Source organism: Cervus canadensis, chromosome 23, assembly GCF_019320065.1.
Source record: "Cervus canadensis isolate Bull #8, Minnesota chromosome 23, ASM1932006v1, whole genome shotgun sequence".
Lineage (NCBI taxonomy): Eukaryota > Metazoa > Chordata > Mammalia > Artiodactyla > Cervidae > Cervus > Cervus canadensis.
The window spans coordinates 53,449,848-53,738,205 of record NC_057408.1 but is presented as its reverse complement, the minus strand read 5'-3'; the positions used below and the strand labels follow the sequence as shown (position 1 = coordinate 53,738,205).

At 43.1% G+C, this 288,358-nt stretch overlaps 1 protein-coding gene and 1 non-coding gene across 25 annotated transcripts; one reads left to right on the top strand and one right to left on the bottom strand.

The window, feature by feature from the left end:
- Positions 1–34,854: 34,854 nt before the first annotated feature.
- Positions 34,855–34,927, bottom strand: TRNAG-CCC. Its single transcript has one exon. It is a non-coding gene; the product is annotated as a tRNA-Gly (tRNA).
- A 15,306-nt stretch (positions 34,928–50,233) lies between these two features.
- EPB41L3 (erythrocyte membrane protein band 4.1 like 3) lies at positions 50,234–276,190 on the top strand. Of its 24 annotated transcripts, none has more exons than XM_043443963.1 (26): positions 50,234–50,370; positions 184,977–185,131; positions 188,439–188,636; positions 218,146–218,250; positions 219,707–219,749; positions 226,209–226,284; positions 228,428–228,646; positions 229,236–229,323; positions 234,985–235,137; positions 240,961–241,058; positions 242,045–242,220; positions 246,515–246,735; positions 255,943–255,996; positions 258,210–258,245; positions 258,443–258,508; positions 258,986–259,177; positions 266,538–266,612; positions 266,987–267,085; positions 268,086–268,787; positions 269,274–269,396; positions 269,981–270,364; positions 271,139–271,270; positions 272,898–272,996; positions 273,414–273,494; positions 273,769–273,885; positions 275,060–276,190. In XM_043443963.1, exons 3-25 carry the CDS (start codon positions 188,583–188,585, stop codon positions 273,877–273,879), a joined length of 3,387 nt encoding a protein of 1,128 aa, XP_043299898.1. In that variant the 5' UTR covers positions 50,234–50,370; positions 184,977–185,131; positions 188,439–188,582; the 3' UTR covers positions 273,880–273,885; positions 275,060–276,190. The 24 variants fall into 24 exon arrangements, with proteins under 24 accessions (XP_043299898.1, XP_043299886.1, XP_043299890.1 ...); XM_043443951.1 differs by lacking the exon at positions 50,234–50,370 and adding an exon at positions 106,928–107,246 and having other exon boundaries at positions 184,944–185,131; XM_043443955.1 differs by lacking the exon at positions 50,234–50,370 and adding an exon at positions 137,045–137,737 and having other exon boundaries at positions 184,944–185,131.
- Positions 276,191–288,358: the final 12,168 nt, after the last annotated feature.

Genomic DNA, 288,358 nt, shown 5'->3' with positions numbered 1-288,358 from the left:
GAAAATGATCTGGAGACTTAGAATCTTTTATGGTCTTTAGGTAAACTGAAAAAAATCAACAAACAGCAAAGTACTGTTGGAAGTTTTCCAAGTAAGTTACACACAAGCCACTGGATACCAGTAAATAGTCTTCAAAGTGCGTGGGTAAAAAGAAATGGCTGTTTCACAGAAATGACAGAGCACCATGAACTTGGAATTGAGCACAGAGGGCCAAGACCCCATCCCAACCTGCAGAGATGAAGCTCTTCAAGTCCAAATTCCTCAGAGTGGAAATGACAGATGCCTCAGCCAAGGGAGATCCTGCTGCTAATCAATCATGGGATTCTTTCAGCTGAGTCTGAATGCAACCTCAGAATCTTTCTCAACACGGTGCCTCAACAGGTGCCCATTTTTAAGAGCTGATAGAGGAGGTGGGATCTATTTGCATTCCTGACGTGGATTCCTACCTGCATGATGTGAAGATAGCACACTGACAAAGTAAAGCGTAGAATAAGAGGCTGAATAGACAACGTGGTGATGGAGGTGTGGTGGGGAGAGTTATTAGGGCGAAGCATATAAAGTTGCCATATTTGTAGGTCAAGTGTTGGTCAAGAACGATCAGCCATTTCATACAGTTCAACGTGTTATTTAATGAGATGGGTGGGGTGGCACTTGAGCTGATTAGTCAACAGTAGGATGACGCAGATATAAAAATTCCTGGAAAGGAGCTCTCTGGACAAAAGAGCACATTCGAGGTACCAAGACTGAACTTCTGGCCAAAGTGCTGCATCACAGAGAACCAAAGAGAAGAGGACAGAGGCTGAAACCAGGAGGCTGAGGACTTAAGGAGAATGAATTTCTTCTATTGCAATGAAGGCTTTAGCAACAGAGTCATATGACCCAATGAAAGCAAATGTTAAGATTGTGCTGGCTGGAACTTCCCTGGTAGTCTAGTGGTTCAGATTTCACCTTCCAATGCAGGGGATGTGGGTTCAACCCCTAGTCAGGGAGCTTAGATCCCATATGCCTCACAGCCCAAAAGAACAAGCAAAACATAAAATAGGAGGAACATTGTAACAAATTCAATAAAGATTTTAAAAATGGTCCACATCAAAAACTTCTTTAAAAAAAAAAAAAAGTGCTCTGGCTGCTATATGGGAAATAAAGTATGGAACAGGAAGACAGTTCCAAAGTTTACTGCAGAGGTCCAAGCAACAGATAATCCATAGTGGCTTGAGTGAGGATGATAGACAACAGGCAGGTGAACGTGGCTGGATTCCAGATACATTTTGAAGGCTGAGTTTCCTAGCCTCCTGATAGTAACAATTATAACAATATAATCATAAAGAAGGCTGAGCATTGAAGAACCGAAGCTTTTGAACTGTGATTCTGGAGAAGACTCTTAAGAGTCCCTTGGACTGAAAGGAGCTCAAACCAGTCAATCCTAAAGGAAATCAACCCTGAATATTCATTGAAAGGACTGATGCTGAAGCTGAAACTCCAATACTTTGGCCACCTGATTCGAAGACCTGACTCATTGGAAAAGACCCTGAAGCTGGGAAAGATTGAGGGTAGGAGGAGAAGGGGACAACAGAGGGTGAGAAGGTTGGATGGCACAATTGACTCAATACACAGGAGTTTGAGCAAACTCTAAGTGATAGTTTAGGAAAGGGAAGCCTGGTGTGCTGTGGTCGATGGGGTCACAAAGAGTCAGACATGACTTAGTGACTGAACAACAACAATAATTAACCACGAGCAGAAACCACCAACCATTACTGTCTGTCAAATACTTTGTGTGAGCCAGGCCTGTTTGTTGCTAAGCATTTTGCACACATTATCTCAATTCACATAAGAAGTCGACAGAGTAGATGCTATTGTTATCCACATCTTGCAGATGAAAAAACAGCTCAGAAAAAAAATTAAATAGCTGATCCAAGAACGTATGGCCACTAAGTGGTAAAACTGGAATTCAAAATAAATGGGTCTGTTTCCCAAGGCAGAGTTCTAGAATACTCTAAGTTCTCGACATCCAACCAGAATCCACAGAGGAGTATGCATGTGTAATGCACGCCTGAGTGGGGAGGTGAGGGGAAAGGGAAATTTCCATGGAAGCCTTTCCAGAAGTAGAAACCACAAGGAGGGAAAGACGGTAGAGGGGTAAGAAATAAAACAAAAATCGCTCCTTTGACTTTTAGTTGATGAATACTAACTAAGCACCTAGATGTTTCTTTTCTTAACCAACCCATTTCCAACCTACTAGTGTACACTGATCGAGTCAATACATCCCTCATTCAGATATAGCATCTTGCCTTGTCCTCAGCTGGCCTATTTTTCCTAAGGTTGTATGGCTTAAACACACAAGGAAATCAACCCTGAAAACTCTTTGGAAGGACTGATGCTGAAGCTGAAGCTCCAATACCAAGCCACCTGATGCGAAAAGACAACTCATTGGAGAAGACCCTGTTGCTGGGAAAGATTGAAGGCAGAAGGAGAAGGCGGCAATAGAGGATGAGACGGTTGGATGGCATTGCTGACTCAATGGACATTAACTTGGGCAAACTCTAGGAGATGGTGAGGGACAAGGCAGCCTGATGTGCTTCTGTTCATGGGGTCATGAAGAGTCAGACAAGACTTGGTGACTGAACAACGACATGACTTACAAATGACAGTCTCCTCCTCAGCTTCATCAGACTTTGCAGGAAGCCAAATGGAATTTTACATGAAGACCACAATCACCCATAATGACACCTGAGATGCATCCAGTTGACTTGCCTTGAACACCCTTTATCCCTGCATGGTTCCAGCATTTTAGACTCCAGATCACTTTGGATAAGTCTGTTCTTTCATTCAATGAGTGGAAGGCTTTGAGTTTGCATGCAACAAGAGGTATCAGTTCAGTTCACAGTTTAAAAAAAGAAAGAAAAAAAGACCCCTTTGGAATGGGAAGTATACTGGCAAAGCCAGTGGAGCCAAGTTGTCAAACTGAACTTTGTCTTAGCCAAAAAAGTGAGCAAGGATCTTTTTTATCAGAAGTGTTAAGTTTCCCAAGAAGGACAGAACTACAGACCGTGAGAGATGCTAAAAACGCAACTGTGGCTGACCACGCAGTGTCTACATCGGAGCACAGGGTGGAAAGGTCTGGAAGAATTCTCTCCCGCTCCTGAGTGTCACCTTTAAATTCAAAGGACAAGTTAGAGCCTGTACTTGATAATCCGTCCTGGGGTCCCGTCCCAAGTGAGTCACCCACTGTCACCTGCCCTGAGCTATTCAGTAGATGATCGTTGGACTTGCCTTGGGGGGAGAACTGACATGAGGCGTGTGTTAGTACCTGAGTGTATCTGCCTGACTGCATCCCACATGCAAAGGAACACAGCAGAATATTTCTCAACTTCCAGTGATCAGCGTCTTTTTCCTTCCATAAGAATAACACTCAAGGGTTACATTCGGGGCTTCCCTGGAGGCTCAGTGCTAAAGAATCCACCTGCCAATGCAGGAGATGCAGGTTCGATCTCTGGTCTGGGAGGGTCCCACATGCTGAGCAGCTAAGCCCGTGCACCACAGCTAGTGAGTCTGTGCGCCCTGGAGTCCAGGCTCCATGGCAAGAGAAACCACCACAATGAGAAGCCCTCACACTGCAGCAGAGAGTAGCCCCCACCCTACAGCAGTGAAGACCCAGCACAGCCAAAAAGGAAAACATAAAAATTGTTTAAAAAGCATCACATTCGTATATAAATGTAATACTCCTTAGAATCAGTATTAATTTGCAACCCTCCTGCCTCTCCGCTGGAACCAAAGAGAACTGCTTTGTCTACTCAGTTCCCTGTCGGGGTTCCGGATAAAGCTCACTTCCAGTGAAGAAAAATGTGATTATCAGACATGATAATCCTGTCAAGATCCAGGCTCCATGTTTTATCTCCTCACATCAGACAGCAAAACTAATTAACTCACAGCATTCAGAGGTCTGGGAACTTCGTGAGTCAAGGGTCACAGAGAACCCGAGAAAGCGTTGATGATGATGAAGTGTTAACAACTAATTACACATCTGAACAGGGGAGATCAATATGACCCTGCAGAGCCTTCCTCCCTAATTGCCTCGTGGAGCAGCAAAATTCTTCATAAATGAGAAAAGAGGCATGCAAAGAGGATAATGGGAGCATTGCTTTTGAAAGTAACCAAGAGGCAGAAGAAAACAGGGCTTTCGAGAGATGTCAGGTTTTACTCCATCCTCTGGTATGGACGAGTCCCTTAGCTGCTTGGCATCCATGCTGGTCTATGGACAACAATTTGGGCAGCAAGGAAGTAGTGAGACAACATGTACTCTGAATATGCACGTGAAATTGATGCTGATGAAATGTTATTTGCTCAAGTAGACTCAGAAACTCACATGCCTTGAAGCTCTAGATGTTCCCTCTGTTCTTTGTACAATTTCTGACTTTGCTAGAGATGGCTCCAGGGTTTTTGAATATCTAAGCTTCCAGGTATTTAAAGGTGAAAGGGCGGGGGGAGCGGGCTCAGAGTCTCCAGGGAAACTGTAGAGAGGTGGAAACAACAGAGCATTTTTATGAAAAAGCACTGAAATGAAATATCTTGACACTTCCTCTTTCCCAGCCACATGTAGATGCTATAAAACTTCATAGTGAAATTGTTACAGTCCTTTACGACGAGATGGCCAAGCTCCTGACAAGTCCATTTGCTTCCAGCCAAATAAGACCCAGACAATGTAATGAATACTTGATGTTGTTGGACCTCTACCTTAAATTCCTTGCATCACTGTGACCTGAACTTTAGAAAATTTACCATTGAGGGGGGAAAAGGTATACTTTTCTTTAATACATTTAACCACTGAAAAGGATTTCAAATACAGTTTTTAACCACTATGGCTATTTCCTTAGATGAATCCTTCATTTTTTAATAAAAACATTGGCACCAAATTCTATTTTGTTCCAAAATAATTATAAAATAAAACATTGATATCCTTGGGCTGTTTTCCCAAATCTACTCTGAAATTGTCCGTATTCAGAACTACTAAGATAATTTCTATCATAAATATTACACTTTCTAACATGCTAGCTTTTTAGGCAAATGCCTTCAATATCAGGGGTGATGACTCCTATTTCCTCATCCTGTTCTAATAACTGATTCATTTGTGGTGATGAAAAACAGCAATTATTTTTGCCTCTATGCACTTATTTCTATGCAAATTTCCCTCTTATTTATTTTCAGGCAGTGACAATTGCCTGGACAACCGGATGAGATAATATCATTGCCACTTCCCAGTATTAAATAATGTTAAAATAATGTCTTGTAAAATCAACAGAATAATAAAAATAAAATCTTCACAAATCCTATTTGAGGAATAGCAATTCAACACAAAGGTGCTTTGTAAAAAAGGCTTCCCTAGTGGCTCAGAGGTAAAGAACTCACCTGCAATGCAGGAGATGCGGGTTTGATCCCTTGATTGGGAAGGTCCCCTTGAGATGGAAATGGCACCCCACTCTAGTATTCTTGCCTGGAGAATCCCATCGACAGAGGAACCTAACAGGCTACAGTCCATGGGGTCGCAAAGATAGAGTTGGACACAACTGAAGTGACTTTGTGTGCAACCCCAGTAGAAGTCAATGGAAACTAAGGAAGCAGAAAACCTCATCTTTATAAGCTCTGAGAATGTTTCCTCCATGCTCTGTGGCTGTCACCCAAACAGGCAGAGATTGTGTTATGTATATTCCAAAGATTCAGGAAGAAAGATGGATGGAGGGAGGGAAGGGGATTAGGAGGGAGGGAGGAAGGAAGGGAGCAAGAGGTCAGACAGGCACGTGTACATTTATTTATGTATATGTGTGAATGCTGCTGCTGCTAAGTCGCTTCAGTTGTGTCTGACTCTGTGCGACCCCATAGACAGCAGCCTACCAGGCTCTGCCATCCCTGGGATTCTACAGGCAAGAGTACTGGAGTGGGTTACCATTTCCTTCTCCAATGCATGAAAAGTGAAGTCGCTCAGTCATGTCCAACTCTTCGAGACCCCATGGACTGCAGCCTACCAGGCTCCTCCGCCCAAGGGGTCTTCCAGGCAAGAGTACTGGAGTGGGTTGCCATTGCCTTCTCCGATATGTGTGAATACATATTTCTAATTTCAACAAGTTTCAGAAGAGCTGCAGGGAGGGGAAAGACAAGTACAGTTGACCCTTAACAACATGAGGTTGGGGGCACTGACTCTCCCCGCAGTCAGAAATCCTCCAATGACTTAGAGTCCACCCTTCATATATGTGGTTTGGTTTGGACTTCAATATTTACTACTGAAAAGAGTCCTTATGTAGGTGGACCTGCACAGTTCAAACCCTTGTTGTTCAATAGTCAACTCAAGACAATTGACTTGATGAGTCTTTTGTGATTACATTTTAATGTCTGTTTCTTCTAGCATACATGTATGTGTATGCTCAGTTGCTCAGTCATGTCTGACTCTGTGACCCCATGGACTGCCTGCCAGGCTCCTCTATCCATGGGATCCTCCAAGAAAGAACACTGGAGTAGGTTACCATTTCCTCCTCCAGGGGATCTTCCTAACCAAGGAATCAAACCCATGTCTCCTGTGGCTTCTGCATTGGCAGTCAGATTCTTTAACACTGCATCACCTGGGAAGCCATTTCTTCTGGTGCTTTCCATTTAATTCAGTCCTTCCCACCCTATTTCAGAAAGCTATCTAATCATAACAATATATAAAATCTCTCTATATTTAACATTAAGACTCTACTCTGCTAATTCTGGGGCTCAATGCCTTCACTAAGAAGTTGGGACCTGATAATTGCAACAGTTGAGTCTAAGATAGTATTTGGGTTTGAAGCTGCAGATGGAGAGGAGTGAAAACTTAATTCATAACTTCAAGATCCTCTGCTTCCCTTGGTACGAATAACTTGGCTTCTTGGTGATCTGGGTGGGGGAGTGGGAAGGAGGTAGAGAGAGAAGATGCCCCTGACACTCCACCATGAGCTTCCAGGCTGGGTTAGGTCAGGGTGCAGAGCGGTCTTCAGGCCCTAGCCTCCTAATATAGAACATTCTGAAATATTTATTGCATTTTTATGGTACTGTGCTAGGTAGTGAGGGAATAACCCAAGGAGTGCATGGTCCAAGGAGAGACACACATAAAATATTTACCTTAAAAAAGAACTGTAACATTTTAACCATAACGAAAAACAATTTTAAAGAAATTTTTCTCTGATGCGGGTTGTGCACGCATGCACAGTTGCTCAGTCATATCCAATTCTTTGCGACCCCATGCACTGTAGCCCACTGGGCTCCTCTGTTCATGGGATTCCCCAGGCAAGAATATAGAGTGGGGTGTCATTCTCTTCTCCAGGGCATCTTCCTGACCCATGGTCAAACCCACATCTCCTGCTTGGCAGGTGGACTCTCTACCACTGAGCCACCTGGAGATCCCACATACGGAATATGAAAACAGAAGGAGAAGCAGGTGTGGCTTCTTTAAGAGAGACAACAGGACATTTGCTATCTGGAAGATACACAGCAGAACAGGTTCCTATCTGCCCATCCATCCCCACCCAGCAAGCTCAGAGCTATGGTGAGTTTTCTCCAACACAGGCATTGTTCGTATGGTGGATTATTCTTCTCTTCATACAGAGGATTTGCTCTATACAATGAAGGTTTGAAATCCCCATACAGATGTGAACAGGACTAGAAGAAGAAGAATATCAGGAGCAAGAAATATTTTCCCTGAGTTTCTTTTGAGGTCTAGATTTGGAAATATCTAGATGGTGGTTACACTTCATTCCTCAGGGGAAAAAATAATGAATCCTCACAAGTATTCAGGACTAAGAAAGAAAAGAAAGAAAAAGCTTAGCTTTGGGTGAAAATTAAGAGAGAAAGCACTTGACTTCTTTCTGTTCTGAATGAGTCCCCCTCAGGATCAGTGCAATCACTGTGCATCACTCTCAGAAGGGGAGGACTACCATAGCTTTGGGTGAAAATTAAGAGAGAAAGCACTTGACTTCTTTCTGTTCTGAATGAGTCCCCCTCAGGATCAGTGCAATCACTGTGCATCACTCTCAGAAGAGGAGGACTACCATCTGGGACTGTCAAGAATAGCAGGCACTTTGGGAACCAAATCCGCTCCTCACTAAGCCAGTCTGGGTCTTGGGAGGCTTGTCTGGTTGGGTGGGTCTCAGCGGGAAAGGACCTTATAACTGGGTTCTTGGCTCCTTAGGGATCCTGGAAGCTCTGTGCCAAAGCTGGGATACACAGGAGGAACCATGAAGCTGCCCCATCCAGGGAGAATTTCCAGGTTCAGATGACCTTGACCGCCATGTTGATCCCCCTTGGAGGAGAGCTCACTCTAGGAGCACCCATCCGCCCAAAGCTTGTTGACAGAAAACCCCACGTTTCTTTTTGCTCATGACAGTCTCGTGTATGCAAACCTTTCACTTAAGAGAATCACTGTCACTCTCTCCCCTACCTTATCCACGAGAGCCTCAAAATTTTTATTTTGTATGACTGAAACTTCATAAAGTCCACATTGCCAAAAATATGAACGAGGGTTTCATTTCAAATAGGGGATGTTTGTGAGCCCTCAGATTCTCCAGTTATACCCATGTCTAGCCTGGCACCGGGGTAGGATCCGCTCCTCTGTGAAAACCCTGAACCTCCACTGGGAAGCCGTCTTTCCCCAGGTGGGAACCTAGTCCTGCCCATCTGACAACCACACCTTGATGGTCCCTAGAAATTCTAGGTATAAACTCGCTCAGGGGTCCTGCGAAGAAGACTCTTCATCTCTCTTCATCCCAGAAGGCATGCTTCTTGTGCATCATGCCCCAGGAGGACATGATGGCAGCTTATTCGAGAGGAGAAAGTGAAAGAAAACTCTCCGCCTTTGTAAATAAGATCATCTATACCGATTTTTTTCAGATTCCACATATATGCATTAATACACGATATTTGTTCTTCACTTTCTGAACAGACACAGACACAGAGAACAAACATATGGACACCAAGCGGGGAAGGTAGGGTGAGATGAACTGGGAGACTGGGATTGACATATACACCCTACTGTGTATACTATAGATAACCAGTGAGAACCTACCGTGGGGCGCAAGGAGCTCTGCTCAGTGCTCTGTGGGACCTGGGAAGGAAATCCAAAAAACAGGGGATATATGTGTACGGGGATGGGGGGGTGGGGAGGCTTTCCAGGTGGCGCCAGTGGCAAAGAATTCGCCTGCCAATGCAGAAGCCGCAGGAGACGTGTGTTCTATCCCTGGGTCGGGAAGATCCCGTGGAGCAGGGCATGGCAACCCACTCCAGTATCCTTGCCTGGAGAATCCCGTGGACGGAGGAGCCTTGTGGACTACAGTCCGCGGGGTCACAAAAAGTGGGACATGACTGAGCGACAAAACAACGAACAACAATATGTATGTGTATGGGCGATTCACTCTGCTGTACAACAGAAGCTAACACATTATAAAGCAACTATACTCCAATAAAAAACTTTAAAAAAAAGACAACTCTGGGCCCTGTGATGGTTTTCAAGGAGTGAGCAGGTTGACCCCAGGAGGCTGAGGGCGCCTGGTGTGGGAGCGCTGTGACCTCCTGGCCCCTCCCACTCACCTGCTGGGGCGGGATCCCAAGCTGGGCTGGATGTTCATCCAGCGAGCTCCCTCTGCCCTGGGCTTTACGCTCACCCCCCAGCCCCATGACCTGCCCACGCAGAGACCTGGGCCTTCCTGTTTGTGTCTAAAAGCTCAGCTCCAGCCCTCAAGATGGTTAATTTGACATTAAAAATGCTCCATAGAACATACTATTAACCCGGCTTCCCTGAAAAGCTCATAAAGATGCGCCAAGGCGGGTTCTGGCTCTCTCTGCAGTGCAGCCCTGCAGGGACCTTCTTCTACGTTCCGTTCTGAACCCCACAGAGCAGGTGGCCCGTCGCTGAACGGGACTCCCATCCCTGCCCGTTAGGCTGGATTTTAAACAATTGGCAGAATTGGTGGGAAAGTAACTTGAGATCTCGTTTTCAGCTCCCAAGAATATGTGAGCCCAGGACCTGACCTCCATGAAGCTCTGACTGCAGTGAAGTGAAGACAAAATCTGGAGGGTGACTGAGATGCAGGCAGAAAATAGCACTTGCTGGCATGGTGGGTTAGCATCATTACCAGTTCCTACATCACCAATGCCTGAATCCTCATGACCAAAATCAGACTCGTTTGTCTGATTTTCCCACCCTTGGCTTTTTTTTTTTTCATTTTATAAGATTTAATTTATTTATTTTTAATTGAAGGATAATTGCTTTACAATATTGTGTTGGTTTTTAATTTTTTTATGATTTTTTTTTATGTGGACCATTTTAAAAGTCTTTATTGAATTTGTTGCTATATTGCTTCTGTTTTCTGGTTTTGATTTTTTGGCCCCAAGGCATATGGGATGTTAGCTCCCCAACGATGGATCAAACCTGCACCCCCTGCATTGAAAGACGAAGTCTTAACCACTGGACCACCAGGGAAGTCCCTACCCTTGGCTTTAGACAAGCTAATTCCCTAGTTCTCTCCCCATTGGCTTGTCTGGGGATTTTCTTTTCTGCTCACCTCCTTCAGTGATCATTAACAATCTTTGGGAAACCCTTGAGGCAAAGGAGACCATGTCCTCTGTGCAACTCCAACTCTGAGCCTCAAATCGCACCGCCTGGTGAGGAATGGGCGTTGAACAGAACTGGAGGTACAGTGGAGCTGACATGGTAAGGATGCTCTGGAAAGAATCCACAGGGCATGCTCATGGCCACTTGATTCTGAGAGTGAAGCTAAGGAAGGGCTTGAGGAGAAGGCAAGAAGGCAAAGGAGAATCAGGGAGGCATACATGTATGAAGGGCCTTTCCTGTGTTGTCTTACCCCCAAGCTAGATTTAAGAGAGAAAAATGTAAGAAATAATCAGGATTGATTTCCCAGTTGTGGCAAACATTTTCCAAGCCCTGTGATTGGCAGGGTATTACAATAGTTTTCAAGCTATGCAAAAGCCACAAGGGAGCTAGAGGGTCACTGAGGAGGTTTGTAACCCCATGCTGTCTGGGTTTTGGAGACTGGGTTTTCAGAGGTGCCAGAGAGCTGGGAAGTCTGTGCCTAAAAGAACACCCCACCCTTGGGGGACATATTTGGAATACCTGGAGCATAGTATTCAGGGAGGAGGGTAGCAGTAGAAAAGATGCTGTGAAGGTAAGAAAGGGCTCTATGGTCATGCTGAGGAATTTGAACCTATGGTGGATAAATTGGGTTTCCCTGGTGGCTCATATGGCAAAGCGTCTGTCTGCAATGCTGGCAACCCGGGTTGGATCCCTGGGTCGGGAAGATCCCCTGGAGAAGGAAATGGCAACCCACTCCAGTACACTTGCCTGGAAAATCCCATGGACAGAGGAGCCTGGTAGGCTGCAGTCCTTGGGGTTGCAAAGAGTCGGACACGACTGAGCAACTTTACTTTACTAATGACCCAGTGCACAATTTAGAATGTGATTTTTGTTTTTAGATTTTTAAAAATTGAAGTATAGTTGATTTGCAACGGTGTATTAGTTTCAGGAGCATAGCAAAGTGATTCAGTTATACATATATTCTTTTTCAGATTATTTTCCCCAATGACAACCCACTCCAGTATTCTTGCCTGGAAAATCCCATGGGCACAGAAGCCTTGGTAGGCTGCAGTCCTTGAGGTCACAAAGAGTAGGACATGACTGAGCGTGCACGCCATGCCATAGGTTATTACAAATACTGAGTATAGCTCCCTCTGCTGCATAGTTGGTCCTTGTTGTCTATTTTATATATAGTGTGTGTATATTTTAATTCCAATCTCTTAATTTATCCCTCTCCCCCTTTCTCCTTTGGTGACCATAAGTTTGTTTAAAAATGCAACTTTGATAACTGGATAGTGTACACAGGAGTGGAAACACCTCCCGGGAAAGAGGCTGATGAGTTGGTCATTGCAAAAGGTCATGGACCAGATGATAAGGGCTGGTCCAGGCAAGAGCAGGTGGAGAGGATGGGCTGCATCCGAAAGACTCTCGAGAGGAGAGTAAAAGAGATGTAGAGACAGCATGTGTGAGAGGCTAAGAGTGAAGGGGAGTCAAGGATGAGACAAGGTGTGTAACGTGATCAGCCCACTGTAGTTTCTCTTCCAAGGACTGAGGGAGCCCCTCCCCATCCTTAAATCTTGGAAGGGATTGTTGTGAATCCCCACCCCTTCCTCACCCTTCCAGAAAGGAAGACACAAAACCTTTCCAGAACTGATCGTCATACTCATTCATTATTCTACCTCCAAGCAGGAAACTAATTGAGGCCCAGGGATTAGCTTTGGTTAATACCAGGTAAGAACAGCTCCCTGGTGAGGAGTACATCACTGGCCCAGTCTTCTTCAGCCTTTCATTTCATTTATGAGAGGAGGAAAGAACCAAAATCTTTTTCTGCTTGAAATAGATGCTAACTCATCTCTTGGATACAGCCAATCAATAAACATTTAAAAATCAAGACTTTGTTCCCATCAAAGTTGCACCATCCATAAAGCTGGCACTCTGAAAGGACAGGGCCCTTCTTTCTCTGCCAGGTTGGGGACCTACTGTTCTCCAGTAATGCGGTCTGTGCAGTTGAGTGTATGTCCCTTTTTGGTTTAATTGTATTTTTGGGCTCAAGAAGTCTCACGTTGTCTCATAAAGTCCTGGCTTATCACCAGTGACTAATGGACAGTCCTGTGGCTGTGAGCCCATGGTTGACTGAGAGGATTGGTCAAGTTGTTAAAAGTTGACTTGCAAACAGGTAGAGGGGAACAACGTTGGCATTTTATACACGGGCCAAGTCGAATATTCCGAGCTATTTGTGAACAATGAATTGCGTGTGAGGCACCTACCTGTTCAGGTGACTCTGAAAATCTTTAAATCATTGGTTTGTAAAAAATGCTATTAGTCCCTTGATTCTTCCACTTAGCACAAACTTTTACATCTAATAAAACCATCTTCTCCATTTAAAACGTACTTGCTCTTCTTTCTAGTTTACTGTGTAACTCTGGGCTAAGAGGAGAAAAACATGTGTCTTCAGCTGCTTTGTTTGGAGTTACTCCACAAATGCAGATTTCAGTAAAAAGAAAAGAACATAGAATCTAGAACAATTCTTCTACCTGATTTTCATTGCACTTCCTCTAGATGCTTTTTTTTTTTAAGTGTGGCAGGCATATTTATTTTTATCCATTGCACTGTGATTTTCAATTATCTTTTTTTAAAAAGGTTTTATTTTAAAATTCATACAGAAGTCTTGGTCTGCTACCAAGTTTTGTGTCTTAATCAGTAAAGTGTGATTTAAATGAGCATACATGTTTGCAAGAGCACCTTAGATAATAAATCCCTGACTCTGAAAGAGTTCTGACATTTTTGAAACTGAACAAATGGACCATGCTGTTTCACACAGCCTTAGGCTAGTCAGATTTAGCAAATAAAAATACAAGATGTCAGGTTGAAATTCAGAAAAATAATTTGGTTTTTAAGGACAGGTATTTGTATGCACTATTTGGAACACATGTATACTAAAAAAATATTCATTATTTATCTGATATTCACCTGGAGTGTCCTCTGTTTTATCTGGTAAACTAAAACCTTCTATAAATTGAAGGTTAACATACAAACCTAATAAGTCTGGCTTCCTTGACATTCTGGGTTTTTACATATGACAGTTTCAACTATTGGAATATTTTCTTTTGAAAGTTAGCCCGGCTCTGCATGTATGTGAAGAGTGTTGGGGTTTTTTTTAAGTGACTTTTGGTTTTATTTTGTTTTTTGCTCTTTTGCCATATGGCATGGTGTGGGATCTTAGATCCCCAGTGAGGGATTGAACCCAGGTCCCAGTATTGGAAGCACAGAGTCCTAAGCCCTGGGATGCCAGGGGATTCCTTCAAAGAATGTTTTTGGCAGGACAATGTCATGCTTGACTCTTGGGGATTGAGCCTATGGACCGTCCTTCAAGGACAAACACTAAAGGGACCTGTGAGGACAAATCAAAGATGCTGTGGACACAGGGGAAGGTGGCTTGCTCTCCATTTCACTCACAACTTGTGAAACAGAAAGGGGATCCAGGGTTCTGGGATTAACGCGATTCTCAGGCCATGACGATCTTAGCTGGGTCTTTAACTAGGGTGGTAACGTGCTCTAAATTTGGGCTTTCTGTAGCCATTTCACTAAATTGCATTCGACAGAGACAAAGGATTCCACTTATATTCCAAGGAAAATTGCTTTACTATTAGACAGACCCTCTTTAAGCCTGTGTCACTTTACAAGGGGAAGCTAAGGAGAACACTTTGCGTTCTTTTTATAGGTTTCCACATAGAAAAAAAGCTCCTATTATTTCCCTTCTAAATTCCTTTGAAAAGTGGCTGACCTTTATTTCCCCTTTTCTCCCAGGATGAGACGATTAAGGGATAAAAAAGAAACTCACATGGGCATGAGGTCATTTAAAGATAGGCCAATTAATAAAGACATTATACAGCATCCATGTTAATTCACCTCTTAATTTGCTCCCACCCTAGGCTGCCTTCCAAGGGCTGGTTGGGATCGTGTGTGGACCTTAGTGATGGAGCATCGCCCTCTACTTTCCTAGCCAAGGACATTGATGCCCCAAAAAGGACTTCCCTGGACCAAAGTCACACATTCAATAAGAGGTACTGTTGTGTCTCACATTCAGCTTTCCTGAATCTTTTCTCCAACAATGATTTCTGTCTTCCCCATGTACTCTACAGGTATGAGTGAAAACTCATGATTATTTAAAGTCACCAGTTCACTCATGTTCACAGCAGAATTATCCACAATCACCAAGAGTTGGAAGCAACCCAAGTGTCCTCAGACAGATGAAGGGATAAACAAAACATGGTCTCTGCAAACACTGGAATACTATGCAGCCTTCAAAAGGAGTGAGTGTCTGAGGCATGCTACCACATGGATGAACCATGAAGACACATTATGCTCAGTATAGTAAACCAGTCACTAGAGGACACAGTGGAGAAGGAAATGGCAACCCACTCCAGGATCCTTGCCTGGAGAATCCCATGGACAAAGGAGCATGGTGGGCTATGGTCCATGGGGTTGAAAAGAGTTGGACACGACTGAGTAACTAGTACTACTAGTAGAGGACACAAACTGTATAATTCCACTTCCATGAGGGACCTAGAGTCATCCGATTCATAGAGATGGAAAGCAGAATGGTGGTCGCTAGGGCTGGGGGCTGGGGACGAGAGACTGGGAAGTAATTTCATGGGTGCAATTTCAGTTTTCAGCAAGATGAACTGTTGAAGACTGGTTGTCAACAATGCGAATGTACTTATGCTACTGAACTGTACATTTAAAAATGGTTATAATGGAAAATTTTATGTGATCTGTTTTCTACCACAATGAAAAAAAAAAAGCCTCATCAGAGAAATAGAATCAGATTTTGTGAGAGACTAAGGCGCTCACTTCTAATGCTCTGCCCATAAGAATTGGGTTTAAAACTGAGGACAGACCTGAAGCATTTAACTATGTAAAGGATGTGTAAGTGGTTAAGAAATCTGTGTCGAGGGTGATGTTGGTGACCCTGGGAGGGAGGAAACGGTGCTTTTCAAGTGACACCCAAGTAGAATTGGACCGAGGGCTTCAGGGAAGGGCTCTGAGAAGGCCGCCCTACCCCAGGGCACCCCCAGGACTGCCTTATGTTCAAGAGATTCAACTCGGTCAAGTGACAGCCTTTTAAAAATGCAATCTCCCTGGAAGAGTTTATCGATACATTCCAAAACTGTGAAAGCAACACACCGGCCTTCTCTTCAGGTGTCCCAACTGGTGTCCACTCTCCAATTCTTTCTCTGCACTGGACACCCCATGCTTTGAACTCCCATCCCCCCAGCTCTTCCTTCAGAACACTTAAAGGAATGTGAATGACAAACTATAGTGTTAACTGTTTTCATTTATTTACTTTTGGCTGCAGTGGGTCTTTGTCGTTGCTCTCAGGCTTTCTCTAATAAACACAAGCAGGGTTTACTCTTTAGGTGCAAAACACTAGCTTCTGATTGTGGTGCCTTCTGTTGGGAGCATGGGCTCTAGGGCATGGGCTCGGTGGTTGCAGTACGCGGGTTTAGTGGCTCTGCTGCCTGTGGGATCTTAGTTCCCCAGCCAGGGATCACACCCATGTCCGCTGCATTGGCAGGCAGATTTTTACCACTGGACCACCAGCAAAATCCTACCAGCTGCAGTTCTTTGCTTGTTTCTGTCCGCCCCTGGCTCCCTGGAGACAGGCATGGTTCCTCCTCCGTTCTTCTTGTGACTCAGCATCTAGAGCAGGCTCACAGGAACTACTTCTCAAATGTCTGGGTCAGTCAGCAAGCAGTTGAGAAGACCAGTGGGTCTGGAAAGCTCAGCTGGGTGGTGATTAAGCCAAGATGTTGAAGTATCACTAAAGTTCTCCTTTGCATCTTCTTGGTATAAAAATGGACTATTCTCCCTAGATTCTGATGCCAACATGATGTGAAGGGCTCCTATGGGAAGCACTGAAGCTGTAAAATCAATCTAAGGATTACATTCCCAATTTTTAAGACGAGGTACATTTTTAAAAGCATACCTTTGAATCTTGCATATTTCAATCCTAACGACTTAATAGCTACAAATAAACCACTGCAAACCTTTCCTTTTGGATGCTTAATGAGAACCAGCACTAATGACACAAATAGAAACAACTGTATCTTTCAGTATTGTAGCAGAATGTAGTCAGTGTGTATATGAATATGTATTTCCAAAACACTTTTTTGCCAGGAGACTTAATACTGGACAATTAAATATTCTATTTGCTCCTGTGGAAGTTAAAGTGACAAATACTAATCCTTTATGAAATCTCTTTGTGACTGCCCATGTCCTGTAGATTTTCTCTGTAGAAAAGAATTTTTTAAAAAATGCAGATATATGATAACTGAATTGCTTTGCGGTACACCTGAGACACAACATTGTAAATCCACTGCACTCCAATATAAAACACAAATTAAAAAATACTTTTAAAGACAGACGTTTAATTTTAAAAAGAAAAGAAATTACAAGGGCAGATGTTGAACTGAGGATGTTCTGGGGCTGAGAGTTCATATTCTGTATCAGTATTGTAAGTTACAATGTGTCAGATCTAGTGAACCTCTGAAGACTGCAACTAGGTCCACAACTGGAACTAAAATTTATTCACTGCCAGCTTCCACCATAGAAAAGCAAGACAAACTAATGATTTATTGCATTACAAGTGATTTTAACAGAAAGATTTTCCTTTTTTCTCCTATGAAAAATCAATTCTAAAAGTCTTTGTCTAAGGTTGAAAGGTTACAAAGCCATCTGAAAAATCATTACCTTATTTTGAAAGTTGGAAATTGAGATGTTTAAAATAATGTATTCAGTAGAAACTGGGAAACATTGACTTCTCCACTTTCATCTTTTGTACAAAATAAAATATCCAAGGATTTAACAAAAATTACATGAACTTAAAATTCTCCTCTAATGAGGAAGAAGCCAACCAATCTCTCTTTATTTCATGTACAGTATAAAAACTTCCCTGATAGCTCAACAGTAAAGAATCTGCCTGCCAATGCAGGAGACTTGTGTTTGATCCCTGGGTCAGGAAGATCCTGGAGAAGGAAATGGCAAACCTCTCCAGTATTCTTGCCTGGAAAATTCCATGGACAAAGGAGCCTGGTGGACTACAGTCCATGGGGTCGCAAAAAGTCAGACACAACTTAATGATGAAACATCAACAACATGTCACTTCAACGCCATGGTGACATTTTATTTATTTATTTTTTACTGTGGTGTATTTTTTTTTCCTTTATTTTTATTAGTTGGAGGCTAATTACTTTACAATATTGTAGTTTTTGCCATACATTGACATGAATCAGCCATGGATTTACATGTGTTCCCCATCCTGAACCCCCCTCCCACCTCCCTCCCCATCCCATCCCTCTGGGTCATCCCAGTGCACCAAGCCCGAGCATTTGTCTCATGCATCCAACCTGGGCTGGTGATCTGTTTCACACTTGGTAACATACATGTTTCAATACTATTCTCTCAGATCATCCCACCCTCGCCTTCTCCCATAGAGTCCAAAAGTCTGTTCTATACATCTGTGTCTCTTTTTCTGTTCTGCGTATAGGGTTATCATTCCCATCTTTCTAAATTCTATATATATGCGTTAGTATACTGTATTGGTCTTTATCTTTCTGGCTTACTTCACTCTGTATAATGGGCTCCAGTTTCATCCACCTCATTAGAACTGATTCAAATGAATTCTTTTTAATGGCTGAGTAATATTCCATTGTGTATATGTACCACAGCTTCCTTATCCATTCGTCTGCTGATGGGCATCTAGGTTGCTTCCATGTCCTGGCTATTACAAACAGTGCTGTGATGAACATTGGGGTGCATGTGTCTCTTTCAGATCTGGTTTCCTCGGTGTGTATGCCCAGGAGTGGGATTGCTGGGTCGCCTGGCAGTTCTATTTCCAGTTTTTTAAGGAATCTCCACACTGTTCTCCATAGTGGCTGTACCAGTTTGCATTCCCACATGGTGACGTTTTAGATAAATTTCTGATTGAATGAAATAAAATAGGTGGATTTCTTGCTTATCAATTGGCTTCATCCTTAATAGACATTTCTTCTTTTCCCCCGAAATTCAAAAGTAAGGACTTTCTGCTCCTTCCTATTATTACATGGTTCCATTAAAGTTTGTGTAACTATGAGACCCCAGGTGGTAAAGCTTCCACTTTGAAAGAAGATCAAGAACAAAGTTGGCAGTGCTCTGCCTGGAATATCATAATTTGATAGCATAATATAAGACTTTCCAGCCTGGTATTTAAAAAATGAAAGCCAACATCTGCTCTCCTTGGGGTCTAAGCTAATTATTCTTAACTCAGCAAAACTACCTTTTCATTTCTCTTCCTAGATAGCTAGTTTTTGTAACTGACAAGGAACACTCAGAGCAAGATTTGTAAGGCAACGATTTCTTGATTGACGCTAATGATTTCCAGATGTCTAGTGTCTCTGCTCTTCTTGATGTAGCATTTTAATATTTGCTTCAGCTTCTTTAGGTTTTTAACACAAAAGTTCTTCTGTCATGAAGCAATCACAAAAATTAATAGCATTGACCTCAAATACTGGCGTCTAAGTTGAAAGCAGGATGGTAGGAATGTAGCACATAGTTAGGTGGAACATGGAATAAAATAACACAAAAATCATCTTTATGAAAAAAGTCCTCCCTTGATAGCACGGTGGTTCCTCAAAAAAAATTTTTTAATAGAATTCCTATATAATCCAGCCATTCCATTTCTGCATATACCAGTATCCCTGGGAGATATTGCAGTTTTGTTACAGATCTCCACAACAAAGTGAGTGTCATGACAAAGTGAGTCACATAGACTTTTGGTTTTCTGGTTCATATAAAAGTTATGCTTACAGGGCTTCCCTGGTGGCACAGTGGTAAAGAATCCACCTGCCCATGCAGGAGATACAAGTTCAATCCCTGGTCTGGGAAGATCCCAAATGCTAGTAGAAGGGTGGTTGCCAGGGGCTAAGGAGAGAGAAGAGTGGGAAGTTATTGTTTACTGGATATAGGGCTTCAGTTTTGCGAAATGAAATGAGCTTGGAGAAGGACAGTGGTGACAGTTACACAGCAATGTGAATGTACTTAGTACCACTAAGCTGAACCTTTAAGAATGGCTAAGATGGTGTGTCGCCTTGGCGTGATGGATGGAGTTGTACTATTCCAAGGGAACGTCGCTGCAAGGCATGCTGGGATGGAAGCAGAAGGCTGGTGGAGGAGGAAGCAGGGCTGATTTCACGTGGGTTGGGGGCGGGGTATAATATATCTGTGTTTGTCCCTGGCCAAAGTGGTGGCATGGTGCAAATCACAAAGCTCAAACACAGGTATAGAAAACTTAACTGTGACTCACGGTGTCAACATACAGGGAGAATAGTGAAAAGAGAGTGGGACAAGGTAGCCCAGGTCTCGCTGTGATAGACAGCCCCAAAGTTGGCAGGAGGCAGACAGGGTCTCCAGTTGGTGGCTCGGGCAGGGCAGAACCTTTAGGAAGGAATCAGTAGTTATCAGAGCCGTTCCAGGACAGCTGGCGTTAATAGAGAGCTTTGTAGGAACCAAAACAGAAGCTCCAGCAGTTAACATTGCGAGTGTCTATCGCTTGACATTCCTTATTTCACTCCTTCTCACACCATTAGTAACAGCATCTCTTATGTTGCACTTTGTGCCACGCAGAGGTAACAAGTTTTCCATAGACTAACTCATTTAATACTCAGGCAACCTGTGAGGTTTAAGTCCTATTAACACTGTTTTACAGATGGGAAAACTGAGGCACAAACAGCCTATAATCTCATAAGTCAGAGGATAGAAACTTTGATGAACTGCATCACAGATAGAAAAACTGAACCCTGAGGTAGAGGGGAGAGAAGCGACCCAGGAATCAGCAGGGCTGAGCTTCAAAGCTGGGAGTCTGATTGCAGAGGCTGGATGGTAATCGTTGGGATTTACTAGCTCCCAGGTGAACCCCAAGGAGGCTTAGAAAACAGCGCCAGCTCAATGTGAGCAGGAGTCCCTTGCAGGGCTCCCCTAGGATCAGGCTGATGGACCAAAAACAAATCCCAGACTCACCCCTTCTTCCCTCAAGGCTCACTTCTCCCTCAATCTCCTCCCCGTCCCCACTCCCCAACTCGGTGGTTTAGACATGACCTGATGAGATAAAGTTTGGCCCCGGGTCTGGCCAGGCTCGGTAGGCCACATGGAGCCAGAAAGAGGAAGCTCACTGTCGGCCACTGTTAGCACACACACACAGGGAAACGTCATGGCCCACGTTCTTATATATGATAACATTTATGAGCTGTTGCAGCAACACAAATTGGCAACTTCACTTTTAGTCCCTTGCCCCCTTAATGTTGTATTCCCTCTGGTCCAGAAACTGTTCTCCTTCCAGAAAAGGAACGCCTTGAGGCTGACAGTGTCATCAATTTTATTCTATTCACAAATGGTCCAGCTTTAAGCATACATTGATCCAGCTCACTTCAGAGCATGGGTCAGAATAGAATATGCTAGATCTTGCTCCAAAATAATTTCGAACACTCCATCATGTCCCTTTCAATCTAATGAAAAGAGACAGTAGTTCTCTGGAACCCAGATTTTTGGCCCATTCTGTGTGATGAGACCTGGTCACTGCCATAGAACTTAAGTTCAAGGAAAGAGTTATGGAAAGGAGATAACACATGATGAGCGTGAAAAGAACAGTGAAATGTCCTGGTTTCCTTCATCCCTCTATGGGCTATGGGGATCAAATCCCCAAGAAAGTGTGATCTAAACACTCTAATACTGTGCTTGGGATTCCATTTAAACATAAAATGAGCTCAACATAGAGTTGTAACCATGCTTATAGCACAGAGATATATCTGCTTTAAATATTTTGCTGCTGTTGTTTTAGTCACCAAGTCATGTCGAACGCTTTTGCGACCCCATAAACTGTAGCCTGCCAGGCTCCTCTGTCCATTGGATTTCCCAGATGAGAATACGGGAGTGAGAAGCCATTTCCTACTGCAGGGGATCCTCCCGACCTAGGGATCAAACCTGCGTCTCCTGCACTGCAGGCAGATGAATGAAATACAGCAGTTTAAAAAATTACAGTGTTCTCCTCCCCTCTAGCTCATATATATTGCTTTAAAAATTAAAAATGCCTGCATAAGTATCATAATTGCATTGTTTGTGTGACTGATTACAGAAAAACAAGATATACTTTGTCACAGATGTTGTCTACAGATAACTATTTACCATCAAGCAATTGAAATCAGGCTCGTGGGCTGAAAGCTATTATTTAATCTATTAATTAATTCAATTTTAAAAGATTGCAAGGAGATTTTAATAGAAGTTTATATAACATCTCTCAGCACTAGTATTCCATTTCTCCTGATAACAAATTTTTCAGACACTCTTAATATTGGAAAATCAAAGATTGTTGGGGAAAATTTTGCAGGCAGAGAAAAACCTATAGGGTAAAATTTTCTGATATTATAAAATGTTTAAAAGCTATATCATTTCATACTCATAAAATTTCGGAATTATCTATATCCCCAATCTTTTCAATCATCTTAGCCTTAGCATATTTTCTAACTACTCTACACTCAAAACCTAATTCACCCATTTCTCAAGCATAGAATGAATATAAAAGATCTCAATTTTTATGCCACTGGGGAAGAGTGTTTTCAGGCATGATCATTTGCATTGATGACTCTGTTCTGGTGCTCTGTAATGAGAGCAATAAGAATTAAATTTTTTGAACGTCAGGGCATCATTATGGTTCCAAGATTACCCTCCTTCACTGTTTCCTGGTTTGCACTTGACTGTTCAAATGGAATAAGGAACTAAATTCACCAACTCATGAAGCTGGTTCTTAAGTTCAAAAAGCTTCCATGAGAATGCTACTCTACAAATGTTTAAAGTGAGAATAAGATGCTGACTCCAGAGGAAAAGATACAGAGGATCTAGGTCAAGAGTGGATGTTCACCTTGACTTTTCACAAGAGCCTTTTCTACCTCTCCTGCTTCTGTCTGTTGGTGATCCAGCTTTTGAGAAGTCTATTTTAGCACCTACCATTGTGGCAAGAGCTCTCTCAATAAGCGGAACAGAGTTAGCTACAATGGTAACACAATTTCAACCAGAAACTAGATTTGCCTCCAGGGAATGAAGGCAGCTCTGTGCATATTAAATTCTGTATGTGGCTGAAATCTGCTTCTCACTCACTGGGTCTGAAAGCAAATAAAATGCATGTTTGGATTTTTAGATCCTTTATCTGTCATCAGAGGAATATTTTCCTGTGCCTTATGTAATTTTTTCAAAGATGACACCAAGAATAACCTGCAAAACTTATGCTCTTAAACTTATGAAACTGAAAATTGGTTCAGTTTCAGCCAAATATAGCAGATAGCATTACGGCATCTGTCTTTCATGTCCTGAAATATTCCAAGTTTGACTTCAGTAAAAGAGTAAACATTCTTCTATTATTTCCTTACTTGTGAGCAACTATTTATTATGGTTCTTGTTAGTGACACTTTCCTCTAGGGTGGGGAAGGGGGCTAGAAGATGTTCATAGAATCCTTTTTAGGGCCTTTTAAAAATACAGGTGCTAACCACATATATATAGTCAATTGATCTTTGATAAAGGAACAAAGGCAATAAAATACAATGCAACAAAGATGGTCTTTCCAACACATGGCGCTAGACACTCATGAGTCCAGACACAGACCTCATACCCACCACAAAAGTTAGCTCAAAATGGATCACAGACCTAAATGTAGAAGACAAAACTATAAACTCCTTGTTGTTGTTTTTGTTCAGTTACTAAATCATGTCCGACTCTGTGACCCCATGGACTACAGTCCTCCAGGCTTCCCTATCTTTCACTGTCTCCCTAAGTTTGCTCAAACTCATATCCATTGAGTCAGTGCCCTAAAAGATAACAAATAAGAAAACCCAAATGACTTTGGGTATGAAAATGACTTTTCAGATACAATACCAAAGGCAAAATTCATCAAAGAAATAATTGATAAGCTGGGACTTCCCTGGTGGTCCAATGACTAAGCCTCCACCTCCCAATGCAGAGGGCCTGGATTCGATCCCTGGGCAGAGACCTAGATCCCACATGCAGCAACTAAGCATTTGCATGCTGAAACTAAAGATTCCACATGCCACAAGAAAGATGGAAGATCCCACGAGCTACAACTAAGACCTAGTGCAACCAAATTAATAAATAAATAGTTTTAAAAGTTTAAAAACCGCTCTGTGAAAGACAATAGCCAAAGAATGAGAAAATAAGCCACAGGTTGGAAGAAAATATTTGCAAAATGCACATCTGATAAAGGACTGTTATCCAAATATACGCAGAACTCTTAAAACTCAACAATAAGAAAACAACTCAGTTAAAAAGTAAGCCAAAGGTCTTAATAAACATCTGACCAAAGAACATATACGATGGCAAATGGACATTAAGGAAAAAAAAAATGGTTCACATAATATGTTGTCAGGGAAATGCAAATTAAAACAAGGTACCACTACACACCTATTAGAAGGGCCCAAATCCAGAACTGCTAACACCAAATGCTGGTGAGGGTGTGGAATGACAGGAACTCCTGTTCACTGTCAGCAGGAATGCAAAATGGTACAGCCACGCTGGAAGAGAGTTTGACCATTTCTTACAACTCTAAACATGCTCTTTTACATGCTATCCGGCAATCTCATTCCTTGATATTTACCCAAAGAAGTTGAAAACTTATGTCTACACGAAAGCCTACACATGGATGTTTTTAAAGCAACTTTATTCATACCTGCCAACACTTGGAAGCCACCAAGCGAAGAACACCAAGTGTTCATTGCTCAGTCGTATCCAACTCTCGCTCAGGTGCATCCAGCACTTGGTGACCCCCATGGACTGTAGCCCATCAGGCTTCTCTGTCCATGGGATTCTCTAGGCAAGAAGACTGGAGTGGGTAGCCATGTCTATCTCCAGGGCATCTTCCCAACCCAGGGGTTGAACCCAGGTCTCCCACATTGCAGGCAGATTCTTTACCATCTGAGCCACCAGGGAAACCCACCAAGATATCCGTCAGTTGGTGAATGAATACAGACTGTGGTCCATTCAGACAATGGAATAGTATTCCTCACTATCAAGCCACGAAAAAGCACGAGGAATCTTAAATGCATGTTACAAAGTGAAAGAAGCCAATCTGAAAAGGGTATATACTGAATGAGTCCAACTATATGACAAAACTACAGAGACAGTCAAAAAATCTCACGATTGCCTGGTGGAGGCAGGGGGTAGTAGGGATGAACAAATGATACACAGAAGAGTTTTAGGACAGAGAAAATACTCTGCATGACATTGTAAGGATGGATATGTGCCATTATATTAGGTTGGCCAAAAGGTTCATTCAGGTTTTTCCACTACGTTTGTTTGTACATTTCCAATACATACTACATTTGTCTAATCCCATAGAATAGGCAGCACTAAGAGTGAACCTTAATGGAAACTGTGGACGTCAGTTAATAATGACCTGTCAGTGTAGGGTTATCAACCATAACCAAGGTACCACTGTGGTGGGGATGCTCATGGTGGGGCAGGCTGTGCACGTGAGGGATACAGGAATCTCTGTGCCCTTCTCCTCCATATTGCCGTGAACCTGAAGTAGTCTAAAAAATAAAATGTAATATAAATTTCTAATAAATAAAAAACCCACCAACCACCAATGTTCAAATTCTGACTTGAGTTTTAGTGGATCCATGCTCCTGACAGTAGGCGAGGGGTGGGGGTGGGGGTCACACCTGTGAATTTGATAAAAGACTCCACGTAATTGTGATGAGCCTCTTAGTTGAAATCATTGGCATTGTAATGTGCTATACAGATTGCATTTAATAATGAGACTTTTTAAACCTTTCTGGGCATGCTCAGTAACTTCAGTCATGTCCAACTCTTTGCAACCCCATGGACTGTAGCCCACCAGGCTCCTCTGTCCATGGGATTCTCCCAGCAAGGATACTGGGAGTGGGTTACCATTTCCTCTTCCAGGAAATCTTCCCAATCTTTAGCATGGGTATTAAGTGATGGGGGATGGCAGAGGAAATGATGAGTATATTTTACTCCTGCGTAAATTATGTCTCTTCTGCTGGTAAGTGAAAACAAGCAACAATGTGAGAATTCTATTACCATCACAGATCTGCTACCTTAAATTTTTCACGTGAAGTGTGAAACCATTTTTTAAAGCCCAATACAGTTTTTCAGTATATCGATTGAATGAAGTCTTTTCACTTGTCTCCTCAAAGCCTATTTTCCAATTTCTGATTCTGTTTGCAGTTTGGACACACAATATAATCTTAAAATCTCTTTACAAACTGTTTCCAGGTTCTCTGAACAGGACCCTGGAGAAATGGTACAAAACATGCATGCATCACAAGTTCTATACGATAGAGATTTTCTTTTTAATTCTATATAACATCATTGAGTTTTGAAGCAGTTGCTTTAAAAGAAACATGTTTTCCTTCTTCCATCTTAAATGAATAATGCTTAGAAGCTGTCCAAGATGCTTACAGATCTGGGGAAATAGGAATCATAGGTGACTTAAGCTTCTCAATGGCATAGACATTTTCGAAAGCAGAATAGGTAATTTAATTTTCAGAGATGCTTAAGTGTGGCAGACTGGCCCAGTCACCCCTGCTCCTGAAACCTATACACAAACACAGAAAGTGGAATACTTTAGAGTATCACAGTGAGGATGAAACCTATAAAATAAGCTTGCTGTATGGACACAATAATAGGAGATCACAGAGTATATGTTGTCTACTTGGGTCCTATTAGAGGATTAGTATGCTAAGAAAATATTTGTCAGAACTCTCAGTCCTTACAGCATTAAGGTGAATTGAAATGCACAATCCTCTGCAAATAAAATTCTTTATTATATTTGATGTTTTACAGAGGAGCTAGTGGTAGAGAACCCACCTGCCAAGTCAGGAGACAGAAACAGGTTCGATCCCTGGGTTAGGAAGAGAACATGGCAACCCACTCCAGTATTCTTGCGTGGAGAATCCCATGGACAGAGGAAGAAGATTGTCTCCGAAGAAGAAGATTGACTCTGCCTCCTTCCATGGTCCCTGAGGGAAGTAAAGTCTTACTAAACACTTCATACACACAACCATACACACAAACATACAACCTTGACCTGGGTTCCTCCCCCTCAACCCACCCACCAAACCCAGGGCATACACATGGAGACACAGGATGAATGAGGATATAAGACCCAAGTGAGGAGCATCTTGATGCTTAAATGGGAAAATTGGATTTTATCCTAGAAGCAAGTTACAGCCACTAAAAGTTTATGAGCAGTGGAATTGTATGATCTAAATGATGTTTGAGGAATATTCCTCCTATGGTGGATGGTGAGGAAATTCATGAAACTGTACCTTGTTACTACGATCTTCTAAAAAGTAACAGCAAAATAATCAAGGGAGCAATGTGGAATTATCACATTTCAAGTCGCCTCAGGCACCACTAAGAGATTTCAGCCTCTGAATGACAATACTGATGTTAGCAATACATAGTTAAAACCTCCTGAGTTCTAAATAAACCCTCACATATACAGTCAAATGATTTTCCACAGCGATGCTAAGACCAAGCAGTGGGGAAAAGGACAGTCTTTTCAACAAATGATACTGAGAAAATCGGAAATCCACATGCAGAAGGATGAAGTTAGACCCTTACCTAACACCACATACAAAAACTAACTTAAAATGCATCAAGGACCTAAACCCAAGGTGCTAAAGCTATAAAACTATTAAATAGGAAATGCAGGGGAAAGTTTTGTTACATTGGATTTAGCAGTAATTTCTTGGATATGACACAAAAAGCACACTTAAATATGACACACAAAATACACCTAAAATGATGTAGATGATACATTTTATATTATGCATAATTTTATCACTCTTTTAATTTTTAAAGAAAAATCTTTGAAGATTATATCTTTTAGCATCAGCTTTGACTTGTAAGGGCTTCCCAGGCAGCTCCGTGGTAAAGAGTCTGCCTGCCAATGCAGAAGATGAGGGTTCAAATGCCTGAGTCAGGAAGATCCCCTGGAGAAAGAAATGGCAAGCCACTCCAGTATTTTTGCCTGGGAAATCCCATGGACAGAGGAGCCTTTAGTCCACGGAGTCACAAAGAATTGGACATGACTTAGTGGCCAAACAGCAACAACAATATATAACATATACAGATGGACTTGTAAAAAAATCTCTATATCAGAACACATTCTGTGTTTGACCTGAGGGTATGGGTTAGAAACAATGCTGAGGAATCCACTGTAATTCAACATAACTACACAGAGATGTCCAGTCACGCACACAAAAGGATCTAGGAAGAGAGGGCTGGGTGCTTCTTGACTTTCTTCCCACAGAACCAAAGACAAACTCTAAGATTACTTCCTGATGGAAAACCAAAACTTTGCTGTAACTCTTTCATGTGAGAAAGAAAAGTTTATGTGCATTTCTCTCTCTCTCTCTTTTTTTTTTTCACTTTTCCATATGTAAGAATCAGCAGCAAAGCTCAGATCCAGGAAAGAAAAACAATACACCGACCTTTCCCTTCCCCTTGTAATACCATCACCATTGCATTTTCTTCAGCTGATGGAATGAGAGTTAATGGCAAGGCCAAGAATGCAAGTTTATATACCTCAGAGGGAAATCTGGGACCCTTCCTAGAGCGGGCAGTTCTCAAGGAATGACAAGACCTGCAACACTGGTATTGCCTGAGATCTTATCAATAAGCCCCAGGCACCTATGCTTTAAAAAGCCCTGCTGAAGTTCAAGAACCTGTCAAGTGTGAGTGTCATTACCCCTCTTGCAATAGGAACCCTGGGAAGAAAAAAGAGGTGGGGCGGGAGTGGGACAGGATTTTCCAAGCATGCATGAAAATGAGGTATTGACTTCTGAAGGCATGGAATGGTTGGTACAAATAAAGAAATAGAAAATTAAACCAATGGAAAAATTAATATCCATTTTTCTTCAAAGAGCATCAAATGCAATTAATATTTATAGTTTGTTGTTTTAATTGAAATCAATTTTCATTAAAAGTTCTAAAAGAAATGTAGTGAGCACTCAGTATGTTCAAAGGGCTTTTAACACTTTCCCATTGAGTCCTCACAATATCCCACACGGTGGGCACTGTTAGTATTCCCATTTTGCAGATGAGAAAACAACCTGAAGAGGTTTAAAAAAAAAAAAAACTTGCCTATAGTCACACAGCTGGAATAAGCAGCAAAGCCTGAATTTAAAACCGGGTCTCTCTGACTCAGAGTCTGGGCTTGCTCAGCATTTATTGTTGTCTATTGGGTAGATCTTCCCGGACATTGAACTTGAGGACAGTCTTAGACCCTAAATTGGAATCACATGTGATTCATCTTGCTCCTTTACCCCTTGAACACCATCTGCTTCCACTTTCTTTTTTATTTCTACTGAAAATTCCTACCTTTCCACCCAGGCTTCATTCTGCTGGGTGGTGATTTTTCCTTAATCATGACTTTCAACCTGTCAGAGGCTAGTTCAAAAACTCCTAAAGACCAAATCTCTCTTTTCTTTGTGTCCTCCTGTGAATTCTCACCTGCAGAGTGGTTCATATGCTCTCTCTGGCTACAAACCTTGGTCTGTTATTCCCTTTGCTTTCAAATGCATTCCCTCCTCCCTGGATTGGTCAGTCTCCTCCCAGTCTCAGGAGCATTCGATGGTCACCCAGCTCCATTCTTCAGCTCCCATTGTCTTCTGGACTGGAATACCCTCCCCTCTTTATTTTGCACATTCAACCCCCTCCCCTGCTCACCTCTTGGCTTGAGCCCACCTTGACCTCTTCCTCCCCTGCCCTCCTTCAGCCCTCACTGCCTGCAGGGGTCTCTCAAGTTCACTGAACAAGATCCCCCTCAGTAGACCATTTGTGCATGCACATTTATAAACTACAGTAATGAACAAACCATACGGACGCTATAAATGTGCATTTCAAAGCACTTGAAAATAGAAATTAAAAACTGATACTTCTGATCTTTTCTTCCTTCATCTTAAAAGATAATCTCCAGGCTCTGACCACATGTGTGACCCCTTTGCTGATTCTGCCAGCTTTCCTTGTCCAGTTTATCATGCATTCCTATTTTATATTCCTTAAAAATATATTGTATGTTCTTAAGGGGAATAACTCTCTTTTCAGTGGCAAAAATGGGATATTACATAGGAGGTGCCCAATTCTTTTTTTTTTTTAATTTTTATTTGGGTATAGTTGATTTACAATGTTGTGTTAGTTTCAGGTGTACAACAAAGTGAGTCAGCCCATTCTTTGATACAAGTTCGCTGATGTCCACTGCACTCAGCTGACATGTTAAGCTTCAAGGCTGCTGGTTATTGTCAGATCATAGCTTCTGGTTGTTGCATAAAATGAGATGGCAGTGGTTTCAGTTTGTCTGACTTCAAAGGGAAGGCAGGCAGTGCCTGAGTCCCATGTCACTTGGCCAGTTCCTGTGAAATTGGGCATTTCCAAAAGAACAGTGTGACTCACAGCCAGAAAGAGTATCACATATTTCACCAAGTCTTGGCAAACTGAGAAAGATGTGACTTTTTTCTTTCCCATATCCTTGCCTCTCTCTCTCTCTTTTCCCTCACAGCTTTATTGAGATAGAATTGATATATAACATTGTGTAAGTTGAAGGTGTACTAGATATTGATTTGATACATTTATACATTTTAAAATAATTACCACCTTAGCATGAGCTGGCATTCCCATCCTGTCACATAATTACCATTTCTTTCTTTGCAGTGGGAACATTTAAGACCTACTCTGTTAGCAATATTCAAGAATATACTTCTATTAGCTATAATCTCCATGCTATAATCTAGATGCCCAGAAACTATTAATCCTATAACTGAAAGCTTATACTTTTTGACCAATATCTACCCCTTTCTTTCATCCCCCTGCCCCTGACTCTATTCTGTTTCTCTGAATTTGACTTTTTAATATTTCACATATAAGTAAGATCATACAGTATGTCTTTCTCCATCTGACTTTTTTCACTTAACATAATGTCCTCACGTTTCACCCAAGTTGTCACAATGGGCAGGATTACTTTCTTTCTTTCTCAATGAATAATATTCCATTGTATAAACCCCACCTCTTTATCCATTCATCCACTGATGGACACTTAGGTTGTTGCCAAGTCTCGGTTATTGTGAGCAATGTTGCAAAGAACAAGAAGGTGCAGATTTCTCTTCCAGATAGTGATTTCACTTCCTTCGGGTAAATAACCAGAAGAGGAATTGGTGGACCATATGGTACTTCTATTTTTAATTTTTTGAGGAACCTCCACACTGTTTTCCACAGTGGCTGCCCCCACATACTTGCCCACCAACAGCACACCAGGGTTCCCTTTTCACCACACCCTCAACAACACATATCTGTTCCCTGCCTCTCTTTGAACCCTGTATGGATGTCCCCAGATTACCTGAAGGTCCAGTGTCATTTCCTGAATCACCTAGCAAGATGAAAGTGTACCCTGACCAATATCTAATCAACAATCTAACATTTTACAATCATGCCTTCTCCCTGATAAAAGTTTCAGTTAATCATTGCTTAGCAAAATAACCTTGGTTGGGAAGAGTCTTATTACTGAGGTGTGCCTTTTTTCTTTATCTTAAAAGTCGTTTCACATCTTTAAATGCAGTCTTATGTTGTTAAAAACTCCCCAAACACGTCTCATTTCTTTCTGTTCTCCCCTCCATGTTTTACACCTTTGTTAATTATCTGAGGGATGCAGAAAGTAGCATCTCTACTTGAAAAGTGATGTTTGCCAATGCTGACAAATTAGATAGTTACCAAGTGTTCAAAGAGAGGGAGGGAAGATGGGTAGGAATTAAAAAGTCACACCATTCTTAATAAATAATGAGAAACTGTCTAGCCATTGACATGAGTGACTCATATAAAGGATTGACACCCTAATTTAGACACACAATAATCCTGCTGGGGAAGACAAAACTCCACAGCAAGACCTGGTTTCCATATTCCTTAGGGTAAAATGCCAGGGGGTTGCTGTTTTATTTTCAGGGGAGGCAATGGGTGCTTTTATTGGCATCTTGGTGAAAGAATCTTACCAACCAATACTGTGACTTTGTACACGACTTTGGAAAGCGGAGTCTGGTCAGGAAGGAGTCTCTTGCCTGGTCTCTGGTCTCCCTGTTACAGGCATGACTGTAAAATGTAAGATTGTTGATTACATGTTGGTCAGGGTGCACTTGTTTACTTTCCAGCCCAACATGACGCAGGGAAGCACCAGGCTCAGCCATGCCTGCAGAATTCTGAGGGTGGTCTCAGGTGGTCAAGATCAAGTTGGGGACCAAGGTGACAGTGAATTTGCTGGTGTTCCCCCGTGCCTCGACTTCTGGTGATCTGGGGAGTAGACAGCAGACAACCATCCCTATCATCAATATCCATGTGATTTTGATGGATTTCCTGGCTATCTTCCCTTCTATCACCTATTGAAAAAGGTAGTGAAAGTGTTAGTTGCTCAGTCATGTCTGACTCCTTGTGTCTTCCATGAACCGTAGCCCACCAGGCTCCTCTGTCCATAGGATTTTCCAGGCAAGAACACTGGAGTAGGTTGCCATTCCCTTCTCCAAGGGATCATTCCAACCCTGGGATCAAACCTGGGGCCTCCCGCATTGCAGGCAGATTCTTTACCATCTGAGCCACCAGGGAAGCCTGCTATCACCTATTGAGCAACTATTATTTCACCTTTTCAAAAATCACCTGGCAAGGCAGATATCAGGACACCATTCTCCAGGTGGGAAACTGAATTCAGCAGGATGAAACCATTTGTCCAGATTCACACTGTTAGTAAGTAGTAAGTAGACAGTCAAAGGGCTTCCCCAGTGGCCCAGTGGTAAAGAATCCGCCTGCAATGCAGGAGACACAGGAGACGCCGGTTTGATCCCTGGGTCAGGAGATCCACTAGAGGAGGCCACAGCAACCCATTCCAGTATTCTTGCCTGGAGAAGCCCATGGACTGAGGAGCCTGGCGGGCTACAGTCCATAGGGTCACAAAGAGTTGGACACGACTAAAGCGACCAAGCACACATACACAGACAGTCAAAGGCTGATCTCTAAACTCAGACTTTTCCATCTCCCTGGGCTACTTCTCACCGGCATTATTGAGTGGCTACTCACTGTGTATAAACAGATCCGTGCACACATATCCCCACCCCCATTCGGCCTCACATTAGCCTGATCCATCTAATTCCTAAATCCACCACATTTCCTTGGAGTTGGTTGTTGCTGTGATAGCTCAGTCCCTTCTGGTTCCCCATGGCTTCTCCCTGAAGCCTCCAGCAGCAAGCTGAAGGTGTTTTCTTTTCTTTTTGAAATGCCATCAATAGCCCCTCCACCCTACTCCCCACCCCCCCGCCATTTCCTACAGAATGAGTGTCCAAGGGAGGAATTTTTGTCCTTATTTTGATGGCATTTCAGACACAGGGCTCAAATAGCCACAGAGCCCATTAACTGAACCGCAACACAGTGGCAGAAAATAAGTTTTGTTTTCTCTGCATTTTTATCTGCTGTTTCTATACTAGCATTCCTGAACTATTACTGAAGATTCTGGTCTTGATAGAGGACTAACTCTGTGAGATGTGGGAGGTGGGAAAAAATAGACTTCATCTAACTATGAGAAAAGGATCTTGAGGGTTTTTAAAAAACCTTCCTTTTCCAAGCACCTTTCCCACCTACATTCCAAGTTAAGAAGAATGTTACCAAATATCTCTTCCTAAAATATGTCCTTTGGAGTCTGTGAAATGGCACTGTTTAAAGAGTATAATGAGCTTTTTAAAAAGGAAAGTGGGGAAAAAAAGGAGAATTTTTTCCAGGAGAACATTTCTCAGAGTATGGTCCTGAAAACCCTGAATAGTAACTGAGACCCTTCCAGTGGAAACCTTAGAGTTAAAATAACTTTCACAACAAAATTCACACACTATTGCCTTTTTTACCCTTATTCTTTCATGAATCCAATCAAGTCTTCTGGGGGCTATTTGGCATGTAATGACTATCATCTGACAGCTTGTATTCTGATGTTTTTTAAAACTGCAATCCACCATGAAAAACAGTATTCATGATCATCAAAAACTTAAAAATAGAACTACCATACAATCCAGTAATTCCACTTCTGAAAATATATCCAAAGGAAATGAAAACATCATTTAAAAAAATATCTTCACCCTACGTTCATTGCCGCATTATTTACAACAGCCAAGAAACAGAAACAACCTAAGTGGCCATTGAATGGATGAAGGGATAAAGAAGTTGTGAGATATGTTTATAATGGAATATCATTCAGTCATTAAAAATGAGGCAATCCTACCATTTGAGACAGCATGGATGGACCTTGAAGGCATTATGCAAAATGAAATAAGTCAGACAAGGACAAATACTATATGATCTCATTTACATGGGTAGTCTAAAACAAACAAAGAACCCAAGATCATAGACAAAGAGATTAGATTTGTGGTTAACCAGAGTCACAGGATAGGGAGGGGGAACTGGAGGAAGCGGTCAAAAGAGACACACTTCCAGTTATGAGTATCAGGGGTGTAAATTACAACACAATGACTGTTACTGACACTGCTGTATTTTATATAGAAAAGTTGGAAAGAGTAAATTCTAAAAGTTCTCATGATAAGGAGGACATTGGTTTCCTTTTCCTTTTCTTTCCTGTTTTATTTTTATGGTATCTATATGAAAAGATGGATGTGTTAGCTGAACCTACTGTGGAAATCATTTCACAATTTGTATAAATCAAAACATCATGCTTTGTACCTTAAACTTATACAGTGATGGATATCAGTTATTTCACAATAAAATTGGAAATAAAATTTTCACTTTTATTTTCTAACATGATAAACATGATATAATCCACATAAGCCAAATCTCTTTGGGGTCCCAAATGATTTTTTAATATTTATTTTTATTCATTTTTTATGGGCTTCCCCGGTGGCACAGTGGTAAGAATCTGCCTGCCAATGCAGGATCCCTGGGTTGGGAAGCTCCTCTGGAGAAGGAAATGGCAACCTATTCCAGTATTCTTGCCTGGAAAGTCTCATAGACAGAGGAGCCTGACAGCCTACAGTCCATGGGATTGCAAAGAGCCAGAGAGGACTGAGCACACATTTATTTACTGAGCTGCACCAGGTCTTAGGTGTGGCAGGCAGGATCTTTAGGTGTGGCACTCCAACTCTCAGCTGCGGCATGTGGGATCTAGTTCCCTGACCAGGGATCAAACCTGGGCCTCCTCGATTGGGAGTGTGGCGTCTTAACCACTGGACCACCAGGGAAGACCCCCAATAGTTTTTTTAAGAATGAAAAAAAATTGTAAAAGCAAAGTCTGTGAGCCGCTATTCCAAGAAACACATGCTCGTTGGAAATTGGTGTCTCCTGAAATATCCTGAAAGAAGGCACCATGTCGCCAGGTTGGTGACCCTAGTGAAAGTCACAAAAGGAAAAGTAATCTGACTTCCAGTATTCCCAAGGACGCTCCCGGGACATCGGGCTGGGGCACACTTCTGGCAGGCTCTCTGTACACACAGCAGCAAACTGAAGAGATGAAAACAAAAGAGCAATGATGTACCTATGATCTGAACACTTATTCAGAGCTGACACTCAGCAAAGGTGAGGGAGCTTAATGCGGAAGTCAAATGACAAATGCAAATGAAAGGGCACGTCCACACACCTTGGGTTCGTATAGCCACATGCAAGTCCCTGAAAGCAAGCCAAGGCACTAGGGTCTATTCTGCAGCCTCTGTCTGAGTCCAGAAAGGAAAACAGGGGCGAATGCTATGCCTGCCTGGCCCCAGCTCTTCTTGCCTCCAGATGACAGTTGAGGAGGAAAGCTGCCTTTACAGAGAGTCCACCTGTTCTACCTTGCTGAGGATGGCGCTCCTAGAACAAGTGATGGAATTCCCTCTCAAGGCTGCCTCATCACCTGTCTGGCAGAAGCAGCCTAAATAGATATTTCTTGTGCCATCAAACAATACCACGTTTTGTGGTTTTGTTTGTACTCAAGGTTGCAATTATCTGACAAGAAGTAGCATTGATGTGCTCATTTCTTTGAAACTTTGGGAAGTTGAGAAGTGTAAAGTATCTACTCTTAAAGGAAAGCAAAAGTTGTCCCCTGGTATTGTTGGATGTACTTTATAGTGGCAGCTTTCAGGACTTCCCAGGTGGTCCAGGGGTTAAGACTCTGAGCTTAAAGTGCAGAGGGCATGGGTTTGACCCCTGGTTGGGGAACTAAGACCCCACATGCCACAAGGTGCAGCCACAAAAATAAATTAATTAGATAAAATAGATAACCAACAAGGGTCCACTCTATGTCCAACTTTTCGTGACCCCATGGACTGTAGCCTGCTAGGCTCCTCCATCCATGGGATTTCCCAGGCAAGAATACTGGAGTGGGTTGCCATTTACATTAGACCACCATTTTTAAAAAAAAAAGGAAAGAAAAGAGCTCAAACTGTAATAAAGGAAAACCAGTCCAACCTTCCTCTGAGCTGCCTAAATCAAGACAATTTCCAAGGCTGGGCAGATGAAATGTGCCAAACCAAATATGACATGGCCTGAAATCAGCAAACGGAGATCCATACTGGGGTAGTAAAATGGATATACAGCTGTACTTTGAACATGAAGATTATTTTAAATCACCACGTGTATAGGTATTGTAAAACTCATCAGAAGACTTTTGCACCCTGGACTGTCCTTGCCTTATTGGGGAGCCAGCTGCACAATCTTACACCTTGCAGCAGCCGTCCTTGGTGTCCAGGTTTGTCTGCGATGCTTGCACAGCCGTTTGGACTGTTTGCACTCATATCTAGATATCGATTTGCAGAGTCAGTATTCTCACACTTGAGTCCTTGAGAGACAGCACCTAAAATCCAGGGCTACGGTTTTTAAAAATAAGTGAAAGGCGTCCTTATGGAGTGACAAGGTTTTCACAATACTTATTAAGTGAGACTAATCAGGTTATCAAGCAGTATATAGAGTAAGATTCTATTTTTCCATAAGAAAAATATATAGAGGCATAAACTTGTCAGAAATTTAAAACAGCAAATTTGTTAGTGGGATGGTCTGGGGAAGGGAGGTGGGAAGTGTGGAAAGATATGCAGGCTTATTTTAAGTCAGAAATGTAACTTACCAAACAGCAAATAAGATGGCCTTACATATAAAATGATTTTATGCATCTAAATTTAGTCAAGGAGAAACCAGCCAGGACATTAATTATGTTCCAATCATCTAACCAAAATAGGTATGGGCTTGACTCACTGAATTAAGGTATAATTCTACATACAAAAGCCTTTTCAAAATTCAGTAAAGCAGATAACTAACTCATGTCTTAAGAGAATTTGGAAATTATTAACATTATCAACCAGAGAATATTTTTATTCAATATTCAGTGAGAAGTCTTTGCACACGTATGGGTGCTTTCTATTAATATTTTTAAAAACTTGTTCCAGGATGTATGGTATGTGAAGTGAAAGTTGCTCAGTTGTGTCTGACTCTTGTGACCCCATGGAGTATAAAGTCCATGGAATTCTCCAGCCCAGAATACTGGAGTGGGTAGCCTTTCCCTTCTCCAGGGGATCTTCACAACCCAGGGATTGAAGCCAGGTCTCCCACGTTGCAGGCGGATTCTTTACCCGCTGAGCCAGCTGAGGGATATAATGGCATTTCAAAAATACTCAATTATTTTGCCCAATTCTAAGGTAAATAATTATTCATCTAAATCATAATTATCAGTATATGATTAGAAAAGATATTTCAACACAACAGGCTACATTAGCATTAAGGGTCACACTGGTTTTTCTAAACTTTGTGAACCACAAGATGATAAATATGTTATGTAAAATAACCATTAAAAATGTCCAGAGCATTAAAAGAAAAGGAAGTACAGCTCTAGAGAGGTAATGTTTGAGGAGAAACAAATGTTGTTACAATTCTCTCAATTCACGTAAAGGATTTATTCATTTAAAGAGAAAAAGAAACATCAAAAATATAAGCCCTTAATATTACTTGAGGCAGGTTTTTCTGACATCAGCCAAGAAGCCAGCAAGTCTCATTGATTTTTTCTATGGTGATGTTTCTAATAAATACATTGTGATGACAATAAAACCATCTGAGAAAAAAAGAACAAAATATCTGTTTTCTTTTTATTAACAGAGATTTTCCAGACCCCTTCATATTTCCATCACAAGAAATGCCAAATTTGGCTCCTTGACTCAAACTTTATTACAAAGTTATACTAATCAAAGCAATATGGTACTGGCACAAAAATAAGCCACATAGACCAGTGGAACAGAATTGAGAATCCAGAAATAAACCCACGCATATATATCAACTAATATTTGACAAGGGCTCCAGGAATATGGCGCACACACAATGGACTATAATATGGCGCACACACAATGGACTATTAGCCATAAAAAATGAAATCCTGCCATTTTCAACACTATGATGAAACTTGGGGGCACCATGCTAAGTGAAATAAATCAGAGAAAGACAAACACAATTTGATTTCACTTATATGTGGAATTCAAAACATTGCACTGATCAAAACAGAAATAGAATGGTGGTTGCCAGGGACTAAGGGGTGCAGAAAAGGGGAAGATGCTGGTCAAAGCATAGAAACTGGCACTTCCAAGATGAATAAGTTTCAAGGGGGGCTTCCCAAGTGGTGCTAGTGGTAAAGAACCCACCTGCCAATGCAGGAGATGCAAGATACAGACGGTTTGATCCCTGAGTCAGGAAGATCCCCTGGAGAAGGAAATAGCAACCCACTCCAGTATTCTTGCCTGGAGAATTCCATGGACAGAGGAGCCTGGCGGACTACGGTCCATAGGGTCACACAGAGTCCAACATGACTGAAGGGACTTAACTCTCACCCACACTAGTTCCAGGGACTCTAAGGAACAGCATGGTGACTATAGTTAACAATATTGTGTTGTATATGTGAAAGGTGTCATGAGAGTAGAGTTTTAATGTTCTGGCTAAAACAACAACAATAAAATGGTAATTTTTTGAGATGAAGGATATACTAACTGATCTTATTGTGGCAAACACTTCACAATAAATATGTGTATCAAATTATCACATGACACACCTAAATTTACACAGTGTTATAGGTTAACCATCTCTCAAGTTAAAAAGGGGAAGAAAAAGAGCCACCAAATTTGGGGTTCTATGGGAGCCATTTTAGACAAAGTTTGTAAAGGAAAGGCAAAGAAAGTGTCAAAAAATATCCGTGACCACATAGGAATTTATGTATATGGCAGGTCTGGCGCTTTCAACATTGTTTGTACTTTTTTTTTTTTATGATGTGAAGGTCATCTGAATCATGTAAACCAGGAGAATTTTATTTCCTCTAAACTCTGATGGCTTAGTGGGTAAAGAGGCAGGCAGGCAGGCTAAGTTAATTCAGTCGTGTCCGACTCTGTGAGACCCTATGGACCGTAGTCCACCAGGTTCCTCTGTCCATGGGATTCTCCAGGCAAGAATACTGGAGTGAGTTGCCATTCCCTCCTCCAGGGAATCTTTCTCACTGGGTAAAACATCCACCTGCAACACAAGAGATACAGGAGACACGAGTTCAATTGCTGGGTCGGAAAGATCCCTTGGATGAGGAAATGGCAACCCACTCCAGTATTCTTGCCTGAAAAAATCCCCTGCACAGAGAAGCCTGGTGGGCTACAGTCCATGGTGTTGCAAAGAGTCGGACACTACAGAAGTGACTTAACAACAAAGGCAGAGGCACATCTGTTTGGAGATAGTGCATTTCAATCAGGTCTCCTGGGACAAAGAGGTTTTGGCAGGAAGAAGAGATGCAAAAGAGGGAACTGGGCCAGTCCTGAGAAGGAGCTCAGCAAAAGCCTGGAGGTGGGCAAGAGCTCACAGCCACCTTGGATGCCAAGTGAAGACAGTGTGGTGGGAGGAGGCATGATTGCTGGGAGGGCTGGTAGCCATCCCAGACTGGGTTCCTTTGAAAATGAAAGTGAAGTCGCTCAGTCATGTCCGACTTTCTGTGAGCCCATGGACTATATATATAGCCCACCAGGCCCCTCTGTCCATGGGATTCTCCAGGCAGGTATACTGGAGTGGGGTTGCCATGTCCTTCTCCAGGGGATCTTCCCGACCCAGGGATTGAACCCAGGTCTCCTGCATTGCGGGCAGACGCTTTACGCTCTGAGCCATCAGGGAAGCCCTGGGTTCCTTTAGGCATTTTCAAATTTTATCTGGAGTGAACCGAAGGTCTTTGAAAATGACTAAGCAGAGGAATAATCCCTGGGTTAGTATGAGAAAAATGAGCCCGAGGCAGAAAGGGTGGGGGGAAAAAAGCACCCAGTTAGGAGCCTAAGACAGACCAGACAAGGGAAGATTCGTTTGGAAACCACAGCAACAGAAGAGGCGGATACCTTAATGCAGTGATCTGGACGTGATCTGGCCAAACCTGGCAGGTCTCTGGTGATTCAGGGCCCCCCAGGAAAAAGCTGAAACACTGGAGGAGAAATATCCTTTTCTCATAGATTTGAAAAAAAAATCTGAATTTTTATTTTTAAAATCAGCATTGTTCTTTTTATGGATCAGCCATATGTGAAATAAGAGAACGCTAACAAGTTTGCTTAAAATCTGATGATGGAGCAAATTTCTGCAGCAAATCCTACCCTTTCAAGTGTCACTCAGACAGCATCTGCCTGGGAAAGTCTTACCGTTCCAAAGAAGACCCTCACGTTTTGGAGACATCTAAGACAGAACTCTGTCACCTTCCTCTCCTGGCTTCTTGGGTCTGGAAAGTTCTACACAGGCCCCTCACCAGTGGATGGCCCCACCACCCAAATAATTGACAAGATGAAAAGAGCCAGGGTGAGGCCAGAGACAGAGACCAACAAGGTCCAGGAACCTTACGAAATCTCACTTGGTGAAAATGAACATCACCAACTAGCCATAGGACATGGCTCTTCTTGGCAAAGAATGTGGCTCTGATTTTAAAAGAGGAAAAGTAGAAACCAAAGTAATACTCAGTCCAGTTGTCAGCACTGGCTTAAGGTGATACAGACACACACAACTACCAATATTAAATCCATTGTTCATCATATTTAGAAAACTTCTTGCTTTGTAAAATGTGGCAAAGAATCACTTTTCAGATGATTAGCTCCAATGTATTGCTAAGTTCGCATGCTTTGCCACAGATCAGAAAACAGCCTAAAGAGTTTCTGCATCTAGAGTGTTCTTTTCACGGGCTGGCATGCAACAAGCCAAGGAGCGGGAAACGGCAAGTCCTAAATCTTTAGAATGAGTTGATGAGCTGCAGTTATGTGGGAGGTTTATTAATCAGTCCCTGCTGTTTGATATTTCGCAGCAAAGGGCAGAGCATCCTATGGAACTTTCTGCTCTCAGCAACTTGGTGAAATTCTTATTATAATGGAGAGGTACTTATTTTATTTTATTAGAGTATAATTGATTTACAATGTTGTGATAGTTTCAGGTGTACAACAAAGTGATTCAGTTATATGTATGTACATATTCTTTTTCAAACTCATATAGGTTATTACAGAATATTGAGCAGAGTTCCCTGTGCTCTATAGCAGGTCCTTGCTGATTATCTATCTTACTTACAGTAGTGTGTGTATGTGAATCCCAAGCTCCTGATTTATGCCCCTCCCCCCACATCTCCCTTTTGGTAACCATAAGCTTGTTTTAGATATCTGTTTTAAGTCTGTTTCTGTTTTGCAAAGAACTGCATTTGTACATTAAAAAAAAAATAAATTGCAAATATGAGTGATATCATATGATATTTGTCTTTCTCTGTCTGACTTACTTCATGTCATATGATAATCTCTAGGCCCATCCATGGTGCTGCAAATGGCATGATTTCATTCTTTTTGTGGCTGAGTAATATTTCATCACATGGGCTTTCCTGGTGGCTCAGATGGTTAAGAATTTGTCCGAGATGCAGGAGACTCCAGTTTGGTCCCTGGGTAGGGAAGATCCCCTGGAGAAGGGAATGGCTATCCACACTAGTATTCTTGCCTGGAGAATTCCATGGACAGAGGAGACTGGTGGGCTATGGTCCACGGGGTCACAGTTAGGCCCAACTGAGAGACTAAGCATGAATGCACACACACATATTCCCTTGTTTATACACACCAGGTCTTCTTTATCCATTTATTTGTCAGTGGACATTTAGGCTGATTTCGTGTCATGGATATTGTAAACAGTGCTGCACTGAATATTGGGGTGCATGTATCTTTTCAAATTATGGTTTTCTCCAGATATAGGCCCAGGAGTGAGATTGCTGGATCATATGGTAGTTCTTTATTTATTATATATTTGTTTATTTTTGACTGTACTGGGTCTTCACTGCTGCTCAGGCTTTTCTCTGGTTGTGGTGAGCGGGGCCACACTCTAGTTGCGGTACACGGGCTTCTCTTGCGTGGCGCACATCCTCCAGGGCACACAGACTTCCGCAGGTGTGGCATGTGGACGCAGTAGCTGCAGCTCCCCGGCTCTAGAGCACAGGCTCGACCGCTGTGGCACATGGGCTTAGCTGCTCCACAGCATGTGGGATCTTCCTAGACCAGGGATTGAAACCTTGTCTCCAGCATTGGCAGGTGGATTCTTTCCCACTGAGCCGCCAGCGAAGCCCCTGTTTTTAGTTTTTTTAAGGAACCTCTATACAGTTCTCCATAGTGATTGTACCAATTTACATTCCCACCACTCTATATTTTAAAAAAAAAAAAAAAAGGAAAATCATTCTAAGGCTTGATGCATGCCATGCCAAACCTAAGGAGCTCTGGAGGATCAGTGATGATTCAGTGTTTTTAAGTATTACAGTAGGATTTCACTTGGAGGAAAAGCTGGTTAGGAGGACAGGCATGTCTGATTGTAAGAAAAATGTACAGGCGTTCCATCAATAGCATTTTTAAACTTCTGATGTTATTCAATTTCAATCCAAGCGGCTTGAGAAGGGGGATGACGATAGTGATGACAGCACACTGTCATTCTTAGGGTTCTTTCTCGTTTTCAAAGCCCTTTCATCAATTATTTCATTTAATCCTACCTATTCAATGAGGTCCTCTATGCCTTTCCCAATTTATCTAAGGAGATTGAGATTCAGAGAGGTTAAGCCTGAGATCAAACTGCTGGAAAAGAAACAGCATTGGGGAAGAAGCTGGAAGGCATTCCTGGAAATCACAACTTTATTTGACTTCTTGCTTCACTTTTTGAAGTTTTCAGGGGAGGGACAGCAGGGAGAGGAAACGATTTTTGCTGCAAAGGCCAGGCTCCAGTTTATGCATCAGGAGGCCACAGATGCCAGCCCTGTGTTCACAAAGATGGCTCCTTAGAGAAAACACGGGAAGGTCTGCCTTTCAAAAGATTGCATAAACCGGCTAGGCCACTTCTGCAGAATCCAACATTCACCTTGAAGGCTTTTGCTAATGAGACAAATTTAAGAGAAATAACACTCTTTCCAACTGTCTCATTCCATTAAGGATGTGCTGAACAACTTGAATAGTTAGAATACCTAAAATGTCTATCAGAGCTGTATCTTTCATTTAATTCACTGTGTTCTACTACAATACCTACCTGGATACTTTCGGGGGGTTATAGAAAATAAAAGCCACTTTTTGCAATTCCAAATATAAGTCACTGTATCTTACGTGTAGTCTCCAAGCAGAGTCATTAAATAATATTAATAGTAGGACTTTTGTTGTTTTAGTCACTAAGTTGTGTCTGACTCTTTGCAACCCCACAGACTGCAGTCCACCAGTCTCCTCTGTTCATGGGATTCTCCAGGCAAGAATACTGGAGTGGGTTGCTAGCTTCTTCTCCAGAGGATCTTCCTAACCCAGGGATCAAACCCTCCTTTCCTGCATTAGCAGGCAGATTCTTAACCACTGCGCCACCAGGGAAGCCAATAGTGGGACTGGCCTCAGCCAAACTTGCTCTCTGAATTGTTCTCAAACACATACTCAGATTCTCCTAAAGTATGCAGAACAAGGTACATTAAAAATGGGATGATTAATCAATGATGAAAATTTGTCCTATGTGTAGGAGTTTTCCATTTCATTTTGTAGAAATGTTTTCTAAGGACTTCCAACTTATAAAGCCCAAGTTTGACCCAGAGCTTTAACAGTATAAGAAAGGGATTCATTTCCCTTGTGAGCTGAGTTGCCACTTTGGAAAAAGACAGTGCTAAATATGAACCCCTTTAATGAGTTCCTTCTGCTCCAAGAGACTCTGTTTCACAAGAGGAAAGTGTCCAAAATCGTTTTAATAGACTCCATGATTTGAAAGAATATGTTTCAAAACTTTTGTTGAACTTTTCATTTTGATGCCTGGTGATATGTAATTTCACCTTTTGGCCAACTAAATGGTCAGATGATCGCTAACAACATTTTGTTTGCTTTACTTCCTATTCATCATACACATAGTTCTTTTAAGTCTTTTACATTCTTGATAATCTTTTACTTCACTCTGCTTTTTTTTTAAATAATATTTTTTAAAGTTTTTTTTTTAATGTGCACCATTTTTAAAGTCTATCGAGTTTGTTTCAATACTGCCTCTATTGTTTACTTTCTGATCTTTTGGCCAAAAGGCATATGGGATCTTAGCTCCCCCAACAGAGATCAAACCCACACCTCCTGCACTGGAAGGTGAAGTCCCAACCACTGAACCACCAGGGAAGTCCCTACTCTGCTTTAATTACATAGGCCTCTCTATGAAACCTTTCAACTATCTGGCTTCGATCTCTTTAGTCACACTGACAACCACTTAGCATGTGAATATATCAACAGTTAGTTGTAAATGTGTTTATGTGTTCCTGGAATTTCACCCATTCATTTAACAAATATTTATTGAGACTCTATTGTATGCCAGGCTCTGATACAGGCACTGAGGATACAGCAGTAAACCTAAGAGACGAAAATCTCCTTTTTTGTGGGGCTTACAATCATGGCAGGGGATGGGTTGACTGTAAGTAATTAATAAAAACAATCTATACTACATTGGATTGTAATGCAAGCTATAGAGGAAAATCCAGCAGTGAGACAGAGAAGGTATGCTGGAAGTATGGAGTATAATTTCAAATACGGAGGAAGTAGGGAGTATAATTTCAAATACCTTTGAGCAAAGATCTGGTGGTGGTGCAAAGAACAGGGACACCTGGGGAAGAGCATCTCAGGTGGAAGGAGGAGATGCACGTCAGGAGCATCTTAGAAGCCAACGACCTTGAGTGGGGCCCAGGGTGGAGAGCAGTAAGACATGAGGGAGAAGAGGCATTAAGACCAAAGGGGTGGTTCTGTTTGGATTTGGAATTTTTATGCTGACAAAGTAGAAGCCATGGAGTAGGGAGGAAAATGATACAACATATTTCAAAAATATGATGTAGGCTGAGGGGCTGATGATAGTCTTCAGTAGAGCCAGGTCCAAAACAGGGGACCAGTGATGAGGCTATTATGACAATCAACACAAGAGAAGATGTTGACCTGAACCAAGACAGTAGTGATGGAGGTGGTGAGAAATTTGGATGCTAGACCATGTTCAAGGTGGAGCAAACAGGATCTGCTACAGATCAGGCATGGGGTTTAAGAGAGAGCAGTTTATCAAGCATGACTTTGGGATTTGACCTGCACAACTGCAAGGACAGAGAAGTCATTTTACTGATGGGGTATGGTCAGGAGCTGACAGCGGCTCTGGGGGCCCAGGAGCCTGAGACAGAGGAGCTGCAGGAGCAGGGGGCAGCAGCTGGGGCAATAGGGAGGGGGTGGCTACTATGGTCAGAAGATGCTTACACAATGGGACTTCCCTGGTGGTCCAATGGTTTAGACTACATGCTTCCACTTCAGGGGGCATGGATTCAATCCCTGCTTGGGGGAACTAAGATCCCACGTGCTGCACCATGCAGCCAAAATTTTTTCAAAAAGATGGTTACACAAGGCGAGTCAGGAAAGTAAGTCAATATTCTGAGGGTAATGAGAGTCAGGTAACTCTCTGTTAGAGAAAAGATTTATAAATAAAGAGGGAGGGTTAGAGTGAACCCTGAATGTTTGAGGCAGAAGTGGGAGTATTGATGTGCTGTTTATGTCTCTAGATAAATACAGAGATGGATTTACTTCTATATGTTTTCATAGGTATATACATATAAATGGCTTGATAGAAAAATAGATGCATAGATATACACACACGTAGCAATAGACATAAATGTGTGTGTCTGCTTGTGTGTGAACATTTGTCACTTACTTCCTTGCTCACCCCACTGAGAGAGCCTAGAGGTTAGGACATGCTAGTAGCAGTGAGCATTTGGGTGCCCAGATCTCGTTCCTAAATGCCATCCTCTATGAAAAGGAACCAGGGCTCCTCGAAGAGCTCACTGATCCCAGGACTGGGGCAGGGAAAGTACAAAATGCGCCATCTTGATGTGCCAGAAAGTGAGAAGCACAGAGGCGTGGGCAGAGGGACCGAAGAGCCAGCTTGAAGAGACACACTCTGGCCAAATCTGGATGTTTGAGCATCAAAATAAATAACGAAAGTAATAATATGATCTGTGGGCTGGAATAGGAATTTATGAGTCTATACTGCCATAAATAGATAAATGCAGGGAAGGGAACTATTGTTTTCACAGAATGCTAATACACAACTTAAAAAAAGGAATGATGCAAATGGGGGATAGTCATTTGGCAACCATCATAGCAGTAACTGATTCAGGCCAGAGTTATCAATGCCTCTTAAGACTGGTTGAGTGAAGTTTCAGTGAGAAACAGACAATTGATATAGCCTAGGAGTATGTCCCTATACTTGTCAATTACAGGACAGAATGCTGACTTCACACTGGAGGATTCCAGTGTCTGACAACCCAGGTGATCAAGGTTATTATCACAATGATGGGATGCTTCTAAGTGAACTGTCTAGAGCAGAGTAGCATTTCTTTGATGCACCCAACAAAAATGCACGACCTGGGTCAAACATGAAGAAACATCAGATGGATCCAAGTTGAGGTCTCTGAAATCTACAGAATAAAAGGCATGTCATTTTCAAAGCCATCAAGGGCATGAAAGATGGAAGAACTGTAGCAGATGAAAGGAAAAGAACCGGATGTGTCACTTTCAGGAAATGTGCGAGCCTAGATTGGATTCAGGACCAAAAATGAAAATGAAACATTTTGCGGCAAGTTGGGAAATCTGAAGGGATTCTATGGATTGGCCGTACTGTACTTATGTGGGAGAGAATTCTAGTTTGGGAGAAATATATCCTGGAGTGTTTAAGGATAATGGGACATCATGTCTACACTTGCTCTTAAATGATTCAGACAAAGAATATTGATCATGAGTATCTACCCATCTAGAGAGAAAGGGAGAGGTCAATGTGATATGGTCACAATTCAGAAAATGAGGACAGAAGGACTTACTGAGTTCTTTGTAGTATTTTCCTTACTGTTCTAAGTTTGAAATTGTTTCAAATCATTAAAAAGTGACTTCATTGGTCCCTGGGCCTAATCCCACCCTTTTACAGGAAGGAAATATTGAATGATACACTGTGTTGCGCTAAGTCACTTCAGTCCTGTCTGGCTCTTTGTGACCCCATAGACTGTAGCCCACTAGGCTCCTCTGTCCATGGTGATTCTCTAGGCAAGAATACTGGAGTGGGTTGCCATGCCTTTCTCCAGGGGATCACCCAGATCCAGGGATGGAAGCTGTGTGTCTTATGTCTCTTGTCTTTTGCGTTGGCAGGCGAGTTCTTTACCACTAGCACCACCTGGGAAGCTCGAATGACACTAGGAGCCCCTAAGTTCTGCATGAGCAGTAACACATGAAAAGGATTTTTCAGGTATCAAGTGCCACTGTCCCATTCAAAATGGATACAAAAGTGCCACCCATGCTAATTGCAGCACCTTGGGGAAGGTATTTTGCTGGTAGATGGGGTGGAGCACTGCTTTCTTTTATAAGGAGGTCAGAAGCAATTTGGAGGGTAAGAAATGGTGAAAGATTGTGAAACCAGGTCATTTGAGGAAAGGCTGGAAGCCCAGGGCACTTTCGTCTGGACGAAAGAAGTCACACAGGGGATCTGTTATTCGTCTCAAACAGTCTGGAGGGCTCTCTCGTGACACAGGGCTCAGACATTTCTATGACCGCCAAGGGGCGGAACAGAACCAGAACCAACCAGTGAAAAAAAAAAGTGTACTGTTTCACATTTCATCTTCAAGTAAAAACAAGGGCGTGAACAGGGGCTAGTCAGTTTCTCATCACAGGGAAAACACGAGCAGTTGTCAGAATACTCTATCAAAAGCAAATAAAAGAGGTCTTAGGTAACCTTTAAGCCCTTTTTAAACTCTGTTTACAATAATAGCTACTATTCACTGCATGCTTCCATCTTTCCACAAGCAGACATTGTGCCCAGCATTATAGACTGCTCTATCTCAGTGAATCCTTCCTACGGCTCCATCAGACAGGACCCCGGAACCCCTTTACACAGATGAACAGAATGAGACTTTAACAACCTGTCTCACTTGCAAATCAAACACAGCACACAGGAAAAATGGAACCTGGAGTCAGCCCTGTGTCTGTCTACTCCATAAGCCACTCTAAGTCCCAAGAACTCTCTCACACCTCCTCCTTCCGAATCATGAGCCACTGGTATGTTCAGTGGACCAAAGAGCATCCATTGATTTCTCACTATTCACAGGTGCTCCAATTTTATCTTTCCTCGCTTTCTCAGCCACTTGAGTCTGTAGCTCCTTCCCTGCTATTAAGGAAAAGCCAGTTGTGCCTGGCCTGGCTGTCAACACATCAGATGCCTGGGTGGACTAATATTCGACAAGAGGCATGTCCCCCATCCCCACCCCCACCTCCACCTCTAATCAGGTACTCCTTCTGGTACTGAATCCAGCTGCACTCAAGCTTGAGCCAAGCCACACCCTCATTCAACCCTCAGTTTCAGCTTGTTCAGGTCAAAGCAGAATGCACTTAGCAAGCGCTTAACTTGGAATATGAAAAGACCTCCTCTAGAATGTTTTGCCTCTGAATTGCACCACCCTAGTCTCCTTGGGTTTCAAGTTTTAAGAAGATGGATAAGGACAGACTTGCCTCTTCTTGAGAAGTAAAGGTTAGCACTTGACTGCCAGGAGGGGGGAAAAAGTGGCTATCATTTTCCAAAGTGAACCCAAGGTGTGAGGATCTCATGAAACAAAATCTGCCTTAAGATGCAAGGAACTGGGACTATGAAGCAGCATCCCAAGTCACTTAGCAACAAGAGGACAGCGAGAGTCTCCTTGACTGGTGACAACTGTCCCCTGACTTTCTTTAGTGAAGCCTCTTTCCTCCCCCTCCCCCTATTGAGGAGTCTAGAAAGCACAGCTAGACAGGACCGCGTGTGCACTCCTGTCATGCTTAAGAGTGGCACACGTGCGCTCACAAAACAGAGATATGTCCCTGATGGACTATAAAATGTGCGATTTGGGAAGTTCATTTTGAAATGTTATTAAACTAACAGGGAGTTGGCACTGTACCTCGCTCCCGTAGGTGTATCAGGGAGGGAGACGTTTCTGCTTGACTGGATCACTTCCTAGAGTGGGATTTTCATCCTTTTATATGCTTTTCTCCTCCGGTAGACTTTACCCAAGGAGTTGTCTAGAAAGCGTGACTTCAGGAGGTACTAAGCGACAGAGGGAAGGGTGCGCATGAATGCCTGGGCGATGGCCCAGGAAACTCCTGTCCCAGTCTCTAGGGAGGCAGTGGGAGGGAAAAGAAAGATCAGGCGCCCTCTGTTTACTTAAAAGGCCCGGTTGTGCAAAACGCAGGCCTTGTGCATGCACGGGCGTGAGTGTTCTCTGCCTGGACGCAGAATCAAGCAAGCACGTGGCTGACGCGCTGGGCCTTCCTCCAGGCCTGAGGGCTCGGTGGGCACCGGTAGGGGTGAGTGGCTAGGGGGTCGCTGGAGCCCGAGGTTCTCTGCGTCGGTGGTGCAGGTTGGGTGAGAAAAGACTCGGATCCCAGGACTTATCGTCGTATTTTAGCGCTTCGTGTGCACTCGTGTGAAGCTTAAGCGGAAACAAGCCTCCGAACACTTAAGGACTCGCATCCCCGCCGCTTCTGCCGTGCCTTGAACTCTTTTCAGAAACTGCACAGATTTAATACCAGCAAAAGGAGCCGAGTTACCAGGTCCCCTTCAGGCGCGCGAAGGGTTTGTGTCACACCGTCTCTCTTCTCCAATCCCCGACCGACACAAAATTGCGCGTGTGTGTGCCCGATCCTTCCCTGCTTGCCAAAGCCCAAGCAGCTCTCAGCACTCGCGGGCTATAAAGCCCGGGGCTGCTGGGCAGGAACCCAGCGCCGCGAACGCTGCTCGCGGACGGAGCGGGGCGGGGCCGAGCGCGGGGACCGCCCAGGCTCGGGGAGCAGCCAACCAGCGGCCGCGGAGGGCGGGTCGGCGCGGGCAGAGGGGCGCGGGCTGTCACAGGCGCCCGGCGCGCGCTGCAGGTGGCAACTTGGAGGTGCCACCGCCGCCGCCGCGAGAGGGCCCGGGTCTGGCGGCCCCTTCCGGCCTCCGAGAGCCCTTTCCCGCCACCGAGCCGGAGATCGAACGCGGGAGAATCCGTAGGAAAAAGCCGCTGCGCAGGGACCCCTGAGCAGCCCTACCTCTCTGCCCTTCTCTACTTTTTTTCTTCGAGGAAGGTTGTGCCGGGGAGCGGCGAACAGGCTCCGGGAGGGGCCGGAGAGGGACACTCCCGGTGACCCAGGTGAGCGCCTTTCCTTCCCCTATCCCATCTCTCTTCCCAGCCGGGCGCAGGCCGGGACGCTGGCTCGCGCGGTGCGCAGGGGCCGCGGCGCGGGCGCCTGCCCTTGGCTCGAGGTCGAGGAGGGAGAAGGCGAGGCAGGGGGCGAGGCTGGCCCGGCCGGGGGCTGCTTGCCCGGAACCACCTGGAATGCGCAGAGACTCCCGGTTGGGCACCTGCGGCGAGGGATGGACGGAGAGGGGCTCAGCGGTGGTAGGAGGGCGGGCACCCTGCTTGCCGCGGGCCGGGATCGCCCCCGTGCGCGCCGTTCGGGAGCCGCAGCGGGAGCCGGGCGCTGCGCCTCTGCGAACCCCGGGAGTGAGCGCGCGGGTCCGGCGAGCGCACGAACCTTCAGTCTCTGAGAGACCCGGGCTCCGAAGGATGTCATCCCTGCCGGCCCCGCAACTCCTCCGCCCGTCTCGCCTCCACCCCTCCGCGTCCACGGCGCAGCCTATTCGGAGATCCGTGCCTTCGCCGGCGCGCTGAGGGGTTGTTGCCGTCACTCCCCTCCCTGCCCTCGCCCGAGTTGGAGCGCCCCGGGGTCCCGCTCCTCGGCCCCGACCGCCCAGCCGCGCGCTGGAGGCGAGTGGGGCGGGCCGGTTCTCTGCGCCGAGGGCGGAGGTGGCGCGGGCTCGCTCTGAAGTGCTCCCTCTGTCCACACCACCCGCCCCTCCTGCAGTTTGAACCGCTGGCCCAGGGAGCGGAAACTCTGTAGCCAGATCCTCGCTCGCTCTGGGAAATTGGGGGGCCTCCAGGGATGTTGGAAACCTCGGAGAAGAGGCAAGAGCATCTGCCTCCATCTGGGCGTTTCAGACCCTGCTGTGAATTGGGACAGTGGCTCTGACCTCCGCGTCCGGGATCTGGCGTGGGGGTGCTGGCGGCTGTGAGCGTGTGTGTGTGTTCCTCCGTGAGGCAGAGGTGCAGGGGTCGGCTCCCCCTGCCCGGCGGAGATGCAGGGCCCCACCACCGGTCTTCGCCAGCAGCGCGCAGCTGCATCCAGCAACTCAGCGCTGCTGACTCTTCTCCTCCGGCTCCAGCTGCCCGCCCCCACCCCCACTCCACCTAGGCGCGTCCGGGGGTGGCTATCATCTGCCCAGAGGGTGCGGACGGAGATCCAGTTTCTCCCGGGGCGAATGGGGAAGGTTTCCAAAATCCAGAGGAATGCCCTTCGCCCGGGTGTAGGGACCTCGGAAGAGGCCGGCGGAGGTGATTCCGCGGTTTGCTGAGGGTGTCGTGTCCCTCGGGAAACCGAAGTTGGGGTCGCTGAGCCGCCGAACTGCCTTTGGCGCGTCCGGGTCGGAGGCGGAGGAACAGGCCGGCGGGGGGCGCGCTGCGCGGACGGTGGGGGAGGCTGGGGACCAGCTGTGGAGGGCTCCCGGGGCCGCGGGTACAGGGGGGCTCTGCGCCGGTGTGTGTCGGGGGTGGGGGGCGCATCCGGGCTGCGGTGGGCTCCGGGGACGCCGCACTAGCGCTGAAGTTGAGGTCGGGTTCGGCGCCGCGTGGGGGTCGCCCTCGCGGCCGCTGCGGATCCCAAGCAGTAGCCACGCGGCGCATTCGGCCCCCAACTCCGCCCGCCGGCCGCGGCTTTCGCTTTTCATTCTGCAGAAGTGAAGCTTCTGCGCAGGGAAAGCCGGAGATGCTGGAGGCGAAATCCTCGCGGGAGCGAGGGCGGCGCCCAAAGACGCGGAAAGGGAGAACGCGGGTAGCGCGGTGAAACGCCAAAGATTCCCGAGGCAAGGCGAGGCTGGCCCAGGCCAGAGGTCGGGCTCCCGGCCCTGGCCGCCTCTCTCCTAGGGGACCGAAGGCTCCAGTCTCCCGCGCCCCCAGCCCCGGCTCGTGGTCAACTCCTGTGTAATCCCCTGCCAAGTGCACTGGATTAAGACTGGGCGGGGAAGGGGTTAGAAATCACGAAATGAATGAAAGTGAAAAGGGCTGTAAACCCCAATTTTAATTCCAGCTTAAATCTAAACTCCATTTGATTAGAAACAGACTCTAATCTGGTCTGGATTCATTTCTGCTAATGATAGTTCCTGGAGGGCCGGGCGAGGTTCGTCCTTCCCAGACTGGAATTGTCCTCAGATGGAGGTGGGCAGGGTGCACCAACACTTCACTTACAGCAGGGAAGCGGTCAGTTCACGTTGGTTTGGAAATGACCTTGCAGGCCTTCTCTTATCTGCCACAGGCATTCCCTCCTGGATCAATTACATATGTTCAGAGACTTCGTGACACCAAGGGTTAATCCTTGCCTGTAACAGTAGTTTCCAAGGAGGGCTTTTTAATGGACTCCTTAGAACTGCAGTAACCTCAGGGAACATTCTCAGTTCCGAGGAGCAGGGCTGTAAAACCAAAACTGTATAACTAGCTATGATGTCTAAGTCCCCTTAAGGGAGGTTTCCTCCTGCCTGTGGTGTAAGTTGTTGAGGGCAGGGCTTTGTCTGATCTTTTTTCTCCAGGGCGGGGAATATAGTATGTGTTCAATAAACACATATAGACTGGTGCTTATAATTAAAAATGTTGGCCTGAAAAAAAAATTTAATAATTATTAAAAATCCAAATCTTAAACCAAGTTTTACAGTCATTTTGAGGCCTATTGTGCGGAGTTTAGTTACATTTTTTAAAAACCACTTGTGATTGATGAAATCACTTATGAGAATGCGCTTAGGATGTTGCTGTTGTTTAGTCCGACTCTTTTGCAATCCTATGGACTGTAGCCCGACAGGCTCCTCTGTCCATGGGATTTCCCAGGCAAGAATACTGGAGTGTGTTGCCATTTCCTTCTCCAGGGGATCTTCCTGACCCAGGCAGGGACCAAACCCGGGTCTCCTACGTTTCTTGCATTGGCAGATGGATTCTTTACCGCTGAGACACTGGCGAAGCCCACTTAGGATGTTAGGAAATCTAGAAATAACAGAATGACTGTTGCGTGTTCAAAGCCCCTCTGTAACAGTCTCAGATTAAATACCTCCAGAAATGGAGACCTCACTACTTTCACAAAGGTTCAGTCCACTCTAGATAAGCTCATTATTCAAATGTTGGGAGCTGAAGGTTGAAGAGGACAGGACCTCTGCCCTCACATGCTGGTTGGAAGGCCGAAAAGGAAACGTGATTTTGGTCCTGCTGTGTAGACATATGGGAAAGTTAAGAGATCTCAGTGCTTTGAGTGACAGCAGCAAGGAGCACCTGACTGAGGATGGTCCTGTGGTTTGGATTTGAAGGAGGAAGAGGAGTATATAAACAGACTAATAAGAACTTTCTCAGTACTTCCCTGGCAGTCCAGTGGTTAACACTCTGCCTTCCAATAGAGGGTGCCCTGGTTCCACCCCCCATCAAGGAACTAAGATCCCACATGCTGTGCAGTGTGGCAAAAAAAGAAAAAAATTAATTATATATTAAAAAAACAACTTTTTTGAAGATAGCCTGCCTGTCTGTTTCTTCCAGAGCCATCTCCTGAGCTGTAACACTCAGGCCTTCTCTCTCCTCCATGCCTACCCTTCCTCTCTTCTCTTCTTGAAGCCTAAGATTCTTCATGCTACACCTCACCCCGCGTTGCCAGCTCCCCTCACAGCACACTGAATATTAACGTGCTATCTCTGAAAATTAAAAAATGGGGAAGGGGAGCAAAAACTCAAGCAGGGGATGATTTGTGTAGGACTTGAAGTCAGAGCAGTTGGTGGTGAATAGTTCATTAAAAAGATCCAGGGAGCGGGATGAGTCATGGTCCATTCTGGGCAGCCACTTCCTGGTCTGAAAGGAGAGTAATCATTTTCACCTGCCATGCGGTGAGAATCCGTTTATGGCTCCTACGCTATCAGAGATGCTGGGAAGGCGCCGGTGAGAGCGAGCACATAGAACCTAGAATTTTCCAATCAGAACCGGTTAACCAGGAATAGCGAGACCCACAATTAGTAAGAAAACAGGACTTTCCCTGGAGAGCTGCTGAAGGGGCTGGAGATGCTGAAAGCTATTGAACCATGATCTTCACAGTAAAGATGGAGGAAACGTCAATGGCTGTTATATAGTTTCTGATTTATCATTTTGCCAGGGAGTCATTGAAACAGTGATGGAGAAATCAAAGCGACCACCAGATTGCTTCGGGGAAGAAGATCATTGTATTTTAATGCTACATGAGTGGTACGTGAGGCTTTTTTGGAGCAGCTTTTGGTGTCCTGATGACATGATGTAGAAAGCAGGTCTGATAGATGGACCACCTGTGTTCTCGTCACAGGGCCTAAAGCTAATACCAGGGCTCCGATCCTGTTGGGATGCTGGACAGAATTCAGGACACCAGAACTAAAAGTACAGTATCTTGGAATCCTCAGTAGCAAAGAGAGCGGCTAACTAGGTTAAGAGCCCTGATGTGATAGGGAATGGCACTGCATATAATCAGGGCCGATTAAGAGGGTTTCAGTCAAGTGGAATGAACCCAGATCAGAACGGGAGGAAAGATATGAATGGGCGCAGGAGTGCCTGGTAGTACTTGGTGCCTGGGGACTCAGGACCAGAAGGAGGAGGAGAGCTGTCCCATCTCGGTGGGAAAGCAAGGGCAGGAGGTGGAAATCAGAGCCCTCGCTGCCGCTCCAGTGTAAGGTCTCTGAGCCACAGCATCTCCGTCAGGAAAACGGGGATAAGGATGCTTCCTGATGAGGAATCAGTACCATGTAAACCCCTCACATCTGGTCTGGCTTCTAGGTTAGCTGCCCTGGCAACAAGCTTCTGGTTTGCTAGGCCAGGAATGTAGGCTGACTAGATGAATGATCACCAGGTTGTTCTTTTCAGCCTCCATCAGAAGTCCAGTCACATTTTCAGCTGCCAAGTAGCTTCCCCCATAGCTCAGTTGATAAAGAATCCACCTACCATACAGGAGACCCCAGTTCAATTCCTGGGTCAGGAAGATTCCCCTGGAGAAGGGATAGGCTACCCACTCCAGTATTCTTGGGCTTCCCTGGTGGCTCAGCTGGTAAAGAGTCTGCCTGCAATGCGGGAGACCTGGGTTTGATCCCTGGGTTGGGACGATCCCCTGGAGAAGGCAATGGCTACCCACTCCAGTATTCTGGCCTGGAGAATTCCATGGACTATATAGCTCATGGGGTTGCAAAGAGTTGGACACGACTGAGCAACTCATTTTCACTCACATTTCCAGCTGCCAGGTAGATATTTTTACCCTGCTGTTCCACAGTCACTTGGACTCAATGGATCTCTATCTTTCATTCATCTGTTTCATGCTTCTCTCCTTTATACCAGTGTGTGCCCTCAGTCTCCAGGCAGGAAGCCTGGTCTTCATTTTCTTTGCCTTCCTCTTCTCACGTAGCTCCCCTGTAGATACACAGAAATGCCAGTAGTCATGTTGTGACTCCCATTGTCTCTTCCTGCCTGGACTGTTGTGTCGTCATCCCAGCCTACTCTCATCCCACCCCCTAACCTGGGCTTCCCACTCAGTCCTTTGATTGGACAATTTTTATGACGTTGCCACCTGGCTGCAAACCTCAAGTCTCTCCTATTTCCTGAAGGACAGGCGCTCAGCCCTTTCAATCTGGTTCACAATCCTGTGTCAAACACTCAGTGTGACCTCCCACTGGCCCCCAGCAGGAAACCCATTACACCTATCCCTGTTCGTTTTTTTTTTTTTTTTGGTTGCACACCTTGGTATGTAGGGCCTTAGTTCTCTGGCCAGGGATCAAACCCACACCCCCTGCATTGTAGGCAGAGTCTTAACCACTGGACCATGAGGAAAATCCCTGTCCCTGCTTTGAATGTACATCTTTAGGTTTTGTGTCCACATCCTTTGCTCATCTATTTCATTCAACTGAGATCCGCCCCCTCTGTATTTTCATCTTGAAATCCCACTGGTTTTTCAAGGTCTAACTCAAACACCACCTCCCTTCTGAAGTTTTCCCTGATCATTCTCAGAAGGTCTCCCTTCCCCTTCAGCAGATCTATGCTTCTTCCTCACGCAAATACCACATTTTTATTCTGTGGTATGTTCCTGTTGATTGAGAACTTATTCATCTTTGTCTTCATCACCCTCCAGAGTGTAGGCTCCGTCACTTTTCACTGAATGATTGATTGTGTCGTGAAGTCTGGGAAAGACAGTGAAAGAAGGATGCTTGAAACCCAGGTCAAGACAGTAGGAGGAAGAAGAGCCTTTATCAGGTCTTTGCAGACAAAGTGGAAAAGAGGCAATTATCTGGAGGGCTCACAAACCACCCTCGACCTCCTTTTGGTCTAGTTACATGAGTAATTCAAGCTTTGGCAGCCAGAGGAACCTGTAGCATTATTGACATTCTTCATTGTAGAAATCAGCTTCTAGTCATGTGAGTTGGACAGAGCTTTCCAAAGCAGGCTGGAGTGTGGGAAAGCCAAGCTGACAGTGATTGGGATGAAAGGAAACAGATATCCTGGGCAAGATGCCTGTAAATGCTGGATGCAACCAGAAAGAGGAAAGATTCTTGGTCTGGGACTCAGGAATGTCTGATCTAGAATTCCTTTTAGGAAGCTTTTCATCTGATTCCTCTCATGGCTCCTTGCTTTACAAGATATACATACTATATTATCAAAATCTATAATCATGCATGTGTTCATTAGCATGGGTAGTTGTTTGAATGTTTCTGATGGAGAAGAATGAAAAGACTAGGCCGATCCTCCTGTGTATACAATATGTTTGAGGACAGGTGGAAAAACAAGTTATAACAAGCTTGCTAGTTTGCAAGTTCCAGGAACAGAAATGCTTCCAAACAGTCTTAAATATACAAGCTTTCAAACCTGAGTGGATAAATCCGTCCTCATCAAATAGTTATAAACAGCCCATTGCACACGAGGAATGAACCAGTAGGGAAAAAATAGGGCACGATCAGGTGCTGAGGTTTTGAATAGTCAGGAATGAGACACTTTATTAAATGATGTTTGAATTATACTCTCAAACCTCTTCTGAAATCTGAGCAACTGGATGATCTAAGTGATCAAGAGCTATTGTGTCGGTGCTATATAGACTTTAACACATGGTGTTTATACAGTTTGCATACATACATTACAAAATAGAAAAGATGTTGGTCATCCAGTGTATGAGAACATTTAGCCACATGTTTGATTCCTATCTAGGACACTGTCCAAACTGGCTAATAGAAATGATAGTGTTCTACATCACAGAAACGACAACAACAAAAATACTGAATTGCATCTCAGAGACACAGTATTTTAATTACTACTCTGATAGTTTTAAAAAAAATCAGCATTTTGCCATACAAATCTCTTCAACTCTGTAACCTCCTTGATATAAAAGTCCATTGTGGAAGATTCACAAGAACTAATTCAAATACAAGCAAATATTTGTTTTTTAGGTTTTATTGAAGTATAATTGATTTATACTGTTGCATTAATTTCTGCCATACAGCAAAATGACTCAGTTACGTATATAAATGTGTGTGTTTGTGTATATATCCTTTTTCATATTCTTTCCCATTATGGTTTGTCTCAGGATATTGAATATAGTTCACTGTGCTATATACCCTGTTGTTTATCCATTCTATATATAATAGTTTGCATCTGCAAATGGAAAAAGAAAATACTTTTTAAAACAAATGTGATTTCTTTTTGGCACTTTTCACCTTAAAAAAAATTTTTTTAACCAAAGTACAATTCAGTTAGAAAGATAAACTTGCCAATTCTACTGCAAAATGTCTCTGCATTTTAAGATCAAATAGAAATAATTATTTTGTAGATCTACCTCCTCTGCATCATTCATGTTGGAAAAATAATGTCACAGACATTTGTCTCTGCGCTAAAACAATCCATGACAAATTCATTTAGACTCTTTGATCTTGAAGTGATCCACACTGATCATGTAATAACCAAGATAATTAGGTAAAACTGCTCACCTTTTTTCAACTGGGCAGAGCTGATCTGCTTTTTGAAAAAGCAGTTCAGTTTACAGTGGATGCACAAGTAAGCCATGTTTCCCAGGCCAAAGAGCTTAATAACCGTAATGTGACTCACTCTATCGCCACCTGCAATCATGTTAGTTCTGAATAGAGTCAGATTTCGCCTACTGACCTTAGGAATCCCTGGGGATCACTCCCCGGCTTGTGAAACCAAATTCTTCTGGGCTGCCTGCACTCCACCATTTACACTTGCTTTTATTCAGGCCACCATGATGTCAAATGATGACATTTGACAGATGCACCCAAGGATGCTGTTAAACCCACCCTGACTTGAACCCAATAGAGAGGTGGCCAGCAGTTGACATGCTCCCCAGCTTTCCCAAAGTCTGGATTGAGTACAGGTTCAGTAGAAAAGTGAAGTGAAAGTGTCAGTCATTCAGTCGTGTCCGACTCTGTGACCCCACAGACTGTAGCCCTGCCAGGCTCCTCTGTCCATGGGATTCTCCAAACAAGAATACTGGAATAGGTTGCCATTCCCTTCTCCAGGATATCTTCCCAACCCAGGGATCAAACCTGGGTCTCCTGCATTGCAGGCAGATTCTTTACCATCTGAGCCACCAGGAAAGCCCACAGTTTCCATGCTAGTAGTGATTGGATCACTACTCAGCTGGTAGTATTATCCTCATGGCCCCGTGAGGTCCAGCGTTCAGCCCTTTGTCTTGGAGACACCAGCACACAACAGTGCCTCTTGGCGGATTCTGTGACTGAGGTGAAGTGGCTCTTTCACTCAGGACCCAGACAGAGGGAGCCAGGCCTACTCTGTATCACACTCCAAGCCAGTTACAGGTTTCATGGTTTCATAAAATATCCCTGGCACATAGTAAATGTGTGAACAAGGATACCAAGCTTGTAAGCTTATGAAATTGTGTGCGTGTGTGCACGCGCGCACACACACGCACACGCGCTCAGTCGCATCCGACTCATTGCGATCCATGGAGTGTAGCCCACCAGGCTCCTCTGTCCATGGGATTCTCCAGGCAAGAATGCTGGAATGGGTTGCCATTTCCTACTTCAGGGAATCTTCTTGACCCAAGAATCAAACCCACATCTTATACATCTCCTGCACTGACAGAATCTTTATCACTGCACCATCTGAGAAATCTTGGAGTTTATCAAATAGGCAATGGAGACCCATGGAAGAAATTTGTGTAGAAGAGTCATATAGGAAATTAGAAATAGAGGGCTTACTCTGGCTGTGGGTGGAGTAAGCTTGATGGCACAAAAGGGCAGAAAGTTAGATGGGCAACCAGGAAGCTTTTCCACCTTGCACCACACTCCTTGCTGACCTTGGACCTTGAATCTCTTCCGCTTTGATCTGGGTTCTTTCCTAGGAGGCCCCTAACATTTTCTCCTATGATTAGATGCTGGAATAACAGAATCTAAAACGTAGATATCTCATTCTTCAAAGGTTGGGTGGCTTAGATACTTTCCTTCATAAATTTTATGAATCTTGGGGAATATTATCATATTTCAACATTATCTACATTATATTTATAAAGGATGAGTAACTGGTGCTATTCTTAGTCATTTGCTTTCTTGGGAAAACATATTAAAGATGAAAATGAATTAGGTAATTCAACAATGAGTAATGCTGCTGAAGTGTATGTGCAACCCAGATGTCAAATCTTTTCACTCAGTGAAAAATATGATGTTTTGATGTATGTCTTATACCTTCAATATACGAGTATACACTTCTCTTTCAGGTTATTTCACATAGTTTTTTGTCTTAAGTGTAGCTTTGTCCACCCCCTAGATACAGTTAGGAGATAACTGTGTTTCATGAAAAATAAACAGTGATGTAATTTTCCAGATTGTGGGTTTATCAGCATTTAATTTCCCTGGATGACTGTTTATTCATCTTTAGGATGGAGTTACAGCTGTTCCAGCTTTCAAATCTACAATCTGAAAACATCATCATAGATTAAAAACCTTTTGTTTTCTAAACCTGATAGCATCACATAAACTTCATGATCGGTTTTACACGTCAGCATTATTGAAACATAATTTTGGCCCAAGGAAGTGAAAATATCACTTTGCAAGGGTCTGCTATACAAAATTACTAAATTCGCTGTATAGTAGAAATTAACACAACATTGTAAATTAACGACACTTCAGTAAAATAAACTACAAAGGAAGCAAAACCAAATACTAAACAATTCTTTAGTAACAATAATATTATTATTAGAATCAGAGGTAATATAGTTTTGTTCTCTGGCTAATTGATCTCATTAGTCTGATGACGATGTCCTATTTTTCGGAACTGGCTCAACACTTTCTTTAACCACATTACCCAGAATTTCATTTTATTTTCCTCTCCTTTCACCTCTCCTCCTAGATTTGGATGGTCTCAAAGATATTCTAAGTATCTTTACAAAGCCTGGGAAGATTATTTATCTGTGTGGTTTTCACTAAAATCTATTGGAGTGATCATCAGAGGCTAAAGTATAGCACATCTTTCAGAATGCTTTCTCCTAGACTCCATTTGGCCTCAGGAAAGGGGGTGTTGGTTACATCCGGCCAGCTTTTAGTCTAGTGGGAAGTCAAGGTCCATTGGGCAGGGCTGGAGTGTAGCAAATGGCTCTAGTGGTGAGCTGTTTGAAGCTTCAAAGAGCAGCTGGGCTGGGACCTCCCTGGTGGTCCAGTGAATAAGACTCCTTGCTCCCAGTGCAGGGGGCCCAGGTTCCATGCTTGGCCAGGGAACTAGATCCTGCATGCCGCAAGTAAAGACCCGGCACAGCCAAATAAATAAAAGAACAGCTGGGCTGAGCCACTGGTGACTTTCTATGGGAGTGCAGTTCACTTATTGCCTGGAAATGAGAAGATTTGGGAAAAGTGTCTGACCCATAAAATTATTGCTCTGACCAAAAGTATAATTTTAACAAGATTGAGAAATGCAGTTGAAAAATAGAAAAAACAAAACAAGGAAAATAACCATTTCCTCCCATTATACTTCACTGTGTTGGATGAAAGTGAGTGCTGGGTGTCATGGATGCAATAAAGCAAGTTGCGTTGTGTTCACAGAAAATTAGTCAAAGAAATATGCTCTTCTTCTTTCTCTGCCCATTGCTTCTGAATACTGCCCCAGACCTTGCCTCAAAAAAGCAACGACAGGGACTTCCCTGGTGGTCCAGTGGCTAAGACTCGGTGCTCCCAATGCAGGGAGCCTAGGTTCAATCCCCGGTCAGGTAACTAGATCCCACATGCTGCAACCAAGACTCGGCGCAGCCAAATAAATAAATAAAAATAAATATTAAAACAACAACAAACCCAACCAAAACTCTTGTATTTTTCTGATAGTTTTATTGAAATATAATTGGTCTACAGCACTTTCCTGGTGGCCCAGTGGTAGAGCCAGTGCAGGGGATGCAGGTTTGATCCCCGGGTCAGGAAGGTTCCCTTGGGGAAGGAACTGGCAGCCCACTTCAGTGTTCTTGCCTGGAGAATGCTGTGGACAGAGGAGCCTGGCAGGCTACAATCCATGGGACCACAAAAGCGTCAGAGTTGTCTTAGTGACTTAACCAACAACATCAACAATTGACCTACCACACTGTGTAAATTTAAGGTGGACAGCGTAATGATGAAATGATGACCCCAGTAAGTTTAGTGACCATCCAGTATCTCATATAGATACAAAATAAAAGAGAAAGAAAAAACTTGTCTTCCTTGTAATGAGAAGTCTTAGGATTTACTCTCAATTTTCATATAAACTATACAGCAACATTCAGGCCTTCACTATATGTATCATATTGTGCATTATATCCTAGTGTTTCCTTATTTCATAACTTTGTACATTTTGACCACTTTCGTCCACTTCCTCCTTCCCCCGCCCCCACACCCAGCTCAGTTCACCTCAGTTCAGTTTAATCGCTCAGTCGTGTCCAACTCTTGGGGACCCCATGAATCGCAGCACGCCAGGCCTCCCTGTCCATAACCAACTCCTGGAGTTTACTCAAACCCATGTCCATCGAGTCAGTGATGCCATTCAACCATCTCATCCTCTGTCGTCCCCTTCTCCTCCTGCCCCCAATCCCTCCCAGCATCAGGGTCTTTTCCAATGAGTCAACTCTTCGCATCAGGTGGCCAAAGGATTGGAGTTTCAGCTTCAAAATCAGTCCTTCCAATGAACACCCAGGACTGATCTCCTTTAGGATGGACTGGTTGGAGCCCCTTGCAGTCCAAGGGACTCTGAAGAGTCTTCTCCAACACCACAGTTCAAAAGCATCAATTTTTCGGCGCTCAGCTTTCTTCACAATCCAACTCTCACATCCATACATGACCACTGGAAAAACCATAGGCTTGACCAGACAGACCTTTGTTGGCAAAGCAGAGACACACCCAGCTCAGGAAACCACAAATTTGATCTCTTTTTCTGAGAGTGTTTTTGAAGCATAGTTGACCTACAATGCTGTGTCTGTTCTTTGTGACTTGATATTTGATGGCATCACCGACTCGATGGACATGAGTTTGAGTAGGCTCTGGGAGTTGGTGATGGACAGGGAGGCCTGGCGTGCTGCAGTCCATGGGGTCACAAAGAGCTGGGTACAACTGAGCGACTGAACTGAACTAGTATACTACACGATGATCACCACAGTAAGTCTAATTACCCTCCTGCACTGCAGGCAGATTCTTTACTGTCTGAGCCACCAGGAAAGCCCCAACATATTGTACAAAGATTAACTACATAGTGACTGGTTATATTTCCCGTGGCGTAGATTTCATCCCTGTGACTGGTCATTTCACAACTGAAAGTTCCTACCTCTTAATCCCAAAATTCTCTTAATAGCCAAGAGCCAGATTTTTGTGAGCCTGTCCTTCTATATAGAGCATGTGAAAGTGAAAGTGTTAGTCAGTCAGTCATGTCTGACTCTTTGTGACCCCATGAACTGTAGCCCTTTAGGCTCCTCTGTCCATGAAATTCTCCAGGCAAGAATACTGAAGTGGGTTCCCATTACCTTCTCCAAGGGATCTTCCCAACCCAGGGATCAAACCCGGGTCTCCCACGTTGCAGAGCACATAGTAGGCATTCAATAAATGCAAAGAATCCTAAAAACTTGATTTAGCATCATGAACCAGGATGCAAACTAAGCGTGTCTGCTCCTGTGTTTTCAAAAAAATTTAAGTGGCTGAGTTCATCAGAGTGATATTTTAAAGATCCTTGTCTCTGCTAAATTTCTCCTTGTATCTGCAGTGAGGGGTTTGAATTTCCCTTTAAACCCAACAGTCAGAGAGCTGTGAGCATGTGTGTTCTACCCAGGCTAAAAACATTGTGCTCAGTTCCAGGTGCCTACTTGTCTCGATGGTCCGATGGTTTCCTGATTGTAGCCACAAGCAGAATTTGTCCTTGTGAGGTTGCTTGCTTGAAATTGATGGTATGGTTCTCCCCTACTCTGTGTTGACTCTTCGCTGCTCACAGAGAGAGACACTGAATTCCTAAATTGGCTTTTTGGGGCATTGACCTACCAAAGTATCAGTTTGTTCCTGATGTGAAAGCCAGCATCAGAGATGTGAACAGGATGAGGTCAGTGACCTTGAACATCCTGAAACCTTTTATTTTTCAGCTGTGCTCACACAGGGAAAAGCCTGGCTTCAGAAGTCCTGTGCCCTTTGGAATGGGTTGGGCAATGTTGCCAACAGAGTCTTTTTTTTTTTTTTTTTTTTTTGAGCCCTTGGTCTCCTTTGAAACATTTATACCTCTCCCCACCCTCCAACCCCATAAGGAATTGGACTTCCCTGGTGGTTCAGCAGTAAAGAATCTGCCTGCCAATGCAGGAGACACAGGAGACTTGGGTTGGATCCCTGGGTGGGGAAGATCCCCTGGAGAAGGGAATGGCTACCCACCCCAGTGTTCACCCCTGGAGAATCCCATGGACAGAGGAGCCTAGTGGGCTACTGTCTGTGGGGTCAAAGAGTTGGATACGACTTAGAGACTGAGTAGAAGCTCATGCCACAAGGAATGCATGCAGTCATATACCTTGACAAGTTTCAGCACTCTTTTTCTGAGTTATTTTTCAAAGCAGAAGGCAAGCAATGATCAAAGAGCCCTTTAATGGATGTAGTGTGTTTTGTTTGTAAGAGCACGGAAATGCTTATTTTCTTCAACCTCTGGCCTTTCATTCCTAGGGGTGAGATGATTTGATTGATAAAAGGCAGAGACCTCCTTTTTGAATATAGTCATTCCCCGTTTTACAGAAGAATCGTTTTTCCAAAAGTGCGTTTGTCAGTATTTGTTTGGAATTTTGAATTTTTTGCCCAGAGAGAAGATATTGAAAATTATGGTTAGGTTTCTAGGCTAGTTCAGACAACTATACTCAGTCTGTGTCATGAGCATATGTTGGAATTATTAGGACCACTGGTGGGACTCAGACAGGAAGCCAGTGGTGCCTCATCATGGGGACAGCCCGAGGAGAAAATCTTTGAATTCATCTATAGCATCCCTTCTTGATTCCTCATTCATCTTCTCCTGCCCACTTCTCTGGGCTCTGATGTCCACATACTTTCTTGAGTCTCACTTCTATGCTTTCTATTAGGCTTTCTTCCCCCAATACATTCCTTGTTCCTATTGTATTACCTTCTGTATTTCCCAAATAAAGCTATCATTTCCTTAGTTCTGCTGATCAATCCTGATATGAGTAGGAAAGCCATCTGATTGAATTAACTGTAATTGTATGTTTGTATGGGATTGATAACCCCATAGCCCTTTTGTGCTATTGCATTAAAAAGGAAAATGTCTCACAGATGGCCAACAGTCACTTGAAAAGATGCTCAACACTGCTAATTAACAGATGAATGCAAATTAAAACTGCAGTGAGATACCACCTCACACTGGTCAGAATGGCCATCGTCAAAAAATCTGCATATAATAAACACTGGAGAGGGTGTGGAGAAAAGGGAACCCCCTTACACTGTAGGTGGGAATTAAATTGGTCCAGCCACTATGGAGAATAGTATGGAGGCTCCTTAAAAAGCTAAACGTAGAGTTACCATTTGATTTAGCAATCCCACTCCTGGGCATATGTCTACAAAAGAAAACTGTGATTCAAAAAGAACCCCAAAGTTTATATCAGCACCATTTACAATAGCCAAGACATGGAAGCAACTTAAGTGTCCACTGAAGATGAATGAATAAAGATGTGGCAACATATATATATGATGGAATATTATGAGGCCATAAAAAAGAATGCAATAATGCCATTTGCAGCAACATAGATAGGCCTAGAAACTATCATATTGAGTGAATTAAGTCAGAGAAATACAAATATTATATGATATCATTTATATGTGGAATCTAAAAAATAACACAAATGAACTCATTTACAAAACAGAAACAGACTTACAGACAAACAAATATGGTTACCAAAGAGGTAAATGGATGAGGAGGGATAAACTAAGAGTTTGTGATTAGCAGATACACCCAACCATGTATAAAATAGATAAACAGCAAAGATTTCCTGTATTGCACAAAGAAATATATTCAATATCTTGTAATAACTTAATGGAAATATATATATATGTATAACTGAATCACTTCGCTATACCCCTGAAACTAACATAACATTGTAAATCAAGTACATTTTGATTAAAAAAAAAATAGAATGTCTTCTAACTCAAATCAAATACAAGGTGTTGTACTTACTTCAATTTGATTTTCACTTATTTTTTACAAGCAAGGTACTGATGCAGGCCATGAAAATAAAAGTGTGAATTAAAAATGGTGCTTCTCATCTTACTGGGAGACAAATATATAAATGCCAATAAGCATGATACAAAATGTTATGAATTTCTAAAGATAATTTTATTAAAATATCAAATCTTATACCTCACGGGAGTGAAGCAGATAAACTGATAATGATAATTTTGAAAAACAAGGGACTTCCCTGGTGTTCCAGTGGCTAAGACTCCACGTTCCTGACGAAGGGGGCCCGGAGTTTGATCCCTGGTCAGGGAACTAGAGGGGCTTCCCTGGTGGCTCAAACTGTAAAGAATCTGCCTGCAGTGCAGGAGTTCGATCCCTAGGTCAGAAAGATCCCCTGGTGAAGGGAACGGCAAGCCGTCCAGTGCTTTTGCCTGGAGAATTCCATGGACAGAAGAGCCTGGTGGGCTACAGTCCATGGGGTTGCAAAGAGTTAGGCTTGAGTTAGCAGCTAACACTTTCACTTTCACTTTCCCCGGTGGCTCAGCAGAAAAGATTCCACCTGCCAATACAGGAGCCACAGGAGACCGGGGTTCAATCCCTGGGTTGGGAAGATCCCCTGGAGGAGGGCCTGACAGTCCACTCCAGTGTTCTTGCCTGGGAAATCCCACGGACAGAGGAGACTAGCAGGCTGCAGTCCGTTGGGGTTGCAGAGTCGGACACGACTTAGCGACTAAACCACAACGACAAAACAACATCCTAAGTGCATTCTTATAAGTGATTTCACCAATCCCAAGTAGTTTAAATGTTAAAATTGAAGAAGTTTCTAGAAGTCAATCAAGTTACCACATCCAAAGCTAGATGTCAGGGGGACTTTCCTGGTGGTCCAGTGGTTAAGATTCTGCACTTCCACAATAGGGGGCACAGGTTCCACCCCTGGTTGGAGAACTAGGATCCCATTTGCCATGCAGTGAAGCCAATAAATGAATGAATGAATCAATCAATGAATAAATAAAGTTGTCAAAATCAGCTGTCAGGGAGGAGCGTTTCAACTAAATCATCATGAGATAAAGATTTCTATTTTTAATCTATTCATGAATCACAGGCATCTGTCTTCACTGTATACACCTTCCTTCAATTCTGTTTCTCTCTCTGTTGCTGTAATGGTTACCTAAAAATTGAGCAGCTCTTAGATAGTGGGTTGTGATGTGAAGAAAAAAAGGGAGGAAACCAAGAAAGGAACTGCCATTTACTGAGCACCTGCTGTGCTCCAAGTATTCTGACCTAAGGGCTGAAAATGCCCTTATTTCTGACCTTTCTTACAGCTCTGCAGCGGTGAGCAAAGACAACAAAATCAAGGCTTGCCCAGGGCAAGTGACGACTGGCCAAGCCAAAGTCGATTCAAAAAGACAGACTATCTCTGTGAAATCAGACTGGTTCCCTCCTTACTTTACACCCTTTAAAAAGAGAGAGAGAGAGAGAGAGAAACAGGGAACTATATTCAATATCCTATGATTAAACCATAAGGGAAAAAAATATTTTTAAATATATAGAGGTATGTAACTGAGTCACTTTGCTATTCAGCAGAGATTGACACAGTGTTGTAAAAAAAAATAATAAATTTCAATTTAAATAAACAAATTTTGAAAGAAAAATTTTAATTAGATCCACTCAGAAGTTTAGCTTCCTAAGTGGCTCAGTGGTAAAGAACCCACCTGCCAATGCAGGAGATGCAGAGACCTGGGTTTGATCCCTGGGTTGGGAAGTTCCCCTGAAGAAGCTAATGGCAACCCACTCCAGTATTCTTGCCTGGAGAATTCCATGGACAGAGGAGCCTGGCAGGCTGCAGTCCATGGGGTCATAAAGAGTCAGACAAGACTGAGAAGTTTAAGTCCATGGGTTTTTTGCTCAGATGTCTTTAGCATTTTTTATAGGTCTGCCCTCCTCTCCTGACATTCCACCATCTCAGTCTTGTTGGAAGGCTTGAGCACCTTATCAGTTTTGTTTTGTTTTTTAAGATACAGACTATCCCCTCAGTGATGCTGTTCCAGCAGGCGTCCCTGGAGAATGCAGTTCATTAAAAATGTTTGATGTGACCGGCCTTATTGCCTGGCTGCATTCCATCATCTCCTTCACACCCATCTCCTTACCTGGATATGCCTTAAATCTGTCTTCTCTCACTGATGTTACTAACATACAATTATTTTCTTGTTATTAAAATCATAATCACGCTTTTGGTTGCTATTTATTCCTGGAAATTGCATATTAAGGTAATTATTTTTATCTTGCCGACATTAACAGCTCATAAATTTTATAGTCATAAATATTAACCCCATAGCTGCCTGCTTCTAGCTCCTTGGTGAAGAGAGAAGTGAGGTTTGTTTGGTTTTTTTCCCCTAAGAGTTAGGGGAATGCAGAAGGGACTTGAAGAGGGATAAAGCTTGCAGCAGCTTCTGAGGTGACAGGTACCAAAAAGCCAATAGGGCTAGCAGAGAGGGTTTGCAGGCAGCACAGAAAGGCTCACTTCCTCATAGCTCGGTTGATCAAGAATCCGCCCTGCAATGGAGACTCCGGTTCAATTCCTGGGTTGGGAAGATCCCCTAGAGAAGGGATAGGCTATCCACTCCAGTATTCTTGGGCTTTCCTGATGGCTCAACTGGTAAAGAATCTGCCTGCAATGCGGGAGATCTAGGTTCTGTCCCTGGGTTGGGAAGATCCCCTGGAAAAGGGAAAAGCTACCCACTCAGTATTCTGGCCTGGAGAATTCCATGGACTGTATAGTCCATGGGATCACAAAGAGTCGGACACAACTGAGTGACTTTCACTCGCTCAGAAGGCCTCACTGATGTCAGAAAGGACCACCTATCCTGGAAGCTCTATTTCTTCCCGCCCCACAGAGCATCCTCAGAGCAATGACTCTGATCTTGGCTCCACTGGAATGCGGGCTCCTCTATAAACATTTCCCACTTCCCAATTAACCATAAAGTGGGTTTCAAAAAATGAGCACAATGCAGACATTGCACCAACCACAGAGGGGAAGTTATTCTTTTTGAAAGCAACCTTGAGATTCATTATAGGGTGATGAAGCTTTATGTTGGAGCTTTATGAATTCATCTTTCTATGATGAATCATTAAAAGGTAGAAGAGTAAGTTGAGTGGTGAGTAATTCTTTACATCCATCCCAGGCAGGGAAAGAAACTGTAACTGCAGCCTCCAACACGTGTGGACCACACTGATCTTGCTCTTCGGTAAAGACCAGAATCACGCATGTGGCCCCCAGGAGCTTCTCCTGCATCCTTCTCAGCCTCATCTTTTACCCTTCACTCTCCTGATTTCCTCTGTAGACACTGCGGTACCCAAATATTTTGGTCTTAGGACCTCTGTCCTTCAATCATTCTTAAAAATGATTGAAGAACCTTTGTTTATTCATGGCATACTTATTGATACGTACTGCATTCAAAATTACAACTGAGAAATTTTTCAGATATTTGTTTTTAATTCACTTAAAAATAGTAAATTCCATACCATGTGAATGTAAACATTTTTTAAATTTATCTTTAACTGGAGGTTAATGAATGTGAATATTTTTATGAAAGTTACCTATATTTCCAGAATAAGAATAATTTAGGGTAAAGAGTGTTACTGCAATTCTATTTAATGTCCAGCTTAAGAGAGTGAATTCTTATGTAGGTTCCTTCTTCCCACTTAGAAACTGAAGGTGAGACCTCATAGACCATGTAGCTTCCAGAAACTTCCACTGTATGCAAAAGGCAAATTACCCTTTAGTATGACGAGAGAAAGGGCTTCCCTGGTGACTCTGGTTTAAAAAAAAATCCACTTGCTGCTGTCCAAAAGTCTACAAGCAATAAACGCTGGAGAGGGTGTGAAGAAAAGGGAACCCTCTTACACGGTTGGTGGGAGTGCAAACTAGTACAGCCACTATGGAGAACAGTGTGGAGAGTCCTTAAAAAACTGGAAATAGAACTGCCATATGACCCAGCAATCCCACTCCTGGGCATACACACCAAGGAAACCAGATCTGAAAGAGACACGTGCACCCCAGTGTTCATCGCAGCACTGTTTATAATAGCCAGGACATGGAAGCAACCTAGATGCCTGTCAGCAGACGAATGAATAAGAAAGCTGTGGTACGTATACACAATGGAATATTACTCGGCCATTAAAAAGAATACATTTGAATCAGTTCTAATGAGATGGATGAAACTGGAGCCCATTATACAGAGTGAAGTAAGCCAGAAAGATAAAGACCAATACAGTATACTAACGCATATATATGGAATTTAGAAAGATGGTAATGATAACCCTATATGCAAGACAGAAAAAAGAGACATAGATGTATAAAACAGACTTTTGGACTCTATGGGAGAAGGTGAGGGTGGGATGATCTGAGAGAACAGCATTGAAACATATATATTATCAAGTGTGAAACAGATCGCCAGTCCAGGTTGGATGCATGAGACAAGTGCTCAGGGCTGGTGCCCTGGGAAGACCCAGAGGGATGGGATGGGAAGGGAGGTGGGTGGGGTTCAGGATGGGGAACACATGTAAATCCATGGCTGATTCATGCCAATGTATGGCAAAAACCACTACAATATTGTAAAGTAATTAGCCTCCAGCTAATAAAAATAAATGAAAAAGAAAAAGAAAAAAAAATCCACTTGCCAAGCAGGAGACAGGGGTTTGATCCCTGGGTCAGGAAGATTCCCCGGAGAAGGAAATGGCAACGCACTCCAGTATTCTTGCCTGGGAAATGCTATGAACAGGGGAGCTTGGCGAGTCAGTCCATGGGGTCACAAAAATGTTGGACGTGACTCAGCAACTAACAACAACAACATGCCTAGGAAAATTGTTTTGATCTCATGGGCCTCCTGGAAGAGGCTAGGGGCCTCCTGGAGTCCTGGACCGCACTTCAGGAATAGACTCATGGGCCTTCGGGGGGTTGAAAATAAGCCTGTAGGGGTGGATAATAAAAAATACAATTGGAAGTTGAAGTTGAGGCTACAGCATATTCTATTTCTACATTTCTTATCCAAGGAAGGAACTGAGCATTCCTGCTGAGAAGCAGACAATAAATACTCAACAACATTCCAAAGCCCACTCTGAATTTTTCCTGCTTATTTCCCAAAGGTCTTTTCCAAACATCATTTCATTTCGTCTGTACCATAACTTGATGAGAAAACCAGGACATTATTCTCCTTTTCCACTCAAGGAAACAGAGATGTTTAATGACTTGCTCAAGCTTCCCCCAGCTCCTTTAAAGGACCCCTGAACCCACAGTTCAGATTCCCCAAGCCTCCCCCTACTCTGAGCCACCTCCCCTCACTGTGAGATCAACCCATGCACTCAGGGGCCAGGTTCATAGGGTGATGGAAACTGTGGGCAGAAGGTGAGTGAAACCAGATGTGTAAGCTCACTTCTGTGACAGTGATTCATATATACACCCACATATTCCCTTTCCTGATTCTCTAGGAAAGAAAAATAGTCAATATTATTTTTATCCACAGAGAGGATCAGCTGTGTCCTTTGGCCATTACCAAGGAAGTCTGTGTGTTCTGAGAAGAAAACACCATTCACTATTAGAACTAGGAAAGTAGATTAAACCAAACACTACCCACAAGTCAAGTTCTTAAACTTTTTAAATACCCAGAGGACGTCAGGAAGACCTTGCAGGGGCACTTTGCAAGGTTGCGCGGACTTGGACGGATCAGGAGCGGGCTGTGGGCTGAGTGCTGACGGCTGGCTCCTATCTGGTCTTTGCAGGCGTCTCTGTCACACTTCATCCAGTGCCCTTTAAGGAACTGCTCTTGTCCCAGACCTGCTGAGAGGAAGACCAGGTTTCTTGAGTATGTGCTAAGGCTGTTTTTTTTTTTTTTTCACAAACTGCAATATTTTTAACACTTTATGCTGAGCGTGACTTAGACTCTTATTCTTTCTTCTGAAGATTGGGTCTACAAGGGGTGACCAAATAGTTCCAGTAATCATTCTAACAATAGCTGTTTTGTTTTTAAGTGTGGTAATGTGCTGACTCACTGGAAAAGACCCTCATGCTGGGAAAGATGGAAGGCAAAAGGAGAAAGGGGCGGCAAAGGGTGAGATGGTTAGATAGTATCACCGACTCAATGGATAGGAATTTTAGCAAACTCTGGGAGATAGTGAAGGACAGAGGAGCCTGGTGTGCTGCAGTCCATGGGGTCGCAAAGAGTCAGACACAGCTTAGTGACTGAACAACAACAATGATATGCACATAACATAAAATTTAGTATCTTAATTATCTTTAAGTTCAGGAGTGTTACATCCTTTTGCATTGCTGTGGAGTCAACCCTGAGGACACTTTTCATCTTCCCATTGAACTTCAACTTCCTGTTTCTCCCTCCCCCCAGTTCCAGGCAACCACCTTTCTATCACTTTCCTTCTTTAGGAATCTGACTATTCTAAGGACCTCATAGAAGTGGAATCACACAGTATCTGTCCTTTTGTGTCTGGCTTGTTTCATCTAGTGTAATGTCCTCAAGGTTCATTCATGCTGGAACATGTGTCAGAATTTCATTCCTTTCTAAGGCTGAATAGTATTCCCTTCTATGTATGGACCACATTTTGTTTATCTATTCATGCACTGATGGACATTTGGGTTGCTTCCACTTTTTGACTATTGTATATAAGCCTGCTCTGAACATGGATGTGCAAATACTTCTTCGAGACACTGCTTTCAGTTCTTCTGAGTTGATAATAGCTTTTAAAGTAGTGGGCTTCCCAAGTGGCGAGGTAAAGAATCTGCTTGCTAATTCAGAGAAGTGGGTTCGATCCCTGAGTCCAGAAGATCCCCTGGAATAGGAAATGACAACCTGCTCTAGTATTCTTGCCTGGGAAATCCTCCAGTCCATGGGGTCACAAAGAGTTGGACATGACTGAGCGACTGAACACATTTGGTAGTTTACATCTGTAAGACAGAGACCCAGGAGGTCCTGGTAGACCCAAGGGTCACAGACTTCCTCTAGCATGACTTTGGCATGGCCTGGTCTCCCAAGGTGACTTCCATGTGGCAAGCCTGTGACAGATGCTCTGTTTTAAATGAAGCCTCTGGGGAGTTCCATTGGCTGGACGCTATGTTTCATGTGACTTTACCTTGTGAAATTCTTCCCTAATGGAGCAACTATTATGGTTGATAGGATTGAAAAACAACATAGCCTAGAAATTTTGTAGCCATAAAATTTTTTCTGGCCCCTATAAAAAGATAATAAAACTTATTTCTGTGGTCTTTTCATTGACAAATTCAAATTCTGTTCTACAGCTGTGACCTGTAGCACATTCTAAATGAAAGTGAAAGTCCCTCAGTCATGTCCGACTCTTTGCGACCCCATGGACTATACAGTCCATGGAATTCTTCAGGCCAGAATACTGGAGTGAGTAGTCTTTCCCTTATCCAGGAGAAAGGGAATTAAAGCCCATTAAAATGGGCTGTAATTTATGTTCTTAGAAAAGGGATAATTGGAACTATTAGTCAAATGCTTGTGGGAATATGTAAATAATTTTACTGAGTTTTCTGATTTTGATTTTGAAAAAGCCTAAATCTTTACTTGGCCACAATGCCTGCAATGCAGGAGACCTGGGTTCAGCCCCTGGGTTGAAGGGATTGATCCTTCTACAGGGGATCTTCCAGCCACTCCAGGATTCTTGCCTGGAAAATCCCATGGGCAGAGGAACCTAGCAAGCGACAGTCCACGGGGTCACAGAGAATCAGACAAAACTGAGTGACTAACACACTTACTTGACCATAGTCTCAAACTCCTCCCCCTTTCCCCTATTCTAGTCCATATTGCTTTCATTATTTTTATGTCCCTGTGGGTTCATACAACTCTTTCATCGTCTCTTTCTGGAAACACCTGTTGTATATTCAGATGTGGCTTGCATGTGTCTTCTCTTATTTGCAACTTATTTGTGTTCTCTTATCTGCTCGTTGAAAGGGTTAACAAGAGATCCCTTTGGGTCTCTCATGAATTATCTACCTTGTTTTCTTTTTTTAAATTTCTATTGGAGAATAGTTGCTTTACAACTTTGTATTTGTTTCTGCTGCACAAATTATGTATACATAGACCCCCTCTTTTTCGGATTTCCTTCCCATTTGGGTCACCAGAGAACACTCACTAGAGGTTCTCTGTCTATACAGCAGGTTCTCATTAGTTATCAGTTTATACATAGTAGTATATATTTGTCAATCCCAATCTCCCAATTCATCCCATCCCCTTCTTTCCCCCTTGGTATCCATACATTAGTTCTCTGCCGTGTTTTCCTATAGCAACTTTCTCCTTAACCCGCTGTGTCTTGGCAATGGGGCAGTTTCTAGAAAGGAGAGAACTCTTACTATCATGCTCAGAATGGGGATGAGTTACCCCTAGGTGTTGAATTACTTCTAACCTATGTTTTCTTCTCCTTTTTGCTCACCTCCCTGTCTTGCTGCCCCTCGGAATATGGCACGGGACCTGCCCATCATCTGGAAAAATGTTATCTCTGGGTGTGCGACACGGACGATGTGGGTGAGTCCTGAAATTAATGTTTAAGCTGTTGATTTCTCTCTGTGTTTGGAGAAGAAGAAAACTGCCAGATGAAATTGTTTGTTGGGAAAATACCTTTAGCATCCTGGTGCCCACATGCATGCACCCTATGCGCCTTCATGTTTTGCTCTTGGCTTTTTTTATCTCTGGAAGAAGGGGGTTTGTACAATTTTGAAGAATAGTTCTTTATAACAAAGTAATTTGAAAATATCCAAAACAGTTTGAAATGGAATTCTCTAAGGCTCTTGTTTGGTTGTTTCTATAAGTTATACACCACGGATATTCACAATTACCATTTGTGGCAGATATGTGTGTTTGTTTTTGTGATGCTGGCATTGTTTCTAATATAAAGGCATTGGAAATGGTACACTGTGGATGTATTTATATTCAGTGAGTCGTGAATTTGACATGAAATCATCCCACTTTAATTGGTCCCACTTTAATTGGTCCTCAAGGTAGGAAGATTCAAAATATCAAACTTTGTTCTTCCAGAAGCGGGCAGTAAGGATGTACTGGGCACCCAGCTATTCCACCTGTGGGACCAGGGAAGGGAGAGAGGGTTAATGTCTGCTGGTGGATTTCTTGTTGTAGAATGGAGACCAGATGACAGGCAGGTTTTGAATACAAAAAGTAGAGTTTTAGTTACATTTCTTTCTAGTTATCAAGCATGTGGGAAATAAGATCCACTGCCTCCCCCCACCCCCACAAGAAGCCTTTGATTAGCATGATACTGTAGGAGTGGCTGGTTCAGTAGTGTCTATCCATTTTTAATTTCTTTATTTTTAATTGGAGGATAATTGCTTTATAATATTATGTTGGTTTCTGCCATACATTAACATGAATCAGCCATATATATATGTCCCCTCCTCCTTGAACCTCCCTCCCACCCCATCCTACCCCTCTAGCTTGTCACAGAGTACTGGATTTGAGCTCCCTATGTCACCCAGCTAATTCCCACTGGCTATCTATTTTGCATATTGTTATGTATATGTCTCAGTACTACTGTCTCACTTCATCCCACCCTCTCCTTCCCTCACTGTGTCCACAATCTGTTTTCTATGTCTGCATCTCCATAGCTGCCCTGCAAATAGGTTTATCAGTACCATCTTTGTAGATTCCATATATATGCATTAATATACGATATTTGTCTTTCTCTTTCTGACTTACTTCACTCTATATAATAGGCTCTAGGCTCATTCACCTCATTAGAACTTCTATCCTTTTTTTAAAAAATGTCCCTAGCATGGCTGGTTCCTGGAAAAAGGAAATCCTTTGGAGTATTCTTCTGTAGGAAAATCATTGTCTTGATCATCCATTCCACTTTCATCCTGGGTCTCCCTCTACACAAATTCCAAATAAATTTCAAACTGTCGTCTTAGCCAGTTGAGATGGCAGGATTTCACTTGCTGGGAGCAAATGCATGTTACTGTTACAAATACATAATGCCATCTGTTATTTCTGGAATCTCTAAAGCTATATTGAATGTTAGCATGAAATTTGGCATGGATGTTTGTGAGATTTTCTATTCTGGTGTAAGTAATTTGGGAATCTTAATCTTAGATGATTTGGTTGCCTGTAAATATCCTTAGGACTACGTATCACTTGAGTTTACCCTGTTGAGCTATGAGTTGTTGATTTGATGAAATTACCACCTAATCAGCAGTTTTGCCTTTTGGGTTATGCTATGATTTTTCAGTTCCACATCTAAAGTCCCCTTTTGGGATTCACACTCTGTTTTCCTCTGTGTATGTCTGTAGGTCTTTCCATTATCCTTCTTGTTAACGAGCGGTCCTCAACCTAGCACCCAGGGATCGGTTTTACGGAAGACAATTTCCCCACAGATCAGGAGCGGGGGACGGTTTCAGGATGATTCAAGCAAATTGCATTTATTGTGTACTTTATTTCTATTGTTATTACATCACTTCCACCTCAGATCATCAGACATCAGATCCCAAAGGTTGGGGACCCCTATTGTAAACGATAACCTGCTGGACAACCATCCTTAAAATCTCACTTTCTCTTCCAATAATAATCAGTATCTAGAGCCTACTTCTTTTAAGTTAATCCTGTGCCACATATTGTGAATTCTTTCTTCTAGGACTCAGAAAGTTCAGAAGATAGCATTGTATTTGTGAGATGTTCAGGGGATCTTCTGAAATCTCTGGTCCTAGAAGCAGCAAGGTATAAGCCAGAGTGTTTGCCTGTTTTCTCACATTCGACTCCATTCCAGAGCATGTGTGTCCTCATCAGTTTCTCCTTTTCTTTCACTTTCTAAGGTTCCCTTCTACTCTATTTAGGAATCTTTTGATGTGTGTGTCATTTGGGCTTTTTAAATTTGTTTTTGTTCCATTTACAGAGAGGGGACAGGCTGGGTCTGCAGCCTAAAGATTTGGTCGATCTGGGATCACTTTCTTAAAAAAAAAAAAAAAATAGCCAATGGGCTTGTCACCCGACATGGGTTCTTTTCTGGGATGTGCATGATCAGATATCATTAGCACCCTCATTTTCGGCATCACCTTCATCGCTTCCTCTTTCCCAGGTGCTGGGCAATGGACTACACATGCGTCTCATTTAATCTTCATAACCTCATGATAGGAACTTACCTATCATCTGATTTCATGGATGAGGAAACTGAGGTACAACTTACCTGTAAAAGCCACCAGGGTCCTAATCATAAACTGTTTTTGTTTAGATATATTTCCTTTTAACAATTTTAATATACTTTTTGACTCTTCTGTACCTTCAAAAACAGAATTTTGGTGCATCTCAGACAATATTTTGTCACATACAACTAAATTTGTCTTTTGTCTGGTAATTATATAAAGCTCTCTCATTGTGCAGGGGGTAGGGGGATTAGAAGGGGTTATAGTAAAAAAAAGTGTGTCAATTAGTAGGGTGATTTGCCCTATGAAAGAGATTTCTGTTTCTAGAGAAGTTGCTATCCTCAACAGTATAATATTTTGATAGAACTAATAGTGGTTTTGCAGGGAAAAAAGTCAAACAGAAACTAATTTTTCTCCCCAATTCATATAAAGCCTTGTACCTACAAATTCCATTTAGATTTTCAACTCTTGCTTTTGAGGGTTATTGAGCCTCTAAACCTAATCATGAATACTTCTCTAATAGCTAATTTTCTGCTTTATTAGTCAGGGTAATAAGGCCCTTCTCAAAATCAGAGAGACATGAAAAGCAGAAAGTTATCTTGGTCAGCTAGCTCTTCCTGCTTGAATCTCCCAAGGGTCTCCATTGAGAAGGACAGGAGTTGATGGAGCCAAGCCATAGACATCTTGGACCAGAAGCCTGGGATTTCCAGTTGCCCAAGGTGTGCAGATTCTCATCATACCTTACCTGAGTTTTGCAACGGCTTGCCAAATCCTTCTTTTCATCTTTACGCCATCCTTCATCTGGCTCCAGAGACACATCCAAGCTATAAATCTGCCCATGTCTCCCTCTTGCTTTAAACACCCCCGTGGTTCCATCTTGCTTCTGGTCCTGCTTCTCCACCATAGTTTTGTAACAGCCTGGTGAGCATTAATCGTTTGTGTGGCTGTCACAGGTAAGGGGCTGCTAATAATAAGTCTAAGTATTAGAGCTTAAGAAGTATTTATTTCTAAAGTAAAATAGGCTGGATTCAAGTTTATCTCTATGGCATTATTGTCTGTACTCACTTTTATTCTGTACTATTTCATCTGTGTGTAAAATAAAGATCTGTTAATATCTATCTGTGCTGTGTGCTCAGTCGCTCAGTTGCATCTGATTCTCTGTGACCCTCAAGGACTGTAGCCCACCAGGCTCCTCTGTCCACGGCATTTCCCAGGCAAGATACTGGAGTGTGTGCCCTTTCCTCCTTCAGGAGACCTTCCCAACCCAGGGATCAAAGCTGCATCTCCCACATTGGCAGGCAGATTCTTTATCATGAGCCAGCAGGGCAGCTTATCTATCTATCAGATGCCATATCTGGCTATGTACGGGGGATTGTGTGTAAAATCATCAGCCCTCCTTATTTGTCTCATCACCTAGTGGTTGCTGGTGTACAGCTAGTAATTCTGTTTATCAAGAATTTCTGTAGCACTTGTGAGTTGTAACTTTGTAGTTATTGACTGGGTCTATGTAATTTTACTTGTGGATAATTTCTAGGTAAGAAGGAAGGCAACTATCCCTCATAGCTCAGATGGTAAAGAATCTACCTGCAGTGCAGGAGACCTGAGTTCAATCGCTGGGTCGGGAAGATCCCCAGGAGAAGGAAATGGCAACCCATTCCAGTATCCTTGCCTGGAAAATCCCATGGACAGGAGCCTGGTGGGCTGCAGTCCATGGGGTCGTAGAGAGTCGGGCACAACTGAGCGACTAATACACACACACAAGAAGGAAGGCAAGGATAGTTGAAGAGAACCCCAACACTGTATTTATGTAATGAGGTTATAAACATTCTGACCCAAATGACAATAATTTCTGATGACCACATAAACATCAAAGTGATGATAAGGAGTAAAACTTTCAAGAGGACAAGTTATATAAACAAAAAGTTAAGATCTGTACCTTTCGTGTGTTTGAGTAACAAATAATATAGTTGCTCTTCCAAAGTCCATGTTTATTTACTTTTCTAACATTACCCATGAAATGGAGGTTTAAAAAAAAAAAAAGACAAAGTTCTTTTTTCAAAATAAAATATTTTGAAAAATCTTATGTGCTAAAGATTTTTCTTATAAAATGTTTAATTGTGTGCAGAGTAGATAATGTCAAAAATTACATGTTTATGTAAAGTGTCCATACCACCCTCGTACTCCTGAAATGTCTGTGCTGCTTTTTGCTTTATATTCCCAAGTAATTTTGGTGGAGGTGAGGAGTTGGAAAAATCTGGAAGTGTAGATTGCATGAAAGTCATCTGTCTCATGTCTCCATCTAAAAAAAGGTCAAGAACAAAGCTCTTTACCATAACCCGCAAGTTTTCCCTGATCCTATTACCACCTACCAGATGCATCAGCCAGGTGGCTTTTGGCTCCAGGCTGTGTCACTTGATACTCCTGCTGTGTCCCATGTGTGTCCTGCCTTTAGCATCCCAGGGACTTGCATGTATCCATGATTTTTCTCATTTTCTCTCTCTTGCTTTCAACTCCTTCCCTTGTCCTTATCTAGTAATTCCTGCTTGCCTTTTACACACAGCTCCCAAAAGAATTCTGTCCTAATAAGCATCCTCTTCTCCCATCCTCCTTGGTATGAGAATCCATCAGATTCCTTCAGCACCTGTGTGTGTCTCCCTGTATCTTTGCATGCCATAAGGAGTGATGGATTTACCTATATATGCCCCTGCTGTTTTATAAAACCAGAAAGAACTGAGACTTCCTCTTCAACAATTCCTTATGTCTAACACCTAAAGTCTACAGGGATGTCATGGGTTATTTCTTGAGGATAGATTGTGAAACGGACATTGATGACCCAAGTGTTTATTAGCAGGATATCCCTGAAACCAACACCAAGGAGGAAGGCAGGACAGAACAGAGGGAGAAGCTGTGATCCCCACAAAGGTCTCGGCTCACCCTATGGGGACCCTTAGAGCTGGGCTGACCTTCAGGTTATTTCCAATTAGAGCAAGATGGCCCGAGCACCCTTACCTGCCCCACTGGAAGGATGTATGACCTCGGCAAGGCAGCTGTCTTCAGTGGAGGCAACTGCACAAAGGGCTGACAGCTGAGAGCTGCCTTTTGACAGTACTTCTGGAAGCTGGACGATTATAAATCCTTTGTTCCTGGAAGGATATCATAGTGCCCACATGCATGCACGCTCGGTCACTTTAATCATGTCCAACTCTTTGTGACCTATAGACTGTAACCCGCCCGGCTCCTCTATGCAGGGGATTCTCCAGGCAGGAATACTGGAGTGGGTTGCCATGCCCTCCTCCATGGGCATCTTCCCGGCCCAGGGATCAAACCTGGGTCTCTTTCATCTCCTACATTGGCAGGCAGCTTTTTCCCAGCGCCGCCTGGGAAACCCCTCACAGAGCCCACTGTAGGCTTATCATGGTGTCCCCTGTATAGGCTCAGAACTCTTGTGACATTGACTGAAGAAGGACCAAATGCCTGTGAATTTGGGAAATTGGGGCTGAAAAGAGGAAATGAAACCCGTGGGTGATTTCTATCTGCTCTATTAATAGAAATGGTTTTAATAAAAAATGGATTTCTCTCTGAATAAGGAGATATGATTTTTTAAAGACCCTTTAAGCTCTAAGCCTTCCAGCCCTGAAAGCAGCAAATGCATTGTTTGTAACTGTTCCAAATAGTGAAACTTCTGCTGCTCATTCCACCAACATTTATTGAGTCCCCAAAAGATACACAGCACTATAGTAGCTGTTGAGGGACCCAAAAAATTGTTTAAAGAAAAAAAACAATCAAATATCCAGGAGATTTCAACCCATTGGTAGATAAGGTCACAAAGCAGAGCAGAATGAAACTCTGGAGCGAGATGTTACGTGAGCTGAGCCTTGAACCTCCAGAACCTTGAGTCTGACTCTTCCAGGAAATGGTAGCTTTTACTTTTCTACCCCCCAAAAATATCTCATTTGACTTTTATAGCCTCTGCAACCAATGACCTCCATTTATTGAAAAGAGAGGCACTCTTATCAAAACCTACAGTGGCCAATGAAAACCGAATCATAACTCTTTCTTCTTTGTTCCATTCCCAGACGCTAAAAATGAAATGATGCTTGTGCCTTTTAGCTGTGATTTCTGTAGGAAAAATAAGTCCCCACATGTGGGTCTATATATATATCAGTTCCAGGGCTGGGCCTACAGAGGCCTATGGGTCTTGCTTGGTGATGTTCGCTTCTAATCACCTCTGAGGTTCGCTGTGGGCTCTTGTCCCCACTGGTGACTCTGAGCCACCTGCAGGGTGGAGGTGTGCCTCAGCTCATTTCCACTGTGTTTAAAAGAAAATGCCTTTGGGGACTTTCTCGGTGGACCAGTGGTTAGGACTTGTGCTTCCATAGCAGGGGGCGCAAGTTCGATCCCTGGTTGGGAAACTAAGATTCCACATGCTGTGTAAATCAAAAAATAATAATGTTAAATATTATCAAAAAATAATAATAAAAAAATGAAAGAAAGTGCCTTTTCAGCTTGCTTTAATAGAGGATTCTCCCTTCCTTTTAGTGACTTCTATGTACATTGTAGTTCCTTTCTTTCCCTGCCTTAACTTTAATTACTAAGATGATGACAGTGTTGATGAAGAAGACATATCATTCTCTCTCAAAGGTTTAGTAAAAAGGAAAAAAAATGAAGCAAACTGAATTACAATTGCAGAGTTCTCAATTATGCTTATGAGACAGTGTTGGTGATAAGGAAGTAGTTAAACATTACTTTACTTAGAAATTGTTCTCAGGACTAATACCAAGTGTCAGCAAAACGAACAATTGATGTATCAAGTTCTTTCCTCCTTGGCATATAGAGAATGAGATTATTAGCTTGGCAAAGTTATTCTACAGTCTACTTTAGTGTGTAGCTTTCTCTACCCACCATTTTTTTCTCCTGATGGTCCTGAAGTCCCATATTTAAAAAATTTTAAAGCATCAGTTACCCAGTCTCCTCTGCTGACTCTTCTAAAGATGTTACCCTCGAGATAAAGAGAGGAAAGCTGAAGGGCTGTAAACCTGTCGAGTCTGTATTGATCCTTCCTGTTGAATTTAGCATCACTTTCCTGGTATCCACCAGGCAGGAAGTAGATACGAGATGCCCAGGTCACCTATCTTTTAGGGAATAATTTGAATATAAGTTTTACTCCATAAGACTCTATTATCATAGTATCAGTACTGGCTACAAGAGGGCAAGAGAAATGGAGAAAGCACAATGTTTGGGGGAGTGTGTGAGTGTGTATTTTCTGTGCTACAGAGTGGATTTCACATCCTCTCCCATCTGAAAAGCTAGTTGGAAAACCCCAGTACATTGTAGCAGAAGGACAAACAACCATCAACATGGAAACTTGGTTTGAAAATAGAAGCTTAATGCGCAATCTTACATGAAAGTTGTCACTTTTAAAGGTATCGAAACAGGCTCATGTAGTCTGTCCAGTTCATCTAGTCTTTGTTTTAGTCCACAAACAGCTTGAGAACCCAAAGCTCAGATCATTTCTCTTCTTTTTAAAGAAATCACCTGGGCCTCCCAGGTGGCCCAGTGGTAAAGAGTCCGCCGCCAACGCAGGAGACACATAAGATGCCGGTTTGATCTCTGGGTCAGGAAGATCCCCTGGAGTAGGAAATGGCAACTCCCTCCAATATTCTTGCCTGGAAAATTCCTTGGACAGAGATACAGAGTTCATGGGGTCGCAAGAGTTGGACATGACTAGAGACTGAGCACACATACTGTCATCAAAGATTATCCTCTAAGTGCTGTTCTTCTTTACTCCTATTAATTTTGCTTCTGTAAATCATTTATGGTAGCAGAATAATTTGAATTTAGCAAATAGCTTGAAAAGGAAGAGATCGGCTTGCTTATGGACAATATGAAACCAATGTCGAAAAACATGATATTTGATATCTGTTTTTTATAGCAGTTCTCTTTAACGGGTATAAATTCCTGGTTCTGTTGATGCTGGATTCTTCGGGTAGTGCTAACTGCCTCCATGCCTACCTGACCCAGCCTGAACCTGACTCTTGGATTTTCTGAGGAAGAATTTATGTGAGGTCAACGATTTGTACTTGTTCAAAGGTTACCGTGCTACACAATTTGGCTGTCAGCAGAGCAGGCCTGTCCTGGCCCAAGACTGTGTATAGATCTGGAAAAAAATAAAAACAAACAAACAAAAAAATAAAAACAGACTACACAACATTTTACTGCCCAGTAAACTGACAGAATCACATAGGCTATGTCAGCACAGGCGCTGGGCAGTTGGGCAAGGGTTCCTGCGGCTCGTCTGAACTTTGCATTTTGAGCACGTGGCATTGGAAAGACAGCCCTGAGATAGCGTCGGGGGAGCTGAACCAGCAACGATGCCCAGGAGATATTTGTGGGGCTATCATGGTGTTTTCGTCCAGCAGCTGTGAGTGATGACTAAGTTTGGCCAGTTATCTCTGAAGTCTTATCTCCTCCAGCTTGAGTCCACGGAGAGGCTCAAAACTAGACAGAGCCTATTTTTAACAGCAAGTCCTACAGACCCATAATTGAACGTGTGTGTGTGTGTGTGTGTATCGGTTCAGAAGTCACTCCTAAACCGAAGTTCAGATATTCCTATATGTCTGGTTAGGGCTTCCTGTATTTCTTAACCAAGAACAACATAGAGATTTGAATGTATTTTGCTTTCGTTTTGATTTATTTTACTGCAGTCTAGTTGATTTACAATGCTGTGTTCATTTCCGCTGCACAGAACACTGATTTAGTTATACATATACATACATTCTTTTCCATGATAATTTATCCCAGGATACTGAATATAGTATCCTGTGCTATTAATTTGGATATTTTGCCTTTTACTCATGATGATGTTTTCCGTCCTCCTCGTTATTAGTCGCTCAGTCGTGTCCGACTCTTTGCGACCCCATGGACTGTAGCCCACCAGGCTCCTCTGTCCATGGAATTCTTCAGGCAAGAATACTGGAGTGGGTTGCCATTCTCTTCTTCAGGGGAATCTTCCCAACCCAGGGATTGAACCCAGGTCTCCTGCATTGTTGGCAGATTCTTCACCGTCTGAGCCACCAGGGAAGCCTGATGATGTTTTGAGGTTTGTCTTTTACTCTGATGTTTTTGAGTCTTGGTTTTCACAACAGTTGTGTCTCTAATTAGACTGTCATGGTGTATCTGAGGACTGTGCCCACTTTAGACACAGGAGAACATTAACATTGTCAAAATATTTTTACAAGTGTCCAGAAAGGATTTATTCCCCAATCCCCGTATGCCTCCTTCTCAAAGGAAATGTAATATTTGCATTGAATTCAAATCCTTGTAGCTCTTGACTCTGTAGCTTTGTACCTGGTGCTTCTCCATAATAAACATTAATGATCCTATTCATAGTCATGGTTTTTATTGTTAGAAAGAAAAACTCTTTTCTGATGATACTGTAGATTTTAAGGATGCGTTCTTTAAAAGTGAGAAAATAAAAGTGCCTTTTGGGTTTTGCTTTCAATTGTTTTTTCTTTCCCTTTTTAAAATCATTCTAAATCTTGAACATGGGGCTCCACCTAGTGTAAGTTTTAGGTTAAAAAAAAATAGTAGGAATATAAGGAAAGGCAAAAATGACCAGAATGGACTTCTTTATGATAAGAATGCAAAACAAAAGACAGTGATATTTCATAAAATGCTTTTGTGGTTCCAGATGCTTCACAGAATTTCGGAATGCAGAAGCATTCTTCTTCATTCCATCATTTTCCTCAAATTCTTACTTTTATACCTTTTTTTAAAAGCAAAAATACATTACAGATGCATGTAAATATGGTTTTAGGTTGTAAACATTTTCTTTGCCTATGGTAAATGGATTTAGATTCAATTTTCCAGTGGTGTAACAAGACAAGAATCTTAAATAAAACAGTTTGGGATGTCTTCATAGTTAGTAAAGTTGCTACCTGAAATTGCTTCTTTTTTTTCTTTTAATAAACAAGGACTTAAATTTTAGGCTAACATTTTAATTTAATACTTTCCATAATACCATCTGATTATATTTTGAAAAAAATGTATATTGCATCCAGCTTAAAGATTGAGTTTTTTGGTTTTTGTTTTTTTACTTGATAGTCACTAAGTGGAGTTGTACTACTGTCACTAACATAAGTTTTTTACAGCTTTGAGATGATCACTATAGTATTGTGTTCAGTGTCTTTATATTTTGTTCTTATAGAGGGGAATTTGCAGTGCTTCTGTCCATTGTCAGTGAGTTCCAACAGCAGACTGTATGTACGTCTCTAAAGCACCAAGTACCAGACTGAAGTGACACATACAGGAAATTGACCTAGATTCACGATATCAACAGCCAAGAGATGCAGAGAGTTGAGAAATTCACTTGAGAAATATGTCCCCTCGAGTGTTTGGATTTCCAGATAGGCAGCATTTGCCCTAGAACTGACCCATGGTGGTTTCCAGGGGAATATTTCCCATGTGCCCCCTGCATGACAGGTGTTGTATATATAAGATGTATCTAATTTTCCTAACACCCTGTGAATTAGGAACACAGAGCTATTTTACAGAGAAGGAAACAAGCTCAGAGCGTCAAATAACTTATCCTGGGTTTGAACTCAAGTCTGTGTCTCTACATACTATGCTTTTTCTTCTGCATCATATTACTAAAACACATAAAACTTCTGAAATCTTTCATGACAACAACTCTTTTTTAAGATTCCAACTAATGGCTATTTTTATTCAAGACTGAATATGTGCTAGGGAGTTCCAAGAGGGTTAATACTATTGTGTCCTCAAGAAACTTTCAGTTTAGCTGAAGAGGCTGAGCATAAGTTGTTACTGTTGCTATTTAGTCCCCTAAGTCATGTCTGACTCTTTTGTGACCCCATGGACTGTAGCCTGCCAGGCTCCTCTGTCCATGGGGATTCTCCAGGCAAGAATACTGGAGTTGCCATTTCCTTCTCCAGGGGATCTTTCTGACTCAGGGATTGAACCCACCTCTCCTGCATTGCAGGTGGATTCTTTGCCATTGAGCTACCAGGGATGTCCTGAATTTCAGGGAGATGAATTCGCAGGTCCCAAGTCAGAAAAGAGGTTATATGACAAATCTAGAATGTGGATCAGAGATCCTAGAAAGATGAAGACCAATGCATGAAAACCAAAACTGGCTTGAGGAGAGGCTGATGGCATTGAGGGCAGGGAGAGGGGAATTAGGAACAAACAGGAGGCTGAAGCTAGACCCCTGGCAGTCTACGATGGGAGAAGACAGGTGAAACGCTGGTCAAAGCCAAGTCCTGTAGATCTTGCTATTATCTATGGTCTTATTTAGTTATAGGGAGGGTGGCTGGGAAAGATATTTCCAAATGCTGGAAAATATATTCCTTAAAAATAATTGAAAAAATAAAAAGCTTGGCTAAAGGTTTATAGAAAAACATGTCATTATTAGAACCCTATGAAAGTGACCCCATGAAAAGAATCTTCTCATTGCATTTTCAGAAGCATGACATAATGTTTTTGTTGCAAAAGAACATTTTAGCCACAACAATAAAACTGCCACAGAAATTTGTCATTGAGAGGAAGGGAAAAAAAATTAACAAAACTTTTGATCCTCTGCTTGGGATGAGCAGAATAAGAAATTCTTTTCTCTTCATATCCTCTATGATTTCAGGTGAAACTGTGAAACTAGCATTGCCAACTAGCCAGACACATTTTTTTGTGCCTGTGCTGGTCATCTACAAGTTTCAGAGACCCAGATGTCACCACATCTGTGACCCAGATGTGGTCTACTAATCAGAGGACCCCAGCATCAGAGTATGGTTAGCACCTGGGTCTCCAACTTGGCAGTGCTACTTTGGGTAGGTCACACCCAGCTTCTGAAGGTCTCCATCATGTGTACAGCAGGAAATAAAAACTAGATCATTGGTTCTATGCACTGACAGCGTCAACATCGCTTGGAACTGGTTAGAAATACAGCAACATATTTCTAACCAGTTAGAGGAGAGGCCCCTCTAACTTTCTGAAGCAAAACCATAGGAGCAGGACCCAGAAATCAGTTTTGACATGTTCTCCAGATGATTTTGTGCATTCTGCAGTTTTTGAGCCATTAACCTAGCTGATCTCTTAAGTTCCGTCTACTTTCAATGCTAGAAGATTCTAAGAGTCACGTGGCTCATTCTGGCCCTCAGGGAAATAGTTGTCTGCAGCCATCAGAACAGAGAATCATTTTTCTTTAATAAATATCCAGAAGACAGAAACTGCCATGAGTGGCTCACTGTGTTATTTAACCATTTCAAGCTGTTGTACCTTATTGTTTATTCAAAATATATGTAGGACAGTGATTTTTTAACTTGATTTTTGGATTATGGTTACCTTAAAGACAAAAAGAGCTGTGAGGATTCTGCAGTGGGGAAGGTGATTGGGAGGGAAGGAGAGCCACATACTAGAATAAGCATGTAGTTGATACACAATTTTAAGTGGCTCACAGATGCCCTAACACTCATCCCTGGTACTAATTTAGACTTGGTTAAGAACTGACTTGGAAATTTTTCAGTAATTGTTAAGGAAAGTAAGGACATTTCCAGGGGCTCTAAAAGAGAGACTCATTCAATACATTTCCTCCAGTTTCCATCAGTTTGTCAAATCCATTTTAAATACTTACTGATGGGGAAGGTGCAATTCTGAGTCCTGGGGTGGGATATATCCTATTCTTTGTGAGCTTTCACACTTACCTGCAAAAGTGGTCAGAACAAGTACCAAATAGGCCATAGATTCCTTCTGCCAGAAGATATTTCTGTGTGTGTGTTTGGTGGGGGGGCGATTTTCAAAAGAGGTGGCACATGAACTGGTCTTGGAGATGAGCTAGATAGGCATTTGCAAGCTGAGATGATGGCAGGAAGGAAGGCTGGAGATCCAAGGTCGTTCAGGAGGCCCAATTGATGGAGAAGCTTTAAACAAATAGCCCCTGGCTCCTGAGTTTTCTTCAAGGGCTACATGGAAATTTCTAGAAGGAGATGAAGTAGAATCCTTTCCTTCCCTCACTGATGTTAATACGCACAGCTGTCAATTCTCTGCTTTAGCTCCAAGGATTCTCTTGGAAACAATTTCTTCCAAGTAATGATACTGGATCTTAAACAACTGGGCTGTTCTCCTAAAAGAGCAAGTTATAACCGCAAGATATTTGCCCATAAGACTTTTCTGGTCATTTTAAGCTGTGTTTTTACTTCAGCTTTCAAGAAGCAAATGGAGGTGTGCGTGCTCAGTCATGTCCAACGCTTTGCAACCCCATGGACTGTTAGCCCACCAGGTTCCTCTATCCATTGGATACCCCGGGCAAGAATACTGGAGTGGGTTGCCATTTCCTCCTCCAGGGCATCTTCCTGACCCAGGGATCAAACCCGCATCTCCTGCATTAGCAGGTGGGTTCTTTACCACTGAGCCACCAAGGAAGCCCTCAAGAAGCTAAAAGTTGGGTCATTTTAGAGAGCTAGTCACTAATCATTTGCTTAGCCTCAAAGTGCCTGTGTGAAATGATTAATTCTATGTACTTAACAGGTGCTCATAAGGCATAGCCTTTTAGTCCTTTAACAAGATTTTAATTAATTCTTGAAAGAGCAATAATTTTCTACTCATTTCTTAGACCTTTCCAATTATAATGACAATAGTTGTGTCTTGATGACCTCATGTAGTGCTTCATTTCTTGGTTGTTTAATTTCAAAAGGAATAGGGCAGTGTGAAAGTATCTTCTGACTTGATTGAATTTTCATCCTTGGTATTCACTGCTAGACTATATTAGGACTTCATTACTGACAGAAACTGCTTACATTCCCTGCAAGGGGAACAAACAGTTTAATCTCTTGGAGTTTGCTCAGATTCATGTCCATTGAGTTTGTGATGCTATCTAACTATCTCATCCTCTGCCATCCTCTTCCCCTTTTGCCTTCAATCTTTCCCAGCATCAAATTCTTTTCCAGTGTGTCGGCTCACTGAGCCAGGTGGCCAAAGTATTGGAGCTTCAGCTTCAGCATCAGTCCTTCCAATGAATACTCAGGGTTGATTTCTTTTAGGATTGACTGGTTTGATCTCCTTGCTGTCCAAGGGACTCTCAAGAGTCTTCTCCAGCACCACAATCCAAAAGCATCCATTCTTTGGCGCTCAGCGTTCTTTATGGTCCAACTGCCACACCAGTACATGACTACTGGAACCATGTCTGGTGGTTTAGTTGCTAAGTCGTGTCCGACTCTGGCGACCCCAGGGACTGGGAACCTCCCAGGCTCCTCTGTCCATGGGATTCTCCAGGCAAAAGTACTGGAGTGGGTTGCCATTTCCTTCTCCAGGTGATCTTCCTGACCCAGGAATCAAACCCGGGTCTCCTGAATTGCAGGCAGATTCTTTACTGACTGAGCTACAAGGGAAGCCCGGAACCATGTCTACACAGGATGCTAAAAAATCAAACAATACAAGGTCTGTGGTGTTGTCATAGCCATCGTTACAGTCAGCCAGGGAATTAGAATTATTGCTGTCTGGGCCCCATCAGTTAGGCTCATGTCTCTGAAGCCCGGGCCCCAGTGTTGGGTTTAAAGGCTCCCAGGTGGTTCTCAAGTGCAATCAGAGCTGAGATCTGGTCTTCATGAGACCTGCGTGGTCACATTTGGGCAGTGATGTGATTGATGGAAAGATGTCAGCAGTTACAGCCAGAAGGTATGGTTTTTGTTTTTTTTTCTTTAATGGCAATTGACTTGAAAACATCCAGAGACTCTTACATAAAGCAGGAGATAACATAGCGTGTTCCCGGAGATGTGAGTTTCCAGGCCCCTTAAGTTACCCATGGCGATGGAAAGCTGGGGTGGATGATGCCCATGTGGAGTGAGGGTCTCCAGGGAGTGGGGCAGAGCATCACTTGGTCCCTGAGTTCTGTGTTCCTGCTTCCCCATCCATATGCCCCCCGCCGCCTCTGTTCTGGGCGAACTGGCTACGTGTTTGCTGCCAGTGCAACCTCCCTCCTCCAACACATTCCTAGGCTTGTGCTGCAAAATTAGATAGACCCAGAACCCTTGAGGGGCTTCCTGGCCAGCCCCTCCAGGATCCCCAGACAGCTGAGGGCCATTCTTGCAATGGCCAGTTGGCAGTCTATCTTGCTTCTCTCTTTAAAAAAAAAAAAAAAATATATATATATATATATATAAAATTTTTAAAATTTATTTTATCTTTGGCTGTGCTGGGTCTTTGTTGTTGCACAGGCTTTTCTCTAGTTGTGGCCAGCAGGGGCTACTCTCTAGTTGCGGTGCATGGGCTTCTCGCTCTGGTGGCTTCTCTTGTGGAGCATGGGCTCTAGGGTGCTAGGGCTTCAGTAGTTGCAGCACGTGGGCTCAGTAATTGTGGCTCCCAAGCTCGAGAGCCCAGGCTCAATAGTCGTGGCTCACAGGCTTGGCTGCTCCAAGGCATGTGTGATCTTCCCGGACCAAGGATGGAACCGTTGTCTTCTGTATTGACAGGTGGATTCTTTACCAACTGGGCTTCCCTGGTGGCTCAGCTGGTAAAGAATCCTCCTGCAATGCTGGAGACCTGGGTTCAATCCCTGGGTTGGGAAGATCCCCTGGAAAAGGGAAAGGCTACTCACTCCAATATTCTGGCCTGGAGAATTCCATGGACTGTATAATCCATGGGGTCACAAAGAGTCAGACACGACTGAGCGACTTTCACTTTCACCAGGGAACCCCTCTTAACTTCTCTTTTAAAGATTGGAATGATTTTTCTAGTGTTTTTTGGGTGGCAAAACGTTTTAGGTAAATTATTGATCATAATAATTAAATAGCTCGTTTCTCTTTGTTTTTCAAAAATGAGAGACAATGAGGAAGTTCATCATAGCTTGAAGCATTTTTAAGTCTAGACCATGCCTAGCTTAGTATTCTTTCATAGGCAATTATTTCATTTTTCTGGCAATTATTTCATTTTTCTGGGAAGGGGAGAGGCCATAAAAGATGACATCATGCATCTATTTCTTGGTGTTCTCCCTTTCCAGAAAATGACATATTGAAATCTTTTTAATGTTTTTATTTAATTTCTCTTTTCTTTCACTCCTGGCATTTCTTTTTACCCTATATAAAGGGCTTCCCTTGTAGCTCAGTCGGTAAAGAATCTGCCTGCAGTGCAGGAGACCCGGGTTCGATCCCTGGGTCGGGAAGATCCCCTGGAGAAGGAAATAGCAACCCACTCCAGTATCCTTGCCTGGAAAATCTCATGGACAGAGGAGCCTGGTGGGCTGCAGTCCATGGGGTCGCAAAGCGTTGGGCACGACTGAGCGACTAACACTAACACACTAGAGGTCAAAATAAAGGTGAGATTTTCACATAAGTTTTACCAAAGAAAAATGACAAATTCAAACTTTTAGCAATCATTGCAAATGCCAATTGAAATTTTGCTTTCCTAATATTTTTTCCACTTTTTTTTCTCTCAAGCAAACGATTTCTCATGTTTGCTCACTATAAAAGCTTTGTGGCCTTGCTTGATGTACTTAACAAGAAAATATTCATGACAAATGAGCATTGGATGTATCCTCATGTCCAGGGCTGTGAGAAGATAGTAAGCATTGCAACAAATTTTTGTTGGATAAATGAATGGATCTACCATTTAAATTTTTCTTTTTTGCTCAAGATGACTTCATAGAAACTTTTCTGGGATGTACATACTCATAAATTTCAAACTTAAAATTATTTTATTTCATCATAATAACATAACATTCTTAGCTCACTAGCTTATAGTTGGAAAAAGGCCATTTCCACATTATGGACGGTATATTGAAAACATCATTATGCACACAACTTTTTTCTCTTTCCATTGCATCTTGAGGGTACCGATTCTAAAGTTGAAATTACTGGGTCTCAGGCTATGGGCTTCCCTAGTGGCTCAGCTGGCAAAGAATCTGCCTGCAATGAGGTAGACCTGAGTTCGATGCCTGGGTTGGGGAGATCCCCTTGAGAAGGGAACGGCTACCCACTCCAGTATTCTGGCCTGGAGAATTCCGGGGACTCTATAGTCTGTGGGGTCACAGAGTTGGACAGGCCTGAGCGACTTTCACTTTCACTCTTCAGGCTGGGCTCAACATCCTGACTCTTTTTGAAGATTGCATGATTGTTTCCCAAGTTATTGCACTCCTTTACAGGAATTCATAGGGCTCCTAGCAACTCCTGCCAACATTAGATTTATTATTTTAATTCGTGTTTCCCAGCTTGGTAAGTGTGAGATGGTACTTTATTTAAATGAGTGCTGTCTTCGTTGTCTATGAAGCTGAATATCATTTCAAAGTGTGTTATTTTAGTGCCTCTGTGTGTGAGCCGCATTTTACTCTTGTCAAATTGAGGTTAGGTATTATCTTAAGGGATTTAAGGAGGTATTTCTAAGAGGCTTACATTCATAATATACAGAAATTTATTGTGATCATTGCAGCTGTCTTGATTTTCATCTTAGTTCTCATTTTTGTGTCCTATGGAATTATTTTATTTCATTATGTTAAAGCCACTAATAGATTATAAGAGTCAAACAAACTCTAGATGCCCTCCAGAATTAAAATTCTCTATCTCCCTCTCTCCCCATTTCTGGTCTCTCTCTCCACCTTTTAAGCTTTCATTGGTTGGTTTTACATCTTAAGGAAATTTCATGGATATCACGTGAGGGGACAGAATCAGGAAGGGAAGAAGGACGTTTAAAGGCTGTGCGTGGTCTGCACTGCCCGGGCGCTCAACCCTGGATGGTCTTTTTCTAATTATAAGGCCCATTGCTGTTTGATTAATTTCTAACTTCCCTGACTCTTCCTGATGATCCCTATTTCTCAAAGTTGCATCAAAGTATTCTTCTTACTAATTGATTTCTACAGATAGTGACAGATGTGAGTTACAGTTCATTTCCAAGATGTATGTTAAAGTCTGTTCTACTGAATTTTTTAAATGTTATAAGCTCAAATCTGTAATTTATTCACATTTGCTCAGGACACTTGAACAAGTTGAGTTCTTGCCATTGCTTCTTGTGGATGTAAAGGACTAAAGAATTGTGAAGGTTCTGAAGATATTAAAAAATGACTGTAATTACCTAGGACACCAAGGGTTTGGATACCAACTGTTTTTCCAGCATCTGCCTATAAATATATCATGTTGTCAGGCTTCATGGAGCTCACTGAATCACCAAGCTGCCAAATAATTATCTTTGGAAATCATTTAAATGACCACACAGGAAATCCTATTTATCTTAAACAGCACCACACACAGAAAAACACAATGCAATATAATTGTTGACATTTTAAGAATATTTAGACTACTGATTCATAACATATGATCCTTGAATCTTTCAACTTCTCTGCCTAATATAGCTTGGTCAAATAAATGACTTAAAAATACATGACATATGCCACAATGCAGAATTTTGCTCTAGCTGAATTATTGAAGTACAAACACATTTTAGCTATCTATTAGCCTCATTTGTGGATGTAGCCATCAGGACTGCCCCAGGAAGCAGGAGGTACACGCGGCTGTGAATTTCAGCAGGGAATTTCATAGAAGCCAGCAAGAGATGTTAAGGCACCAGGACCAGAAGAGGAGGGAGCCGTAACCACCCCAGGCTGACATGGTGACGGGAGGAAGCTTTTTACAGCATTCACTGTGAGCGGAAGGGTAAGAGAGAATGCACCCAACCAGAATGGTGCCAGCTATAGCTCCTTCCCACTTAGGTCCCCACAGATCACTGAGTAGGACTCCCTGGGCTGTAGAGTAGGTTCTCGTTAGTTACCTAGTTTATACATAGCAGTGTGGTCAATCCCAATCTCCCAATTCATTCCACCTCCCACTTCTCCCCTTGGTATCTATATGGTTGTTCTCTACATCTGTGTCTTTCTGCTTTGCATATTAGTTCATCTGCATAAATCTTCCCTGGTGGCTTAGTCGGTAAAGCGTCTGCCTGCAATGTGGGAGACCTGGGTTTAATCCCTGGGACAGGAAGATCCCCTGGAGAAGGAAATGGCAACCCACTCCAGTATTCTTGACTGGAGAATTCCACGGACAGAGGAGCCTGGTGGGCTACAGTCCATGGGGTCACAGAGAGTCAGACATGACTGACTAACACACTTCATCTGCACCATTTTTCTAGATTCCACATATAAGCAATATTATCGGATATTTTTTCTCATTCTGACTTACTTCACTCTGGATAACAGTCTCTGGATCCATCCACATTTCTGCAAATGGCACGGTTTTGTTCCTTTTTATGGCTAATATTCCATTGTATATATGTACCACATCTTCTTTACCCATTCCTCTGTTGATGGACATTTCAGTTGTTTCCATGTCTTGGTTATTGTAAATATAGCTGCAATGGACATTAGGGTGCATGTGTGTTTTCGAATTATGGTTTTCTGCTTATGGGTTTATGGGTTTATGACCAGGAATGGGATTGCTGGGTCATATGTAGTTCTGTTTTTAGTTTTTTAAGGAGCCTGCAGACTGAATGGTCCTTGGAGATCAGGTCCTTGGAGCCAAATGCAGCCTCTGGGAAGCACATGGCATCATAGCCGGGAGGAAGCTGGGGAAAGTATCCCAGCCTCTCTCTCCTCTACTTCAGTCCTGATGCTATCTCCCAAAGTCGAAGTCAATCCGAGCAGAGGGTCAGGCAGCCTGAGTGATGTGGGTAGGTCCTAGGAGTAGACCCTCACCCTATCCCCGACTCCCTGGTATGGAGGCACGTGGAAAATGGATCTGGGTTCCTACAGGGAAATAATTAGCATGATAGAATTTTGAGTTCCCTTTGAGGACATCTATTGATAAACACATTCAGAAGAGAAGTATACAAGAGAATCATCTACCTTTTAAATAGATCTATACATGCATTGGGGCTTCCCTGATGGCTCAGTGGTAAAGAATCTCCCTGAAAATGCCAGGAGACTTGGGTTCAGTCCCTGGGTCAGGAAGACCCCCTGGAGAAGGAAATGGCAGCCCACTCCAGTATTCTTGCCTAGAGAATTCCAGGGACAGAGGAGCCTGGTAGGCTACAGTCCATGGGGTTGCAAAGAGTGGGACACAACTTAGCAAATAAACAGCAACAACAACTCTAATGCCTAATGTGATAATTAATAATACAAAATAGTATTAGAATATAGCTTCTTTAGAACCATTAATATAGAAAGAAATTCTTGTCAAATCTAGTGTCAATGTCCCAAGAGGAGACTTAGTGACTGAGTAGCAGCAATAGTATTTGCATTACTTGTTTCAAAGATAAATATTTAAGCTCTTTCAACATTATTTGAGTAGCAGGAATAAGTCGAGAGATGATCATGTATTGGCAACAGCATCCACTCCTTGTAAATTACAATTGCAGACACCAATTGGGTGAATTTATAAGTCAAAAAACAGCAAAAACTGAAATTAAGCTACACCTAGCATGTTTATTTATTTTTCTCTTTCTTTTAAATTTGGGTTTGCATGTCTTTCTTCAAAAGTTTTACACAGTTCTCGAAAGCATAAAAGGGTCATTCTATTTAATTGGGGGAAATTGCACCCTTCTCTACACAAGGCAGCCATTGATTGTACAGTAAGAGTCACAGAGGCCTGCAGTCCAGTTTTCTGAGTCATCGTTTCATGCTGGACTTAGTATTATATTCAACTTTTTTAATTCAAGTCAGCCTTCTCTTTGAAGCCGTGTGCCTTCGATTTTAATTTGCTACAGATTTTCACTTTGAAGCAGATGAAATACTTTGATTCTTTGGAATGTCTCACACTTGGTGGTTAGGAGTTATTCTCATATACTTATCGAATACAGTAACTGAAATTCTCCCTTTTAGGATGGGAAGAAGCATAAAATATTACTCAGGGAAGGTCATGAACGGTTATTGAACACCTATCATGTGCCAGTCTTTTCATCTTTCTCTTTGTTCTGTAGTCTTCATTTTATTTCACTAAGAAGTTTGGAATAATTTTTGTTAAGAGGTCACAATCTTTACTATAGCTCTATGCAGCAGGTACTATTCATTTCACTTTTTTAGATGAGGAAGAAAGATCCAGAGAGTTTAAGTAACTTTGTAAAGCTATGAAATGAAGCAGTGTGTGTGTGTATGTGTGTTAGTCACTTAGTCGTGTCCGACTCTATGAAACCCCAAGTTAAACCTTGCTATCTCCCCAGTAAAAATAAGATGATCTACTAATATTAAACTCAATCCCAGAACAGCATCAAAACATACCTCACTGCTACTGCTGCTAAGTCACTTCAGTCGTGTCTGACTCTGTGCGACACCATAGACGGCAGCCCACCAGGCTCCGCTGCCCCCGGGATTCTCCAGGCAAGAACACTGGAGTGGGTTGCCATTTCCTTCTCCAATGCATGAAAGTGAAAAGTGAAAGTGAAGTCACTCAGTTGTGTCTGACTCTTCGTGACCCCATGGGCTGCAGCCTACCAAGCTCTTCTGTCCATGGGATTTTCCAGGCAAGAGTACCGGAGTGGGGTTCCATTGCCTTCTCCGAATATACCTCACACCCCCATCAAAAGCTTTCAGTCACACCTGTTTCAGTGAGATATATTTTACCGCAGCAGATTCATTCAAGGGATTTTGGATCTGCCATGGAGAGGCCCTAGCTGAGCCTTAGTGACTGAATCTAGGAATAAAAGGCCTCAGCTTTTTGTCAGTTTATGCCATAGCCTCATTTCCAGTAACTGATGGGTAGAGAACCTATAGACAAGTCATGTTCCAGGGCCAGATAAGCATGTGAGAATGGTTAATCTGAATTTTCAAAGGTGTTTGTCCTCTAAAAAAATAAATACAAATGAACTGATTTACAAAGCAGAAACAGACTCATAGACTTAGAGAACCAACTTATGGTTGCCAGGTGGAAGACTGGGGAAAGGGATAGTTAGGGAGTTTAAGATAGATAACCAACAAGGAGCTACTATATAGCACATGGAACTCTGTTCAATATTATGTGGCAGAGCCTGGATGGGAGGGGAGTGTGGGGGAGAATAGATACATGTATATGTATGGCTGAGTCCCTTCCCTGTTCCCCTGATACTATCACAACATTGTTAATTGGCTATGAAAAAATGAAAATGTTAGTCACTCAGTCCTGTCCGACTCTTTGCAAACCCATGGACTGTAGCCCACCAGGCTCCTCTGTCCATGGAATTCTCCAGGCAAGAATACTGAGTGGGTAGCCGTTCCCTTCTCCAGGGGATCTTCCCAATGCAGGTAATCAATCAGCTATACTCCAATACAAAATAAAAAGTTAAAGAAAAATACGATGACTCTTCAACTTTCAGCTGCTATATGATTCAGCCCATCAATTTAATAACAGCTTTGGGGGTAGAAAACACTGTCACAGTGAATATACGACTCAGTTTCACATCCTGATTTCGAAGATGTTGAAACAGTCAGAGAAAAAGCACATGTTAGAAATGAGGAAACAAAAGAGTTCCTGGTGACATCATTTTCGGAAGTAAACTTGTTCCTTGTAGTCAGTAAACTTGTTCCTGGATCCAGACGATACTCTGGGGGGAAAAGCAAAGAGGAAGAAGAAGAGCTGTTGATTTTGAATTGTGCTGCCCTGGATAACCTACTAAGATGGCGATTCTAATGGGTAAATGGGTCACGCCTGGGGCACTGTGTCTCCTGGGCTGGTTCCCGAGTCAGTAGACTTGGATTAAAATCAAGACTCAACCACAGTGTCTCTGAGATTCCCCAGGCTTCGTCTGTACAGTGGGCAGGCAAATGCCTTTCTTGTGAGACTGGTGGACATTTGAAAGAGCTCACCTCGGTGGGTTACCTTGTCTGGTGGCCGGGACTGTTGTTGTACGTCTTCTACGATGGTTTTGTGACCTATTGGTCTCAGCCACCCTGCCTGGGAGTCACAGTAACTGAAAGAGTCAGGAAAGATTATTTCCCTGATTCATCCCTTTGCCTGAATCTCAGGAATTCCAGAGCCCTGTCCAGATTCTCCTTGTCTATCCCCCAACCCCTTTTTTTTTTGGAGTATTTAAGGTGCATCTCATGGGTTCAGGGTCCTTAGTCACCCTGTGGCATCCGCCACCTTCCCCTCTGCTGCTCTGGGTCCCTGCCATGACATTAGCAGCGGCTCCCAATTCCTGGGAGAGGTCAGCCACTTCTCCAGGGACCCTTTGCAGGATATGCTGAAACTCCAGCATCAGTCCTGCCAAATTTCACACCTGAGAGATAGTGCAGGACAGGGAAGCTGGTGTGCTGCAGTTCATGGAGTTGCAAAGAGTTAGAAACCACTTAGCGACTGAACAACAACAGGGGTCCCCAGGGTCGGCTTTTAGTTGGCACTTACACTTTCATGACAGTTCCTGTAATTCCAGGGGACATTTAAGTTTTTATGAGAGGTTAAACTAAGTGAAAATCACCACTCAGGTTCGACTTCCTGCTCAGTCACAAACTACATAGAATCAATAAGTCATGTAACTATTGGGGTCTCAGTTCTTCCTTCCTAAAATGAGAGCTGGAAGAGCTTATTTCCTCGGTCCTTCCCAGCACTGATATTCTCTGCATTAAAACCATTTTGGCTGTTGTAAGAAAATACGAAGCCACATTTGTCGTATTTAGAAAACATTACTCTTAGAGCCTCCTTAAACATATACTGTTTAGCATTTTAAAAGTAAGCATCTGTTTGATGTTGGGAGAAATTAACTTGTAGGCTCCAGATGTGATCCTGTTCTCTGTGGAAACATCTATTTAAAGCCCACGTCTCTAACCAGCCTGGAGGCAGCTGCCAAGATCTCTTATGTTCCTTTACCTGTTTTCTAGTCTTTGCAGAATAAAGATTTTGTGAAACTTTTCCTTTTCCATTGGCTTCTTTTCTTCCATGTTGAGAACTTTTTCTAGCCTGGGATCGTTCTCAATCTCCCCCTGCACTTCTTCTGTGATGTAAGAGCAAAATGTAGTCACTGCGGACCCCCATGGTCTCGGGGTTCAGTTTGAGAGCAAACCCCAATGGTCTTTGGATCTGAAATCACACTGGAGGGCTTTCTACTGAGACACTATGGAGCAAAATTTTCTAGTTTGATGTGAAAACTCAACATTCCAAATCTTTACTCTTTTGCTTTTCTGTTTCTGCCTTTTCAATGAAAGGTTCAGTTCAGTTCAGTCGCTCAGTCGTGTCCGACTCTTTGCGACCCCATGAATTGGCAGCACGCCAGGCCTCCCTGTCCATCACCAACTCCCGGAGTCCACCCAAACCCATGTCCATCGAGTCAGTGATGCCATCCAGCCATCTCATCCTCTGTCATCCCCTTCTCCTCCTGCCCCCAGTCCCTCCCAGCATCAGGGTCTTTTCCAATGAGTCAACTCTTCTCATGAGGTGGCCAAAGTATTGAAGTTTCAGCTTCAGCATCAGTCCTTCCAATGAACACCCAGGACTGATCTCCTTCAGGATGGACTGGTTGGATCTCCTTGCAGTCCAAGGGACTCTCAAGAGTCTTCTCCAACACCACAGTTCAAAAGCATCAATTCTTCGGGGCTCAGCTTTCTTTATAGTCCAACTCTCACATCCATACATGACCTACTGGAAAACCATAGCCTTGACCTAGACGGACCTTTGCTGGCAAAGTAATGTCTCTGCTTTTTAATATGCTATCTAGGTTGGTCATAACTTTCCCTTCCAAGGAGTAAGCGTCTTTTAATTCCATGGCTGCAGTCACCATCTGCAGTGATTTTGGAGCCCCCCAAAATAAAGTCTGACACTGTTTCCACTGTTTCCCCATCTATTTCCCATGAAGTGATGGGACCAGATGCCATGATCTTAGTTTTCTGAATGTTGAGCTTTAAGTCAACTTTTTCACTCTCAAAGGTTGTTTAAAAAAAAAAAATTCAGTGGAGTCCATTTGAAGATCTAATTGGCTTTATTCAATGATTCATGAATCAAGAGGCATCCCATCTGACAAAGTTAAAAAAGCTCCAAGGATGGGAATGCAAACTAGTACAGCCACTATGGAAAACAGTGTAGAGATTCCTTAAAAAACTGGAAATAGAACTGCCATATGACCCAGCAATACCACTTCTGGGCATACACACTGAGGAAACCAGATCTGAAAGAGACACGTGCACCCCAATGTTCATCGCAGCACTGTTTATAATAGCCAGGACATGGAAGCAACCTAGATGCCCATCAGCAGATGAATGGATAAGGAAGCTGTGGTACATATACACCATGGAATATTACTCAGCCGTCAAAAAGAATTCATTTGAACCAGTCCCTAATGAGATGGATGAAACTGGAGCCCCTTATACAGAGTGAAGTAAGCCAAGATAAAGAACATTACAGCATACTAACACATATATATGGAATTTAGAAAGATGGTAACGATAACCCTATATGCAAAACAGAAAAAGAGACACAGAAATACAGAACAGACTTTTGAACTCTGTGGGAGAAGGTGAGGGTGGGATGTTTCAAAAGAACAGCATGTATACTATCTATGGTGAAACAGATCACCAGCCCAGGTGGGATGCATGAGACAAGTGCTCGGGCCTGGTACACTGGGAAGACCCAGAGGAATCGGGTGGAGAGGGAGGTGGGAGGGGGGATCGGGATGGGGAATAAGTGTAAATCTATGGCTGATTCATATCAATGTATGACAAAACCCACTGAAATGTTGTGAAGTAATTAGCCTCCAACTAATAAAAAAAATTAAAAAAAAAAAAAAAGCTCCAAGGAGCTGAATCAAATGGGAGGTTTTTATAAGCACATGGGGTGGGGAGAAAGAAAGAGCAGATTCCCTTACTTCCTTTGGGGGATGGAAAATGGGCCAGTGATCAGTGGATTACCTACTTCTTCTGTCCAGGCAAGTCTAGATGAACTGGTATAAGATTACAGACCTGGGAGAAGCAGAAATTGCAATAAGGTTGGGATTTAAGTCTTGGTTTGCTGACGTGAGGCTTTGCACACGTGACTCCATTTGGAGTCTGTTGTCTCTACTTTTTAACAGGGTGAAACTACAACATCCTAAGTTTTTGGAAAGGTTAAGTGTTTGTGTTTTGAAGGTCTAAGTGACATTTGATAGAATGTTTGTGTGTGTGCTCAGTAGTGTCCAACTCTTTGGGACCCTACAGACTATAGCCCACCAGGCTACTCCGTCCATGGGATTCTCCAGGCAAGAATACTGGAGTGGGGTGCCATTTCCTCCTCCAGGGGATCTTCCTGACCCAGGGATCAAACCTGCATCTCTTGCATTGGCAGGCAGATTCTTTACCACTAGCACCACCTGAGTGGTTGATGGAATGTCCCAGAGCTAAATAATGAAGTGTATACGTGTGTTTGGGGGGTAGGGATAGCGGTGATTGGAGGAAAGGGAGTTCCATGCACCTTTTCCCTGGTTCTCACCTATCTTAGAGATTCAGAGTTTGTAGAGGCTTCTTTGTTGTTGCTTTTTGAACTTTTTTTGCATTTCTGTATCCCACTCCCAACTCACATACCCATCTCACTTACTTACAACAACAGCAAGTACTGGAAATTGTAGCCTATTTACTCTTTCATTATTCTCTGGAGGCTCTAGCTTTTAAAATCCAATTTGAGAGAATGTTCTTATAACTGAGCCTAAACTCATAGGAGAACTTCACATTTAGACACTGTAAGGTTGTGTGTGTGTGTGTGTGTGTGTGTGTGTGTGTGTGTGTGTTGGGCGCTCAGTCGTGCCCAACTCTTTGTGACCCCATGGACTGTACCCACCAAGCTTCTCTGTCCATGGAATTCTCCAGACAAGAATACTGGCGTGGGTTGCCATTTCCTTCTCCAGGGGATCTTTCTGACCCAGGGATCAAACTGGCTCTCCCGCACTGAGGCAGATTCTTTACAATCTGAGCCACCAGGCAAATGCCCCAAACTAAAAACCTCCAAAAGTAAGATCTCAGAAGCCAAATTTAGGAAGTCTAGCTTCTCTGTGCAGAGAAGGCAATGGCACCCCACTCCAGGACTCTTGCCTGGAGAATCCCATGGATGGAGGAGCCTGGTCAGCTGCAGTCCATGGGGTCGCACAGAGTTGGACACGACTGAAGTGACTTAGCAGCAGCAGACTCTCTGTGAGTGATGATAATAGTGAGTCTTATTTTTTATAATATTAATGACTGCCATTCATTAAGTGCTGGTTACATTCCAGGCTCCATCTGGTATATATATCACCAACAATTAAGCAAAATTTTTGTTTGCTTGTATCACATCAAAAAGATTTAATAGATTTCCCCAAATTTAAAGAGATATGGTTACAAATATTGATGGCTTCACTTCCACTAAGTCGCTCTGTGAGGCCACTGGCAGGTGTGGGCCTGACCCCGAGGAGGAGCAGAAAGTGAGATGCAGCGGGAGGCTCCGGTGCCCAGGGGTGTGAAGGACAGGCCATGGCGGGAAGCACGTGAGAAATCACCAGCAAGGATTGTAACCGGGAGCCCCAGGGTGGTCGTCATGGACCAGCTGCTCCAAGGGAATCACGTTTATTTTAAGCCAAGTTGCTTCTCATATGGATGACTCAGTGACATATGCTGGAGAAGGGAAGGGACACAAGGGTTTTTGAAAACATTTAATGAGTCTCAAGTAATGCCAGGAAAACTAGGCAACATTTTGTGTTTGTGTCTGTACATATGAGTGCATGAGTGTGTGTCTGTTCATGTATGTGTCTATACATGTGTGCTTATGAGTATGTATCTTTTGTTAAGAGTATATAATACACACATATATAACATACATGCATATATAACACATGTATGCATATATAACACATGTATGCATATACGTGTTAATGTGTGTGTGTGAATATGTATGTCTGAATACAGATTGTGCACGGGTGTATATTCATGCATATGTGTGTATGATGTGTGTCTATATATATATGGATGAGTGTGTTTTTATATATGTAGTGTCCATACACATGTGTACACATGTCTGCACATGTGTGTATCTATCCACATGAGAGTACAAATGAATATTTGTGTCTATACTATGTGTATTTCTGTACATATGTGTGTGTATTAGTATCGCCACCATTAAAAGCTTGGACAATGGAACAAGAGACAACTGGGTTCAAGACTTCCATCATAATTGTACGTCCTCTGGGAAGTTTCTTGACCTCTTTTTCTTACAGTCACTTTGTCTTTAAATTGGAAACAATAATAATTCATGCCTCAAAGATTGTAGTGAAGGACATGTCAAAAAGTGTTGGTAGTGCTCTGGCTGATAAGCAGATAACAGCGTTAAGTCATCAGGATCACCACCTTTATCATCATCTCAAGTCCTTCCATCCCAAGGACACCGAGTCTGTGAGAGTGAGACAGCCCCCTCCAGTTTGGGATGCTAGCTTTGGTTGGTCTGTGTGTTGTTCAAAAGTGTCTGTTAGACTGGTGATACCTTTCTTGTCTTTCAACACAACCTGGGAAAACTAAGTTGATCAGTTCTGGTTATGACCTCTACACAAGGTTGCCCCATCCTCGTAGGTGGATGGGAGTCAGTTGCACTGTTTGCACGTCTCTAGTTGAAAGCGAGGCAGTGGTCTTTGGTCCGGCGGCAGTGGGGGCTTCAGGGTCTGCTGAACCTGAATTTGAGTCCTTAATGCAGCACTGTATGACTTGGACCCAGTTTTTCTTTATTTGTTGGTTTTTTCGTTGTTTCTTTGGGTGTTTTTAGGACCTCAGATGTACAAACTGGGCTTCCCAGATGGCGCTAGAGGTAAAGAACTCACCTGCCAATGCAGTAGAAATAGAGATGCAGCTTCAGTCTCTGGGTCGGAAAGATCCCCTGGAGGAGGGCATGGCAACCCACTCTGATATTCTTGCCTGAAGAATCTCTTGGACAGAGGAGACTGGCAGGCTTCAGTCCATGAGGTCAACAAGAGTCAGACACGACTTAGTGACTTAGTACGCACACACTTGTGTGAACTAGACTACTAGTAATCCTTGGTCAATGATACACTCCCATTGGTGTTTTCTCTTTATTTCATTGTTTTCTAAATGCAGTAAGACCAGTGAGGGGGTTTCCTAGGTGGCTCAGCAGGTAAAGAATTCACCTGCAATTTAGGAGACACAGAAGACTTGGGTTCGATCCCTGAGTCAGGACGATCCCCTGGAGGAGGAACTGGCGACACACTCCAGTATTCCTGCCTAGAGAATCCCACGGACAGAGGAGTCTGGCAAGCTACAGTCCGTGGGGTCACAGAGTTGGACACAACTGAGCGACTAAGTATGCATGCACATAAGGCCAATGAGACCACCTCCCCAAACAGAAGCCAGGATTTGACAGTGACCTTCATGTAACTGTTGGGCCATTCCCTTATTTCATTCCAGCTCCACCTGCCCTGACTTTATCCTGAGTCTCGTGTTTGTTACTCCTTTTCTTTCCTTTCCTTGCACTCTCATTGCGTTCATAAGTAATCCAAAAAGGAAACTTTTAATTATAATTGTCTTTTACTTTTTATAAAGAATATAATGTTGCATGTAATCCTGTGAAACTAATTTTTTATTCAGAGATTCATCTACATGATGATACACTGTACTACATTTGTTTTGCTCTATTGTTTAATATTCTAATGTGTGAAGCATTTCCTAGTTTATTATCTGGTCACTTGTTGATGGGGCATTTGTCTGTCTTCAGAACCTTATTGTTGTAGAGAGGGCTATTTTGACATTGTTGAACATAAGTCTTCATGCACATGTTTAAGAATTGCTTGGAGAACAGTATGGAGGTTTCTTTAAAAACTTAAAAAAATAGAGATACCATATGATCCTGCAATCCCACTCTTGGGCATATATCCAGAGAAAACCATAATTTGAAAAGATACATGCACCCCAATGGTCATAGCATTACTATTTACAATAGCCAAGACATGAAAACAACCTAAATGCCTGTCAACAGGTGAATGAATAAAGATACACGCATGCAATGGGATACTACTCAGCCATAAAACAATAATGAAATAATGCCATTTTCAGCAACATGGATGGACCTAGAGATTATCATACTAAGAGAAATAAACCAGACAGAGAAATACAAATATCATAGGATATCACTTATATGTGGAATCTAAAAAGAAAAAAAGATACAAATGAACTTATAAGCAAAACAGAAGTAAGCCTATACAAATAGAAAACAGACTTAGAGTTATGAAAAGAGAATGGGAGAAGGGGTAAATTAGGAGTTTAGGATTATCCTGTCCACAATGCTGTACATGAAACAGATAAGCAACAAGGACCTACTGTTTAGCACAGGGAACTGTATCCCGTACTTTGCAACAATCCAAAAAGGAAAAGAATCTGGAAAAGAGTAGATATAAATATACGTATACCTGAATCACTTTGCTGCTCACCTGAAACTAACACAACAGTGTGAATCAACTGTACTTGAATTAAAAACAATAACTGAAATGGAAAAAGAATTTCTCTTGGACAGATGTGGAATTGCTGCATCCTAGGGTGTATGAATGTTTAACTTTAGGACATAGAACCAAATGGTTTTCCAAAGTCAGTTGACCTAATTTTCACTGTCATTGGAAGGTAGGTCCACAGTCCTTTAACACTTGTTGGACGTTTTCATTTTTGCTAATTGAATGGTTATCTCACTGGAGTTTTATATTTCTCTGACAATTAATAATGATGAATGCTTCTCACGCTTACTGGCAGCTGTGAAATGTCTCTTCCTATATTTTGATCACTTTTCTCTTGGGTGGTGATTTTGTTACTGGTGTATAGGAGATGTTGAGCAAGTTACTTGACCATTTGAAGATCATTTTTGCATCTAAAGGTGGGGCTGATAGCTCAGTGTTCAGGGGTTGATTTTGGATTCATGTTTACATAACGTACGGTAAATACTGGCCTAGAGCACAATAGATGATCAGAAAGAAAAGTTCTTGCTCATTTCTTGGTCCCTCCCCACCACCGGAGCCTCCATTTCATAGACTAGCTTTGTTGGAATTTGCCCCATCTGCTTAGTTGGAGAATCTCTGCTTATTGGCCTGGCCAGCGTAGTCCTACTAATATTTTTATACTTTAGAGATTAAGCAATTCAGTGAACTCAGACTCTCTTGGAAGAAATATGGGGAAAGAAAGTTAGAAGGGAAGAGCTTTAGTGGAGTCTTTGGCAAAATAAATGAGAAAAAAATCAGCATCATTATTTCATTTTGCTTTCAATAGCCCTATCGGTAGATGTTTAAACTGTGTGTATTAATACTGCATGGGCTTCCCAGGTGGCTCAAATCTTAAAGAATCTGCCTGCCAATGCAGGAGATGCAGGAGATGTGGGTTCCATCCCTGGGTCAGGAAGATCACCTGGAGGAGGAAATGGCAACCCACTCCAGTATTCTTGCCTGGAGAATCCCATGGACAGAGAACCCTGGTGGGCTACAGTCTGTGGGGTTGCAAAGAGTCAGACACGACTGAGCATGCAAACACATTAATAGGGCATTGAAGAGACTTCCTTGGCAGCCCAGTGGTTAAGACTTTGCCTTCCAATGCAGGGAATGCAGGTTCGATCCCTGGTCGGAGAGCTAATATCCTACCAGCCTCGTAGCCAAAACAACAAAACATAAAACAGAAGCAATATTGTAACAAATTCAATAAGACTTTTTAAATGGTCTACATAAAAAAATCTAATTAAAAATATGGCAATTGTGGGAAACTAAGGATTTCTAAAATGCTCATCTACATATTTACACTGACAATTTGATACAAAGCAGAAGGTTCTATGATGCCCGGGAGCCGGCGGTCCTAGGATGCCCTCTGTGACTTGCGATGTTCTGTTTGCTGCTGCTGCTGAATCTGCTTCACAGCGCTTTTCAGCGCGCTGCACAGTCATGCGGAGAAGCTACAGAGGGGCCGGGAAAATGATTCGGAGACAGGTCTGAAGGACACCGTGGGATGCTGTGCAGTGACTGCTTCCTGCCCCTGGCTTGTTTTTTTGAGCTTTGAATTCAAGGAGAGTAGCTGGATGTGATCGGAAAACAGTTGCCTTTACCTCCCTGGATCTGTTTGTGTTTCATTGAATCTATTCCTGGAGGGATAGAAGCCAGGATGCCCGCACTCCGGTCACTTTGAAACCGCTGCACTGCAGCATGCCATCCTTCATCTGCCTCTATCTGTGCTCAAAGTCCCTCTTAGGATTTGGAGGTAACGTTTTTGTCTTCCTAACATGAATGTGTGCTCGTGAGAAGTGACCATTTATCAAACTCTGAATAGGATAAATGTTGAAGCAAGTCCACTTATAAATTCAACCAGGGAAATGTGAAATTCTTCTTTAGTGCCTGAGGCCTCTGAAAATGTTGGTTCATCCATGACTTTGTTATGTTGATTGTTCTCTAGATTTTCTCTGGTTGGAAGGCTTTGCTTTTCAGTTTTTAGCAGGAAAGCCTGGACATGTGAACAGATGGGGTTTAGCTACAATATCATCTCACCTTCTTAGTCTCTCTCTGCCAGTCTGATTCGTCAGAAAGTCTTTGCTCTAAGGACACACGCTTAGAGTTAGGAAACAGCTTTCAGTCATGATGGCAACTTCCATGGAAGAAGTGGTTAAAAGCTTGAATGTGCTCCAAAGAGAACGCCACAGGCTTATGCTCAGTCTTTGCAATTCACAAGTTGTAATTCACTGTTCTCTGTGCCAAGAATTACACAGACTAGAATAGTCAAATATAACTTAAATTTATTCTGGAAGTAATAGTAAAACAACTTCATTAAAGCATGGATGATATCTATACCTCAAAGGGAGGGAGCTGCCTGTCAGTCAAGCCAGGGATCTATTTCAGGCTGGAGAGTCTCATGTCTGACATCCTCAGTGGTTTCTGTGGGTCTTTTGTGGATCACTGGGAAAATGAATTTTAGCAATAATTGGTTTTAGAAGTAACTAATTAGCAAGGTATGTATACAGAAGCAGCAGGAAACTCAGAGAGGTTTCTCTGCGGGCTCTTCTCTTGTTGAAATCTTTTGATCTTGACATGTATTTTATCAATTGGGTTCATAATATTTCCAAAGGGGGCTGTTTCGTGTGTCACCCACCCCATCCTGAGAGATAAGGGGCTTTGACTGAACAAGAACCCAACCCCTTTCCTGCCAACTACTGAGTTGCTAATTTCTCTTAATTCTTTCCTTTTCTCAGAGTAACTTTTAAGAGCAATATTATTATCTGAGAGATTTTGGTGTGATATTTTGAATATTATCTGTATTTTGCACCACACTTTATTTTTATTTGGATGTCTCTTTCTGAACTATTTCTCACATTTGTTTTCAATGAATCCAGAAAGTTTTGCAGGCCTATACAAAAATTAACCTTCTAGCATGGAAGTTACAGAGAAAATAGGTCTCCCTTAATACAGCCATTTTGCTTCAAATGAACCTTTTAGTTGGAAACTGGTAATTTTTTGCAACTTGCTGCTCAGTTGCTCCTTCATGTCCAACTCTTTGCGACCCCATGGACTGTAGCACTCCAGGCTTCCCTGTCCTTCACTATCTCCCAGAGTTTGCTCAAACTCACATCCATTGAATTGGTGATATCATCCAACTATCTTATCCTCTGTTGTCCCCTTCTCCCCTCTGCCCTCAATCTTTCCCAGCACCAGGGTCTTTTCCAGTGAGTTGCCCCTTTGCATCAGGTGGCCAAATTATTGGAGCTTCAGCTTCAGCATCAGTCTTTCTAATGAATATTCAAGGTTGATTTCCTTTAGGATTGACTAGTTTGATCTCCTTGCAGTCCAAGGGACTCTCAAGAGTCTTCTCTAGCACCACAGTTCAAAAGCATCAATTCTTTGGCACTCAGCCTTCTTTACAGTCCAGCTCTCACATCTGTACATGACTACTAGAAAAATCATAGCTTTGACTATACTGATCTTTGTCGGCAAAGTGATGTCTCTGCTTTTTAGCGCACGTAGGGTGTGCCTGATTCCTCCAGAACAAACTGACAACACTTGAGGAATGTTGTCTGCCTGGGAGCTTAATACAGACTCCTTGCCCAGGAGTTTTATTGGTGGCTGGTCCCATGGACATCCTCTACCACATTCCCATCAAAATTCCAGGCTCCTGGAGGAAAGTGGGTATTTGGCATAAGCCATGTGGTTTGTACGAACAGTTTGGGCCAAGAGAGTCATCTGATCTGTTGGAAGCAGAGGGAACTCTCCCCCCTAGACCAAGTTCCCAGGTACCAGCCAAGGGGCAGTCCTACAAAGAGGCCTTTCTAAGGATAGCATATCAACCTTGCCATGCTCACACTTCTCCACACAGGATCTATTGAAGGTTATTGAACAGCTACAGTGACCTTGAAAACCATGGTTCGAAAGATTTCATGGGAGTGGAGTGGAGAGCAGAGTGGAGTAGCTGGTGAGACACTGGAGCCAGGAGATTGGAAATAACCTAGCCCAAAGCTCAGATGTCAGTGTGAGAATAAAAAGAGGAGGGATGGTTGGTAGGAAGAATAAACAGGTTGGAGATAAGCAATGCAGGGATAGGAAGTGGTGTCTAGGTCTGGGAGATGAAATACCCAGAAGGCTTTTTTCTGGTAGAGAAAGATTACTTAGATAGAGCCCCTGGATGGGAAGGGAGACATTCTAAATTCTGGATATATTGATATATATTATCTATATTATATTACAATGTATTATATATCATATTTCCTACCTACGGGATGAGAAGGGAGACATTCTAAATTCTGGATATATTGATATAACATTTATTTATATTATTGCCTATCATATTTGTAATATTTTTTGGGCTTCCCAGGTGGCACTAGTGGTAAAGAATCCTCTTGCCAATGCAGGAGATGCAAGAGACTCAAGTTTGATCCCTGGGTTGGGAAGATCCCCTGGAGGAGGGCATGGCAACGCCCATATTATTTATATTAATATATATTATTCATATCATCTATATCATATATATTATTCATATCATATACAACATATTGTGAAAGTGAAGTTTCTCAGTCGTGTCCGACTCTTTGCGACCCCATGGTCTGTAGCCTACCAGGCTCCTCCATCCATGGGATTTTCCAGGCAAGAGTACTGGAGTGGGTTGCCATTTCCTTCTCCAGGAGATGTTCCCAACCCAGGGATTGAACCCAGGTCTCCCGCATTGCAGGCAGACTCTTTACCTCCTGAGCCATCAGGAAAGCATGTATTATTACACATAATCAAATTATATGTATATTATATATTATAAAATATGTATATTTTACCACCAATGTGATACATTCAAGATATTGGTAAATTACATTAGAAAAACTGATTCTAACTTGAAATTCATGTCCAAGGTATGTTTTTATGTCATGAGTAGACAATGAGAGTAAATCACATAATAAAATAATTAGTGTTGAGAGGAAAATTTAAATTGTATTAGCTGTAACGGACACACTGCTAACAGACATAATTTTAACCTAGAAATAGTATTCATGTCATTTTAAAGTATTATATTTTAGGCAACTGATTCCAGCATTCTATTCTACTTACCAATCATTAACAATTGGAATTCCTTTACCTGAGCTGTCTAATCTAGTCTTGATTTTTTTAAACAAAAATAGCTCTTGTTTTTTAAAAACTTGTTTGTAAGAAAGAAGTAGTGTGTGAACAATTCCCTAGAGGTTTGTTTGCTACGAGGTATAGATTTCTGGTTGGAACTGATTAGAAAAGAAACAGAGGAAATGGAGTCTGTTAGGGGAATGGGAAGTGATGAGGTCTCTGGTCATTGAACCAAATTGATGAAACAATGTATGCATACACAGCTTCTAAGAAAAACTCTCTTCTCACTGATTATCTGGACAACACGGGCAGATGCCAGCTGTCTGGGAGAGTATCTGTGCTGTGTCGCCAGTCACAGCGGCTTCTGAGAATCCAGTTATATTTCCTCCCCATAGTTTCTACCCTAAATATCCTGCTGCTGCTGCTGCTAAGTCGCTTCAGTCGTGTCCGACTCTGTGTGACCCCATAGACAGCAACCCACCAGGCTCCTCTGACCACAGTATTTTCTAGGCAAGAATACTGGAGTGGGTTGCCATTTCCTTCTCTGGTAAATATCCTAGTCCTATTTATTGATTAGCATATAACTGCTTTTGATTAGACTAATAACCACTTTACTTAACCAGAGCAATGTTTCTACATTCCCCATTTTTTTTTTTTTTTTAGTGAAGGTTCTCTCTCACTTGCAAGGGCGGAAAATATAGTAACAGGTTTGGGATCATTTTTAGACCTGCCCATGTGGGGGAATACATGTGATGCAGGAGCTGGGCAAAAGCTACTTCATAAATACGTCTTGTGGAGATGACATTCTTGTGTTATACAAATTGGATGTGTCAGGATTTTAAATGTCACTTTGGGATTTAATGTGAGAAATTCCTGACTGGCATTTTCTTGACTTTCCTTAGAAGTGACCCCGTAGTCACAGAAACTTAGTTTCAATTCCTTGCTGCTCAGATGTGAGATTTTTCTCTTTCCTTCTTGCAAGTCCAGCCCCCACCTACTCCTGTTCCTCAGAACTCTCGCCATCTTCTTTGAATGTCAGGACTCCCAAGAGTGGGGGGCGGTGGATAGATGGGGGCATACTGAATCCTACTTGCCTTCACAAAGTAGAGGTCTAAAAGCAGGAAAAAGACTATGTTCTGAGAGAATAGCATTGAAACAAGTATACTATCAAGGGTAAAACAGATCACCAGCCCAGGTTGGATGTATGAGACAAGTGCTCAAGGCTGGTGCACTGGGAAGACCCAGAGGGATGGGATGGAGAGGGAGGCAGGAGGGGGGATCGGGATAGGGAACACATGTAAATCCATAGCTGATTCATGTCAATGTATGGCAGAAACCACTACAATATTGTAAAGTAATTAGCCTCCAACTAATAAAAATAAATGGAAAAAAATAAAATAAATAAAAATAAACAGGAAACACACACACAAAAGACTATGTTTCTCTTCCATGCAACTATTTTTCTTATTGCTAATTCTTAAAACTCATATCCTGTATTGTTCTAAAGTACTTGAATTAGGCATCCCAATTGTTCAAACAGAATAAATGGTGGAGGAAGTCAGGGTTAAAAGATGATACAGGAAGGAAAAAGCGGAGCCAGGACCAGGTGAGTCTGAGAGGTATGTACCTTCATGCCTTGTGGACGAGGTTTCATCTGCAGGGAAAGTGAAGAGGAAGACATGATTAGTGACAGATCTGAAATATCTTAAGATAAAAACCCCAGTTGTCCTACTCCTGAAACCTGAGAGGAGATTCTTCCAGCTGCTCTTTAAGGCTAATGTAAAGGACAGTGGTTCACCAGCACCCTGTAACGGACAGCGAGACTCATATAACTGTTGGTTAGGACCGCGTCAGTAGATGCTTATTTACATGCCGCACAAACATACATGAGCAGAGGCAGTTCTAAACAGACCACCGATTCCCAGTACATTTGTTGTTGTTTAGTCGCTCAGTTGTGTCTGACTCTTTGTGACCCATGGACTGCAGCACACCAGGCTTCCCTGTCCTTCCTTCACTATCTCCCGGAGTTTGCTCAGACTCATGTCCACTGGGTCAGTGATGCTATCTAACCATCTCATCCTCTGCCATTTCCTTTTCCTTTTGCCCTCAATCTTCCCAGAGTCGCACCTTTGCATCAGGTGGTCAAAGTATTGGAGATTCAGCTTCAGCATCAGTCCTTCCAATGAATAATCAGGGTTGATTTACTTTAGGATTAACTGGTTTGATTTCCTTGCAGTCCAAGGGACTCTCAAGAGTGTTCTCCAGCACCACAATTCAAAGGCATCAATTCTTTGGCACTTAGCCTTCTTTATGGTCCAACTCTCACATCCATACATAACTACTGGAAAAACCATAACTTTGACTATACTGACCTTTGTTGGCAAAGTGGTAGCTCTACTTTTTTAATATGATGTCTAGGTTTGTCAGAGATTTTCTTCCAAGGAGCAAGCATCTTTTAATTTCATGACTACAGTCACCATCTGCAGTGATTTTGGAGCCCAAGAAAATAAAATCTGTCACTGTTTCTACTTTTTCCCCATCTATTTGCCATGAAGTTATGGGACCGGACACCATGATCTTTGTTTTTTGAATGCTGAGTTTTAGGTCAGCTTTTTCACTGTCATCTTTCACTTTCGTCAAGAGGCTCTTTAGTTCCTCTTTGCTTTCTGCCATTAGAGTGGTATCATCTGCATATCTGAGGTTATTGATATTTCTCCTGGCAATCTTGATTCCAGCTTGTGATTCATCCAGCCCAGCATTTCTCATGATAGAAGTTAAATAAGCATGGTGACAATATACAGCCTTGATGTACTCCTTTCCCAATTTTGAACCAATCTGTTATTCTACCTCCAGTTCTAACTGTTGCTTCTTGACCTGTGTACAGGTTTCTCAGGAGACAGGTAAGGTGGTCTGGTATTCAGCCTAAGAGGTTAACATTTTTCTATAGACAAGAGGCAGGTGGAGGATATGGGGGGTGGGGGGAGGTCTTTTCGAGGAAGGCCCCATAGGGTCCTGCTCAACTATGCAAGGACAGAGTTAATTTTTTCTACTCAGATTTAAGGACACATCCATAAATGGATGGTCACTGTGGCTTCACTCAGGTATGATACAAGGGAGGACCCACAGGGGTAAAAATCAACTTCAAACCAATATGGAACCTGATTCTAACTCAGGTTTCTTACCTTTATAGCAGTTATCTGGAAAAGTTAAAATTTTGGGGTAAGAATCATTGAACACCACATTGCCCAGAAATGAAATGTCATTAAAAACACATTATGTTTTGCCCACCGGAAAAGAAGTCCTAAAATGCATCATGCTAAAATGCAATTAATTACCCAAGAGCTGTGAATCCTCAGGGGCCTAGCATTTGGTACAGAACAGGCTGAAAAAAATAAACTCCAAGAAATGATGCTTCAATTTTGATCACATTGCTGCTCATGTCAAAATAGAGTCTAGCCAACCTAGAGAACATTTGCATTCCTTTCTCTAAAAGAATTTTTTAATAAGCAGGTCAACGTATTTGAAAATGGAATTTTATTTGACGTGAACTAATGGCTCAATGGTGAGGAAATTTAGAACCAATGTGTATTTCTGATGCCTCTTGGAATATTTTCAAATGTGTTCACAACCACTTTTCTCAGAGTGCATGACTTCAGAATGTGGAAAGTTTTCCACTTTACCCTTCAAAATGTGCTAATATAACAGAGAAGTCCATTTCAAAGCAATGCACATAATTTAAATTCCCCATGTGTACTGGACTTATATTCAGAAAGAAAGAAAGTCTCTAAAAACTTGGCATTTGATAAGAAAAAACATACAGACTATTCAACACAATGAAACCGATTTTATTTCAAGGATTACAAAGTTAGATGGAAAATGCTGATAAGCTTGCTTTTCCATAATGACTTCAGTCTGCTCCCTCACCTCTGACATCTCTTGCCACATCTCTGTTGCCAGGCAACAGCAGAGAAATAAAACCTGTGTGAGTAAGGAAACTTCCCTACATAAGGAACTACATAAGAATGGCCTGTATTCTTGAAGCTGGTGAACCAGTTATTTAGAATTTTAAATGCATTTTTTATGTTAAAAATGTTGTCAATAGCAATTCAGTGCCCCAGCCAGCTGCTATAAGTCTGTTTAACTCTTGATGCACTTCCAGGATTGAAAAGTAGAACCTTTTCTATCCAGAGTGAACAGGACAGGTAGTAAACCCCTCGACCTCCAGACAGCCTCCTGATAAAAATTATAACAACTGTCCCATAACCAACAAATAATACTCTTTTTAAGACTCACTAGTAAGTCAAAGACAAATATCATATAATATCACATATGATGATATGTAGAATCTAAAAAAAAAAAAGACACAAATAAACTTATTTACAAAACAGAAATAGATCCACAGCTATAGAAAACAAACTTATGTTTACCAAAGGGAAAAGAGCAAGGGGGATAAATTAGGAGTTTGTGATTAACATATACATACTCACACTATTATATTTAGAATATGCAAACAACAAGGACCTACTGTATAGCACAGGAAAATATACTCAATATCTTGTAATAACCTATAATGGAAAAGAATCTGAAAATATATATATATATGTATATATATATACATATATATATAACTGAGTCACTTTGTTGTATACCTGAAACTAACAAAGCATTGTGAATTAACTACACTTAATTAAAAAAGAGTGAATTACCAAAAAATTTATCATACTAAATTCTAATGTTCTGAGTACAAAAAAAGACTCATTAGTGTACATTTTAGAAAGCTTGAATCATAAATAGGAAACATAGAAAACAGCACTGATTACAAGTTTTGAAGAGGTATGTCTTCAGCTCTAAGCAAAGTTCATCTAGCTGCATAGCTGAACTTTGCTATAAAAGTACCACGGTTTTGGAGAAGGAAATGGCAACCCACTGCGGTATTCTTGCCTGGGAAATCCCACTGACAGAGGAGCCTGGTGGCCTACAGACCGTGGTGTCGCAAAACAGTAGGGCACAACTTAGCAACTAAACAAATCCCCCATGACCTCATTCTAAGCAATTCATTTCAAAAGACCCTGTTTCCAACTAAGATCACATTCTGAGTTTCTGGATAAACTTTTTTTTTGGAGAGAGACACTATTCACCTTAGTGCAGTGATATTCTGTGTGTCTCAAGGGAATTTATATTCTGCAGTTGTTGGTTGTAGTGTTCTATCTATGCCCAATAGGTACATTTAGGTAAAATTTTGAACCAATTCTAACATATGACTACAATTTTTCTTTTTTTTTATTAGCTACTGAGTGTGATAAATATCAATCGTGATTTAGATGTTTGCATTTCTTTTTAATTCTGTCAGTTTCTACCATGTATATTTTTAGTCATATTGGTTATATACAAATTAAAAATTTTTAGATATCCAGTTGGATTTAATATTTTCATTAATAAATATCCCTTTAAGAGCAAAAAAGTACCACAATTTCACTATGCCTAAGATTTGGTATGAATTATACCAATATATTGCCACAGGGAAATATATTAAGAATTCCAACTAGGGACACAAGATAAACATCTTCCACTCAGAGGAAGTGAAAGTAAGCTATTGAAAGCTGTGTTGTATTATATATTACATCTCAGCGAAGTTTAATCTAATTGTTCACAAGCCCTGCTGACTCTTAATTGCTGTTTTGGTCATACACCCAACAGTGACAGTGATTCCAAATTAGAAAGTGAGTGATTGGTAGTAAACATTTGATTAACTTCATACAATAAGTACCAATACTTGCTAAAAATATTGGGAGGTGGCTGGCCACCCTCTTTAAAATGACACCATCAAACTAAAAACATTCTGCTCACCAAAACAAATTCTGCTGTTATTTTGTTTCATTTTTTCTTTAGATTGCCTCTAGATCTGAAGGGCTAATTTTGAGAATTCCTATTCCAGATTACTGAAAATTGTGCTGAAAAACTATGCAGTCCCATTAAAAGAAAACATTACCCAATCAAATCTACTGATTATAATCAAGATACATTTTATAAAATTGTATTTGTGGAAAAGTTCCATTGTTTGTTGTTGTTCAGTTGCTATGTCATGTCCGACTCTTTGCACCCCATGGTCTGCAGCACATCAGGCTTCCCTATCCTTCACTATCTCCCAAAGTCTTCTCAAATTCATGTCCATTTAGCTGGTGATGCTATCTAACCATCTCATCCTCTGCCGCCCCCTTCTTTTGCCGTCAATCTTTCCCAGCATCAGAGTCTTTTCCAATGGGTTGGCTCTTTGCATCAGGTGGCCAAAGTATTTGGAGCTTCAGCTTCAGCATCAGTCCTTCCATTGAATATTCAGGGGTGATTTCCTTTAGGAATGACTGACTTGATCTTGCAGGAGCTTGCATAATCAGCACTAAACTCAATCTTTTCAATAGTTCCTCAAGTTTTTATAACTGAAAGCCTTAGTTTTCTTTTTCTCATTGTTCAGCTTGAGTTTCTTGTAGAATTTCTTAAGTTCAAAGCATGCTGGGGCTATGCCAAGTCTCCTTGAAGAAGTGGGTAACACAACAACATATTTAATAACAACTTCTTAATTTGGAAATCCGGGGATCTGACAGTATGGACTTGAAGAACAAAAATCTTTACATGCTTCCTCCACGAGAGATATTGGGAATGGTCTTATATATATACTGCTAGGAACATTACTGTAACTTTGTTAGTCTCTCCTCTTGTTGACAAATCATCAGTATCACCCAGAGATGTTTTGCATTTAATCAGGGCTTGAGTATACCCCAGGGAGCACCCTAGCAAATGTGGAGAGACCTCTGGGAAATCTAGATCCATATTTTCACATCTAGTGTTGTGAAAACATTCTTTGATATTCAACAAAGCCTTTGCTTTCTCTCATATCTGACTGTTTTTCTTTACCATCTGGAAGAATTGGTATAAACCACAGTGGAAGGAGAAGGGCAGCTTTCGAGCATGGATGGGACAATACTCCCTTGAGGACCAATGATCTTCATACTTTTTGCTTGTATGTCACCTAGAAAAAGTTTGAGAAACTATGTACCCCTTGTCCATTTTTAGGCTTGTATCTAAATGCTTTTACACTAAATTTTTTCATGTCAAATTTAAATGGTTATATCACACATAGTTTTAGCTCTCATGTATATATGATACTTTTCATAATCAAACAAGTACATCACTCTTCTATATGTATCTTTTAAATTCTGTAGCGATCTTCCTGACCCAGGGGTTGAACCCAGGTTTCCCATGTAACAGACAGATTTTTTTACCATCTGAACCACCAGCGAAGCCCCAAGAATACTGGAGTGGGTAGCTATTCTCTTCTCTAGGGGATTTTCCTGACCCAGGGATCAAACCTGGGTCTCCTGCATTGCAGGCAGATTACCGTCTGAGCCACTGGGGAAGCCCTAGCAATTTCCTACTGGCCATCTATTCTACAAGGACGGGAACAAGCTTTTCTTTTGCAGATATTTTGCATCATTTCTTTTTCTCCTTAAACTTTAATTTTTTTTCTACTTGCTCTATAGAGTATAACCCTCATATGGTATTTTTATGCTTGAAAGTATTTTATTGACTACCTATCATAATTCTCTGCAAAAAAATGGGTATGTAAATTGAAATTTGAATTTCAATTTTCACTTTATGTGACATAATATTCTATGTTTGACCTACTGTGCAGCACAGGGAACTATACTCAATATTTTATAATAACCTATAGGAGTGAAGAGTCTGAAAAAGAATACATATATTCTTTGCTGTACACCTGAAACTAACACATTGTAAATCAACTATACTTCCAGAAAGAGAGAAAAAAAAAAACTGTTGTATAATATCACTTCTATGTGGAATCTAGAAAAATGATACAGATGAACTTACCTGCAAAGCAGAAATAGAGACACAGACATAGAGAACAAACATTTGGATACCAAGGAAGGCAGGCAGGCGTGGGATGAACTGGGAGATTGAGATGGATATATACAAGTGAGTACGTGCTAAGTCCCTCAGTCGTATCTGACTCTGTGTGACCTTATGCACTGTACCCTGCCAGGCTCCTCTGTCCATGGGATTCTCCAGGCAAGAATACTGGAGCGGGTTGCCAAGCCCTCCTCCAGGGGATCTTCCCTACTCAGGCATTGAAGCCGGGTCTCCCACATTGCAGGGAAACTCTTTACCATCTGAGCCACCAGAACATATACACACTACTACGTATAAAACAGTTAACTCAGGAGAAGCTACTATGTAGCACAATGGACTCTGTTCAGCGCTCTCTGGTAAACGAAATGGGAAGGAAATATTACTGGCTCTACTCTCGTTGGATGGATTCTTCCCTGCCTTTCAGCTCACAGTGAGTGCTATTAACAGCTTCCTCTCCTTACTGTATCAGTCAGCCTGGGGATGATACAGTATCCCTGCTCTTCCTGTCCTGGTGCCTCAACACCCCTTGTTGGCTTCTCTAAAATTCCCTGCTTGCTGGATACATCCACAAATCAAGTTAATAGATAGCTAAAATGTGTTCCCTACTCCAACAATTGAGCTAGAGCAAAATTTTGCATTTTGGTATATGTCATGTTCTTCTTAGAAGTCATTTATTTGACCAAGCCCATTAGATAGAGAAGCTGAAAGATGGAAGTATTATGTTATGAATCAGTAGTCTAAAATAGTCTTAAAATATCAACGAATTGAACTGCATTATGTTTCTCTGTGTGTGGTACTGTTTAAGACAAATAGGATTTCCTCTCTGGTCATTTAAATCATTTCCAAAGATAATTGTTTGGTGGCTTGGTTATTAAGTGAGTGCCATGAAGTCTGATGACATGACACCCTTACAGGCAAATGCTAGAAAAACAGTGAGCCCTTGACGTCCCAGATATTTTGTAGAATGTCCCTCCATTTGGCTTTGTCTCATGTATGTGAAAGTGTTAGTTGCTCAGTCATGTCCAATTTTTTGCAACCGTATGGGCTGTAGCCCGCCAGGCTCCTCTGTCCCTGGAATTCCCCAGGGAAGAATATTGGAGTGGGTAGCCATTCTCTTCTCCAGGGGATCTTCACAACCTAGGGATGGAACCTGGGTCTCCTGCATTGCAGGCAGATTCTTTACTGACTGAGCCACCAGGGAAGCCCCATATTTCCCATGAATAGACTGAGGTCATGCATTTGGGGAAGAACCTCCACAGGTGACGTGACCTCTCAGTGCATCATGTCAGGGAGCCTGTGACCTCTGTGTTAATTTTATTGACGATGTCAACTTTTATCACCTGAGTTAAGGTGGTTCCAACTATAAGGAGGATAACATGCATCCTTCTGTAGTTAATAAATATTTGTGAGGAGATACTCTGAAACTTAAACTTTCATCCCTGATTCTGGCATTCATCCATGGATCTGGTGATTTTTCTATTTCCTTCATTCATCCTACAATTATTAGTTGGAATTCTTCTGTAAGAGTTGTGCCTTCTCCTATTTCCACTTATTTTGTCAGTCATTTATTTATAACAGTATGGAGTCATGGATATTTACTTGATTCTTTGGGTTATACTCCAGTATCATCCTTATTTCCTTTTTTTGCTCAAATTGTTTCAGTCTAGGCTCTTAGGAGCTCCCATGTCCCTTCCATTGTGCCCCCCAACTTATTTTTAGGCACTTTCTTTATGGCTCAAAAGCTGCTGCAGGCTCAGCATATGAAGCACGTTTGTATGATTTTTAATTATGTATCCTACTTGAAAATTAAAATTTCTCCTTCGACATCTCATTCAGTGGATCACTAGCCTTTTTGAAGGATTTGCCATGTGTGGCCATAAGAAAACCGCAGAAGATAATACATTCTTTGTTCTTTCCCCCCAATATAATGTCTTGGAAATTACCATGTAAAGTATGGAACATAACATTTGAGTCACATAACAAGGCCTGCCATTCAATTTCCTTTCAATAAACATGCAGATGTTCCCCTTCCTGATCAATGTACCCTAACAAATGTAGATTTTTTTTTGGAATGGTGCAGTGGGGTATCCTGCAGTGTTCTCCAGAACTGTTAGGATCTGCAGGCTTCATTCCCCTATTCAGATAGACTTTGTACTTCACCTGAGGCTCTGACTTCATTCAGTAACAGGTTGTCTCTTCCTACAGAGTGAATTAAGTTTGAAAAAGTTAAAATTAAAAAGTTACTCTTATCAGGCAGTTTGTGTTGCCAAAGTTGTTTAGTTTTTCTAAATGCTTCCCTGGGGGAACTGTTTCTAAACAACCAATTTTAAGTTCGGAATAAGGGTTCTTCATTCTTTTTTTTTCCCCTATATTTATTTATTTACTTGGCTGCATTGACGTCTTAGTTGTGGCACTTGGGGTCTTCACAGCATCATGTGGGATCTTTGTCTTGGCCCACAGACTCTCTAGTTCTTGCACACAGGCTCAGTAGTTGTGATACGCGTGTGGGCTTAGTTGCTACTTGGCATGTAGGATCTTAGTTCCCAGGCCATGGATCAAACCCACACTCCCTGTATGGCAAGGTGGATTCTTAACCGCTGGACAGCTAGGAAAGTCCCTGCTCTTCATTCTGAAAGTTCTTGCATCTAGACGAGTATAGACTATGAATGTCCTCTTCACTCCTTCACTCATCAGGCAGTTACTATGCAATTAATCAAGGGAACCCGTCTAATTTTAGGTTGAACTTTAATTAGCTCTTGTGCTATCACCATTTTTATTTCGCCCTCTTATACAGACACTTTAGATTACTTTCAGCATTTCTGAAACTCAAAGTTGAGGAAAAACCTGATCCAACACACAGACACCAAGAGGATTTGCAGGGAGCATCTTGGGGAGGTCACTGGAGGTGCATACATTTTCGTGTCTGGATGGTACAGTAGAGTTTGAGCCAAAGTTCAAAATAAGATGGCAAATAAAAAAATAGCTTACCTATAGAGGTAGGCGAAATAGCATGTTCATGCTTTAGCATGCATGGAGGCAAATTTTAAACTATAATATCTAACATTGTGATATAGGTGCAATATCATGAAATTTTCTCTCATCTTTTTCAAAATTGCTAATTATGTGGTAGGTGAAAAATATTTTATTTAGATCACATATCAAGACTCTGAGGTAGTTATTAAGCCATCAGTAATATTGTTTAGTATTCATTAGTTTTTCTAGAGAAGCAACTAAGTAAATACTGCTTGATTGATATGAACTGCAAGAAGGTTTCAAATCAATCCAAATAACCATGAATTTATAAACACTGACATCCATAGGTTCATTTGTAGATTGATTGTTTGGAGCTCAGAAGACAGACTGTTTTCGAGGTTGGCTTTCCAGGTGATTGGATGGAGGTCTGTTTCATCCTTTCGAAGAATGGATTGCTATTGTTGTTCAGTTGCTAAGTTGTGTCCCACTCTTTGCAACCCCATGGACTGCAGCAGGCCAGGCTTGCCTGTCCTTCACTATCTCCTGGAGTTTGCTCAAACTCATGTCCATTGAGTCGATGATGCCATCCAACCATCTCATCCTCTGTCATCTCCTTCTCCTCCTGCCCTCAATCTTTCCCAGCATCAGGGTCTTTTCCAATGAGTCGGCCCTTTGCATCAGGTGGACAAAGTATTAGAGCTAAACTCTAGTATTTCAATTCTACTGAATTGATGTTTTTTTGCATGGCAGCTATGAAACTTTGCTTTGGGGATCCTATCTCTGGTGAGAATTCAGTTAGCTAGGATTTCACAGAGGGCCCCTATATAAGATTCTCCTGGTGTCCTAAGATGGGGGAGAAGCAGGGCTCTCTTGGCAATGGGGACTTCCTGTAGTTGAGGCAGGTCCTCCAGGTACCCATAACTTTCTCCCTCTTTGCATAAAATTGATGTTCTAAATTAGGAACCAAGGGAAATTTTTCTTCTCCATTAATCTGAAAATAGGTCTGTTAAAAGTCCAGACTTAATGATATGAGAACATCTCATGATAGAAAAACATCATCATCTATTCTCCTGATCAACTTGGAAATTACTGTGGCTGCCTCGACTTCATAAAGATAAAACTGCTGCCAAATATTTTGAAGATCACAAAGTTCTCCACAGGAAAAAAAGAAATGTATATTCATCTTCATAAGGAATGCATGCCAAATTTTTCTTTTCTGAGGTACTCTACAGAAATGGGTTCTGGAAACTTTTTACTTTAGAAACTATCATTTAATTAATTTCAGACACTGTGTAATGTTGGCAAGGAAAATTCTTGTAAAGTTCAAAAAACTCAGACTTGATGTAGTCTAATTGAATTAAAGCACCACGGCTAAAAACTAAGTACATTTGTAGAATATGAATGTCTCTCCTGTGGTGCCCTCTCCCAGATAATGACCCTTGGGGAAATGAATGTGTTTCTACATCAATATGAATAATCAGAGCTAACATTTATAGTGGGCTTCCTATGCCTTAGACACACTAGGAAGAACTTAACGTATTTGATTATCAAGCAACCCTAGGAAGAGGGTGATGTGGTCATTCCCACTTTGCACTGAAATCACTGAGGCCTTGAAGGATAATTTACTGGGCTTCCCCAGTGGCTCAACAGTAAAGAATCCACCTGCAAAGCAGGAGACACAGGAGACATGGATTCAATGACTTGGTCGGGAAGATCCCCTGGAGTAGGGCTTAGCAACCCACTCCAATGTTCTTGCGGGGAACATCCCATGGACAGAGGAGCCTGGCAGGCTATGGTCCTTAGGGTCACAAAGAGTTGAACATAACCAAAGCAACTGAGCACTAGAGATTCCAGAGTCAGGTTTAAACACAACCCTTTAACACCTAGTCTGTGCAGCTTCTATATAATTAAATTTAACGTGTAATTATTCTTCATACTAGCAGCTCAGACCCTCCCTGTAAACATAATGGGAGCTGGATACACATCCCATTCTCTTACTCATTTCTGAGACTTTTGTAGGCTCATTTCTGCTTCCCATTTGAAAGGGTCTCAGAGTGCTTCCCCCTGACACTGGAAATTTCTGTCCACTAGCAAAGCCCTGTTTCAAGGTCCCAGGTTCTAGTAATCCTGCATGGTTATTGTAGGGTTCTATGTTTGCATGGATTACAGAAAGCTTGGCCATTATATGAAAAAAAATTTTTTTTTAGCAAATATATCAGAGAACATTCATTCAAAGGAATGTTGTCTTCTTGGAGAGGGAGACGAGAGTGCTGTCAAATAAATACTTCTGTGCAGACAAGTGCAGTTCTATCTGTAAGATCTTGGTTGTGACCTTGGGCATGGACTGAATTTCTCAGGTATGAGACCGTACAATATAGCTTTAGGGGTTTTCTGAATCTCAAGTGATAGAGTGTATGTAACATACTTATCAAGTGCCTGGCAGATAGTAGGCTGTCGATAAATGATAGCTATGTTTGTGAGTAGAGATGGTTCTGTGGCTCAGAGTCTTTTTGGAACTGCTTTTTGACCTTCCTTCCAAACTAGTCCATTAAACTCTTCTAAGAACTCAGTTGAATGTGTTTATAGTTAAAACTCCAGGCTTGTGTCTTTCTTTTTTTTTTCTCTTTTGACGGCCAATGGCTCTGACCCCAGTTGATCCCTTTGTTCATTAGTCTGGTGCTAAATCATTTTGTCTCCTTCAAAAAAAATATATCTATCTTCAGCAACATGAGTATTTGCAGTTTTTGATGGGACTTCCAAATACTGACACATGCTCTTGAGAACGTCTCAGATAAGTGCTTTAAAAATGCTTCCAGCAATGGGGGCAAGACTGGGGGGGAAAATGTGTTAGGAGCAGCAATGTGTTAATACATAAGTTCTTGGCTCTAAGCAGATATGACTTCCTGCATTTACCACTTTCCATTGAGCAACAGAACTGAGTCAGATTAGCTAATAAGGGCTCCTTGCTGCTTCTTCCTAACTCCTCATGAACTGGATATATGAGTTCAACACACCTCCCAAAGGTTGAGGGCTTCACTGGTGGCTCAGACAATAAAGAATTCACCTGCAATGCAGAAGAACTGGATTTGATCCCTGGGTTGGGAAGATCCCCTGGAGAAGGGAATGGCAACCCACTCCAGTATTCTTGTCTGGAGAATTCCACAGACAGAGGAGCCATCCTTCTTTACCTTATCAAGTGGGCTGGTTCTCCAGGGGCACTTAGCTCTGCCTCTGTATCTTGCGAGCCCACAGAGGTGAGATGGAGGGAGGGAGATGTCAGGAACCTGTGGGCTGCACTGGCCGAGGAAGCGTGGCCGAAAGGTATGAGTGTGAGCTGCCCTTGTAATCTCATTTAACGCCATCACCGTTCCATGAACCTAAGAGCTCACTAAGTGCTTGCTACATTATGTCATCCAGTCCTTTCAGTGGCCCTTGAAGCAGGTTAGTCACTCAGTTTAGAAATGAGAAAGCAGATACAAAGAGATGAAGCACCACGGCCCAAGCCAAGTCAGGGCTCTGGCGCATGGAGGAGTCAGGGGGCTGACTCCAGGCCCAATACTCTGTCCAGCATGAGGATCCAGGGACAGACAGAGAGACTCCAATTCGGCCAGGCTTCCCCACGGTCCATCCCTGATGGCTGTACCGACAGCTCCTCCTCACCTGTTCTTTAATTCCTCTCCCAGGACTGATCACTGACAGGGAGAGAGTGAATGTGAACCAATGGCGAAGCTCAGAGGCTGATGCTCTGGGCCAAGGAAGAATTGCATCATTCTCCCCAGTCTGTGGGCAGCATTTCAGGTGGAAGTGTCCCTGCTCCTGCCACACCACTGGGAAAATAGCAAGGTTCTGGTACCTGCTCAGTCCCTGTGCACAAACTATACAGATGAATATTTAAGTGCCCATTGTGAGCCTTACCTATGTATCCAAGATCCTAAAGCCCTCGTGGAGTCCAGGTTTATGCATTTGCTTTTCCTTTGTACCCAGAAGTAGTGAGCCCCTCGCCACCACCTGTGCAGGTAGACACCTAACCATCATGGACCATACCGTCTCCAATGACGAGAGTCTGTTGACGTTCACTTATCATAACTATTCACTGAGCGTCTCCCACATGCCAGGCAGTGTGCACGGCAGGGACACAGCAGTGAGGAGCAGCAGACCTGGTTCCCGACTGGGATCTCATTCTAGCAAAGGCAGACAGCGGTTCATCAGTCTTAGCCTCCATGCAGAGTTGCAATGGCGGCACTTTCAGAGGATCTGTGACCCAGTTATGGAAGCCAGGAAAGAGGAATGGAAAGCGGCTGGTCTGAACAGAGCAGAGGAAGGGCACGTGGGTCAGGAGCTCCGTGAGAACTCAGAGCACTGAGGCTGCAATAGAGGGAGTTGTCCTTGCCCTGAGAACAGTGGGTTGTTCATGTTCTAAGCAACCCACTTATGTCTCTGAGTGCTCACTCTTGTCAGGGAAACTGGAGACTGGAGAACGGACTGTTCCAGCATGGAGAGTGGAGAGGGGAGATGTGCACAGATCCGGGAGATTCAGGTAAAATGCAAAGGACTTAGTAATAGAGTGGGTAAAGGAGCTGATGGGGAGTGAGGTGCCAGGAAGACCCAGGGTTTCTAAGGTGCCTGGCTGGGGATGATGGCATCATTGACTTGGCCCTCTAGTGCCTGGTGCTAGGAGTTATTTCAGAGTTTCTTAGGGTTAATGTGCCATGCTACTCATACTGGAAAGTACAACTATGAGAAAAATATACCCACTTTGCTCACAGGGCTTGCAATCTACTGATGTGGGGCACAGGGAATGATGAAGATATTCTGTCTCCTAAGATTTATTTAAAGTATGGCTGTGGCATAAACTTGGCAATGTAATATACAAGGACACTTCTTTCAGAGTGGGTCGGAGGACTTAGACCTTTGTTGCCCTGGTGAAGGAAGAGGCTGGGGATTGGAAGACATTCTTGGCAGATGAAGGATTGATCTGGTGACCTTTGAACAGGCACCATGAATCACTGAATAAAACCAAAATGCAGACCGCATGGAAAAACACAGTACAGGCTTCAAGCCTGAAATTACAGAATGTGAGACTCATCTTTCATGGGCATGCCAAGTGCAATCAAAAGAAGTGAGCCATTTATCGGGAGCAAGTGGGATGAGAGTGATTTGTGAAGACGGAGGGGGGATTGTAACTTCTTATCCTCCAGAAGCCTCTTAAAAGTATTCACTGACTGATCATGGTGACATCTTTATAAATATCACCATGGCAACCATGGATGTGAGAAACAATTCTAGTCTGGACACTTCTGCTCCAGCTGATGCGACAACTCCCACTGCAGTGGTCATCCCCATTGTTTGTGCGGATGAGTAAGGAGGGTCCCACCTGGATCCTGTGACATTTTCTTTTGTCCTGAGAGGACAAGGGCTCATTAAATCTCCTCCTGATGTTAAGTGGCATTTGGGGCGGTGGCTACACCATTCTTGACTTTCATCATTGAGGATGTGGTGAGAGATGCACCCTGCTGGTGTCATCTGTGTTGGTTCAAGGTGAGGATGGGCAGCCTTTTAGGGTGGCTGGGAGACTCTGACCAGATCAGTTCCACCATTGGATCTGGAGGAAGTATGTTGCTTGTAACTCTGCACACGTTTCAACCATACATCCATTCCTTCTCATGTTTAGTTCCATCCTTCTGAATCTCTTCTTTCTGGTGTCCAACCCCAATCCCAGGCAACCTAACTATGCAGTTCAGTACTTCCTGCCCTTCTAATCACTCTTCTCCTTAGAGTCCCATCTTTTATAATCCCTGCTCCTTTCTTCATTCTTTCATTCAACAAACACAAATTGAAAGCCTTCCCTCTGCCAGGCACTGTTCTCTGTGGCCAGGACACCCAGGAATAGGATCCCAGAACCCTTGCCTTTGTGGGACTCACATTGAGAACGCAGGGGAACAGACATAAACGTAATCAGTAAGGAAATATTGGGTGTGATAGATGCAGGGTGGGAGTGTTGGGTCAGTTTATAATCAGGTCCGTCATTTACAATCAGGCTCTTTGAGGACATGGCATGTGATCAGATTTGAAGATGGGGTGTCAGCATATCGGAGAGAGGAGCTGGGCATGGGCTGTGCCTGGCTTGTTTGAAGATCTGCAAGGAGCCAGAGTGAGAGAGACAGGGTATGTGGTTGGCAGAGGAGCCCGGAACAGTGAGGGCAGAGGATGCAGGTCTAGAGGTCTTTGGGGGCTTTGAACGTGAGTGACAGGACCTGGCTTGTTTCATCAATATCACAGTATCTTCCATTTGGACAATGACAACAAAAATCTCAGAAAGGCAGAAGAGAGAGATACATATGATGACACTCTTACAGGTACCCAGAGGGGGATGGTGATGGTTTGCCCCAGAGTGCTAGTAGTAGGTGTGGTGGGAAGAAAGAATGTGAAGTGGCTCAGTCGTGTCCGACTATTTTCAACCCCATGGACTGTAGCCTGCCAGGCTCCTCTGTTCATGGGATTTTCCAGGCAAGAATACTTGAGTAGGTTGCCATTTTCTCTTCCAGGGGATCTTCCCGACCCAGGGATCAAACCCGGGTCTCCCACACTGCAGGCAGACTGTACCATCTGAGCCACCAGGGAAGCTGGAATATGCGGATTCCATGTGGGAACAACTTTTTAAATTTGTAGATGAAATTGCACTGAACTGATGGAATTCTGTAGGAACAACTGAGCACTGTGGTTAAGAGCACAGGCTTCAAAATAAAATTGTCAGGTAGTAGAAATGGTAATTCCTTAATCCCATGCATCCCTGCCTTCATAGCTAATTCAGTGTCTTCTCATTATCGTACATTATTGTAGTTACTGTTTTTGAAAATAAAAAAAGAGAATGCCAGTTTCATGAAATTTAATTAAATATGTGTGTGCTTGTATGTATATGTGACTCTAGAGTTGGAAGCCTTTTGGGTCTAGCTTGGGAGTCAGACCATCCAAGTTTATATCCTGGTTCTACTGGTCATGGTTGTGTGACTTTGGATACATTGTTGAACCTGTTTCTGCCTCATTTCCCCCTTCTGTCAAATAGGGACAATCATAGGATCTATCTCATAAGGTTCTCATGATGGTGAAGCAAGGTATTCTCATAGACTTGCTCATAAAACAGTTGCTTGCACAAGGCAAATGCTCCATGAATTTTGGCTCTTAGTGAAAAATCATGATCACTGAGCTGGGCACATGGTGTAGAATCCCAATGTGTGAGCACCCCTGGGGGAAATCACTAGCTTCAAGTCATAAAACATTAAGATTATATTTATTTAGACACAAGTCCCTACTAGACACCTCTGATCACATACTGGAATCATCCACCATCCAAGATACTCATGAGTGCACAAGTATATTTTCTCTACTTCATGCAGGAACTTGGAATAAAACCATGAATATTTTTTTCTTTGGGGTGTTTGAAGAGTTGTTGAAATTCTAGTCATGATATTTAGTGTTATGAGTTCTTTATGCCTGTTGTTAAATATGCCAGCATTTTATTGACACATTACTGTGAAATGGGCAGCCAGCTACAGTAATAGTTTCCCCTAAAGAGTGCGAGTATCAACAAATCTGATGGCAGGCACTGCCAAGGAAAACTGAACATGTGTTCAAAAAACAACTAGCTTCACAGAGGATAATGGGTACATGCATGTTTAATCCAGTGACTTCTGCTTGAAGGTATAAATAGGTGGCTACTATTACTTTTGATTTTCATGGTATCCTTCTTTTGAGGAATTCTTTATATTGTTTAATTTTGTGCTTTAGTCTTCTCTTGCTCTTGTTTCTCAACTCTGCCTATCCTTAAAAACCACTTAAGAAATGTTTTAAAATATTGATATCTGCTCATCATTCCCCAGAGGTTCTGATCCCATTGCTTTGGGGGTGGATCTCGAGCATCAGTTATTTTTTAAGTATTTTTAAACTTTCATCATGAAATATTTCAAACGTACATAAAGTACAAAGAATTATAATAATAAGGCCATATGTATCTCTCATGCCTCCATCATAATGAACTTCAGTTGCTATTTTTTAAAATCTCCCCTACCTCATTCTTCCAATGCACCACCATGGTTGAGAACCATTCTGTCTTCTAAAAAGACAGAAAATGGGAGGAATATTTCAATGGATGTTGATATCAAGAGAAGCTGAAATTTGTTCAAGGTCACACAACAATTTAAAAACACCATTCCATACTCTGTTCATCAAGATATAATGGCATTCATGAATATGTATGTGGTATGGCAAGGGTGTGCCTGCTTGATTTTGTTAAAGAATGAAATAGTTGGGAAATTTTCAGAAAAGAGCTTAGAAATATAACGGTTTCCCATTTATAATCCTTGTACCTTGACTCAAACCACATCGTGGCCATCCACTTAATGCAACTCAATAAAACATAACTCAGAGATAAAGGTCTGATGAGCAAGGGTGGGACAAGTGGATTAGAGTTGATGGATCAGAGAGGTCATGTAGGAAAGGAAACAGTGGTGGAAATTGTCTTCAGATTCAAAGAGAAAAAGCAATGAACCAATCACAGATTAATCTCAACCTATAAAATAGTTTTGTAGGCTATTCCATAGCATGTACGTATATATATAGTGGTGGTGCTTTAGTTGCTAAGTTGTGTCCAACTCTTGTGACCCCATGGACTGTAGTCCGCCAGGCTCCTTTCCAGGCAAGAATACTAGAGTGGGTTGCCATTTCCTTCTGCAGGTGATCTTCCCAACCCAGGAATCAAAGCCACAGTCTCTCATATCTCCTGCATTGCGGGCAGATTCTTTACTGCTGAGTCAGCAGGAAAGCCCCGTGTGTGTGTGTGTGTGTGTGTGTGTGTGTGTGTGTGTGTGTGTGTGTGTGTGTGTGTGTAAAACATGTATATGTAATATGTACACTGGATATCTCAGTCAGTATATCTTAATGAAGTTAAGATTTGTGTTGCTACCTCAACAGTGAAGAATTGTGAGCAAGCTCTAGTTCCTGCATGGCAAACACTTGGAAAACAATTTGATCTCAGGGGTAAACAGGACTGTAAATATGATCTTGCCAAACTGTCCATCTGTAAGAGGAATCTCTTCTGGGGCATTACTGACAGATGTCATCTGGTATCCAGATGGAGACCCTTGACCCTGCCAGCTGGAGTCTACTGCTCATAAGCCAGCAGGTTCATATTAGGATTTATTATCTTTTATTGAGCTGAAATCTCACTCTTTAATATACCTTTAAAGAAAGAAAATATTTCTGATGTCCCTCATGTTGTCATATTTTTGTTACTTAAATATATATAGATGTAAAACTAGATTTAAATTTCTCAATCTGTAGGTCTCATCAACTATAAAACCAAACCTTACAACTTGATATGAAAAATACAAGACCCATAAACTAACAACATATTAATGGCAACCCACCCAGTATTCTTAGGGCTTCCCTAGTGGCTCAGATGATAAAGAATCTTCCAGCAATGCGGGTGACCTAGGGTCAATTCCTGGGTCTGGAAGATCCCCTGGAGAAGGGAATGGCTACCCACACCAGTATTCTCCCCTGGAGAATTCCATGGACTGGTGGGCTACAGCCCATGGAGTTGCAAACAGTCAGACACAACTGAATGACTAACAGAAATGGGAGTAATGATCTTGTTTTTCAGAAACAAAACCCCTCACTTTGTGCTTAAGGATAGAAAGATGTAGTGTCTGGTCAATTTGTTTGGTTCACTAGCTTTCACTGATCAGCACAAGGGATACCTGTCTGCATATGTATGTTCTAGCAAACAGTGTGAATACTTTGTAGTTTCTATTTGCTGGGTTTGGGAGAGTCAAATCTCAAACTTAACCCAAATTGCCAGCAATTAGTTCTCCATTTCCCGTTTTTTGGAGACATCCCTTGGCAACTCTGTCAGGATGTTTTGTGCACTTGGAAATTAAGGTCAGAGTTTAGTGTTATTGCCATATTCAATAAATGGGCATCTAATCCAATTATTGCTGGAACTGGGCACAGAACAATCTTTCATTGTTATTTATTACTATACTTACTGCGAATGAACTGCTGTTGCAAATTGACGCATACGACAGGATCCAGGCAATAACTCTTATGGCAAAATGTGGGCTGACTGTCATGGCAGAGCTTCCTTATAGTTCTGCTTCTCTATGTGGCTGAAGGAGGCTGTCTCTCACTTATCTCTGTCCCACCTTCTATAAAACAGCTATGCAAATAATACATCAACTTGTCACCTGTGTCATTACGGCTGTACACTGGTGTCCTGGACCACTGGTCCTCAAAACCAAGTGTGATTTTGTATCAGCTGGGGAGCTTGTTAAAAGTGCCTGCTCTCTGGCCCCACCCCAGGGGTTCCGGTTTGCTTATCCTGGGACTGGACCCAAGAGTCTACCTTATTAACAAGCACACCGGGGGATTCTGATATACGTGGTGTGAGTGCTTATAAGCTTTCCAAGATTATGGTTGACACGGAAATAAGAAACTTAAACTCTTCACAAACCACCTGAATTGAGAAACTCTGATGTTCTCCTCAGATTTGCATCATCCGCAAATAAGCCCTTCTTGGATGTTCTGACAAGCGCCTGATAAACATCTTGAACAGGAGAGTCAACAGCGGAGATTTTAAAGATGGCTTTGACCTATTAAGCAGATTTATTTCAAGGGAAACAAATATTGTAATGATGTTTTCATTGATGCCCAGAACATTCTGGAAGCTGTGGACTATTTTCAGGTTGTTAAGTATGCATGGACAAGGAGGCAATCAGAAATGGCAAATAAAAAGTCCTAGAAAACAGGAATCAAATCAAGCAGCAAAGTTGGCATTTTTCTTGGGAGTAGTTATAGCCACATACTCCTTAATTTACGGAGTTAACCATGGCCTGTTTGCCTAAAGTGGGGAATGTAAACCTGCAGACAGAGTCAACAAGCTAATAAACCAGACATCTGAATGTGTCATATTACCTTTTTTTTTTTCTTCTTCAGTTCATTCTTGTTAATTCCGGTTAGGATGAAATAGAATAGCTGGCTAGGATTATTTACAATTTTTCAGGAGACTAAGGGGCTTGCTGGCATTTATGTCATGTCTTTTGGGGTGAAGTGGTTAAAATGTTATGTGTCTTGGCATAACCCAACAGTGATCATCTATTGGGGTATCAATATGGTCTCAGACAGTGAATTATTTGGGAGTTGGATTTCTTAATATTACAGATCGCCAACTTCCATTATTTATATATTGCCATTATAAGCAAAATGCCCAAAGATAAAATATTCTTAATGGATTTTTATTTTTACTTAAGGGAAAGAGAATAGTTATTGAGCATTTAAACTTTATAAAGAACTGAGGATTAGACTAACCCTTAAAATTTTATCATTAGAAATTATGCTATTTATTTACAAGTGCTGAGATTACTTTCTAAAGTTTACTACAAATGAAGCAAGTAAAAAATTATTTAATGAGGGTATATTTTAAAACAATGAAACTTACATGATATGTATTAGCCTTGTCTTTTTGACTAATATTTTTGCAAGAGTACAAAGGTAGAAAGGAGGAAAATACGGAATTTTGATGAATAGGAATGATTTTTAAGAATGATGTGCTAGCAGCCTATTATACAGAGTGAAATAAGTTTGAAAGAGAAAAACAAATATCATATACTAATGAATACATATGGAATCTAGAAAGATGGTACTGATGAACCTATTGGCAGGGCAGCAATGGAGACAAAGACAAAGAAAAGAGATTTGTGGACATGGGGTGGGAAAGAGACGGTGGGACGAATGGAGAGAGCAGCATGGAAACATAAACACTACTATATGTAAAACAGATGGTCAGTGGGAATTTGCTGTATAATGCAGGGCGCTCAAATTGGTGCTCTGTGGCAACCTAGAGGGATAGGATGGGATGGGAGGTGGGAGGGGGGTTCAAATGGGAGGGGACATACATATACCTATGGCTGATTCAAGCTGATGTATGTCAGAAACCAACACAATATTGTAAAACAATTATCCTTCCATTAGAAATAAATAAAAATGTTTTTAAAAATAGCTGAATAAAGGAGAGGAGCGAGAATAAGTCTTCAACATCAAAAAAACAAAAACAAAAACAAAAACAAATGATGTGCTAGCAGGTCTAAACTTGCTCCCTCTCATATGTACATATTTTTATATAGTTTGTGCTGCATTTGTACTTGCATTTTAAAATTTCGTTCTGTATCTGTGCTCTGCATGTACGCAGACCCCTGAAATGATGTATACAAACTCAGAATGAAGCATCTGGAAGCCTTGATAAGCTGTTAACTTGACACTATTCTTAGAACTCAGAAACTCTCAAATGGATTTTCATTTCAGAAGAATAAGCTTGTTGCTTCTGAATTATGCATTCATGCCTGGATTTCCCTTATTTATGGTCTCTGGTAATGCCATGACTGAAGACTGTGTGTCCTCTTTTCAAGGACTTGCTATGCAATTTAGGTGCCTGAGATTATCATGAGCATAAAATAAGCCTCAGCTAGTTACTGCGAGGGTTGTTCGCATTTTACTAGGACAATTGACGATGAGGAACAGTCAGCCGAAAGGACTGGAGGGCATGAAGGTATTTTTAAACACATGCTTTCATAAAAGGTGGTCTGAGATCATGGACGGGGGTGCACACCTGTTAGAACGGCTACATCTGCCAGGTTTGGTCAAGCCTCAGTGTTCTCCCAGTCCTCCTGCTGGAGCGCAACGTCCTGGTGGGTTCACTAGACCGACTCTCCATCATCTCTCCCTAGAGTCTTGTTGATGAGGCTGGTAAACGCTGCCTTTTCCTTGGCCATCAGACTGGAGTTGTCGTTGCTCATCAGGTAGCAGGGTACCAGGACGTACCACAGAGTCAGCATGCTGTTGATACTCGTGGCTGAATGGAGGTTCATGGGAAATCCTGTCTCTACAGTCTGGGATGAGGTCACACACATACTTTGCCTAAAGTGAGCTATGTCCCTTTTTTCTGGACCATGGCTGGAATTCTGGATGGCCTGTTGGCCTTTAGTGATGTATCTTCCCTGTGTGCATGCATGCTCAGTCACTCCACTTGTGTCCAATTCTTTGTGACCTATGACTGTAGCCTTCCAGGTTCCTCTGTCTATGGGATGCCCCAGGCAAGAATACTGGAGTGAGTTGTCATTTCCTTCTCTGGGAGATCTTCCTGACCCAGGGATCAATCCTGCATCTCCTACATTACCCCCTGAGCCAGCTGGGAAGCCTGTATCTTCCCTACAAGAGAGCAATCTCAGGAAGCCCATTGTAGGGTAAGCCTCTCTCTTAGTGGAAGAGACCAGAACTAAGACCTGGGCTGGAGTCATGGCATGGGGTCATCCTTGCCTGATTCATGGATTATTTCAGCATTTCCTGTATGAACACAGAAAATCTGGAATCTAAGTACTCATGCCAAATCTGCACTCACTCTGGGACTGTATGAAAGGCATTTCTTTGACCCAAGAACTACTTTTCTGTAACCCATTGAAGCAGCACCATGAGGGGTCTTACACAGATAATATCAAACTCTCTGGGGGTAGAGTGGCTTTATTTTTGATAGCTGGAGGGATGTAGTGTTTAATATTAGTGTCTTACGAATATAACACCATCAACTATAATGGCATCATCACCTTACCTTCTTTTTGCTTTTCTTCTCTTTTCCAGGTGGAAGAGCTCCTTATTTTATTTCCCAGAGAGTTATAATTCATAAGTGTAGTCTTTACATTATTGTTTTTACTCAGCAGGTATTAATATGTGATGGCTCAGTGGTAAACACCATGCAGGAGACATGGGTTTGACCTCTGGGTCGGGAAGATCCCCTGGAGAAGGAAATGACAACCCACTCCAGTATTCTTGCATGGACAGAGGAGCCTGGCAGGCTATAGTCCATGGGGTCACAAAAAAGTCAGATACTAAACAACATTAATATGTGATAGTGTCTTTTTATTTTGTGAAACCCTAAGTGATTTTGAAACATAAGCATTTTGGAAATAGTCCTTTATTTGTGAGGAAACAGAACCGTCCAAGTGACAACTTAGTTCTTTATTCCATGTCCATTTATTCATTTAGCAAAAGTGTTCACTGCTTGCTTGCAATGTACCCAGTGAGGCACTGTGGGGAGACAGATGACTAGCAGCGGCTTTGGCATGATATTCACAAGGTAGAAAGAAGAGTGTTTATTACAGAGATACAAGCAAGTACGAAGGAGCTAGCTCTGTGATGCTCCTGAATTTCTGTTTGGCCTTTCTTTTTCTCCATGTGTGTGCTAGGAAAAACAAAAAAGAATAGCAGAGAGCTGTGGTCAAGCCCAAAGAGTTTCATAATAATTGCTTCCGAGGTTAACTATTAAACTATGCAGCAGTATGGTTTTTCTCCAAATTTCGAATTCATGCAGTATTAGGATGAATAGTTAGGTACTTTTAACTTTTAAAACTAATATTTAGTATTTGAACATTTTCTCCCAAGAAAATAGATATTCATACACTACTGCTGATTTTTTCCATCACTAGAAAGATCCAAGATTCATCAGTCAGGGAGAAAGCAGTTTACTTTCAATTAAAAAAAAATAGCAAAAGTACTGCAATAAAATGAATGAAAATATGAAACCATCTGTATCTCCAGTGATAATGCCAATGCAGTGTATACTGTAAACAATACAATTTGTTCAAGTCCACTTTAAAGGAAAGTGGTTTAGTGTGCATATATAAAAAAGGAAAAGAAATCCTTTCTTTATTCATAGATCTCATATGCAACACACACCGCCATATGTGCACAGATGTTACATGTGTATATATATCTCTAAACACTCTTGTGGCCCCCATAGGAAATTAACATAGGTCATCACCAAACACAACCAGTATTTGAACTGTCACCTTTGTCTGTCACTTAGAAGACAGTTCAGGTCTTTGTTATCTCTGGTCCTTGGAACAATGCCATACTCGCCTCCTGTCTGCCCATCCTTTCTAGTCTTTGCAGTGTTATCAGAATATTTTTCCTATGACATGACTCAAGTCACATTTTCTTCCTCAAAATTTCCCAAAGCTGCAAACCTACAGAATGCAGGCCCATAAACTCCATAGATACATAGGAACCACAGCTTTCCAACTGTTTCTAATACAGTCTGAAAAATGCCCCTCCCTTTTATTCTTTTCCATCAGGTTTATTACAGGACATTGCATATGGTTCCCTGCACTGCATACCCCTCTCCCCTTTCTATTGCCATCTTCCCTGTCCTGGAAACACGGGCGTCACGGACAGACCCGGTCCAGAAGCTCTGCCGCAGCCATTTAACTGCACCACGTATCTGGCACTCGATAGTAAACGCACTACTTGTGTAAATCCATTTTTTTCCCCTCCCTGAATGAGTCGGTGAGCCCCAGAAAGGCGACTAGGAGTATTTGCAGAAGCCCTTAAACATTTTAATAAATGTGCCCTGGTTACTTGGCTAGGGCTGTGATATTGCGAGACAACTAGGAATAATTTCTTTTGCCTGCAAACCACTCCCCCCACCAACCCCCGCCATTTCCGTGGGAAGCGCTATCAACTAGGACTTCCCATTAGGCCGGGGAGACCACCTGTAACTGGAGCTTTAGGTTGGGGAGAGGGAGACGGTGGGGAGCAGGAGGCTGCCTGAAAAACACGAAACCAGCCTCAACCTCTAATTCAGATCTTCTCCATTAACTTAGTCTTTCTGGGACACCCACCCGGTGCAAAACGCCGCCAATCTGACTTCTTTTTTGTTTTTTTTTTTTTTCTTTCAAAAAGGTGGGTGGGGGGAACCTGCAGTCCCCAAGCCAGTAAATAACTCACCTGAAGGTCAGGTATGCCCTCCCCCCACTCTCCCGGGGGTGTCTGGGAGGGGTGGGGGTGGGGGGCGGACAGAGAGCCCAGCAGTGATCGCAGTAGAAACCCGGAGGCTCAGGCGATTGGCAGCGGTCTGGAGGCGTCCTCCCCAGCCCGACCCCGCGCCGGGATGAAGAAGGCGGCGGCGGCGACGCGACGGCCCTGAAGTCCCCAGCGCCCCCTCCCCCGCGGCCGAGCCGGCTCCGGCGCCGTCCCTGGGCGTGTGCCCCGCCGCAGCCCGCGGAGCCTCCCGAGTCTCCTGCCAGGGGGGCGGGGAGCGCGGCGAGCGCCCGCGTCTGCGGCTGCCTCCCCACGCCCGAGCCTCCGCGCCGCGCAGAGGACGCGCGCCCCAGCCGGTCCCCCCGCCGCCGCCGCCGCTGCGCGCCCGGGCCCCCCGGCCCAGCCCAGGTAACTTTTCTGCCTGCGGGGCCGCGGGGTCTGAGGGAGGCGCGGGGGCGCCGGGGGCGCAGGGCTGGCCGGAGGCCGGGGGCGGGCGCGTGGCTGCGGCGCCGCTCAGCCGCGCGAGCCGGGCACCCTCCCCGCCCGGCCTGCCGGGACCCCCGCGGGGACCCCCCCAACAGCCCGGCCGAGCCGGGGCGCCGCGCCCGGGGACGTGCCCGCCCCGCCCGCCCTGCGCTGCAGCATCGCGGGGCGGGCGCGCGGCCCGAGCCCCGGCCTCCGGCCCGGGGGGCCTCCCCCGGAGCCCCGGCCGAGAGGGGCGGCTGGCCCCTGCTCGGTCAGTTTCCGAGCCCCCCCACACCCGTCCCGGGCGCCATGTTTTGAGTTACCCCTCGGGGTGGGGTGGGGGCGGGGGCGACACTGCGGCGCCGCCCGGGGCGCGGGGAACCCTGCGCGCGGTGGCGGAGGGTCTGCGCGGGGCTCGGCGGGCGCGGGGCCGGTAAGGTGCGCTCGCACAAAGCATCTGCACTCCAAGCGGCCGCCGCTTTTATGTAACTTGTCCGCTTCGCCGAAGTGGGGCGGGCGGCGGCCCCCGGACGGCGGCGGAGGCTGCAGCGGGCGGCCGGGGAGGGGGAGGAGGCAGCGTCCTCCTAACGGGGTGTGGAGTTGGGGTGCGGGGGTGTTCGGGCACCTGCGGGGCCGGGGACCCGGGGGCGGCGCAGCTCACCTGGCGCCCGCGAGGCTGCGCTGCCCCGGGAGACGTGTGCGCGGGCGGCGCTGCGGCGGCTTGGGGGCGGGGAGGCCGGGGCGCGGGGCTCGGGACCCCGGGAGTCGAGGTCTCCGCCAGTTGTTCCGGGCGGGTGTTTCCCGGTGCCTGCCGCGGGGGCCCCCGCTGCCTGGGGTCTCCCCTCTTCTCTCGCCCTTCTCCCCCCCACCCCCCCCACCCCAAGTTCACGGCTTCTGCAATGCGGTGGGTGTGGTTACCTAGTCTGTTGCCCCAGTGGTCCTTCGCCGCGGGAGCGGTCTCCAAGTTGTCTAGGGTTTTTTTTCCTTCTTCAGTCCCAGCCCAGGGTTAAAGTTGAGATGGTTGCAGAACACATAGAAAGATAAAGAGAACATGTGTTGTTAATTACGCCTGGAGGCCGGCATGAGAAATCCTGAGAGGGCCAGGCAGCCCTGTCATGCGTCGCTTGCATTTCGTGTTTAACTTGGTGTTTTAGTCTTTTTTTTTTACATCAGTCTGGCGGAATTGTTTTTGCAGATACCCCGCTCGTCCGTTTTTTTTTGGGGGGGGGGGTAGGGGGAAGGGGTCCATTTTAGGGTCTCTGGGGCGGCCAGGTGTGCGTTGGAGTTTATCCTGGTAGCATTAACTTTCCTAGTAGAAGAGCTATCAGATCAGACCAAGCACTAAAAACAGTCTTTTTGAATTTTGCACTGATTTTTAATATTTCAAACAAAAATGGTAAACCTCCATTTATGATCTGGGAACCCTAGACGCAGCAATTATACAGCAAATTGAGCAGAAAAGCCCTATTAAGGAAAAGAGCGCATCTAGTTTGAGTAAACTCTGGGGAATGGGAGGTGATTCGTATCTTGAATCAAACAGCGTTTGTTAAAAATGCACGTTAATTTTGGTATCAGACTTTCAAAACTTTAGTTAGAGTAACAAAGTCATTTCGAGAGGAAATAAATTCCATATTGAGAAGCCTGACTTTAATTTGTTAATTTCAGAAGGCATTGATGAAAATAAAATAGCTGAATACTAAATAGTCTCATTTGCATTATGATTTTCTGGTGGTTTAGAAAAGCAACATACCAGATGCACCAGTTACTGCACACAGTTTATCGAGCTAATACACTTTAGGCAAATAATTTTGGCAGCGCAGAACGTGTTTTCTGAATGATTTATCAGTAGCGGGAAGAGTGACCGTTTTATTTAATGTGTAAACCCCTTGGAGGTGAAGGATTGAGAAGATGGAGGTCAAAGGTCAGTATCTCAGCGCGCTGTTTACATTTCGTTTTTAAGTCATTTCTTCTGTACCAATGCGATTTAGGTTAAAATTAAAAGCAGGTTTTGTCAATTCTTGTACAGTGCTTGGACTTTGGCCAACTTTGAATTGTGTTGAAATAGGACATCTGGGATTTTTTTTTTTTTTTAATTGATCAGAAGCTATCTTATCTATACCTTGGTCTTGAAACACTGGTCAAATGCATTAAAGGGCCACCCAGGGAGAAGGGAGGCAACTGTTCATGGACCAAGAGATGTGATAATGTCAGTATTTTGTGAATCCTTCCTTGATTTACAGTTTGTTGGATTATTATGGCAGGGACATACTATCCAGTGTATTTAAGTTCATAATTTAAAAAAAGCCTTAAAATTCACAAAATAGAATTCACGTCCTCTCCAGTAAAATAGAACTCTCATGGAAAGAGACTACTGAAGTCCTCGAGTTCCTTGGTCATCTTTCCTCCCCAGCCTCTTCTAAGGATCCAACCACTGTTTTCCTGTGAACGTCAGCTTTATTGTGAAATAGAGACTTACTATGGAAAACCATGACTCAGGTTTATCTGTGGCACCTCTTCCTTTAGAGAGATCTCTGATGGTATCACTGCAGCATCTCTACACAGCTGCTAGCTTGTTGGGAATTCATCGGGCACTCCTGGAGAGCTCTCCTCTCATTTGATTCCTCTTGGCTGCAGAGAATTTGTGTGCTCAGAAGCAGGAACTGGAGCCGTGAAGTCACTGCCCTGTCTGGTGTTGTGACATCACTATGGCTCAAAGGAAACAAGGGTGGGGCAGGCAACACCAGACCGTCTGAAGCATCTTGCTGCTGTTAACTTTGCCTGATCCATGAATGAGGCTCTCCTTTCTCAAGTTGAACTGCACATAAGGTATTGTTTGAAGCATGAGATATGGATGCAAACCTGCATGGGAAAGTGTGTTTCATAGATTAAGGAAGCAGGGCGTGTGTGTGTGTGTGTGTGTGTGTGTGTGTGCGCGTAATAGAAATTATTGACTCTTCCTCTTATTAAGGAAAATACTGTTAGTTTTCTAGGAGGGCCATTGAAAAATCATATTTAATTAACAGGTATATATTAATGCAAAGAATAGAGTCCATGTATTTCTTACTCTTTTTGTACCTAAGTAGCATTCTTGCTAAATTCTTGGTGTAGGTGATTAGTCTTGTCTTTCAAAAGTGTGTGGTGTGGTGTCTCTCAAGATACAGTCGATTTCTAGGTAGACCGTGTTCTATCTGATGTATTTTCCAGTGATGTGTTTGCAGTTGGCAACTAGAAAAAAAAAATAGGGGAAAGAAAGCAAGAGGTTTCACAATTGTAGAAGATAACCTGCAGTGATTTGGGGTAATTGATTTTTATGTAAGTGTTTGGTTTATGTGTAGACAGTTTTATAATTCAGCACTTTTGAATTCTCTGAACTGAGCATTCTAGTGCAAAGATGATCCCAGACAGGCCACACCTGAATTTGTGATAAATCAGTTTCCTGTTGTTGAATTCCTGAGTTGAATATGATGCAAGCATAAAGGAGACCCACAGGACAGCTGCAGCCTGGGGACTTCTCACCGTCTCCTCAGTAAGATGACTGACCTTTTCTCATGTGAGGGTATTATGTACGTGGGACCTGTGAGCAGTTCTCATTTAACCGTGTCACTGTCCAGAACACAGTGCCAACACAAAAGGGAAGGAAAACAAAAAAAAAAAAAGAAGAATAGCCCAAATAGAGAAGTTGAAATTAAGTACCAGAACTGCAGCTGGATTCGTTGAAACGTCTTTGGTGTTGCATTTTTAGACTTAACCATGATTGGCTAAATTGCACACTTCACAATTGTAAGCTTCTATTAGCGCCAAACCCCTAATTCTTTGGTAATTTGTGGTACAGAGGAAAAAGCTGACAACTTAATTTTTAGATGGCTGACATTTTGATACACTGTTCTTATAACCCTTCCTTACAGACTTAAAAAAAAAAAAAGAAAAAGCAGAAAGGTTTGTATTCAATCTAGAGAACAGTTGGGATACTTCCTCTGCCTCATGTGCTGTTTTTTTCTCTCCACTTAAACTGAATGAGTGCCTGTTGTTTGGAGGGACTTGTCTTCCTTTTGCTTGGAGTTTCATTTCCAGACCAGCACAGGTCTAAACTCGTAGGGTATTGAGTAAATATTTATGGAATTGGATTAAGAAGTAAGGCCATATGTGACTTATGCTTCACTATTAAAAACTAGTTGACTTCCTTAAAAATGAGAATGCTCAGACTCTTGTATGCAGTTGTTTTTAACCGCATGGTTCTCTTCACAATGAGTTTGCTGCTCTGGCCGCAGCTCAGATTAGGTAGGTTCTAGAGGTTTTGTCTGATCCAAGAAGAGAATACTGTAGGTACCGTGAGAAAAAAGGACGGCTTCTTTGAGAGAAGACGGGCAGGCAGCCTGCTTCCCTTCCTGCCATCTCTAATTGGTGTCGTGGGGACATCAGTAGAGCAGATGTACTCAGAAGGGGAGAGGGATCAGATGGAGGGAGACAAAAGCTGAATGAGGGCTGGGCCACCATATTGATCTTAATGTTGAACTAAGAAGAGAAAAACTATTTTCTCCTTAAAATTTTTTTTATTTTAATGTTTTTAATTGGAATATAATTGCCCTACGATGTTGTGTTAATTTCCGCTATACAGTGAAATGAATCAGCCTTATGCATACATGTATCCCCTCCCTCTTGAGTCTGCCGCCCACCCCACTCCCCCATCCCCACCCTTCTAGGTCATCACAAAGCCCTGAGCTGAGCTTCCTGTGCTTTATAACAACTTCCCATTAGCCATCTATGTAGATCTCTCTTCTTTGGTCACTTTTTATGTATGTTGTATTTACATTGTCCAACAATGACTTTCTCTGTTTTAGTCAAGCCCCACATTTCATCCTTTCTCTAAAACAAACCTTTTTTTTTTTCTTCACATTTGCACATCTCTGAAATTGGGAAGTGTCTTACAATTGCTCTCAGCCATATGGCAGAGAGAAAGCTGGCAACTGAATTCATTGATAAAGACGCAGACATCAAAAATTGGAGATTGGGTGTCAGTTGATTGGAAGGAAATCTTGGAGCCATAATGGAGCACGCATAAGAAATAGCACATCACCCACGAAGAAACATAGGTGGTATTTACTGTGTAAAAGCATAGATCATGGTAACTGAATCAGCATGCAATTTGAGAAAGTTGGATTTTGACCTATAATAGAATTTTTTTGAGTACCTTGGCTAGTTTATTTTATTTCTCTTTGTGCATGCACAGAATATGTAATTAAATGTAAAAGAGTTCTCTAAATAAATAGAAAATTAAAATTTCAATGTATGAGTCACCACTTAATTGGCAGAGTGCTATGTATTGTGTTATTTCTTAGAATTAATGGTGTCATGAATTTTATGAGATAGGGTTTGTCACTTGGCTATGCAAATTTTAAAAAGATGCTCTATGGTGTTCAGTGCTTATTCACATGCCCCCTTCTATGTATTTGGTAACTTAGGTGCATCCCTTTGTAGGAAAAATCTATTGAGCGGTCTTCATTTTCAAGTTTGGCTTTTCCATTTGGGTCCTTGGAAGATAGTTGGACTTTGACTAGTCATTGAGAATACATTCCAGATAGAACACTCCCTAAGTTAGGAGGCCTCAAGGTAACTGGAATGTAGTCTTTACCCTGGGGAGTAATAGGAGATGAGTCTCAGGAGACAGTGTGGGGCCTTACGGTGAATATGAGACTAAAGAACATTTTGGACTTTGCTAGGTACTAGGGAGCCATTGAAAGTAGTGGAGTAGGAAAGACAGTGTTCATCTGGTGATCAGTGTAGGGTGTATTGCAAGAGCAGGAGTCTGGAGACAGATGGCCTTTTGTTAAAGGAGTAATCCAAAAAATTTCAGAAATTGTATGTAATGCTAGTTCCTCTCAGTGATTGATATTTTGGCAACTCACAACATATTTTTTGTGATCGTATTTAGTTGAAGGGTAATTATTGCTTTTGGACTGATTAGGGTGGAAAATGAAATGTTCAGAAGATGGAATGATTTGCATTCCTATTTATCCTTCCAGTTAAAACCTGTTATTTCAGGTATTAAGAATAATGCATACTCCCTGTAAAATATTTTCTAATAATATCGAAAAACAAGCAGAAGAAACCGCACTGTCTAGAGGCTCCTGTTAATAACGGTGCTCGGTTGCTCACTCGTGTGCTCGTCTCTGTGGCCCCAGAAACTGTAGCCCGCCAGGCTCCTCTGTCCCTGAAATTTTTCTGGCAAGAATACTGGAGTGGGTTGACATTCCCTTCTCCAGGAGATCTTCCCGACTCAGGGATTGAACTCTCTTCTCTTGCATCTTCTGCATTGGCAGGCCGATTCTTTACCACTAGCTCCACCTGGGAAGTGACTAAAACAACAACAGTAGCAATGTGTGTGTTGGAATCTGACAGCCCTGGGATGGGCTCCTAGGCTTGCTATGTGGTTGCCGTTGACGTGGATCAAGTCTCTTGACTTCTTGAGTCTATTTGATCACTTACGAAATGGCCATAATGTTTAGATCCCGGGGTTATGAGGGTTAAATGATACAGTACATGCAAAGCACTGCACATAGTACCTGGTACATCACAAGTGTTGGTTAATAGACACAGATCCCTGTCATTGTTTAGATGATGAGTCATGTCCGAATCTTTGCAACCCCATGGACTATAGCCCGCCAGGCTCCTCCCATGGGATTTCCCAGGCAAGAATACTGGAGTGGGTTGCCATTTCCTTCTCCAGGGGATCTTCCCAACCCAGGGATCAAACTTGAGTCTCCTTCATTGCAGGTGAATTCTTTACCACTGAGCCACCAGGGAAGCCCTACTGGCTAGTGTCTTAATAAAGATAATACACTTAATAAATAAATAAAGATAATACACTTAATAAATATAATACACTGTAATAAAGAGTCCTAATGATTGTGAGAATGCTTAGCATGGAGGAGGGACCCTTGTCTGGGTTTCTCTATGGCTGATCCATCACTTACCACTTTTGTAGCCCTAGGAAATTAATATAAAATTTAAAAGGTTAAGGAAATAGGATTAAGGGTTAGTTTTCTTATCTGTTAAGTAGGGATGATAATCATGTAATGTAATGGTCTGGAGTATGAAATGAATGTCTAATTGAAAATATGTGGCTCTTTAATACATCTTCAGTTGAGGTTAGTTTTCTCTCCTTATGATGAATAATAGAAAAATGGAATGAAGTCAGTGAAGCAGAGATGCTTCTATGAGAAAGTGTGATCTGCTGATCAAAATCAGGCTGAGTGCTTTGGGCCTTACAGATGTTTTCAAAATATTGTGAGATTCTTAACTTTCATATGGGGGCAACAAAACAAGGCATCGATTTAATAGGATCTGAAAATGAATTCACTGACTCAGCAGACATGAATTTGAGCAAATATGGGGAGATAGTGAAGGACAGAGGAGCCTGGTGGGCTACAGTCCATGGGGTCGCAAAGAGTCGGATACAACTGAGTGAGTGAACAACAAAAGCAGCAGCAAAGAAAAATGAACTCAAGAGGGAGCTTCCAGGGGACTTCCCTGGTGGTCCAGTGGCTAAGACTCAGCACTCCCAGTGCAGGGGCCCAGGTTCGATCCCTAGTCAGGAAACTAGATCCCACATGCCACAACTAAGAGTTTGCGTGCTGCAGCTAAAGATCCTGTGTGCTGCACCTAAGACCTGGTGCAGCCAAATAAATAATTTTTTTTTTTTTTTTAAAGAGGGAGGTTCCAGTCCTTGGACCTACAGTTGCAATGCAGCCTAAGGGTCTTCAGAAGCTTTTCTGACAGTATGGCCCAGTCTCAGTAGAGATCCAGCAGGTCAGATGAGCTATCTGACCCCCATCAGATAGCCTTTCTGCTTCTCACTGCACCTTCTGCAGGTGCCTTCAGACACCCATCTTGGAGTGCTGCTCTTCTGGATGCTGTATTTTAAGCTGGGGGACCAGCAATACACAAATAGGATTTCAGATTGGGATGAATGTTCTGAAGTAGGACCAGGTCACGGTGTTGAGATGGGTGTAGAGGGCTACTTCAGATGCTGTCACTTGGGGATCTGTTACTTGTTAAGTCCTTCCTTCTTGTTTGTACCCTTCCTCTGCAAGTGAGACATCAACCCTTAGATGGTGATCGGTGCCAGGCAAGAATTGCATCTTCAATCAGTGTCTTCGGGCCTCATACAGCACCTGGCTGTGGTCCCATGCAGGCTCCTCTGTCCATGGGATTCTCCAGGAAAGAATAATGGAGTGGGTTGCCATTCCCTTCTCCAGAGGATCTTCTCAGCCCAGACATTGAGCCCCGGTCTCCTGCATTGTAGGCAGACTCTTTATCATCTGAGCCAAAAGGGAAGCCCAGCTACTGAACACATAGCTTTTACACTCACCAAGCCCTCTTTCTTATACCTTACCTTTCTCGTGATATGATTTTTCTTGAGAACATGCATTTTTTTCTTTCTCTAAGTTTGGTTTCTTGAACCTTCCCACTCAGATGTGGGCTTAACCATGCATGAAACTAATGGAGCCTGTACTTAAGTTTAAATTCAAACTGTATCATCTTTTTCTTAAAGAAGGTTTCCCAAATTTGTAAAAGTGTTGGCGTTTATGAAACCTACACCTGCCTCTGATCTCAACCTGTATTAAATCCCCGCCTTTTCTGAATTCTTACTGTAACTGTGGTTCACTTGAACCCAGAACTTTTACTATGTCCCAGTTCATCTTCTCATGCGTGCACACGAAAGGTAGGTTCAGAGGCTTGGATTTGTGATTTGACTGAAAGGCCCTTCTGGACCTCTCAGAGATGTTAATTCTCATGTAGGAGCGTAGAACAGCCCTTCCTTCCTGCGGAATCACCTTCATGTTGTTCAGTCACTCAGTTGTGTTTGATTCCTTGCAACCCCATTGACGGCAGCATGCCAGACTTCCCTGTCCTTCACTGTCTCCCGGAGTTTGCTCAAACTCATGTCCGTTGAGTCAGTGATGCCATCCAACCATCTCATCCTCTGTTGCCTGCTTCTCCTGCCTTTTATCTTCCCCAGCATCAGGGTCTTTTCCAATGAGTCGGCTCTTTGCATCAGGTGGCCAAAGTATTGGAGCTTCAGCTTCAGCATCAGTCCTTCCAGTGAATATTCAGGGTTGATTTCCTTTAGGATTGACTTGATTGATCTCCTTGCAGTCCAAGAGTCTTCTCTAGCACCGCAATTTGAAAGCATCAGTTCTTCAGTGCTCAGCCTTCTTTATGGTCCAACTCTCACATTTGTACATGACTACTGGAAAAACCATAGCTTTGACCAGATGGACCTTTGTCGCCAAAGTAATGTCTCTGCTTTTGTCACCGTCATGAGCCAATGGTAATTTCCCATTTGATCCAATCCAATTTTCGAGCTGTAAGATATGGAGTGTGATGATAATCAGTAGTTTTTTCTTAGTGAGTTAAGGTAGCAGATATTTAGTTGAAGGAACATCTTGGATTTTTTCCATGCTCTGCTCCCACTGTTCTGTGCCTTCATTCCTTCTCCTGATGATGAAATACATCCTGAGGACTTAGCGTTAGGACTGTGCCAGTGTCAGCGACAGAACAGGAAGGAAAATGAGCAGCAGCCGCTCTCTGGACTCCCCCAGGGCATAGACCTGTCACACTGCCTATGAAAGGAGCATTGGGCTCCAAATTCTCCCCAAGACGCTCACCGCCCAGACTTGGGGTGTGGTCCTGGCAGAAGGGAGTGAGGTCTAACCTGAACCTGAACAGTTTCCAAGAATCAGCATGTGGCGGAGAAGAAGGGGAGGGTCTGGTAGGTTCCAGAGTGGACCAGAGAGAGGATGTTTGTGGGGTGACTGACCAGCAGGTACAAAGGCCAAGGGGGAAAGGATGCTTAGTCAGAAATGGTACATGACTCAGGGATGAGATTGGGTCCAGGAAGAGCACTGGGGAGGTGACAGTGTTGCAGAGGTCCATGGGGTCCACAGGGCATCCAGGGAGAGATGTCCGGTAGCCTTCACGCCAGAGTGGTCCAGCTTCTAGATCAAGATGGGGACTCATTACAAAAGGATGCTATTAACACCTTGGAAGCTGAGGCCCGGGAGAGGGTGAGTGAATAGGGTGTGTGGAGAAGGAGAGGGATGGGGAGGGGGGCACAGACACGCCTGGAATCATGTTTAGAAGGATCAACGCTCAGGGCTCCTGGGCATCCAGGAGCACCCAGGCCATCTTGTGCCTGCAACAGCTTTGGTTCAGCTGCTGTGACACTGGTGCCTCATAGGGACTCAGAGAGCAGGACCCATCTCCTCTGGGAGCACCTGGTGTTTTTGCTTCCTTGCTTTCCTTGGTTCTGAGGATGGAGCAAACTGCTGGAGGTAGAGGTCGGGGTGGGGGCAGCAGGAATTGGGGGAGCCCATGCCCCCAGGAATCTTTCCCACATACAGGTGAGGTGTGAATTACACACCTGTATATATGAGATCCTTTTATCCACGGTGGTGGTTTTTTTTTTAAAGAAGTATATTGAGAAGCAAAGGTGACATTGCTAAAAATGCCTGCCTCCTACATAGATGAGGGGCTGTGTCTAAGGTGACACTGGCGACAGTGTAAAGCACTGAACATAGATTTGCTGTCTTTATGCAGCCGTTGTCTGTGGACCCTAAAAGGCTCTAATGTTTGAGTGCCAGGAACGTGATGACAGCTTTTTCAGCCCCTTAATTTGTTCCCTGTCTCCTCATACCAGAAACGTTTCCACCAGTGGTAAGATATTCCTGATCACAGCTGATGAGAAATGCTGGACAACCTTGTCCGTTACATAGCGATCCATGTCAGGATGACCAATGGATGGGTCTTAACTCAGATCTCAGAGGACGTGGAGATGGGGTGAAGATCTCTCTTAGAATTGTGTGTAATATTTCTGATGCCTGAAATAGTTGAACCATAGGTACAGTGACCACCTCTGTATCCAACATCCAGTTTTAAGAGATAAAGCGTTACCCCAGATTGCTTACTTTCTCTGTGTTCTCCTCTGCAGTTGTACCACCCTCCCTCCTCGGAGCAGCCATTCTCTATAGCATCACTAAATTATCTGTGGTGATGTTCACATTTAAGCAACTTTAAACAGTGTCTTGTACCTGTCTCTCTGCAGCTTTGTTCATCCTGTAGGCTCCATGACCTCCAGGAGCCCATGGTGTAGTTCTTGGGGGTGAAAACCGATGCTTTCACCAGAGTTCATGGCTTCCTCACCAGGCCTTGAACAGGATTGTGCTTCCCACCTCAGAACATGGTGCAGCCCTGTATCTTCACGCTCTGTATCCCTGGATTCAGCCGACCATGGGTTGAAAAATACCTTTTCAGAATGTTCTAGAAAGTTCCAAAAAAGCAAAATGTAAATTTGTCCCCAGCAGCTATTTACATAGTACTTTCATTGTGTTTACAACTGTTCACATAGTATTTCCATTGTGTTAGGTGTTATTGAAAAATATTTTTTTAGAATGTTCCAGAAAATTCCAAAAATCAAAACTTGAATTTGCCCCCAACAACTATTTACATAGCATTTGCATTGTATTTACAACTATTTACTGAGTATTTCCATTGTGTTAGGCATTATAAGTAATATGCATGCTCAGTCACTTCAGTAGTGTCTGACTCTTTGCGACCCTGTGGATTGTAGCCTGCTAGGCTCCTCTGTCCATGGGATTTCCCAGGCAATACTGGAGAGGGTGGCCATTTTCCTCCTCCATTGCAGGTAGATTCTTTACCTTCCATCAGGGAATCCCATAAGTAATCTAGAGGTGATTTAAAGTCTATGGGAAGATGTTCAGGGGTTAAGCAAATACTGTGCCCTTTTACAGGCTTCTCTGGTGACTCAGTGGTGAAGAACCCACCTGCCAATGCAGGAGATGAGGGTTTGATCCTTGGGTCAAGAAGATCCCCTGGAGGAGGGCATGGCAACCCACTCCAGTATTCTTGCCTGGAGAATTCCATGGACAGAGGAGTCTGGCGGGCTACAGTCCATGAGGTACCAAGAGTCGGACAGGACTGAGTGACTGAGCATATGCCGTTTTACATAAGAGACTTGAGCTTCTATGGAATTTGGTATCCGAGGGTGTCCTGGAATCAACCACCCCTCCCCAAAACAGACACCAAGGGATGAGTGTCCTTGCTGCCCATCAGCCCGGGACATCCTCCCTTAGCAGGTCTACATAGCTGCCATTGCACCCGACCCCCTTAACGTCTCACCACCCCCCAGCACTGTCCCCCTGCTCTGCCTCCATTTTCTTCATATGAGTACGTATTTTACTTGTTTCTGTCTGTAGCATGCCTCCCCCAACCAGAACATCTGCTTCATCTGTTCTAGGATTTAACATCTGTTCTGTTCACCATGGACCCCAGCTTTGAGAACAGTGCTGGGCATGTAATAGGTGCTCAGGACCCAGCTAACTGAAGGAGTCATTCAAGATATGATACGATAGGAATTGGCCACATTTTTATTGTGGACCTTTTAGTTGTGGTGGTTTGTCTATTATGAATAAACCTACATTGTACGTACATGCAGGATTATTTTCTTTTTTTAGAAAATAAACGCATTTCATTATCAATCCAAAAATAAAAAAGAAGATGTGAACTTATGAAGGAGAATTTTTGATTGATCCATCTTTAACCTTTGATTTAGTGGATACGGTTGTGTTCAGAGTGATTTAATGTTGAATTGTAAATATAGCTTTAGTAAGTGAGGCCCCCTGATGGGAAAAGCTGGCCTGTGTGGCCCGAGGGATCTTGCCAAGAGGTGAAGGAGCCGGTGTGTGTGCACCAGATCGAGACCTTCCTGCTCTGAGCCATGAGTTCAGCCATGCTTCCCAGGGCGACAGTTGGGTTCCAGTCATTTTCAATTAATTTGGACTTGCAGTTCTTTATGCTCATTAGAGTATCGTAATTTTTCCCCTCCCCAAGAATTAGCACTTCCACATCATCTGTACCTTCCCAGACATGCCATCTGGCCTGCCCCCTTCTTTCCCTTCCATTATTAGCACAGTCAAAGGTAAACACGTTTTTTTCCCCTCTTCCTTATGATTAATATTCCATTTTCTTGTAATTTGGAAAATAATTCGTACACTTCTCATTTTCACTCTTTGTATTCAGTGCTGGAAAATCAAACCGTGCTTCGTTTTCTGGGCTCTTTAATGAAGCATCAAGTCGATAAGTGAGGTTTTGATTAGGTGTGCATTCTAATTAAAGAAAAACAAATGATAAATTTCCACTTGGATTACCATAGAAAATGATTACAGCATATAAGAACATATAGTCATGGTATCCTATCAGCAAAATCATTTATAACTTGGTTTTGAAGAATTTCTTATCCAAAAGAAAGTTTTCATGACTGCCCTTTTCTCTCCTTCTTTACAGACAGTATTTTTCTCTAAATCTGTGTATCCTGTCTAGACTTAGGGAGGGTGGAGACCTGAAATTTCTCTATCCAGGTATTCCAGAAGCATTGGTGAAATGGAATGGTCTCCCTCCATAGTGAAATTTGTTTTACGTTATGTTCCTTTCTTCTTGATGCCAGCAATGACATGTTCTTGGATGAGCCTTTGAGATCAATATGGTGAGTTGAATGTGCCTGGTTGATAAAGGGGAACCGATTGAGTGGTAAGCAGATAGCAGCTTAGATATTCTCTGATAACCGAGGGCGTGGCTAGCTTGCACCCCCCCCCGCCCCCATCATCCCCTGTTGTCATCCCTCCTGACCTACTTCCATGCGTGACCACACGATAGTTTGGAGCAGGACGCACAGGTGCCCTGCCTCTGGCTTCTCTGGTTTTAGGAGGTCTGATAACAGCCATTACTCAATTTGAAGCCATCATTTCTCAGCACGGGCAGTCTGAATTCTGTCTCAGACCCGGATTAGCAAGTTGGATGCTCTGAAACTGCTTTAAAGGGTTTGTTAATTGTTGTTATGGCTTTATAAAAGTGAAATGGAATTACCTGATAGAACAGTCTTGTTTCTTGGCGTTCTTTTGTCTGATACTAGGAAGAGGATAATGTTGAAAACCCGTTCAGTAGAAACAGCATCACCACAGAAGTGTTGAATCTGCATTGACTGTTTCTCCTGTGAAAGGAATCTTCTTGGGAGATGTACTGAGGACAGTGCGGTGATTTGAATGCATTCGTTTCATTTAGGGCAGGTGCTTCTGTGGTACCTGCTGCTGCTGTTCAGTCGCTCAGTCGTGTCTGGCTCTTTGCCGCCTGGACCACAGCACGCTAGGCTTCCCTGACCTTCACTGTTCCCGGAATTTGCTCAGACTCATGGCTGTTGAGTCGGTGATGCCATCCATCCATCTCAACTTCTGTCGTCCCCTTCTCCTCTTGCCCTCCATCTTTCCCAGCATCAGAATCTTTTCCAGTGAGTCGGCTCTTTGCATCAAGTGACCGAAGTACTGGAGCTTCAGCTTTAGCATCAGTCCTTCCAGTGAATATTCAGGGTTGGTTTCCTTTAGGATTCACTGGTTTGATCTTGCTGTTTTAGCCTATTGTATCATTAATTGGATTTCACATGACCAGTTTTTAGATATTGCCTTTTTAAAAATTTTTTATTTTATTTTAATTTTTTTTCCATTTATTTTTATTAGTTGGAGGCTAATTACAGTATTGTAGTGGTTTTTGCCATACATTGACATGAATCAGCCATGGATTTACATGTGTTCCCCATCCTGATCCCCCCTCCCACACCCCTCCCTAGATATTTCCTTTTTAAAGAGCACTTTGATCATGGAAACATTGGGTTTGAATTCCTGGAAGATAGTTTACGTGGAAGAACAGTTTTATTATTTGTCTTATTTGATGGGCAGTGACCTTAATAACAAAATAATATTCTGATGGAAAATGTATTATATTATACTTGGGCCTTTTCTAACCACCACAATTTAACTCCTGGGAGGTGCTTAACCAGCCTGACCTGGCTCCATCCTTGCCCTTGTGAGGCAAGCAACTTAGCTTGATTGTCTTCCGTGATTAATGCTCTGCGACTCAGAAACATATCCAACTTTTTCAGCTCAGAAATAAATCTGCTGACCTAGTTTGTTTGGCCTCGATCGCTCACTCCTTGATTCGAAGCATCTTTCTTTGGGGGGCACCTCTGGTTTGACACATCTGAAACATCATTGGTTACTACCTGTTGTTAGTGTGGGAGGACACCCAGCAGGAAGTAGGAAATGCAGCCGAAGGGCAGGGATGGGACCTTGCCTTGCCGCAAAAGATGAAGGAGTCTTGTTCCTGAGCTGTGTTTGAGGCTTTCATCCCTGAGGACATGGTAGGTTGGGCTGTGCTCATTTATAACACTTGGGGAGCACAGTGAAGGGGGTGAAACACTCCCTCCCAGTGTTTCCCTGAGGACCGAAGAGCAAAACTGGGGGATAACTAACCACGGGAGGAAGGGACCAGGTATGCTCAGCTGAGTCCCCCTCAGTGCAGGGAAAGGAAGGTGAGTCCTTTCTAAGGGAAAACAGAGACCATCCTGTGTATCAGATGGACCTCATGGTTGAAGCTAAGATGATCACGTGGTCAGGTGCAGCAGTGGTCCTGCAGGAACTCAGCGAGGAGACACCTGCAGAGGCTTCCTCCGACATGGGATGTCCCCAGTGCTCTGCAGAGCCTCCTTAGGGACCTTGGGCAGGGGAGACACAGCTGGTGGCTTCAATACCTTCTCTTGACAAAGCCGGGCAGCAGTGCAGAGGCCCCACCCTCTGCTCTTAAACATACGTGGCATTGGATTTGTTGTCTCGCGGTTCTTGGTTTTAAATGCTAAGTGACTCTTTTGCCTGAGAATTTTTGAAAAGGAAAAAAATGGGAAACAGCCTGACATATCAGGAGTTCCTGAGATGTAGGGTGGATAGGAGAACAGGGCTGAAGAGGAAACAGCGTCTTCCTCAGCCGTCTCCCCTTCTTTACTGGGAGTTCGGGGCTGTGTCACCATCTTCCCAAGGACATTCCGCGGTCGTCCACATCTGGACCTACAGACGGGCCACGCTGCCACGTGGTCGGGCTTTCCTAGCAACTGCTGTTTGCTTTCACCAAAAAAAAAACAACAAAAAAACAACTGTTGAGGGTTTGTTGTTGTTTCTGCCCTGTTTTTCTCTCTCAAAGCCTAGCGTGAGTTGTTCTCCCTGCAATTTTTCTCTCTGATCAACCCTATAATTTTATTGTAATAATTCTCTGCAGGCTGTCGCTCGACACACATTCGAGCAAACACGTCGCTTGCTCGGTTGCCCAACAAATGGGTTTAGACATTTGAGCCTCCTCTTGCTCGTGTCAACTTTTGAGATATTTGTACCAAAAGGAAAAGCTCAACTCTTTTCATTTTAATCCTCATTTTTATCTGCAAATGCATGTCCATGTAGAAGGGTGTGTGTTTGTATTTGTTCTAAGTAGCGAAAGAATGTTGTTGTTCAGTCTCCAAGTTGTATCTGACTCTTCTCAACCCCGTGGACTGCAGCACGCCAGGCTTCCTAGCCCCTCACCATCTCTCAGAATTTGCCCCAGTTCATGTCACGTCATGGCATCATCGTTGATGCCATCTAACTATCTCAACTTCTTTGACCCTCTTCTCCTCTCGCCCTCAATCTTTCCCAGCATCAGGGTCTTTTCCAGTGAGTCGACTTTTCAAATCAGGTGACCGAAGTATTGGAAGTTCAGCTTCAGCATCCATCCTTCCAGTGAATATTCAGGGTTGATTTCCTTTAGTGAAAGAATGGAGACACCCTAAAAGGTCCTTTCAGAGGGGACTAATTGCATAAATGCTCACTTTCCTAGGCTGGGATACCAGGCAGTATCAAATACAAGGAGATCATTTTCTCCACCTAATAAGGAAGCTGTTAAGCGATAGTATTCAAAACGTGTTGCTTATTCATTACTTCATTTAACAAAGATTTACCAAGTGTCTATCATTGAGTGCCAGGCGTTTTTCTGGGAACCAAAGGTAGAAATAGAAACAAGCCAAGAAAGAAAATCCTTGGTGTCCGGCAAGTTATACTCTAGAGGTGAGAAGTAGAAAATAAACCATAAATTTGTTGGTGTTCAGTTGCTCAGTCTTGTCCAGCTCTTTGTGACCCCATAGAGTGCCGCCCTCCAGTCTTCCCTGTCCTTCACTATCTCCTGGAGTTTGCGCAAACTCACATTGATTGAGTCGGTGATTCTAGTCATCCATCTCATCCTCTGCCGCCCCCTTCTTCTTTTGCCTTCAATCTTTCCCAGCATCAGGGTCTTTTCCAATGAGTCAACTCTTCACATCAGGTGGACACACTATTGGAGCTTCAGCATCAGTCCTTCCAATGAATATTCAGGGTTGATTTTCTTTAGGATTGACTTGCAGGCAGTGACAACTGAAGTGAAGGGACTCTCAAGAGTCTTCTCCAGCACCACAGTTTGAAAGCATCAATTCTTCGGTGCTCAGCCTTCTTTCTGATCCAACTCTCGCATGTGTATATTACTACTGGAAAAACCATAGCTTTGACTATATGGATCTTTGTTGGTGAAGTGATGTCTCTCCTTTTTAATATGCTGTCTAGCTTTATCATAGCTTTTCCCCCAAGGAGCAAGTGTCTTTTAATTTCATGGCTGCAGTCACTGACCACAATGATTTGGGAGCCCAAGAAAATAAAATCTGTCACTGTTACCATTTTTTCCTCTTCTGTTTGCCACGGATGCCACGAATTACAATAACATAGGATGTTCAAGGTCTGATGAGCGTTATGGACATGACATAGCAGGGGAGAGGGGGCAGAGGAGGGGTGGACTGGCAGTTTTGAGAGCACGTAGCCCTCCGGGAAGCCTTCAGAGAAAGATGCAGTTGAGCAAAGCCTGAAAGGGGGATGGGGCACGGAAGCCCGATGGTGTGGAGGGAAGAACATCCCAGGATGTATGCGCTCTTCACAGACTGAATGCTGCTGGAGAAGAGCAGAGCTTATCCAAGGAGGAGCCCTACGGCCCTCCGGGGCCTGCAGACCACTAAGCAGTCAGAGAGGAAGGAGAGACCGGTAGCCTGGGGCCCGGAATCCGAGAGGAGCCAGTGTTGGGGGGGTGGGAGACAGGGGCAAGGGGGAGTGATGACTGTTCTCTGTGCGGGTGATGGAGACAGTGCAGTGCAGAGTTGTGTGTCCAAGGTGCTTCCGTTTGTTTAAAGGCAGGAGTTAGTATCCATGTTGGTGTTTGATTCTGCCTGGGGCACTTCTGGGGAAATACCCAAAAAACTTGACATGTGTCTTCTGGGGAGGCCAACCCCCTGGGGCTCCAGTCAGGGGGAAAGGAGACTTTTTCATTTTAAAAATAATCAATTTTTAAGCCGTTTCCATTATGAGAACATTTGAATGGACAGCAAGCCTTTCCTTTCCCTCCTTGGCTCTGCTTTGAGGGGTTCTTCTTGTTGGATCGTGCCAGACCCTCACGTGTCACACTCTGGGGTGTAGCGGATGCCTCCTCTCATTCATTCACTGACTTATTCATTCATTGACTCGCTTACATGTGCCAAGGACTGCTTGACATGTCTGGTGGTGGTGTTTAGTCACTCAGTTGTTTCCGACTCTTTGTGACCACATGGACTGCAGCCCACTAGGCTCCTCTGTCCATGGAATTTCCCAGGTAAAAATCCTAGCGTGGGCTGCCATTTCTTTCTCCAGACATGCTTGGTGATGGAGCCATAAACCAGAGACAAAGCCACAGTGTTTGTCTTGAGAGCAGTACCCAGACCTCCTCCCCACGCTCATTCCCACTGAGTTTAAGGAGTCCCAGGGGCCTTTGGGATTACACTGAAATGTTCTCATGCTTATTCTGCTTTCAGACTTTTACAGGCAGTCCTTGAAGCTTGATTAATAATTTAGGACACTAGTGTCTGTGTGGAAAAGGCTTCCCGGGTGGCGCTAGTGGTAAAGAGCCTGCCTGCCAACGCAGGAGACTTAAGAGAGGCAGCTTCGATCCCTGGGTCACGGAAGATCCCCTGGAGGAGGGCACAGCAGCTCACCCCAGTATTCTTGCCTGGAGAACCCCATAGAGGAGTCCGGTGGCTGCGGGCCATAGGGTCGAAAAGAGTTAAACACAACTGAAGTGACAGCACGCATGCATGCATCTGTGTGGACAACAGGACTTGGGGCTTTCAACAACCATGTTACAGGTTACACTTTGGAATATGACAAATAGGCTGTGGGCAACTGCCCACACACTGGTTTTAACTATTCCGATCAGCAGATTTTGTTAAACAGTCTGCTCTTGGTTATCTCTGCTTATGGACATTTGTAGCAGTGTGGATATATGAATTTTGATGGCTGAATTAAAAAAAATAAAATCTATCAATTCTTTTGCTTAGGCACATCTTTCATTGTTATTGGAGTACAGTTGCTTTATAATGTTGAGTTAGTTTCTACTATACAGCAAAGTGAATCAGTTATGCATATCCATTTGTTGTTATTCAGTCGCCAAGTCGCATCCAACTCTTTGCAACCCCATAGACTGCAGAACACCAGGCCTCCCTGTCCCTCACCGTCTCTCGGAGGTTGCCTAAGTTTATGTCCATTGAATTGGTGATGCCATCCAACCATACATATATCCCCTTTGTTTAGATTTCCTTCCCATTTGGGTCCCCACAGAGCATTGAGTAGAGTTCCTTGTGGTCTACAGAAGGTTCTGATTAGTTAGACAAATCTTGAAATGAATTTACATTCCCCAGCTTCCCAGGGCTTCCCAGTTGGCACTAGTGGTGAAGAATCTGCTGCCAATGCAGGAGACGCAAGAGACGGGGGTTCCATCCCTGGATTGGGCAGATCTGCTGGAGAAGGAAACGGCAACCCACTCCAGTTCTTGCCTGGGAAATCCCATGGACAGAGGAGCCTGGTGGGCTACAGTCGTTGAGGTTGCAGAGAGTCGGCGATGACTGAGAACGCACACACAGTTTCCTAGGCTCTGATACCCAGTCTGGTCACATGCTGTGGGAAGGGGTTCCTGGCTGTGCAGTACTGAGCATTTCTGGTTTAGGGGGCCATGGAGTGAGAGGAACACTGACAGTTATTTCCATCAAGGATGGTTTTAGACCTCTTTTGGGGGACTGGAAAGAAAGAGCCTCAGTTTTTAGAAACATTCATGTGGGAAGCAGCTGATAGTGTCAGGAACCAGCACAGACTTCTTAGTGCCTCCTTGACTGTGTGACTTCTGGTCAATAACGTGAGAACAGGAGACCCCAGGAGTCCCCTACCCTCCCTAGAACATGGGTGGTCAACAGGGTCCTTGATTGCATGGGAGGGCTGGTCCTCACGTCCTTTCTTTCGGTATCTTCTTAAAGTATCCTCTTGATTTTATTGTCTTTGTCATTTCAGAAGCCCACAGTTTGGCTGAACCTTTGGTCTTAGTTGTGGTCTTGTGCTTTCAATTTGAAGAAGCTGGTAGCAAGTCCAGTTCTCAGCTGTGGCCGGGTATCAGTCGCCCAGGAGGAGAGCATCCATAGTCTGTGTGAATATCCACCCCATAAGTGGGGCTCCGATGTGGTCCACAGACCAGAGGCATCTGTAGCATTCAAGATGTTTGTTAGTTGGAAGCATCTCATTGCCCTGAAGACCCTGCCTATACCAGCTATCAGCTCTGGGGGCATCTCACTTTTTAAGGGTGCTTGAGTTTCCGTTCATTATCACAGTCCTTTCTCTAGGCAAGGAAATAACGGTTTTCATGAGTCTGAGGATGACCCTGGGCACCGGCTTTCCTCTGCCAGGACAGCAGGTCCTTCTCCTTTGGGAAAATCTGCTTCTGTGCCTTTGTTTCCTGTGACTATTGGACCAAATCAGAGGGGTGGTGGGTGGTCCTCTGTGTTTGGAAAAAGTTACTCATTTTCTTAAGAATTAGGCAGCTTTTTGTTTCAAAGACTCACTCCAGTGTAAAGTTTGCTCCCTCTTTGACTTTTTGACTTAATATTCTCGTTTCTGACACAGTGAACCTGGATGATTTTGAAATAGGGTGGGATTTTCATCTGCCTTCTCTTAGTTCCTCCTTGCTGTGCTGTGTTGGTTCATCTTGACGATGGTGCCTGGAAGGAAAATTATGTAAAAGGCCTTGGGAGCTGTGGTTATCGGCTCCAGTGCTGATGCTGTCTGCAGTTTTGAATCGGAAGATCTCTCCTATGGTTTTGCACTTCCCCATTTTTCATGCTGAGTCTCAAGTCCCCACCCTCGTGACTGGCTCAGTGCATTTGAAAGCAGACCCTGCTCTTAGAACGGATCTGTTCATGGCTAGTGGTGGAAGAATTCCTGTTTGCTGCCCAGGCCAAATTCCAATCCATGTTCTTCCAGCAGCTCTATCTTGAAGAGGACATTTTAGGGGCTGATATAAAGCACAGCCCTCTCAGCGCCCCTAACAGCCTCCACTGAGGCAGCTGGGTAGTCTAATTATAGGCTGGGAAGCCCCTGAGGAATTACAGAGTGTTAGCAGAAGGCTGGCATGTAGATGACAGCTGTTTGCCTGGGGCACCCGGGAACCACAGTGCAGAGAGAAGAAAAACACAGTGTCCTGTCCAGCAGATGTTGGCCTTAGACACTTGTGATAATTACCCTCCTTGGTGTCAGCGAAAATGCATCCGTGGTCCGTCACTGTAGTGGTTCTGGCTCAAAACCTGTGGGCAAGAGAACACATCCCTTCCCTTGGTGGTTCAAAATTGTGTGTTTGAGACATTTGACTCTTCCGTGTCTTGTTGATTAAAACATAGTGTAGGAAATCAACATTCTAGACCTGTAATTTGGAATGTCAGAATATTCTGGGTGCAGCTGTGCCCTGCCTACACTGATGGATTCTCGGACCTGGGAAATCCCACCTTCTTGTTGGAAGCATATGGTGTGAGAAATATTCCCTCTTTAAAAAAAAAAAAAAAAACAACCCACCAGGCCCAAAGTCATGCCAAGAAAGTGCTAATGAGTCCTCGGAAGGAATACACTTCTCAGGCTTAGTGTTTTTCCTAAGAGGGTCATATGAAAATATATTGTTTCTTCATAACTTTCTTTAGTATTTTGACATTTCTTGATAAAGATAAAAGGGATACATACATTAATAACATGCGGTGCAAATAAGGCAAGGTTTGGCTTTTAAAGAGGAGAAAACTACTTTGGAAATGAAAGGAATAATTATGTACAGGTAGACTATAATGCTTATGCATGGGCTTCCCTGTTGGCTCAGCAGCAAAAAAATCTACCTGCAGTGCAGGAGATGCAAGAGATGTGGATTTGATCCCTGCACTGGGAAGATCCCCTGGAGGAGGAAATGGCAACCCACTCCAGTATTCTTGCCTGGAGAATCCCATGGACAAAGGAGCCTGGCATGCGACAGTCCATGGGGTGACATAGAGTTGGACGTGACTGGGCGACTGAGCACGTATGCAGCCATTAAGGGAGGAAGAAAATGTTTTTCAAGAGTGATCTTTTCGTATAATGTATATTTTTTTACCATTTATGTAAAGACATATATAATGTCTTATGTCTTATACATAATGTCTTATGCATGTCTTATTTTGGTTATGTTGTTGAATTACTCTTACAAAAAGTGCAAGAACACTTATGCCATTTTTGATTGGCCTCAGGTATAAAGATATGTATTAACTTTTCCTGTTGTCTTCTCCCGGAAAGGGAAGGTGAACCCCGCACTGTAATCAGCAGCGGGGACTGTCTGAGCAGCTGCTCTGGCGTTCAGTTTCAGTTAGGCTGGGGCAGGCAGGAAGAAGCGCCTCATACTGAAATAATCATCGCATAAGGGTTTCTGTCAGCAGTGTCACTGAGAGTTGTAATTTAATACACAAGACGCACGGAGGGAAATGCTCGTTTTCTTCCTCTTTTGTAACCTTGTAATTATGCTTTTGCCTCTGCATTAACCAAACCAGAGTCAATAATGACTTTTTTATTGAAGTGAGTTTCAAGTTTTAAAATGCAACTTTAACTTTGCTGTGTCTTTTTTTTTTTATCATCAGATTTGTTGTGCATGAAAATTATCTTGATTTTCTACTTGGCATAAACCATTATAACTATAGATGCTACATTCTGGACATACTGGGCCTAGGAATCTGCACTGTGAATGATAAATAACAGCTAATGTTTGAGCACCTAATGTGGACTTGTGTGTGCCAGACTGTATAAATCCTATGAATTATCACATTGAATTCTCATAAACTGGCAAGATAGGCAGACAAGATTTAATATCCCGGTTTAGTAAACTAAAACTCAGAGAGGTTAAGTAACTTTCCCAAAATTACAGGGCTGATTAATCATGGAGCCATCTGAACCCATGGTAGAGTTTATACCCTCTCTGTTGTATTGGGTCTTCATTAGAGATGGAGACCCATGAATGGCGTAAACAGTTGGGAAAAGTCTGACAGTTTTCTAGGCTGCCACCTTCAGTTTTATCTGGTCATCCCATCCTTTCTGTTTTCCTAGGTCCTTGCAACCCAGCACAAACATCCCTGGCTTTCTCTTCCCTCGTTACACCAGGCGTGCAGCCTATAAAGGCTCAGCTATCTGAGCCTACGCTCAGATGGTTGGGATAGGTGAGGCGATGCTGCTTTAACAACCCCAGATCTGCAGATCTGCACCTTAAAGATTCACTTCTTGCTTGAGCTCCATCGTGCTTTGGCAGGAGGTCGTTACCCAGGGTAGTAACTGAGGGACCCAGGTTCACAAGGACATCCCGTCCTACAACATGCCTAGAAAGAGGTGGACAAGTGTGACTTGGGAGAGAGTTCTGCCAACTGCACAACCCAGTTCCCAAACAGGAGCCCCACACATGCCATCCACTGATGCCCGGGTGCCTTTCCTGATGTGATATCCCTTGTCCCGCCACGTTCTATGGATCCTTTTTCTGTAAGATACGCTCCTATCCCCTTACCAGAAGCTCCAGCATTTTTATATAGGTGTGGCATAACCAGGCATGCTGTTTGGAACTTGGGAGCTAGAGGTGTGTCTTGCATCTGCATTCGCATAGCCAGCCCTTTCTCACTCGGGTTATTGGTGGGAGAGTGTGACGACTCTGATTCAGCTTCTGGTGGGAGTTGTAAATGATGGAGGTGACGAGGAGAGCTGATGCTCCCCATCCCAACTCATCTTCATCTCCATGATGCTGTGATTATTCAGGCCCTCATAGTTTGCCTGGATTGCCATAAGACAGTCTTCACTGGGCCTCGGTCTATTCCCGAATCCATCCTGCATCTTCTAACTGTATGATGCGTCTAATACACCAGTCTGGGCTGTTAACTCCAAGGCTTAACACCTCAAAATGTTTTGTGACAGCCTGGATGGGAGGGAAGCTGGGGAAAGAATGGATACCTCTATTTTTATGGCCGGGTCCTATCACCGGTCAGCTGAAACTGTCATAACATTGTTAATCCGTTATATGTGTGCTCAGTCATGTCCTACTCTTTGTGACTCCAGGGCTCCTCCATCCATGGGATTTCTCAGGCAAGAATACTGGAGTGGGTTGCCATTTCCTTCTCCAGTAATCCAAATAAAACTGTAAAAAGATACATGCACTTTGTTCATAGCAGCACTATTCACAATAACCAAGACACAGGAACAACCTAAATGTCTGTGGACAGATGAATGGAAAAGAAGATGTGGTTTAAACATATACACATGATATATGTACTTAGAATGGAATATTGCTCAGCCATTAAAAAGAATGAAATAATGCCATTTGCAGCAACATGGATGGACCTAGAGAGAAGCATACTAAGTGAAGTGAGTCAGAGAGAGAAAGACAAATACTGTGTGATATGGAATCTAAAATATGAAACAGATAAACTTCTATATGAAACAGAAACAGACTCAGACATAGAGAAGAGACTGGTGGCTGCCAAGGAGGGTTGGAGTTGGTGAGGGAAGGATTGGGAGTTTGGGATTAGCAGATACAAACTATTGGGTTGGCCCCAAAGTTTGTTTGGGTTTTTCCATGAGATGGTGCAGAAAAACCCAGATGAACATTTTAGCCACCCCAATATTATATATAGGATGGATAAACAAAAAGGTCCTACTGTATAGCACAGGGAACTATATTCAGCATACTGTATATTCAGCATCCTGTAATAAACCATAGTGGAAAAGAAAAAGTAGGCCAAGTCAAAAATAAGGTATCAGAGCCTCATGGTTTCAGGATGCAGCATATATTAAGAAATGTTACTGAATGAGTGGATAGTTCGGAATGAAGGGCAATTATAGAAAATGATTTGAATAATTATCTTATAAATGGAAACAAAGCAGAATAATGGCAGAACAACAAAAATCCTATTAGTGGAAATTGCCCAAAGTGCTTTGGAGTAGAAGGTGAGCAGGTTGGTGCCGGTGCCCCGGGTTAAGCACATTGAGTTAGGGGCCTGCGACTGGACTTTTTGATCTCCTTCACCTTTCAGGTGAGCGTGATTCCACAGTAGCAAACTCTGAAGTAGGAAGATTAATGCCTCCAGTCCCATTTACATTTCCAGCTGTTCTTCTTCCTGCTACACTGAACTCTATTCCCTGCTGGTTCTCTATGTCTGAGTCTGCTTCTCGTAATGGAGAATGAGGGAATCCATGGAGAAAATAGAAAGATGAAAACAGGAATACTCTGCAAAAGTTCTACAGCAAACGGAAGAGATTTTAGTGGGAAGTGTGTCTTCTGCTATGGTCAGTGTTAATAAAATATTAGACTGTAGTGAATTGGTCTTGTTTTCCCCATCACCAGGAGGAGAACATAGCCTGCAAAGTGGTGTATTTTTCTTTTTTTTTTTTTTTTTTGCTTGTTTTTATCATGACTTTTGGAAGCTAAATGAAGAAGACAGAATATTTTTAGGACCTGATAAGGATTGTGTGTGTGTGTGTGAGTCGCTTAGCCATGTTGGACACTTTGTGACCCCATGGACTGTAGCCCACCAGACTCCTCTGTCCGTGGGATTCTCCAGGCAAGAATACTGGAGTGGGTTGCCATTTCCTTCTCTGGACCCGATAAGGATTAGACTCTAGTAATTATGATTTCATAGTTATGGTTCCTAGATACCCAGAATACTTATTTTCATCGTCTCCCTGGCTGATGGAGGGCATCATTGTCCCGTGTGACCTTTGTCTGAACTCCTTTTCCTTATCTCCCTCCTGAGAGAGTCCTGGGAAGATAATTATCTCCCAGACCCGGGTTTTCAGCAGAGTTCACGTAAGCAGGTTACTGGAAATGACAAGTGCACGGAAATGATATATGCGGCTGTGATTTTTTTGACAGACTAGCCAGGAGAGCGTTGAGCCTGTCCCTTAATTTGGTTTATTAATTATGAATAGGTTAGCACTAGCGATCCTATAGAACTCTGAAGGAAGAGATAATATTTCTATAAGTTTCAAATAACTTTGCCCAAATCCTCTTTGGATTTTAACAAAATGTTCATTTTTTTTTTTTTAACTCCCTAATATTGGAGTACATTCTAACCAGGAAATAGTAACAGGAATTGATCCACTGGTTTAGAAAGATGGTCCATTTTATTGAATGCTTCCTATGTGTGTTGAACTGTATTAAATGCTATTCTATATACTTTATTTTATATAATTCCAGCAATCATAAGATGTATTTTATCTACATTTTGTAACTGACTAAAAATGGATTCCTAGAGAGTTTGAGTAACTTACTGCAATTCAGAGCTGGTAAGCAACAAAGCTCAAATTTGACACTATCCATTAGGTTTGAACACCTTAGATAGAGATCAGTAACTCTTCCCAATTGGCAAAAGTGATTAACATGAGCTTATTAATGTCTCCAAAATATCTTAAGTACTAAGGTCGTTTTGCCTTTTTATGGTTAACCCCCCTCGAAAGAGAGGAGACTCCCGTTGGATTGTCAGCACTGAATACGAGGTGGCTGTTGTTCAGTTAGTCACTCAGGGGTGGATTATGTTCTGCCTCTTGGACCTCATGCTGATGTTCTGGGTGAGCTTTGGTTGTTCCGTGGTTCTTTACAAGTTTTACCCTGGACGGATCTCCCTTCAGCAGAGCCTCATAAGGGAGACAGGTCTGGATGTGGGAGGGGTGGCCCATTCTTCACAGCACTTTTTTGGATATCATGGACATTTTTGACGTCTGGATTTTACACAGAAAGGAGGGCTCCTTTTTAGATAGACATAGAGCAGGTATCTTTTGCAGTGAAATAGGGGTCCTGGTAAGTGTACAAGACACTCTGCCCTTGAATAGCATGGGTTGGAAGTACTCAGGTCCACTTACAGGCAGATTTTTTTCAGTGGTACATACTACTATTTCGAGCTTTCCTGGTGGCTCAGATGAGAATCCACCTGCAATGCAGGAGACCCAGATTTGATCCCTGGTTTGGGAGGATCCCCTGGAGAAGGGAATGGCAACACACTTCAGTATTCTTGCCTGGAGAAATCTCACAGACAGAGGAGCCTGACGGGCTACAGTCCATGGGGTTGCAAAGAGTCGGACATGACTGAGTGACTAACACAGCTACTTACTACTGTTTCAGCCGAGGTTGGTTGAATCCAGGGATGCGGGACCATGGATGCACAGGAGGAACCTGGTGTACGGAGGGCTGACTGTGGTTATGTGTGATGGGGCAGAGCCCCTGTCCCCTGCGTTGTTCAAGGGTCAGCTGTGCTTTTAACTCCAGCCAAACTCCTGGGGTGTGCAGTGGCCTGGTCTCCTTCAGCCCCAGCATCCAGAATGCCCTGCAGACTCCAGGTACTTGAGGACCGTCTTCAGAGATAGATTTGAGGAAGAGGAGTGTCTCAGTCCTGAAGGCCCTCGTGCTGTCTCCCAGCTCTGGTCCAGAGGGGCCCTGAAGACGGAATACATGACAATAAACATCTGTGCTTCTGGGACACTTCCAAGGTGTCTCCACTACAGATAACAGTGACTATACTTTTTCTGGCCAAGGACCCAGCTATGTCTTTCTCCCACCGTGGACTAAAGCTTCTTTTAATATTTGTATTTATTTATTTATTTATGGCTGTGCAGCCTGTAGGGTCTTAGTTCCCCAACCAGGGATCAAACCTGTGCCCCCTGTAGTGGAAGCATGGAGCCCTAACCTCTTGACCACCAGGAAAGTCCCTGAAGCTTCTTTTAAATCTAGATTTTTATCTCACCTCCTGTTCTATGAGGAATAGTCCACATTGGGTAATTTCCGAAGAACATTCTGAGAAATTAATAAGAAAAACAACAATCATGATAGCTATAGTGTATTGAGGATATACTACATGCCAGGTGTTGTATATACATCTCTCGTCCTTAAGGTGGAGAAGGCAATGGCACCCCACTCCAGTATTCTTGCCTGGAAAATCCCATGGACGGAGGAGCCTGGTAGGCTGCAGTCCATGGGGTCGCTAGGAGTTGGACACGACTGAGTGACTTCACTTTCACTTTTCACTTCCATGCATTGGAAATGGAAATGGCAACCTGCTCCAGTATTCTTGCCTGGAGAATCCCAGGGACGGGGGAGCCTGGTGGGCTGCCGTCTGTGGGGTCGCACAGAGTCGGACACGACTGAAGCGGCTTAGCAGCAGCAGCAGCAGTCCTTATGGTAACCTTGTAAGATAGATGTTCATTCATTTAAAGATGAAGAACCTGAGATGAGAGAGGTGATGCCACCCAAGCACACACAATTAAAAGGAGACTTAACTAGAATCTTAGCCCAGGTCTGACATTCAGGATTGGGTAAATAAGAGGGTTTTAGTCATGAGGGCTGTTCTTAAAAATAAAATGTTGATATATCTGTTACCTCTTCTGTTGGCAGCCAAGACCCTGACTTAGGGTGAGGACTCAGCAATTTTTGTGGAATTGAACTGAAAGCACAGGCTAAGGGCTATTAAGTGTTCAGATTTCATGAAGGCAAAATCTGAATGAGGTCTCTGAATTGTAATTAGCAGGGTTTTTCTTCTTACCTTTTCTGTCCACCCCTCTCGTGTCTTTCAACTGTCCTCTCTTCATGGGGACCCCATTTCAATTTAAGGGAGGTGCTTCTTTGGAAAGAGGAGGAGGTAAGATTTCCTCAACATTGAAGAAGTCAGGTGTTCTCAACCTTATTTCAGTCATCGTCATCACTAATACATGCAGATAATATTCTTTCCATCAGGTATTACTTAATAGTCTGGTGGAAAGAAGATTGAGCATGACTGAGGCAGAAGAACGTAACTGTTGTGAAACAGACCTTGAAATGAATCTTGCTTTATTATTGAAGTGAAAATCTTAACGTTCGAAAACATGCAATCTGCATGTACGTTTTGCGTAAACCAGCGAAAGCAAAAAGGACATGTATGTATGGGAGACGCGAAACACAGTAAGGTTGCTTCGGCTTACACAGGCCGGAGTAAGCCAAAACTGATGGCCTTGACCAGGGCCAATGACCTGTTGTGATCTATTTGTCATTTCTGACTCCAGATACAGTTGCTCAGTAACTTTAGGGGCTTCCCTGATAGCTCAGTTGGTAAAGAATCCGCCTGCAATGCAGGAGATCCCCGTTCGATTCCTCGGTCTGAAAGATCCGCTGGAGAAGGGATAGGCTACCCACTCCAGTATTCTGGGGTCTCCCTTGTGGCTCATCTGGTAAAGAATCCACCTGCAATGTGGGAGACCTGGGTTCAATCGCTGGGTTGGGAAGATCCCCTGGAGAAGGGAAAGGGTACCCATTCCAGTATTCTGGCCTGGAGAATTCCATGGACTGTGTTGTCCATGGGGTCGCAAAGAGTCGGGCATGACTGAGCGACTTTCATTTTCACTTTTCCCTCTATAACTTTAGGGCTGTGAATTTTCTGATTGGACCACTGAGTAACAAACTTCAGTGTAGGGATCACCTGGGTGCTTATTAAAGCTGCAGAAATGCTAGCTCACTATTCTCATCCCAGTCTGCATTTTAGAATCCCAGAGTGGCTTTTAAAAATTAAGTAGGCTTAAGATCTGCTACCAGGATTCTGGTTGAATTGGTGGGTGTTGAACCCAAGCATCTTGTGAGGAAGATTCTCTGCACTGGTGGTTAATTCTGAGGACTATGGAAATTTACCAGAGCCCCAGATGATTCTGATACATATACATGTGGTCTGAGTATCGTCCTGTGCTCACCTTAAGCCTTCACTGGTTTGCTCTATCCACTGAATGGTGGCACCGAGTTATATTAGTGGTGGATAAATAGGCATATTTCTGAAGTGTTCAGTTATTTTAGGATGAGTCCTTTTTTAAAAAAAATAAATAAAAAGCTAATTTAAGATATTAGGGTAGTCACCTAGTGAAAAGATTATTTTAAAGATGCGATAAACATATTTTTAAGGGACTTTCCTGTGGTCCACTGGTTATGAATCCCTTTTGCAATGCAGGTGACACAGTTCCCATCCCTGGTCAGGGAACTAAAAGCCCACATGCCACAGAGCAACTGAGCCTACACACAACAGAGCCTAGAGAATCTGTGCGCCACAACAGAGACCCGATGCAGCAAAAAAACCCACACATCTTTAAGAAACAATGTTTTGGGAATTCCCTGGCAGTCCAGTGGTTAAGACTTCACCTTCCAATGGAAGGGTTGTGGGTTCGATCCCTGGTCGGGGAGCTAAGACCCCACATGCCTCAGGGCCAAAAAACCAAAGCATAAAACAGAAGCAGTATTGTAACAAATTCAACAAAAGCTTTAAAAATGGTCCATACAAAGAAATCTTTTTGAAAGAGAAGCAGCAATATTTTGTTGATTTGTTTTCTTATGGTTATATAAATAATACTTTTGTACAAAATCTGAGAAAGGCAGAGTCGACCGTCTAGAAATGATCTCTCAACATTTCGGTTTCTCTCTTACACACGTCTTCGCTTGGTGAGCCTAAGTGTTGAAAACCACAGGCATCATCCACCGCCTCTCCAGGGCCAGTCATTAGTGTTACTCTCTCCAGCTGTCTGGCTTCTGTTGCTCGCCCATTCCTTCCAGCAGAAAACTTTGCCTCCCTGCTGTCAGAGAACAGTTTAATCTGTCTTCCTCTGTCCTTTCATTTTTCCTACCCTACATCAGAAGCATCAGTGGCTCAGCTGGTAAAGAATCCCGCTGTAATGTGGGAGACCTGGATTCAATCCCTGGGTTGGGAATATCCCCTGGAGAAGGGAAAGGCTACCCACTCCAGCATTCTGACCTGGGAAATCCCTTGGACAGAGGAGCCTGGCAGGCTATAGTCCAAGGGGTCACAAACTTAGGGACTAACCACCAACAACAGTAATTTTCACAACCTGACCCTGGCAGAGTCTGCTTTGAGAAAACCCTTCTTTATGTATAAAGCTGCCAGTTAGAGAGATTTATTTTGCTTTCATTTTCAACAGACAAGTGAAAGGATTTAAAACTAATTTCATTGTGAAAAGTGCAGTAATTAAAATTATCAACATTTGAAGTGAAGCAGGTTTGGCTGTGATTAAACCTTTTCTGGAAACCTAGACTGTAAAGAATGTAGGAAAATTTTTAAAGATGAACTTCGATTCAGCCTTTCTGTTTTTCTTCAAATTTATTTTTGTCTGTAGGGTTTTAAGTTAATCCCCATTGAACTGGAAATGTGTGGATTTAAAAATTGAAAGAGCTGTTTGTTAGCTTAGTTCCCCGTTAGAGAAAAAGCATATAAATAAAACAGCACACCTGTAGCCATTCAGTCTTGTTTTAGTACATTGGATGGGAAATTCAACCCCCCTAATTGGAATCTGGAGTGCTGGAGAAGACTCTTATTGAGAGTCCCTTGGATAGCAAGCAGATCAAACCAGTCAATCCTAAAGGAAATCAACCCTGAATATCCATTGGAAGGATTGATGATGAAGCTGAAGCTCCAATACTGGAGCCACCTGATGCCAAGAGCTGACTCATTGGAAAAGACCCTGATGCTGAGAAAGATTGAGGGCAAAAGAAGAAGGCAGTGACAAAGGATGAGATGGTTGGATGGCATCCCTGACTCAATGGAAATGAGTTTGAGGAAACTCCAGAGATGGTGAAGGACAAGGAAGCCTGGCGTGCTGCAGTCCATTGGGTCGAAAATAGTTGGACACGACTAAGCAATTGAACAACAGCAGATCAGAATCTGCCATTAGAGGGCAGCTCCACCGGGCTGTGTTTTTATCTGCTGAGTCACCTGAGGGCAGGGGCAGGAGGGATGGTGGCTGAGCCAGTCTCTGAAAGCTTTAATTACAAAGGATCCGAGGTGCAAATGGAGAACCTCTTCAGTGCTGCAGGCACCAAGGGAACAGCCCTGGAGTAAAGAATCCTCTTATCAGCACCTTCAGAAAACCAGACCAGACACTGTCTCTAAGCAGCTCATTTGTGTGCCAGGGAGATCTTTTAAGAACATTCTTTGTAGTCTCCTTCCATTGCTAGCATAGAGATAAAAGCTAATGCATTGTGGTAAGAAACAGAATAATTCAGTACTTGGCCTCACATTTGAATGGAAGTTTGCAAAGACTCAACAACCTGTCAAAACTCCCAAATGTAGAAGGATCCAGAATGCCAGAGAAGCTCCCATTTCCTCTCTTGCAAGAGTTCTGAACACTTAATTAATGGGGCGGGGGGCAGAGACTCTATGATATGGAACTGTGGCGAAAACCAAATTCTATTAATTTGGCTTTGGAATACATAAGTGTCAAGCCAGTGTCAGGATTAAAAAGGGAAGCTGGTCGAATTTAGCATATTCTACTCGGGAAAGAGCTGAGAGCTTTCAGCTTGTATTCCTTTCTGTTTATGGCAATAAACCACAAAAACAGCCCCGGGTTTTAGGAGTCAGACTCGATTGGATCTGAGTTCCCAAGACATTATTTGTAGACACGGGGCTTAGGGCACGTTTGTGTTAATTGAGGCTGAGAGGTTCAGTCATTTGTTCACACATAGCCGTTGTTGCAGGGTAGGTTCCAGACACACAATAAAGCATGTCACGAGTTTTTTGGTTTCCCAGTGCCCATAAAAGTTACGTTTATACTACACTGTAGCCTGTTATCTGTGCAATGGCATTATGTCTTAAAAATATTATACAAAACTTAATTAAAGACACTTTATTATTAAAAAGTGCTAACCATTTTCTGAGCCTTCAGTGAGTCATAATGGTAATATTAAAGATCACTTATTGCAGTGTTGTTAAACTCAGGTTCAGCTGCACACCATTCAAAACCAATCATTTGAGAAGCAAGTGTCAGTAGAAAGGAAAAGTGCTTTAAGCAGACAAGCCAACAATCTGGGGAGAAGGTGGACTTGTGTCCACAGACCAACTACAAAGATTCTGCTCAGCCATGCTAATGGTAGTTTGAATCACTTGTTGTTGTTGTTCAGTTGCTAACTTGTGTCCGACTCTGTGGGATCCCATGGACTGCAGCATGCCAGACTCCCCTGTCCTTCACTATCTCCCAGAGTTTGCTCAAATTCATGTCCTTGGAGTCGGTGATGCTATCTAACCATCACCCGCTTCTCCTCACTTATATGGGAGAATAAGTGAATCACTTAGATGGGGCATTTCTTCCGGGTTTCCTTTGGTCAGTCATCTTGCTTTGCCCAGTTCTGAGTCCGTGTTCGGTTTATCTCCAGGTCCTAAAGAGGCACATGCGCCCTTTAGCCAAGATGGACTCCAGTGGAGAGGGCTCTGGGTAGGTTGGCATCATTCCTTTTTGACCTCCACAGCGCTTTTCTGTTCATGTGTAGTCAGGAAGGTCTCCTTGACCTTGACTTCCTTGAGAGTGAGAAATGTGTGGTCTTGTGTCTGGCCAGGGTTCAGCTCCTTCTCCTCTTCATCTTGGAGTATCTGTGCCCAGGGGACAGAATCTAGCTTTTCAGCCTGGGCCCATCTGTCTCCTGCCTCAATCCCTAAAGTACTGACAACTCTAAAGAGAAACCTGAACCCTGGCTTCTCGGCCAGGTTCCCCCAGATACCAGAGGGGATGTTGTCCCCCACTGAGTACAGAGGTTGGGAGTTTTAGCCATAACCTTTTCCCTGTTTTGAAAATGAATGGTTCTGAGGGAGAGAGACCCATTTCGAAAAGAGCCGGGCAGCTCTCCTGGGTGGTGGTTAACGGGGCAGAGTCTGACTCTGTTTTAATTTATTCATTCTCTCTGGTTCACACCTCATTTCTCACAGATGCAGAGTCAGATGCTGGGTATTAGAGAAATATGCTCCCCATTTAAGGTGCCAAAGATATCTTTTTGCTAATAAGTTCTTCGTCGAGGCAGAATTGGCCAGAAGAAACACGCCATCTCCTTTTCTTTCCTATTTAGATTGTAGCCGTGGAATTCTGAAAAGTTTCAAACAGTAGAGTTGGACAGTAGTATGTTGTTGGTGGCTTGTCCGTTTGAGGCCCTCCACGAACAACACTTTCAAAGTTGGAGCTGGTTAAAGTCTAGGCTCAAATGGATATTGGAGGCTAAAGCCACTATCAGTGGAAAGTCACAAATTGTTGAGAATCTAGAATAAGGGTCAGTACCATTCATATTTTCTCTAAAAGCAACAATGATCATTTTGTTTTCCAGAAATAAGTTGGCAACCTGGTATAGAGTTCTAAGAGCTTGCAGTCGATTAGAAACTAAAATTGTGATGTTCTATATATACATATATATACACATACATACCTACACATATATAAAGATAAATTAAGTAGTAAAGATAAGTGCATAAAGACAAGAAAGTAGTAGGGAAAATTGTAAACCAAAATGTAGTGTTATATAAGTTTAAATTTATTAATGTTTGATTTACATTGAGTAAAAGAATAAGGTAGCATTGTGGAATTATAGATGATCACATAAAACAATGACTTTGAAAAGCTGTCCAGTTCTGAAATAGAGACAGAAGGCTATGAGTAGGTTTAATTGCTGTCATTGAAGTGCAGAACTCATGTAGAAGAAAGGTGTCTTATCCGAAGCAGAAGCTCAGATTTAAAAAAAAAAAATACTCATTTATGTATTCAGGTACATCAGGTCTTAGCTGCTGCTGAAAGGCTCATTGTTGTATGAGCTCAGTTGCTCCAAAGCATGTGGGATCGTAGTTCCCCGACTGCCGATCAAACCCACATGCCCTACATTGCATAGTAGGTTCTTAGCCTCTGAACTACCAGGGAAGTCCCCCCAAACTCAGATTTAATTGTTGGCCTGTGATTGTTGTTATATGACCCTGGGCAAGCCTGACCTCCTGGCCCTCATCTGTCCCGTGAGGCACTGTCCACTGTGCACCTTGGGTTCCCTGTAAACAAGTTCATTTACTTACTCAAGTGCCACACCCTGTTAATTACAAAATAATGTTAGGGAAAGCACAGAAAGGTGAGGAGAAATTACTGCAAACTCAGGAAGCTCCTATGCAAATTGAATCTACCTTTGAGGAAGCCATAAGGCAGTATTTTCTAATATTGGCATAGTGGTGAGTTAAGAAGCAAATAATGCTGTTTGAATGGTGATCCACACACAGAGGATATAATGCCAGTTTCTTCTTTAGAAAGAGTGATTTATGCTTAACAGTAAATGAAGAGAATGTTGCTAAATTTAGCTTACTCGCTCAGACTTTCCAGGATTCATACTGACATAAGGGCTGTCTTTTTGCCCTTTCTGATGTATTTCATTGGTGGCTGAAATTTCCATTTTAATTTAATTTTTTGCCTATAACCCCAAGGGTTCTGCGGGAGCATCTTTGGCTGGGGGAAATGAAGTCGTGGTCAGTCCTGAATTCTATTTCAATGATAGGGAACACTAATGCATGGCTGTAAACAGAGCTAGTAGGAAACAGAATTCAAAGGTCCTAACTCCTAAAAATAAATAGATGTGCTCGGTACTTTCTTATCACAGAAAAGCTCCTTAAAATATTTCTGCTGTGCATTGAATAATACATTCAAATGCTTGTCCAATTGAAAAAATGTAAACATGTTGTGAAAAGCACTGCCCTATGCTTGGTAAGGTGGTTCTATATCCAACCTGGGGAAGAGAAGTTTCATGGGTGGTCATTTAAATTAAACCCTTTGATGGGAGCAGAAGTGTTCTAGAAACTTACTAGCACCTCTTTGCTGAAAACGACAGCGTCTCGGTGATAATCACGTTAAAATCTCATGGAGACTGAAATTCTTAGCCAGGTTATGTGTGAAATGAGCGTGTAGGTCCAGATGCCCTTTAGCTATGAGCTCGGTACCCGAATGAAGTCTAGAAAGCCATGCTCTACGCCCAGGGCCAAAGCTTTCCCGTGTTAATCTGCTTTTCTGGGAAGACTGGAGCTGTCACTTAGGCCAGAAGAAGACATTCATTACACATGCAGCCAGGCGTTGCCTCTCACCTGAATGTGTTTAGAAATGATGGATGATGACGTCGGGTTCCCAGAAGATCTCCTGCATTAGAGATGCGGCAGCAGCGCCCAGAAGAAGGACTGAAGCCTGACCTGTGCCTGTGGGTGGGCTCCCTGCCTAATGAATGCAGACTGTGCGGTCTTCTCACCCTCAGGGGTCCCTGTGTTTATAGGAGACCTAACAATGCTAAGCGGTTGTGTCTCCCAGCTCGCCCATCTCCCCTGCCTGCACAAAGCTCAGATCACAGCATCAGATACCCTAGAAGGCACCCCTGCCCTTCCTCTCCTCCCAGCATTTTCTCTCGCCTGGACTACTGTAACCTACTCACTGCTCCCCCTGCTCCCATCCTGGCTCCCTCACTCAGAACACAGCATGGTCTCTCTTTAAAAAAAAAAAAAAAAGTCTTTATTTTTGGCTGCATTGGATCTTCATTGCTGTGCATGGGCTTTCTCTAGCTGCAGCAAATGCAGGCTACACTCTAGTTGCGGTGCATGGGCTTCTCACGCAGCAGCTTCTCTTGTTGTGGAGTACATGTTCTAGAGTGCTTAGGCTTTTTTAGTTGTGGTTCAGGGGCTTAGTTGCTCCCCAGCATGTGGAATCCTCCCAGATCAGGGATCAAACCCTGTCCCCTGCATTGTCAGGCAGATTCTTAACCACTGGACCACCAGGGAAGGCCCTGAGTTGTCTCTTAAAAAGCATCAATAAGACCCTCTGACTGCTCCCCTTAAAATTCTCCACTGCCTTTAAAATAAAACCCAGCTTCATACGCTGACCTAGCAAGGCCCCAAACCCCACTTACATCGCCTACTTGATGGTGGCCCTCTCCTCGCACCTCCTGAGTCCCAGCTCCTGACACCAGCTTTTTGTTCCTCAGTCACGGGCTTCTCATTGCAGTGGCTTCTCTGTTGTGGAGCACAGGCTCATTTCATCCTTAGGACCTGGGCACTAGGCTTCTAGAAGGCATGGTCCCAGCCCTTGTGCCTGATGTTGAAATGTCGCCTCCCTGGAGAAGCCCTGCCTAACCGCCCAGTGTCAGCAGCCACCCACCCATTGGTGTGTGCTCCGACTCTCTGTGACCCCATGGACTGTAGCCCACGAGGCTCCTCTGTCCATGGGATTCTCCAGGCAAGAATACTGGAGTGGGTTACCATTGCATCCTCCAGGGGATCTTCCCGACCCAGGGATTAAACTCGAGTCTCTTGCGTCTCTTGCATTGCAGGCAGGTTCTCTACCACTAGTGCCATCTGGGAAGCCCCACCCAACTTTAGATTCATTCACCTAATACCATCTCCCTGTGGCTGACATCTTTCATTTCTCTATCTCCTTCAATTAGAAGGCAGGCTCCCCTAGAGCAGAGACTTGTTTGTCTTCATCTCATGTGTCCCCAGGCCTTATATTCTTACGCAAGGTGACTTCCCATGAGCCTGCCCCGCGGGCTGGTGGACAACTCTCAGCTCGAAGCAGATTTCTTGCACCCTGGGCACCGTGTTACTTGGCTCCCCAAGGTAGCCTGTCAGACTGATCATTCCTTGAAGCAGGGGGCTGTGGCTTTGTTTGGGCGTGTTGGTCTGGTTTTGTTTTAAAAATTCTGAGCCTTTGTTTGTTGAAGGGATGGATTCATGAACAAAACAATGATGTAGCCAGTACTTCTAACCTTAACTGATAAATGCCCAAGCAGAAACAAGGAGACTTGGCCACTATGTGCAGCCGTGTCATTTCTGAATGGACAGTATCCTTGGAAATACCAAAGCAATCTCTCAGACCCTTCGGGCCCCTTTCCCCACTGTCTGGAGTTCAGGAACCCAAGTTTGGGGACGTCCTTGCTTTTAACACAGTGGTCATAATGCAGATGTACTAGAGCAGGACTGAGACTGGTTGTTCTGCCACTCGCTCTATAGACCTGTCTTGCCAGCAGCTTCATTGTCTCGGGAACTCGGCCTCTCCTCCCATTAGTGGTGTCACTAAATTCTGTTAAAATCCTTTACCAGCACAAGTTCCCTTTCCTCTAGAGGGGGAGCCAGATGTTCCCTTGGTTTTATGGAAATGTATTTAGGAGACTATGGAAACTATAAAATATCCTGGTATTTCAAAGATATATTGGAATTTTATACCCTGGCATTTCCCATCAGTTGGATTTCGAAATGTGGACACGTGTGATAAAATGGACACTTCCATGATCACGGTATCTCTTTTCTTTCTTTTTTATAACTTTTTATTTTGTGTTGGGGGATAACCGGTTAACAATACTGTGATAGTTTCAGGTGGGCAGCAGAGACTCTGCCATCCCCGGCATCCATATACAGGTTTCCACTCTCCCCCAAACTCCCCTCCCATCCAGGCTGCCACTTAACATCGAGCAGAGTTCCCTGTGCTATACAGTCCATCCTTGTGGGCCATGCATTGTAAATTCTATTTTCTGAACTGTACTTGTTTATCTGCTCACACATAGAGCTAAGCATCTTTGACCTTGTAAGGCTAAAAAGTTGCTGAAAAAATTATTTAGGTTTTTCAAGTGTACTCAGTAAACTAAGAGGGGTTCTTTCAGCTGCTTAGGATTATCTGGGTAATGTCTTGCTTTGGTGAATTCAATCAAACTTGAAGAGACTCAGATAGGTGATGAAGCCTTGCACTCGTCCGGTGGCCAGAGTGTGAGCAGCTGCTGCCCCAGGAGTTTCCCGTTCTTGGAGATCAGTTAGTCTCGGTCCTCACTTAGAGGACGGAATTTCCTTAGCCTTCGTTGTTAATGGGCTTCCCTGGTGGCTCAGCGGTAAAGAATCCTCCTGCCATTGCAGGAGATGTGGGTTCGATCCCTGAGTCGGGAAGATCCCCTGGAGGAGGAAATGGCAACCCGCTCCGGTATTCTTGCCGGGGAAATCCCATGGACAGAGGAGCCTGGCAGGCTACAGTCCACGGGGTCACAGAGAGTCAGAGACAACCGCCACCGCCACCACCACGCTGTTCACACAACAGTGTCTCGGGTTTCAGGAATCCTAGAATTTCAGCCTCTTAGAACAGGGAGAAGCCAAGTTCTGTGAGGTCACAGAAACTGTGGTAGAGTTGAGGGTGGTTGCTGTGTGGCTGCCTGCCCCTCAGCGTCCTGCTTCATCCTTGCTCTTATTTATCCCCATTCCCCTTTTGTCTTCCCGAAGTAGCCTGTGATCTTTGATTGCTTCTAAAGCTAGTCCTTTAACTTGAGGTTGAAGGTTAGCGATTATCTTTCTTACGCAAGGTGACTTCCCATGAGCCTGCCCCGCGGGCTGGTGGACAACTCTCAGCTCGAAGCAGATTTCTTGCACCCTGGGCACCATGTTACTTGGCTTCCCAAGGTAGCCTGTCAGACTAATCATTCCTTGAAGCAGGGGGCTGTGGCTTTGTTTGGGCGTGTTGGTCTTGTTTTGTTTTAAAAATTCTGAGCCGTAGACTCCCAGTGCTGTTATGAAATCTGTCTCCACACTGATGGGACTTGATCATCCTTTCCAGGTTGACCATGGTCGTTGTGAAAGTGATTTTGAATAATTGTGTTGTTGCCATAAAAACTCAAACTTTCTGTTTCTTTTACGAACTTAGTCTGGTAGTGTCATAGGCTTTGGTCTCTTGACTTATGAGATTTGAAATTAGTATGGCCCAAAAGCTTATTTAAAAAAAAAAAAAAAAGGTCAGAATTGTTCCTGCCACTGGTCCCAAGCATTGTTACAATTCATTCCTCTTAAGGTTTCATAGATACTTTACAGCGTCGTAGTTGTTGTTAAGTCAGTAAGTCGTGTCCAACTTTTTGCGACCCCATATGCTGCAGCACACCGGGCTCCTCTTTCCTCCACTCACTTCTGTATTTTATAATGATCAGCCATGAATTCCACTGTTTTGTGCTTTGAGGAGTGTCTGGTCCACTGCTGCCCCATCAAGGCCTTCTTGGCCTATTTGACTTGGTCTAATTTTGAGCTGATGTCGGTCATCCCCGTGGCTGCCAGAATGGCCTCTGTGTGATGGGATGAGGTCCCCTTAGCGAGGACCAGCTGGCCTCGCAGGGCCTGATCTCTGCCTGGCTGGTCTCATCAGCTCGCCTCACTGGCCACATAGCTCTCGTGGTCCAGCCACCCCTGACCACGTGCCCTCACGCCAGGACATGTACACGAGTTCTCACGCCCTTCTGCTTTTGCCTGACTGGTCACTGGTGCCTAGAAGTTTCTCAGGTCCTACTTCTTTAATTACAGCTCGAGAGGTGACATTGACAGGTGTGAAGGGGATTGGGTTGGGAGTGAGGAAAGAGAGGTCCCGGTCCCCACCGTGAGCAGCTGGACAGATGGACACCTACTGACATGGGGAGACGGAAGTAGAGCAGATGGGGGGCTGGGAGGGAGCCAGGAGGCTGGAGAAATGTTCAGTCTTAGGTGCCCCTGAAATACCCAGGGAAACAGGACGAGTGGTGGAGTTGTGTATGTGGGTCTGAAGTTCAGAGAAGTCACAGAGTGAGGAACCTGTATTTCGGATGCGCCCTTGTGTTTGGAGCTCTGATTCCAAAGACCTGCAGAACTTAGAAACAGGATGAGAATATGAGGAGGATGGAAATGAGGCCGAAGGGAGGAGGAAGATCGCGAGTGTGTCAAAAACAGAGAGAATTCAGAGATGGGAAGGGACTTGCATGGATTTACTGGCTTGTAGGGAGGTCGTCGGTGACCTTGGTAGGATTTACTAGAATAATGGGGAACACTCTGAAGGGTGAGTGGGAGGGGGAGGATGTGGTGACAGTATGGGGGTGAAGTTCTTTTAATTTTTCTTCTGTTTAAATTTTTAAAAAAATTTTATGGAGTATAATTGCTTACAGTGTTGTGTTAGTTCCTGCTACACAGCGAAGTGAATCAGCCACATGTGTGTGTGTGTGTGTACATACACATGCTAAGTCACGTCACTTGTGTCTCTTTGCGACCCCATGGACCATAGCCTACCAGGCTCCTCTGTCCATGAGATTTCCAAGTAAGAATACTGGAATGGGTTGCCATTTCCTCCTCCAGGGCATCTTCCCCACCCAGGGATCAAACCCGTCTCTTGTGTCTCCTGCATTGCAGGCGGATGGTTTACTGCTTGAGCCTTTTTTTTGTTTGTTTGTTTTTAATTCTTTCCAGAACATGACTGTAAAGAAGAGTAGAGAGGTAGGGCCATCCTGGAGGGGTGAAGATGGGGTTGCAGAGGGGTAGGATACAAAGTCAAGAGCAGTTGTTCCCGTGTGTGTGGGTGTGTTTAATGGATACTGGGGCTTTTTTTTTTTTTTTTAATGCAAATAGACTCCTCTAGAGGAGTCATGGGATATTACTGTTTTTAACTTGCTTGAAGTTGGTAGTTTTAATCGATCAGTGGATAGTATTCAGGAGTCACAAATACTTAAGCTGAGTATATATCAAGGTCTAGTAGCCTCTCTTCTGTTCATTTATATTTGAAAGATAAAAGGGGGAAAAGGCTTATTTTCTTAAAAATCATTAGTCTTACAACCCCCCAGGCAGGTAAATGGTGTGAAGGGGTTTCTTTATGAAATGTTTTGTTACTCAGTAGGAATCCTGTTGTATATGTAAGGACAGAGATTTATATGAAACGTTCTCCTGCAGGAAAAATCCTGCACAAAACTAAGTTTGTGTCTTTTAATAAAATGTCACTAAATTTTCTTATCTGCAAGAGATGTAGGTAAATTTGAATGTAGAAGCTAATGTGGCAGTCAGCTAGGAGATGGAGAAGTTAGAGATGCTACTTCTAAAAGTGGAAAAGATGAGGATAAACTGACTTTTTTCTTCTGTAGAGTAAAAAATTAGAGCTGAAAAAGGAACAAAACCTCAAATGAATGCCAGTGACCATTTTTTAAAGGAGAAATGAATCAGGAATTGGGAAGGATTTCATTCACACCTGTGCCATGCCTTCTTTGAAGTTAATTACCATTTCTTTGGGTAGTCATGGAATAAATACAGCCTTGAAAAGAGGCATCATAGAATACAGTTTGTTTCGTGAAAAGATAAAGAAGGCTTCTCTTACAGTGTGGAGATTTCTTAAAAAACTGGAAATAGAACTGCCATATGACCCAGCAATACCACTTCTGGGCATACACACCGAGGAAACCAGATCTGAAAGAGACACATGCACCCCAATGTTCATCGCAGAACTGTTTATAATAGGACATGGAAGCAACCTAGATGCCCATCAGCAGACGAATGGATAAGGAAGCTGTGGTACATATACACCATGGAATATTACTCAGCTGTTAAAAAGAATTCATTTGAATCAGTTCTAGTGAGATGGATGAAACTGGAGCCCATTATACAGAGTGAAGTAAGCCAGAAAGATAAAGAACATTACAGCATACTAACACATATATATGGAATTTAGAAAGATGGTAACGATAACCCTATATGCAAAACAGAAAAAGAGACACAGATGTACAGAACAGACTTTTGGACTCTGTGGGAGAAGGCGAGGGTGGGCTGTTTCGAGAGAACAGCATCGAAACATGTATATTATCTATAGTGAAACAGATCCCCAGCCCAGGTTGGATGCATGAGACAAGTGCTCGGGCCTGGTGCACTGGGAAGACCCAGAGGAATCAGGTGGAGAAGGAGGTGGGAGGGGGGATCGGGATGGGGAATACATGTAACTCCATGGCTGATTCATGTCAATGTGTGACAAAACCCACTTCAATATTGTAAAGTGGTTAGCCTCCAACTAATAAAAATAAATGAAAAAAAGAAAAGAAAATGACCATAAATGCAAAAAAAAAAAAAGTTCTTTAGCTCGAGAGACATTGATTGAATAGGCCTGATTTGATCATTTTATGGAGGGTCCTAGCATCTGTATTTTAATAACTTCCTGTTTGATTCTGATGCTGAGCCATGTCTGGAACATCTAGTCACAAGACTAGACTGACCTCTAGGACTCCTTATAGTATGACTATCTCCAGATTCTCTGTTGCCTTATTCCCACAATGATGCCACCATCTTGGTCTTAGAGTCTTTCTCTGCAGAGTTCTTTGCATTTCCCTTTCTCCTTCTTTTCCAATTCCCTAGCTAACATACAAGCCCTGAATCAAGTCCTTATACTCTGTGCCAAGATCAGAAATGACATCGAAGGTGGTTACATACACAGACTCTGGAGTGACTCTGGGTTCAAAAACTGGCTGTGCCTCTTACTAGCAGAGTGAACTTCAGTCAGTTACTTTCTCTGAGTCTCTTTGTCTCAGTTATAAAATGAGAATGATAATACAAGTACTTATCACACGGGAAATGTGCGGGTTAAAGGAATTACTATATGTAAAGATCTTAAGATGATGACTGATACAGGGTAAACACTCAATAAAAATTATTAAAAAAAAAAAAAAAAAGAAGGCTTCTCTTGCCATCATCCCAGTGCATGTAGTGAAAGTCCTTATACCAGTTTTGAGGATTTAGAGTTTCTAGGATTCCAAACTTTTTTAAGCTGAAGCAGAACACAGTTAACAAGGTAAATTTATTATAGCGAAAACGCACAGTTTAGCCAAAGCTGAGCATAAGCGTTTTGTGTCACTTTCTGTTTGTGATCACAGGTGATGCTGTTCCTTCCTGTCACTGAATGATTGCTAATTTTAGGTCATACAAAATTAATCCATCAGAAGAGAAGGGAGCATTGGAAAATAGTCATCTTTAGAGAGTTGGCAAGGATAACGTGCAATTTTAATGGCAGGGGTCATCCAGGAAAGCAAAGAATTGAGTATAAGAAAAAGAAAAACCAAAGCACGGTAAAAATCATGCAAATGTAATACTAAAGAATGTTTTGGCACTTGGGCTTAAGATTGGAGATTTACATTATAGAATTATTAAACTAATGACCTAAAGTAAGAAGCCGAGGGTGGGATGATCTGAGAGAACAGCATCGAAACATGTATATTATCAAGTGTGAAGCAGATCGCCAGTCCAAGTTGGATGCATGAGACAAGTGCTCAGGGCTGGTGCACTGGGAAGATCCAGAGGGATGGGATGGGGAGGGAGGTGGGAGGGGGGCTCAGGATGGGGAACACATGTAAATCCATGGCTGATTCATGTCAATGTATGGCAGAAACCACTACAATATTATAAAGTAATTAGCCTCCAACTAATAAAAATAAATTAAAAAAAAGAAGGACCATATTAAGAAGCTTTGATTTTAGTTGTTTACTATTGAAAAATCAGTTTGTTGCTCACTTATATTGGCACATGAATAGGGAAGGAAGACTATTTTAAAAGTTTTGAAATTGAATTTTCAGGTTGAGGCCATTGATATGGTTTACTCATAGGTACAGTTTGACCTTATGCCCTTTCAGATATTGGAATTAAATATTGATTCTAGTGAGATTCCAGAATTTTAAAACCTTACATTTTTAAAGTTTCTTACTTTACTCTCAACAGCAAGGAAATTTTATTTTATTAAAATTAATTTAAAAAAAAAGCAATGATTTGTATTTCTTGTATTATATATTTAGTGTTGGGGGAAATGATATGCTGAGGAAATATTTGACAAGGACGTAGGATTTTATTTGAAGTGCAGTTCTATGATATATGTGATATATCATATATATATGTGTGATATATGCCATATATAAATATGTAATATATGCCAGGTCAGGTGTTAGTTATTCCTAGGCAGAAAATAATGGTAGGTTATTTCACTGTTTAAATAGCCGATAGGTGGTTCCTGGGCTCTGTCCATTTTGCATTTTTATTCAGCCTTTGTGGAGCTGGCTCTTTGCCTTAGGGACAAGACATGGAATTAAAGACAGAAACCAGGTGCTAAATGATTGCATGGCTAGAATAGTAACAGTCAAAACTGGGATATTTCTTTACGAGTTTTACCTTTCTATTTCATGTAGAGTGAATCCCAGGCTAATTTTATGTTTAGAAAGATTTTTATCTTAACACGTATTTGAGAAGATTTTCAGCCCAGACAGTGAAGAATCTGCCTGCAATGCATGAGATCTCAGCTTCGATTCCTGGGTCAGGAAGATCCCCTGGAGAAGGGAATGGCAGTTCACTCTAGTATTTTTACCTGGACAATCCCATGGACAGAGGAGCCTGGAGGACTACAGTCCATGCGGTTGCAAAGAGTCAGACTCAACTGAGCAACTAACACACTTTCAAGTCTAGAGTGCATTCATATGAGCTGTATATACCACAGTTTCATGTATGGAAAAAAATCCTTACATTTAAAAAATAGTAAGGAAATCCGGAGAAGATGGTCAAAGAGGTGGCAGGGGGTTACAACATATTTATCTCTGCTTCTAAACCAAGAGCAGGGCTTGATTCATATCTGGTATTCTGTGAAGGTTGGGCAAGTTGACTTGATTTATTAGAATGATTCCTCCCCTTCTAAAAGGAAGAATTCAGCTATAGTCTCTGAATTACACAATCACCACCTCTCCCTCCCCCTCCACTGTTTTTTCTGTAGACTTGACACATTGTATTATAAGCTTAAAAATGAGAATATCACATTTACCTTCAAGATTTGCTTGAAAATCTAAAATGTAAGGAGTAAAAAAATGTATTAGTTTTATGTAGATCCCTGGGTGGCCCTGCACTTGGACTTGGTATTTACATTTTCATGGTAACTGAGCACATGCCAGGTTGACAGGTCTTTTATTCAACAGGCAGAATAGCTGGTGATGGTTAAAAGTAACCTAAAGTAGAAAGTACCACATTTAGTTTATAAAGATAGATTACTATTTATAATGTTTCCCTCTTCAAAGTGTTAAGCATCTTCCAATGTGTGTTGTGAGAATGGGAATTAAATGGTGGTTTTACTATGGTGTTTTATTGGGCATACAAATTCTACACCATACTAACAGGTGTATTATTTGCTTAAAGTGTTACACTAATTCTTTGCTTGAGATATTTTTACCATAAAGTTAGGATTAGGAAGGGAAATTATATGATGATCTGAGATATTCATTTTTGAAATATTTACCACACACCTGAGATGAGAAATTGCTTAAAATGGCATGGTGACCAGTGGTCTAGCAACTCTCTTGCTTAGAGCAAAAAAAGGGCTTTAACTAGGGCAGCATGTCTATTAGTAAGGAAAAGGTAACAGCAGGGAATAGCTTATTTGGATGTGATCATGTTCAGTTCTCCCATTTGGCAAATGTGGAAACTGAGGCACAAAATACTTGTGTCTTGTAAAGTAGATTATAAGAACATGACGGTTATATTTTAGAGTGTCTTTTTTAGGATGTAAGAGCAGATTATTCTGTATCAAGGTCTATTGTTTGAGTTTCTGATGGAATATGAGACAGACTTCTCCTTCAACACTCAAGGGAAATGAGGGGGAGCTGAGAAGAAACCTTTGAGAGTGAACTTGGGATGAGCAGGAGAGGGGATGCCGTCTGACTTCCCTCCAGCCGCGGCCAGGGCTGGTGTGGTCCAGTGTGGGACAGGTCTGGCAGTACTTAAGAAGCCGCTGTTGTACTGTGGTCATTTATTCAAAAAGGCATAACAGTTATGGGACATCACAGAGGAAAGGCGTTTGTTCCAGGAAGAATGGATGGATTCAGGGCTGTGGAGGGGCAGTGCAAGGCCCCTGGGGAGGAGGAGAAGAGTGAAAAATTGTATCTGTTTCCATTATTAGATCATCTGTCCCAGTGACTAAAATGTATCTTCAGCTGATACTGCAAATTCATGTTTCTGAAATTAAACATATCCAAGTTAGGTAATTATTAGGATGGTAGTGTCATTCCCCTGTCATCTGTGGTGAAAATCTAATAGGAGGAAAACCCGTGATGGCCCCAAATCAACTTGACTACTAGTTAAATGTTCATTTTGCGCCGTCGACGGGCACCCTTGCCAGTGGTGAACTTGACAAGGCTCCTGGGTCTGTGTTGGGTTCTTAGCATTTCTCCCTCTTCCGGGTGCTGATTCCCCAAGTGATAGGACTGTCCCTCTCTCTGCCTGCAGAACAATCGACCATGACCACCGAATCGGGATCAGACTCGGAATCCAAGCCGGAGCAGGAGGCCGAGCCCCAGGAGGCGGCGGGGCGCGAGGGGGCGCAGCCGGGCCCCGAGCCGGCCGCCGAGGAGCAGCCCCAGGCGCCGGAGCAGTTCGAGGAGGCGGCCGCCCACAGCACGCCAGTGAGAAAGGAGGTGAGCCCGCATCGCCCCGTACCACTGGCATTCCGACCCAGAACCATGAGTGAATGTCTGCTGAGCTTTTCCAGGCTTTGCTCTGACCTGGGTCTCTTAGCACTAACAGGAACTTGGGGGGTGGGGTGGGGAGGGGATCATCTGCTTGTCCTCTTCTGTTCCCCGGGCAGATGGACACTTAAGCTGTTTTAAGACTTTAAGTGAATGACATTCCACAGCCTTGCTTGGTAACGCCTTCCTTTGATGAAAGCACTTCAGCTCACACTGAAATCTGGACTGCGGGTCCAGGGTTTTATCTGAGTTTACAGGGAGGCTAGACACCGCACTGGCAGCTCTAATTATGCTCCCAGTTGTTTATTTAAGCCTCTGGTGGCTCAGACAGTAAAGAATTTGTCTGCAATGTAGGAGACCTGGGTTTGGTCCCTGGGTCCAGAAGATCCCCTGGAGAAGGGCATGGCAACCCACTCCAGTATTCTTGCCTGGAGACTCCCCGTGGACAGAGGAGCCTGTTGAGCTGTAGTCCATGGGGTCGCAAAGAGTCGGACATGACTCAGAGACTAAGCATGTACACACTGGTTCAGAACTATTCTAATTTTTCCCCAGGGGCTACTCTGACCCTAAGGTTACCAGCTGTCCCTAGTAGGTGTTCAAGCTGCTCTCTTTCTCTCTCCCATGGACATATCTGTTTTCAACTCTGTTACCTAAATGTGTTTAAGTTGTCATGGATAATGTGATTATTCTCTTTAAAAGTTTTCCTACAAAATATAAAGCATGATTTATACTTGGGCCTTGAATGAATCCATATTTAAATTTTTTTAACGTCAAACCTGGGATCAGTATGTTTTAGGATGCTGACTCATGGGTTAAGGGAATCTGGGAATCACTACACTTGGTTGATCTTTTAAAGTTCGAAAGTGTCTGTGTCAAGCCAGAAATTCTAGAGGATATCAAAAGAAGAGATATGAAGTCCCCATGCCTTTTTGAAAACACAACACATAATTATAACATTAAACTATGTGTTGACGGCCTGATTATTTTATTTCTTTTCTCATAGTATTTAAGTTCTGCTTTTAAACTCTATAAAGAGTCATGTTGGAACTTTCCTAGCGGTCCAGTGGCTAAGACTCTACACTTCCAAATGCAGGGGGCATGAGTTCAGTTCTTGGTCAGGGAACTAAGATCTTGCATGTGGTGTGGTAGGGGGTCAAAAGGAAAAGAATAACATTTATTTTTATGCTCTGTCTGATCTCAGACATTTTTGTGAAGGGAGCTGTGGGTTATCCTTTAACTTCTGTCAGGTAGAATCTGAGGAGCAGGTGTTGTCATCATGGTTTTCCTTCCCTTTTGTTTTTGTGTAGACATGATGGTGGTAGGGTTTTGTTTGTTTTCAGATCTTCAGAAATTTTAAATTATTAGGCTGGATTTTTCTATCCTCTTCACTCTGAAATGAAATAAACATGAAAATGGGAAAAGAGTTTCTATATCCAAATATAATTAGACATACATAGTTAATAAATGGATTGACTCTCTATACTCAGATATTTGAAACTAAAGAGAAGTGACTCTAAACCACTTTTCTTCTGTGGTTATCTCAGTGTTTTCCAGAACTCTTTTCAAGTCCTCTGGACATCAGCTTCCTCATTTACAAATTGGAGAGATCAGAAAAGATAATTTTCTAAGAACATATCTTTCTTTGGACTTTTCAGAGTGATTTGCAGACCAGTAGAGGTGGTGGTTGGGCCCATGGGTTGAATATGCATTGGTGGTGATCTAATAGATAGAAGAGGGGTAGAAAAAGTCATTGGAGGGCAGGGCACAGGGAGATTCCAAGGGGACTGACTCAAAGGAGAATGTTACTGTTCTGTAGGATCGCTCCCTCTTGCATTTCTGAGTCTAGCTTGGACTGGACTGTTAGGCTTTGAAAGCAGATTAAAGCCTTTGAACAGATTTGATATTTACTTATACTGGCTCATTTGCAATGGAGAGGGGGGGGAGCAGACTTAAAGGATTATTTTTAATTAATTTCAGTACTACTGGCTTTATTGAATTGAGTTAGAGCTAAATCAAGTATTTTAAAAACAGTCGTAAAATAACTGAGAAGATTAATACTTGAAACTCTGTAGGCTTTACAGTTTATAAGATACCTGGTATGTTTATGGAGCAGTATGGGTCATGGAGTAAAGGACCTGCCAAACAGCTTGACCCAGTGAATGAAAGAATACATTAGATTCAATCTTAGATGATTTATTTACTTTTAAGTCTTATACTATCCAATGCCTTTGTTTTTTTCTAATTGAAGAATAGTTGATTTACAATGTCATATTAGTTTCAGGTGTTCAGCAGTGTGATACAGTTATACACGCATATATTTTTTTTTTCAGATTATTTTCCATTATAGGTTATTACAGGATATTGAAGATAGGTTCCTGTGCTGTATCATAGGTCCTTGTTACTTATCTAGTTTTTATATAGTAGTATATGTTAAGTTGCTTCAGTTGTGTCCAACTCTTTTTGACCCTCCAGGCTTCTCTGTCCATGGGGATTCCCCAGACAAGAATACTGGAGTGGGTTGCCATGCCCTGCCTCCAGGATATCTTCCTGACCCAGGGATTGAACCCACGTCTCTTATGTCTCCTGCATTGGCAGGCGGGTTCTTTACCACTAGTGCCACCTGGGAAGCATGTATCTGTTAATCCCAAATTCCTAATCTGTCCCCTCACCCTTTCCCTTAGGATAACTATACATCTGCTCACTATGTCTGTGAGAGCCAATGCCTTTTTAAAAAGTCAGGAGACCGAACTTCCCTGGCAGTCCAGTGGTTAAGACTTCACCTTCCAATGAAGGGGGTGCAGGTTTGATCCCTGGTTGGGGTGCTAAGATCCCACATGCCTCAGAGCCAAAGAACCAAAACATAAAATAGAAGCAGTATTGTAGCAAATTCAATAAAGACTTTAAAAATGGTCCATATCCAAAAAAAAAATCTTTAAAAGTCAGGAGCCCTTTGTACCCTCCTTTGCTTGGGAGAAACTTGATAGCATTCACTAAGAACTGAGCACTTCTTGTATAAATACTTGAGTCAAACTGAAGGAAAGCCCTATGGGTACATTTAGATGACAGAAATTATTTAGCTGTACCTGTTAGTATTATTTTTGCGTATGTGTATCCATTCCTCATATCCTAATTCAGGTATCCCTTATACCGTAGGAATTAGAAGAGCCCGTTTACACAGTGTCCTTTGATTGCCTGAGCAATGCAATATTTATTTTCTGTCTTGCAATGAAAACTGTCCATTGTTTGCTCTCCACAGGTCACTGACAAGGACCAGGAGTTTGCTGCCGGACCTGCCAAGCAGCTCGAATATCAGCAATTTGAAGACGATAAACTTTCTCAGAAATCATCTAGCAGCAAACTATCTCGGTCTCCATTGAAGATTGTCAAAAAGCCTAAAAGCATGCAGTGCAAAGTGATACTTCTGGATGGATCAGAATATACCTGCGATGTAGAGGTAAGTGTATATTAAAAAAAAACTTTTTTTGGTCCCAGATACTGAGAGCTGGGGCATATTGGTCTAAAGCATGCAAGATGCCTCTTTGTTTTTTCAGATCTCTGGAAAATTACTCAGACCCAGTTTCTAAATACAAAATTATTTCCAGTCTCTCACAGGGGATCAAATTACTGAAAATACTTGTAAAGTCCCCAAAATGTTACAATCAAGAGAAAAATGTGATCTTCCTTTAAAAAAAAAAAAAGACGACGACAAAATATCTAATACTTTCCATGGTAGGAAAACCATTTTGGAGGCCTTAAAAAATCAAGTTTTCTTTAATATCCTGGCTGTGAGCTGTCACTGAAATGAATTTTACCTTTTCTATTTGCATTACTTATGACCGGGTTGTTAATTGGAGGAAACTTACATATTTCTGTATACAGGAGTGGTAGGGTAATTTGAATGGTGAATGTCCTTTTCCTGCTTGGAAAATAAGTAGGATCTGCAGCTCGAGTGTAAAAGGGTTTTAAAATTCACATCTGCAGCTCAAGTGTAAAAGCGTATGCTCCTCTGTGCTCTCTCTGTAAGAAAACAAAAAAATTCCTTCGAGAGAAAGGGCAGGTGGAATGACTTTTATCGGAGATGTGTGGCCAGACCAAGTTAACAGCTGAGAGCAACGTGGTCTGTTGAGAGTGATAGTGACAAGGATGGTTGCTGAGTATCGCGAGAACACAGGCTGGGCGTGAACTCAGGCGGGAGCTACAAGTCCGCCGGTCCACAGCCCACCACCCACCGCATCTTCTACCCCCGCCGCCGAGCTCGGAGAGACTCTTTTAGATTTAATATTTTCATTTAAAGAGCTGTTCCTCTGCCTCCAGCCGCCTGCCCTTGGTCCTTCGCACATCCCTCCGCTTAAACGCCGCCCACCGCATGACTCCCCTGGCCCCCTCTTCTGCCAGGGCTGTGGAGAGTCTGTACCTCTGTGTGTGGTTGTGCATTTCAGTTCCTCTTTTCTCATGACACAGCCAGCACCCAGCCCACCTGATGCCCATGTTCTCTGCCTGTAACCCCTGCGTCATTCTTTATAGTCTGCACAATGTGCTCACGCACCAGTGCTTTTCTTGGAACAGAAGGTTCAAATCCATTTCACATTGATAACATGATTTAGGGTGGGGATGGGGTTGCATTACCAAATCACTACAGATTACAGGGACATAGGAAAAAAATTTTTTTAATAAACTCTTAGATCAGAAGTGACTTCATTTATCATGTTAATTTAGAGAATTTTTGTCATCCTGTAACCTGACAATTATTAGTGGGTTGCTTAGTGAAGTGGGCTTGTTTGTCACCAACTGGTTGAATAGGAAAAATGGGTGGGGAGTTAAATATGTGTTCTGAGGTTTGCCACACACAGATCCATTTGTTGCAGTTTGCCTGCTGCTTCTGATTTTGCCTAATTTCTTAGCCCAAAGTATTCAATTATTGATTCAGATGTTTATTCTGGAAATGAGAAGATCCAGTAATATACTTTTACCTGGGCTTTACTATGAAGCTTAAGGCACTTTTGTAACCTTTAGCAATGTTGCATTTTTCCTATGTGGATCCACCTTCTGGAAAAATTTAAGGCAAGAGAAGCTTTTTTCTTTAACTTGAGGGTGAGTCTTTCAACTGAATTATATTTATATAATGGAGTACATAGGGTTCCCTGGCAATCCTCTAGTCAAGACTATCAGAGTTTTCTAAAGAACAGTCTGGAAGAAAGTGGATAGTGTTTCACACAGGGAGAATTCCAGCAGAAAGCATAGGTGCATCTGTGGAAACCAGTTGCTCTGATGGCTTCCACTGCCTTTTCCTGTTCTGAGATTCATGGAGAGAAGAGGCACAAAACTCTGGAGAAGCAGGATTACCACCCCTAACCCCTGTTCCCAACTGGAGCAAGTGAATTAAGAGTAGAATGCAGGAGACAGTAAGAGGAATAGCCTTTTTTTTTTTTTTGCATTGGATAAGACCTCAGACAAGGCATTTTATTTTAATGAAATCTCTGTGCCTAGCTGTTTTTCCTCCCTGGCTTATTTAATGCCTTGAATGTTTCACCATCAGAATCAACAAGGCTCAGTTGGCCATGACTATGTCATGAGAATTTATAGTTGCCAGCAAAAGACCCCCTGCCAACACACACACACACACACACACATACCCCTTACCTGTACCTGGTTCTCTCTTCTTTTGATGGTACAAGGTAGCTTTTTCCATTGCCCAGCAGTGCTGCAGCAGAGGAAACCCAGCGACCCTGAAAATCAAGATACAAGAAGCCTTTGCTCTCTGAAAACAGTGACGTCATAAAGTGTGCCGTTCCCACCCCCAGTTTTGATGGGAGGCCCTTTCCAGCTGTGCTGGATTTTTCAAATTTCCCTCCAGTAGCAGCCGCAGATCCTTGTAACATTGGGTGTTTTTCCGTTTGAGAGATGTATTTCCTCAGTCATTTTTTTCAAACTCTTCATCTTGACTATCTAAACTATAAAAAGAACTAATTACACAAAATATAAGAAAAAATTTGATGATCAGCAATTTGATATGCATATTTGGGCAATGTTTGCAGGCCACAGGATTGTCACATTTGCCAACAAAATCACCAAGACTGCTATTCCCTTCCTGTCATTTTTATTGGACCTTTAGAGAATACAAGCTACTTCCTATGGCCAGTTTGTCGCCATCATCATTGCTGTTTAGTTCTTGAACATGAATTTTAAAAGAGAAAATAAACAGAAGTACCAGTCACAACAATAGAGGAAGCAGTGCTTATCATGTTTGTTTTATTTTAATTTCACTCTCATTGTTTCTGGGTTCTGTGAGCTCATCTGAGTCTGATTAGCGTACAGTGTATTTTCTGATGACCATCCAGTTAGAAATGTTTCCTCTTGACACCATTCTCATCTAGTCTGATTTGGTTTTAGGAAAATAAATCAGATATGGTTTGAACTTTGAATCCATATTTCATCCATATTTTAGGTCATTTTCAGGTGTAGTTTGGTTTGTTCTCCATAAGAAACCCAACGGGTGGAGGAGTCCCAAGCTTTACCTCAAAAGTGGCAGAAGGTAGACCTTGAAGGCAGACTTCATTTTTCACAAGGTCCCGCTGTGTTGCTGGTTTAGTCATGAGCAAGACCAAGTGCTTGTGAGCCCCAGGTAATCCCACATGGGGCTGGAATCCAGGGGACGATGGCCATAGGTGAAAGAACTCTAGCCTCTCTGGAGAGATCTTTGCATCAGATTTGGGCAAATACAGAAGGTACTTAAGTGTATCAGTAAAACCTTAAAAGCCTGCAGCTCAGACATCCCCCCAAGTTTGGCCATGCCCAGAGGCCTGCAGGTTGATGGACTCCATGACTGAGTACCACTCGGATCCTTCCGAAATCCAGAGTATTTACTCCAACATGCACTTCTTGCTACCATTCAGAGATGCTTCCAAGGGACCAGAGAGGATACAGGAATATTTTGCCCTCTGTCCTAAATGTGCTTTTATCACCTTCTAACTGTTAGGAAGGAACTGTTTAAAAAATTTCCGAATACCCTATCTTGCTTGTGATCCAATTAACTTTCCATACCATGCTTCTGTTTCATGTATTCTACTCACTGGGGTTTAGTTGGAAAAACAAAATCACTGTCTGAATTTTCCATCTTCTCTAGGTTACATGATTAAAATGCCCTTAGAAGTTCTTGAAAAAGTGTGTGGTAGTTACTCAGTAGTGTCTGACTCTTTGCAACCCCATGGACTGTAGCTCCTCCACCAGACCCCTCTGTCTGTGATATTCTCCAGGCAAGAATACTGGAGAGGGTTACTATTACCTTCTCCCAGGCATCCTCATAACCCAGGAATTGAACTCATGTCTCCTACATTGCAGGTAGATTCTTTACCGTCTGAGCCACCAGGGAAGCTCTTAGAAGTTCTTGATTGGACTACAAATAGAATTGCTGTCACACAAAAGGTTGAATAGAACACCTGTTGCCTTTCATGGAAATTGTAGTTGTAAAAAATAAGAATTTTTTTCAAACCAGTACGAGTATCATTCACTCAACTACTACATAATTCAGAGGTTTTGATTCTGTGTAATTGTGTAAATTTGGATTTAACCTCTCAGTGGGTTTCTGTTCAACTATTTGTTTTACTACATCAAAACACCTGTTACGTGCTGTGACCAAGTGGCCCAGTCTTGCAGCTGAGCCTTCCAGCCTGAAGACCAGTGGACTCCTGGCCACAGAAAGGCTTTAATAAATTCAGTTTCCTTGTGCAGTGACTCTTTGAGTGACCATAGGAACAGTGACACACGAGGACTGTTAACAGGCACCTTCTTATTTACCTGACATAGTCAGCGTGCAGTCTTCCCGAGGTGTTCAGATTTGACTTCTTGAAGGTTTAAGAGAAACAAACTCTTTTACTAAAAGTGTTAAAGCTTCTCCTAGGTTTCATTTCAAAAAGTAACAGGGACCACAGTCTCCGAGTCACACAGCTCCGAGCTGATTCAGGGTCCCAGGACAGGAGTCTCTGCCACTGGTTGAGCTTCTTTAGCCTCCTTCCTAGAGGAGGTCCTTGATTACAGCTTCCAAACATCTCCTGAAGTGTTGTCTCCACCAGGCATCTCATTCACATCTCTGTATTTTGTAGAAAACATTGGTTGATTTGTACATGGCAGGTACTGAAACAGTTTTTAACAAGGGGGTGCGTCATTTGAGTCTTAATTATGGTTTGTCTTAATGAGCTTTCTTTTTTCTTGTTTACAACCATTTCAGTCCCTGGAACTGACATCACACAGCATGCAAAAGATGGCAAGGAAGACCTTGATATAAAGCATTTCTTGAGGGCCTGCAATGTTCCAGGCACTGAAAACCAAATGAGGCAAAGACTTCAAGCTTAGACAGCTCTTCCTCAGGAGTCACACAGTCTTAGATCTGGAAGGATCATTGGAGATGACTTTGTCTCCTGTCCCATTTCACCAAAGAGGAAATGGGCCCAGAGTAGTTAATGTTATGCCTGAGGACACACAGCCTGGGAAGGACCATGAAGGGCTAGAGCCCAGGTCTCCTGCCCTCTGCTCCAGAGCTCTCTTTGTTGTCGTTCAGTCGTTCAGTTGTGTCTGACTCTTTGTGAACCCATGGACTGCAGCATGCCAGGCTTCCCTGTCCTTCACTGTCTCCCAGAGTTTGCTCAAACTCATGTCTGTTGAGTCAGGGATGCCATCCAACCATCTCATCCTCATCTAAGAGACAGGTTGAGTTGATGGAAAGGATGTTATCTTCTCAAGACTTCTTAAACCTAATTTCTCAAAAGGACCACCAAGGCCTTGCTTCTGGCTATACTATCATGAAATAAGATGCCCTGAAAGATACCTGCACCCCTGTGTTCATAGCAGCACTATTCACAGTAGCCAAGACATGGAAACAATCTAAATGGCCATTGACAAAGGGATAGATAAGGAAGTTGTGGTACATATATACAATGGAATATTACTCAGCCATAAAAAAGAATAATATAATGCCATTTGCAGCAACATGGATGGACATGGAGATTATCACACAAAGTGAAGTAAGTCAGACAGATATACAAACATGATACCACTTACATGAGGAATCTTAAAAATGATAGAAATGATAGAAATGAACATATTTACAAAGCAGAAAGAAAATCACAGACATAGAAAACTTATGGTCACTAAAGGGAAAAAGAGGGGAGATGAATTAGGAGTTTGGGATTAAAAGTATACCCATTACTATATATGGGCTTCCCATGTGGCATGATGGTAAAGAATCCACCAGGCAATATAGGAGACACAAGAGTGGCAGGTTCAATCCCTGGGTTTGGAAGATCCCCTGGAGAAGGAAATGGCAACTCATTCCAGTATCCTTGCCTGGAGAATCCCATGGATAGAGGAACCTGGTGGGCTACAGTCCATGGAGCTTCAGTTGGACACAACCTAGCAACTAAAACAAAAACAGCAACTACTACTGCGTATAAATTAGGTAAACAAAAGCACCTACTGTATAGCACAGGGAACTATATTCAATATCCTGTAATAACCTGTAATGGAAGATAATCTGAAAACAAATTTTTTTTTTTCAGTTTGTGTTACATGAGAAGCTAACATAACTTTGTAAATCAACTCTACTTCAATTGAAAAAAAAAGATACTCTGTGAAGAGTAGAACTTGGAAGCAGCACTTTTTAATTTTGAGTAAGAAGGGGAAAACAGCTGGGGAAGTGTCTTGCAGAAGTTCTTCAAGGTGGGGAAGGGACCAGAGCTCCAGCTGATCTCCACTCCTTGCCAGAACGGAGAATGACTGGGAGTCAGTTGTACAGTTGTTGCATGTGCTACTCAGAGTGGGAAGGCAAGTCTGATCTGGGAACCTCAGCATCCTTTCTGGAGAGAGACACTTTCCACAGTACAGTGATCTTTCCCCCCAATTTTCCTGATCAATTGCCAATTCATTTCATAATTACAGCATTTCCCCCATGAAAAACAGGTTATAACTTTCAAGATTATGGCTCGTCTCCCTTTCTTTAGCGTTTAAATAGATGCCTTTCTTTTCCCGGCCATGGTCTTGGCTCTGCGGGAAGTTTAGGGAGAACGCTACTGGCATCAACCACAAAATGAGAAAGTTAGTTCATAACCTGCGAATATGTCTACATGATGGATCATCTCTTGAATTTGATGTCACTTTCTTTGTTGTTGTTACCTTCAATGTCAAAGGCGGGTGTCTTTGACCTTGTCCCTTCTTGGACAGCAGAGCTCAAGTCTTGTAGCATAGCAGGTTCTTAGGGTCAGAGGACGGTTTGAACTCTAGTTCAGTCCTGCACTCACATTCCAACAAAGTGCAGAGGTAGGTTCTGGAAGCTTGGAGGACAGTGATATTAAAGTCCTTGTCTTAGGGACACAGTAAAATAGTCACAGAAAACCAGCCTGTACACAACTTTGTGGTGTCCGTCCACATACCAGCTGATCTGGTCTTAAAGGGAAGTGCACACAGTCAGGCAGCAGCTTGTGTCAGGATTTGACTGCCGTGTACGCCTTACAGTCCAGCGTCCAATTGGCACAGGAAGAGAGCTGAATATGAGGATCTTAGTTTGAAAACCCTTGTAATTTAAAAGGAGATAGCCAACTGTTACTTCCCTGGTGGCTCAGTGATTACGAATTCGCCTGCCAACGCAGGAGGCACAGGTTCTATCCCTGGGTCAGGGAGATCCCCTGGAGAAAGGAATGGCAACCTACTCCAGTATTCTTGCCTGGAGAGTCCCATGGACAGAGGAGCCTGGCGGACTTCAGTCCATGGGGTCAACAAAGAGTCGGACATGACTGAGCACTCATGCACAGCACAGCTTATCACCTAATAATATATTAAACACTGGAAAGCATTTCTTAAATCTGAGAAAGTGAATTTCATCTTGACTCTCTCATTGTAGCCTTTTTTCCCCCAACCTGGAAAGAAAATTATCAGTGTTTCCATATGAGCTAATCATTTATCTGACAGTTGGGGAAATACTGAATGATTTTATTAAATATGAACAGGAAGTAACTGCACTCGACACCCACTTGTGAGGACTAAGACATTGACCTCAAACAGGAAATTTGCTTTTCTCACGCTGCCCGGCTTGAACCTGCTGAGATCAGACAGAAGATGTGGCTAAGGGTCTGTTGCTGTTGTGCCAGAAATCAGTAGGTGTTTAACAAGCCTGAATATGTGCTGAAGATAATTAAACACACTCCATTTCTGGCACTCAGCACTAGCTTCCTCTCATGAGCCAGTTCCCACTTTATGGTGAGTGAGGAGGCGGTGGTCCTTGGCATTGGCGATGAACTCCTCAAAGTGTGTAGGAAAGTCTGTTAGAGGAGGTGTCTGACTAAGTCACCCACTTTTCCTTCATGCTTGATCCCTTCAGAAGTCCCTTCACAGTCTTTCTAGTTCCACTAAGCTTTAATTCAGTGTAGTTTCCCGTTTCTTCCTTGGTAACTCTGAGCAGTGTTATTTGAAAAGGTTTCTTTACTATTTGTTTGTGTGTTTTTTTAATCGGAGTTTAGTTGCTTGACACTGTTGTGTTATTTAGCAGAGTGAATCAGCTGTGCATACATGGTGTGTGTGTGTGTGTTTGTGTGTGTGTGTGAGTCGCTCAGTCATGTGATCTTTGTGACTCTGGACTGTAGCTGGCCAGCCTCCTCCATCCATGGGATTCTCCAGGCAAGAATACTGGAGTGGATTACCATTCCCTTCTCCAGGGGATCTTCGCAACCTGGGGATCAAACCTGAGTCTCCTGCATTGCAGGCACATCCTATACCATCTGAGCCACCAGGGAAAACCCCATGCATATACATTACATGCCCTCTTTTTTGGATTTCCGTCCCATTCAGCTCTTTACCACAGAGCATTGAGACCACACAGTTTGAATGTCTTAAAAATGCAGGTTTCCCTGGTGGCTCAGCTGATTGAAGAATCCGCCTGCATTGCAGGAGTCCAGGTTTGGTCGCTGGATCTGGAAGGTCTGGAGAAGGAAATGGCAACCCACTCAAGTATTCTTGCCTGGGAAATCCCATGGACAGAGGAACCTGGAGGGCTTACAGTCCATGGGGTGGAAAACAAGAACAGCAGCAACAGAATGCAGGTCGCCCTGTATTTGCCCTTCTGTAGCAAGCAGAGACTAGGGGAGTCTTTGTAAGCCTGTTATCCTTGAGGAGTTTTGTGATGTGCTGGGTTTTAATGCAAATAACCAGGGGCAATAGGAGCGACTCAAAAAAAGGAAAGAATTGGAAATCTACTCAACTCACTTCCATGTCATGCTGAGACAGATTCTCTGCTTTTGTAGGGAACTTTCTCTCTTGCCTGAAGAAATTGGGAGTGGCTGTTTGAGGCATGTTTCTTAGATTCTTCTTTCTTTTTTAGGATCTAGGTTTTGAAATAGGGCTGATGTATAAAAAGCATGACTCCAAATCTTTAGCTGACTGTAAATACCTCCCTACGAGCAAAGATTCCTCCGCAGTGGTTCATGCTGTTAAAAATGGTATGCACGTGTCCAATCATATTTTTGGCAGATATTTATTATTAGACTGTGTTGGCTGACTTTCCCTGCAGTGATATTTAAGTCAAGTAGCATTCACTTACTTTATTTACTTATTTTTAAATTTCCAGAATAATTCTTATTGTACTCAGGATATTTACACAGTTCTCTTTAGAATTTTGGCAGATATGCAGATGAGAAAAGCACACAGGGAGAATTTGAAACGTCAGGAGCAGCTGAGAGTGGAAAGGGAAGGCCAAGGGCCCGCCAGGAAGGATGGGCTTGACTTGCTAACAAGGTTGGGTATTTGCACATCCACTCTGCGTGTGGATGCTCAGTCTTGCCTAACTCTTTGTGACCCTGTGGACTATAGCCCACCAGGCTCCTCTGTCCATGGAATTCTCCAGGCAAGAATACTGTAGTGGGTTGCCATTTCCTCCAAGGGACCTTCCTGACCCAGGGATTGAACCTGCTTCCCCTGTGTCTCCTGTACTGCAGGCGATTCTCTACTGCTGAGCCGTCCAGGAAATTGATTTTCTAGCTGTATAACACATTACCAGAAACTTGGAGATGTAACACATATCATCTCACAGTTTTGGCTGGATTGTTGCTCAGCATCTCATAGAGAAGTCATGTTCTTCACCGATTGCATCTTCGTCTAGAGGCGGGTCTGGGGGAAGATGCATCTGCGTGCTTTCTGGTGCAGTCGGTGGGATGCATTTCCTTCTGGTGGTGGGACCGAGGTCCCCTCTTGCTGCCTGTCAGCCAGGGATGGCTCAGGGCTGCTGAGTTTGCTGTCAGTCCATGAGGCTCCGTCCGTCCCAGCAACGGAGAACCTCTCTCACCTTAGATTCCTCTACATTCAAGTCTCTATTCCCTACCTTCTGCTGCCAGCGGGAGAAAACTCTCTGCTTTTAAGGGCTCAGCTGATTAGGACAATGTTCCTATCGAAAGGTCACTGGTGCCAGGTAGTGTAACCTAATTGTTAGATCTACTCTGTCTGAAACCCCAGGGATCAGACAGAGTAGATCTAACAATTAGGTTACACTACCTGGCACCAGTGACCTTTCGATAAGGAGATAAGAGAGATAAGAAATCACAGGGAGATAAGAAATCATAGTAGGTGATGGGTGCTTCTGAGGGGTTTTGCTTTGGCGAGCTAGTTGACCATTTGTGTTTTTAAAAGGTACTTCTACTAAATAGTAATTGAAACAGGGATGCTAATTGGCAAGAGATGCTGAGGACCAGAACCAAGGTGGTGGCCAGTGGGACAGAGGGGAGGGGATGGATTTTAAAGAACTACCCTGAACATGAGCAGACATGATTAAATGGATGTGTGGGCAGGGATGTAGGGCGGGGAAGAGAGGGTAACTGATAATGGCATCCACATTGGTAGATAGTATAAGAAGAAAAGTGCATGGGGGTGGGGAGACTGAGTCTAATGTAAAGCTATTGAATTCGAGATGCCTGGAATATGAAAGTGGCAATCGGCTATTGCAGTTGGATACCTTGTTTAACCTTTGGAAGAGAAGTCAGGCTGGTAGGCTCTGTGCGAGCCGGTACCATTTACAGTGCGTCACACAGAGGAGTGAATGAAATGGTGCAGGTGGCCAGTGAACGAGTGGGAAGAACGTCAACAGCAGAGCTCTGGGCAACACTGACTCTTCGAGTTGGGGTGGGAGTGGTTTGTCCCGCGTTCCCCACCCCACTGGTAGGTGCTCCTGTACACTCGGCCCCCGTCTCTTTGGGCCGTACCCCCAGCCTAGGAACTGGATGTGCTAGACCCCATGGGGACATTACAGCAGTGATTGTGATTGAGCGTTATTGTTGTTGTTCAGTCGCTAAGTTGTGTCCGACTCTTTGCCACCCCATGGACTGCAGCATGCTAGGCTTCCCTGACCTTCACTGTCTCCCGGAGTTTGCTCAAACTGACGTCCATTGAGTCGGCAATGCTGTCTAGCCATCTCACCTTCTGTCACCCCCTTTTCCTTTTGTCTTTGATCTTTCCCAGCATCAGGGTCTTTTCCAGTAAGTCAGCTCTTCTCATCAGATGGTGAAAATATTGGAGCTTCAGCTTCAGAATCTGTCCTTCCAATGAATATTCAAGGTTGATTTCCTTTAGGATTGACTGGTTTGATTTCCTTGCAGTCCAAGGGACTCTCAAGAGTCTTCTCCAGGACTATCATTCAAAAGCATCAATTCTTCGTTGCTCAGCCTTCTTTATTGTCCAGTTCTCACATCTATATGTGACTACTGGAAAAACCATAACTTTGACTAGATGGACCTTTGTCGGCAAAGCAATGTCTCTGCTTTTTAACACATTGATTAGGTTTGTCTTAGCTTTCCTTCCAAGGAGCAAGCATCTTTGAGTTGTGGTTGAGTAGTGGGTCTCCTTCAAAAAGGTTCAGGAGAGACTCTCCACAGAGAAACATTCCCAGTATCACTTTCTAACTGCCATCAAGGCATGGCACTACCGAAAGCAGAAAACAGGAGTCCATGGAATGCCCCAGGTACTGTCTATGGAGAAATAGCATCCTTCACTGTGATTGATTCTTATTCTCCTCCCTGTCCAACGCCAGTTCTCCCTTTATTTCTTTAATGTGGCTTTTTTGCTGTCCTTCATACATTAGAATTTCAGTTACACAAAGTGATAAGAACAATGACGTTACATTTCCTCTAAGGAATGACTGATCCCTGTTTCTTGGAACACTTGAGCAAGACAGGGGACTTCCCTGCTGGTCCAGTGGTTTTGACTTCATCTTGCAATGAAAGGGGTGCAGGTTTCGATCCTGGTTGGGGAGCTGAGATCCCACAATCCTCAGGGCCAAAAAAACACAAAACATAAAGCAGAAGCAATATATATGTAACAGATTCTTTCAATAAAGACTTTTAAAATGATCCACGTCAAATTAAAAAATCTGAACAAGGCTGTTAGGACTGGGCTTCCCAGGTAGGTGATAATGGTAAAGAACCCACCTGCCAATGCAGGAGACATAAGAGACACGGGGTTCAGTCCCTGGGTTGAGAAGATCCCCTGGAGGAGGAAATTGCAACCAGCATTCTCCAGTATTCCTGCCTGGAGAATCCTGTGGACAGAGGAGCCTGGCAGGCTACAGTCCATGGAGTCGCAGAGTCAGATATGACTGAGGCAGCTTACCACACAGCACATTAGGACTAATTTTACATTAGCATACTGTGTCATCTTGTGATCTTTCAGTAACTGTGAAGGGGTGGTGTTATTCAGAAAGTTTTTTTTAACCCTTTAAATCTCAAATTAGAAAACAATACCCTCTTCCCGCCCCCCGCCCACCCAATGCGTAGTCTCCTGCAGTTTTCCAGTTCAGGGTTGTGGTCATGGCCTGCTGTTCATTTAGGAATTACCACCTCCTCCCACATCTTCCCCCTCCTCTTGGTCTAGGGCAGATGGGCATCTAAGCTGAGCCCAGCTTCCTTCTCTCAAGAGCTGTAAAACCACGGATTCTTTTCCTCTTCAGTTCTGTGGTTTGTAATGACCAGCCAGCGCACTTTCAGGTTTTTATTTGCTTCTTCTAGACTAGATCACAGATTTTTAAATTATGGGATTCTAGTTGGAATGCATCACAGTTCTATCAAGAACGTTAGCGTCTCATAACCTGGTATGATATCCCTGGTTGGATGCCTATTGTGGATGTTTTATCTCTAGATAAATGGAATTTGGGTCTTCCTTTTGCTTGTCCTGCCAAGACTCATCTGTTTTGTTAGTGTTGCCTGGTGACTGTTTCCTGTGGTTTGGTTCCAGGATGTGTCTACAAATGGCAAATTTAAACGGCCAGATTAGATACTAATTCATGAAAGGTTTCGATCTGTGGAGGTTTCTTCTCCTCGACAAACAAGGCATCTTTGCTACATCGGAATGTATGTGTCCTGTGTGACAGACAGCTGTGTGTAACTGCTGTTTGGGGTCACTTTCCAATAAGGGTGAAAGAAATTCCAATCTCGAAGTCATATTTGCTCTTAGGAATGCACTTTATTCATCCCACTGCTGCTTGTAGGCATGAGTGATGGTATGCGGACGTACAGTGAGCACAAGGAATTGGTTCTTAGGATGGTGTTTGGAAGGAATAAAGAGACTTGTTATTTCTTATGGAATGCCATGGTGACAGCAAATAAAGTCACTAAAGAGCCGCCACGTTCTTTGGGGAAGTGCCCCTAGACTGAACTTGTCAAACACGCGGGATGCTTTTCAAGAATTACCCGAAGCAAAATGCTTCAGTTCATGTCTCCAGTTATTCCTTAAAAAAAAAAAAAAAAGCACTGTCCAAAATATCATGTTTTGACAAGCTTCCTTAATAATATGAAGTCAATAATTCATTATCATAGGAAAAAAAAACCCACTCAAATTCTAAAGGTACTTTGTTTCAAAAATACATTTTATTTTAACTTGGGGTTTCTATGATGTATACTCAGCCATGTTCTTAAGGTGTTTTACAGACATACGTGTAGGCTTCCCACGTGGCTCAGTGGTAAAGAATTTGCCTGCCAATGCAGGAGACACAGGAGACTCGGATTCAATTCCTGGGTTGGGAAGATCCCCTGGAGAAGGAAATGGCAGCGCACTCCAGTATTCTTGCCTGGAGAGTCCCATGGACAGAGGAGCGTGGTGGGCTGCAGTCTATGGGGTCACAAGGGGTTGGACACAATGGAGAACACACGCATATAGAGACATACCTGTAATATAATGAGAAGGAAATAAATAAACAGAAAGCAGGACGAAGAGAAAATGAGAGGAAGAAGGTGGGAAGAGATGAATCGATAAAACCCATGTTTTGAAGGCTCGCCTCACAGTGTCCACATGATAAAAACACCCCAGTTGTTCACTGGATGCCTGCTTCTCCCACTAACATTACTCAAATCAACAAACCAGCAGGATTTGCCACCCGGATGCAGGAACTATAAAAACACGTTCTCTGGGACTTGGTCCTGGAGGAAGGGATGCTGGAGGAGCGATCTGAAGGATGAGGGAGGGTGTTGGGGGGACCCAGAGTGTGAAGGTGGCTTGTACAGACTTTGTTTGGCAGAAGGAATCCTGGGGGAGTGGGGACGGACTGGAGGAAGGTTGTGTGATGGAGCACAGGGGACAGGGGCTCCTCCCACCCTCACGGGCTCTGACTGCACCCTCACGCTGCCTGGCGGTGCTGTCGGAACTGAGTCCGATAGCCGACTCTTCTGGTCTTCCCACGTGGGTTTATTCTCACAAAGATTTTTGGGGGATATAAAAGCACAAGTGAAAATACATTTGATAACATCTTGGGGTGACCTCGGAATTTCATTTCACGTCCCCCCCAAACCCCTCAGACCCCAGGCATCCTGCTGCCCCACAGTCCTGGTTAAGCCAGGAGGGAGCAGGCAGGACTGGCTCCAAGGATCAGCCTTCGGAGAAGGGGGAGCAGGATCACCCGAGTCCTGAAGAACTTCCCAAGGTCCCTCAGCCCCAAACCTCCCAGTTCAACCCCAAACACTAGTAAGGTCCAGGAAAGATGGCTCCTTTCGGGTGAGCACAGGAAAATAAGCAGAATCATCTGAACAAAATTGTAATGTTTTACTTTTTGCTTGAATAGAATGGTTTTAATTTTCCTGTCGGTGAAAGAACGTTACAGGCTCTTTGTTAGGGCAAAAGGCTGTACCTACTTTAAAAGCCATTCGTCTTCTGGATTCAGTTCGCCTTGTCATTTCAGTTTTTCTGTGATTGTTATTTTGTGACCATTTGCTAATGCAATTCATGCTTTAAAAATAAATATAACCACAGAACGCAAAGAAATCACCGTCTGAGGTTCAGTGTCAGCAGAGCGACATTCTCTCAAGGTTCAGTGAACTCTTAGGATGGCCGCAGGGTGAAGGGGGACCTCGAGTGACCCAAGGGGGCGGGGTGGGTCTGGGTCTAGAACCGTCCTGGCCTCTCTTCTGCGCAGAGCTGAGCAGGCCCACCCGCCCCTGCCCCCAGGAGCGGGAGCTGACAGGCCGAGGGATTAACGCTGGCTTTTCACGATTGCCAGCTCAGGAGCATTAAGCCAGGATGTCCCTGATCCAGAGCGGATGGTCCAAAAACCATCCTGACCTTGGGCGTATAGACCTGGCGGTACCCCAGGGAGTCTACACGGGCTACTGCTTTTGTCCAACAGAACTGGAGAACATATGTATATAGGATCAACATGTTTGATGGTTGCAAAGAATTTTCCCTTGCATCTACTGCATTTAAATGCTAATCTGAAAGATGATATGCTTTCGGTGAAGGCCAGACTGATCATAAGTATAGTTGAAAGTGTGATCACTTATCCTGTTTTTTTGCCAGACATTTCTATTTTCATTATAGGTTTTTCATAGGTTACACAATTATTTTAATTTAAACCCACAATTTTACTGGTGAAAGGATATTATTACATTTTTGAATTATGAGAGTGTGTGCATGCATGCTAAGTCACTTCAGTCACGTCTGGCTCTTTGTGACCCCCTGGACTGTAGCCTGCTAGGCTCCGCTGTCTATGGAATTGTCCAAACAAGAATACTGGAACAGGTTCCCATGCCCTCCTCCAGGGTATCTTCCCAACCCAGGGATCGAACTCACATCTCTTACGTCTCCTGCATTGGCAGGTGGTCCTTTACCTCTAGCGCCATCTGGGAAGCCCCAAATTATGAGAGTAGTTTATGTAATAACCCTGAAATCTTCCTCTGTGTGCTTGCTCACAGCCTTGTCCTGTTAATAAGAGGAGACAGTTGGTGAAAAGGACACCGGTTCACTTAAGACCTGTTTATTTACAGCACTGACTGTTATTATTCGGGTTTATTCATCATTGCCTTAGCAGTGATTCCCAGCCATTTTGGCACCAGGGACCAGTTTCCTGGAAGATAATGATGCCACGGACTGGAGGGGTGGAGATGGGTTCAGCATATTAAAGCACATTACATTTATTGTGCACTTAATTTCTATTGTTGTTACATCAGCTCCACCTCAGATCATCAGGCATTAGATCCTGGAAGTTGGGAACCCTGCTGTGTAGGTTTGAAAAGTGACCATTCTACAAATTTATACTTGTTAAATGTATAGTATGAGAAGTTATGTTTTCACTGTCAGCATCTGTGTTGCCTCCAGGTCTTTACTTGACCAAATGAGTTATAAATCACAATTGGGGATTTTGTTTGATTTTTTTATTTTTGGAGAATTGTCTTGGAAAGTAGTCATATGTGGATGTGAGTTGGACCATAAAGAAGGCTGAGCAGTGAAGAATTGATGCTTTTGAATTGTGGTGCCGGAGAAAACTCTTGAGAGTCCCTTGGACAGCAAGGAGATCAAAACTGTCAGTCCTAAAGGAAATCAACCCTGAATATTCATTGGAAGGACTGATGCTAAAACTGAAGCCTCAACACTTTGGCCACCTGATGCAAAGAGCCAACTCCATTGCAAAAGACACTGCTGCTTGGAAAGACTGGGGGCAGGAGGAGAAGGGGGTGACAGAGGATGAGATGGTTGGATGGCATCACTGATTCAATGGACGTGAATTTGAGCAAACTCAGGGAGATGGTAAAGGACAGGGAAGTCTGGGGTGCTGCAGTTCATGGGGTCACAGAGTCAGACACGGCTTAGTGACTGAACAACAATGACAATTCCCAGTAAATGTTTCTCCCAGTCCCCTGTCGTTCTGAATTAGCGGCTGTGGTTCTTTTTTGTGATTCAGGTTTAAAAGTCTGTCTCTCCCTCATCCCTCTTCCCCAGGCTTCCTTTTCTGCATTCACTTGGCACTCATTGGCTTAGTGACTTGAATCCCTAGCAGATTAACAGCAGGAAATGTTGTCTGACAGTTCACTGCCAACATCTCATACGTGTGATGTGAAACTCTTTGTACAAAAGCAAGCCCAGTGTTTTTGCTGGCCAAGAAGAAGCGTGCTTCACCGGAAAGCTATTATCGGCCACGGTACTCGTCTCTGAGCATAGAAGTCTCATTTCAAACAGAATGAAATGGCTACAACAAATGAAGGCAGAAACAGATTGTGGCTGAAAGAAAAAGATGTCTTTCTAAGAGCAGTGGAGGAGCTTCACGTGCATGAAGGGGTTCTTGTATATGTGCTGAACGTGTTTTTGCAGAGAATTTCAGTCAAACCTAGGTGAGCTCTCCCTCCTTGCTCTGGCTGTGCTGCAGGCTGTGTCTGTGATAATTCCTAACTCCCATGTTTGGCCTAGGATGTACCTAAGTGTGCCAGTATACCCAGTGCATGGTAAAAACCGCTGGGTTTGTGTTTGCACAGGGTAATGGAATGTTCCCTTAGTTTTCTGATAATGATACTATTTTCAGCCATTTCCCCCTTTGACCTGTAGAGTGAGATTTGTTTTTCACGAGAGATAGGGGGTGATTTCACTGCAGATGAAAAGCCTTCGGTGATATGTCAGTCTCTCTCCCAAATTTCAGCATTAGAAACCCTGAATTTGAAAAAAAAAAAGGGAAAAAAGAAAGAAAAAAACAAGGAAAGCAAAAAAAGGAAAACAACAACAGAAAAGAACCCTGAATAAATTGGATTCCTTATGATAAGGGCCAACTGATAATCAGCAGCATTGATTGGTAATGGCTTCCTCCGGGCTAGGCAATCTGTATGCTTTCCTGTGTTTCTTGTTTTTTTAATAAATTTTATTTCTGTTTTATGGAAGAGGATGGAAGGTCTGCATTCAGTGCTGCTATGAAGGTTCCTTGGTCATCAGGGGGTTTTATGTTTGGGGCTTTTTGCAGGAGTGAGGGGCTCGAGGTACATGGGATCTTAGTTCCCCCAACCAGGGATGGAACCCACGCCCCCCTGCAGTGGAAGTGCAGAGTCTTAAGCACCGCCAGGCCGCCAGGGAAGTCCTTTCCTGTGTATTAATTAATGCAACAGTCTTATCAGTAAGGACCAATATTATTACCATTTTTTAAGGAAGGCAGTGAAGTTCAGAAAGCTTCAGTGACTGTCTCACCTCACAGCCAGCTAGTTGTAGAGCCGGGTCCAGCGCTGGGGCTCTTTGATGAGCCTCATTTAGAATAGAATGGTAGGGAAACAAAACTTGAATTGGATAGGAATAATATCTTTAAAACTACATCCTAAAGATATTTAAATAATGCTTGATGAATTCTAATCTCTAGACAGTTGAGACTTGAGACAACTGTCTAATCTCTAGACAGTTGGGAAAATATCACTGTTTTGTTTAAAATCTAAGCTACACCAGGAAGTGGTTTCGAGTTCCTATTTTCACAGGCCTCCCCAGATCGTCACTGCTAACTGAGCCAAGTTTAAGAAAATGGCAGAATAATTATTGATGGACTTATTAATGTTTAAAAGGACTGTCATGGTTTTCTGAAAAGCTAATTGCCTGTGAATTTAAAGAACACACTAGCGAGACACATAACGTCTAGGCAGAAAAAGATTCATCTTTGCCTCTCACATCAGCCCTCCTTGCTTTTGCTGTCTGGATCACACTTGGGATTTGGGCTTCCCTGGTGGCTCAGCTGCTAAAGAATCCACCTGCAATGCAGGAGACCTGGGTTCGATCCCCAGGTTGGGAAGATCCCTTGGAGAAGGGAACGGCTACCCACTCCCTGGAGAATCCCATGGACTGTATAGTCCATGGGGTCTCAAAGAGTTGGACACGGCTGAGCGACTTTCACTTCACTTCACACAAGCTGGAAGTTTCCATTAAGTCCTGCCCCTCGGGGCATGGATTCTGGCAGTAGTGATGGGGATAATGGACTTCCTGCTGTGCTTATTAAACTTGGCATTGAAAGTACACTTGAGACAGAAAGCCCCAAATGGAAGTAAATGCACACAGGGCTGCTGGGGCCACGTAGCGCTTCTCAGACCTTCCTGGCCTCGGATCTCTCTCAGGGGCTTAAGTCTGTTGTCACAGACCAGACACCATCGTCATCTTTTATTCATGAGTTGACCACGGACTCTTGCTATTTTCTAAGTGTAGATTTAAATTTAAAAAAAGAAAAAGAAAAAACACTTAAATTTCAGGGCAGACAGTGTTAGAACATTTTTCTAACAGAAAAAGGAAAACTGAGGCAGAAATGACTTACATGGAGTCCTGGTGTCCAACGTAGGCTCAAGCTCCAGCCAGCTCAGTTTGTGGAGCTCTTCAGATGCTCCTAAACACCAGGCAAATGGTGATGCCATCATTTAGAAATTAAGAGAATTCCATTTGACCTTTAGAAGTGAGGAGAATGGAGAGGCATTCAGTGAGGAAATATGCAATTACAGAAGGAAGCATGAAAAAAGAGATGGCATTTTGCAACAAGACTAATCCAAGGTAATGTGAGGAGAAACTCCTCCAGATTCATGCCAGGAGCACTTACTAGGCACATATGTTGAATGTTTTTGGTGTTTAGGACATTCTGTTGGGGACATTACAAAGAGTGGCCAGTTTCCTGTCCTTGGGGGGCAGAAATGCAAGTTCACAGAGTGCCTCAATCCATGGGAAGGTATAATTTGCAGGAGAAAATCAGCAATCGGTTTGAGGAAGATACATGGTGGAGAGATGGAAGTGCTTACAGGGCTGCTGCACCCTCAAATTTCAAAGCAGCTGAAATAAAGGTACGGAAGTGTCAATTTCTCTGCAAGTTCTCAATATCGTATGTATTTCCTTGTATTAACACACATGGTTTAGCCTAAGCTATAACAGACCTAAAGAACATATTTAAAAGCAGAGACATCATTTTGCTGAAAAGGTCCATCTAGTCAAAGCTATAATTTTTCCTAGTCATGTACGGATGCGAGAGTTAGACCATAGAGAAGCCTAAGCGCCAAAGAATTGACTCTTTCAAACTGTGTTGCTGGAGAAGACTCGAGAGTCCCTTGGACAGCAAGGAGATCAAACCAGCCCATCCTAAAGGAATTCAACCCTGCATATTCATTGGAAGGACTGATGCTGAAGCTGAAACTCCAATACTTTGGCCACCTGATGCAAAGGGCTGATTCATTGGAAAAGACCCCTGGGAAAGATTGAGGGCAAGAGGAGAAGGCGGGCAGCAGAGGATGAGATAGTTGGATGGCGTCACCAACTCAATGGACATGAATTTGAGCAAACTCAGGGAAATAGTGAAGGGGAGGGGAGCCTAGTGTGCTGCAGTGGACACAACAACTGAACGATGAAATGTAACAAGACTTTTTTTTAAGCAACAGTTTATAGAAATGCACACAGATCCTGAGGAGCCTTAAGGATGTACCTGCAGCCTTGGTGCTGATGGCTTTGCTTCCCCCCCTCCCACCCCATGTCCCCCTTCTAAGAAGTAGGGACCACTGATAAGCTATACTTCTCAGGCAGGACGACAGTCTCTGCCTCATTTTCTCTGTGATTGTGCAGCTTCAGAAAATAAGAACTGCAGCCCATCTTCTCAGGCGAGGACATTATACTTGACTTTACAAATTTCTCTAATTTCAGCGTTTAGCCTTTCTTGCAGGCTGATTCATAGCTTTGAGAGACTGAAAGAAAAGACAAATTCTATTGAAGTCCTGTGCTGAGATTTAGTACAATTTGGGCTCATGTTTGAGAGCACAGATCAAGCCACAATTTCCAGAGACTTTTAGGAGGATGTGTGCACAGGTGTGGGCTTCCCAGGTGGCACTAGTGGGAAAGAATCAACCTGCCAATGCAGGAGACACAGGTTCAATCCCCGGGTGGAGGAGGGCATCACGACCCACTCCAGGGGTCATATTCTTGCCTGGAGATGCCCATAGACAGAGGAGCCTGGCAGGCTACAGTCCATAGCGTCACACAGAGGCAGAGATGACTGAAGCGATGTAGCACGCACACAGGCACAGGTGTGCTGACTCCTGGCCAGCTACCAAGAGCAGCTCCTCTCTCCATCCTCTCCCAGGCTCGGAGCCCTGTGTGTGTTTGCTCCTTCTCGTCTCCTCCGGAATGTGCTGGGCAGAATGTGAATGCTTCTGCTCAATCACAAAAGAGGAAATCAAGACATTTCCTAACCCAGCTGGGGTTTTTTAGTATGGTATCAGGTTCTTCAGTTAAAGTCTATATGTTTTGGCTATCCCAAGGGAAAATGCCACCACTTTAAAAAAAAATTTCAACAAACTCGAAAACATTTTTATTTTGTATACTTGGTTCATAGTTTTCAATGCAAGTTCATTCTTTGGTTTGTTTACTGGTTGGTTTTTTAGTTTGGTGGTTTAACATTGCTTGTTTGTATCATTTTATTTCAGCATTTGGTTGGTTTTTCATTTCTTGAGAACTTAATGTTTTTTAAGAGAATTTGTTGGAAAGGATATCTTAAGATTTTAAGACTGTGTTTGTATGTAAATAAAGTTTATCATCATGTAGCTATCAGTTTGGGTCTAAGAGGCTTGAAAGAAACTGGTATGAAAAAGTTACACATTTCCTCAAAAAAAGAAACATTGCTTTGGAGCCCTCCTATTTAAGTTTTTAAATTGTAAACTTAATTTAAGTGTACCTTTCAACCATACCTGCAAAGGAGATCTTGAAAACCTATAAAGACCGTGCTTCCACCTTCAGAAATTCTGATTTCTTTTTTCCTGACATGGTTTCCTGGATATTGGTGTATTTTTACTGCTCCCAGGATCCAAGGTTGAAAACCCTAGGTTAAATTATTGCTTCTGCAACATTAGTTATGATATGCTGGCAAGAAAAATTTTATGTAAATTTTCATCACATTACCTTTTTAATCTCTTGATGATATTTGACCAAAAGGAGGTCCCATAAAAAGTGTAGGAGGGACTCTCCTGGCAGTCCAGTGGTTAAGACTCCATGCTTCCAATGCAGGGGCATGGGTGTAATCCTTGGTAGGAGAACTGAGATCCCATTTGCCACGCAGCATGGCAAAAAAAGTGTCAGTGGCATGATAGCATGAAAAATGTCTTTATAGTCGGTCAGGATAAAAGGTGATGCACAGACAGACAGCTGCAGTGTAAGGTGGAATGTGGAAAATACCCTGTTGGTACCGTAAGTGCTCAAATGTCTAGAGATGAGAGATATCGCATTTGGTTGGGAGGACAGGAAGTGCTATAAAGAAGTGGCACTAGAGAAGCGTTGTGAAGGATGAGAGTTGACAGCAAAAGGCCAGGCAGAGCATTTAGGGACATTTAGAGCTTCACTAAGGGTAACACCCGTAATGTACTGAAACACATCAAGCCTCGCTTACCCCCATGAGTTAATAGTGATGACATAAGACAAAAATTCTAATTGGTGACTTTTGGGTGATGCTAGAGACCTGACTTGTCTTGAAATTGAACAGAGGAGAAGGTGCGAGTGTTGATCCTGGCTTCGTCAAACTGTGTCACTGGATAAATAATTTTGACAAAGAGACTCTCTTCATAGACATGCTTCAGCTGATCAGTGGGGGAGCAATGATGAGTGTTAAAATGTTCCCATCTTGCCATCTCAAATCGGTGGGGCTAGGGCAATGATCATTAATGACTGTGCTTCCCAGATGGCTTAGTGGTAAAGAAACCGCCTGCCAATGCAGGAAACATGGGTTCAGTCCCTGGGTCAGGAAGATCCTCTGGAGAAGGAAATGGCAACCCACTCCAGTATTCTGGCAGGCTACAGTCCTTGGGGTCACAAAGGAGTTGGACATGACTTAGCAACTAAACAACAACAAAATGTTATGAAAAAGGCAAGAGTCACTGAATGCCTCCTGATGAAATCACACAGCATCTTTTTTAGAAAACAGTCAAATAAGAATTCTGGTCAAGCTTCTAGATTTTACTGTCAGTTTACAGGAAATACAAAAGACAGAGGAACATGTTAAATTACCCCATGGAGATGCAAACAGCAAGTCTAGACTGAGGGAACTCTGCAGGCAAATGACCCGATCTCCAAGACAAGTTAATTTCAACAGGAAAACCAGGATAAATGGAAAACTTGCAGATTCAGAGAGACTATGGAGATATGACAGCCTATTGCAATGTATGGGCTTATCAAAGAAAATGAAAAGAAAATCTTTGAAACAATTGGAGAAATTAAAGTACTGACTACATATTTGGTGATAGTATGGACTGATTGTTAATTTTGTTTAGATGTGATGAAGGCATTGCAATTACATTTTTTGAAAGAACAGAGTTACATGCTAAGATAAATAGAGACAAAATTATTTGCTTAGATACTTCCAAATAACTGGAGGGTAGGATGAGGGGAGCAAAACTCAGATGAACCAAGGTTGTGATCTTCAAAAGGCATTTGTTAAAACTGGGTGATAAGTATACAGGGTTTCATATACTGTTGTCTCTACTTTTGGAACTGTTTGAAATTCCCCAGTCCTGAAACATTTTGAAGTTAATTTTTAGAACTTGTTCCTCTAAGCAGAAAGGTAAAAGTGAAAATAAACATTTTAATATAAACTTCCCAGGTGATGATGGTTGATAAGCTATACCTTGAGAACCAGTGTTTTACAGACATAAAAATCTTGGAGTAACTTTGACTTCGGGAAGTTTCATTAATGTTGCAGAAAGACTTGTTTCATCTGCTGTGTTTGGTGGTGGTGATGGCTGTATCTTCATCTTCTCTATTAGAAACCCAATTTTAAGAGGAAAAAAAAGGGTTGAGAGAGGGCAGTCCATCATTGGTTTGTTGTTTAGTCACTAAGTCATGTCCAACTCTTTTGCAACCCCATGGACTGTAGCCCACCAGGCTCCTCTGTCCATGAGATTTCTCAAGCAAGAATGCTGGAGTGGGTTGCCATTTCCTTCTCCAAGGGATCTTCCCAACCCAGGGATTGAACCAGTGTCTCTTGTGTTGGCAGGGAGGTTCTTTACCCACTGTACCATCTGGGAAGCCCATTGGTTTGTAACTGCAAAGCAAACTCAGCATTTCATGTTGTTCATGTGTTAATACTGAAGGATTACATGAACTGCGAATGCATTTAAGTCAGAGACATGACTTAACAACTCACAGGAAAGAGCAAATGAGATTAAAAAGTGTTTGTCTCCAGTTAAGTAAATTGTCCATTGATTTTAGAATCAGTCAGTTCAGTCACTCACTTGTGTCCAACTCTTTGTGACCCCATGAACTGCAGCACGCCAGGCCTCCCTGTCCATCACCAGCTCCCAGAGTTTACTCAAACTCATGTCCATTGAGTCAGTGATGCCATCCAGCCATCTCATCCTCTGTCGTCCCCTTCTCCTCCTGCCCCCAATCCCTCCCAGCATCAGGGTCTTTTCCATTGAGTCAACTCTTCGCATGAGGTAGCCAAAGTATTGGAGTTTCAGCTTCAACATCAGTCCTTCCAATGAACACCCAGGACTGATCTCCTTCAGGATGGACTGGTTGGATCTCCTTGCAGACCAAGGGACTCTCAAGAGTCTTCTCCAACACCACAGTTCAAAAGCATCAATTTTTCGGTGCTCAGCTTTCTTCACAGTCCAGCTCTCACATCCATACGTGACCACTGGAAAAACCATAGCCTTGACCAGATGGACCTTTGTTGGCAAAGTAATGTCTCTGCTTTTTAATATGCTGTCTAGGTTGGTCATAACTTTCCTTCCAAGGAGTAAGCGTCTTTTAATTTCATGGCCGCAATCACCATCTGCAGTGATTTTGAAGCCCAAAAAAATAAAGTCTGACACTGCTTCCACTGTTTCTCCATCTATTTCCCACGAAGTGATGGGACCAGATGCCATGATCTTAGTTTTCTGAATGTTGAGCTTTAAGCCAACTTTTTCCCTCTCCTCTTTCACTTTCATCAAGAGGCTTTTTAGTTCCTCTTCACTTTCTGATATAAGGGTGGTGTCATCTGCATATCTGAGGTTATTGATATTTCTCCCGGCAATCTTGATTCCAGCTTGTGCTTCTTCCAGCCCAGCATTTCTCATGATGTATTCTGCATAGACGTTAAATAAGCAGGGTGACAATATACAGCCTTGACGTACTCCTTTTCCTATTTGGAACCAGTCTGTTGTTCCATGTCCAGTTCTAACTGTTGCTTCCTGACCTGCATATAGGTTTCTCAAGAGGTGGATCAGGTGGTCTCGTATTCCCATCTCTTTCAGAATTTTCCACAGTTTATTGTGATTTTAGAATAGCTCTGTCCAAAAAAGCATTTTTTAATCTACTGAATTCCTGACTCATTATGGCAACATATAAACACACCCTATGAAAATTAGGTGCCTAGATTTGATCACTTCATGAACATCCTTTCTTTGGGAACCAAATATTTAACTCTCTAAAAGTTCCAGGTGACTGTTGAGCTTTAGTCATATTTTAGATATTATTACCCAAAGATGCACATGATGTCAAACATGTAGAAATCATTGACTTGAAAAACTTGAATAATATGCTAGAAGAAAATCATCTGCGTAAAAAGAGTCAGTGTAGGGGAGGTGAGAGTGATCACAGAGGGGATCCTGTGTGGGGCTGGAAAATAGTCCTGTTTTGTGTCCTGTCTCAACCCCAGCCATTGCCAGGGTCTTGCCCTTTACGTGTGCGGAAGCCCCGTCTGGGCTCTGGGGCAGCGAGCTGTGGTCATAGTGATGTTGGCCATGAGCACAGGAGCCCTGTAGCCTCGAGCCTGCGATCACCTGCCTTCTCGTGGAGTCTTCCATTCCCACTCAAGGATGAGCAGGAGTGAGAGGTGAGAGGTGTTTCTGGTGTCATCCTACTGGCTGGTGGCTGTGCTCAGATTTAGCAGATAGGAATTTCATTGTTTACATGTAACCATCTGTAGTGAAAGTGAAAGTCACTCAGATGTGTCCAACTCTGCGACCCCATGGGCTTTACAGTCCATGGAATTCTCCAGGCCAGAATACTGGAGTGGATAGCCTTTCCCTTCTCCAGCGGATCTTTCCAACCCAGGAATTGAACCCAGGTGTACCACCTTGCAGGCGGGTTCTCTACCAGCTAAGCCACGAGGGAAGCCCAACCATCCGTAATAGGAGAGGTCAAACCAGTCAGTCCTAAAAGAAATCAACCCTGAATATTCACTGAAAGGAACTGATGCTAAAGCTCCAGTGCTTTGGCCACCTGATGTGAAGAGTTGATTCACTGGAAAAGACCCTGATGCTGGGAAAGATTGAAAGCAGAAGGGGATGACAGAGGACAAGATGGTTGGATGGCATCACCAACTCGATGCACGCGAGTTTGAGCAAACTCTGGGAGATGGTAAAGGACAGGGAAGCCTGTCATGCTGCAGTCCATGGGGCTGCAAAGAGTCAGACTTGACTTAGCAACTGAACAACAACATTATAGTAGACTCTAAACAAACCATCTTGGTTCTTAGAGCCAAAACAGACAGAAACAAAACCCCTCAAACCCCTCAGTGTTAAGAATGGACCACTATGTTATTGTCTTAAGAACTGTTTGTTAATGAAAGAAAAAGAAAGTAATTTTGCCCTGAAGCTGGTTATTTCTATGTGGAAAACAACAGAAAGGACAAATTAATATGAATATAGAAATTTGTAGAAAAGGAAGCCTGAAAAGAATTTTGTGTGTGATTAAATTTAATTGAACAAATGCATTTTAATACGGTATTAAAGGTGTAAAATAGTGGAAAACTAAAAGGTATATGTTTGTGTGTGTATATATAAATATATAGTGTCCAAATACGTTTAAGAAAAATGTCTAGTCTATTCAAGAGAAAGCTGTGGGTCATTGTTGTTCAGTCGCTAAGTCATGTGACCCCATTTTTGACCCCTTGAATTGCAGCACGCCAGTCTTCCTTGTCCTTCATGATCTCCTTGAGTTTGCTCAAATTCATGTCCATTGAGTTGGTGATGCCATCGAGCCATCTCATCCTCTATCACCCGCTTCCCCTCTTGCCCTCAATCTTTCCCAGCATCAGTGTCGTTTCCAGTGAATCAGCTGTTTGCATCAGGTGACCAAAGTATTGGAGCTTCAGCTTCAGCATCAGTCCTTCCAGTGAATATTCAGGGTTGATTTCCTTTAGGACTGACTGGTTTGATCTCCTTGCTGTCCAAGGGATTCTCAAGAGTCTTTTCCAGCAGCACAGTTTGAAAGCATCAATTCTTTCGTGCTCAGCCTTCTTTTTTGGTCCAACTCTCACATGGGTCATTAATAGAAATCAAATGGTGAGGAGCCAGAAAAGTAAGAACCAGTTAGCACAGTGGTCTCTGCCTGAGCCAACCTTTCCACCTTTTAAACAAAAGGAAGAAGAGAAATAATTAAAACAATGCCCAAGGCTGCCTGCAGCATGTTGAGAATAATTCCTCCATTGAGGGCCTGGCTGAGGTCCTCTGGGTCAAAGAAAGTAGAAGTTTCTGTAGAGGAAGATTTATTTATTTGTGTTTTTGTTTTTGCTCATTGAGAAAGTACTTGGCCAGACACTGGTGTTTATTTGTGTGTGTGTGTGTGTGTTGTGTATATTGTGTTCTGCTTTGGAGATCCAACCAGTCCATCCTAAAGGAGATCAGTCCTGGGTGTTCGTTGGAAGGACTGATGCTGAAGCTGAAACTCCAATACTTTAGCCACCTCATGCGAAGAGTTGACTCAATGGAAAAGACCCTGATGCTGGGAGGGATTGGGGGCAGGAGGAGAAGGGGACGACAGAGGATGAGATGGCTGGATGGCATCACTGACTCAATATACGTGAGTTTGAGTAAACTCCAGGAGTTGGTGATGGACAGGGAGGCCTGGTGTGCTGCGATTCATGGGGTCGCAAAGAGTTGGACATGACTGAGCAACTGAACTGAACTAAAGCAGTTAGGCAATAAACATGATTGATATCTAAAGAAAGAGCAGGGTATTTTTTTTTAATTGTTTACTTATTTTGGCTACACTAGATCTTAGTTTTGGCATGTGGGATCTAGTTCCCTGACCAGGGATTGAACCCAGGTCCTCTGCATTGGGAGTGGGGGTTCTTGGCCACTGGACCATCAGAAAAGTCCCAGAGCAGGGTATTTTAATGTTGTGCATGTGGTGAGTTGCTTCTGTCCTGTCTGACTCTTTGCAACCCTGTGGACTGTAGCCCGCCAGGCTCCTCTGTCCATGGGTTCTCCTAGTAAGAATACTAGAGTGGGTTGCCATGCCCTCTCCAGGGGAATCTTCCCAACCCAGGGATCAAACGCACATCTCTTGTGTCTCCTGCACTGGCAGGCTGGTTCTTTACTACTAGCACCATTTTAGTACCAAGGATGTTTATCAGCCCCACAAGGAGCTGTTTGTTCTCCTACAACAAAAAGGCAAACTGAGCCCTACATTACATGTTCTGCCTCTTGTCAGTCTCTTAGGCTGATAACAGCTGACGTTTGTGGGATGCTTGACGTGCATAATCATTGGACCAAGTTTGAATGCTTTTGTTCTGGGAGATAGTGAAGGACAGGGAAGTCTGGCATGCTGCAGTCCATGGGTCGCAAAGAGTCAGACATGATTGAGTGAGTGAACAACAACGCTGCAAAGAAGTAGATGGTGTCATACCCATTTTACAGAGGGAGAGAGGTCTGCACAGATGTAAGGGACATGAGGAAGATTCAGAATTAGGTTTATCTGTTAAACCGACACAGGCAACAGCAAGACTGCCTCTCTCATCTAAGTCCTCTGAGCCTTTGTGCCCTTATCTCTTAAACTGGAGATCTTACCAAAGGAAGCGTCAGAAGAACCAGTTTGTTTTTTTGTGTGTGTGAAAACTTTATGATTTACTAAGCATTTTTCAGAAGTAATATGCCATTATTTACAAATACAAGGTTTAAACTAGCAGGCAGCATTTTGTTGTCATAGCATTTACTCATATCCGTTGAGTGTTAAGAAGTTTTGCTAGCATGTAATTTATTTTCATACATTATTAAACTTTATTCAAATACAACATTGATTATTTAGCTAGCTATAAACCAGGCTTCACTTTTCTATCCTAAATTTATCTTTTCTCCTAAATAGTCATGCTTGAGGGGGCTGAGTAATTTCCAATATATTTGTGGTTGCACAGTAATACATACCACTTACAGATCTTCTCTTTTGGCATGCCCATTGTTTATCAATTTTCTTATTTTTCTCTTACTGCATAAATCTTAGAGACAAATATGCGTAAGGTACAAGATGTGAAATGTTGCTACTATGCAAACAAAAAGTAGTTTAGCTTAATTGCTGACAGTTAATCCAGCTCAGACTCCAAGGCCAAGTTGAAAGGGCTTTGAAGTCTTACATGAAAACATGATAGATGCTATGTATCACCATAAATTAAGCTGATGGATTTTTTCCCCCAGATAATTGCCTTTTTTCCAGGCAAGAATACTGGAGTGGGTTGCCATTTCCTACTCCAGGTTATCTTCCCAACCCAGGAATCAAACCCGCATCTCTTGCATCTCCTGCAATGGCAGCCAGATTCCTTACCACTGCACCATTAGGTCCACTTGATTCAGCCTTTTTTCTAGTTAAAAAGGAGATGGTGAATTGATCACACTCACTCATCATTTACTGAACAGTTATAACAAGCAAGATTTTAAAGTGTACCCATTTTAATCATGGCAGTTGAAGAGCTTTTTTGGTAACTTGTTTTTCTGTTTTGTTCTTCACAGAAGCGCTCCAGAGGCCAAGTGCTATTTGATAAAGTCTGTGAACATCTGAATTTGCTAGAAAAAGACTATTTTGGGCTTACATATCGAGATGCTGAAAACCAGAAGGTGAGTGGTTCAAAGCAATAGAGAATCTTCTGGCTTCAGCTGCCCTTTGCTGCAAGAAAGTGAACTGAAACTGAATCGGTAGATTGTATTCTCCACCCACCTCTCACGCCCCTACACCTCACATATACTGTGTGAGGCCTTAAATGCTATTTATCACCTTATTTCTTCATGAAGGAAATTATCAACAACTTCTATAATCTTGAGTCTTTTGGAAACAGTCAGTGTGTCTGCTCTTCATGCTTGAGTTCTTTATGCTTCCAGAAAAGCATTGTATATAGTGCTTTGGGGAGGGTATGATAATATTTCAGTGGATTTGAGCCACTGAGAATCAAATATATTAATACACAGAAAACATGTTCACTGGATGCCATTAATTCGTCTTATTACGCTTTCATATTCTTGCCGCATCACAATATGAGATGTGTCTTGTCTTAGGTATCCAGTCCACCTCCGTAGACTCTTAGAGCTGATGCAGCCTCTTATCCTCTCAACCACCTGAAAAATGAGGAAGAAGAAATTGTCTCTTTAATGCTGGGAACTGAGCCACTACAATCGTGTTCATAAATGTTACTTGTTTGGTTGTCATTCTGTGAATCATACTTAATCTTGACTGAATTCACTGGATGATGTCTTAACTTCATCATTAAATGCCTGGGTGTTCTGATGAAGAAAATCATAAAGTCTCAAACAAGTGTTTGTTTGTTAGGAACGCATTCTAAGAAGGTGCTTTACAATTTATAATCATAGAAGTCACTACGTGGGGGCTGACCGTCTAGGACATCAGTGGGGTCACGTTACACGTAGCCAACTCTATGTGTTCTCAGGTTCTGCATCTGCAGATTCAACCAACAGAAGATCAAAAAATACTTTTTTAGAAAATTCCAGAATGTTCCAAAAACATAATTTTTAATTTGCTGGTGTACCAGCAGCTCTTTCTATCGCATTTCCATTGTATTAGGTGTTAGAAATAATCTAGAGATGACTTCGAGTATATGAGGGGATTGCATAGGTTGTATACAAATACTGTGCCATTTCATGTGAGGAACTTGAGCATCCCCAGATTTCAGTGTCATCTGGGCCCTGTGACCAATCTTCTGCAGTGACTGGGGGATGGCTCTACCTTCAGTTTTTTTCTCCTAATTTGTTTGAACATAGAATCTGCCGTCTTTTCTCCTCTGTTTCTATGCTAGCTTGAATCCCTGAAGGCACTTGTGAAATAATTTTGTTCAGCCTCAATCCTGCGCGCATACACATCTTCTCACGAGACAAGAGCCCACGCCCTCTTGGGACGAGTGAAGGCAGCTGGACATATTAGGGGCAGGACCCAGCTGGGGGCCCTTCTGGCAGCCACTCCCGGCTCCCTCCCAAATGCACTTAGCACGTGTCTCTACCCACTCAACACGAAGTCATTTCTCTTCTTCTCTGATTCATATTCAGACTCTCACTTCTTTTTCAGAACTGGTTGGATCCGGCTAAGGAAATTAAAAAACAGATTCGAAGTAAGTTCCTTTGGATTATTTTGTGTAGAAATGGGAGGAAGATTTTCAAACCACGGGCTTATCTGAATTAGTACTTCATATCCACGTGGCTGGTGTGGATACAGTATTTTGAAAGACAGATTAAGATCTCAAGTTTTATTTTTGGCAGATTTCTCTGGCTCAGATACCCATCACCCGTTATGAATTATTACAACCTGGGGATAAAATGACATGACTTTTGACCTCGTCCCTTGCCTGTACACAGATGTGAGATATGATTTAATCAAGTGGTGCCCCTGTTGACAATCATTTTAAAGTTCCAAACTTAATTATTAATGTTATATTATCCCTAACCAAAGTATGAAAGGCAAGCAATCAAGCTAGAAGTAACAGTCATTTAATAACAAGTCAGACTGTATTTTACTATCTGATGATAGCTTCTTTCCTTAGCCCCTAATGGCAAATTAAGAAATGCACATTTCACATTTCCTAATGGACAAAACAACTACAGGAGCAACACAGAAAGTTTAAAACAGGTAACTAATAAGTATTAGACAGGGTGCTAAATCTTAGTAGTAATTAAATGCTAATTAAAATGAGACATTTTTTTCACCTATTCAGTGAAAATGGCACTTGTAGCATAGGGAGTTGAGAATGAAGAATTTTTTTTATTTTTAACACTTTTCTATAGCTGTTGCTTTTTGCTATGGATAAATGGTAAAAGATAGATATACTTTATAGTTTCAAATAACTAGTTAATTTTTTCAAGCAGTTCATTTTTTATCAATAAAACCTAGTTTAATTTTCCAGAGCAAAGATTTTAAAATTTTAATAATTCCCTGCACTGGCAATTTTGTACTCAATTGGGAGAAATATAACCCTTTAGGAAGACATTTTTTGTCAAAGTTATTAGAATTTAAAAGGTACTTATTCTTTGACCCCTAATTTTACTTGTAGAAGTGTTATCAGTGTATGTATTAGACAAGAGTATGTACATATGTATACATGTAGAAAAGTTCATTATAATACCATTGGTATAGCAGAAAACTGTTTCAACTTAAATATCCATGTATAAGGAAATGATTAAATCGATCATGAAATAGCTATACCTTGAAATACTAGGCAACTATTAAATAGAATGAGATAGAATAAATATAGTTTTAGCTCTCATTAGTGAGACCTTAAAGAAATAAATCATATTTGTTTAAACAGAATTATGTGTAGGGACTTCTCTGGCAGTCCAGTAGTTAAGACTCCACGCTTCCACTGCAGAGGGTGAGGGTTCAGAGAACTAAGACCCCCATGTGCGGTGTGGTACAGTGCAGCAAAACAGAGTTATGCATGTATATAGGTATGTGGATTATTGGGAAGAGCATGAATGTTATTAATAGTAAATACCCCCCAGAAATGTCCCTGCAAGGTAAGGGGTTGAGAACAACTAATTTTTTCTTTAATCCTTTTCTGTAGCTATTGCTCTTTACTATAGATAAATGGTAAAAGGTAGATATACTTTATAATTTCAAATAACTAGTTAATTTTTTCAAGCAGTTCATTTTTTGTCCATAAAATCTAGTTTAATTTTCCAGAGCAACTGATTCTATTTGGAGACTAAATTTAAGACCAGTTTATTAATAAGAGCATCATTCCCATTGAAGTTTTCAACAGTTTACTATTAAAAGAGAACAATCTTTCTAGTACCTTTGAATGTGCTGAGACCTCCAAATACCCTGCGTGCAAATAAAAAGTAATTAGTAGTAAGCAATTTGAAATGGTTTAATGCTAGGTAATATCTCAAAATAGTGAATTTTTCCTTAGATATTAGAGAGCCTGATGAATTATTTGTACAATGAAAACATCTTCACCATATTTTTGAGAGGAATTTAGTGTCATCACTAACAAGAAACTTGATAATGAAGTAGTTTGATAGAAGTAAATTGGGATTGAAACCAGGGAAAGCTACAGGTGTGATAAATAGGTGAAAACACACCTTTATCCAGAGAGGTCCAGTGAAAACTTTAAGATGATGAATATGTTCTGAGAACCTTTTTATGGAGTTATTAAAAGCAGATGTGCTGAAATATATCTTAGCATTTTGTGTGCTTTATTTAAGTTCTTTGTAGTCACCTAATTAATAAAATACTATTTCATACTTGGGTGATTTATAGTCACAAAGCACTTTGAAAATGTATTAAATGTTCAAGGATAAATCATAGTACTGTTGCAGGAAAGGCTGTATGTATCAACAGGTAGTTTTTTTGCTGTTAGTGGAATTCTTTTTTTTTCTTTCTCTCTTCATTTCCCATGTATCCCTTCTCCTGCCTTTCTTTCTAAGAGACAAGCTAAAGGGACAATCAGACATGAGGTTTAAAGGAAATTTTCCTCACATAGATTAGACAGTGTTTGTGACAGCAACATAAAACCAAGAGATAATCGTGCAAAGGAGGCACAGAAAATTGGGATTTTTTTGGAAATGGAATTTGGTGTTTTTGTCTATATTTCTCATTGTTTCCTGTGTACTAAATACCTTCTTTCCACCAAAGTTACGTTCTGTTAGTATCAAGGCAGAAAAGTATTATCAGACCTCATGTAATTATTGTACAGTCACCTTCTCTTCTAAACACACATAATAAAAGGATATTTCCATTATTTTTATGTTGTAGGCCCACAGTAGTTCTCTAGCATAAGATTTTCAAGACAATGGCAATGTAGCTGATAGAGATTTTAAATCACAAATTTTTGAGAAATAGAAAATTCTGAGCCTGTAGAGTTTGTTCTTATAAAAAAAGTCTTATTCCAGTCATCTTTTACGCCTAAAATTAAGATCTAAAATTTCTGAATCTACTATCTTAGGATATAGTGTATTTACAATATAGTGATTTCATGATATAGAATATATGATAGTCATTTATGCTATAAACGTAGTATATTTAGACATTTTAAGATTTGGCAGGCACAGAAGACTAAAGTTAGAATTTTTGCATAATAATGAATTCTCTTTAGTTTCACAGTTTTCTAATTATCATAAATTTGTAATTTAAAAGCCTATATCAGTGTTATAGAATGTCATTTTTATGCACTGAGACTCTTCCAATTCCAAAGTCTCTAACCACAGTCATCATTTGAGCAGATTCAGCCTCACAGGCCTATTTATGGCATAACCATAGCTTCTCAGTGATTGGCTCCTACCAAACTCTCCATGGGGATATGTATTTCAGTTTAAATCTGCCTTGCATATTAATTTCAAATTTTATGCCTCATTTCACTGGATTTTTTTCCCCTTGATTATGATATAGATTATATTTTCTTTAAGCTTTCCCACTTTTCAAAATAATGTCCTATGAGACCTCATTGTCATTTGAGTTATAATCTTCAGTTCAGTTCAGTTGCTCAGTCGTGTCTGACTCTTTGAGAACCCACGGACTGCAACATGCCAGGCTTCCCTGTCCATCACCAACTCCCAGAGCTTGCTCAAACTCATGTCCATTGAGTCAGTGATGCTATCTAACCATCTCTTCCTCTGCCACCCCCTTCTCCTCCTGCCCTCAATCTTCCCAGCATCAGGGTCTTTTCCATGAGTCAGCTCTTTGCATAAGGTGGCCAGAGTATTGGAGCTTCAACTTCAGCATCAGTCCTTCTAGTGAATGTTCGGGATTGATTTCCTTTAGGATGGACTGGTTTGATCTCCTTGTGGAGATCAGAGCTGTGGAGTAAAGTAGAGTGGAGCCTAGGGATTGGCATTTTTACCAAGCCTCTCAGATGCTTCTCAGGCCCACAGTCCTTTGAAACTCACTTTCCTGTAATGAGGATTTTTGCATTGAAATATCTTTCTTCTATTTTTATTACCTCTTAGTTTCTAACTTAGAGTGTTTACCCTGAATTTATTATGAGTTTGTTTAATTACATTGCTAAATGATTCATTGGATTCACTTTGAAGTGGATGAAAATTATAAAAGAGCAGTAAATCCATTTCCCATAACTAATCCATTAGCTTTCATTCCAGTTGCTTGGGGGTGAGCCAGCTCCCATTATGAACTTCACCATTGGCAAGTGTTCTGTTTTAGCAGGAAGTGAATAGGAATCAATAGGAGAGTAAAATCAAACCAGATTATTTTTAGAATAACAGGAGGACTTTTTCAAGAACAGGGGGAAAAATAATCACTAAGAATACATTTGATTGACAGATATGTTATGACTTGTAACTCTTAGAGCCGGTGTTTTGGGAATATTTTCTGGGTGGTTTAGAAATGACATGAAACACCCAGTAATACCTGGTCCTATACTAAGTCCTTTATAAGTCAACTTAAGAGGGATCCCTGCCAGGTGGAAGTATAAATGTAATATGAGTAATAATGTCAAGAACAAACCATTTAATAAATGGACCATGCCATTGATGACAGAAACACAGGTAACCTATGCAGCCTGTGCTACTCAAGCAAGAGAATAGTGCAAAGGATAGAGCTGGTGCATACTTATCATGCTGTCACTGTTTTTTTTTTTTTTTTCATTTATTTTTATTAGTTGGAGGCTAATTACTTGACAATATTGTAGTGGTTTTTGCCATACATTGACATGAATCAGCCATGAATTTACATGTGTTCCCCATCCCAATCCCCTCTCCCGCCTCCCTCCCCATTCGATCCCGCTGGGTCTTCCCAGTGCACCAGCCCTGAGCACTTGTCTCATGCATCCAACCTGGGCTGGTGATCTGTTTGACCCTTGATAGTATACTTGTTTCAGTGCTATTCTGTCAGACATGCTGTCACTTTTCTTGTGAATATTTGGGAAGAACTCCGGCAGAGAATGGAGCTTCCAGGAGTCATGGAATGAGGAGGCAAGGTGGGGTGTGTTAAAAGTCTAGGAAAGAGCTTCCCTGGTGGTTCAGTGGTAAAGAATCTGCCTGCCAATGCAGCGGTCATGGCTTCGATCCCTGGCCTGGGAAAATCCCATGTGCGGAGGAACTAAGCCCCTGCGCCACACCTGCTGAGCCCGTGCACCCCAGCTAGAGAGTAGCGCTCACTCGACACAACTGGAGAAGGCCCACGTGCGGCAACAAAGACCCAGAGCAGTCACAAGTACAGTAAAGAAAGAAAGTCTCGGAAGGTGTTTGAAGCATAAGGGTGGGACTGCAAAGACACGAATCACAGAGCAAAAGGAAGAGCGTGGCTCAGAGGAAAGGCCTCCAGCACCAAAGCCGGGAGACCCAGAGGCTCTTCTCTGCAGACACTCAGAACCCAGCAGGCCCTCGCGGTGTGCTCACTGGGTGGAGAGAGCAAAGGAAAACAGTTCCCAGCCCAGGAGCACCCAGGCCTCGGTAATGTGCCACGTTAAAAGGTCAGACAGAAAGAGCAAGATGAAAATACGTGACAGGCTGACCAGAGGGAGAGTTAAGTGTAGAAAAGAAGAAAAAATGGTTTGTTTTTTTTCCCCACATTTAAGGTCATAAACCCAGTTAAGTGTATATAAGTAGTGAAAGTGTTAAGTCGCTCAGTCGTGTCCGACTCTCTAAGACCCCTTGGACTGTGACCCACCAGGCTCCTCTGTCCATGGAATTCTCCAGGCAAGAATCTTGGAGTGGGTAGCCATGCCTTTCTCCAGGGAATCTTCCGGATGCGGGGATTGAACCTGGGTCTCCTGCATCACAGGTGGATTCTTTACCTTCTGAGCTAGAGAGGATAAATCAAAGGCAGAGCTCAGGGAGGCTCTTAATGTCTCACATATGTGTGTAGACTGGCCCGAGAACAGGTGCCAGTGAGCTGAGGCCTGGTTGACCCGCTTCCCCACTGGAGAGGCCAGAAGAGATGCCAGAGGAAGAGGAATGGCAGCCTGCAGTGAGGACCCATCCTGATCAGGGGATGATGAGGAGGGGTGGGTTTGGGGATGCACAGAAAATACCCCCAGTGTCTCTTTAATCAGAAACTTTCCCGAGTAAGAAGAGAGCTTTCCGAATGACCCATAGAGCAGATCATCCCTTAATACGACAGCAGACCTTTTCTGTAAAATAAAAATATTTTGAACAGTCCCTTGACACATGTTGTTAGGGGATCTGATCCGCACAAATGAAGCAGACAAGACAAAGGTAACAGGTTTATCTCTGCAGTGTTGGGATATGAGCTCCTCAGAGCTTCAGAGGATGGAGCCAGTCAGCTCCAGACTTGTCCAATTGAGGCCTTTCTGTATCATTTACTATTTTCCCCTCTTCCCAAAGCCTGCCTTCATCCCTGAGAAAAGGAGCAAGTTTAGTCAATTTCCTTGCTGGTTAGAAGCTCTAGTAAAGGATTTGATGGGAGAGAAGATTAGAGACTGAATGAAGTTGCTGCGTTACCTGCGGATTTCACTGAACAGAAAAGTCACCATTTTCCAGGGATGATTCAGAGTTGCCAGCGAGTTCGTGCCTAGAGTTAGGACAGCTCTAGCTATCAGTATAATAAGTACAAAGGGATTGTCTGCAATTTTGTTATAAATTTTTTCTCCTCTCCATAGGTGGTGCTTGGCACTTTTCGTTTAATGTGAAATTTTACCCACCCGACCCTGCCCAGCTCTCTGAGGATATCACCAGGTATTTGAAAGTTGGCTGTGAAAAAGGCAGTCATGTTGGGGGCTGTGCTTCTCTTAAATTCCCGGGAAGGGAGCAGGCTTACACCTGGTGAACCTCTTAGTCCTCAGCGCCCAAAGGGCAAACAGAAGACAGCTGAATGGGAACAAACATCTGATAAGAAGATTTGCCCAATCGTATCTGTTCACAGTTGAATCTTTGGTGTTAAGCTGATACTTCCCACTGCCTGACCCTAGTGGGGAAACACATGGAATTGAGATGCTGTCATCCTCCCACTGCAGTCAGATTGGATGGGATTCAGCCTGAAATAATATGGCAACTCCTGGTGCTCCTGCTTTAAAACTTGGAAATGTGTCTTTAGATGCGTATGCCTTTGTGTATAACCAGTCTGATACGTTGGTGGCTGTTTTGTGTATTTGTGTATGTGTACACACAGGCATGCACACACACCCAAATACACATAAACACATGCACATTTAAGAGTTTACCTTCCATGCCTTCGAAATACGAGGAAAGTGATTCATTTGTTTTGGGGAAAGAACATTTAAAAAGGAATGTCTGTCTGGCCTGGTGGCTGAGCTTTGAGTGAAAGGAAGAATCTTTTTATGAAGTGATCCTGGGTTTGCTGCATGTCTTTTTAGGCCTCTGAGTGCTTTCTGCTTTGGAATCCCAGGTTTTCTCACTGTGTTTTGTAGTAAGTTTATAAGCAGTCAGAGTGATACTACACAGTGTGGCTGTACATCCTTCTTGGCAAGCTTTTCAGGAAAGAGAAATCACTCAAAAAGTTTCAGTCACTTGCTATGATGAAAAATAATTCCAGTAGACATGTCAGAGAAGAGGAAAACTAGTTCCAGAAGATTTCTTTTATATTTACATTAAATCAAAGAACAATTTATAATTTATTTATATATACGTTCTAGCAATGTTGAGGGACCATTTAATTGTTGCTAATTTGTGGTTAGACAGCCTGTATATACTTGGATATGGAATCTAGTGCATGATTCCTTTCTATTTATGTCATGTTTGTTGTTGTTCAGTCGCTAAGTCCTGTTCAACTCTTTGTGACCCCACAGATGGCAGCACGCCAGCCTTCTCTGTCCTCTACTTTCTCCTGGAGTTTGCTTAAATTCATGTCCATTGAGTCAGTGATGCTGTCTAACCGAATAGAACCTGTGAAATTTGTAGAAATTTTTGTATCTAGATTACACAGCATTTATATCATCAGCTTTTAAAGCCATATTGAGAGGGGACTTTAAGACTTAATTATAGCCCTCAGCTTCAGCAGATTAACAGTTTGTTTCTTATGTGAAAAGGGCAAGGTATATTTTATTATTTATACTCATATGCTGGGCCGTGAAGAGTATCATTAAAATTCATCAATGTTCCCATTTACCATGGAGTCTTCTGCAATTAGTATTATATCCGTAACTCTTAGAAGCAAAATAACAGAAGATAAAAGTCAACTGTTAATGGAGATATTTAATATTGGCAAAATTATACCGAAGGTGTTCTGGACTCCCCCAATTTAAAATTGTTTACTTTTAGTGATGAGATTTTAAGTACAAATTCTTCAAAGTTAGTCTTTTTAACAGTTGAATAAGTTATCTACATTTTAAAAAATGAGACTTTAACACAGGAGAAGGCATCCACTATAAAGAGACCCTCATTTCAGGATGCAGGAGGTGGCAAGCCGTGTTTGTGATGGCACAGCCACTGTTTATCTTGGTCCTATGGCAGGACCTTTCATCTAGATAGCAAAATGAGCCTTCCTTTAGGCATTGGGGCCTCATCATTATATTTAAGAGCACTGTTTTAATATTAGAATTGCCTTCCCCCTGCCCAGAGAGCTTGACCTTCAACATCACCTTAGTGCTAGAGGAAGAGTCCGTAGGTTTCCTTTACCTCGTGCATCATGAATGCATCTGTGTTTGATGACGAACATGGAGTTGCCGCTAGATGCCCTTAAATATTACATTTTGTGGCCAAGTGTATTTTCCCTTGGTATGGAGATCCAAATAGAGATGCTGGACAGTGTATCCCAGTGGGTCGTTCTGCAGGGAGAGGTTGCTTGCTGCCCACCGGGGGCTGTGCGGGCTCCTTTCCAGTCTCCTAACTGACCTTCCGCCCGCCCCCTGGCCCCCGGAAGGTACTACCTCTGCTTGCAGCTGCGCGACGACATCGTGTCCGGCAGGCTGCCCTGCTCCTTTGTCACGCTGGCCCTGCTGGGCTCCTACACCGTCCAGTCGGAACTGGGCGACTACGACCCGGACGAGTGTGGCAGCGACTACATCAGCGAGTTCCGCTTCGCCCCAAACCACACGAAAGAACTGGAAGACAAGGTCATCGAGCTGCACAAGAGCCACAGGTGAGCGGCAGGGCCCCGAGAGCGTCCTGTCTGAGCTGTGCTCCGTGGGTGGGTGGCCCCTGCACCGCCTGCTTCTCCTGGGACCTCCAGGTTAATGCCTTGAGGATGGGACACAGTGGAGTGAGGTTCTGGGTCTGATACATTCTGGGTAGTTGGAGGTTCCGCTCCCACTTAGGATGTCCTTGTGCTGTTTCAGCTAAAAGTCATTTTTCTGATATTCTCCCCCCTACCCCACCTCCTTTAGAGCACAAATCAGTGTCTCTCTGGGAACTTGCACGTGAGCTAAGTAGGAAATATTACAGCCCCACCAGGTTCAAAGTCTTCCCTGGTGGCTCTGGGAGTAAAGAATCCGTCTGCAATGAGGGAGACCCAGGTTTGCTCTCTGGGTCAGGAAGATCCCCTGGAGAAGGAAATGGCAACCCCCTCTAGTATTCTTGCTTAGAGAATTCCATAAACAGAGGAGCCTGGTGGGCTACAGTCCATGGGATCACAAAGAGTTGGACATGACTGAGCAACTAACACTTTCTTTCACCAGGTTTATATAAAAAAAAACCCAGTGTTATAATTAATACTTTTCATTTCTTATCAGAGGAATGACGCCAGCAGAAGCAGAGATGCACTTTTTGGAAAACGCCAAAAAACTCTCCATGTATGGGGTCGATTTACACCATGCCAAGGTATACACTTTAACACTCCAGACTTTCTGATTTCATGGAAGTGTGTACAAGGCCCAGTTGTCACAAATGTTGTGTGCTAAGTTGCTATGTATACCCTTGTTCTATACGTCCACCAGGCAGTCAGTAAATTCTTGTTAAATTTTTAAAACTGTCTATAAAGTTTGGGCTTCCCTGGTGGCTTAAATGGTAAAGAATCTGCCTGCAATGTTGGAGACCTGGGTTTGATCCCTGGATTGGGAAGATTCCCCTGGAGAAGGGAATAGCAACCCATTCCAGTATTCTTGCCTGGAGAATTTCATGGACAGAGGTTATAGTCTGTGGAATCACAGAGTCGGACACGACTGAGATACTAACACTTTTATTTTCATGAGGTTTAGATGCTGTGACAAAGAATCAGTGCTTTGAAATAAGAGGATTATTTTGGAGTTCAAGTAAAGTTAGCCAGCCAGGCTAAGTCAATGGGTGAGTTGTTGGGGCTGTATCTTGATTCCAGGGTCTCGGTAAGAGAGAAGTTGGGGTTGGAAGACAGGCAGGTTAAGGTTGGGGAGAAAGTACTAGCTGCTTTTACTCCCTGTCACACTTTTCCTGGAATCTTTGTATTTTTCAACAGTGAGAGAGTGAACATTGGAATGTTAGTCTGTTATCTAACAGCTATGAATAGAAGCTTTCCTGAAATCTTGTATCATCAAAGCATAGAAGATATGGTAGGCTCTTAGAGATGGATTCTGGTCCTTCAGCAGTGTTGAAGAGATCCATGCTTGAAATTGGGGGGCAGCTGCTTCTGACTTGGACGGATACAATGACATCCTCCTAGGTGGGGACATGCCTTGACTTCTGGTAGACAGAGTGGTATTGTGTCACGGTCCAGACCACACAAGAACGTGCATGTAACAGGCTTCCAGGTGAGCAAGTGTCTTATACAGTCAAGGTTGGGTCCAATAAATGAAGATGGTTTTGGCAGGCTCTGTTCAGGCAAACATCTCAACAACGCTGGGGACCCCTGGGAGGGAAATACATGATCTTTCTGTTGATGCTGCATTTGGGAAGCTGATGGGTTTAGAATGAGTTTGGACAAGATAATAGTGAGGAGCAAATGAGCGCCATTCTGACTAGGTTTGTCTGTGGATCATTTGTACATCACTCAGAATGAGCAACTTCTAAGGCCCGAAAGCCCCAACACGAGCAGGATCTCTGAGACTTGGCTGGGGCTTCACGGGGGGATGCTGGTACCGCAGAGCCAAGAGCCCTGACATTTGTGTGTAATTACAACAGCAGGATTAGCTCTGTTTACTTGCCAGTTAATTATTACAGGCTTTCACTTACTTGGCCCTCAGATCACATAGCGTTTTATAGTTTTAGGTCAGCTATAAGGTAGGATGAGGAATTAAAAAAGAAAACAAGGACACGCACTAAGATTGTTTTTCTCAGGGTTTTTCCCTGCATGGCCAAAAGATAAAGAAACAAGACAAAAATGAAGGTAGCTTAGAAATTGGAGTGAATCAAAAGCTATTTTTGATACATACGATGACTCACTCAGTACCCAGGGAGAATAAATAAATGAAAGGTGAGGGCCTCTGTTTAGGAGAAGCACAGCTCAGAATGTGTCGCTGTTCCTATCGGGAAAAATGAAGCCACTTAACATGGCTGTAATGACTACATTAAAATAGATGGCTGGTTTTTCATTCGATAATGTGATTTGAAATTAGGCCAATTAAAAAAGAAAGAATTAAGGAAGTGCCAGTGCCGCCTGTGATAGGATTTCATCTGAATGCTAAGTATAACAAACGATATGGTTATGGACTTCATTTTCTCCTGCAGCCGCCCTCCATCATTTCAAGGAGGAAATTTACCGAATTACATTAAAGCTAATTTCCGGTTATAAGTGAGATGCTTCTCTTCTGTGGATAGTATCGAAAGGCCCTGAGTTTTAAGACCTAGTTAGAAATTCTGAACTGTGATCTTGGACTCAACAGCTCTCAATGAAGAATAAATAACCTACATTCGGTGAAGGTGCCTTGTTTTGGAAAAACCTGTTTTTAATGCTTTGTTTTTTTCTTTAAGAAGACTGTCTCTGCTTGTTGGTCATTTAACATCACTCTGAATAGGCTCTGTCAGAGTCATTTATTTCATACAAGATTCAGAAATGTAGATATAAATCCATATTGGGTATCCTGTGGACCAGGAGATAATAAAGGATGGGGTTGGAACAGTGCTTTTATTTATTTATTTATTTATTTTTTTGGAATAGTGCTTTTAGATTGAGGAATATTAGGTTTGTTTATTTTAATTGGGACAGGCTGAGACTGTCCAGGTCTTTCATCAATGCTCCCTGCTAAATACACATCCCCAAATACATGGTTATAGCTTTCGATACAGTTTGTCAAGTTACTGCCTCAATGCTATGGACTGCAGCAGAAACCTAGATACCAAAGTGAAAGTCGCTCAGTTGTGTCTGACTCTTTGCGGCCCCATGGACTATACAGTCCATGGAATTCTCCAGGCCAGAATACTGGAGTGGATAGCCTTTCCCTTCTCCAGGGGATCTTCCCAACCCAGGGATAGAACCCAGGTCTCCCACATTGCAGGCGGATTCTTTACCAACTGAACCATAAGGGAAGCCCCTAGATATCAAAAGTATCCTTTTTTTAATCAACAAGAACCTATTGGATAGCACATGGAACTCTGCTCAATGTTATGTGGCAGCCTGGATTGGGGGTGGGGTTTGGAGGAGAATAGATACATGTGTATGTATGGCTGAGTCTCTTCACGCATCACCTGAAACTATCACAGCACTATTAATTGGCTATACACCAAAACAAAAAGTTCAAAAGAAAAAAAATAATAATCCATTTTTTGGTTGCTATGCCTTTAGTGAAATGGAAACATTCATCCAATTTTAAGTTCTGCTTATTCCTGACGTTTTCTTTCTTCGTTTGCTTTTTCTTCCAACCCATTTGTAGTAGCTTAACATGTGCTAGGCAGGTGCCGTGCTGAGCACATAGGTCACTGAGATAAACAGCAGGTTCTCCGCCAGCCTAGGTCAGGGGGAGGAGGAGGAGGAAGGGGAGTTTGGGGCAGCACACTTGCCCGCGGTGTGCTGGCCGCAGTGATGATATGGGGCCACAGGAGAAGTGAGTGTGTGTTGGAGGCGCCACGATTAGTTTCCCACCTTCTCATGGTTCAAAGACACTCATGAGTGATGTATAACCGATAATAATGGAAGAGGTTGTAAATGTCCAAAGGCGTGTTTCCTACACTAGTTCTTTATCACAAAGACCGTGACTCAGGAGCACTTATTCCAGCAGCCCTGCTCATGCACACATGTCTGCTTGAGGCCTGAGGGGTCACCTGGGTGGTCCCGAGAACAGATCATCTGGATCTAAGCATCCACCATGCCCGCTATGTCCAGTGTCAGGTGAGAGCTCTGTAAATTGCTCTTGTAGTTACAGCCCTTGATAAATGGTGGGTGGTCTCTGCTCTCTGAATTCCCCTGAAATCTGATTACGTTGTCATATCCTGCCATCAGTTCCTTCCGCCTCTCTAGAGTGAGGTGGTGTCTAATGGAGCGATACGTTTCCAAGGAGAAATGTTTCATTTTAAGTCAATTAGATTGTGTGTGTAACCTCACCATGCCCAGAGAGGGACCAGAATACTTATTTTGACTCTGGAAATGTTCCTTCTGTGCTTTGTACTGGCGGGACTTAGGATGTCAGTCCACCCACCCCCGTACGGATGAGTCAGAAGCCCCTGTTTGGATTCTTTTGCGTGTCTCTCCCCACTTTGCTGGGGCTGCAGTGACTCAAAGTGAGACAGCCCTGACAATGACGTGTCCCCAGACCTCAGCTTTGCCTCTCCGTGACCCTGTTTTCCAACAGCCAGTGAGAAACGGGTGGGGGGCCCATCTCACACACAGCCCCGCCTTCTGGACTTTGTCCTTAGCCCACGTAGGACATCACTGATACTCACTTCACCCTCATCTCACCTGAACACAACATTGGGAGGACACAGACGGGTCGTGGGGCGTCTCCTGAGCTTCACATAACATCTCTGATGACCCCCGAGACCCCTCATCACACCTCCCTAGGAAATGACCTAAAGATGTAGTATGCAGGTAGCTAAAGCAAGTGAAAATACAGCACGATCCCCCTTTTGCATTTTTTTTTTTTTTAAAAAGAGGCCTAGGACTTCCCTGGTGGTCCAGTGGTTAATACTTCACCTTCCAATGCAGGGGATGTAGGTTCAATTCCTGCTTGGGGAGCTAAGATCCCCACATGCCTCGCAGAGAAAAGCAATAATGTAACAAATTCAATAAAAGACTTTAAAAAAAATCTGCATCAAAAAAAATCTATTAAGAACAAACCTATACATATATATTAAGTGCATCTGTATTTTTTGTACGTGAACCAAGTGATTAAGTGAGCACCAGTGGGTGGTAAGTGTATGTTGGGGGCCTGTTAGGGAGAAGGTGCAGACTTTAAAAAACTATTTTATACTCAAATTTTATAATGGTATATTAAAAAAGTCAAGGCTCTTTTTAAAGCAACAAACCCCAAAACACTCATAGTAAAGGATGGGGCCTGTCGGCTAGTGTCCGTATTAGTTAAGTACTGCCCCTGGAAACAGGCTGCTCATATTCAGCTGGGATGGAAATCTAACCTTTCTGTGCCTTGGTCTTCTTGCCTATAAAGTAGGAATAATAAGAGCAACTAGCTCAGAACAATGCTAGTGAAGATTAGTAATGTATGTAAAGCGGTCCGGCCAGGCCTGGCACCCAGCGACGAGAACCCAGGCTCTGAACACCACTGTGATTAACACACCTTCACCTGGGTGGCGTTCTCTATGTGCAATGTGGACATCGCAAGTCCAAGATACCTGGGTGAACAGAGTTTCCACTAACAGATCTCCATAGCAATGAATATCTTCATCAGAAGGCTATTATTTAGTGGTAATATGTTTTAAATGGCTGCAGTATTTTTCATATTTAAATCTGAGCTACAGGCAAGCCTTTTATAGCTTCCAACCTGGAGGCTTAAATAGTGTACCCAGCCATAAATGGAAATAGATGAGTTGCTCATCCTTCATTTTTTTTTTTTTTTTTTTTTTGAATCTTGTATTTTGTACTGGGGTACAGCCGATTAACAATGTTGGTAGTTTCAGCTGAACAGCCAAATGAAAGCAAAAGTAACTCAGTCGTGTCCGACTCTTTGTGACCCCACGAACTATGCAGTCCGTGGAATTCTCCAGGCCAGAATACTGGAATGAGTAGCCTTTCCCTTCTCCAGGGGATCTTCCCAACGCAGGGATCAAGCCCAGGTCTCCTGCATTGCAGGTGGATTCTTTACCAGCTGAGCCACCAGGGAAGCCTAAACAGCCAAGGGATTCAGCAATACATAGACACATATTACATTTTAACTATCTTTCTAGATGACCATTTTTGTAGATGCATTATTTTTCTCTATGACTTTGATACTCTAACTTTGTCTTCTAAAAGACAGCATGTAGTTGAATCCAATTTAGGCCTCTGTTATCATTCATTGATCTCTTTATTCTTGTGCCATGTATCGCATGATGCAATTGCATTTCATTTAAAATATACTTTGATACCTGATAAGCCTAGGACTCCTTCATTACCATTCCTTGTTTCTCGCTGCTGTTTTTCAGGATTCTGAAGGAGTCGACATCATGTTAGGAGTGTGTGCAAGTGGTTTGTTGATATATCGTGATCGACTTCGCATCAACAGATTTGCCTGGCCAAAGGTTCTAAAAATTTCATACAAACGGAACAACTTTTACATTAAGATCCGGCCAGGAGAGGTAAGTAGACCCCAATTTGCATGTACGTTGGGAAGAAAGTTACCAAAGAACCAACAGAAAATTTTTCTAAAATTTTTTTAGTAGAAATTTACCTGGCCACCAGCTTTATTAGGATAACTTTGTGACAGTAGATAGTCAATAAAAGTATTTGATATAAATCTTTAAGAAGAGTTCAAAAATGAAAATTCATAGTTACATTGTTATTTGCACCCATGGACTTTATTTGTGGGTTACCCTAGTGTAGTGGCTCAGTGGTAAAGAAGCCGCCTGTCAATGCAGAAGTGGGTTCTATCCTGGGTCAGGAAGATCCCCTGGAGAAAGAAATGGCAATACTCCAGTATTCTTACCTAGGAAACCCCATGTACAGAGGAGCCTGGTGGGCTTCAGTCCATGGGGTCTCAAAGAGTCAGACATGACTTAATGACTGAACAACAGCAACTCTTATTTGTAAAATATTTAATAATAAAATAAAAAATAAAAATTTGTCTATTTAATCCTAAACCAAGAGGTTTCAAGACTTTTCTGATAAGATTAATGAATGTGAAAGACAAAAGAATGATCAAACAGAAGTTTAAATCCCGTGCTCACGTGTTTGGAACATGGCAGGACATAGTGAGTTATAGCTAACTGCCTAAGAGAATTTACTGTAGGTTTGTCCAAAAAACAGTAATGCATAAAATCTTATCTTCCCTTTTTATTGTTTTGTTCTAATTTTTCCCCACTGCATACATTAATTGAATGATTTTTTTTCCCTTTGCATATTTTAGTGTAAAAGCAGGATTCATGAATAATGTTTTGTATTCTTTTGTGCTGTGGTAGAAAAGACACTTAGTTGCTAAACCTCTTTGTGAATTAAGAATAGATTTCTTCCCCATCTGTCCTGTTGTGCTGTCTCTGCATCCTCTGTCTTTGTCCTCCAAATCTGATAGCATCCTAAAGGGAATAACATAGAGATAGTGTGCTTCAAAGTGTAAGAAAGATTAGAGCAAGCAAAACTGGGTGTAAATTATGCAAGTTCAGTAGCCTGATACATTTCTCCTCTTTCGTTTTTCAATCAGAGAGACTAATGAAAGAATCAGAATTGTTAACTAATCTTTGCTCCTTAGGCAGAAACATCCGTGATTAACTTATAGCCTCCTAGTGGTTCCATATCTGTTTCTTGCCAACATTGTACTTGTTCAATCACTAAGTCATGTCTGACTCTTTGTGATCCCATGGACTGCAGCATACAGGCTCCTCTGTCCTCCACTATCTCTTGGAGTTTGCTCAAATTCGTGTCCATTGATGCCATCATGTCTGGTGATGCCATCTAACCATCTTATCCTCTGCCATACCCTTTTGCCTTCAGTCTTTCCCAGCATCAGGGTCTTTTCCATATAATATATAATAAATATCTGCTGTTATCTCATAACAGATAGTATATATGTCCAATTTCTAATTAAAGTAGTTAATATAAAGGAAGTAGCCTTTATTTCAGCTAAGCCCTGATTTCAGCTAATCTAGTCTCTACATTTTCTGATAGAGTATAGAATTACCTCCTGTCTTCGAAATCAACTTTTCCATGGTTGGAAAATGCAATTTCAAGCATCACTATATGGAGTATAATGGTTACAGTAGTTCATAATACTATACTGTATATTTGAAATTGCTGGTAGAATAGATCTTAGAAGTTCTTATCATAAGAAAACAAGATTGTAACTCTGTGTGGTGATGGATAATTAATTTGCCTCATATGGTAGTCATTTCACAAAATGTACAAACATCAAAACATTCTGTTGTACATCCAAAGCTGATATAATGTTATATATCAGTTTCGTTCTCAAAAGTTTAAAGAATCAGACTATAAAGCAGGCAATGGTGTTTCATGTAAATATAGAGTCAAACTTGTATTTGAAGACTGAAATAATCTACAAGCTTTTCATATAAATACATGAAATTAGTCATTTTTTATATTTCCTTAAGACTGCATGTCATGACCAAGATATATTTGATTTATGAAGCATTTGTTAAGTGAACATCTATCTATTGCCAAGAACTGTGTTGGGCCAGCTTCCCAGGTGGTGCTAGTGGCAAAGAACACGCCTGCCAATGCAGGAGACATAAGAGACTCGGGTTTAATCCCTGGATCAGGAAGATCCCCTGGAAGAGAGCATGGCAACCCACTCTAGTATTTTTGCCTGGAGCATCCATTGGACAGAGGAGCCTGGTGGGCTACATTCCAAAGGATTGCAAAGAGTCAGACACAACTGAAGCGTGAATATTCACAACCCTGAATATTCATGGGAAGGACTGATGCTGAAGCTGAAGCTCCAATACTTTGACCACCTGATGCGAAGTGCCAACTCGTGGGAAAAGACCCTGATGCTGGGAAAGATTGAGGGCAGGAGGAGAAGGGGACGACAGAGATGATTGGATGGCATCAGTAGACTCGAGACTGAGCAAACTCTGGGAGATGGTGGAGGACAGGGAAGCCTGGTGTGCTGCAGTCCTCGGGGTCGCAAAGAGTGGGACACAACTGAGTGACTGAACAACAACTGTGTTGGGCATTGAGGATAGAAAGATAAATGTGACCTCGTTCCTGTCCTGGAGGGAGTTTCTGTTTCACAGAGAAACAGGCTGAGACAGTTGGAATCACAGAGTCATGATCCAAGTGTGATAATATTCCATAGATGAGGAGTGAACGTAGTGTTGTGAGGGGCCAGAAGGGGAAGCTGGAGCAATGCATCAGGAGACCACCATGAGCCTTGGGAGCTTTAAACTGGGATGTGACATACTCAGTGGATATTTTGGGATAAGATTCAGTGACTTAGTAATGTGATGTGATGGGACCTAAAGTAGGGCGGAGGCTGTGGGAATAGACTGGAAAGAGCACATTTGAAAGAGAGAAGTGTCAGAGGCAGAGCCGGTGGGTCCTGCAGACAGGAGGCAGGAAGGATCAAAGGAAGAAAGAAGAGAGTCCAGTAAAATCAGAGGGCTTTGGGTTTGCATGAGCAAGATTGATGGCGATGATATTATTAGATAAGAAAAAAAAGTAGGGAGAGTTTCAGAAAAAAAAAAAGATTGACATTTCTTGGCAACAGAGTTTTGGGTGATGGTGATCCTTGCATAGTAAGAAATAAAAGATTTGAAGAGTGTCTTCAACTGTATAATACATTTTATTCAAGGCCTTAGGCCTGGAAGAAATTACCGAAGTACAAGTAATTCTTGTTCAACGAGGAACAAGCTGGGGAAAGCCCCTAAAACAAAAATTATGGGTAGCGCCACTTTTTCTTTGGCCTTTTTGGCTAAAGAGCAAGTGTAGTATAGGGGCTTCCTTGGAGGCTCAGTGGTAAAGAATCTGCCTGCTAATGCAGGAGCTTCAAGAGACACAGGTTCGATCCCTGGGTGAGGAGGGCATGGCAACCCACTCCAGTATTCTTGCCTGAAGAATCCCATGGACAGAGGAGCCTGGTTGACCACAGTCCATGGGATTACAAAGAATAAGAAACTGAGTGTGCACACACACATGTGCGCACACGTGCACAGACACAAACCACTTTTAAGGGAGAGGTTGGCAGAAGAGGACCAGAGGCAGATGAAGAAAAGCATCCAGAGAAGAAAAGAATGGCCAGAAACAGTCATGGCTAATAAATAAGGGAGATGAGATGCAGTGGATGTGGTTCACCAGCAGAACCAAATGGGGCAGAGGAACCTCTCGGATGAGAACAGAGAAAAGTGGGTTGAACTTGACAGTCAGCTCCCGTTGAGACAGTAAGAGCTCAGAAAGGAGTGAGGACCTGGCAGGTGGCACCCCGCTAAGGAGTGGACTAGAGAGGCTTCTCCTCCTGCCCCTCAGCCCTGATCCTGGTTCTGCAGAAACAAGCTCAGAGAACGTCCTCCCCGCCCTCACTTTTTACAACCATATTTATAGGCTGAGAAGAAAGAATGAGAAGGAATTACTGGTGACACAAAGGCTCCGAAGAAGTTGAAAGAAGTGAATCCAAAGCACAGAGAAAGATAAACATTCAGAAAGTGCTGGGCCCTCTCTCAATCTTGTGCTGAGGAGACTCTTCTGTAAAACCCCCGCCCTCAGCGTCACCGTGTGTGGTCCTTCAGCAAAGCGTGTGGTCTGTGTGAGATGCAGGATGAACACATGGAAGATGGTTTAGTCGAGGTCCCTGGTCCTCGGCCTGTCAGTTGACTGGGTCCACTGGATGGGGTGAGTTCCATGACCACCCCATGACCATCAGAGAGAGGGAGAATTTGAGGAAAGCAACTGCATTTACAGTCACCCTCGATGTTCCTCCCCATCTCCCCTGCCCAGTCCCACTCAACGAACAAGAAAGAGAGAGGTCCAGCATAATGAAAGCTCACATGCCTTGCACAGGACCCCTCCCTTGGTTCTTTGCCATGGAATTTCCTTTTGCTGCTGATTGTACCAGTAGTCTGGTGGGTTTGAGCTCTTCAGGGAAGGCTTTACTGTTTAAGATGATTGCCCTCTGGTGGCCTGATGGATCCTGTCTTCAGAAATTTTTTTTTTAATTATTGAGTATTTGCCATAATAATATTAAAATCTGTTACTCAGGAAATTAGCTATTTCACTTTGGAGTGAATGTCATCTCAAGTCTACATACTGACAAATATGAAAATGCCTTCTCCCAGTCTTTGAGCTTACGCAGTCGGGCCTTCTCAGCCCAAGATTCTGCGTCTGTGGATGCAACCAAGCATGGATCAAATATTCAGGGGGGAAAAATATTCCAGAAAATTCTGAAAAGCTAAAAACTTGAATTTGTTGCAACTGTTTCTATAGCATTTTACATTGTATTTCAACTCTTCCCCTAGATTTACATTGTGTTAGGTATTGTAAGTAATCTAGAGATGATTCAAAGTCTGTGGGAGGGTTGCATATGTTATATGCATATACTAGGCTATTCTATGTAAGAGACTTGAGCACTGATGGGTTTTGTTATCCAGGGAGGGCCTGGAACCTATCCCCTTGGATCTTGAAGGACGACTATGTATAGTGTTGGGAGATGTTAGCATCTAACATGATAATCCATGTTGTTGTTCTTGTTCAAGTCGCTCAGTCATGTCTGACTCTTTGAGACCCCATGGGCTGCAGCACGCCAGGCTTCCCTGTCCTTCACTATCTCTCAGAGCTTGCTCAAACTCACGTCCATTGAGTCAGTGATGCCATCCAACCATCTCATCCTCTGTTACCCCCTTCTCCTCCTGCCCTCAATCTTTCCCAGCATCAGGATCCTTTCCAATGAGTCATCTCCTCACATGGGGTGGCCAGAGTATTGGAGCTTCAGCTTCAGCATCAGTCCTTCCAATGAACAAATAAAATCGGCGATATCTGATACCAAGTCATCAGATACATAGAATATATGCATATTTCTAGACCAGATACAAGGAGAGACTGTCATCCTGAGGCTGCTGTAGACTCTAAATGTTTTATTCATTTCTGTGTGTTCCAGCTGAGGTCATGATGTCAGAGAGAAACCATGAAAATTAGGCTTAAACGATCAGGACAAATTGGTCTCTGGAAGGAATACAAATTCTCTGCTTTTCTGCATTTAGTTTTCATAAGATTAATCCTTGTACATGAAACATTTACTACATGCATAATGTGGTTGTCTGTACCTGCAGTGTTTTGAGATTGATATAAGATTTTTTTTTTAAATGAATGAATGTGTAGAGCATGAAATCTGTATATAGCAATTGATTTAGGGAGTAGAGAAAAATTTATGGGTAGTATTTTTATTTTGTATGTTATTTGCTTTCATGTTATTTATGACTCCAAACTTCACTATGCTCTCCAACATTTTTTTTTAAATTTAGTTTGAACAATTTGAAAGCACCATCGGGTTTAAGCTGCCAAACCATCGAGCTGCCAAGCGTTTATGGAAAGTGTGTGTAGAACACCATACATTTTTCAGGTGGGTTTTTCCCTAAGGAAGTAGAGTGATTGGAATCACCTTACTGAAAAAAGTGGTTAGAAAGAAGAATACGGCAGCAAAATTCTTTCTGTCCTTCAAGTTTGTTGCCATCAGATTCCTTGATAAATCCTAAAGACCTGACTAAATTTGAAGGGTTTTTCTTTAGCTGTCTGATAGTTACCTGTCTTATCACCCCCTTTATTATCTTTAGTGGCTTTCCCTATTTTTAATAGGATGTCCATTTCAGATGACCAGTCCATTTCTTGCTATTTCAATAACTTTTCAATAACCTCAACTCCTCTGCTCACACACAGTAGAGCTGTCAGATTTACATCTACAAAATAACAAATTACCACCGTTCACCGATATCACCTACTTAATTGCTCATTGGGTTTGTAGAACCACAGACCCTCCAGTTCCATGGGATGGTCAAGTTCACCTAGTCCCAGCTCCACCCCCCATTGCGTGTCTACAGCATCCCTAGTTGATACTCACTGTGTGAATTGACTTTTTTTCTTACAAAATCAGATTCATTGAATTGCAGGTTGGCTGTTAAACCTGTGTTGCACAGAGCCCTTTACCTTTCCGAACAGAGTAAGTAATTAGCATTCTTGGGGCTTTCCTGGTGACTCAGTGTTAAAAAAAATCCTCCTGCCAATGCAGGAGACACAATTTTGGTCCCTGGCCCAGGAAGATCCCACATACCACAGAGCAAATGCACCAAGCCCATGCAGCACAACTATTGAACCGGTGCTCCAGAAGCTGGTCACTGCAACTACTGAAGCCCGGGTGTCCTGGAGCCCACGAGAAGCCACCACATGAGAAGCCCACACGCTGCACCCAGAGAGTAGCCCCCGCTCCCCACACCTAGAGAAAAGCCCACACAGCAAGGATAACCCAGCACAGCCAAAATAAGTAAAAAGAAGTTAGCATTCCTGATGTATAGCTTAATCATCTTTCCGATGTTATTCCTTTAATCTCTGTAGACTGCTGTTACCAGAAGCGCCTCCAAAGAAGTTCCTCACCTTGGGTTCCAAGTTCCGTTACAGTGGCAGGACACAGGCCCAGACCAGAAGAGCCAGCGCGCTGATAGATCGTCCAGCCCCGTACTTCGAACGCTCGTCCAGCAAACGTTATACCATGTCTCGCAGCTTGGATGGAGGTAGGTACCGCTTGTAAGGATCACTAGCGGCCACCAAGTAGTGGGAGACCATCATGAGCCTTTGATGGGACATCGTTGCTCTAGGATAGTATGGAATGAAAAGCACTTGTTGGTCTTTGACTAAATGGAAAATTTTGACTAACCCCTAACCTCAAAAAAACTTGAGGGACTTCTGGGTATCCAGTGGTTAAGACTTCATGCGTCTACACAGCAGGCACAGATTCAATCCCTAGTCAGGGAACTAAGTTCCCACATGCCACATGGCATGGGCAAAAAAAAAAAAAAAGGTGCCTCTGTGAGTCCGATGTCTGCCGTTCTACGCTCAGTCGTGTCTGACTCTTTGTGACCCCATGGACTGTAGTCCACCAGACTCCACTGTCCATGGGGATTCTTCAGGCAGGAATACTGGAGTGGGTGGCCATGCCCTCCTCCAAGGGATCTTCCCAACCCAGGGATCAAACCCGGATCTCCCGCACTGCAGGTGGATTCTTTACTGTCTGAACCACCAGGGAAGCCATGGTAGATTTATGTAAAATCACACAAAAAAATGGTATTTGGAGAATGAGGCAGCTTTCGTAAGTTGGCACCCTGAATTTGGAGAAGGATGCTCTTAGTCTTCAATACGGGAATCACATACTTATATATAATTTGCTTCTCTCACCAGCAGATCTTAAATGATTATCAGGTTTATTTTAGATCATTTGGTTCAGAAAGAAAACTGCATTAAATGTGTCTCTTGTTCCTTTAGAAATGTCAGCAGTGAAATGTGACTTTTATCTGTCAGTGAATAATAGCTTATAGGAAGGATGACATTCAAATAACAGTGAAGGGCTCCAAGTGACCTCCTCCTGGTTTATATTAATCATTCCAGCAGATGGACTGGGAGGGTGGCTGTAAACATCCTCCATCTTTAGGTCAGGTGTCTGGGTGTGATGGGGAAAGAATCACTCCATCACTTAAGTAACATTTTTAAGGCATAAAAGGGAGTCTTTAGTAAGTTTCTGCCTCATGGGGCAGTTTTCTGTGGCCATGTAGAGTTACACACAGGTGTGCTTTTCTGCTCTAAGACATGCCAGGTAAAGTCAGAACATCTGTATCCTCAGAAGTGAGATCCACAGGGCAGAGGCCGAATGTGATCGCCGTGCCAGGTACGGCGCTTTGTGCCAGGGACTTGAGTATCCACAGCTTTTGGTTGTCCTCGGAGGTCCTGGAACCATCCCCTCCAGACTCCAGGGGATGACTGTGAGGTTTGACTTAGGCCCCAGGCCTCTGTCTCCTAACCCAGAGCTCCTGGACGTGAGATGTGTTATAGGGACCTTGTCCTAGGCACATACAAAGTGATGTTTCTAGCATGAGTATATGATTTTAATAATAAACAAAAGCATAAATAGAATCAAAAGTTATTATTACCGATGCCTGGGATCACCTCCCCCTTGACCTTCTCTGCCTTCAGCTCACCATAGAGTCTCGGTCCTTCCTTCCCTTTTGCCAAGCCCTGACATGGCTGTTGGGGTGACATACTCCCCAAATTCCTTGACTTAAAAGACTATATTGCATTGATGTGGTTAGAAATCCTGATTCTGACTGCAGAAGGAGATACAAATGTGAATGAGGTGAGATAAAGAATCCTATAACGCTGCATCTGAATATATCTGTCCGTGGAATTCTCCAGGCCGCAATACTAGAGTGGGTAGCCTTTCCCTTCTCCAGGGGATCATCCCAACCCGGTGATCGAACCCAGGTCTCCAGCATTGCGGTGGATTCTTTACCAGCTGAGCCACAAGGGAAGCCCAAGAATACTGGAGTGGGTAGCCTATCCCTTCTCCAGCAGATCTTCCCAACGCAGGAATCAAACCGGGGTCTCCTGCATTGCAGGCAAATTCTTTACCAACTGAGCTATCAGGAAGCCCAACAACATGAAGTCATAATTTATAGCTCTTAATTCTTGGCTCCGTCCACTGAAGGGGCTAAGAAGCCGAGATATCCAACAGCTGAGCACACTGAATGCCTACATCTTACTTCCCCAGCGTCTCCCCTGCCCCCGCGTTCTGTGCTTATGCCTGTGTGGATATAGAGACAGTTAGAAAAATATATACCAAAGAGTTTGCAGTGACAGTGGAATAAGGAGGGTGGGCAGTGAGCAGACTGAAGAAAAGAAGAGGAAGTCTGTGTAAATTGACTTGCTGGCATGACCAAGAACTCCTTTTGCAGTTTGCAGATTCTAATGATGTGAATAAAAAGAACACACATAAAGTGGAAAAAGACTATATTGTCCCAATGGAGTACTTTATAAAAAGTTTATAGAAATTTTTAAAAAGTTTATAGAGGGAGTCAAACTTGTGTTATTAGTGCTCTGTTCCTCGTATAAGTTCCGTTAGTGAAGTGGGAAGAACGCTCACCTGGTGTGGATAAATCCAGACCCGCGTCCAGACCCTTTCCTTGGACAGCAGTGGGTGAGTGGCTGACCGTCTGCCGGTCCCAGCGTTAGGCGCCGTCTGTGAGATGGCATCCTGGCCACCTCTGGCAGAGTCATCGCAAAGAATGAATAAGACGCTGGTGAAAGCGGTCTTTTTCCAGATGTGATCCTGATACCTCAGCAGGTATATTGAGAGTCATTCTTTAGGCTCTTGTGAGCTGGCCTATGAAGAAGGTCAGTTACCTTCCCCTACCTTCTAGAAGAGTATCCCATTTTTAGAATCTCTGAGAACCAAACTTTCGGGAAACACTGTTTACTAGGATGTTCAAAGTTGAATTCTGAAAGTTCACATTCGCAGTGGCACCTTCTCCCTGTATCGTCTCATCTGCTCTTCTTTAAAGCATCTATGTAAACGGGTGTGTGTTCTTCAAGTCAGTACTGGAGGAACTCGTGTAGAATCACAGCTTTTTCCCCTGAATGCCCTTCACGTGGTTCTGTGATGTGAACCCAAGGGGACACATTTGCTGTGAATGCTGTTTTCCTTGTGACCCTCTGTGTGATGGTGATTGCTGAGAAGACAAGCCAGTTGTGAAACCAGTGTACTAATTCCGTCCTCTGTCTCTCTCTCCCTGCCCAAAAGTGACGCTAGTATGTGTTGTCTCTCACTCTCTGGGGTCCTGCCAGTTCTCGTATGTTTTCTGCGCTGCTGCGTGGGGGACCACGGCTGCATGTTGGAATAGCTACTGCTTTTTGCAAGGTTGCATCTTCTATGAGAAAAGCCTAACAAGCCTTTTTAGGAAACTGTGTCTCATACAAGCTTTTTCGTCAGTAGATGGAGATGTAAAATATCTTAGTGAAGGTATTTTAGTGAAATGGTTTACTGTTCAAAGGATTTCAGAGTTTTTTTCTTACATTTATGTTTTTAACTCCCCAAAAAATGAAAGCAGATTAAATTTTGCCTGTGATTTGAAAAGCTACCTTTCTAAATTTTAGTAAATTTTATAGTACCTAAAACCTAAAAGAATGAGTAACAAATTTCAAAAATATAACTAAATCAGGTATCTCTTTCACTAAGACATTTTAGCTGGGAGGAAAGGCTGGGTCTTGAATCTCTTACGTTTGCATGCTTAGCAGTTGCATGAATTTCATTAGCAATGTTTGTCTTCCTTTCCCCAAATAGCAGAGTTGAATGAATGTATGCACATCGTGGCAGTCTTTTTAAAATGCAGTAAAAATTAAAACATTTCTGCACTTCAGTTGAGCAGAGTTGCCATCCGCATTGCATCACCTCTGCTGAGATGGCTGCTTTTCAGTATCACTTAGGTAGCTTTTATATTGTAGGAGAGAGAGACTTTTCAACCACTAATAACAATAGTAGTAGTAGCAATAGTAATAATAATAAAAAAAAAATTCAGTGCTCCTCAATGACTGGCACTTCCAAAGATGTGTTCAAAGTCAAGTGTACTGGGCCGTTGTCTGTCTACTGTTAGTTGTGGAACTTGCCTTGAGTGCCGCTGCCCAGCCGGTTTACTCTGTGGGAAAGAGGCTCAGCAGTCGCTCAGTAGCCCCCTCTTTCCACTCACATCCACCCTCACACACATGCTTACCAGAGAGCCTGCGAGTGGATGAACACTGCTGGTGGCTTCAAGAGATGAGCATTGAAATCACGCTTAGACGCAGTTACGGGTGACAGAAATACGAAACTGTGGTGTTGCTTAGATGAGAATACCTGCAACGCTGATGTGTCTTTTGAAGAGAAACCTGGTGCTTTATGGGGGGTTTTTTTGTTTTTTCCTGTAATAGGACAATGGGTGGCGTCCATCCTTCTTCTGACTTAACTATCTCGGACTTTATTTCTCCGATTGTATCTGCTTTTAGCGTCAGTGAATGAAAACCATGAAATATACATGAAGGATTCTGTGTCCGCTGCAGAGGTTGGTACTGGCCAGTACATCACCACAAAGGGCATGTCTCAGACCAACTTGATCACCACTGTGACTCCGGAGAAAAAGGCCGAAGAGGAGCGGGACGAGGAGGAGGAGAGACGGAAAAAAGCAGAGGAAGCCACGCCGGTCGCTGCCATCCGGCATGAGGGAAAGGTACATCTCCCCTCTGCCTCCCAGGGCTCCTGCAGATTCCAGAGAACTCCTGAATGGTGCTGAGAGTGTGAAGCAGGAGTGTGTGCATAAGACAGGCTGGCTCATAGCTCAGCGTTAGTCACATTCATACTACCAGTCTTTATTATTTCTTCTGTCCACAGTTTTCCTCTGAAAGATCCCTTTTTAACTTTTTGAAACTTCTTATTGAACGACTTAGGTGCTACGTAAGACTTTCAACAGCTGTCCTGTCTGTAGATCTTAAAAATACATTTGGTGGCATATTAACACATTTATTAATGTTTGGGCTTACAATTCAGAACTGCCGCTAAAGCTGTTTTCTTTGTTTCTGGCCCCATTCTCCTACCCAAGGGCTGTGTATTTATCTAGATGTACAGTATTGATTTTGCCATACTCTTGGCTGCAAGTAACTAAGTGACCACAACCTGCATTTTCATACACTGTTTTCTCTCTTAGTCTTTTGATTTTAACCTCATCATCAAAGTAGCCAGTGGATATATTTTGGAAAAGGGTTAAGGCAGAAGGTCCCAGGGTAGACGGAGGGTGAACTTGGCAGTCATTTCTCCAGGGTGCTTGATTCGCTGAATTCAGTCACTTCATTTCATCTGAAATTCAATTTATTTTTAAAAAATAAACATTATGATTATTTCTGGAGCTCCAACACTACAAAGCAACTTTTTGAGAAAATGAATGTCAAAAAACATGTAGATAGCATCTTTCTGGTTTCAGGTTATGTATCTCGCAGAGCAGCTCCCATAAAACTCAAAAAACACAGTAGGAGGTTTATATGTATTAATCATGGAAATCCAGGAATGTACAGGGGGAAAGGAAACCACAGAATAAAAATGCTGTGTAACAGAGGTGATGCTAAAATTGGGGTAAATTTGATTCAAAAGTGCTCTTTTGCGGGTGGGCTCTTCAGATATAGAGGCTGGGGTGGGAATCTCCCCTGGGGCTCTGTAGAAAATACTCCTTTTGGTAAGAACTCAACAGTGACTTCTGAACGGGCAGACTGGCAAACGTATCATCATTCTGTTTATGATAGAACATCCCAGTGACCCAGTGTACAGCCCTTTTCTTAGGGTAAGATTAGCTTATTTGCCAAACTCAAAAATAAAGACAGGACGTAACAACAAGGATATCTGGCTCACTTTAGCTACAAAACTGTGCATTATTCTGAATTTCGTTTTCACACACCTCCTCCTTTTCAGTTAAGGCGGGTTTTAACTAGGTCTTGATCAGAAGATGATAATATACTTGAAAACCAGTGCTTCCTATGATTTCTGGAAGTCGCCCAGGCTAACACTCCACTTTCAGGGATGTGTAAATAAGATGAAAATTAAAGTGTTAGTCGCAGTTGTGTCCGACTCTTTGTGACTCCGTGGACTGTAGCCCACCAGGTTCCTCTGTCCATGGGATTCTCCAGGCAAGAATACTGGAGTGGGTTGCCATGCCCTCCTCCAGGGGATCTTCCCGACCCAGGGATCAAACCCAGGTCCCCTGCATTAGCAGGCAAATTCTTTATCTTCTGAGCCACCAGGGAAGCCGAATAAGATGAAGTGCCCTATAAAAGTAAATGACTTGTCCTTTGCTTCCAAAATGATCCACTCCTACTTTATTGATTTTAAAAGATCAGGGATTTGTTTACATGAGATGGAGCCCTAAGCCGGTGTCACTTGGTGCCGTTTATGCCACCGAAGAATAGAAAGACAAAGGAGACTGTGGCTGTCAGGGTCAGAATACTGTGACCCATTCACCTTCTGAGAGGCTGGGGCCCGAAGCTCCTGCTGCAGTAACTGCATGCTGTCTCCACCCCCACCCCCCACCCCCTGCCACCGCAAAGCTGTTTTTAAAAACCACTCTTTAAAAAAAAAATTAAAAAACAGACTCTAATCAGCAATGTAAAAGATTAAGCTGTAATTTCATTTTTCTCCATCTTCAGAAAGGAGCACAACACTCGTTTTATTTTTTTAACCAAAATGAAGGTGTGTTACTGAAAACAGTACTTAAATGACTGGTCCCTGATTCCTTTGAGAGCGTGTTTCCCCACTGATGATCACCGCAGGTGACGGGACAGCCTTCTGAGGGAGGACAGCGGTTCTTAACTTTCGCACTATGCTCAGTTCAATGAGATTTGTGCAGGGTCTTGCGTAAGACGCAATGTTTAACGTCAAATGTGAGTATTAGGAAAAGACATACTTGCCTGATAGCAAAACAGAGGCACTTCTGCATTGTAGTAGATCCATGCTATCATTTTATTTATGCATTTTCTTACCCTCTGCCTCTATATTTACCAAGTCGGAGCTGGATAACCACCACAAAGCAAGCCGGGTAATGTCCACGCTATCAGGACACTAGGCAAAAACACACATGTGCGTACACACCTGCACACACACACACACACACACACACACACATAGTGGAAGTGTGGTCATCTTCAGGCTCCAGGTAACCTTGTCTTGTAACTCCTTGGTGGTGGCAGCCTCTACAGTATGCCCAGGTCCTGTTTGGCCTTTGCCTGCTTCCTCTCCCCACACCTGCCGCCCACCCCACCCCCTCACTCAGCAGTCCCCCACCACCTGCAGAGAAAGATGGCTGTGGTCACAGAGACCGTGGGGCCAGGGAAGGTGTGAAGAGCCTCACGTGCCCACATAACCCTGCACAGCCCTCCCCGGGAGCAAGCTCATGGTGATGCTGGCCTAGATCATCCTCTTAAGGACTCAAACCGGGTAGATGAAACGCACCACTCCTCTGCTAAGAATATGCAGAAGACTGGGAGATTGTGTCTTTCTATTACTTATGGATCACAAATGATACAAAGTAAACGCTGATGAACCATATCACAAGAAAACACAGTGCTTTTGGCTCGTTAGCTTATTGAAACCACTGCTTCAAGCTGCTGCATGTACACCATGGGTAAACGGAGCCGGAAGAGAAGTTTTCAGAAGAGCCTCGGTTCTTCACGAAGACTTCGTGTTCCTACTGTGTCCACTGTGGATTTCCCTGATGGGAACTGCTTACAGATAGGAATGGGGCCAGAAACTTCTTGATTTGGAAACCCACCTTGTTTTGGCTATCATCGACTAACCAAGGAAAGGTGATGCTGGAGATTTTGCTTTAAATGACCACAAATTGGATTCACTGTCATTTTAATCCAGTTGCACCCTCATGACAGACCTGGGAGCTGGATATCAGGAGAAGTTATTGAAAGTCTTGGTTTTAAGTTATCAGAGATATGTTTTCTCTCAGCATCCTAACCATTCATGGAGCTGTTAGTCTAAAAACAAGTTTTGAATCATATGAAACATGTAGATATTGAGATTTTCCGTATCCTCCCCTCTAACCTTTTTTTAAAACCCACCCTATGTTTGGCTTGAGAGTCTAATGGGGAAAATGATGGCCCTTCATGGGAGCGTTGGCATGCACCTCGAATGCTTTAAGATTCATGAATGACCCCAGTGCTGAAATTCTTGTTTTGACGATTTTTGATCGGTACCCATAAGAAAATTAACTAATTGCAGTTTTCTTTTTGTCCTTTTGCACCTCTGTTTGCTACTTTCTGTCTCTCTCGCTGTCCTTCACATCAGTCACCTGGGCACCTTGGCACCGACTCATGCCCCCCGCCCCCCTCATCAGCCCACCGTCCCCCTGCATCCCCCACAGGGCTCCGCAGGAGGTGTAAGGAGAACGGGCAGCCCCCACCGGGGGTCGAGCCGGCCCGAGACCCCAGGCAGCAGCACGGGGAGCCCGCCTCGGACCCTGACGGCCGAGGGAAGCCGTGCCCGGGGGACCGCGACGTGGCTCTCAGCTATAAACCACAGCCGGGCAGAGGGGCCACCCTGTTTTCCTTCTCCCTGCAGCTCCCTGGGTCCTTCCCCTCTCTCCTGGATGACGATGGCTACCTGTCCTTCCCCAACCTGTCCGAGAGCGCCCTCCTGCCCCAGAGCCTGCAGCATTACCTCCCCATCCGCTCGCCCTCCCTCGTGCCCTGCTTCCTCTTCATCTTCTTCTTCCTGCTCTCCGCCTCCTTCTCAGTGCCCTATGCCCTCACTCTCTCCTTCCCTCTGGCTCTGTGCCTCTGCTACCTGGAGCCCAAGGCGGCCTCCTTGAGTGCCTCACTAGACAGTGACCCGAATGACAGTTCAGAGGAAGAGGTGTGTACCTCGGCATAGCACACACGTCCCTGTCGTGTTCGGGGCTTCGGTCCGAAACACTTGGTAGACGGCTGCTGCGATAGTGGTCCTCCTTTCAGAGCCTCATTTACCGTCTGTGCCACTCTGTGCAGAGGTTTTGTGTGCCGGGGATGCGCCCCCCCAGCCCCGGGGTTAGGCACAACACCATGTGGATGCAGCAGGCTGAGCCCGGCCAGAAGTGTGCTGCCACCCGCCGGCTCCCGCGAGTGGGCAAGGACTCAGCCAGGAGGCCATCGGACATAAACAACCCGTTCGCTCTGTAGGAACTCAGGGTCAAGTAAAAGGCTCTGTTTAGTTACCATTCAATAAAGGAAAGGACACAGAAGACAGACAGAGTGACTTTTCAGCTAGACGAGGTGAGGTACCAAAACGCGTCCTGATGCAGTGATGCTCTGGGCTGATACGCGGCAGGTAAAGGATGCTCCAGGTGCGGGGAAAGGGTGCCGCCCTTGAGAGTGCATCATCACCATCAGGGTGGCTTTGCAAGGTTGTAAATGCCTCTCTCTCCTCCCTGGAGGTTCTGAAATGCCCCCACAACTCTTTGACTGTCATTGCCAGGCCGTCCTTGTGACTCCTGGAGGAAAGTCCAATCCTGTGGGTGTGTTGAGTCAGAAAGATGGGCTGGAGCCTTTTAAAACACCCAGCGATGTCGGTCATTGGCAGGCAGAAACAGGAGCAGAAACAGCTGAAGTTGAAAACAGCGGTTTTCAAACACAGTCGGGGCGAGACTCATTTTAGGTTTCTATACACCATAAAATAAAAATGGGCTGAAATTGCTTGAGTGCAAGCAATGCCAGATCAGGTATTGGGAGGCAACCATGCTGTCAGGCCAGTGTGAGCCCCAGATCCACCCACGTGAGGACAGTCTGGTGGATGAGCCTCAGGCTGGCAGCCAGGAAAGGACTTGAGCCTTCCACCTCCATCCGTGAAAGCGGGCTGACCCCCATCCCTCATCCGAGCCACTGGGGGAGGTGACGTGGTAGCTGGTGGTTTTTGCTTTTAATTGCTCCCCTTCCCACCACTGCAGGGCACGTGAACAGCCCAGCGGTTTCCCTTTGTGCAGCCTTTAATAGACGCCAGGGAAAAGCACAGAAGCTGCCAACAGGCCTCTGGCTGACACCCCTCCTTCCCCGCCCCCACCTACACCTGCCCCCGGCTCCTCCAGTAATTCTCTTCCCACAAAACAAGGGTTTTGTGGCAGGAGACAAACTCGATACACCTAGCAGTTAGAAAAAAAAAAATCACAAAGTCAAAGCAGCACTTTAAAAAGGAAAGAAAGTCTATTCAGGTCTGTGCTCAGCTAGAAATGATAATTCCAGCACACCTGTGAGTGTATAGCATTGTGAGGTGTGTAAGCATCTATATATAGTTATCATGACCATTTCTTTGCAGCAGCAGGGAAAAAATGGTAATGACCTGAGAGATGTTCTAAAGAAAAGTTTAGGCTTTCAATTTGATATTGCCTAAGAGCCCTTTGCAAGGTTCTTGGATCCTATATGACTTAGCTCCAAATCTTATCTATTAGAGAACTATTTTCACACATGGAAAATATTTTAAGAGAAAAACCACTCTAAATCCTAGGCTTGAATATCTGTTTCTCATAGTAGAAGCATTATCAAGCAATGTAGGTCTAAACGTACAGTCTTTAAGAACACAATATCATCTACAAAGGCTGTTTGTACTATTAACTGGTTTCCAACCCGGACATCTATTCCTTTAGCAATGGAGTTAGTCATCCAGCTCACAGAAGGCAAAAAGATTGCCATTTTATGTTCTTCTGCATTGTTAAATAACTGAACTTTTATGTAGCCAACCACACAGATCTTGTGCCTAATCCAGGGTATACATCTTGTTGTAATCAGTGCATGAAAATTAATGTTCCACTTGGGCATGTCTGCGTTACATCAGCAAAACAAATCACAGCACTTACTCCTCGCAAGCTGGTGGCAGCGTGGCTGGCGTGTCATAAACCCTCCTTGTTCCTGCAAACCCCTGAGACCGTGAACCAGCTCTGGCCTCGGCAGCCTTCCCGGCCACCCATGACAGCTTCCTGCCACATGACCTTGTATTTGGCCATCTGTTCAGTGTCGCCTCTTAACCCCAAATGTTAAGAGCTATGTGCTCTGGTTCATGCTGAGCTAGAAAACTCAGATGTAGGTCATTCAGTTAAAAAAAAAAAAAAATCACCATTTGTTGACACGGCCTGTTTTCTTCCCTGGGCCTCAAGCACTTTGGCAGCAAAACCGGGTGACTTTGTAACATACAGTTCAGCTCTGTCACTTTCGTTTTGCAAAATCACTAATGACTGGAACGCTTTTTAAATATTTTGTCATCCTGCTTACATTTGTTGCATGTGGCCGAGGCTTCATTAGTCCCAGCCCTGCTCAAGAGTGAAATCCAGTGTAGAGAGTTGTAATCCTTTCAAACTATAGAGCTGTTGGTCATTTTTTTCTTTTGTCCTTCTAGAATTTGGCTCAAATAAGGAGGGGCTGAATACTAAATCATCTACATCTCTCAAGAGATATAAGATGAACTTAGTTCACCATAATTATGTGTCAACTTGTGAGGAATTTTTTGATGATGCCAAAAAAAGGAGATGGATTAAATCTGGAGGAAAAGATTGATCACCTGATTTAACATTTTAAATTGTGTAAACACATCATATGATAGTCCATGGTGCACCATGCATTTTGCAGTTTTACTTAGTCACGCTCAGTTGCTCAGTCTGTCCAGCTCTTTGCAACCCCATGGACCGTAGCCCGCCAGGCTCCTCTGTCCATGGGATTCTCCAGGCAAGAATAGTGGAGTGGGTTGCCATTTCCTTCTCCAAACAGTTGCTGTAAAAGTTGCTTATTCAGCCTTTATGACTTCAGTTTATTGATCAGGCACTGTGTTTGTTGAATGACTGACTGACTAGGTTCTAAGGAATTTAAGGGAGCTTAGATGTGACCTAAGCTACTATTTATTTGTGTATACCTCGGAAAAATAATAGCAATAATTGGGAAATGTTGGGTTGGCCAAAATGTTTGTTCAGATTTTTCCATAACTCAAGTGAACCTTTTGGCCAACCCAGTATTATATTCACATTAATATTTATAATTTTATAGGCACTTTTAGCTCTGAGTCTGTCAGGTAGTGTATAAAGACTTAGTATCAATTACCTTATACAGTTAGGGCTATTAATTTCCCCATTTTCCAAGAAGGAAATGGGAATTCAAATGTGAAGCACTCCCCTCGTGCCACAGAGTTAAATAGCAAGAATTAGAGCTGGTATCATTCTGACATGAGACCCTTCCCTCTTATTATCAACCGTGGCAGTAATTCCAGTGCCAAGATGCTTGGAACGCTGCTGAAGTGAATTCTAAAGCCATAGGGGAAGTAACATAAGTGGGAAAAGAAATAATTTCAAGAACCTTTGAGGCCTTTGGCACAACTAGTTAGCCCTCTGAACCAAGTCCTTACTTGTTTTCGAAAGCCTAAGCTTTCCTTGAGTTGTTCCGTACCTTTCAACAGCAACCTGCCTCTGTCTTCCTAAATCAAACCGGCCTTGCCCTAGACTGTCGGTTGGTGAAGCCATGCTAATGCACCAGCAGGGATCACCTGATAAGAAAATGAATAGCCACCCCCCTGCCAGGTGTTGCCAAGATGGTTGGGTCATGACAGCTCTCAGTGTGGTTTCTTTACCAACCTATTGGAAAGGGTTTCCTGCCCCGCTTAGGCACGGGAGGAGGTTGCCAGGATGGAGACTCAGGAGCACAGGGCAAGCATGAGCGACAGCTCCTTTTCTTTCAGGAATATAGGAAATGAAAGCTTGGGAGCAGGTCAAAAAGTCAAGGCGGCCAAAAGTTGTGTCAACTTAACCGTGTCCCAGCCCTCCCTCTTGATAACCCATGTTCTTTGCAGTGAAAGATCTAAGAGGCAGATTCACAGCCTTTGAACCCCGAGTTTTGATGGTCGTTTACAAATTATTAATCACACAGCTTCATTCAAGGGAATTTTAATAGTTGCTAATCGCGAAGGGAAAGTCAGTTGATATTATGTAAGACGTTTAGGTCTCTGTTTCAATGGCCGTGGCTCTTCTCTCCTCCGGAAAAAAAAAAATTAAAAGTGTTTGTTCTAAACCGTAAACGTCTGTAAGACAGATGAAAAATCAGTCCTGAAATTCCTATTGTAATTCTCCCGTGAAAACCTGGGCTCTGTAAAATGCTGTGCTTTGTTTTATTCGTTTCCAACTAAATGTCTCTCTCCCTCCCTCTCTCCTTATTTTTCATTATTTGCTTCATTTGAATGTTTATTTTGGAATAAGATATCAAATTCCATACCTTTATATACCTCTTTCTATTGGAGGGTGGGGCAAAATAAATAATATATCGTCTTTAAAATATCTAGTTAGCAATGCTGCTTGAGAGTTAAAGTTACACTTTTCATTTGTAACACATAGACCGGAGTCACTGGCATGGGCTTTTTATAATTAAAAGGTAATACAGACAGCCTGATGGTCTTAGATGGATGCAAATTGTCAAAATGATATAAAAAATGAGGGGCCGAAAGTCCAGTGACTATTATAGTAGCTTTTTATTTAAACATACATGTTTATTTACCTTTCAAATGTGACCCATTACACTAGAATTTTTTTAAATTATATAAACTGCAATTGTATTTGCATTGAACGTTTTTAGATCTTTCCTGGGCTTTCTGTTAAAAGGGCGGGAGAATGCCACGGCAGCAGACACGGCACCCTGGCTAACGCACGTCCTGCGGTTCAGGCAGGCTGTGTGCCCCTGGTCTCCCTCTGAGTGTCTCTGCTGATGGGACCTGGCTCTGGCCTTCCTTTGGTTTTTGTTTGCACCTGTGTTCTTGTGGGAAGGTAGTGCGATTTTACAGGGCACAGGGAAAGGGACTGGGCTCTCGGACCCGGGCATGCCCGCTTTGACCAGATGATTTGTTTTCTCTTCCTGCCTTCCTCCTGGAACCTGGTCACCTCTGCCATCCACAGACGGACAGTGAGCGCACAGACACGGCAGCTGACGGGGAAACCACCGCCACTGAGGTTGGTGCTATAACCGAGGGGCTCGGCCAGTTGCCTTATGAATGTGCTCTGAGGGCCAGCTCAGTGTTTATTTAGCAGCTTGCATTTAGCATATTGGCATTTAGAGTGGAGAGAAATGCTACCTTTAATAATAAGAGTTAAAAATATTCTGCTGCCTAGACCGCTGGTTCCCAAACTCTGGCCTGCATCAGAGTCACCTGGAGTTTTCTCCAGATGAAGGTCTGGGGTAGGCTTGAGAATTTACATTTCTAACAAATTCCCAGGTGACAGTGACTCTGTCAGTTGTGGGGTCACATTTTGAGAACTCTTGGCTAAACTGATAATACATTTAAAAAAATGTATTCCCTTAACCCGAAAGTTTATGTATGATAGCCATAATGGGAGGGGAAGTCATGGGGGGAGGGTCACAATTAATTTAAGTAGCTTGTTGACTGAATACAAATACATTTTAGAATTCCAAGTGGTCAGAATGCTTATTAAAATTATAATACCTCTCTTAACTCATTTGTTTGGCTGGATATAGTCTACGTTACTCAAAAGAAATGAATTCTCCAAGGAAGAGAAAATTAGCAAATTACTGTTAGTACTTTATGGGAAAAAAAGAAAAATTATCACATTGACCAGTGATAGGAGAGAAACTGTGCTACTATTTAACTTTATTAATTTTTAGGGTTCATTAAATATTTATATGGCTTGTTGTTTTTTAAATCTTCTCTACCAGCAACTAATTAAAATATTTGTAAAAACAATATTTATCTATAGTAATGGCAATCAAGATGTTCATTTCCTAAAGTGCTAACAGAATTTATTTTTTACTCTGCTATAGTGTTTATATTAGGTTGTTTTTTGCATTATCCAATCATAATATTTTCTAGTTAGGTATTTAGGAAGAACTAAAAAGATTATAAGTAGTATTTACACATCATTTCATTGAAAATATGTTCAGGAAAACATTTCAAAGTGGAGTTTAATTGTTTTTTCCCTTTGGAAATGCCAGAGTTCAATTCAAAGCTAGGAAGTCATTATTTTTTAATTTAAAGATAATACTGGAACATTATTAGCCAGTTTCTTTTAGGCAGTCACACATAAACTGATTACAGTGTAATCATTTTCTATGCCAAATGTCCCAATTGCATCTTAATTTTGTTAGAATTAGTTACAGGTAGCTACTGATATATTCAACAAATTTCATTGTAACCCTAACATATGCTATAAATGAAAAATATTTTAGTAATACTACTTTAAATTTCTCTAGCAGTTTAAAATTTGTTTGTATTGATTTGAAGCATGCAAGTGAAGACATGTAACATAGATAGATTACGCATTTTAAAAATAAAACGAAGAGCTATGAATCCACCACCATTGTAGAGTCAGCATGCCATCAGCCCTCTAACACTTTTTGTAAATACTTCCTCTTCTTTTTTCTGGAGCTGGTTGTAACAGTAGTGCAGAGTGGGGCGCTCAGGTTAGACAGTCTGGTTCCCATTGAAACCCGGACAGACTCACCTTGGAGGCAGCCTGCTCCCGTATCACCCGCTTCTCACCCGTAATTTCACTCTGGACCTCCTCTTATGGTTGATTTTGGACTTGAGGGTAGTTTGTTTATTTATTTATTTATTTTAACTTTCTTAGTTACCCAGTATCAGCCCTCTCCTCTTCCTAAATTTGTTTCAAAGTACATGGGCTCAACAAATTCAAGGTTTAAAGAAATTTTTTAACGTGAGAACCTTTGTGTTAAGTTCTCTGTGCCTGACTTCTCTAGTCTACAAATTGGGGATCATAGTAGCTAACCTCATAGGATTATTTTGAAAATTGACTCAGAGAGAGCACTCCTCATTGGGTATTCATAGCCGTTTGATGAATCTTAATTTTGATGTGGCCCCTCACACTTCCTGAACCGTTGCTAATGTAAGGACATCCTGACAAGTCCTAGCTGTCACCTCCCACGCAGGGTGTATGCTTGTCATACTTGGACGTCTCCAAGTGAAGCATCCAAGAGCCACCAAGCACGGAGTCTTTTGCTTTCATCATCTTATTAAGCTTTGTAATTTGTGTGTGAGAACACTGTGGTTCACATATAAGAAAGAAATGTCCTCTAATATAAGCGCGAACAAGTGTCCCCGTGTAGCTGGCTTATCTAGACCCCGTCCTTCGATCTCAGAGTCAATGGCATGGTAAGACTTTTATCTCCCGCTCTTTCTTGATGCTGGCAGTCGGACCAGGAGGAAGATGCAGAGCTCAAGGCACAGGTAGAAAACTCAAAATGGAACAAAAGCCAAAAAAAAAAAAAAAAGCAGCGTGTGATAAGTCACTGTTGGTCTCCAGTGTTCAGATCTTCCAGCATGCTCCGTGGCGGTGACTGTGTGTTGCTGCCGTGCGCAGGGTGGCACTTGTTTTCGTGACTTATCATGTCCCTTACCTTTCCTTTCTTTTCCCCTTTTTTCAGAATAGTCTGATTAAGCGAATAAAGGGTGAAAATGTGTATGTCAAACATAGTAATCTTATGTTAGAGGTTGGTATTGGTATATACCAGTGCATGCTCGTGTGTGTGGGTTCTCCTCCAGGGGCACACCTGTGGGCTCGTACCATGATGCATGAAGGGCGTGTTCTCACCTGTGACTACGTGCAGTTGACTTCTCTGCTTCCTTTGATTCTTTCCTGTCTCCCCAGATGTAGATCCCCTTTCCTGTGTGTGTATTTATTTTAATTCTCTGGTCCCATGTGAATTACACTCTTTACAGTTGACCTTTGAAACTTTTGATTTTTATGCTTGCGTGATGTAGATTTTGTTTTCCCTCGCTTTTCCTTGGAAATATCACATTTTCACCGAGTGTTTGTGGTAGTGTCATGAACCCTGATCAGAATTTTTTTTTTTTATTTTGACTACTAATGAGATAACGACTTTACTTTTAAAAAGAGAGCGAGCACGTGCAGGAAGGAAATCAAATGTAAAACATTGACTGTTGGATTCTCTATATTCTGAATATAGGAGCTAGATAAAACCCAAGACGACCTGATGAAACATCAGACCAATATTAGTGAGCTGAAAAGAACCTTTTTAGAAACCTCCACAGACACTGCCATCACGAACGAGTGGGAAAAGAGGCTTTCCACCTCCCCCGTGCGACTAGCTGCCCGGCAGGAGGACGCGCCCATGATCGAGCCACTAGTACCCGAAGAGGTCGGTATTCAGGCATCAGGTTGCACTCGTCTTCTGTTCACTAGCGTCGCTCCTCTACAGGGTCTTTAGGGAAGGGATCTGGAAGACTTCTGAGTATAGAATCTCACCCCTTGTCTGTGTATAACCTGTAAAATGATTGGGTGGCCAAGGAGTGAGTGATCACATCCCATGGTGCCTTGGAATGACCAAGGACACTCTTGTGCAGGGCTGCTTATTCTAGATTTCACGGCTGAGAGACTGACCTATTGTATGAATGAACTAACTGTCACTTTTTCTGAATGTACTTCCGCTGCCTGAAGAAATGCCTTGAAGGCTCATACATACTTCTCATCACTTGCAAGATGAGGCCTATTGAGATGGTCTAATGTTTGACTGAACATTGTTCTGGAGTTGATAACATTTCAGGACATATTTTCCTCTGAGAATACTATACCAGGCTTTTACTGGTATTTGATTTTTATTTATAATATATATATACATATAGTTTTTTAAAAACTGGTTATTTTAACTGACTTATATATAAACATTTATATTATGATTTATAATCAGTTTTGATTTTTAAGAGGGAAAGTAAAGGCCAGATTTTTGTTTATAACATATATATAGTTTTTAAAAACTGGTTATTTTAACTGATTTATATATATAAACATTTATATTATGATTTATAATCAGTTTTTATTTTATTTTTAAGAGGAAAAGTAAACACCAGAGGTCTTTTTGAGTAAGAGCTTTCCACATAGAACGAATACTCTCTTTAAATGTTCAGCGAGAGGATTCAGCTGGTGTGACTTCAAGGCTCCCCTGGTGTAGGACCCACATTGGTGGTGGTACTAATCTGACCGTAGACTATTACGTATCATCTTTCTTTATCTGTCTGTCAAAAGAAGTCATTTTAAAAGTCAGCTTCTTTCTAGCATCACGTTGATTAACTTTTTTTCTTACCAAGATTCCTTTCTTGAAAGACATTTGTCCAGGAAGATGGGATAGAACAGAATAAAATTAAAACTTAGGCCTTTATGGGAGAAAACTCCTTTTTAAGCAGGAGTCTATATGTGTTCTTGCCTGGAGAATCCCAGGGACGGCAGAGCCTGGTGGGCTGCCATCTATGGGGTCGCACAGAGTCGGACACGACTGAAGCGCCTTGGCAGCAGCGGCGGCAGCAACAGCTATATGCAATGCTTAGATATTAGTCATTTTCTAAACTTCCTTTGAAAGCCGTTTATCTAAAGTGACCACAATCATGACTTGCTTGACAGTTCCAGTCCCACTTTTTAAAAAATGACAAGATGTATCTCCATTTCAATCATTTTGAAAAAGGCCTTTTTATGCAGAATAAATGAAAAGTCCGATGACCGAAATATTCTTGTACCATTGATGGTGGTGGTGGTTTAGTCGCTAAGTCATGTCCGACTCTTGCAACCCCATGGACTATAGCCCGCTAGGTTCTTCTGTCCCTGGGATTTTCCAGGCAAGAATACTGGAGTGGATTGCCATCTCCTTCTCTGGGGGATCTTCCCGACCCAGAAATCGAGCCCAGGTCTCCTGCATTGCAAGTTTCATTCAGATAGTCTAGAGTTTCACAACAAAAAATTTCAGATTTTCCAAAATATTGTAGTTCCTGCATTAAGACTGCCATTCATGAGTTATGGTCAGATTAGTTTTACCATCATTGGTCAAGTTTGATTTACCCTATTTCTTTCTTGTTATTAATTTTATGTTTTTTTGAATTGGAGGATAATTGCTTTGTAATGTTGCATTGGTTTCTGCCGTACAACAGTGTGAATCAGCCATGAGGATACACATGGCCCCTCCCTTCTGAACCTCCCGCCCACACCCTACCCCATCCCACACTCTAGGCTCTCACAGAGCACCAGGCGCTCTCTGCGTTATATAGTAGCTTCCCACTAGCTATTCTACTAGCTTACCCTATTTCTATAAGGGCTGGAAATAAGGAAGGACACATTGGCTCTGAAGATGACAGATACAGGATTAAGTTACAAAAGCACAAAATAAATTGCCACTGAAAAAGCCAAGCTTCTCTTCCTCTGCTATCACTTAAGGACTTGGGAGGTAGCAGGCTCTCTGAGTGGAGGTTCAGGTAGTTTGCTTGGAAAAGTTAGAGTGGTGATAATAAACCAGGGACTGTAGAAGTCTAGGCCATTAGACTTGTAAAAGAAATTTTTCTCACTTATTAAATCCTCTAATTCTTAGAGAATAACATTGATGATCCCAGTCGTGTCCAACTCTTTGCAACCCCATGGGCTATATATAGCCCACCAGGTTCCTCTGTCCATGGGATTCTCCAGGCAAGAATACTGGAATGGGTTGACATTCCCTTCTCCAGGGGATCTTCCTGACCCAGGGATCAAACCCAGATCTCCTGCATTGCTGGCAGATTCTTTACCGCCTGAGCTACCAGGGAAGCCCATTGATGAATCCAAAGAATGTTAATGACTTGAAGAAGTGATGGTTTGAAATACTAAACTTAACATGGAAACAGCTGCCATGTCCTTGTTGATGCAGAGAAACTGCAATAGACCTAAGAAAGGATTTTTTTTTTTTTACAAAAGGATTAAAGGAGGAAAGACGTCCTCTGCAGAAGAGCAAGCACTTGGGTTCCGTAGCCCAGGCATCAGCAGCTGACTTAGTAACTGCATTCAAGTATCTGTTGAGCAATTATGCAGATGGTGTACCTCAGGGCTTCTCTACCACCCAGAAGGGAAAACACTATAGGAAGACTTGCTGGATGTAAAGAAGAGCTTCTTGAAAACAAGGGTTATCAACTCTGTTATCAAAGGGGCTCTGAAAAAGCAGCTCTAAGTGGCCTCAAGCCCCAGAAGAGTGGTCCTTCCTGGGCTGGGCAGTCAGGACTGTGCCCATTTCCCTCGCCTTGGGGGCTTCCATCTGACATTCCTCCCCAGGAGGATGACACCCAGTTTCCACTCATTTGAGGGCCGTGTAGACAGCCCTAAGAATAACCCTGCAAGTTCTTATCCTTCAAATTTTTCTTCATTTCTGTATTCAAACTTAACATGGCTTTCATTATTGGTTGTGTGAAAAGCACAAAAGATAATTGTGTCCTCCCAGCCAGCTAGGCATATGCAAAGTATATTTGTTTAAAAGCACGTAAACAGAAGATATTCATCTTAGAGGCAAGATATTTTTCTAGATAAATTACTCATTTGATCTTACCCATTCATTTAATGTATCTCACTTTAAATTAATTAAACAGTAATTCGCCAGTTTTAGAAAGAGGTCTAATTATTTCTAAAAGAAGGTATTTAACTTTATTTTTTTAAGTGACATCTGAAAGTAATATTATTTGTGTCAGAAGGGTAATGGTACTTTGATTTAGTGACCCTAAGCTTAGTTGGATTTTTTTTTGTCAATCTCAGTGATATAAGTGTTGTTTTGGGAAAATAATATAATGACCCCTGATTTTTAATGAACCATCTTTTTTCCTTTATCTATGGTGGTCAAACCCTAAGTAAATCTATTTTGCTACCAATTTATGAACAATTAAGAAAATTAGGAGTTGGAAATATAATAAGCTAGTAATGGGATCATATTCTTAGAATATAATGTATGTTTAATGTAAAGTGTGAATTTCATTACCAGTTGTTTCACATTTCAAATGTTTGAGTTCATAGCACCCGAGGCCACGATGCCCCAAAGAAGCAAATGATAGCAAATCCTCCTGAACTTTGTAAAACAGACAAACCTGCACATAGAGCCCATGGAATGGAGGGTAGATGGATGAGATGTGAAGGGTGTCGGGTACATCTTCTGTCCACAGATATGTCCCATGGCAGCCTTTTTGTGATGCAGTCATAGGCCTAGTCCATATCAGGGGAATAGTGAAAGTGTTAGTGGCTCAGTTGGGTCTGACTCTTTGCAACCCCATGGACTGTAGCCCAGCAGGTTCCTCTGTCCGTGAAATTTTCCAGGCAAGAATACTGGAGTGGGTTGCCATTTCCTTCTCCAGGGGATCTGCCCGATCCAGGGATTGAACTCTGGTCTCCCACATTGTAGGTGGATTCTTTACCGTCTGAGCCACCAGGGGAATATTCTTTCGTGGTTATTTGAATACTGAGAATTTCCGTATTCTCTAACCACAATGCAATACAGGTTAGCACTTACACATTGCCAGTGCTGTCCCCTTTTGTAAGTTGACAGGCAGTTTTACTGGTATATAAGCTTAGCACAATCATCCCTCCCTATTCATGGATTCCAGATTGTGCACATTCACGTACTCACTGAAATTTATTGTGATCCTAAAATACTAAACATTTTCATGATAATTTGCAGATTTGTCCCCTTTTTTAAGGTGACAGGCAGTTTTACTGGTATATAAGCTTAGCACAATCATCCCTCCCTATTCATGGATTCCAGATTGTGCACATTCACGTACTCACTGAAATTTATTGTGATCCTAAAATACTAAACATTTTCATGATAATTTGCAGACAGGTGCAAAGTGGTAAAAAAATAGTTACTCAAGGCATTCCCAGATAAGGTTGAACAGGTAGCAAGTTTCAGGTCTCATACTGTAAGCAGGTGTCCTTTTCACAGCCTGTTGAGTGCCCTGTTGTTGCTTTTTTGTGTTCTTGTTGGTGATTTTCACTGTCTAAAATGACCTCCAGGCATAGCACTAAAGCGCTCTCTAGTTCCCGAGTACAGGGAGGCTGTGATGTGCCCTATAGGAAAACATGTGTGTCAGGTAAGCTTTGTCCAGGATTAAGTTACAGTGCTGCTGACTGTGAGTTCGATGTTAATGGATCAATAATATATATTAAAGAAGTGGTCTTTAAACAGAAACACACATAAAACAAGGTTATGCATTGATCAGTTGATGAAAATTTCATGACCAGAGGCACCCAGGAACCTGACCCTGTCTTTCCTCTAGGAGCCATGGCTCAGCATTCACTAATTACGTGCTCATTGATTGGGTATTCACTAGACCAGTATTCACGGATTCAGTGTTCACGACAACTTTGTAGACCATAATTGTCATGAATACCTAGAATCAACTCTCTTTATGCATTTTTCTGCTTTCTTGTCCAGGTTTACCTTTGCTATTCAGGTCTCAGATGGCCCTTAAATTGGGCTCCCCCCCCCCCCAAAAAAAATGCATTCACCATGGATCATCTATAAATGCTAGAGAGAATCATCTTTATTCTCTGAATCTGACTTCTGTGACTTTCCATTTAGACCTTGGGGTGCAACTCTGGATGCATATTCCAATCACCTACAAGACTTTTAAACTACTGATACCTGGGTTCTGCATCAGAGTCTGATTTAATTAGAGGTGCACCTCACACATTACCCTTACTTAAAAGCTCTCCACATAATTGTAATGCACAACCAATTTTGAGAACCCCCAACCCAAGCAGAAATGAAAGTCACAGCTCCATAGAGACCCTTATGAGCGAGTAACAGCTCTGTGAATTTTGCAGGCCACTGTAGGGCCTTGTGTCCCAATTATGACACAGACATGAATGTTTAAGTAACTAAATGAAATAGAATGTGCATCTGACTCTGTCTTGAAAGTGAAGTCGCTCAGTTGTGTTCGACTCTTTGAGACCCCATGGACTATAGCCCACCTGGCTCCTCCATCCATGGGATTTTCCAGGCAAGAGTACTGGAGTGGGTTACCATTTCCCTCTCCAGGGGATCTTTCCTACCCAAGGATCAAACCCTGGTCTCCCGCATTGCAGGCAGACTCTGTTTTAACCCCTAGTAAATGTCTTGATCATCAGCTTTTCTTTATCAATACATCTTCACTTCTCTTTAGTCAAACTCACTGGGTTGGAGTTGATCATACATAGGATTAATGGTAGCATTTGTCCCCTCATGTTACCCTTTTCTGTTATAGGGTATGCACAGTTCTGAATGCAGACCATGTGGACGTTTTTAATTATAGACACAGAAGTTTTTAAAATTTAGTTGATGTCAGATAACAGGATATGCTGAAAACCACTGTTTTCCTGCTGCTGGGTCTTTTTTTTTAAGCTTTCATCCTAGGAAAAACATTTAGCTCAGTGATTATAATTAGAAGCCTAGTCTTGGTATTCTGCAAAGTACCTATAATTTCAACCTTTCCTTCCTGTTTCTTATTTCTTTTGGAAAAAGAGGCTCTGATTGAAAGTTTAAAGCATAAATCCACATTTAATGATTCCACAGGGTACATTTTTTCTCTTCCAATATCTTTCTCCAAAATGGGGCAGGACAGGAATTTTTTTTCCCCTTCAAAATGTCTTCTTTGTTCCTTATTTAAAAGGAGCGTCTGAGAGCAGTGCTATCAGAATCTGTCAGCAGGTCCTTCTGGAGAACATTCCAGATGCTCCTCTATAACCTCTTGCAGGAAAATGATTAGAGTACTGAAAGCTTTGTAAACACATACATAGGAATTTTAAATACCTCTGATAAAATTATACTGCTTAACAAACAGCAAGTTTTATTTTCAAAGTTCCATTCATCTAGATACTTTGAACTCTGTTATTATTTTTAAATTGCTTTACCCAAATGTCCTTTCTGTCACTATTCTGTGGAGTTTTATTAGCTACTGAGCCTGTGCAGAGAGACAGGCTCAGTAATTAATGTATTGTCCCTTGAATTATGCCTTTTTAATACTAAAGAAAGAAATAAAAATAGACAAAAGGAAAACACCTATTTTAACGTAGCATATGTAATGTTTTTCTTAAGTTTATATGTTAAAGACAAGTACGATTTGAAATACTTAATTCTTCACCAAGATATTCTGAAGCTAACTTTTCAGAATTACTCACCATGTTATAGAAGTTCAAAAAAGCTATAATCTTGAGTATATTTTGTGTTTATTTGTAGAATAAAGACCTCAAGCTAGGCTGGGTTTTTCAGATTAGTAGGTAATACAGTGATCCGTGTGTATTTCCTTCCTCTGCATCAGGCAGCTCTTGATGCAGAGTATGATCAAGAATTTGTCCGAAATGGAAGGGAGGATTTATTCCTAACTTTTTTTTTTAATCTTAGCGTTTTCATTTGAATACTCATTTCCACAGTATTGCAGATGACAGCCATATAAACACTTATTGAGACTCCAGGAAGTCCTTTATTCCACTCTTGCATGTTCTGTGTTTGTAGAAATGAGAAATGTTTGAGTTCTAAAAACACCGGAGAGTCACAGAATAATCTGTTACACTTTGGAAGTAACTATTCAACTTTGAGATTAATTTTCCAAATTAACAAACAGTAATTCTTCTGGAAAAGAAAAAGAATGACTATTATATGTGTAGCACAAGAAACGAGCTCTCTTCCTAACTTGCTTTTTTGGAAACTGTTTGCTTCCTCCTCTCCCACCCAACCCCCTTTATTCAAACAGACTGAAGAAGAAAGGGAGATTTCTGAAAAGGTTCTATTTTTGCAGCAAGGAAGCTCTCCATTCTTTGAGTCTCAGGTAAAAAACAAACATTAAGGAATCAGAGGGAATTGCTCTTCAGATTTCAGTGTCATTCAAATATCTTTAGTTTTTTCTTTCCTTTTAAAATTTACTTTGCTTGCCACCAAGGTAGGTATATCATTTTTGCCTAGATTCCGGGGAGGGAAAATACGGAATTTTCTTACTATTTTAGTTATCTGTTAGCCATCATTTCTTTGTGGCCTTTGCTTCTCAGTGATTATGTCTGTGTTTGGTCATTGAAGCATTATGATTATAGTTTGTAATGATATTATTGAGCCTTTTTACTGTCTCTTTCACCCATAGAGCCATGCTAATTCAGATGACCTTGATTGACTTTGAAAGTTCTGAACTTTTATTGGTTTTCCCACTAGCCCAGTGTGATACAGAAAATTCAGGAAGGAGACTCAGCAATCTCTGTGGTTACCTCTCGTCAAATCATTTTCCAGAAAACTGTCCCGTCGACCCTAGAGGTTACTTTTCAATTCATTTCATTTAATCCAGCACCAGTCTGTAGATGGATCTGTAATCTTCTTTCTTAAGCCCCGCCCCCTCCAATTCTAGCTTCAGGTTTTCAGGCAAGGATAAATAAGAAAGTAAAAAACATCCGAGATCAAAATGTAAACCAAGGCACTCGCCTCCCTGCTCCTGGTTTGGTTTCTCTTCCCTCTGTAACCTGTTAGACTAAGTTACCTGCTAACCTCTGCATAGGCTTCCCAAATACAGAAGTTTCATAACTCCTATTTCTTCTGCCTTTTTGGAACTAACACTAAGGAAACTGGCAAACTCCTGAGACAATGAACTTTGGTTGTAAATAAGTTCGGAACAGTGTGCAGACAAGTATAGCCTATTTTTTAAGAGGCTCTGACAATGTGCTAACAGTGGGAAATAGTTCATTACCATGCCTGGAACACAGGTGCACTCAGTATTTATGGATAATAAGTGCTAGAGTGGATTCCAGCACCCATATAAGGAAATATAATTCACAAACACGGAAAATGATTTTCGCAGAAGTTTGTGGAAATGCTAGCATGTACTTTGTGAGAACAACAGATGTGAAGTGCAGTGTTCTATTTCACATGGAAAACAGTCTTTTCTGTGTCCACCTGAGTAAGGCTTAATAACTTGTACAACAACTTCAAAAAAGGTTATATAATAATCTTGAAATACAAAATGATCAGACCTTGAGTACAAGATCAGATATATTCCTTGTAAAATTTACCACTAAAGTATTTCAAGAAGTCTGAAATTGCAGGTCTACAATAGACCGTACTCTGAGTTGAAGGCTAGAGTTAATACATTTCAGATGAGAAGAGATTGCAGCGTAATTAATAGATCACAACCCCTGCCCTGGACACTCACCTCCCAGACCCAAGTGTAGCTCTCATCTAGATTGCCTTTTTTAAAGGATTCTTATTTTAGAAATGAAATACCATCAGAATTTCTAATTTAGCTTTTATATTTCAAATATAGGGCACAGAGGATTGGGTTATTGTAGACAAAGTGCCCACTGAGGTAGCTGATGGTGATTCGAAAAAGACTGTGACGTACAAGGTGGTGACCTTGAGCAGTAGAACTGGTGACATCCCCGCCGACCTCTTAGGATCAAGCACCATGGAAGTGCAGAGCTTCGAAGACTTGGCCCAAGAAATGCACTTGAAGGAAGAGAACAAGCAGAAGATATACACGCTCGGAAAGTCCTATGACACCGTGTCTGGAAAAATTGTCACGATGACCGGAAGAGGCAGAGAAGGCGAGAAGGTGGTGTCGCCCTCCACTGTGGAGCGGGGACTGGCCGAGTCCATAAAGACCCCCCTCGTCCTGGCCGAGTTCGAGGTCCTGGGAGCTGTAGCCGAGGACAGGGCCAGGAGGGGGGCCGAGGTCCACACCCCGAAGAGGAGGCTGTCAGAGTCGCTGGCCCCCATCAAGGAAGCCGAGTCCCGACGGCAGAGCCCGGAGGACGATGCTGTGGGGAAAGCCCAGGTGCCCGGGAGGGATGCTGGCCTGGAGGGCCCGCGACTGGGCCGAGCGGAGCCCGAGGCCGAGGCCTTGAAGGTGGGGCCCTTTGGTCCCCGCAGGAAGAGCCTGTCTGAGTGGAGGTACTCGCAGGAACCGGCTGTCACCGTCGCCACTGCCCGTTATGTCGTCACCAAGTCGGCCGCGTCCCGAGTCGTGGTAACCGGGGCCGCCTTTGGGCCGCCGTTTCCGATTCCAGCATGACTGTTTGCAGAGGCAGCCCTTCCACCCCAGCCTTTCCGTTTCTCTGGCTGTTTGGCTTATGTTGAGAGCCGCCAACCCGAGCTTTTTGGTTGTTTTCATGGTTAAAGTCACCACGCGGTCCGACGTGCGCCTTGAGACACCTGCCGTTTTATTTCAGCTCTTGTCCCCGAGGTGGGGTGGTGCTGCCGGCCTTGCGGGGCCAGGAAAGGATCCGCTTCACCCAGCACCGCCCCAACCCAGGAACTCTCTCCGCTTTCCCGAACCAGGGCCCCTGCTCACCCCGATGACTGGCTGTTTTGAGTTCCCCTCCCTTTCTGTAGCTCCCGCCATCCCTCACCCTGGGTCCCACGCCCACCATTGTGTCTCACCGGCTGTGAATGTGTACATGCCCACGTGTGTCCCGACCACTGTGCCTGACTCTCCATTTCTCTGTTCACTCAGACCAAACAGACTTCTGGCGAAAAGCTCATGGACGGCTCAGAAATCCTCAGCTTATTAGAGTCCGCGAGAAAACCGACAGAGTTCATAGGCGCGGTCACTTCCACTTCTCAAAGCTGGGTGCAGGTGGCCGTTTGTTTCCATGCCCCATGTCTCTGCTCTGCCTTTTTGCCTTTTTTTTTATGCCTTTTTGATGTGTGTGTGTGTGTGTTTTCTATCCAGGTGGCTTTGCCTTAAATACCTGAGAGGGTCTTCACTTCCACCCCTCTGTGCCTGCCCCATATATACATCACATATCTTCAGTTCCATTACAAGAACATACTTCAGATGTTCAGAAAGTAATCTTGCTGACACATTTTAACAGCATTTAATTTTTAAAGCATCTTATGTCGTCTGTTAGGTCTGAAGAAGCCGCCGAGACCGATAAGCATGTGCTCCAGTGCTTTCGTTTTGTTTTGATTTTTAAACTGCATTTTATATCACGCTCTGTTTATTTTGCAACATCCTAGAGGAACAGCACAAGTTTGAGTGTGTGTGTCGGGGTATCAAAGATTCTGGTAGGGGGAATGAAAGTTAAATTATATTTTCTGTAAGTGCTGCTGGGTATAAGCACAGGTACCCCAGTGAGTAGCTTCTTTTGTTTTTTTGCCTTTTGACCTTTGCTTGGTGGAAAGTCATGCTGACGCCACAATTTTTTTTTTCCCATGCAGAAAACAGAAGCTAAGACAGAGTCCAGTGATATAGAGACGGAAACAGCCCAGCAACCCCAGCCACCTAGTGTGGAGAAGGTTGTGCAGGAAACGGTGTTGGTGGAGGAGAGACATGTGATGAATGTGCATGCGAGCGGGGATGCTTGTTACGCAGCTGGAGATGACGCGGACACTGCAACCCAGGCAGCACCTGCTGATGCTTCTGGTGCAAAAGGGAAGGAGGGCTCAGCTCTTACTGACGGGGCAAAGCAGGAGAAAGGGGAGGTGGCCGATAAAGTTGTTGTGGAGCAGGACGAAACGGCCACTGCTTCCTGTGAGCCAGAGGAGGAGCAGAGTGCAGCCGTCCACGTTTCAGAAACTTTGGAACAAAAACCTCATTTTGAGGTAACTAATAGTTACTATTCCTTGTAGCACTAAAGTTAAGTCCCTAAAATTTAGTGAAGTGTAAAGGCGGGGCTACGTGTTCATAATTTTCTAACTTTGCCAAGAGCAGTTTGTTTCTCCTCTTAACTGCCTTCTTGCCTGGCAACTGTGGGTCTCCATGCTGGTTTCCATCTTTGGGATCACATGCAAACACAGATAATGATGATTAATAATCTGCAGTTCTAGGAAATGGTTCTTACTCTTGTAATTACTGTAATTGGCGATAAACCTGGGAGATGCATGGCCAGCCAAGACAGTAGAAAACTTGATAGATCTATTTCTGATCAGTGTACTTATCCAGGCTTGCCCAGGCACCAAGTGCTGGCATTTATTCTTTCTTTTCTTTTATTGAGATTCCAGAAGTATATGTAGGCAGGGGTGGTTCAGTGTCTTACTACTTGCTCCTTTTCTCTATGCAGTTATTTAATAAAAGGCTAATTTATGGTTTTTAGTCTGTTAAAATTAGTTCTTGAGATAGAAGAGAGGGAATATAAAAATGTGGATGTTTTTTCAGTTTCCTTCAAAATGTTTTCCTTTACCTGGAACATTCCATATGAATTCTGGGAGACTCACATATACCTGTCGTGTGCCTCATTCCCCAACTTACCCCCATGTAATACATAAGCATTTATTTCATACTAACCTGTGCTTATAGATCCACCAAGAGGGGAGGGGGAAAATACATGTTTCTGTGCAAAATTTAAGAACCACTCTGCCTCCTTCCCATTGGTATAGTCTTCAACTGTGACGACAGAAACCATCAGCTTTGGCAGCGTTTCACCAGGAGAAGTAAAGCTAGAAATTTCTACCAAGGAAGTACCGGTAGTTCACACAGAAACAAAAACCATAACGTATGAATCATCACAGGTAAGACAATCTATGAAGCCCAGAGCCCTGGCACCTGTTTCACCCCGTGCGTGACTTCGTGCACCTACGTGTAATTAGTGAAAGTGTTACTCAGTCATGTCCGACTCTTTGCAACCCCATGGGTTGTAACCTGCTAGGTTCCTCTGTCCACGGGATTTTCCAGGCAAGAAAACTGGAGTGGGTAGTCATACCCTTCTCTGGAGACCTTCCCGACCCAGGGATTGAACCTGGGTCTCCTGCATTGCAGGCAGAATCTTTACTGTCTGAGCTACCAGGGAAGCCCTAAGTGTAATTCCATGATACTGAATCTATGAGAAGACTCAGAGGACCCAATTGTCTCTATCAAAAACAGTGCAATAATTTTAACTTTATTACTGATCACGGAAGAGCAGGTGACTTAAGCAGGTCTTCACATGTCTCAAAATGTAGATGTGAAGTGAAAGTCGCTCAGTCATGTCCGACTCTTTGCGACCCCATGGACTACAGCCCATGGAATTCTCCAGGCCAGAATACTGGAGTTGAGTAGCCTTTCCCTTCTCCAGGGGATCTTTCCAACCCAGGGATCAAACCCAGGTCTCCCCACATTGCAGGTGGATTCTTTACCAGCTGAGCCACAAGGGAAGCCCAAGAATGTTGGAGTGGGTAGCCTATCCTTTCTCCAGCAGATCTTCCCTACCCAGGAATCAAACCGGGGTCTCCTACATTGCAGGCGGATTCTTTACCAACTGAGCTATGAGGGAAGCCAAAATGTAGAAAGAGGCTCAGAAATCTTATCTCCCTCACTGTTTAGATAAGGAAAAGTCCTAGCTCTCCGAGCCCCTGCTTACACTTCTGAAGTCCTGTGTTTTGTTTGTTTGTTTTTGTTGTTTTTAACAATAGTGACCATTTAATAAGCCTATTATGTGCCACATACTCTACAAACATCCCACATAAATCTCATAAATAAGGTGATGGTGGTGGTTTTTCAGTTGCCAAGTTGTGTCCAACTCTGCAACCCCATGGACTGCAGCACACCAGGCTTCCCGGTCCTTCACTCTCCACTCTCTCCTGGAGTGTGCTCAGACTCAACGTCTGTTAAATCAGTGATGTCATCCCACCATCTCATCCTCTGTCATCCCTTCTCCTCCTGCCCTCAATCTTTCCCAGCATCAGGGTCTTTTCCAGTGCGTCAGCTCTTTGCATCAGGTGGCCAAAGTATTGGAGCTTCGGCTTCAGCATCAGTCCGTCCAGTGAATATCCAGGGTTGATTTCCTTTAGGATTGGGTGGGTAGAATTTTTTTTTTTACTTTTAATTTGGCCACCCAGCACAGCTTGTGAGATCTCAGTTCTTCTTTCAGTGATTGAATCTGGGCCACTGCAGTGAAAGCATCTAGTCCTAACTGCTAGGCCACCAGGGACCTCCCAAGAAGGATTGTCTTATATTTTTATCTTTTGAAGTCCTGGTTTTTAATGATAGTTTACAGCAGTCATGTTTGGTCCAGTCTAGAGTCAGCAGCAGCTCTCGGGACTAACAGGGAAGCACAGTGATTGTGCAGATAACTAAGTCATCACCACACCCTCAAGCAACAGAGTCCTGGAGAGGTAATGCCAACATTCAAGTGTCGTGTCTCCCGCTTGGCTTGCTTAGGTCGATCTTGGTGCTGACTTGGAGCCGGGTGTGCTCATGAGTGCGCAGACCATCACATCTGAAACCACCAGCACCACAACCACCACCCACATCACCAAAGTAAGTGGACTGGGAACAGATCCAGGGGGGTGTCCGTGCAGAACCCCCAGGTTGCCCTGCACCTGCAGGCACTTACATGAATACCAGGATGCCAGGCACTGCCTAGGAGCTCTCATGCTGCTGTGTTTCTGATGCCTCCATCCTCACCTGCCGAGTTCTGCTTAGGAGCATGCGTTCCAATGCCCTTGGTGTAGCACTCAGCTCCATTGCTGACGCTCCAGAAACACCAGCCAGCCAAACCCAAAGGAATCTATTCTGTCTTCACTTCTGAAATTAACAGTTGTAAATAACTGCCATAGGAGTCTGTTTCCATTTTTAAAGAATGAATGAAGCTACTTAAAGCTGAGTCAACATTTTCTACCATTTCCCCTGGTCAACAGGGCTGGTAAAGTCGTAACGCTTGTCTGTTGCTTTCAGACTGTGAAAGGAGGCATTTCAGAGACGAGGATTGAGAAGCGAATCGTCATCACTGGAGATGCGGACATTGACCATGACCAGGTATCTTGTGCGAGAGGGTGTATACCCTGGCAGGGAACCACAAGAAATAGCAGCTGGCCCTACTTTGCCCAGAGCTGTCCTCCAAGTCCAGCCTATAGTCCGAACAGTTTTCCAGATTAACTTTCCAGCACACAGTGTGTGAGCCCCTTGGCCGCCGTCGTACCCCGTTTGTGAGTTGTGTAGATAGATCTAGCTCATGAGTCTCCTCCTTGCTCTGATCATGCATGTTCCACCTCCTTTTTGTCTCTGCCCTCCTGTGATTTCCTGGGGATAGGCGCTGGCTCAGGCAATTAAAGAGGCCAAAGAGCAGCATCCTGACATGTCAGTGACCAAAGTAGTGGTCCATAAAGAGACAGAGATCAGCCCGGAGGATGGAGAAGACTGAGCCCAGGTAAGAGGCGGCTGCTGCTTCTCCAGGCTTGGCCTCGGCTGGCATGTGGCCCGGGGCTTCCCTCTCCCCCTCCCCTCACCTCCTCCTTTTCTCCTTTTGCTCTCACTGGCATCTGCAGGGCTGGGTATCAAGAGGATGGAGAATTGGTTTGTGGAGGCTGGTTTGTTTCAGATTTACAGGCTCCACACTATGGACTTCTGATGCCCCCCTGCCAGTTAGAGGATAAAGAGAAAGCAGAGTCTGCTTGCATGGTCCTGCACGTCTTCCCTTTTAAATCCGTGCTCCTCTCATTAGCCAGGTCTGAAAGGTCATGTTTGTTGGATTTCACTGGCCACGGAGCCTAATCAGCTCTAATATGGTTTTGTTCTGAGAGGTGCAATTTGTGTGTTCCAAAAACTAGGGAAATAAAATGACGCCCATTCTGATGGCAGCATTATCCCATTGTTAGCTTCCTCTTCAACTGTGTTTGGTTCTGGCCTGTTTATGCTTTTGTTTTGCTTCGTTACAATTTTAAACCAGAGCACTCACTCTCACTGTGGATGTCATCTATTTTCCTGTGTTCTTTGGGATGTTTTTTTTTTCCCCCTGAGTGTAGCAGTGTGTCTCAGGAGGAGGCAAAAATGCAGTCTTGTGGTCCTGCTTTCCTTCAGGAAATGCATGCCTTTCCAGCTGCTGTTTGGCCAGCATCGCAAGCAGATAGTATCTCCTGTGTGTGCTCAGACTTGTCATGCATACTAACCCGCCCGTGAGAACTTGATGAGCACTGAACATCCTTGGAGGGCTTTGAATGCTGAATGCAGCTCCTTGCACACTTGGTTATGTAATAAAAGTCTCTTAAATGCTCTACCTGTGTAGGAAGTTAGTTCTCCAAATTGGTTTAAGGAACCTAGATTGATAAGTGGCCTTTCTCAAAGGAAGAATATAAAAATCACTCATCATATTCAAATTAAGAAGGAAAGCAAAAAAAGAAAAAGTTCTTCCATGAGGTCAGCCACTTGGGTGATGATGAGGTTATTCTCAGAAGAAGCCTATCCATGACATACACTGGTGTTTTACAGTATTTTGTCCAGAAGAGCATTTAATAACCTTGTGAGACACTTGCCACCTGACTTCAATCTGAGGGAAACACTCATACATTTTCAAATGCGTAACTGATCAAATCTCTCTTCTGCAGGAATAACCTAGGCTGTACACGAAGCCAGTCATGCAAACCATTAGGAAAATCCAGAGTCTAAATGGCGTTCCCTCTTCTAACCCACTGACTTGTATCTGCCCGTGGACAGTTTCAATCCAGAAGAAGTGACTTTGAGCATTTAATAAAGACACTGGCAGAGAGATCTTCCCATAATAAAGCAATCTGAATCAGCACCACTAAACCGATACTGCATGAAGCAACGACACACTTACAAAAAGAGCGGCATTTTTACTTCTCACACCGTGTCTCAGTTCTCAGCTCCGCCTGCACGTTCATAACCAACAATAGAAACCGTGATCTCATGTAACACATGAAACAGTCCATGCCTTTCATAGCTGATGATGATTAAAGTCTAAACAAAACTGCAATTTCTTAGGTGACAAATCTTTTGTTTACAAATCAACGAAGATCACCCTAAACTGCTAGAAGCTGTCTAGGTCCACTCTGTCAGGTTTTCCCCAATTAGATGTGCCAATAACCGAGTTTATTCAGTAAACAACTTGAATCTTGTTATTTGTTTCCTCTGGTTTATTACTCTCACCCATCAACGGTAATGACTCTCCGGAAATATTTAATGCTCACAATCCTGCTTTGTGTAATCTAATTTAATTCGTTATAAGGTAGTACTGATTTTAGCATATTAATGTGATTTCTTCTGTGTCGTCCGCTTTGGTCCATGTTCAATCTGGAAAGCTTCCCAGGGTACCCTGACGAGTCCTAAATATGTAAAATGTCATTATTTTGGAAAGAAAACCTGTATTTTTGTTAGTTTACCATAATGATGAAACTTCACTCCAGGAAAACTCGTTGGGCTTCAGTTGCTTTTGTTTTCTTTCTTCATTTCTCCTTCCTTGTATTTTTTTTTTAATTAATTTTTCTTTTTTTACTTGAAAAAAGTGTTTTATTTCCAAATCTGGTCCATATTTACAATCTAGTTCAGAGCCAAGCCTTAAACTGTACAGAATTTCCACTGTAATTAAACTATTTAGCATTGAGTTATAAATAGCCTTCAAGAAGATATATTCTCCATTTCACTGTCAACTGCATCGCACAGCCCCTAGTGAATGTATGTTTCCGCATAGCAAAATAAAAATGGTCAATGCATTTAAATCTCTGCTTCTCTACGTGTAATACTTTCAGGATCAGACGCGTTTGGCCCAGAGCTAACATTTGCATGACATCAAAGGCCTCATTCATCTGAGGATAGAGAGAGCCTGTCTTTTTTCTAGGATAAAAAGTGCAGAGAGATGGTGAACAAAATACGTGTAGATAAACTTTGGGTTGTCTATGGAAGCCTGGAAAAGTACGAGTATCACAGAACCTTGGTTTCACAGTGTATGTTTTTCTGTTAGAAGGGAGGCTCTGCTGAAAACCCAGTGCTTCTGAGGGCTTTTAATTCTACCAGAGAGACACCTCTGTCTCGCATTAGCACCAGAGCGGAGCAGATGAACAGGCTGGTCTGCAGGGCCCACGTGTGTTCCCGCGGCTCATTCACATCAAGCTCCTCAAGTGCCGGGGACTAAGAATCAGACTTGCTTTTGCCAGCTCCCAACCTAACACCTGAGTGCATCCACTGGCACGTCCTCCCTCACTTCCCAACTTAAAAAAAACTCTTCATTAAATTTTTTTCCCAGAAAATTATTAATATATTTGACCACATTTATTGTGTTACATTGCTCAGTCGTGTCTGACTCTTTGCAAACCCCTAGACTGTAGCCCGCCAGGCTCCTCTGTCCATGGAATTCTCCAGGCAAGAATACTGGAGTGGGTTGCCATGCCCTCCTCCAGGGGACCTTCCCAACCCAGGGATCGAATCTGTGTCTCCTGCATAGGCAGGTGGATTCTTTACCTGGGAAACCCTATTTGACCACATATCTTAGTCCTATTGAGGGAGTCAGATTCTTATCATTTCTCTCTGAAGTTTTCAGTCGGTCCTTACTGTCAATACTAAGTGTTCATTTTAGGAACTGAAGCATCATTTTAATTGTGCTTGAAGCCAGTCCAAAATTGTCTTGACAAAAGTTAACACTTTACTGATAGGAAAATGGCAAGTGGTCTCCCAAAGATGACAGCACCTGATCTGCTGACTTGGTATCTAAGTTGTACCTTTGTTCCCGGTTTTATTTATTTTTCTGAAATTTTTATTGAGGTATAATAATTTTCAGGGTACAATATCATGATTTCATATTTTGTTTGTGTTGTGAATATAAACCCACCGTAAATCCAGTTACTGCTGTCACCATACACAGCAAAATTTTTTTTCTTGTGATGAGAACTTTTAAAGTTTACTCTCTTAACTTTTAAATATATGTTAATAATATGGTATTAATTATTATAGTCACCATGCTATCTGTGTGTGCTGTGTTTGCCAAACCTAGAATTTTCATGTTCCTCTGCCCTCAGCAGTAAGGGCTTACTCATTTTTACAAAATTATACATTGTCAAGGAAGCTACACATTTTCAGCTTTCTTTTTCTTCTATCATGCTTCTCAGACTTTTTCCAGCTTCCTTCTACAGTTCCAAATCACTGTCACATACATGGCTATCTGCTTTCCATTGCTTTATAACATGACAAACCTAGGGAGCTTATTAAAAAGCAGAGACATCACTTTGCCGACAAAGGCCCATATAGTCACAGAGTTATGGTTTTTCCAGTAGTCTTGTATGGATGTGAGGGTTGGACCACAAAGAAAGCTGAGTGCCAAAGAATTGAATGTTGGAGAAGACTGTTGAGAGTCCCTTGGGCAGCAGGGAGATCAAACCAGTCAATTCCTAAAGAAAATCAACCCTCAATATTCATTAGAAGTACTGATCGTGAAGCTGAAACTCCAGTACTTTGGCCACTTGATGTGAAAAGTTGACTCACTGGAAAAGACCCTGATGCTAGGAAGAATGGAGGGCAGGAGGAGAAGGGGACGACAGAGGATGAGATGGTTGGATGGCATCATCGACTCGATGGACATTAGTTTGAGTAAACTCCGGGAGTTGGTGATGGACAGGGAGGCCTGGCTTGCTGCAGTCCATGGGGTTGCAAAGAGTTGGATGCAACTTAGTGACTGAACAAGGTGTTTAAAAGACCCTAGCTATTACAGTTGCAGAAACTAAAGAATTCCACTCCAGTTACCTACTTGCCTCCCAGAAAATAAATGCTTGCTTCTCAATTTGCTCAAAAATTCAGGTCCAGGGTCATAAGAAAACAGGAATTTATGAATGTCTCAAATGAGCGACAGAACAAGTTACAAACCTAAAGGCATTGTGGTCCAGCCGCCTGGTGACCTGTGTGCAAGCCTGTGTGTCTGCACAGTCCTGTCTGACTTTTGCAACCCCATGGACTGTAGCCTGCCAAGCTCCTCTGTTCATGGGATTTCCCAGATAAGGATACTGGAGTGAGTCACCATTTCCTTCTCCAGGGGATCATCCCAACCCAGGGATCAAACCTGAGTCTCTTGTGTCTCCTGCATTCTTTACCAGCTGAGTCACCCACGAAGCCCCTTGTGGTCCAGCCTACTGATGACCTGCAGTTCCATGCTAATCACACAGGGATCTGCAGAAACATTTGTTGTGGAGGTGCTGAGTCTTCCAAAATCTTCATGATGTTTTCTCTGGAGTCACAGAGCAAATGGCTAAGACCAGGCAATAGCCCTCCTTCCACGCTTTCTGCCCAGTGGAGCCGGCGTGGAGCTCAGCCCGGGTGTGAGGCACAGCCTTCATGGACACCTCGGGCTCCTTCTGCGGTGTTGGGATTAATGGACGGAGCTGCATTGGTGCTGAAACTTCACCGCCCCAGTGAGAGAGAGGAGGGCAACGCTAATAATGTGGGGATTTCCTGCAGCTTCACTCTCCTGGAAGAATTTTCCCATCCTCTATTCCCTGCGCATGTGTGCAAAGTCACTCAGTCGTGTCTGGCTCTCTGAGACCCTCTGGACCATAGCCCACCAGGCTCCTCCATCCGTGGGATTCTCCAGGCAAGAATACTGGAGTTACCATGCCCTCCTCCAGGGAATCTTCCCAACCCAGGGACCTAACCCACATCTCTTATGTCTCCTACATTGGCCAGCGGGTTCTTTACCATTCGCACCACCTGGGAAGTGCCCTCTATTCCCTATTCCTTTCTGATTTCCCAGACCATCATGCCCCTTCTGCTGGGCACTGTGTGATTTCATGCAACTTGTAGGGTTCTTCCATTAATTTTTTTAAGCAATTAATTCATTTCCTTCATTCTTTCCAGCACATCTATTACATTATATTTTCTAAATCAACATTAATCATAGCTATTTTTTGAAAACCAACATGGAATCTAGAACAGGGCTCTAAAATGCTCCTAACTTACAAACAAGGATTATAGGTACCTCCATGAAATTCTCCCTTATCTTTCTCACTATGGTCAATTAACCAGTGTCAGAAGTGTCTGCCATGACTTGCTGTGGAGGTGCCTCGTATTTGTTTGTTTAACTTATTTTTTTAATTGAAGGATAATTGATTTACAATATTGATTTGATTTCTTCCATACATCAACATGGCCTCGTGTTTTAATAAACGTTTACTCACTAAGTAAAATAGGGTTATTCCATTTTTTGGTAAATACACTTTTGTGGCAGGTCATTGGTGCATGTAAAATTGTATTCTCAGAAGTGACATTTCATTTTGCCAAATCGTTTCTTATCAGAGCTGATTAACTCTGAGGGAGAGCGATGGAGTTGTTGCTTCCCCCGGGAGTGTTAAACACATGCACACCCACAATAGCCTCTTGTGTTTCTTTGAGATAAGTGTAATCTTTTAAGGGATTGGACACATTCTTGCATTGCAAGCTCAAGGGAGAGCTCATCAACCAAGATAATATGTGGGTTTTCACGGCACCCCACACAAGGAGGAACCAGAGTATTCTGGGGCTGAATTTCAGGCTTAAACACTCTTCTTGAATAATACTGAAATCTAAGTGATCGCTGAAGACATGCAGTGACAAAGAAATGCACGTTCTAATACACTATGATTTTACGATAATCAGCCAAAACACCACTGTAAGTCTAAGCTTTGGAAGGGTGCAAAGCAAAAGCCACTTCTCGTGGGAGTGTCAGTTGCAGACTTGCAGTAGAATCAGTGAAGACGTGTATTTTTAAATTTTTCACAAACCTTTGAACCAGCAAATCCACTTTGGGAAATTTTTCCTAACTCCAACACAGACATTAATAGAAGTTAATGTACCAGTCTATTTAGCACAATGTTATTCATAAAAACCAAAATGTTTAAACAGTAAATATTCAGCAGAGTGGAAAATTTATAAATAATGATATTTTCCTAAGATGGAAGACTGTACAACCCCCGAGAATTGTAGAATACTGACCTGATAGAGGAAGTAATCCTAGTAAATGTAAAAGTAGGTAAAACAGTTTATACATGATGATGCTGAGCAGGCAGACATACTGTCTGTGCATGGAAAAGACAGAAACATCGGCCACAATGGTACCAGTGATTTTCAGAGGAGAGAACATAGAATGATTTTCTTTCTTCTTTGTGCTGTTGTATTTTTCCTGTTTCTTCAAGTGTCTGTCACCTTTATTTTATATATATATATATATATATATATATATATATATTTTTTAAACCATTGATTTGGAAACAGTGAGAGAGATGCAAATGAGAAATTTGGAAAACTGACTTTTTCCTGGAACTTCAAAGCCATCATTACCCTCACCAAATGTTACCGATGCTTTGTTCAACACTGATTTCTTTAGCTGTGTTCTAATTAGCATGGTGATAGATGAGTTTCTATTACAGATAATAAAGTTATTTATAGTAACACTCCATGTGAAATCTTGCCGAATGAATAAGGTTTGTGTTGTATGAATACATATTTGTGATTCAGGAAGTGCATTTGCTTTTGATGGGCAGTAATTTAGTATACCGTGTAAGTAATTTTTAAGTGTTACCACAGTGTAATTGAAAGATAATGCTTCTCTGGGTGTCCTTAATTTTTACTTTCCTCTGCATAAAGCTGTCTGTCACCAGTGCTGTCTTTCTTTAAACAAGCATGGCCTAAAAAATACAAAATAAAACAAAACGCATAAACACTGGACTCAGCAACCCTGCATTCCGTCCATTTTTGTCACCTTAAGGCAGTGACTTGAGCGTTTGGGCCTCGGTTGACTCAACGTATAAAGGGAGCAATAGCCAATTACAAAGGTTGTTATAGTGAAAACCCTTTGGTTCTATGACAGTCAGTACCCAATAGAAACACCTGAGAATGTTCTTTGTAAAACAGAAAGCAGCAGTTTGATGTAATGACCTGATTTGTCCCCCACTTCCCACCACGCTGGGCATCCCTTATTCTGTACATGAGAACACAAACTGATTTATCTCAGGAAGAGCAGATTGCTTTTGCTTGTGAAAAAAATAGCCCTCTGCTTGGGCGGCAAAAATCTTTTCTTATTAGGATTCAAGCAATGAGAAAGACCCTAGCTAGGATCCTTCTCCGTATCCAGGTCAACATTCACTTTGTTCAGAGGGGCAAAAAAGATGCACAGTGTGTGTGATGCCCCTCGTGGTGAGCTGATATTGTCCATGAAACCATGGCTGTGAGGCAGCCAGCACAATGCCTCGCAGTGTTCAGCATGAAACCAAAACTACACACACAATGATCCCAAGATTCTGACATGGCTTGCTGGATACGGTGTGTAAGGGTGTGCACATATTGGCAGATTTGCTATATTAATTTTCTGTGTTGGGATTTTATATTTGCAGGGGCCCTTTTTGTATGAATAGAGAGTTGCTAAGTTACAATATAGAATATGCTTGAGGTGCTGCATTTCCAATACCTTTCCTAGGGATGCTCCCTGAGGACTGAGAAGAAATCCATAGGCAGCTCAAGCTCTGTGTTTTCCAGAGCAGTGGGTCTTAAGCCTAAACATACATTAAAACCACTTGGGAGTTTGTTTTTAAAGATGCTACAGTCTGAGGTTCTGGAGCATCTGAGTCCTGGTCTGGATGTGGAGCTCAGCATTACTATTTTTTAAGAGACTGCAGATGAATGCCATGGATGGCCAGTGGGGGGTGGGGCGCTGGTCTCAGGAAGAGACCTCAGACCCAGCATGACTTGGGACACGTGGAATTTCCCAGTGACTCTGTAGGTCTGGGGTAAGACCTGAGAATGAGTGTTTGTAGCAAGTTCTCAGATGCTGCTGATGCCTGAGGTCCAAAGATGGTAGGCACTGGGACAACTTCCGGTTGTTCCTGGTAGAAGGAGCACGATTTAGGACTGAGAAGAGCTGGGTGGCAAGTTTCCTGACCTACAGTGATCCATCTCTTAGAAAAGGACAGTAACTTATCCACATAAAAATTATTGTGAAGATTTATTGAGACAGTATTCTCAGCATCACTTAAGGAATGTTTCTAGTGCTGAATAAACCTAAGGCAAGATTATGATCTCCCCCACATACTGGGAGCCTGTGACAGAGGGGATGGTCCCCTGAGCACTAAGAAGCAGGATGTTCAAGTGATGAAGGCAATACACGTACCGCCTGTAGTCAGGATGGAAATATTAACTCCAGTCCAAGAAATTGTAGGGTAACAAGAATTGCCTTGGAAATACTGATAAGAATCACCAAAATGACAGAGTTTACAAGGAGGCACCAAATATAATTTTTTAAAATATTGCAATGATGCCCCACAAAGTGCTTTGCCATTAGTTGGTTATAATCACCCAACACAGGCTCGGAAAGCCTTGAAATAAACTACACTAGAGAAGAAGGCAGTCACGGCCACTCAGAAGGATGCTCGTAAAGAGGTGAGCAGGCAGGTGAAAGAATCAGTCTGCAATAGATGTGAAGGGAGGTGCCGTAGTGATGAGTGACGATTGTTTAATCCCTAAGTTGTGTCCAACTCTTTTGCGACCCCGTGGACTGTAGCCTGCCAGGCTCCTCTGTCCATGGGATTTCCCAGGTAAGAATAGTGTAGGGGGTTACCATTTCCTTCTCCAGGGAATATTCCCGATCCAAGGATCGAAACCTGCATCTCCTGCATCGGCAGGTGGATTCTTTACAACTGAGCCACCTGGGAAGCCCGAGTGACAATTAGCCCAGAGGAGAAAGAGCATCTCTTGAGTAGGACAGGAGAAGCGACTTTGGAATTGATCCTTAAGGTACGTGGAGTTCCCCAGACCTCAGACAAAGGAGGTGGGGATGGAAGGTGAAGAGCAGGACTCTGGAAACAGAAGCTTCTTGCCGGGAACGGTTTCTAGGCCTGGCACTTGATGCTTCCAGATGGCCATCTGCCGCCGGTTCTTCCTCCACTCTGCTAACTGTGGGAACATTAACCTACATGACAATTTAATGGAGACCATCAGGGGTGTAAGGAAAACATCCCAAGAGACGATGCCAGTACAAGTGAATGAGGGTCACCAAAGGACTACTGATGGCAACGTCCGACCCCAGGAGGAGCCGTGGCTGAAGCCCAAAAGCAGGGCTGTAGGGAGAAGGGCGGGGATGGAGGGGGGGGGGGTTTTCTAGCTTGGAGCAGGTGATGGGGGTTGTGTGGAATCTCCTCTCTAGAGGCGGTAAAAGAAAAACAAAATGTACGGCAGTGTCTGCTCTGGGGACTGGCTTAGGATATCCTGCAAGAGATTTGGAGCTGGGTTGAATTTCTTCCAGCTTTATAATTCTAGATTTATATAAGTGGTAGCTTGCCATGTAGGGAAAGTTTAAAAATAGGAAAGCATGTTCTTCAAGTACAAGGAGAATTATCAAAACTATTTTAAAAGATAGAACTAAGAAATTCAATGGAATTTTTTGGTAAAAAAATATTGTTTTATTTTTTATACCTATTTCTCAACTACCAGAAATAGGTAGGACAGACAGTCTGATTAGTTTATGCCATCCTTCATACATGACTTAAAGTCTGACAGTACTGTGTGATATACTTAATACTAATAATATATGAATAATCTCTCCTTTGAGAATTCAAAACACCTTTTCAGCATTATTCCATGTATCAGAGTCTTCATATATTTTTCCTCACTACACAGTGTCATGGAGACAGGAGATGAAGGAAATGACCCTCACTGACCTCAGGACAGATTCTTAAAGTTGCTTTTCGGAATAAATTCCTTGTAACAGCCTGTTTGTCACATGACTCTCAAAAAAGTACAATATAAAGTTTATATGCAAACTTTAGGTGCTTTGAATTTTTAAAAACTTGAATTTAAGGTGAAGGGGAGTTTCCTACAAAAAGATACAGAGGTAATACATTTGAAGCATGACATTACGACCCTTCTCTCTGGAGAGAAAATCATGAGGAGTGTCAGGGGAAACCGAGCCAGCTTTAGGTCTTATTGGTATTGGCTGGGATGTTCTGTTGGATTCTAAAATATAGTGAAATTTGGCACAGTGGTAAAGAATCTGCCTACCATTGCAGCAGACACGTTCAATCCCTGGTCCGGGAAGATCCCCTGGAGAAGGAAATGGCAACCCACTCCAGTATTCTTGCCTGGAGAATCCCATGGACAGAGGAGCCTGATGGGCTACAGTCCATGGGGTCCCAAAAGAGTCAGACACTACTTAGGGACTAAACCACCATCCTTAGGGACAAAGACATCCTCAAACATCCAGGGTGAGACAGCTTGACTTACTTGTGTCGAAATCATCTCTCAGCTTTCTTTAAGTCATTTCTGAGAAAGTGAGAGTTCTCCATCCATCAGAGTTAGCAGGTGGGAGTTGGTGGAGGAAGTGGGTGGGTTGGAAGGTGGGAATCGGGAGCAGAGGAACAAGCCAGCACAGCCTGGGTCTGTACTTGGAGCTACCTAGCAGGAATTAAAGAGTCTGCCGCAAACCCAAGACCAGGTGACAGTCACAGGTAAGAGCACGTGAACATCGGCAGGAAATGTTGACCAGAGGCGACGTGAGCTTGGAAGGTTGAGGAAGTCAGGCTTCCTCCTGGACAGGCCAAATCCAGGAACTTACCAATGACTGGCTGCTCTGCGTGTAGCTGACTTGAGAACTCTGTTATTGGCACGTTTGCTTGTCATTCCCCTTCCTTCTAAAAGTGACCTGGCAGGAGTGGAAGACCAGGGGGAGGCAGAAGTCCAGCTGAGGGTGCTGGGCAGTTGGGTACCCATTAATAAAGGGCTGGTGATAAGTGGATGTTATTTAAGAACGCATGACTAATGTCTAGCTGTCATTCCCTTGCCATGCTCCATGAGATGCCCCTGCTGTGCCCAGAATGGCTCCTACAGAATTTTTTGACAGGTGCTCTGTTTCGTAAAGAATGAACACCTGACTTCAGCCCTTACAGACATGAAAAAAGAAAAATGCAAGCACCATTTATAAGGCCATGCACCACGAGAAGTGACTAGTAAGTCACCCCTCCTACATACGCACAACTCAGCCCTTTGCTGACAGCTCAAGTCATCTCCCGGTGCCCACCGCAGCTGTCTAGGATGGCTTTTCCAGAAGCGTCCCCATCCTGTTGATTTCACTTAACTGCCACCATAAGCAGGCTTTCATTAATGTCTCGGTCATCCTCTTCTGCGAGTGCCATTTGTTTCCACAAGAACACTTGATCTGTACAACCAGGTCTGTGATGCTGGGCGGTTATTTAAGCTTTCACATCTTCAGGTGGAGAGTTGTAAAAGGCTCGTCTGAACCATGTCAAAATGACAGTATGTGACCAGCTCTGACCTTAAAAAAAATGGCAATGTCATTTGCTGTGAGAATGACTTGAATTTAAAACAATTCAAATAGTGCCCAACAGGCTGTAAGCTTTCCTTTCATGTTATGATGCTCATGGATGCATCCTAAGTCGCTTCAGTCATGTCCAACTCTTTGCACCACTATGGGCTGTAGCCTGCCAGGCTCCTCTGGCCATGGGATTCTCCAGGCAAAATTACTGGCGTGGGTTGCCATGTCTTCCTCCAGGGGATCTTCCTGACCCAGGGATTGAACCTGTGTCTCTTACGTCTTCTGCATTGGCAAGAGGGTTCTTTATCACTAGTGCCACTTGGCAAGTCCCTGTGATGCTCAGATGCTATAAATGATCAATCTGCCCCACGACAGCAAGTCTGTGCTGCCTCCTCTTCCCCCATCCTAGGTAGACACCGCTCAAGTAGTGTAAGGCTTCCTCACCCAGCCCAGAGGCGAAGTCAGACCCTAGGAGGGAAAGGTGCTGCTTTTCAACTCCATGGCCCTCTTCTAGTCTCACCCACCAGGGATTTCCACACCCACCACCTGCTCCTCTAGTGCCAGGGGCTCCTGGCATCTTGCCACAGAATGTCTTCATAGAAATGCTCTGCCTCACAGGAGGGTTCCATCACTGTTAATGAAACTGTGGGTGAGCATCGGTTAAATCCATTTCACCTGTAACCTCACTAATTGTGGCTGGACAAGGTTCACATGTCCCCCAGCTGCACAGAGACTGAACAATGAGCTGTTTGCCCCAGTTCTCTTCCAGGGTCTTGGACCAGCTGTGTCTAGCTGGAGCTGAACTGGTTGATACTGGATAGGACCACTAACCGTCCATCTGGGCATGTGCGAGGGTCCCGAAGCTTGGTGACCTCTTGACTTCAGAGGGTGGAAAACTCCACCGTCAGACCGCGCCAAGCACCTCCCTTCTTAATGTGCACAGGCCTGTGGCTGAGCTGCGCCTGCGCAGAACGAGGAGGAACCACCTGCTTCTCATTACCTTCCCAGCAATCCTCATGCTCCCCGCACCTGGGAGACCAGCTCATCCCAGGAACACCCTGGCCCCTTTCTTCTGGGAGCTGCGTCTGAGACTTTATTCTCTTTCTGCGTTAGGCTGCCTTGTGCACAAGTCCCCTCTCTGCTGCAGAGCTTGATGGCTCAGTGTGCAGCCCGCTGGGCATGGGGCAAAAACGAACCTCGTTCCCTAACGTTAATCCTCAACTCACCTGCAGTTGCCCTGGTAAGTGGGGTTCTGTGCGCTGGCCTAGAGGCTCTAGAACCTTTGTGTAATTTTGGTATCTGGGAACTTATGTTTTGGATTTCAAACCTTTTACAAATAAATGTAACTTGCAGGACTTGGGGGAAGGGCTTTTACAAATAAATGTAACTTGCAGGACTTGGGAGAAGGGCTGTTGAGCTACCTGATTGACTGAATATGACCCAAATCTAGAACAGAGCTTAAGGTGTCCAGGGCTGGATCAGGAGAAGGGGGTGATTTTCCCTGGGTAGGAACACTCCAAATAGTTTAAAACATACATGTGGGTCTGTTTGATGCCCCAACTGTCCTCACTCTATTTCTTTGCAGCTCATTTATTCTAAATCTGTGCTTCCTATGTAAGCTGTCACTTCTAAATAACATCAAAACCTCTCAGAGGTCCCTCTTTAATGTCTAGACTTGTCATAAAACTTCTGCATCCTGCCTCTCAATACCAGGTCCCAGCCAAGTCCTAGGTCCTTTCACCTTTGAGTTTAATTTAGAGCATGTTTATGAAAGTGAAATATTAAAGAACCGAAGCAGACCTGTAACTTTGAAAATTTAAGACAAGTTGAAGGTAAACCTCTCTATCCCCTGTGAACTTCTGGATAATATGCTGAAGGACAAAGGAGGGTAAGGAGGTGGTGTCTTTTTGGGGGGAGGGGGCCTTAAAAAAGGGAGGGGACACGTCTCTGGTGGCTCAGTGGACTAAGAATCTGCCTGCCAATGCAGGGGACACAGGTTCTATCCCTGGTCTAGGAAGATTCCACAACTACTGAACCTGTGCTCGAGGGCTTGTGAGTCACAACTGCTAAAGCCCCGCAGCCCTAGAGCCCATGTTCCCCACAAGAGAAGTCATAGCAGTGAGAAGTCTGAGCACCACAACTAGGGAAAATCCGTGCACAACAAAGACCCAGCGCAGCCAAAAATAAAAATTATGATTTAAAAAAGGGGAGGGGGGATTTTCCTGGTGGTTCAGTGGTTAGGACTCCATGCTTTCGCTGCTGAGGGCCAAGGTTCAATCCCTGATTGGGGAACTAAGATCCCACAAGCGGCGGCATATCACACCCCGCCACCACCACCAAAAAAAGAAAAGAATGGTATTACTGAGGCCAATCTTCCCTTACTTTTGTGACATCCACTGTCAGTTTCCCTCCAGGCACGCTCCGTTGGCTGAGCATCCTTCAGGGGTCCTACTATTGGAAAGATCAGTGATTTGCCTATTACATTAGCAAATACATTAGGGATGAACTCCTAACAAGGAAAGCACTGGGCTGATGGGGCATATTAATTAAAGTGGAAACACTTTTTCCACACTGTTGATAAGAGATGGAAACCCACCACCCCACCTGTACT

Bases quoted from the DNA above. Each gene is read 5' to 3' on its own strand.
- EPB41L3 (XM_043443951.1), top strand. From the start codon at position 107,192: ATGCCATCCTTCATCTGCCTCTATCTGTGCTCAAAGTCCCTCTTAGGA. The intron at 259,178-266,537 runs GTCGGTATTCAG...TTATTCAAACAG, and splicing joins AGCCACTAGTACCCGAAGAG to ACTGAAGAAGAAAGGGAGAT. The intron at 271,271-272,897 runs GTAAGACAATCT...TGGCTTGCTTAG, and splicing joins TAACGTATGAATCATCACAG to GTCGATCTTGGTGCTGACTT.